This window comes from Lepus europaeus, chromosome 2 (assembly GCF_033115175.1).
Source record: "Lepus europaeus isolate LE1 chromosome 2, mLepTim1.pri, whole genome shotgun sequence".
NCBI classification, from domain to species: Eukaryota; Metazoa; Chordata; class Mammalia; order Lagomorpha; family Leporidae; genus Lepus; species Lepus europaeus.
In genome coordinates this window covers 28437443-28725800 of record NC_084828.1, presented here as the reverse complement: position 1 = coordinate 28725800, position 288358 = coordinate 28437443, and the positions used below count along the sequence as shown (strand labels likewise).

The 288358-nt window shown below is 37.2% G+C and overlaps 2 protein-coding genes across 3 annotated transcripts; one reads left to right on the top strand and one right to left on the bottom strand.

Annotated features, from left to right (window-relative positions):
* The first annotated feature begins 108693 nt into the window (after positions 1 to 108693).
* On the top strand, positions 108694 to 123907 carry CHODL (chondrolectin). Of its 2 annotated transcripts, XM_062175810.1 has the most exons (5): positions 108694 to 109001; positions 109154 to 109311; positions 117639 to 117725; positions 120366 to 120468; positions 123765 to 123849. In XM_062175810.1, exons 1-5 carry the CDS (start codon positions 108736 to 108738, stop codon positions 123847 to 123849), a joined length of 699 nt encoding a protein of 232 aa, XP_062031794.1. In that variant the 5' UTR covers positions 108694 to 108735. The 2 variants fall into 2 exon arrangements, with proteins under 2 accessions (XP_062031794.1, XP_062031785.1); XM_062175801.1 differs by lacking the exon at positions 120366 to 120468 and having other exon boundaries at positions 108736 to 109001; positions 123765 to 123907.
* Positions 123908 to 131976: 8069 nt separating this feature from the next.
* On the bottom strand, positions 131977 to 266608 carry TMPRSS15 (transmembrane serine protease 15). Its single transcript, XM_062180224.1, has 25 exons — positions 266464 to 266608; positions 261637 to 261767; positions 261303 to 261370; positions 244188 to 244339; positions 237934 to 237966; positions 235530 to 235661; positions 227132 to 227240; positions 221621 to 221727; positions 209558 to 209698; positions 208745 to 208894; positions 200614 to 200719; positions 200172 to 200322; positions 198683 to 198818; positions 190282 to 190371; positions 181982 to 182107; positions 179050 to 179190; positions 170775 to 170885; positions 169216 to 169348; positions 155880 to 155975; positions 150123 to 150172; positions 149791 to 149965; positions 139585 to 139766; positions 138543 to 138638; positions 134611 to 134750; positions 131977 to 132132 (listed from the first exon to the last, which is right to left on the bottom strand). Exons 1-25 carry the CDS (start codon positions 266606 to 266608, stop codon positions 131977 to 131979), a joined length of 3057 nt encoding a protein of 1018 aa, XP_062036208.1.
* Between the last annotated feature and the right edge of the window lie 21750 nt (positions 266609 to 288358).

Genomic DNA, 288358 nt, shown 5'->3' with positions numbered 1-288358 from the left:
TCATTTCATGAAAGAGGAAAGCATTCAGAGCCTGGTGTATAGTAGGTTTTGTGTAGATCATTTTGGTTCTTTCAGTCTTGAATACTATTCAATCACTTATAGTTTATCCAGCCTCTAGTTCTAGGAAGATGGCCTCATTTAGCATCTGTCTAAAACTTTTAAACTGACAACACAAGGTGGTACACATGAAAAGTGTTTATTGTTGCTTTCCTGGTATAAGACAAAAGTGCAGATTATTCAAAAGACTTATATTAGATGACACACTCTTATGTTTCTTTGCACCTGCACCTTTTGTTTACATTTTCTTCTCAATGCACCTACATAGTCAGGCAATATGACATTTTGATAAAAAAAGGCATCAGAATATGTATTTACCCTGCTATTTTACTAGTGTATTAAGCATTTAGGCAAATAGAATGTGGCATGAGTCACAAGTAGAATCATTTTTTAAACAAACATTTTGGCAATGTGTTTCAGTTTTGGTTTTCAGTGCTATTCCTCAAATGTGATTCCATTAACAAGACGGTTAATATATTTTAGTTGAGAGCAGTGATTGTCAACTGCAAGCAATTTTGATTCTCAGATGCCATTTGGCAATATCTGGAGTCATTTTCATTTGTCATGTGTTAAAGGTGTGGGGACTCTAACAGATAGAGGCCCCAGAAGCTGCTACCTACACCCTGCCACACAGGCTATAATGCACAACACAGGAAACTGCCCTACAACAAAGAATTATCCTGTGCCAAAAGTGAATAAATTCAAAGTTGAGGAATTCTGATATAGGAAAAACACTTTTTTAAACTTTTATTTAATAAATATAAATTTCCAAAGTACAGCTTTTGGATTACAGTGGCTTTTTCCCCTATAACCTCCCTCCCACCTGGAACTATCCCATCTCCCGCTCCCTCTCCCATTCCATTCACATCAAGATTCATTTTAAATTATCTTTATATACACAGGATCAATTCAGTATATACTAAGTAAATATTTCAACAGTTTGCACCCACACAGAAACACAAAGTGTAAAGTACTGTTTGAGTACTAGTTATACCATTAATTCACATAGTACAACACATTAAGGACAGAGATCCTACATGGGGAGTAAGTGCACAGTGACTCCTGTTGTTGATTTAACAATTGACACTCTTGTTTATGGCATCAGTAATCACCCTAGGCTCTTGTCATGAGTTGCCAAGGCTATGGAAGCCTTTTGAATTCACCGATTTTGAGCTTATTCAGACAGGGTCATAGTCAAAGTGGAAGTTCTCTCCTCCCTTCAAAGAAAGGAACTGTCTTCTTTGATGGCCCATTCTTTCCACTGGGATCTCATTCACAGAGATCTTTCATTTAGGTCGTTTTTTTTTTTTTTTTTGTCTCAGTGTCTTGACTTTCCATGCCTGAAATACTCTCATGGCTTTTTAGCTGGATGCGAATGTCTTAAGGGCTGATTCTGAGGCCAGAGTGTTATTTAGGACATCTGCCATTCTATGAGTCTGCTATGTATCCTGCTTTCCATGTTGGATTGTTCTCTCCTTTTTAATTCTATCAGGTAGTATTAGCAGACACTAGTCTTGTTTATGTGATCCCTTTGACTCTTAATCCTAATTATGATCAATTATGAACTGAAACTGATCATGTTGACCAGTGAGATGGCGTTGGTACATGCCACCTTGATGGGATTGTATTGGAATCCCCTGGCACGTTTCTAACTCTACCATTTGGGGCAAGTCTGATTGAGCATGTCCCGAATTGTACATCTCCTCCCTCTCTTATTCCCACTCTTATATTTAACAGGGGTCACTTTTCAGTTACATTTAAACACCTAAGAATAATTGTGTGTTAATTACAGAGTTCAACCAATAGTATTAAGTAGAACAAAAAAAAATACTAAAAGGGTTATAGTATTAAGTTGTTCCTTGACAGTCAGGACAAGGGCTGACGAAGTCATTGTTTCTCAGGAATGCAAACTGGTAAAACCACTATGGAAGTCAGTCTGGAGATTCCTCAGAAACTTGAATATAACCCTACCATACAACCCTGCCATCCCACTCCTTGGAATTTACCCAAAAGAAATTGAATTGGCAAATAAAAGAGCTGTCTGAACCTCAATGTTTATTGCAGCTCAATTCACAATAGCTAAGACCTGAAATCAACCTAAATTCCCATCAACAGTAGACTGGATAAAGAAATTATGGGATATGTACTCTATAGAATACTTTACAGCAGTCAAAAACAATGAAACCCGGTCATTTGCAACAAGATGGAGCAATCTGGTAAACATCATGCTGAGTGAAATAAGCCAGTCCCAAAGGGACAAATATCATGTGTTCTCCCTGATCGGTGACAACTAACCACGCACCAAAAAGGAAACCTGTTGAAGTGAAATGGACACTATGAGAAAAATACTTTTAAAATATGTATGCACAAATGTTTGGCAAAGAATTAAGTGGTACCTAATGTGGGAAATGTTAAGGGTTTAGTATGGAAACTATTTTGTTTCTCTCCACTGCCATTTATTGAAAAGCATGCTCTTCGAAATCATTGCTTTTAATCAGAATCTTTATCAGATATTTAAACCCTTAGTTTTGTAATTTAACCTCAAATATTACTGGTGTTGTATTTTGCATGACAAACTATGACATGATTGTCAACAAAAACAGAAATTTTTAAAAATAAGACAATTGTTTTGTGGAGTTTTCCACATTTGAGCATTGCATTCACTATTGTAATAGCAGAATAATTTTCGTCTTTCTGTGTCCATGTCCTAATCCTCAGAACCTATGAATGTTACTTTATGTCACCAAGGAGGCTTTTCACAAGTGATTTAGGTTAAGTCCCTTGAGATGGCATTGATCTCTGCAATCAGAAGTATGAAGCAAGACCCTACCTTACACCTTTCACAAAAATCCAGTCAAAACGCATCAACAATCTAAATCTACAACCCAATACCATCAAGTTATTAAAGAACATTTGGGAAACCTTGGAAGACATTGACAGGCAAATGGAAAAGACCCCAGAATCACAGGCAATCAAAGCCAAAATTGACAAATGGGATTACATCAAAATGAGATACTTTTGTACTGCAAAAGAAATACTCAACCAAATGAAGATGCAACCAACAGGATGGGGGAAATTATTTGCAAACTATGCAACTGACAAAGGATTAATATCCAGAAGAAATAAAGAGCTCTAGAAACTTAACAACAACAAAACAACCCAGTTAAGAAATGGGCAAAGGACTTAAATGAGCATTTTTCAAAAAAGGAAATGCAAATGGCCACAGACACATGAAAAACTGCTCAGGATCACTAGCGATCAGGGTATACAAATTGAAACCACAGTGAGGTTTCACCGCACACCCTGTTAGAATGCCTTTCATACAGAAATCACCAAACAACAAATGCTGGTGAGGATGTGGGGAAACAGGTACCCTAATCCACTGTTGGTGGGAATGTAATCTGGTGAAGCCATTGTGGAAGACAGTATGGAGATACTTCAGAAATCTGAATACAGACCTACCATTTGACCCAGCCATCCCACTCCTGGGAATTTACCCAAGGGAAATGAAATCAGCATGTGAAAGAGTTATCTATACCCCCATGTTTACTGCAGCTCAATTCACAATAGCTAAAATATAAAATCTACTCAAATATACATCAGTTGAAATCTGGATAAAGAAATTATGGATATGTTCACAATATGTTCACAATGGAATACTACACAGCAGTAAAAGGAAAATGAAATCCTGTCATTTGCAAGAAAATGGATGCAAGTGGAAAACTTTATACTCAGTAAAATAAGCCAGTCCCAAAAGAAAAGTACCATATATTCTCTTTGATCTGTGGCAACTAATAGAGTACCTGAAGGTAGTCTATAGAAGTGAAATTGAAGGCTGGCGCTATGGCTCAATAGGCTAATCTTTTGCCTTGCGGCGCCGGCACACTGGGTTCTAGTCCCGGTAGGGGCATCAGATTCTGTCCTGGTAGCCCCTCTTCCAGGCCAGCTCTCTGCTGTGGCCCGGGAGTGCAGTGGAGGATGGCCCAAGTGCTTGGGCCCTGCACCCTATGGAAGACCAGGAGAAGCACCTGGCTCCTGGCTTCAGATCAGCGCGGTGCACCGGCCGCAGCACACCGACTGCGGCGGCCATTGGAGGGTGAACCAACAGCACAAGGAAGACCTTTCTCTCTGTCTCTCTCTCTCACTGTCCACTCTGCCTGTCCAATAAATAAATAAATAAATAAATAAATAAAATTAATTTTAAAAAAAGTGAAATTGACACACTTAGATGAGATGTCTTTGAGTAGCGCTTGTCTCAATTGTTGAGGAACATTTTCTTTTCATACTATTTGTTGAACTCTTTACTTAGTATAGGGTTAATCTTAAGTGTGTAAAGTTAGTTGAAAATAGATCTTAGTAAAAAATAAGAATGAGAATAGGAGAAGGAGAAGGAGGAGGAAGAACAGTGGGAGTTCAAGTGGGAAGAATCACTGTGTTCCTGAATTTGTATTTATGACATGCTTAAAGTTTGTACACCTTAAATAAAAGGTTAAAAAGTTAAAAGGAAAAGAAAAAACAGCCAGCAAAGCTAATATAGAGGAAATCTTCTGGAATATATATAACCTGTTTTTCAGATCAGTGTTGAAATCTGCAACTTAAAATCATTTTTAAAGTCTTTCCTTTATTGGTAATAACACAAATAAATTTGAGCGTGAAAGATAGTTAATTAAAGATAAAAGAAAGATAATCAGATTTATTCTTAACCCTGGAGCACCTTTCCTCTGTGTTCAGAGGATCAGAGTGATGTTAGCGTGAGAAGGATGCACCTAAACTCACTAGTGGAGTTGGCTTTAAAGGAGGAGGGAGAGCATCAGTCAAAGATTGTGGTGGCATATAAAACATGAAAAGTTGAGAAAATGCATTCTCCCATATAATCTCCAAAAAAAGGAGCACATCCCTGCCAAGCTCTTGCTTTTATCCAGTAAAACTCTCATCAGACTTAGGACCCAGAGAACTGCAAGCTATAAAATTTGAACTCTATTTAGACCATTAAATGTGTGGTAATCTGCTTTGGCTGCAAGGAAATCTAAGTATTTTATTTGTATATCTCAGTCCTTTCATCATTTGGAGAAAGGTGTTATCATTTCTTTTATTTTTTTTTTAAATTTTATTTTATTTTATTTTTTTTAAACTTTTATTTAATGAATATAAATTTCCAGTGTACAGCTTATGGATTACAATGGCTTCCCCCCCCCCCCATAACTTCCCTCCCACCCGCAACCCTCCCCTCTCCCACTCCCTCTCCCCTTCCATTTGCATCAAGATTCATTTTCAATTCTCTTTATATACAGAAGATCAATTTAGTATAAAGATTTCAACAGTTTGCACCCACATAGAAACACAAAGTGAAACATACTGTTTGAGTACTAGTTACAGCATTAAATCACAATGTACAGCACATTAAGGACAGAGATCCCACATGAGGAGCAAGTGCACAGTGGCTCCTGTTGTTGACCCAACAAATTGACACTCTCGTTTATGGCGCCAGTAACCATCCTAGGCTGTCGTCATGAGTTGCCAAGGCTATGGAAGCCTTCCAAGTTCGCCGACTCTGATCATATTTAGACAAGGTCATAAAAGACAGAGTGAGGATAGTAACCAATGATCCTAAGAGTGGCCTTAACCAGGTCTGAACAATTATACAGCATTAAGTGGGGAAGAGGACCATCAGTACACACATGTTGGGAGTAGAGCCATTGGTGGTAGAGTAGAGGTTATGATTACAAAGGAATGAGGCCCAAGTGCACTAGACAGGGCCTAGAACAAAGGACAGAGTCATTATTAGAGGAGCTAAGAAAGGTGCTGTCTAAGCTACAATTAAGTTTTCTGATTGAGAGGCAAATAGAACCTGATAGAAGGGGCTTGATAATAATCTGGTGGGCTTTAGGCCTTGTAAATTCAGAGGCCCAGACCTATCTATCTCTTCACATGGGGTATATCCTAAGGGAGGTGTGAACCTCCTAGGGGAAGGCACTCTGTTGACTTGCATTACTTAGCTGGCCTGGGAGGAGAGCTGGCCAGGTAAAGGCAGGTGGCATCTCTAACAAGAAATTTACAGTTCTGCCTGCAATGTTGCTGACCCTACTTGACCATCCCCTCAGCTGCAGTGGTCACTTTGGAAGTTGGGCTGAGTGAAGGGCTTTTCAGCTTAGAGCCAATAAGATCTGTGGCTCTGACCTGGGCATCCTTCGACTCCAGGGCAGGTCCATTTCCAGTGATCCAACTCTTGGCAGAGCTGCCAGGGCTCTTCACAAGCTGACTTCTGCTGAAGCCCAGGCTTACCACATTGAAAGCCACTGCAGTGGACTGGCCTGTTGGGTCTCCTTGAGGGCAGATCACTGTACAGATCAGCCATTAATAGGCCTGCCACCCATTGCTTCTGATGCCAAGCTTTCTTTTCCTCCTGGTTTGTGTTAAAGCAGACCAGAGGATGCAAGTCAAGGGAGTGCCCGTTTCCCATCTCTAATCTTCAGTGGCCTGAACTACAAGTCTATAGTCACAGGCATGTTCTGTAGTAGTTTTTCTAAGGTAGACAATGCCCATGAAGAAAATTATATTCTCACTTTAAAACTTTCTTTCCCTTTGGTCTGAAAGGGAGGTTTTTTCTACTTACTGTATACTTCGCTAATGGTGAAGTGAATCTAGCTATGAGATTATTATTTGAGTTCTTATTTTGGCTATGCTATTGCAGAAAAATGTTAGCCATCTCTTTTATAAGGTCTAAAGATTAAATTGTGCATCCTACAGATTCCTTCATAATAGAATTAGTTTCCTACCTTGAAGAGAATAGAGAAATGAAAGAACAAGTTGGGCTTAGAATAGAGAAATGAGGGAGCAAGTCCTAGATCGCTTGCTGACAATAGCAATATCACATGAATACTTAGCAAACCGTTTCAACCATTAGATAACAACTTAAGAAAACATTTACCAGAAGGTCCAATGCCTTCTATTAATTTTAAGAATCATGTATTTGAAAACACCTCTTAAATATCTAACATGGTGTAGTTTGTTTAACCAGTAAACTTAAGCACAACCATATAAAATGTTTTTAGTTTCTCTCTACCAACAAGTTTAAAACATATGATACACAGATTCAGGTCACACAAATTAAAATGTATCTTTGATTGATTTTAGCAGCTTAAATTTATGGACAATCTTATCTATAAGCCATTTAAAATAAAACTCTTAATAAAATTTCCCCATGTGGACATACAATATGTACACACATATAACATAGCATAGTAGACCAATATAGCAATTTTAATAATAGCTTTTAAAATCTTTAACTCTTTTTGTAGATTGCCAATTGATTTGAATTGCTTTTTGTTTTTAGTAACCTCAGTGAACCATACTTTCTCTCAGTTGGTACTGTTAATACATTATTGGCTTCATCTGTTTACAGAGCCATCCCAAAGTACTGAATACAATAAAAGTGGCTGGAAAAAGTCCATAGGAACCTATAGGAGGACAGCTAAACACAGAACCAACAACGCTTTAGTTTTATGAGCAGCAGATCATATATAACTGTGGATGACAAAAGACTTTAAGTCGCCATGTTTAAAATTATAAACTCATCAACCAACAAGAGGCACTTGCTTACTTCACAGTATTTTTGAAAGCACCTGTAGGATTTTACAAGTATTTAACCCTTTAAGCCTCTGGGGCTTTCTCATTAAGATAACTATCATGTCTAGTAACACAAGATCATTAGACTTTTTAATTCTCAAACATTTGTATTAATAGCATTTTCCATTATAGAAACTTAAAGTCTGGTACCACATCACATCTTGATAGTACTTCTAATATACTCCAAATAGACTGATTAGTTGGTGTCTCTATAAGATGAGAGTCATAGGTCCTTCGATTTTTTCAGTTGGGCCCAAACTGGAAAAACCAAAGTCCAGGATTTACTGGAAATTTTAGAGACCAGATTGTTTGAAACTTTGATTTTTTGAATGCCTGTCAAGAATGCCAAGAAGGCTCAAAATCCAAAATATCTGGTTGAAATAAGATTTCTTAAAATCATGACGTAACATAGACCAAATTTGATCATTGTTACAAGGTGATTATTCAAATTTTTGAAAAAAGCACATATTTAAATAACCCATAGCTCTTAATAAAAATTCAGCTGTTTTTGAACAATTAGAATTGAACAGACATCAAGAGAACATAATAGATTACTTTAACACATTGCTTTAACAGAGCATCAGAGTTTAATTCTATGTCAAAGAGAAATTGAGCTTTCTGTGATCTTTTGCTGTGAGGTTTCCTTCCTTTACCTTCTTTCATATTGGTGACCATGTTTCTGTGTTTCTGTGTATAAGACATCTTTAAGCATCTTTTGCAGGGCAGGATGAGTGGCAACAAATTCTTTCAGTTTCTGTTTGCTATGAAAAGTCTTAATTTCACCTTCATTCACAAATGAGAGCTTTGCAGGATATAGTATTCTGGGCTGGCAGTTTTTCTCTCTTAGTACCTGGGCTATGTCTCGCCATTCCCTTCTAGCTTTTAGGGTTTCTGATGAGAAGTCTGCTGTGAGTCTAATTGGAGATCCTCTAAGAGTGATCTGACGTTTCTCTCTTGCACCTTTTAGGATCTTTTCTTTATGTTTCACTGTGGTGAGTTTGATTACAACATGTCGTGGTGAGGATCTCTTTTGGTCATGTTTCTTAGGGGTTCTATAAGCTTCCTGTACTAAGATACCTCTGTCCTTCTCCAAACCTGGGAAATTTTCTGCTAGTATCTCACTGAAAATGCCTTCTAATCCTTTCTCCCTCTCCATGCCTTCAGGAACTCCTAGAACCCGAATGTTGGGTTTTTTAATAGTATCCTGTAGATTCCTGACAATATTTTTTAGATTTCTAATTTCTTCTTCTTTTCTTTGGTTTGCCTGTTTCCTTTCCTGTTCTCTGTCTTCTAAGTCTGATATTCTCTCTTCTGCTTCGCCCATTCTGTTTTTAAGGCTCTCTAATGTGTTTGTCATTTGATCTATTGAACTCTTCATTTCATTATGATTTCTAGTCACTATCAGAGTTTCTTGTTCCACTAGTTGTTTCATTTCATTTTGATTCCTCCTTAATATTTCACTTTCATGAGAGAGATTTTCTATCTTGTCCAGTAAGGATTTCTGTAGTTTAAGAATTTGTTTTTGAGAACTTCTTAATGTTCTTATCAATTTTTTGAGATCCGCTTCTTGCATTTCTTCGATCTCATCATCTTCATAATCTTGAATTGGGGTGTCTTTTTCATTTGGGGGCGTCATAGTTTCTTCCTTGTTCTTGTTAGCTTGGTTTTTGCGTTTGTTGTTTGGCATGTTGGAGATATTTGGTTTCTTCACTGTGTTTCTTCATCATTTCTTTTAAATCACAGATAGGAAATGATTGGAGACATAAATTGATCTATGAAGGATCACATAGCAAGTTTGGAGGATAATGTATCAGAGCCAAGTATTTTAATTTTAAAGTCAGTGCTTTTATAACTGTTCCCTAAATTATTTTAGGTGAAAATTTATTATTCCTTTTCAAAAGCACAAAATGTACACCCTGTCTTTCGTACTGGTTCTCTTTATAAAATGTAAGCCCTGTGATTAGTTTGAACAAAGAATCCTTTTCTAAAATTTTCAGAGTTCAGTTTCCCTTGTGAAGGCAAAATTACGTTTTTCTGAATATACATGCTTCTTTTTTAACATCTGAAGTAATAAAATTGTTTTATTTCCAGTTAAGCTGTAGCCATGCCTACAATACATTGTGCCTTGTTAGGTTCTGTTTTGTTTTTACCTGTTGCTTATTCCTTTTGCTTCTTCTCACTGCAGAACTTCCCTTCTGCTCTTTTATCAGCCAAATGAAGAAGCTGGTAGTTCCTTAAACACTTCATGCTCGCTCTGGCATATTTTTACTTTTTATTCCTTTTTCCTTAGTTTTGAACACACTGTTATTACTATTTTGAACTCATTCTTCAAATCCCAGCTTTATAACATTAAATTCTGGGAAGTTTATCCTCATGGTCCACGCTCCACCCCCAACCCCTAAGATAAGGCCATGTTTGTTTCTGTTGCACATGTATTGAACTCTTTATCAGAATTTATTTCACTATCATAATTTCCCTGTGCCTTGTATGCATCTCCCTCTAGATTGAAAGCTTCTCAAGGACAAGATTCCTGCCTGTTCATTAGCAAACATCTCATCTTTTAAAACTGCGTGTTTTCCCTGATCTGAAGTAACTAATAGGGTACCTGAAATGTAATATATTGGAGTGAAATAGACATTTTGAGATTTGATGATGGTTTACAGCCTGGTTCGCTGAGGAAAGTTTTTCATACTATTTGTTGAACTCTTTTACTAAGTGTAGGGTTAACTATATGATCATTAGGTAAACTGAAAATAGATCTTTGTAAAAATTAAGAGTGGAAATTGAAAGGGAGGAGGGGGAAGGGATGTTGGGAAGGGATGAGAGGAAGTGTCCTTTGGTTCCTAAATCTGTTTTTATGAAATACATGAAATCTGTATAATTTAAATACGATTTTTTTTTAAAAAAATTGCACTTCTAGAAGTACAATTTACAAACTGAAAAATGTGTGAATTCTGAGTACAGTTGGTTTAGCTTTCATAAAATTGCCCAGATATGTAACTGTTAGGATTAAGATGTTGGTCTGAAGAAAGTGCGAAAATGACCGGTGGAGGCAGAAAGACTTGTTTCAGAAGGTCTGCATAGCTGGGCGAGACTTCAGCCCACCTGTTCAGCAGGCTTGGGATCCTTGTAAGCTACTGTTCGGTAGGGAGCCAAGGTATTTGGAAAGCCCCATCAGTGATTGCTGACTGTGATAAGGGGAAATTGGACATGCAGCTGCTCCTTTACAATGTATTGTGCTATTTTAGAAGATCCCAGGTGGGACCCTTGTAAAAGTTATTGCTGGGGCAGTAAGAATTCCACCAGGTTTGGGTTAACTTTGTATTCAATGACCTGACAGATTCTGTCAAGAACTACCATTCATATCATGATTAAGGTCAGCTCCCTAGAAGCACATTTCTACACTCTTCAACTTCTGCTCTCTACACATCACTGCTCATCCCCTCTCCCCTTACCAACCCAAAGGTAGTCACTGTCCTGATTTCTAGTGCCGTGCATTGTTTTTGCCTATTGTATTAGTTTCTAGGGCTGCTGGTAACAGTAGACAGGAAATTGAGGGGGCATAACAGAAATGTACTGTCTCAGGTCTAAGGATTAGGAGCTTAAAATCAAGGTGTCAGCGTGGTTGGTTCCTTTTGAGGACTGAGATAGAGTCCTCATGCCACTTTCCTATCCTCTGATGGTTTACTGACAATCTTTGGCTTCCTTTGGCTTGTTGAGTTGCCAAACTTATCTCTGCCTCCATATTCACACAGTGTTTCTCTTTCTTTCTCCCTCATTTCTCTCTCTCTCTCCTCTTTCTGTGTGCCCAAATTTACCCCCTTTTATATGGACACCAGTCATATGGCCTCATCATACTTAATTATGTCTGCAATGATTCTATTTCCAAATAAAGTCATATTCTAAGGTTCTGGTTAGGTCTTCAGCATGAGATTTTGTCTTTGAAATCCAACTTTGAACATTATATATTGCTCTGTGTTCTCAACTTTGGTGCAGTTTATTTATTTATTTATTTGTGTGTTTGTTTATTTGAAAGTCAGAGTTACACAAAGAGAGGAGAGGCAGAGAGAGAGAGAGAGAGAGAGAGAGAGAGAGAGGTCTTCCATCAACTGGTTCACTCCCCAAATGGCTGCAATAGGAGCCAGGAGCCAGGAGCTTTTTCTGGGTCTCCCATGTGGGTGCAGGGTACCAGGGACTTGGGCCATCTTCTACTGCTTTCCCAGGCCACAGCAGAGAGCTGGATCAGAAGTGGAGCAGGCAGGTCTCGAACCAGTGCCCATATGGGATGCCAGTGCTTCAGGCCAGGGCGTTAACCCACTGCACCACAGTTCCGGCCCCTGGTGCAGTTTTAAGTTCATATGATTTGCCTGTATAGTCATTGTTTATTTTGATTACTATTCCGCTGGAAGCTTATAGTATACATATTCATGCATTCTATAGTTAAAGGATATTGGAGTATTTATAGCTTAGGATCATTGCATATAGTCTTATTTAAAATTTTTTGTACTCAGATTTTTGTGCATATAGTGAGTAAATATGTAGTGAACAAAAGGAATTACTGTAGGACAACTAAAGCACTTTCACATTAGTTGCTTTGCTAAATGAACTAATGCCAAAGTTTTTAAGGAGAGAGAGGATTTGAGTGTTTCTCTAAATATGTTTCTTCTAATATTCTGCAAAAATATCAGTGGGTGTCATTTTCCAAAAGTCCTGTAGCTTAAAAAATCGGAAATATTGCAAATAAACTAAGAAAGATATTTTGTTTCTTCTTCTGAGTTATGCTATAGGATTTTTCCAGTTGCTAATGTGAATTGTGTTTCTTCTAGAGTGAACATGAAAGACATTTCTCAAATTTGACAGGGTAGTTCTTTTTGTTTGTTTTCGGCAAGACAAAACTAGGAACCAGAATTCCATTAAACTTTACACTTTGTTACCAAACAGGTATAATGGCATAATATGAACTGTTTGGTAAATTATTTAAACCTGAAATCTCAAGAGAGAAAGTGAGGTTTGGAGCCTAATTCTGCTGATAAATAATCCTCTTATTTCTTGTTTCAGGGCAGTTTAAACGTCTTGTGATATTGTTAACAATGCAATGATAATCCATATTCTTAGGAGGCATCTCTGCATGCACAGGTTTTCAGCAATTAAAACAAAAGTTATCTCTACAAAATGGAAGCCTTAAAAACATAGCGAGAATAGTGATCAATCAACCAGAGCTAGCACATGTTATCGTTTTACTGATCCCTGTTGTGATTAATGCTTAAAAAGGAGGAAGGATCCCATTTCAATTCCCTTTTCTACTTCTTTCTTAGTAGGACAATGGATTAAATGCTTGCAAGAAGAGTTGTTTCTATTGTATATCTTAAAAGGATTAAATTTTAATTACCAAATGCATTAAACCTGTATATTAATTAAGTGGTTTTGGGTTGCAGTGGCTCAGGCATCAGCACTTTTCATGATGTCTTGTTTTGCTGACTGTAGTCTGAAGGGAAGCTTGCCCCAGACAGCAGCAACAGGGCTGGGCTGCCAACCAGCACCAGGGCCAAACAAAAGGGCTTGTACCCCAATCAAGTTAAAAGTCTCGGAGCTGCTCTTGCATTCCAGATGGCAAGTAAATTCAAATCTATAGGAGGGATTTAATTAAGATGGGTTGATTGCAAATATGAAGCCAGGAATTCAATCTCAAGAGAACAAAAAAAAAAAAAAAAAAGTAATGGCACTTAAAAATGAGTAGACCAGAGTCAGAAGTCGCAGATCTGACTGATATCCAGTTAGGCCCTTCGTTCTGTACTTTCTGCCATCTAGGCTGCTTGGAAGTCTGATGCTCTCTGTGATCACCTCTGGTTTTGTGCTTGATGATTAACAGCTCAGACTATGAAAAAATCCTTCCAATGGGCACATTTGCTGTGTATGGCTCCCACTGTGCCAGGCATCGTGCTATAGGGCTGTCTCTGTCTCTAGTGAGTACACCTTTAGTCATTTTTCTCAAGGAGTGGGTTTGAGTTAATAGTCATAACTCCACGTAAGCTCTGTGGGGACAGGGTCCAGGTTTGTCTCTTTCCCTATTATACTGCGGTACCAGGTGTTCATTTTTTTTAAAGATTTATTTTATTTATTTGAAAGTCAGAATTGCAGAGAATGAGAGACAGAGAAAGAGATCTTCCATCTGCTGGTTCACTCCTCAGATGGCTGCAGCGGCCAGGGCTAGGCCAGGCTGAAGACAGGAGCTTCTTCCGGGTCTCCCATGTGGGTGCTGGTCTCTGCTGCTTTCCCAGGCACACCAGCAGGGAGCTAGATTGGAAGTGGAGCAGCTGGGACTCAAACTAGTTCCTAAAATGGATGCCAGCATTGCAGGCAGCAGTCTTACCCACTATGCTACAACATAGGCCCACAGATATTCATTTAAATTAGCTTAAAAATTGCATGCTTCATGCCTTTAAAAAAACTTTTATTCTGTTAATCACTTTGGCTATTTTTAAAAGATTTGTTTATTTGAATGACAGAGTTACAGAGAGAGGGTGAGACAGAGATCTTAAATCTGCTGGTTCACACCCCAAATGGTTGTTATGGCTGGGATTGGGACATGCCAAAACTAGGAGTCCAGAACTCTGTCGGGGTCTTCCAAGTGGATGTAGGGGTTCAAGGACTGGGCCATCTTTTGCTTTCTCAGGTGCATTAGTAGGGAGCTGTATAAGAAGGGAAGCAGCCAGAACTCAACTGGCGCCCATGTGGGATGCCTGTGACACATGCCGGAGCCCCTTTTCAAGTTTTATTTTTTCTGCTAGAGATTGTGAAAATTACTATTTCCTTAAATGTTGATATCATTCATTCATGAGGCCATCAATTCTGTGCTCTTGGAAAGTGTTAATTTTTCCTTTAATTTGGAAGGATTGTTATTCAGCATAGAGAATGTGCTATATTATAATCACTATTCATTTCAGGTTATGGAAAGTTAAATATCCCAGCAAGGCACAGGAGGGGTGGTTGTTCCTCAGGCTGTCTGAGATCTCAGCTGAAAGAATTGAAGCCTGGAGGTCTGGAATCACTGGAACTGAGGCAGGGGGGTCTTTTGGGAAGTTGGCACGCTCAGCCGCCTGGCAAGTTCTTTCCTCTCCAGGTGGCCCCTCCTCAGGACAGTTTGAGCATCTTCATGACATGGTGTCTGGCTTCAATCAAAACCAGAGATTCAAAAATTGGGGAAGCAAGGTAAAAACTATATTTGTCCTGACATGGTCTCAGAAATCATTTAGTAATGCATGAGTCATATTTCTCTCTTCAGAAAGTCACTAAGTCCTGCTCACTGCGAAGGAGAAACAACTCAGTGATATATTTTGAAAGGAAGCCAATCAGAGGTCTAAGGAGTACCAAAAATGTATTTTAAAATTACCATACTCTCCTTCTCTAGTGGCCTTATGGACTGTGTTTCCTGTGCTGATCTAGTAAGTGTTGGTATTTTCAAGGATTCTTTTCTTTGTCCTATCTCTTTTTATTCCATGGCTTCAATAAAGACTCCCAGATGTATCTTAGGAGCCCAGACTTTTCTCCTTAGCTCCAGATCTCCAAATGAAAATACCTATTCACATTTCCATTTAAAAGTTCCAAATGCACTTCTAGCTCAGTCTGTCCTTGAACTCCGTAGAGAATTAAATAAAATAACTATAAACTTTTATAGACTTTAATGTCAAGTTGGTCATTGGTTAATTTTTGCCAATAATGTCCCAATTAGAAATTTCAGGATTTTAATGACTTTATGAATGGGAGGTGAAAAGTAGAGAGAATATGTTTAAAGGAATAAATTGAAATGTTCAGCCATGAAGGGAAGATAGAGAAACACCTCTTACTGGAGGGAAAACATAAAGTCAAAAAAAGTTTGCCTTTTTTTTTTAATGGAAGATATGTCAGCAAATTTGTGTGCTGAGGAAGAAGATGATAAATGGGGCCAGTGCTGTGGCATAGCAGGTAAAGTTGCTGGCTGCAGTGCCGGCATCCCATATGGGTGGCAGTTCAAGTCCTTCTGGCTGCTCCACTTCCGATCCAGCTCTCTTCCGTGGCCTGGGAAAGCAATGGAAGATGACTTGGGTCCTTGGGCCCCTGCACCTGTATGAGAGACCCAGAAGAAGCTCCTGGCTCCCAGCTTCAGATCAGCGCAGCTCCGGCCATTGCGGTCAATTGGGAAATGAACCAGCAAAGGAAGACCTTTCTTTCTCTCTCTGTCTCTCCTTCTCTCTCTGTAAAACTCTGAATTTCAAATAAATCAATAAATCTTAAAAAAAAAAAGATAATAAACAAGCACCAGGAGAAAACTATTGGCCACACAAGTTTCTTGCAATGGGAGAATTTCTTTTGGAGGTAAGTCCCTTCCCGTGTAATATTAGGAGAGAAGAATATAAGACTAAACAGAATGCAGGTAAGTTTCTAGGGGAGACAGAAAGGCTACCGAGAGACAGGAGCCTTAGCCCCATCTAGGATATATGTACAAGGACTGTATTATCCATACTCTCTTTCTACAGAACTCAGCTAAAGAATCATTCCACTTTATGTCCTGTTCCACAGCACATTTAAAAAAATGTATTTATATAAGGTGAACAAGTTTCATGGATTACATATACAGATTTAATATCATAATCATACTTGCTACCCCACTCTCCCTCCCTCCCAGGTTCCTACTTTTCTTCCTTTCTTATTTTTTATTTTAATTTTGATATACTTTGTTTTATAATCACAAGCTTAACCTCCAAATAAAGAATTCAACAAGTAGTAAGTGGAAAAGCCACTATTTCTCAAGAATATAGACAAGGGCTGTTAACAATAATGAAATCTCAAAATGTCAATTTCACTCATAAACATTACATTTTTTGTGGTACTCTATAAATTACCACAACTTAGTGAAAGCATACGATATTTGTCTTTTTGGAATGGCTTATTTCACTAGGCATAATGGTTTCCAGCTGCATCCATTTTGTTGCAAAAGACAGGATTTCATTCTTTTTTATGGTCGAGTATTTTATTCCTCTATATGATAATCATAGATAAGTTTTAATGAGACATTTCTGAAAAGATTCTCTAGACAAATCATGATTTTCTGTAAAGTAAAATAACAACAATGAGTTTTTTTATAAACTACAAAGTACTCATATACTATATCTTTAAATATGATCAAAACCCTGTGAAGTGAGAATTTCTTCAGAATACATACATTTTTATATAATATTAATATAAAACATATGTGTGTAATTATAATATTTAACCTATGTCATCTTGCTCTTAATTCAATGCCCTTTCCACTTATATTTTAGCCAAATGATTTGTTTATTATTTTTTTTTGCTGTGCAGAAATATTGCACAAGTGCACATCTAGGTAATTATACATTTTAAGAGAATACAGTGCAGTGTACACAGATGTCCCTGCCACATCATAAGATTATGAGAATAGATATTGTCTACAGTCTCACAAGTCCATGAGAACAGACAGTGTTGTTTAGAAATCTTATTTCAGCACTTTGACTATATTATCCAATTGCTTTAGGCCTCCATGTCTTCTGATAAGAAGAATTCGTTAATGTTATTGAGGGTCAGTTGTGAGTGAAGTACCACTTACTCTTACCTCTTTGAGAATTCTCCTTATTTGTTTTTCTTTTGAAAGTTTGATTATGATGTGTTTAGGCATGGATGTTTTTGAGTTTCTCCTACTTGGGGCTTGTTGAACTTTTTGACATGCAGAGTAATATTGGAGGTACTTTTAAAAACCACAGAAAAATGATACTAATTATAAGTTTATTTTGGTATAAAAAGTTTGGAATTCACACAATTTTTTCATAATTTGAATCCCATGAGCTTATTGAATTACCCTTCTATAACTTTTAATCAAATCTGATAAATTGTCAGCTATTATTTCTTATATCATTTTACCTTTCTATTCATCTTGTTTTGAGACTCTTATTATGTGTTTATTGACATGTTTTGGCATGTGTTCCACAGGCTGTGGTGCTCTGCTAATATTTTTCTACGGTTTATGAAACTGTATAATCTCAGTTGGCCTATTTTTAAGTCCAGTGATGCTTCCACTGCTTTTGTAGGTCATTAGCAGGGAACTAGATTGGGAGTGGAGCAGCCCAGCACCCATATGCTGGCATCACAGATGGTGGCTTTACCCACTGCTCCACAATGACTGCCTTACTGTCCATTTTTAAATGAGAATATAGTTACCATTGTTATTTTGCTATCGAATTGCTTGAATTCCTGATATATTTTAGGTATTAAGCCCTTGTCAAATATACAGCTTGCAAATATTTTCTCATACTCTATAGATTGTCTCTTCACTCTGTTGATTATTTCCTTTGCAATGCAGAAGCTTTGTAATTTGATAAATCCTATTTATTTATTTTTACTGTGCTTCTGGGTCTGTTCTATAAACCCTTGACAGTTCCAATGTCCTGAACATTTTCTCTGTGTATTATTTTAGTGTTTCAAAGATTTAGGTGTTACATTTACGTCTTTAATCCATTTTGAGTTGATTTTTGTATGTGATAATAGATGGGGTTTAATTTCACTTTTCTGCATGTAGGTATCTGATTTCTTCAGCACTGTTTATTTGCTTGGTTTTCATCTGATTTGAAAAGCAAAGCAAGAGAGATAGAGAAAAAAGAGTCCTTACATCCCCTGGTTCACTTCTCAAATGCCTACAACAGCCAGGTCTGAGTTTGACTGGAGCTACAAGCTAGAACTTTATCTGGGTCTCCTATGTGAGTGACAGTGACCAAATAACAAGTGCCATCAACTGTTCCCTCCCAGAATGCACTTTAGCAGCAATATGGCCATGAAGTGGAAGCAGCAGAATTAAAAATTTGTCACTCTTATGTGAGAAAGGGTGTCCTAAATGATGACTTACCCTCTGTACCACAATGCCTGTCCCCTGCCCCTTTTGTTGAAAGGTAAAGGAACATCTTACGCCACTTTCATGATGTTTCAAATTCCCCACATTATACTCAGAAGCCTATGCTGGCTATCCTAGCCTTCTTCCATCCAAATATATTTTCTTGATAAGAGAGAATTTGAAAGTATCTGAATAGTTAATACCAAGTTTCCCACGAGTGGGTTATTTTTCAAACTATTTTCTGTGAGAAATAATGCTCAGCTTCACAGCATGATTACATCTCTTCTAAAACCAAGCAAAGGTTTGGAATTGAAGTTTATGCAACTGAATAAACCCACTTGAGCCAGCTTTGACTTACTTACAAGGTCTTTGTAGCATTCATATTTATGCCTGATAACATTAAAATTGAAAATGAAACCCAAAGTAGCTTATATGTAAACTAAATAGGAAATTAAAGCTTGCTTTTAAGATTAAAATGGAAACCACAAACAAACATAGAATACATAAATGCCTTCACATAGAAATATTCAAATAATCATCAGCAATGTTTCTAAACACTTTTCTTTCATGAGCAGGAAACACATATAAGATTTAAACACTAATGCTTATAGAAGTAGATTTTAGCTTAATTTTCATTCCACTATGATAACACATTTATTTATTTTTCAATAAATAGATGATGCAGCACTAGATATGAAGATTGTATTTGAAAATCCCATATGAGTATCACACAAAAGAATTATTTCTCTCAGTTATTTTTTATAATAGGTAAAGCACTATTCCAAGAATTAGATTCAATATACACTAGTTTTCTTTGCTTCTTAAAGTTCTAATTAAATGAAAATTTTATGGCGTCAATAATTCTAAAATTCCTTAAGAACCATGCTAAGTATGAAACACAGTTGCTCTTGGCCATTAACTTTTATATTTAAGGCCAAGTTTATAAGTTTTCTTAATTTGTCATTTTTGATGATACAAATTTTGCTGATAGAGCTTTTGGAGATAGCTAATGGATGTATGTATGTGCAAAAATATGTTGAAAATGATTAAATGGGTTCTTTTAATCAGAAAATACTGGACAAGGAAATTCCACTTAAATCAGTGAGGGAAAAATATGCTCCCATTACAAGTTGGCAGAGATTGTTTGTCAGACCAAGATGAGTTGTATTTTATTTAATGCCACAGATGTAGTCCTGAGAAATTATTAGTGCTTTGCATTTTTGCATATCAAATGATCTTTAAAATACCTAGATATGGAATCAGTTTGACAATTGTTTAGAGTAAATCAGTGTTGTTTGACATGACTCTGAAAGTCAGCTTATTCTCATATTAGATTTTGCACTTTTAACTAGATGTCTTCCAGTAAGATATGAACTTACCTGTCAATTTCTTTATTTGGAAATTGCACATAGTAAAATGCATGTAATATTAATTACTACCCAATAAATTATGAAGAAGACTAAGTGAATTAATATCTACAAAAGCACAGCCAGCTTTGTTGCATAGCAGGTTAAGCCCTTGTCTGCAGTGTCAGCATCTCCTTTGGTAGCAGTTTGAGTCCCAGCTGCTCCATTTCTGATCCAGCTCCCTTCTAGTGCACCTGGGAAAGCAGCAGAGGATGGCCCAAGTGGATGGGCCCATGCATCCACGTGGGAGACTCAGAGGAAGCTCCTGGGTCCTAGCTTCAGCCTGGCCCAACTCTGGCTGTTGTAGCCAGTTGGGGAGTGAACCAGCAGGTGGAATACCTCTCTCTCTCTCTCTCTCTCTCTCTCTCTATATATATATATATATATATATATATATATCTTCCCCTCTCCTTAACTCCACCTTCAAATAAATAAAATCTTTTAAAAAATCTAGAGAGCAATTGGCCCAAATATTTTATCTTTTGTTAAAGGAATTACTTTGTAGTAAGATTCTCTGCTTTTGTATTTTGAGGTTTCCTAAATTTTAGTAGAGAGGCATAAAAGTACTCAAAAAGGAAATCTTCATTTACTATGATATCTTAAATAGTTGCTCAGTACCTTTTCTTGGAATCTATTCATTTATTTAGCAAATATTTTCAAAGATACCGCTATGTGCCAGATACTGATCTGCTCTGAAGAACTGAGTATAGTCAATAGATTGAGGCATAATTACCACACTAATATAAAATGCTATCAATAGACAAAACTGGGTATGATGTATATGAGAACCTTGTACTATTTCATAATTCCTTTTTTGTAAGTTAAAATTATTCTGATATTAAAAGTAAAAAAAAAAGAAATTTAAAATCAGGTAAGGGAAACATATAAAAAATAACCAATAAATATTTAAAACTTGGAACAAATTCTATGGAATGAACAAATGGTGCTGAGATAGGAAATATCAAAGGCAATACTTTTATTGGGTAATCAGGAAAGGCCTCTATGAAGATATGATATTAAAATTAACCTTGGATCTTAAAAATTGGAGTCTGGATGGCAGAGAATTGTAGATATGTAAGAGGATATCAAGGCATGAAAGACTGTATAATAAGAAGAGCTAAAATGATGTAATAGTAATGAGGGAAGCAAGCTTTTATGGTGGTGGGATCAAAAAATTCATTTCATATGCATTAGGTTTTAAAGTATTTTTAGTCATACACACTTGTTTAGTAGGTAGTTGAATAGATAAATCTGGAACTCAGGAGAATCTAAGAATAGAGATAGTAGGGATTAACAGCATATGAGTTATATATAAATCCATAAGAAAACATATAAATATATAAATATATATATAAATATACAAATTGATAAGGAGATACAAATTCACCAAAGGAGACAGTTTATAAAGAAAAGAGGACAAAGAATTGAAATAGCAAAAAGTGGAGATAGTGCAGTCTCAGGAAAGAGTTGGGAAGAAAATGGCAGAGGAAACTCCATGCAAATTAGAGGGACACTGTGGATCTACATGGAGGGTGTGGCCATGCACAACTCAGCACCCTGGCAGCTGAGAGCCTCTGCACCAGCTTTGGAGAGTGAGGTGAGACCAGTATGCAGCAGCCCAAGCCACTGGCAATAAAGCTGCAGGAAGAGCCTGGAGGGAATCTGGCTTGGAGCCCTGTGGAGTAGAATATACTTGCCAACCTAGAGGGGAAAAAAGGGAAGGCATGATTCTCTTTCCTCTTCTCCCTGCAATGGTGTCCTGTAATAAGCCAATAGAAATTAGGCACCATTTTGGACATACATAACAGCTGTGCGGGATTGTGTCTGTGCCCAGCAACCAGTTGAGTGCAGACACCTGAACCTGGTGGGGACAACTGACAGGGGGCTTTGTGATCATGACTGTGGGAGGCTATGTGCTGGGACTGTGAAAATACTGATGTTGTGTGGGAGGGTTCAGGTTGTCACCATGGGAGGCTCCACATGCTCAGGGATTCTTGATTCTCTAGTGAGGGATATTGCTGTGGAATCTGCTTACACTGAGGACTGCGCAGATACTCTGTGTGGTTCTTGTGGCAGTGTGGATGAATATTATACCCATTGGAGCTAGCACCCAGGCACTGGACTCCTTAGAGGAGAGGAGGAATTGAATCTACACCAACAGAGCAGAACAAACCCCCTGTATGATAATGACAACGAGAGAGAGAGAGAGAGAGAGAGAAATTACCATGCCCAACCAAGGAGTCACCTTGGACATTCCCTTCACGTTGGAGCAATGAACAGAGCTCCCTAGCCACAACCACCGCAGACCTCTAGGTATTCACTGAAAAAGTAGACACTCCACTAATCCACAGAAGAGAGTCCAAAGATAAAATCCACCACAGCAAAAAAAAAAAAAAAAAAAAAAAAAAAACCAACGAATATCTCCAAAAATGCTGAATAATAAGTGTACCAATTCAGGAAACAATAAGGAAGATACCCCCAAAAGAACACAACTCTACAATTCCAGATTGTGAAGAAGAAGAGGTTGATGAAATGCCAGAAATAGAATTTGTAAAATTGGTTATAGGATAACTTAGAATTAATCAGAAGCAAATTCATGAACTAATGAAATCAGTACATGCTTTGAAAGAAAATTTCTCCCATGCAATTGCGATCTTAAAGATAAATCAAAGTGAAATCTTGGAAATGAAGAATTTAATAGAAAAATTAAAAAATGCAATGACAATCCTTAACAGCAGAATTGTTACAGCAGAAAAATAAATACACAACTTAGAAGACAAATTGCAGGAAATTATACAGTTAAACCAAAAACAAGAAGGAATTAGTAAACTAAAAAATATTGTTAGGAATCTACAGGATACTATGAAATAACCCAATATACAAGTTCTAGGAATTCCTGAAGGTGTGGAGAGAGAGAGGATTAGAAAAACTTTTTAGTGAAATAATAACAGAAAACTTCCCTAATTTAGAGAAAGAAAGTGACATCAAAGTACAGGAAGACAGGAAGCACATAGAACTCCTAATAGACTAGATGAGAAAAGACCTTCACCTCTGGGCCAGGGGCACAGTAGGTTAATCCTCTGCCTGCAGCACCAGCATTCCACATGGGCACTGGTTCTAGTCCCGCTGCTCCTCTTCCAGTCCAGCTCTCTGCTATGGCAAGGGAAAGCAGCAGAAAATGGCCCAAGTTCCTGGGCCCCTGCACCTGTGTGGGAGACTGGGAAGAAGCTCCTGGCTCCTGGCTTCAGATTGGCGCAGCTCCGGGCATTGCAGCCATTTGGGGAGTGAACCAACGGAAGGAAGACTTTTCTCTCTGTCTCCTCCTGTCACTGTCTGTAACTCTACCTCTCGAATAAATAAATTAAACTATTTTTTTTTAAAAAAAAGACCTTCACCATGACACACTGTAATCAAACTCTCCACAGTATAACATTAAGAAAAGATTCTAAATGTACATGAGAGAAATGCCAGATTATTTTCAGAGCATCTCCAATTAGACTCACAGCAGACTTCTCATCAGAAAACTTATAGGCTAGTAGAGAATGGTGAGATATATTACAAGTTGTAAGAGAAAAAAACTGTCAACCCAGAATACTATACCCTGCAAAACTCTCATTTATGAATGAAGATGAAATAAAGACCTTCCATAACAAACAGTAATTGAAAGAATTTGTCACCACCTGTCCAGGCTTGCAAGTCTCAGCAAATTCAAAAGAATCGAAACATACTGCATCTTCTCAGACTACAATAGGAAATTAGCAACTCAGGAATCCCTAGAGCATATGCAAACACATGGAGACTAAACAACATGCTCCTGAATGAATGAGTCTTCAATGGGTCATTGAAGAAATCCAAAGAGAAATTAAAAAAATTTCTGGAAGCAAATGAAGATGTCAACACAACATATCAAAATTTAGGGGACACAGCAAAAGCAGTGTTAAGAGGAAAGTTTATACCAATTGGTGCCTACCTCAAGAAATTGGAAAGCCACCAATGCATCTTGAGGATCTAGAAAAACAACAGCAAAGCAAGCCCAAAACTAGTAGGAGAAAAGAAATAATTAAAATTAGAGAAGAAATAAAATTGAGCCGAACAAAAAACAATAAAAAAGATCAGCAAAAAAAAAAAAAGATCTGGTTTTTCAAAAAAAATAAAATAAAATTGACACACCATTGGCCCAACTAATCAAAAAAAAAAGAGAGAGAGAGAGAGAAAGAGAAAACCCAAATTAATAATATTAGAGATGAAAAAGGAAATGTAACAATATACACCACAGGAAAAAAAGAATCATCAGAAATTACTTCAAAGAATTGTATAGCAAAAAAATGGGAAAACTAGAAGAAATGGATAAATTCCTAAACACATGCAATTTACCTAAATTGATCCTTGAAGACATATAAAAGGTAAACAGACCCATAACCAAGACAGGAACTGAATGAGTAATAAAGACCCTTCCCACACACAAAAAAAAGCCCAGGACCAGGTGAAACATATTCAAAACAGTTGAAAGGAAGGGAATCCTACTAAATTCTTTCTATGAAGCCAGCATCATCTTAATTCCTAAACTTGAAAAAGATACAACAGAAAAATAGAACTACAGACTGTCCTGATGAACATATGCAAAAATCCTCAAAAAAAAAAAAAAAACCTTCTCTCCAATTGAATCCAACAGCACATCAGAAAGATCATCCACCCAGACCAAGTGGGATTTATCCTTGGTATGCAGGGATGGTTCTGCATTCACAAAACAATCAATGTGATACATCACATTAACAATCTGAAGAACAAAAACCATATGATTCTCTCAATAGATGCAGAGAAAGTGATAAAATACAACACCCTTTCATGATGAAAATTCCAAGCAAATTGGGTATAGAAAGAACACTTCTCAACACAATCAAGCAATTTATGACAAACTCATGGCCAACATCCTATGAATGGGAAATAGTTGGAAGCATTCCCACTGAGATCTGGATCCAGACAAGGATGCCACTCTCACCGTTGCTATTCAATATAGTCATGGAAGTTTTAGCCAGAGCCATTAGGCAAGAAAAAGAAACCAAAGGGATACAGATGGGGAAGGAGGAAGACAAACTATCCCTATTTGCAGATAACAAGATTCTATGTATAGTGTATCCAAAAGACTTCACTAAGAGACTATTGGAATTCATGGAAGAGTTTGGTAAAGTAGCAGGATATAAAATCAATATGCAAAATTCAACAGCCTTTGTATACACAGACAATGCCATGACTGAGAGAGAATTTCTAAGATCAATCCCATTTATAATAGCTACAAAAAATAAATCAAATACTTCAGAAAAAATCAACCAAGTGTTTCAAAATCTCTATGATGAGAATTACAAAACATTAAAAAAAACAGATGAAGATACATAAAAATGGAAAAATCTTCATGGATTAGAGGAATCAATATCAACAAAATGTCAATACTTCTGAAAGCAATGTATAGATTCACTACAATACCAATCAAAACACCAAAAACATTCTTCTCAGATACAGGAAAAATGATGCAGAAATTCATATGGAAACACAAGACACCCCAAATAGATAATCCAATCTTCTACAACAAAACAAAGTCAGAGGCACCACAGTACCAAATTACAAGACATACTACAGGGCATTTATAATTAAAACAGCATGGTACTGGTACAAAAAAGATGTATACATCACTGGAACAGAGTAGAAACTCCAGAAATAAATAAAAGCATATACAACCAACTTATTTTTCACAAAGGAGCTAAAACCAATCCCTGGATCAAGGACAGTCACTTCAACAAATGGTACTAGGAAAACAGGATTTCTACATGCAGAAGTATAAAGCAAGACCTCTACCTTACTCCTTATAGAAAAATCCACCCAAAATGGATCAAAGACCTAAATCTATGACCCAATACCATCAAATTATTAGAGAACATTGGAGAAATCCTGCAAGACATTGGCACAGGAAACAGTTCTTGGGAAAAGACCCCAGAGGTACAGGCAGTCAAAGCTAAAATTAACCAATGGGATTACATCAAATTGAGAAGCTTCTGTGCTGTAAAAGAAACACTCAGCAAAGTGTAGAGACAATAGACAGAATTGGAGAAATTATTTGCATACTATGCAATTGATAAAGGATCAATAACCAGAATTTATAGAAAGATCAAGAAGCAAGATTATAACAGTATGGTTAGAATTAGAAAGAGATGCATTACCTATTTAACAGAGACAGTAAAAGAGCTGAGATGGTAATAACACCAAATGTTGTTGAAATTAGATTAAGGGATAAGGAATTTAAATTTAGAAAATGCCAAACTTCTGATTTATTAGAAGAACCCAAAGTATAATAATACATATAATACCATTAGCAAGAGCAAAAGTTTCTATAGCTTATATTACTAAATGTCATGTTAAGGAAATTATATTATGTGATATTAAATCCTTCCAACAACTTTGCAAGGCAACCATTGTAAAACTTACTTTTCATTGAGTAAACAGAAGTTGAAAAGATGATAGAATTGTTTAAAATTCTCAAACATTAAAGAATTTGTAGAGCTGAGATTTAAATTTTCTAGATCTTTTTTTATATATTCTATAGTTCAGCTCTTCCTATCATGCAAGTATTTATCACTTCCTTATATTATTCCTGTGAATACAGTTTCTGCATGATTCTTGGCATGCAAAAGTTTCAAATGAAACCAAAAAAGTGCAACATTGCACAATTTGTTTATTTTTTAAATTTGTAGGACATTTTCATATTTCATTCTTAAAAGAGACTTACCTATTTATTTCAAAGGAGGGAGGGAGATAGGGGAGGAGAGAGAGAGAGAGAGAGAGAGATCTTCCATCAGTTATTTTACTCTCAAAACGGCCGCAAAGGCCAGGGCTGGCCCAGGCTGCAGTTAGGACCCTGGAACTCCATATGGTCTCCCATGGGGATGGCAAGTGCCCAAGTACTTGGGTCATCATCCATTGCTTTTCCAGCCACATTAACAGGGAACTGGATTAGAAGTGGAGTAGCTAGGACTCAAACTGCCACTCTGTATGGGATTCTTGTATTGCCTGATGTGGCTAACCCTGCCGTGCCATATTACTCTCCCCCACCCCAAACATACACACTGAACTATTTAGTATTAACTTATTTTACTAAGGAAATAATTATGTTTTAAATCAAGATTGGAATGTTCAGCTACTTCATAGGGGGATAACACCGGAAAATGTGCCATAATTCATGACAAAATAGAGCCGGCATAGTCAGTAAGTTTTCCTGAGATTTAACATTACCAAAATTTTGCTCATTCTGAAATGATTAAAATTATGGTCCCTTGGCTTGGTGGTTAAGTACTGTCTGGGTGCCACACCTCACCTATGTGTGTCTGGGTTCAAGTCCTGGCTCTAATTCTTATTCCAGCTTCCTGCTAATGAAAACTGGAAAGCAGCAGTGATGGCTAAAGTAATTGGATCCTTTCCAACGGGAAACCTTGATTAAGTTCCTAGCTCACAGTTTTTCCCTGACCCAGTGCTAGCTGTGCGGGCATTTGATGAGTAGACCAGTAGAGGGGAAGTTCATTTTCTTCTCTCTCTCTCTTTCTCTCTCTCCTCTCTCTTTTCCCCCCTCAATTAAAAATAAATACAAATAAAAAGTCAATTAACTAATTTGCAACTTTCAGTGAATTACTTAGAATTCACTTTAAAGAAAAGTTAGTAGAGTGTATTTAGCTGGTGTAGAGTGATACATCATCAGTAAATTATTTATAATACACTTTCAGGAAAAGTTAATTGAGTTTATTCAACTGGTTTAGAATAACACCACATCAGCAAATGTCCTCATCTTCAAAAAGGCTATTTACTTGGGTCTACATTTCAATGTGCACTGCAGTGATGTTTTTCCATACTTGCATTTCTTCTGCAGTTTTCAAAATAGATAAAAACCTTGAGAAATTGTCTTGAAATAAATCTCAGCCCTCAGGTTCACATATGGTAAGAATTCATTTGGACAATAACTAGCTAAGAGTTTAACTACAATCTTCCATTTTCATAACTTTCTGATATAATTCAAATTATACTTTGTGACAAAATTTCATAATATATACTCTGCACTAAAGTTCTTTCTTTTTATTTTTTTAATTTAATTTACCTGAAAAGCAGAGAAAGAGAGAGAGATAGTCAGGACTAGACCAGGCTGAAGCTAGGAGCCAGGGAATCTGGCTGAAGCACTTAGGCCATTGTCTGTTGCCTCTCAGGGAGCATTAACAGGAAACTAGATAGGCACTTCAACATGAGATTCAGGCATCACAAGTAACAGCTTAACCAACTGTACTTCAATACCAGCCCCAAGTTAGTTATTTCCTTGAAGCTGTTGGCATTTGTAATATAGTAAGACCATCTTTGTGTTTGGTGACAGTGGTTGCTATAGGTAATATTTCCTGTTTTGCTGCAGTTCTGCAGTTTACTTTAGCTTTTATCTTTATATATCCAGAAATTAATTTCATAATCTTTAATTTCAAAATATCATCAATTAATATCAAATTTATTACTATAATTTTCATAATATATGTTAGGAAGCATTGTGGTTATCAAAACAACACAGACACATTTTCTGTAAACGTCATGTCTTTTCAATTTTCTAAAACCTTACCTTCTGTTGATAAGAATCAAATGCCATGAAAAAGCATGCTAATAACGGCCACATAAACCCGTCTTTAGATATTGTTTTATACCTTTGAAATCTCAACAAACTTAATGCTTCAAGTTGAAAACTGCAATTTATGGAGATCTGAGGTGGTGTTGGACACCCTAATGGCTGTTTGGAGACTATTTCAGCTGTTTTATGCTTTAGTCTCCCTTTGCTTTCCCTGCCATTGGGCTCTTTTCTGAATCATTTCTATCCTTATTTCTAACTCTTGGATTCTGCCTCTGCTCATTGATTTTTGTCTTGGATTACTTAGGTTTTCAGAATACCACCTTAACATCATTTCTGCCAGATTCACTATTTTTACTGGATTTAGTGTTTCCATTTGGTTTCTGGTTTTAGATTTCTAAGATGCAACCCAAGCCAGTTCATGGCTGTTGTGTCAGCATTTCTCAGTGGCTTCCCTGACTGGCAGAAATGCCTTTTCCCTCTTCCTCAGGCTAGTCTAGAGTCACATCAATTTTATTCTTGTTTAGTTAAAGAATAGCTTTTGTGGATTCATGAATCTGGATTCTCCTGTTTTTGATACTGTAGAGGGAGCAATTAGATATGATAATGGAATTTCTTTTCCCTCCATGCTCCTTTTTTTTCTGCTTTCAAAGGACTTAGATCATTAAAAGTACATTTTTTACATTAGCAACAGAAAAATCTTTAGATTTGCATTTCATGAATATGAATCAAAAGATCTGGTGAAAATAGTTTCTTATATTGTGAGAAGTGCTGATCAGTACTGAAATATGTAAAAAATATTTTCGTAGGAAACATTTGGAACATTGCCAAATATGGATTTTATGGTGATATCATTTACAATGAACAGAAACTAACTTGAAGCATTTGGAATCATGTAGAGTAGATGTAAACAATATGGGCTTAGAGCAAAACTTCCTGATATCCTGGATTTGCTCTTCCATCAGCCCCATGTCCCAGATCTATAAAAGATGATAGTAGGACCAGTTAATAGTATTGCTGTGGGCTTACATGAGATGATTCATGTAAAGTGTCATGTAAAGTTCACGTAAAGCCTAGGTTATAGTCACCATTTTGATTAATGTTAACTTGTATTATTATTTTTGGTGGTATCTTAAAACAATACTTTGTGAGACTGCATTTTTCCTGTTAAAAACCTTTTTTGTGAGGCAGAGACAAAAATAGAAATAGATGGAGAAATAGATATAGCACCTGTTGTGGAGCACATCGATTAAAACACAGCAAGACTTTGAGATCGAATTAGGAGTCTTTGTTAGACAGCTGGCGACTGCCTTTCTCACAGAGCAAGTCCAGAGAAGACAGCCGGGAGTTACAGTTGTGGGGGGTTTTAAAGGCAGAAACCACATCCTGTTATCAGCAGTTAATCGTCAGGGCATGTTGAGCAAGACGGAAGCAGTTAGCCAATCAGCAATTAACGCCCATTCCCACCTGACCTCATTAGCTGGCGCCTGGTGTCCAGCATCTGATGGCCTCCAGTATCAGATGTTTCCTTAATGTTAAGCATATGAGTATACCTTGGCTTAACTCACTGGCACACAGGGTTCAACACAATCCATACACCTTTACTTTACTTTTACTGTCTTGAATTGGTTTTTTTTTTTGTTGTTGTTGTTGTTGTTTTTGAAAGTTAGAATTACACAGAGAGAGGAGAGGCAGAGAGAGAGAGGTCTTCCATCCACTGGTTCACTCCCCAGATGGCCACAACAGCCAGAGCTGTGCCGATCTGAAGCCAGGAGCCAGGAGCTTCTTCTGGGTCTCCTATGTGGGTGCAGGGGCCCAAGGACCTGGGCCATCCTCTACTGCTTTCCCAGGCCATAGAAGAGAGCTGGATCAGAAATGTAGCAGCTGGGACTAGAACCCGTGCCCATATGGGATGCCGGTGCTTCAGGCCAGGGTGTTAACCTGCTGCGCCACAGCGCCAGCCCCTGTCTTGAAGTTTTAAATCTTCAGAACACCCCATCATGTCACACACCCTTCTACTGGTTCACTCCCTAAATGCCTGCACTAGCCAGGAGTAGGCTAGGCCAAAGCTGGGAGCTTGGAACTCAATTCAAATCTTTCATGTAGCTGACAGGAACTCAATTACTTGACATATCACTGCCGCTTTTCAGGATTCACATTAGCAAGAAACTGGAATCAGGAGTAAAGATTCACATTAGCAAGAAACTGGAATCAGGAGTAAAGTCCGGTAGCAAACTCAAGCACTGTTATATAGGATTCAAGCATCATAACCAGGACTAACCTACTTTGCTAAATGTACTCCTCTTATTATAGAATTTTTTTTTTTAATTCCAAGGTTTTGTTGTACCTGAGCGAGTATGAACAAAGGAGCTCCACACATTGATAAAATTTGATGGTCCTTTATTTGCTGGCGGTGGAGAGTGGGCTCACGCCCTAAAGAACTCTCAACCCTGAAGCCCAAAGCAACAAGGTTTATAAAGGCAAAACCCACAAAATCGGGAGGGGAATACATGGTTGCTAGGATCGGGGGGTCAAGCTGACCTAAAACCTATGTGAAACTAGTATCAATTACAATCTTGACAATACCAGTTATAATCTTAACAATTTCAATTATAATCTTGACATTAATCCAGGTATTGGTTTTAATCATATGTAGGACATACACAAATTACATTTTTATCATTAACCCAGGTGTAGCCTATCCACTTCCAAGCTTGAGTGATCATGCTGGGGGTTTCTGTGCTCTGCCAAGTATGATGTAGTGGACTTCTATTGTTTAACTGTTTTAGATCATAGTTTCAGACCAGAGTCTCACGGTGTGGGGGGGCACCTTCCCAGAATGGAGTCTCAGGTTCTCCAAAATGGAGTCCCTACTGTCAAGGTGCTACTTCAGTTTGACATAGATGTAATATTATTTCCTTTTCTTCTTAAAAAAAAAAAACAATTTATTTGAAAGGCAGAACATCAGAAACACACACACACACAAAATCTTTTCATCTGCTGGTTCATTCCCCAAATGACCACAACATTTAGCGCTGGATCAGGCTAAAGCAAGTGTTTCAAGAATCTATAGTTCTAGTCATTTGAGTCCATGTCCCATGACCAAGAAACATAAGGAGCACAGAAAATGGAGGGTGAGCAAGAAAAAAAAAAGGTTATTAAACAAAAAGAGAAAGCAAAGTTTAACTGAAGCAAACGAAAACTCCCACATGGGAGGGATCCTAGCAGGAATCCATTATGTTTTAAATCTTTTAGGTATATCTCATCCCTAAAGGAGAGGAGAACTGAGTTTTTCCGTGGCTGAGGGTCATGGTGCAGGGCATGAGTGGTTTTTTAAAAAGTCATTTCAGATTTGCTTAGTAAAGGTAGCACATTACTTTTTAGATCATGAAATTTATAATTAAATTGCTTTATCTACCCTTACCACTAAATCAATTAATTGATCAATCAATCTATCCTTTGGGCTAAGGTAAGTTTGTACAGGGTTTTGCAGATGTTTCGGTTAGTCACCAATGTCATTCTCATTGCTGGGAAGTCTGTATCTGGAGCTGGGTGGGTGTAGCTGTAACACATTATGTTTCGTTTTCAGCTTCTCTATCTTGCTTTTGAGTAGGGATGCATTTCATTACAGGTGTGTCCTGTATGTCAGGTTTGCATCTCCCTCTTCAGAATGTCAGACTTGAGTCATTTGAGCTCTTTGTCCCTGGCTTACCTAACTCAGACTTCAGCTAAATGTCTCTTTTCTCTATCAATCATCTCTTTGAAGAGGTATCTCTAACAGCTGTTAGGGAACAGGAGGTGATGCTGCTGTGGCTGCTTCATGCTTGCAAGGGGTGGTGAGAAGGGTCAGCAGAGAGAGGTATGCCTCAGAGGGGTAGATGTCCACCTCCAGGTGGAATCTCCTGAGATAGAGTAAGAACCAATAGCCAGTGTAAGAGGAGACGAGTGATTCAGCGGAAATGAAGGAGGTTAAAGATGACACCATCGGGGTAGTTCAGGGAGACAAGAGAGTAGGAAAAAAAATAAGATGGCCTTACAGGAATAATCATCATTTTCTTGGGAGGTGTTGGTGTCATCCTCCAGGAATGAGTCTGAAATCCAAACAACTTTACTGCAGTGAGAGTAGTTCCCCTCATGAGTCTCTGATAATGACAGAGAGTTCTGGCAATATTTTGACCAACACCAAATCTCCAGAGCTGAATTTTGTGACCCTCCATACTCTGGGACATTTTGTCCTGCAATTGTTGAAGAACCTTCTGAAATTTGTCCAGAGATTTTAAGTTAGGAGCCTTGGACTCTTGTTAGATCATTAATAAGTCTTTCAACATAGACATCTTGAAACAACTCAAGCCTATTTTTAGAAGATTTATTTATTTGTGGCCAGAGCTGTGGCATGGCAGGCTAAGCCTCTACCTGTGGCATTAGCATTCCATGTGGGTGCTAGTTCCTGTCCCAGCTGCTCCTCTTCTGAACCAACTCTCTGCTTATGGCCTGAGAAAACAGTAGAAGATGGCCAAAGTGCTTGGGTCCCTGCACCCATGAGGGAGACCCAGAGGAAGTTCCTGGCTCCTGACTTCAAATCAGTCCATTTCTGGCCATTTGCAGCCATTTGAACCAGTGGATGAAAGACTTGTTTCTCTGTTTCCCCCTCCTGTGTCTGTAACCCTACCTCTCAAATAAATAAATCTTAAAATCTTAAAAAAAGTTTATTTGTTTAAAAGGCAGAGAGAGAGAGAAAGAGAGAGAGAGAGAGAGATTCTCCATCTGCTTGTTCACTCCCTAGATGGCTACAAAGTCCAAGGCTAGGCCAGACCAAAGCCAGGTGCTTCCTCTGTGTCTCCCACATGGGTTCAGGATCCCAAGCACTTGGGACTGCCTTTCCCAGAACATTGGCAGGGAGTTGGATCAGAAGTGGAGCAGCTGGGACACAACCCACACTCATATGGGATACCAGTATCCAGGTTGCAGCTTTACCCTCTACACTACAGTGCCAGCCCCTTAGTCCCAAACATAAAAGACCAAGTGGTGTACTTCAGAAGGTTTAATAATGTACACTCACGTCCACTTTCCTGTTTCTGAAGGTTTCTCCTAAAGTCTGAGGCTGGCTGAGAAATGAACTTTTCCTTTAGGGTTGACTTTCCCTCCACAGAATCGGGAGACAGGAATGTATGATTGATCAAAACCTCTCTCATTCTTGTAAGGAGGCTGAGGAATTTTCTTCAGGGTTCTGCTCTATCATGGATAGCTTGGAGTAATTTTATGGCTTGTTCTTGATCCTCCTTAGTCCCTCCAAGACACAAGCAATGAAATTCATTTGCTTCCATTCATCAGGCTAGGGTAAGGCTCCTTCTGAGGGACAGCCTGCTTTCCTGTAAGATACAGCCTGCTTTCCTTCCCTGATAATGTGAGGACATAAATCACATATAAAGTTCATTCTCCCAGATTTCTGCAGGTGGTAGAATGTCCTGTTTCTCAGTCCCTAATAGGATCTAATTTAGGAGTAATATCACATCTTTCCAGGATGTGATAAACTTGAGAAAGTCTCTATGTACTTATCAGGATCATCTGAAAAATTTTCCCAGCTCTCCTCTTATTGTCTAAGCTGCTGCAGAGAAAAGGGAACCTGGATGGGGGGGGGGGCAGTGAGCCCTCCATAATATCTTGGGGGGGGGGGTAAAATAGAAGTTGATGGTCTGGTGCCCTGTTTGTAGACAGTTAGTCCTGGTTGGTGGGGCATCAGGGAACAGGAGGGATAGGCAGGGGGTTGGTGTAAGCTGTGCATCAGGATCTGCAGTACAGGGAGTGGGGAAGGCAGTTGAGGTCTTGAGGGTAATTGCTGCTAGATGTTCTGAGTCTACAGAGTTGGCCTAGGCCTGGCTTATCTCAGAGAACTAAGAATGCCTGGACATAAGGGATCTCATCCCATTTTCCTGCTTTGCAATGCGGGGATAATTGCAGGATTATTTTATAGTAGATACTTTCCTCTGGGGCCAATTCTAACCATCTTTCAGCTTGTGTCCTGGCCATGCCACAGTGCCGAAAAAGACCAGGCATTTTTGATTCAAGGTTTGAGGCTTGAAAGAATCCAAGTGCCAAATGATGCACTCCAAAGGAAAAAGTGAAGAAGCCCAGCTGAAATGAGAGGATGAGAAATAAAGTCATCTCTAAGTTTCTTCCTCTGTCTCCTTGAGGCATCCCTCAAGTTCCTGGGTTGTGAGAACATGGTGACCTGGAGCCCACACCGGGGAGGGATCAGAGCCTCCCCACTGTGCTTGATTCCCTGGCATGTGAACACAATTTGTATGTTGCCTTATGGTTTCCTATAACTGGAAGTCTAGGATTTTAAACTGGGCCTGCCTAAAAAGCTCTCAACTAGAACTATAAAGGTGAGGATTTACAAGGAAGGTAAGCTTTCCTGGCACAATGGAATTTTCCTTGTCAAGGAAAAATTGACAAGGAAATTAGTGGGGGAAAGAACTCTAAGAGGAGAAATATCTGCCCCCATGAGCCATCTATAAGGGATGTGCCATATGGAGAACCTGCCAGAAGTGAATGCAAAATAAGAGGTCCCCTGATAAGTGCTACCCAATGGTTGACAACAGAGACCATGGGCAAGTACGATCCACTACAGCTTGGTACAGTCAGCTGACTGGTGTGTAAGGAGATAACTGGAAGGGAGTGGTTGCCTCAGCTTACAGAGAAGACACCCAGGGATCCATCAGGGAATCAGGGATGGGTGAGGCACCCAAGGAGAGCCTCACTAAGAATTAAGAAACTTGGATCGAGAGTATCTGACAGAGGAAGAGCTGGGAAGTTGCGGGGCAAGGGGATCCACAAAAGGTTAGACGAGAAGAAGTAGAAAAAAAGCAAAGTAGCAGAGCTCTGTTAGGCACTCTGATGGACAGTTGGAGTCTAGGTCCAGGTCCAGTCAAGGAGCCTTCAAATAACACCAGAATGTTGCCCTGCCCAGAAACCTTCAGTTGTTCTAAGACGTCATCCCAGTGTCACACATCGTATAAACTCCATGAAAGGAAATCGAGGCAAGGCAATACCAACATTCCCGATGTCAGGAAGGCAAAGGGGAATGATCAAACTCCCTTTCCCCTACCCCTAGCTGCCAGGAAGCCTAACTTTTGAGTTTTTAAGACCAGCAACCACACTAACTGCCGTGAACTTGATGACAGAGGCCTGATTTTTTTCTTTCTTTTTTCTTTTTTAACTTTTATTTAATAAATATAAATTTCCAAAGTACAGCTTTGGGATTGTAGTGGCTTTTCCCCCCAACCCGCAACCATCTCATCTTCTACTCCCTCTCCCATCCCATTCTTCATCATAATTCAGTTTCAATTATCTTTATATACAGATCCATTTATTATACACTAAGTAAAGATTTCAACAGTTTGCACCCACACAGAAACACAAAGTGTAAAGTACTGTTTCAGTACTAGTTATACCATTAATTCACATAGTATAACATTTTAAGGACAGAGATCCTACATGGGGAGTAAGTACACAGTGACTCCTGTTGTTGATTTAACAATTGACACTCTTATTTATGACATCTGTAATCACCCAAGGCTCTTGTCATGAGCTGCCGAGGCTATGGAAGCCTCTTGAGTTCACCAACTCTGACCTTGTTTAGACAAGGCCATAGTCAAAGTGGAAGTTCTCTCCTCCCTTCAGAGAAAGGTACTGTCGTCTTTGATGGCCCGTTCTTTCTGCTGGGATCTCACTCACAGAGATCTTTCATTTAGGTTTTGTTTTTTTTTTTTTTTTTTTTTTTTTTTTTTTTTTTTTTTTTTGCCACAGTGTCTTGGCTTTCTATGCCTGAAATACTCTCATAGGCTTTTTATTTTTATTCTATTTTATTTTATTTTATTTTTTGACAGGCAGAGTGGATAGTGAGAGAGAGAGAGAGACAGAGAGAAAGGTCTTCCTTTTGCCGTTGGTTCACCCTCCAATGGCCGCTGCGGCCGGCACATCGTGCTGATCCAAAGCCAGGAGCCAGGTGCTTATCCTGGTCTCCCATGTGGGTGCAGGGTCCAAGGACTTGGGCCATCCTCCACTGCCTTCCCGGGCCATAGCAGAGAGCTGGCTTGGAAGAGGGGCAACCGGGATAGAATCTGGTGCCCCAACTGGGACTAGAACCCGGTGTGCTGGCACCGCAAGGTGGAGGATTAGCCTGTTAAGCCACGGCGCCGGCCTCTCATAGGCTTTTTAGGCAGATCCGAATGCCTTAAGGGGTGATTCTGAGGCCAGACTGCTGTTTAGGACAACTGCCATTCTTTGAGTCTGCTGTGTATCCCGCATCCCATGTTGGATTGTTCTCTCCTTTTTAATTCTATCAGCTAGTATTAGCAGACACTAGTCTTGTTTATGTGATCCCTTTGACGCTTAATCCTAATTATGATCAATTATGAACTGAAACTGATCACTTTGACTAGTGAGATGGTGTTGGTACATGCCACCTTGATGGGACTGAATTGGAATCCCCTGGCACGTTTCTAACTCTGCCATTAGGGGTAATTCTGATTGAGCACATGAGGTCTGATATTTTTAATTGATAGAGGACTACGACAGAGAACAAGGATCTTCAAACAGAAAGAGAAGTAGAAGCAGTACATCTTTGCTCACTCTTCTTATGTTCCCAGATGAGTCCCCAGGAAATGTTGTAGTAGTCTTTAGATCTAACCCCTTGGGCTTTTGTCCTGTGACCAAGAATAAGGAGCCTGGAATATAGAGGGTGAGCAAGAAGGAACAAGCACAAGGAGAAAGCAAAGTTTTACTGAACCAAAGCCAAGCTCCTGTAGGAGCACTGTAGTGGGAAGGATTCTGAGTAGGAATCTCTGGGGAAGTTGCCTCAGGGTCTATATCCTTTGGGCTGGGAAAGTTTGTACAGGGTTTTGCAAACGTATTAGTCACTAATAGCATTTTTATTGCTGGGGAGTCGGTATCGGTAGCTGAAGTTATTGGTAGCTGAATGGGTCCAGCCATAATGCATTCACTTTGTTTTCAGTTTCTCTGTCTTGTTTTTGAGTAATGGAGTATTTTGTGCGAGGTGTGTCCCTCTACATATCAAACTTGAGTCTACCTCTGCTTGTCAGACTTGAGTCACTTGAGCACTTTGTCCCCTGCTACTTGCTTCAGACCTCAGTTAACTTGTCCTCTATTTCTATCAACAGGAGCCAGGAACTGTGTCCTGGTATCCCACAGGAGTAGCAGGTGCCCAAGAACTTGGACGATGTTCCACTAACTTCCTAGGTGCATAAGCAGGAAGGCAGATTGGAGTAGAGCAGCCAGGACTCAATAGGCAATCCAACCTTAGATGCCAGAGTCACAGGTGGTGATTTAGACCATTGTGCCACCATGCTATCTCCTTGTGCTCTTTTTTTCTTGTAAAGTACATTAATACCTAATTATAACTGCCTAGATGGTATTATGTTAGAAGAAATCCTGTCAATGTGACTGAAACATTGTGCATTTTCAACATTCCTGTGCTTGCTCAGTTGGTACTAGGAGAAATTGTTGATAATGCACAGTAAGAGTTCATTATTGTCATTGGGAAAGGTTTGGTGGAGTCTGTAATATGAACCTGAAAATTACTAATTGAAATCAGAGTTTAAGAGGAAGCACATAATTGCAATTAACCTAATTCAGAAGGTAGCTCAATGTTCTCTCAAGGTCTCTCAGGGATACTGAAATCTACAGAAAATAATAGCATTGCTTTGTTTACATTATGTGATGAATTTACTTATAATACTGTAGAAAATTCCAAACGTGTGATCAAGCAAGGTGCTCTAAAACTACTTTTACATGTTTACCAGGCTACTGTGGAAGAAGCTGTATGTTGCATGAGTTTGCTCTGTGGAATCAGCTAGAATTGAATTTATCTATTCTGCTGTTTATTAGACTTATAAATTGAGGCACTTAATCAAAGCTTTCTGAGCTACTTCCTTTTATGTAGCAGCACTTATCTCTCATAGGATTTTTAGAGGAATTAATTAGAAACTACAAAATGCTTATGATACGTAGGAAATGCTGAATAAGTTATTATTACTAGCAATATGATTTTATTAGTAGTATCATTTTGTGTTGTTATTACTAATATCGCCTAAGACATTTAAATACTAATATGTAAAATTAATATGAATAGAAGTGTTAAAAGAGGGTTTATATTTAACATTTAGCCTGGCACAAATGAATTAATAAGGATTATTTTAACTTTTTTGAATGTTACTAATAAAACTGCTATGAACATTTGGATACATGTTTTTGTGTGAGAATATGTTTTCATGTCTGTTGAGTATATACTTTAGAAGAGTAATTTCTGGGACATACATTAACTGTTTAACCTTATAAGGAAGCTCAAATTGTTTTCCAAGGCAGCTACAACATGTGAAATCAATTTTCATTTACATGAATACTATTATTGAAATTTCTTACAGGACAGGCATTGTGGCACAGGTGGTTAGGCTAGAGCTTGCAATGCTGGTTTGAGTGATGGCTACTCTGAATCCAAACCAGCTTCCTTATAATTTGCCTAGGAAAGCATCAGAAAATGGCCCAAGTATTTGTGTCCCTACCACCCCTGTGAGAGACCAGAACGGGGTTCCTTGATCCTGGCATCAGCCTGGCCCATACCTTGCTGTTGCAGTCATTGAAGAGTGAAACAGAAGATAAAAAGCTCTCTCTCTCTCTGTCTGTCTCTCATGCATGCGTGCACACACACACACATTCAGCTGTCAAATAAATAAAAAATAAATAAAATCTTTAAAGAAAAGGAACTAAACAAAACCCCTGCTATTCAGGTGAGTTAAGGATATCACCCATAGCTATGTCAAAAGAAAAAGGTGAAGGCAGAAGTTGGGATTTGAGCCTGGGATTAGCTGGCTCCAAGGTCTGTGCTGTGTCCCCACTGTTCTGTGAAGTCCTCAAGGTATATGTTCTGAGGTCGCTTAATTCCAGTAAGGAGCTATTTCTCCTGGATTTTCTGTTTCAAATTCATGTTGCTTTCCATAGTTCTTAGTTCTGTGTTTTAATAGAGCTTAATGAAAAATACTCCTGTAAGAAGGTATAAAAATTCTATTTTAATAAATCTAGTAACTAGGTAGAAAAAGAAAACTCATGCCCATGATTTCCCTCAATATTTAGCTCAAATGCATTCTCCTCTTCGACCCTTCCATGTTGCGTATTTGCATGTTTTCTTTTTTTTAGAATTATTTGTAATATATAAAAGGGAACAAATTTCATGCATTTCATTTATACAGTTTTAAGACATAATGATATTTCCTATTCTACTCTCCCTCTCACTCCCTCCTTCACTCCCATCTCTCCGTATTATTTTTCTTTCAACTTTAACAATGGCACACTTTCAATTTTCTTTATAATCACAAGCTTAACCCTCCACTAAATAAAGGATTCAGAAAGTAGTATGTAGAAAACCACCGTTGTTCAAGAGAATAGGCAAGAGCTATAAGCAATAGTCAAATCTCAGTATGTCAATTGCACTCATATACATTACATTTTGTATTAGTATAGCTGTATATTAGTTGCCACAAATCAGGGAAAACAAGTGTTTGTCTTTTGGGGACTGGCTTATTTCCCAAGCATGGTGTTCTACACTTGTATCCCTTCTATTACAAAAGACATGATTTCATTTTTTTTATGGATGACATTTTATGTTATCTCTGTGGCATCTATCATATTATATGATTACTATAATATTCCATTTTTACTGATTTCTATCTTCTTCTCTCATCCACTCAAAACTCCTACATGGATAATTCTGTTAGGTCATAAGCTCATCTCAATTTTCATTGAGAAGATAGAAGATGACAGGGGCTCTCGTATGTACCTGCTATAAAATAGCTGGTCATATACCTTTCCATTGCCTGAGATGAAGTTATTGCTTCTTTGTGCTGAATTTTGTTCCTCCATAACTTACCAAGTGCTCCAATCATGAGGTCATTCCTGCAGCCTTTCCACCACTGGTTTCTTTGTTTTGTTTCATTTCCATCAGCATGTAAATATTCTTTGCTGTCTTCTATCTTTAATAAAGATACCTTCAAAACTTGAAGTCCCATTTCAGCCATCATCTCCTTTCTTTGTTTAACTTTATGAAAAACTCCTAGAATGTGTTTACCATAATATTTTCCTCCATTTCTTTACTACATGGATCCACAGAGCAATGACAGCACTACCCTGAGAATGTGCTAGTTGTTGTCTGTGATTGTAAAATAAACTTACTCTTCTGTATTTGTCTTTCTTGATATTTTAGCAGAATAAATTAAGAGAAACCATTTTTTCCTTTTAAGAACACACTTTTGGATTTTATGAGTTTCTCAATGGCGAACTCACATAAGTCTACTTTGATTATTCCATGCTTTCATCCTTACTACTGGGATTCTGGAGAAATTAGGAGAAGAATTTAGGATTACACAAGAAGTGAAATTTTAAGAAAATAGTTTTCTGAGTTGTGCATGCCATGTGATGTTAGAGCTCGCAATGATGGAAGGATGATGTCATTAGTGATCTTTCAGTCATGTGTCACAGTGTGAAATGGGACCATACTCATTTAGTTTATTCTCTATGTCTCTCTGTCTCTTTCTTTCACACACACACACACACACACACACACACAGAGAGACGGGGGACGGGGAGAGGGAGAGATCTCTTATGTGCTGTTTCACTAATGAAAGCAGGAAATTATTTATTATGTTTACTGTTCACCACAGACCCCAGCCAGTGGCTGGCATATCATCTCTCCTCTGACTAGGTTCTGAGAGAAGATCAGAAGCACACAGCCATGGTTCTGAGCAGAGCAGATATCCTGTGATAGACAAATTTTATGTACATCCTTGTCACCTTAGCATCCTCATACATAATATGAATATGACCAGAATAATACTCAGTACTCTTTCAGTCTCTACAGCTATGCATTCCATAATGAACTACAGTGAACTTCATTGACTAAGTATCTATATAAATCTCTAGTTTATTATAACAGTGAAAATATTATGCATGTAATTAATATAGAAATCCTGTATATGTGTGTGCATTTTCTAGTCAGCTCAAATTATATTTGTATTACCTAGTTATCAGAAGCTATGCCTCAGAAACCTATTTCTATTTCTACAAAATTTTCAAGAAGGGGGCTGGACACCATTGTGATATAAAGTAAAGTAGGATGCTGGCCTCCCATGGGGGCACCAATTTGTTTTCTTAATGCTCTACTTCTGATCCAGCTCCCAGCTAATGACCTGAGAGAGGCAGCAGAATATAGTCCAATGTTTGGGACCTGACAACCATGTCTGAGACACAGATGATGCTCCCGACTCCTGGCTTTGGCTTGTCTCAGCCCAAGCTGTTGCCGCCATCGGGGAAATGAACCAGGAGATGGAAGGTCTCTTTCTCTCTCTCTTTCTCTCTCTCTCTCTCTCTCTCTCTCTCTGTGTGTGTGTGTGTATGTGTGTATGTGTGTGTGCCTTTCTCCCTCTCTTCTGTAACTCTGACTTTCCAAATGAATTGATAAATAAATCTTTTAAAAAATTTCAATAGGAAAAAACTATTAAGATTAAGTGAAAAATATTTCTAAATCTCAGGACATTGTTTTCTTCTTTATTGATGTGGGACACATTTGAAAATGTGTTTTCTGCCTTCTGCTAGAAATGTTTATTTTCCTACAGAATTGCCATGCTACAATTAAGAGTAAGTGGTGACTGGCAGTTGTATTTGACAGAAATATATTATTTTTGTGGGAGATACAGAGAAACATTCACAAAATCAATATGAATCCATTTGGGGACGTGGAATTATTTAGAGAAATATCTTCATTAAGTTTTGTCCATGTACTGAAAACAAAATGAGCAACTAAAATTGACAAGGCAATATTCTTCTAAACATTTTCCCATTAAATATTGCTTCACATAAAAACATGATTTTATGGCTATTATCTCAAATGTTCTTCTCATGTTCAATATTTACCTCATTCCTGTGACTAACTTTATATCAATGCTAGCAAGAATTATTTTTAAAAAATTCTAGAAACTTGAAACTCCTTTAATGTGGTAAGTATATTTTTAACTATGACTTCAGTAGAAAGTATATATTAAATTTTATAATAATCAAAATTATGTATTTTTTGTACTTTAATATTAGCATTGGGACAAGCAGTGTGGTGCAACAGGATGGACTGTCGCTTGGGAAGGCAACATCACATGTCCAAGTTCCAGTTTGAGTCTTAGCTCTTCCACTGCCAATCCAGCTTCATACTAATGCATCTTGGGAGGCAGCAGATAATGACTCAATTGCTCAGACCCCTATCACCCACGTGGGAAACCCAAATGAAGTCCTGAGCTACTGCTCTTGGCCTGGCCATGCTCTGTCTTTTATTGGCTTTAGGGAAGTAAATCCATTGTTGGAAAATATCTCTTTATCTGCCTTTGAAATAAAATGAATAAATAAAAACACAAATTAATAAATAAAAATTAGCCTTTTCCTATTTTGAATAATAAGCAATAATCATCTTAAGAAGCTTATTTATAAAGTTGGTCAGCAAAGCTATCTAACAAAATCTGCTGCTAACCTCTGTAATAGTGGCAACAGAAAGCAAAAGGAAATGTTGACATCTACAGAAGACTATAATATAATCATTGTGTGCTAACAGTTTCATCATTCCTTCCAAAGATTTGTGTCATTGTTTTCCTTTACAGAGAGAACCTAGTTTTCTTCACCATTTCAATTATCTCTAAGATTCACTCATGCCTGCACTCAAAAGCACAATTCTGTGTTGCCAAATCTCTACTGTACTTTCCCCTTGGGAATTTCTATACTGCTTAAATCTCGATTTATTCCTAAGCTGAAATAGGCATTCTTAATATCCAAATCAGTTTGACTATCAATCTTACCATAATTGTTAGTGATATTTCTCTCCTCTCAGTCTTCATGAATATTTTTAGGGACCACTTACAGTGTGTTAAGGCCTGAGCTATACATGAGGATACATCATATTTAAGGTCCTTGCATTAATGCTATTAATAATTAGTGCAGGATTTATTCCAGTATTAGTTACAATTCAATGTAGTAAGAGGCAAAAGGGGTAAGTATAAGCCTCACATCAAATTTATTAAGCAAATCTTTAACCTCCTGGGAAGTTACCTGAAGCTAATTTATGTTTCCAAATCTCAGTTTCTATTGACCAGGGGCATAGCAGAGACTCTGTATCTGAAGACAATTTCTCAGTGTTATTGTTTGCAAAAATGGCAATTTCTTATAGCTGTCTATAATCCATAAATTGAAAATGAACCTAAAACCTACTGAGACAAGTTAATTTTACAACTATGAATCTGTGATAGATGATAACAACCCACTTGAACATACTACTTACATACTCAGAGAAGGACATTTGAAAAAAAAACAAATGCTGTTTTCTTACAAAATTTAACATATCCAGTATTGGTAAACCTCTTTATAGGTTTTATGGGAGTCTCCCTTGTTTCTCATGTAGTAATTTAAAAATCTAATTAACACTGCTGTCTAATCTCTGTTTCTAGTACAACAATACTGACCTGTGTATCAAGTGGTAAATAGTTGGCCACCTCTAAAGACTGTCATGTTCAGTCCTATGACATATTGGCTGCTTTTACTACTTATTTTAATGGAACCACTTAAGTCTGACAAGCTTACATTCTTGGGAAGTTTGCCTTCTCATTTGCACTAAAATAAGTTAGACACAAATGAGATACAAAGTGATCTTTGGGCCTTTGGATAAGAAATAGAAATCGGAAGTTAGCCCCTTCAAAGTCAGTTTCCATGGCTCTGGCCCTAAAGATAGCTCAAGGTAACATAAAGGAGCAATTTAATTGAGGGAATCCGCTGACACTACTTATGTAAGCCCAACAATAATAATTTCCTGGAGCCAGTGTCTCTTTTTCTTATTGCTTTTGCTTAAGGCACATTTGCTGTTGTGTGCTTGGTGAAGGCCCAGGTGCTCGCTGAAGAGTCCTGGCCTTCTTCGCTGCGTTCTAGTCTGCCTCTATTTCCCATGCATACGCTGGGTGTTTCCTCTTTAACCCTTGTGTGGAACAAACTGCTAGCTGCCCACTGAAAGTCATTCTTCCTCTGGCCCCTTGCTTTACAAGTACTGGGCAGTCTGCTGTCCAGCCCTGTTACATTTCCCAGATGACCTTTTAGTTCAGCATGGTCATGGGATTCTGTTCCCAGTACGAGTAATAGGTACAACTTTCAGGATTGTTGACACTGAAGTGGCTGCATCTCCTACATGCTCTTTATCCTTCCAAAGAACCTGAAAATGCACAAACCTGCTAGCTGGCTTTCAGTAGACAGATGAAGAAATGCCTTACTGGATAGCAGAGATCAAGACTGAAAGAACTTGGATCCCTGAATGATCATGTGGACGTGGCTGCCAGCCAACTTGAAACTCAGAGTGTTTTTTTTTTTTTTTGACAGGCACAGTTAGATAGTGACAGAGAGAGAGACAGAGAGAAAGGTCTTCCTTCCGTTGGTTCACCACCCAAATGGCTGCTACGGCCGGTGCGCTGCGCGGATCCAAAGCCAGGAGCGCTGATCCAAAGCCAGGAGCCAGGTGCTTCCTCCTGGTCTTCCATGTGGGTGCAGGGCCCCAAGCACTTGGGCCATCCTCCACTGCCTTCCCGGGCCACAGCAGAGCACAGGACTGGAAGAGGAGCAACTGGGATAGAACAAGCACCTCAACCGGGACTAGAACCCGGAGCACTGGCGCCACAGGCGGAGGATTAGCCTAGTGAGCTGCAGCGCCAGTAAAACTCAGAGTTTTCTAAAGGAAGAAATAAACTGCTGTCTTGTTTGAAGCATTCTACTTTTAATTCTCTTTGTTAAGAATGTAGCATTACCATAAGCAAAATAGTCAGCAAGACATAGCACAGTCTACTTTAAACTGTGATCTGCAATCCCACTTCTATAGGCAGGTGCATTAGACTAGTTAAGTTTGAGCAGGATAACTTAGAGTATGACTTAAGAAGAAAATTTTACCCTCAATCAATAAGATACACCTGCCAAGTCTGGAAACATAGAGGGAAGAGATAGGATAGCAGCCATAAAATAGGAAGTAAAGTGAGACTATAGAAAGTTGAGAACAAAAATGAAGATTTAGAAATGTTGGTGTGAAGATGGAGAAGTGTGATATAAAGATTCATGAAAAAACAGCAAAGAAATGAGAAAAACTAAACCCATGGTAGAAATTTATTGGTAGTAGATGATAAATCTAGAAATAGTGATTTAAGTATATTATTTGAAGTTATAAATGTGAGTGATAGAAGAAATACAATTAAAAGCAGTATCCTTTGGGAGTTAGCACTATGGTAGGGCATGAAAAAAATTTTCCTTTTTTTTTTTAAAGATTTATTTATTTACTTGAAAGTCAGAGATACACAGAGAGAGAAGGAGAGGCAGAGAGAGAAAGTGGTCTTCCATCCGCTGGCTCACTCCCCAATTGGCTGTAACTGCTGGAGCTATGCCGATCTAAAGTCAGCAGCCAGGAGTTTATTCCAGGTCTCCCACATGAGTGCAGGTGCCCAAGGACCTGGGCCATCTTCCACTACTTTCCCAGGCTATAGCAGAGAGCTGGATCAGAAGTGGAGCAGCTGGGGCTTGAACCGGTGCCCATATGGGATTCTGGCACTGGAGGCAGTAACTCTACCCACTACGCCACGGTGTTGACCCCCCCCAAATTTTCTTTTTATTATCATTTTTTATAATATTTGTTATTTTAAAAGGATATGCTTTTTATTCCCATGTTGATTGTAGTGTTATCCACAACAATCAGGCTATAGAATTCACCTAAGTGTCTGTTGAAAGATGAATGGATAAAATGTGGCATAAACATAGAAATGAAACACTATTCAACCTTAAAAATGAAAGAAATCTTGTGTGACAACATGCATAAACCTGAAGGACATTATGTTAAATGAAATAAGCCAGACACAGAAACAGAAACACTGCAGGATCTCACTGATATGTGGAATAAAAAAAAAATCAAACTCAAGGATGCAGAAACTAGAGTGGTGGTTGCTGGGATGGTGAACACAGGGTGCTGCTAGTTAAATGACAAAAAGCTGCATGGAAACATGAGGAGTACATTCTGGAGATCTAATATACAGCAGAGAGAGTCTTGATGATGATGTATATTTGAAATTTTCTTAGGAATAGATCTTTTTGTTCTCACCACACACACAAAATAGTATCTAAGAGGGGTGATTAATTAGTGTGATAGTGGTAATAATTTCACAATAGATATGTACCTCAAAACATTACATTGCATGCCTTAAATATGTACAATTTTTTGCCAATCTACCTCAAAAAAGCTGGAAACAATGCCAGCGCTGCGGCTCACTTGGCTAATCCTCCGCCTGAGGCGCTGGCACCCCAGGTTCTAGTCCCAGTTGGGGCACCAGATTCTGTCCTGGTTGCTCCTCTTCCCGTCCTGCTCTCTGCTGTGGCCCAGGAAGGCAGTGGAGGATGGCCCAAGTGCTTGGGCCCTGCACCTGCATGGGAGACCAGGAGGAAGCACCTGGCTCCTCACTTCAGATTGGCACAGCGTGCTGGCCGCAGCGCGCTGGTCATAGCGGCTGCTTGGGGGTGAACCAATGGAAGGAAGACCTTTCTCTCTGTCTCTCTCTCTCACTGTCTAACTCTACCTGCCAAAAAAACAAAAACAAAACAAAACAAAACAAAACCTGGAAACAAAAGTATGTGCATTTATAAAATAAGTAAAATGTCAAAGTTCATATAAATTGAAGTATATACTTAAATTTGAAAATGATTTCAAATAGCTGTAATATAGAATATTATATAAAACCATTATTCTCAATTCATATTTAGTACAAACCAACTTTAAAAATCAATTGCAACCCTTCAAGAAACTATGAAGAAATTAGACAGGGGACAGATGATATTTGAAGAGTAAACAAGATGTGGGCATTTCCAACTTTATAGTACACTGGACGCCATTTAAGATGCATAATAGAGACCCCAGGGTAGCAAAGAAGATGGCAGGGAGCAAACAGCACCTGTCCAAAGACCATAATGTGGGAGGAAGGGAAAGTCAGTATAAAAGCTGAAAGCGAAGCTTTGTTGACTTCACAATTATTCACATAGGTATATAATTTCAAATGCAACCAAATAAATATTTCATGATATTTTAAACTTACCTAAGCATTTTGAGTAACCATTAAGAAGAGAGACACATGGTTGAGTTGGTGATCACAGGGCATTTACTTAATGAAAAGCCACTGTTATTAGAGGACTTTATTATTTATTTGAAAATGGCAAGCTGAAAGTTATCTACAGGTCAGCAAATCAGCAAATAATGCAGACAATTGAAAGCACATAGGTTCTTTTAGCATCTACAGTTTTAATTAGATTTTTAGTTAGATGCTATGCAGTACATTATATAAAGAACTTCAATATTCCCTAGGTAGGTATAATAGTTTATGGAGGCTTTGCATTTCATTATTGTTGGCATAATGGGAAATCAATAGCAATATTATCTGTTTCATTCTACAGAAGATCTTGTAAATATTTGCAACATTACATCAGACTGTTTCAGTTAACTCTTGAGCCATTTTTACCCTTTGTATCTCCAATGGTAACATAGAATTTATAATAAATTTTTTTTAAAAAATACTCATTTATTTATTTGAAAGATAGAGTTAGTTACAGAGAGAGAAGAAGAGAGAGAGATCTTCCATCTGCTGGTTCACTCCCCAAATGACCACAACTGCTGGAGCTGGGGCTGAGGCTAAGGCAAGCCGAAGCCAAGAGCCAGGAGTTTCATCCAGGTCCCCCATATAGGTACAGGGACCCGGGAATTTGGGCCATCCTCTGCTGCTTTTCCTTTCTATTAGCCGAGAGCTAGATCAGAAGTGGAGTAGCAGGGACTCGAACCTATGCCCATACGGGATGCTGGCACTGCAGGCCACTGTGCCACAGAAACAGCCCTGATTTTATAGTTTTGTTATAAAATAACAACTTTTAAACTAAAAAGATTGGAAGGCAACCTTATAGTTATCTATATTTTAGAGATACCATGATATTTTAATGTAAACAATTTAACATAATTATTTGTTGTAATTTCTAACCATATGGAAACAAATTTTCTATACTCCGAATGAATTTGCGTCTTTTAAATTTTTTATTATATTTGTGGTAGCATGGAAGAGGGTTAAAAATACATTCCTCTGGAGGGAATTTGCTTTTATTTTTCTACGTGGCTCCAAGAGGTATTCATATTAGCCTGTGGTGTATCACTCACAGACATGGAAACATTTAAACAAAGGAAACAACAATATAATTAGAAGGAAAAGGGCACATTCTGTTAGTGTTGAATAGCTCTGCCTTAAGACCACCCAAAGTGAGAGAGTAGAAATAAAACATTAGCACATATTAGCATTTTGATACTGTAATTTAACATATACTTTTGTTCTTGAATATAAAATACTATAAAGTTAATAAAAAATGACATCTTGATTTAAAAGTGAAATTTTCCACCCATGTCTAATGCCATTTTAAAGATACTAAGAGAGATCCCACAGGCCAAAGAATTAAAATAAGTTGATTATGTAATTTCCTGCTGGATAGAAAACCCAAAATGCTAATAAGTTTACTTTCAAAGATTTAGTTCTCAGATAACAGATTTGATTTATTTGTTGGCTTTTTTATATCATTGTAACAGAGTTTCAGAAACTATGGAAAAGAGGAAAATCGAATGATATGCATTATACAGGATTCATTAGGAGAATAGCCCTATGTAATTTACAAGGATTGCCTTGTTTCAATGAAACTTTGTTTCAGATAAAAAGAAATATATGTTTATTATTTTTTGTTTTTAAATAGACAATGTTTAGAACATTTTTACATTTAGAGAAAGCCGAGCAAGACCGTGTTCTCATAGACCCACTTCACGGCATGTTGTTCCCTAAGATTAGCATATTGATTAGTGTGGCATAGTGATTATAATTGAGAAAAAAAAGTATTGATACATTATTATTACAGGTTTCACTCTGTATGATTTGGTTTGTGGTTTTTGACAAATATCAAATGTCATGTATCCATTATTATATCATAAATTTAGCTTTCAGTGTCTTAAATATCCCCTGTATACAATTATCCATCCCTTTGCACCCTTAACCAATAGCAATGATTGCTCTCTTCACTGTATCAATAGTTTTGTCTTTCCTATAATGGCATATGCTTGGGATCACTGATTTCTTTTACTTAACAGTACCCGTTTAAATTTCCTCCATGTATTTGTGTGTCTACATAGCTTATTACTTTTTATTGCTCAATATTATTCAATTGATTGGAAGTATTGTGATTTGTTTATCCATTCGCCTGTGCAAAACATCTTTATTGCTTTCAGTTTTGTGTAATCATGAATAAAGCTGCCATGATCACCCATGTGCAGATTTTTGTGTGGATGTAAGTCATCTTCAGCTCATTTGATCAGTACATAGGAATGGATTGCTATTATCTTATGGTAAGACTATGTGTAGCTTTACAAGAAATGCCAAAGTATCTTGCCAAGTGACTATAACATTTTGCATCCCATTAGCAACAAATGTTGCTATTGCTCTGCATCATTGTGTCCTATTGCTCTGCATCATTGTGTGCATTTTGATGTTATCAGATTTTTGGATTTTAGCCATTAGCGATTTTGGCTTAGATGCTGACTCAGGAAATTCTTAAAATTCTTTTTAATTTTTATAGTTATAATACAATTAATGTGATGAAATCTACTTACTCAATTACAAAAAAGAATAATTAATATATAAAATTACATAATTCTATAATACATGAAAAGATATCTAAAAATTACATTCATCATGTATCAAACCAGCAGTATAAATGAATCCAACAATATATTTAATTGAACTTTCAAGTAAACTGTTAACTTTAAGGTAAAATTCTTTTTTTTTTCAAGTTCTATTTGTTCATTGCCTGATACAAGAGCTCCAGAGCCTCCATTCTCCACAATCCTAGATCAAGCCTTTCTGAATTGTCACTCTAACATGCTTAGAAACATTTCCTGCTTTTTCAGAAAGACCTGCACTTCCCTTTTTTTAAATAATTAGGACCTATATTTCCTGGTATGTTGGACTGAGATATATAAATATTCAGTTTTTTTTTTTTTAAGAGCAAGAAAATGAAGGATACAGAAAATTCCAACATCCAGGTTCCTCTTGACATCCTATGGCTTTACATCAAGTAAATACCAGAACCCACAATATACCTTTCCCATGATTTCTCTGGATTTCACTTGAGTACCTCTCTTGATGGATGTTTATCTTAATTAAAATAAGTTTTTTTTAATTTTTAAATTTTTTTAAGTGAACAAATTTCATATATTCTGATTTAGGGGAATAGTGATACTTTCCACCCTACCTTCCCCTCCCCGCCTCCCGGGCCAGGCTCACATCCTACTTCCTCCTTCCATTCTCACTCTTTCTTTATTTTTACAATGATCTACTTTCATTTTATTTTGTGCTCATAAGATTAACCTTGCACTAAGTAAGAATTCAACAAATATTAAGAAGAAGAAGAAAAAATACTGTTCTTCAACAGTAAAGACAACAGTAAAGACAAGGGCTGTAAACAATCATTGAACCTCATCGAATCTCATTTTCTCTCATATACATTACATTTTTTTTTCCTCTATCAGTTACCAAAGATCAGGGAAAACATATGGTGACTGTCTTTTAGGCACTGGGTTATTCACCAAGTATAATCATTTACAGTAAAATTTTTAAATCCAGATATCTTTACCTGCTCTTTTTTCTTTTTTGAAGAAAAGTGCTTTTATCATTGGGGATCAAGTAATTTTTCCTCCATTTATCCTTTTAGAAGTAAAATTTGTTTCAGAGTAAGTTAAATATGAGAAGTAATTATAAATAAAGATAATTAGTTTTCCTCTTTATACTTGTCATGTGATTTCTCATGTATCTTGTGCATTTCATATATTTAGCTAAATCTTAATAATTCTTAAAACAGCAAAAGGATTGAAACCGTTTAATATGTTGAAAAATATATTTTAGTCCTAACTCATACTATCTCAAATATGAGCATATTTTTAAAAAAATTAATGAATTATTTTATTTGAAAGGGAGAGAGATTATCTATCCACTGGCTCACTCCCCAGATACCCACGACAACTGGGGCTTGAACTTAATCCATTCTCTCATCCTGGTGGAAGAGACTCAACTTCATGAGATATCTCCTATTACCTCCCAGGGCATGCATTAGAAGGAACCTGGAATCAAAAGTGCAGCTGGGACTTGAACCCAGTCACTCCAATATCGTCTACAGGTTTCGCAAGCAAAGTCTTAATCTCTGTGCCGAATGTCCACCTATGGAAATGCAATCTTATTTGGAAATGGTGTCTTTGCAAATTTAATTAGTCAAGAATCTTGAGATAGGTATCAAGCCAATGACTTTTGTTCTGAGAAGAGGCCATACACAGAGATGGAAGGCTACATGAAATCAAAAGAACAGATTGAAGTGATGCAGCCAAGGAAACGCAAATATCACTAGGAATCACCAAATCTAGGACGAGGACAGAAAGAATTTCCCCGTACAGCCATCAAAGAAAACGGAGCTCTATCAGCTTTCAGCCTGCTAGCCTTCAGAACTATGAGCAAGTGCATTTTGGTTATTTTCAGTCACTTAGTTTGTGGTAATTTGTTGTGGCACCCTACTAAGAAAATACTTAGCCTATTTAACATCTGAAAAATATGTGACTAAATGTCTCATTATCCATAAGAGGATGATATTCAGAACCAAGCTATCATTTTAATGAAGCCGAGTTTAGACCTCACTATAAATAAGATTAATGGTATATTTGTTACTGGCAGTCATTTCTTATTTCACTCTTATAAGAATGTTATTGCCCAAAAAGTCAAATACTAAATTTATTTAATTAGGAGTTACAAAAATGGACATGCGCAATTTTATGTCAAGAAACTCCTGTGGTACAGAATCATTTACTTTATTTGGAAAGAGTAATCAAAGTGTGGCCTTGTTTCTTTTAAAATCTGTTCACAAAACGACACTTTGTTTACTGACCTGGTGTTAATTTAATAACAAAAAAGGCTCCTAGCTTGAAGGCTGAAAGATAAGTGAACTTTCTTGGCTTAGGAAAAGTCCATCTATACATTTCATAGAGACATACTTTGAAAAGTCTTTTCTTCCACTAATATAATAAAGTAGGACAGGGACCATTTCTGAATTAACAATGAATAGTTGACATAGCAAATTGTTTGACTTCATCCACATCCTAAAAACTGAATTCTTTAAATTCAGAGAATCTTTTGGCTGTTATAGATTATGCTCTGAAAAAAATTTGAATTATATGCTCTGACTCTTCTCAAATACCAGAGAAACACAGACACATTTTAATACAGTTTATATTTTGTGGATAATTTTTTACTAAAGTATCTAATGATGCCAAGAAAGTTGCTTTGGGGGCTGGCATTGTGATGTTGCAAGTTAAGCCACTGCTTACAATGCTGGAATCACATGTGGATGCTAGTTTGAGTCTTGGCTGCTCCACTTCCAATCCAACTCCCTGCTGACGGCCTGAGAAAGCAAAGGAGGTTGCGCCCCTGCACCCATGTGGGAGACCTGAAAGAAGCTCCTGGCTCTTGGCTTTGGCCTGTCCCAACCCCAGCCATTGCAGCTATTTAGGGAGTGAATCAGCGGATGGAAGACCCCTTTCTCTGTCTCTTCCTGTCTCCCTCTCTGTAACTCTACTTTTCAAATAAATAGAAGAAAAAAGAAAGTTAATTTTTAAAAATATTTATAGATTTATTTGAAAGTCAGAATTACAGAGAGGCAAAGGCAAAGAGAGAGAGAAAGAAAGGTCTTCCATCCTCTGGTTCATTCCCCAGATGGCCACAATGGCCAGAGCTGAGCTGATCCGAAGCCAAGAGCCAGGAGTTTCTTTGGGGTCTCCCATGTGGATGCAGGGGCCCAAGGACTTGGGTCATCTTCTACTGCTTCCCCAGGCCATAGAAGAGTGCTGGATTGGAAGTGGAGCAACCAGGACTCCAAGTGGCACCCATATGAGATGCCGGCACTGCAGGCAGCGGCTTTACTCACTAAGCCACAGCACCAGCCCAGAAAGTTACTTTTTATTGATAAAAATTACTTTTTATTTAACTAATTTTTTGAGAAAATAAATGTGTAGTTAGATTCTGAAATTAAATGAAAATGAGCTATTGATAATATGTACAAAAAAAGGAAAGCATATGTTATGTACTGAGTATATGTGTTACCCTAAAATTCACCGCTTCCCCTTGTGGAATATTTTGAATAAATAAATAATTTAAAGGGGCTGGCATTGTAACATAATGGGTTAAGCCACTGCCTGAAATGCCAGCATCCCATAATGGTGCCAGTTTGAGTCCCAGCTGCTTCCAATCCAGCTTCCCACTAAAGCACCTGAGAAAGCAGAAGAAAATGGCTCAAGTCCTTAGGCTCCTGTACCCTTGGAGACCCTGATGAAGCTCTTGGTTCCTGGTTTTGACCTGGCCCAGACCTGGCCTTTGGGGAATAAAGCAGCAGATAGGAGATTTCTTTCTTTTGCTCACTTTTTCTCTCTGTAACTCTTTCAAATAAATAAAATAAATCTTTTTTTCAGAAAAGAAATAATGTAAAGTTACATAATGTCATAAGGTAGAGCCTAAGAGTCACCAGAGAGCTCTCACTGATATTCCCTGACCTTGCATACACCAAGCAAATGCTTTGTAAGATGCATTGAGAAATCATCTGTCCACAAGTTAGCGAGAGTCCTTGATGGGACTGAATTTGTCTGCCACTTGATAGTCTCCAGAACTGTGTGAAATTAAATTTCTGTTGTTTAAGCCACCTAGTCTATGGTATTTTTTTATAGTAGACTGGACAGGTTAGTACAGCATGTGACTACAAAAATCATTCATTGAATATTCAGTGATTTTATATAAATTTATATAAACCATATAAATTTATAGATTACAAATTATATATGTCTAACAATCTAAATTTTATACAAATTTATTGAATATTTAGTGATGTTACATACATTTGACAGATATAACACAATATAAAATATGTAACAGTATGGACTAAAACTAATAAACAAATCATATTGTTTTAAATAAAATTATATATTTTCAAGTTGGCCCATGTTCATCCATAAAAGTATAATATCCTGTGCAATTTAACATAAGCAATAAATATGCTTCATGTGTATATATCTACCAAAGCTAGCTTATTATTCAATATCAATTTTTAGCTTGAATAATTTAAAAGAAAAGTTACTCCTGAAAAATAATTGTTAGATAATGCTATCAATATAAATCAAAAAATAATATGGTGAAGATTAATCAAATCATTAAATGAAAGCTTATGTCTTAAATTCAGTGTTTTCTAGTTTCGCAATCCAAATTAGTTTTTAAACTAATAAAATTATTTGCTTACATTGCTTACTGGTCTTAGGCTCAAAATAATTTTGTTTTGCTTATGTCTGAAAGAATACTGTCTTGGAAAGTTTTTCTGATCATGAGAGCCATTTTGAGAATTCAGTGATTTTTAATAATTGAGAGAGAAGTCAGGTGAAAGGACTGATGTATCTTTCTCAATAAAATTTGGAAAGACGTTCTGCAATATTCTTTTTTTTTTTTTTTTTTTTTTGACAGGCAGAGTGGATAGTGAGAGAGAGAGAGACAGAGAGAAAGGTCTTCCTTTTTGCCGTTGGTTCACCCTCCAATGGCCGCTGTGGCCGGCGCATCGTGCTGACTCGAAGCCAGGAGCCTAATCCGAAGCCAGGAGCCAGGTGCTTCTCCTGGTCTCCCATGGGGTGCAGGGCCCAAGCACTTGGGCCATCCTCCACTGCACTCCCTGGCCACAGCAGAGAGCTGGCCTGGAAGAGGGGCAACCGGGACAGAATCCGGTGCCCCGACTGGGACTATAACCCAGTGTGCCGGCGCCGCAAGGTGGAGGATTAGCCTATTGAGCTGTGGTGCTGGCCTGCAATATTCTTAAGTAACTGTTTACAAGCTTACATGCAAAAATGTGTGCATGAACAGCTGTACAGTTTGCTTCAAACTTTCAAACACTCTTCTTGTTAACTTGCTTTTACATCTCCATGGATTTATAAGTTTAAGTTTCATCTCAGGCTACACACTTCATTTCAGTTATAATGGTATAAGGTCTTTTTATTCTTCCTTAAAACTCTACCATTCTCAGGGTTTTTTGTTGTTGTTGTTGTTTGTTTGTTTTACTTTGAGTCATTATTTTTACTTTCCCCATTCACAACATGTTTTGTAAAGCTTTGTTCATCTAAGAAATAGCATCTAGAAAATAGCGCTTAACAAATTTCATGTGAGTCAAAGGAATCTATCTGTTGTTCTGCTTAGCATGAGATAGTATAGCCACTAAGTTAATATAATTTGAGTTAAAAGGAAGGCAGTCTGATATTTGAACAACCTGGGCAACTTGATTAAAAATAAAGGGAAAGAAATGTAGAACTGTGATTGATTGTTATGAAATATTAATTTGTGAACCTTGTTCTTCACTGATTCTCTCAAGGAAAAATGCCATCATGAAAACAACTGTTACAAATCCTAAAAGGATATGTCATGGTGGCTTCTATTACCTAATATCGTGTTTAATCAAAATTTTCTGTTTTAATTTGGGAAACAGGCTCAACTAGAAATATTCTTATTAAAAATAACAAATTGTTTAAAATATCCTGTTATACATTTTTGCTAACAGTGAGAGTTAGGAGAACATATTTTGAAATGAAAGAACATAGTTATACCTTGAGGAAGTTTATTATTATTTAATAAATCTGTAACCAAAATCATATAATCATATCAAGAGACACAGAAAATCATTTGACAAAATTTCGACATCCTTCAATATTAAAAAAAAAAAACAACTCTAAACAAATCAAGTAAAGAAGGAATGTACCTCAACACATTAAAAGCCCTAAGTAGCAAATCCACAACTAACAGCATACTCAGTGTTTGAAGCTTTCTCTGTAAGATACAGAACAAATAGGATGTCTTCTTTCACATCTTATATTTAATATTGTATTAGAATTCATAGAAAGATCAATTAGGCAAAACAAAGAACTAAATAATAGGCATCCGAATTGGAAATGAATAGTTTAAGCTTTCCCTGTTTGCAGATGAGATGATCTTACATCCAGAAATCTCTACTCCACCAAATAACTATCAGAACAAATGAACATGTTCAGCAAAGTAGTAGAATATACAAAGGCAACATTCAAAACCAGCAGTATGTCTGGTTATTAATAATGAACTATCCAAAAAAGAACTCATTAACATAATCACAATTACAATACCATCAAAAAAAGCAAAAAGGCATGCTTTAAAAGGAGGGAAAGATTTTTGTCACTGAAAACTATAAAACATTAATGCAAGAGGTTGAGGAAGACAGAAATAAACAGAAAAGAAACTATTTTTATGGAGTAGAATTGATGTTGTTAAAATATCCTTCATACCCAAAGTAATCTACAGATTCTATGCAATTGCTATCAAAATCTTAATGACATTTTCCACAGAATTAGAAAAAATCCAAAAGTTCATATGGGACCAGAAGAAAACAACAAAGATGAGGGCATCATAGTATCTGAACTCTAAGTTTGTTACAATACTATAGGAATCTTAATGGTCTAATAGCAACACCAAACATAGTCATGAAGACCATAGGCACAGAATAGAGAACACAGAAATTTGTCCATGTATTTCCAGACAATTGATTTGGACAAAAATGCCCAAGGACACACAATCAGGAAAAAAAAAAAAAAAACTCGCAGAAACTGGCATCTTCCCAGAAACTGTTTAGGATGTCATTATGAATGGATGCTTCCAGGTCATCTCATCATTCTATCAGATTGTTTTTAAATGAGTGCTACAGTTATCTAGGGAATAGGTAAATAAATAATGCAATGATACTAATACTTCCACTAATGTATTGCAACTGTATTAGACATCACACTCTGATATTCTATGATATTAAATGTATTTTTAATATAAAGCATAGGGCATTTTTTCCCATTGCAGTTTCTTATTTCCATTTGAAAATGTACTTGAAAAATCACTCAACAACATTGAGTGAATTTCCAAACATAAAACCCTAGCATTTGGTCTACTTTATGTAATGACACAAACAGCATTTCTTTTCCTCAAAATATATAAAATAATTAACATTTTCTTTTCTCTCATTGTTGGAGGATGCAAACAAAGAAGTTCCTGTAAACTATTTTTTTCTGGAGTCATAAAGCTCTAACTTCTAGGAAAATAGTCCAGTCACTCTTGCTATACCTCTTCACAAATGAATCTCTATTGAAAAAAAATAACATTGCACACTTCTAATGAATTGTAAACTTTGTAGAATTTACTTAACTTAATGGGTGCCAACTAGATTTTTTTTTCGTATACTTCTATAACAATAACTTCTTCAGTTTACAGATGAGATTCCCAAATATTAGATGTTGAATCTATTGGTAGTATGCAATTTTGAACTTTCTAGAACCTCAATCAATATATGGGGAATGAATAGAATAAAGAACAAGGAACAGGGGGCTGGCGCTGTGGCTTAGCAGGTAAAGCTGCCTCCTGCAGTGCCAGCATCTCATATGGGTGCTGGTTTGAGACCCGGCTGCTCCACTTCTGATCCAGCTCTCTGCTATGGCCTGGAAAAGCAGTAGAAGATGACCCAAGTCCTTGGGCCCCTGCACCCACGTGGGAGACCCGAAAGAAGATCCTGGCTCCTGGCTTCGGATCTGCGCAGCTGTTGCCGTTGCAGCCAATTGGGGAATGAACCAGCGGATGGAAGACCTCTCTCTCTCTCTCTCTCTCTCTCTCTGCCTCTCCTCTCTCTGTGTCTCTCCTTGTCTCTCTGTATAACTCTTTCAAAGTAAATAAATAAATCTACATGGGATGCCAGTGTTGCAGGCAATGACTAAATCTGCTATACCACTGTGCTAGCCCTAGTCCCCTCTCTGCCTGGTAACCTCTAAAATCTGTTGATTTCATATGGAGTTTATGTATTGATGACTCCCATATTTATATATTGAGTTGGAATCTTTTCCTTGAACCCTAAGATGTTTTAAAATCAGTAACCACATAGAGTTATCCAATAAGTAAACTCAAAATCAAAACCTAACTCATGATTTTCCCTCCGGAAATCACTATTTTGTACTTGCTTCTATCTCATTAAATAACATTTCATGCTTTTAGCTACACAGGTTAAAAATCTTGATTCCTTGTTTTCACATCCACAATAGATCCATCCATGTCATTCAATACCTTAACTGTACCTTAAAAACATGATCTAGAAATTGCTCACTTCTCACAACCTTCATAGTTACAGATTTGGTTCAACCTATCATCACCTCTTTTTTTTTTTTTTTTTTTTGACAGGCAGAGTTAGACAGTAAGAGAGAGAAACAGAGACAGAGAGAAAGGTCTTCCTTTTCCATTGGTTCACCCCCAAATGGCCACTACGGTTGGCGCACTGCAGCCAGTGTGCAGCGCCGTGCCGATCCAAAGCCAGGAGCCAGTTGTTTCCTCCTTGGGCCATCCTCCACTGCACTCCTGGGCCACAACAGAGAACTGGACTGGAAGAGGAGCAACTGGGACAGAACTCGGTGCCCCAATCAGGACTTGAACCCAGGGTGCCAGCGCCGCAGGGGGAGGATTAGCCAAGTGAGCCGCGATGCCGGCCTATCATCACCTCTTACCTAAGACTTTGAATCTTGAACTCCTAAAGTATTTCTTTTGAATTGCCCTTGATCATTTTCTGGATATCAGTCAGATATCAGAGTAACTATCAAAGACCACGTCAGTTCTTCAAAGTTTTCCCATGTCATTCAGAGTAAACATAAAGTCCTTAAAATGGCCTTCAAAGCCAATATTCCTTGGCCTACTTTGTTCCTCTGATTCTCCTCCTACTGCTATTCCCTTAATGAATTCTGATACAGCCACACAGTTTTATTGTGTTGGCTCAAAACAACCAGGCATACCTTGACCTCAAAGACTCACTTCCTCATCCTTGTTTTTATCCTCTGAAATTCTCTTCCTTTAAATATTCACATGGCTTGCTCTTTTTATTATGCAATTCTCTCTCTCGGTCTTCCTGCCACCACCCTGCCTCATTCTACTTAATTTTGTTCTACAGCACTTGTCATTGACTAATATGATGTATTTTAATTATGTACATGTACCTTTTCTGTATGTCCCCACTCTAACCTCTAGGAGGCAGAGTTTCTGATCTGCTTTGTTTAGATCTGTGCTCCAGTGTCTAGAACACTGAACAGGATGTAGATAATACTCAATAACAATGGAATAAATGAGTGTTCATTCTGGAGAAAGGTAAATTGAATTAAAAGCAATCAATGGCCAAAGGATGAATCCAAAGGGAAAGAGTCCCAGAGTCTGAACAATCCTAGTATTTAGCTGGTATGGTGTGTATTTATGATTCATTAAGAGTTAGCCTAAGTGGAGGATGGCCCAAGGGCTTGGGCCCCTGCACCCACATGGGGGACCAGGAGGAAGCACCTGGCTCCTGGCTTTGGATCGGTGCAGCACACCGGCCGTGACAGCCATTTGAGGGGTGAACCAATGGAAGGAAGACCTTTCTCTCTGTTCTTCTCTCTTACTGTCTAACTCTGCCTGTCAAATAAAAAAAAAAAAATAGTTGACCTAGGGCCTAGTATGTTCTGGAAAATTTGTACCAGTTACCTTCAGAATACAAGATAGATAAATACTGAGAATAGTTGCATTTTGTTGTGGCCAGCTCTGTTATTCATCACTCAATTTTACAATTAATTTAATTTTAATTCCATATCTCTATTTCAGATGATTTATATTCCTTTTCTGTAGGCTTAGCAATTGATCATGAAGACAAAAGTTATCAGTATTAGAGTCTTTACACATAGTTGTTGCTATGGTCTGAATGTGCCCCCACAAATTCAAATGTTGAAACTTAACTGACAATAGGATGTTGTTAAGACATAGGGTCTTTAAGAAGTGGATAAGTTATGAGAGTGGAACCCTTTAGTGAACTGTACTAGGGATGTTACAAAGAACTTGAGGGAGCGGTTAACTCCCTTCTATCAATCTACCATGTGAAGACACATTACCTGTCCTTCCCAGAGAAAGCAGTATCAACGTACAAACTTGGAAGCAGTAACTGGGCCTTATCCCATCATCAAATCTATCAGAATCTTGATCTTGGAATTTATAGGCTCCAGAATTGTAAGAAACACATTTCTATTCTTTATAAGTCACCCAATCTGAGAGCTGTGGCTATAGCAGCACAAGTGAAATTGAGCCAATTTTTGAACATCTCACTCGTAATTCTTTTATTTAGCTATTTGATACTTTTGATTGTTATCAGTGAAAAGTTAACCATGACATATGTGTCATAGCTGTAGGCATATTTTTGGTTGAATTGCCATTCCAGACTTCTGATTTATTGACAACCTTAAAGAAAGAAAATTATCTACATTTTTGAAAAACCGCGTTTGTTTCTTAAAAAGCAAAAACCAAAAACTCTCTAAAAATTTGTTTTCAGTATAGTAGCCACTAATTATATGACTTCATTTTTATATATTTATATATATTTAATCTAAAATTAATTAAAATTAAAAATTCAATTGCCATACTCACATATCAAGTATACAAAAATAATCATGTATTAGATTTTTCTGTATGGGTCAACACTGAATCTGCCACCATTACACAATGTTTTAGTGAACATGTTTGCCTTTCTGGGCTTGTTTTTGATAGTTCAAATTTTATTTCACTCTTTTATTTATTTGTCTATCATAACTTCATTTTATCCCATGATGAATATATGGAATCCTCTCTGTCAAGTGTGATAATGGATTTTTACAAGCTTAGAATCTGTGCACAAAATTAACCATTTTATTATGCAATATATGTCCTATTAGAGTTATACACAAAGTACTATATGAACAAAAACAAAACTTTTTTTTTTTAACCTCTGGGATGGTATTGGTTAATACATGTTTTGAATCTTTTTGCTAGGATCATAACTGTCAGAAAGAAATAGCTGGACACTAGCATCTAGTATATTTATATTTATTATTGAAAAATGCCAATCAATATCAGTCAGAACGTTGACTAATAGCATAGTTTTGCCTCTATTCAAACAATTTCATAGTTAATAGTAATCTTAATGTCTGAAACCACAATAATTGCGCTTGGAAATCAATAGATCAATAAAAGACTCTTTTTGGTTTTAGATATAAGTATTGAACAGTGTATCACATTTTGGAAAGCTTACTTTTGATCATGACAACACAAATTTAGAAAACCTTTGAAAACTAAATAGAAATGAATGAATGAATTCTTTTTTAAAGCCTATAAATTTAGATATATATCAGTGGAAAACTGCACTTATAATCTGTTACATACTATTTAAATCTAATGAGTATGAATATTTTCATTGGAAATAAATTTATTAATCTGAAATAATCATTCATAAAGCAGCAGCTGAACAGCAGTGTTTTCAATAAACTTAATATTTGGATGTACTCTTGTTAAGAGTAATTTATCAAATTTACTGATATATATATATATGTTTAGATATATATATATATGACTTTAAGACAAAAATTGACCAAAAAAATTTATAAAGATTTTCTATAAGTATTCCTTGAGCTTAAAATTTGTTTTTATCCCTTTATTTTTTCTTTCTTCAATTACACATAATTATGACTTGAGATTCTTGTGTGATATCATATTAAAATTCTCTTGAAATGGAAATATCCCTGTAACAAAATGTGCACATACTGTGCTTATCAGCTGTGTGTACAAAGTAAGATAGAAACAAAAAGCTATCATGTTCCAAAAATCATGCTATTTGGAAGAAGTGATGTTGTTGTCATTTAAAGAATAATTACTTGTATCGATTACATTCAGCAATCAGGAAGCACTAAGAGGTGCAATGGTTGGTTTGTTTTCAGAGTAGTTAGCCAATGTCAAGCAAATTACCTGTTCCAATCTCTGATACACAAACAATTCTTTTGGCCTGTGTTACTGGAATTGTGAGTAATGCTCTGATTGAAGATACATCTTTTGAAACACTCATAATTTAGTCAGCTTCACTGGTTTAGATTGCTTTTGGAAATTTCCAAACTTTAACATTTATAAGGATTGTACTAGTGCAGACTACTTATGAGATGTTTACTAGCATGACCAATATGCCCATAATTTCTAAGGAGTTAGAAAACAATCGTTTCTGATGTAGATGCCAGTGTGTCCCAAAGGGAGTGATCATTTTGTCTTGTATAGTACATTCCAAACAAACAAATGTTATTGTTGACAATTCTCATATTTGCCTATGTTGGGTTCACAAAGAATACTTTTCAGTTTTGCAACAAGCAGGGTTCTAGTTTCACAGCAGTCATTTAATTTGCTGAACTTAGGGAAGGAAATTAGCAGGAAGAAATGAAAATGCTCTGAAGTATGCTTCTGTGGGAAGGTACCCTGAGAGTGGAGTAAATTTGAATAGGAATAAATGAGACTAGAAGCTAGGAACTTGGGGGCTTCTGAATGAATGATCTTAAAAGTCACCCAGTCTAGGGCATAGAGATTTTAGTTAGAATTGTGCCAGCATAAGGGTTTTTGAAAGCAAGGCAACATGGCATGCTAATGGGAAATGGGTCAGGTGAAAATAGGTTTAGTCATTAATTGTTATGATCCAAGTAGGGCATTAATCTCCACCTCTGGTTATCCCAGTGAACTGGATTAACAAAGATGGAATGGGAGACAGATCCTTGTTAACTGAGATGGCAAGTTATTCCTTCTATACTGGGATTGGGCACAGACTGGAAATGCAAAAATATATAAGAAATGGTCAGCCTCTCCTCAAAATTTCAGAATCTACAGTCACTGAAATTCAGTCCTTTTTCCTATGAAATTTAATAAACTTGCAATGCCTACTTCATCATCTACTTACTTTCTTTCCATGTCCAATTTCCTTAAACTTACACTAGTTTGAATTTTGACTTACATTATTAGATAAGCCTGCCATTCTCCTTTCTTTACTTCTGAAGATCTTGTCTGTGGAAGGAATATTAAAAGTTACCTCATTTTAAAACTTTACTAGATATTCTCATCATCATGCACTACAGTTTCTGAACTTATTGTTACTTTACTCTTAGTTATAATTATTTCATGTTATGTCTCAGTTCATTTTAAATTTTTCCTATTAGATTACTTGTTTGACTTGAATAGGACCAGTGTCTTAATTATTTTTTCCTCTTCTTAGCACCTAACAAAGTGGTTTGCCTATAGTAAGCTCCAATAAATGTTTATTTGATCAAATTATATGATACTTCCACAAATTCTAAGCCTGGCTCAGTCATTTCTTATCCTCAGACAGGTTACTTTGCCTTATCTTGCCACATAGATAGGGCTTCATTTCTTTAATATTTTATTTCAGAATAAATTCAAATTTACAAAACAAAAACTGTGAAGCAGTATACATAGAGTTTCCATATACTGCTATTAACATCTCATATTAGCATCTTTGTCATAATTAATGAGCCAAACCAGCTTCCCCTTTTTTAAAATCTAAACTTCTTTTATCCTTTCAACTGGCCTTTTATTTTATAATAAAAATCTTTTATAATGAAAAGTAGGCAGAAAACCTACTCTCACTGTCTTCATAGATTAATTTTAGATCTAAGGAATTTATATAATGAAGATCTAGGAAGGACTCCCCACATAATTATTGACATACGAAATTTGCTAAGTATTCTTCTGGGCATTATTGGTTGTTAGATGAGTATGTATAGGAATAACTCAGGGTAGAGTGTTTAAAATTTGGCCAGTATCACACATGAGACAGGTATGTAGCATCTGTGATTTACAGCTTAAACCAACTTCATGGAAACTGTATTTTGTGAATACATTTAAAAATATCATGGGAGTGGGCATTTTGGTGCAATGGTTAAGTTACTGCTTGGAAAGCCATACTAGAGTTCTACTCTGTGTTAAATCCAGCTTCTTGCTAATGTGCACCATGGGAGGAGCTGATGATGGCTCAAGTCCTTGGGTCTCTGTAACCCATGTGAGAGAGACTTGAATTGAGTTCCAAATTTCTGGCTATGGCCTGGCATAACCCATCCTTGGTTATTGCAGGCATTTAGTGGAGTAAAATAAGGTTAACTGGTCTCAAAAACTCATTGTAGCAGTTAGCTTTAACTAATTAGTGGAGACAACTGTTCCAAGGCAAGCAGCATATCTGAACTTCGGTAGTCTTGAAAAATTTCTTGTGATAAACATTGTTATCAAAGAATGTGCTGACATGCAGAACACTTGAGCCATGTATAGTGAATAGGCATGAGTTTTGTGTAAGACATGAAGGGATTTCCTGTCGGCTGTAGAAGGTATGTGTGGTCCTTCTTATCTTCAATACAGCTGCTCCTTCATGACATCCTTCTCTACTTTGTCTGGGTCTGCAAGAGTGACTCCATCTTGCTTATCAGCGACTTTCACCTTCCACATTGGTTTGTCAGAAATCCTCTGGACCAGGACAAAAACACAGCTCAGTAGGGCTCCTTGGGGACTCGTTGTAAAGAAAAATCCTAAAGAAGTACAGAGCTGAAGATCTCCCTGTTTCTAATCTATTTATTTATGCTCAGCTCTCTGTTGAAATCCCAGCTAAATTCGTCTCTCTTTATGGGGAGGATGCTATGATATTTTCATCAGGGTGAAATTACTATCAAACTACACTTAAACAATTAACAGATTCTTAAATAGTATGTTGCTTTGGAGGTGGCATGAAATAATGAATTTTTAACACAGGCAAAATAAAATTTCTAAGAATACCATAAATATATGGTTACAAAGAGACTCATTGCCAGGGAAATTCTATATTAGAGATATGAAACTATCAATATTTCAATTGAAGAGGAATTACACAGAAAAAAATATCAGCAAGTTAAAAAGAAAAATAACTGGGAGGTATGTAACTATGTAAGTGGTTAAATCGATTAGAAATTAAAGAGTAGTAATCAGTAAAATCATGGAAATGTAGAACCAAAACTGTTGGTCAAAGAATTAAATTGGTGCATTGTACAGATGGCTGTAACTCCAACAGCTATATCATTCTAATGGTGGCACCAGGAGAATATGATAGGAAAGGCTTTTACCCCTGCATTACAAAATTAAATTAGCTCAAATTAAATTAATTTGTAGTTTTTTGTTTATGCCCATAGCACTTCTCAGCTGAAACATGATTTGTATACGGGCTTTGAAATTTAGAGGTTTGCTTGTTAATCCAACCAATGCTGAGTAATACCAGAAGGCAGGGAACTCTATCAGATAGGAAAGGTTCTCCATGAGTCTTGTTGAAATAATTCTTCAGTGGCAGGAATCATGGAACTGAATGTAGGCTCCCTTTACCAAGAGGCCAGTGTTACAGACTGACAGAGAGAACACACATTGCTGGAGGGCAATAGCCCAAATCTTACAGACTGTACATTATCAATAGTGCGACTTTAGAGGGAAATCACAATGGAGGAGGAGACCACACTGGCCATACTGGAACCCTTTGTAACACTTAACATTGTTGATTAGGATTCCAGTTCTCTGAACTCTCCGGCCTGGAGCTCTTGTGTAAGCTGCTGCCTAATTGATTGTGGTCCCCTGCAATACCTCCACCAATGTGATCCACTACTTCCTGCCTGGCTGATTCTTAGATTCCACAGCCTTCCTCAGAGACTCTGTCTTTCAGTGATCTCTGGAAATCAGATGACTGACCTTCAAATCCTGGATCCAAAACTATCAAGCTAGACAGTCTATTTTCAATCATTTACCACAGTGTCCCTCACTACCTTATTTTGCTGATTTTTAAAATGAGAATAATAGGGATATTAAAATAGATCTGCCATATGACCCAGCCATCCCAATCCTAGGCATTTACAGAAATACAAAAGAGGTATTTTTACTCCCATGTTTATTGCAGCTTAATTCATAACAGCTAAGATATGGAGTCAACCCGGATGACCACCAACTGATGGCTGGATAAAGAAATGCATTATAGATTTCTGAATGTGAGCCATTCTCACCGGGGTGAGATGGAACCTCATTGTGGTTTTGATTTGCATTTCTCTGATTGCTAGTGATCTTGAACATTTTTTCATGTGTCTGTTGGCCATTTGGATTTCCTCTTTCGAAAAATGTCTATTGAGGTCCTTGGCCCATCTCTTAAGTGGGTTGTTTGTTTTGTTGTTGTGGATTTTCTTGATTTCTTTGTAGATTCTGGGCAGATGCTGGAGAGGATGTGGGGAAAAAGGGACACTAACATACTGTTGGTGGGAATGCAAACTGGTTAAGCCACTATGGAAGTCTGTCTGGAGATTCCTCAGAAACCTGAACATAACCCTACCATACAACCCAGCCATCCCACTCCTTGGAATTTACCCAAAGGAACTTAATTTGGCTAATAAAAAAGCCATCTGCACATTAATGTTTATTGCAGCTCAATTCACAATAGCTAAGACCTGGAACCAACCCAAATGCCCATCAACAGTAGACTGGATAAAGAAATTATGGGACATGTACTCCATAGAATACTATACAGCAGTAAGAAACAACGAAACCCGGTCATTTGCAACAAGACGGAGAATCTGGAAAACATCATGCTGAGTGAATTAAGCCAGTCCCAAAGAGACAAATATCATTTGTTTTCCCTGATCGGTGACAACTGAGCACCAAAGGGGAAACCTGTTAAGTGAAATGGACACTATAAGAAACAATGACCTGATCAGCTCTTGTCCTGACTCTAGATGTACAATGTAATACTTTATCCTTTTTAGTATTTGTTGTTGTTGTTGTGGTTGTTGTTCTAGTACTAGTGGTTGAACTCTGTAATTAACACACAATTATTCTTAGGTGTTTAAATTTTAACTGAAAAGTGATCCCTGTTAAATTTAAGAGTGGAAAAAGAGAGGGAGGAGATGTACAATTTGGGACATGCTCAATCGGACTTGCCGCAAATGGTGGAGTTAGAAATGTGCCAGGGGATTCCAACACAATCCCATCAAGGTGGCATGTACCAATGCCATCTCACTAGTCCAAGTGATCAATTTCAGCTCACAATTGATGGCTCTGATAGGTCTAAGAGTCAAAGGGATCACACAAACAAGACAAGTGTCTGCTAATACTAACTGATAGAATCAAAAAGGGAGAGAAGGATCCAACATGGGAAGCAGGATACACAGCAGACTCATAGAATGGCAGATGTCCTAAACAACACTCTGGCCTCAGAATCAGCCCTCAAGGCATTCGGATCTGGCTGAAGGGCCCATGAGAGTATAGTAGGCATGGAAAGCCAAGATATCATGGAAAAAAAAAAAAAAGACCTAAATGAAAGATCTCTGTGAGTGAGATCCCAGTGGAAAGAACGGGGCCATCAAAGAAGGAAGTACCTTTCTCTGAAGGCAGGAGAGAACTTCCACTTTGACTATGACCCTATCGGAATAAGATCAAAGTCAGTGAACTCTAAAGGCTTCCATAGCCCTGGCAACTCATGACTAGAGCCTAGGGAGATTACTGACGCAATGAACAGGAGTGTCAAATTGTTAAGTCAGCAACAGGAGTCACTGTGTACTTACACCCCATGTGGGATCTGTCCTTAATGTGTTGTCTAATGTGCAGTGATGCTATAACTAGTACTGAAACAGTATTTTTATACTTTGTGTTTCTGTGTGGGTACAAACTGATGAGGTCTTTACTAATTATATACTGAATTGATCTTCTGTATATAAAGAGAATTGGAAATGAAAAAAAACAACCTGGTGTTAAATTGGAAATGGCATAGAAAATTAATTAATTTAAAAAATATATTATGTTTGGTCTCTGTCTTTAATGTGCTGTACACTGTGATTTAATGCTATAACTAGTACTCCAATGGTAGTTTTTTCACTTTATGTTGCTATATGGGGCATACTGTTGAAATCTTTACCTAATATATACTAAACTGATCTTCTGTATATAAAGAGAACTGAAAATGAATCTTTATGTGAATGGAAGGGGAGAGGGAGAGGGAAAGGGGAGGGTTGCGGGCGGGAGGGAAGTTATGGGAGGGGGGAAGCCATTGTAACCCATAAGCTGTACTTTGGAAATTTATATTCATTAAATAAAAGTTTAATAAATTTAAAAAAAAAGAAATGCATTATATATACACTATGGAATACTATTCCACCAAAAAAAGAATGAAATCTCAAAAAGACAGTTGTTGTATGTTTTCTCTGATAGTGGCAGCTAATGGAGAATGCCGAAAAAAATGTATAGGAGTGAAATTATCACTTTGGGATATGATTGTCATTTTTAGCTCCTCTTTATACTCTTGTGGAACTGTGGTCTTCCAACTTCGTACTTGTTGAATATTATGATTAGTGGCAAATTAAGCCTGTGAATATAGAGTGGATTAAAATTATGTCTTTGCAAAAACTAATGAAGAGAGGGGAGGGAGTGAAGGGGATGGGGGGAACAGGGGAGTGAAGGCAGTGTGGTTTTCTTTTTGTAACTGTATTTATGGAAAGTTTGAAATCTGTTCTTATGTTAATAAAATTATTTTAAGTGGGGACAATAATTATTCTTACCTTGGAGAGTTGCTATGCAGATTACATCAGATAATCATGAAAACTGTTTAAGAGTCATTATCATAGCAAAACTCTCGGTATGGGTTACCTCCCATCATTTGGTTATTATTGCACAAGTATTCAAAAGATTCTGAGAACTGATGCCCACTGGAAGCCCTGACACTATTCCTGGCTCTCAATTCAGGATCTAACATCAGAGATTTAACTTCTAGACATAAATTATAGAGTCTTCAGCAAGTTCAAAAAGAGAGGGCATCTGGCATAGCAGCTAAGACACAAGTTGGAGAACTGGGTTTGCGTCCTGGTTCTGCTCCCAGTTCCAGCTTTCTGTAATGCACACACTGAGAGATAACAGGTGATAGATCAAGTGTCTAGGTCCCTGCACACTCAGATTGAGTTCTAGGCTTCTGGCTTTAGCTTGGCTCAGCCACATTGTTTTGAGCATTTGTAGAGTGAACCAGTGAATGGGTGATCTCCTTCTGTCTGTCTTTCTGTATGTCTCTGCCTCACTAACTCACTGACTAATTAAATACATACGTAACAGTTCAGAGAAGACGCATATTATAAAAACCATGCACGGAGGTGGACATTTGGCCTAGCAAAGACACTAGGGAAAGCAGTGGAAGATGGCCCAAGTCCTGGGACCCTTGCACCCACGTGGGAACCTGGAAGAAGCTCCAGGCTCCTGGCTTCCGATTGGCCCAGCTCCAGCCATTGCAGCCATTTGGGGCATGAACTAGCAGATCAAAGACCTCTCTCCTTCTGCCTCTGCCTCTCTGTAATTCTGCCTTTCAAATATATAAATAAATCTTTTAAAAAAAGACACTGGGGTCCTCTGAGTCCCAGTTTTCTAATCCCAGCTCCATTTCTGACTCCAGCTTCCTACTAATGAAGACTCTGAAAGCCAGGGTGCTGGCTCACATGACTGATCTGCCACCCAGATGGGAGATGTGGGCAATGACTTGCTTCTGGCTTCTGCTCTGGCTGAGACCAGTCATTGTGGACATTTGGAGAGCTCTCTATAAGTCTGCCTTTCTCATTCCTCATCTCTCTGCCTCTCAAATAAATAAATAAGCATGGATTTCTTTTTTTTTTTAACCAAAATGTATTCTTTAATTTTGTTTGTCCATCTAAGCGCTCTCATATATCGTCTTGAGACTGGCAATTTGGATTTCTGTGTTTTTCCTGTCTATGTTTCATTCTTCAAACCTGCAATCGACTTCGACTTCAAATGTGAACTGTTCTTATGACATTAGTGTATGAATGCTGAGAGTAGGAGGATTAATCAGAAAATGAGGTATGGGAGGTAGTATTCTCAGGAGTTTAGTAGTTTTTCTTTTCTTTTTCTTTAATCCCTATTAAGAGGGATTAGTTCTCTTGTTTTCAGTCAATATGATGCCTCTGCCTGTACTTTCCTTGATGGTGACTTCAGGGATGCTGTAATATTCATTTCCTTATTGGGACACTGGTTATATAGGCTTGCTTACTTTGTGAAAATAGATTACAGACAGGACATTTATGATTTGTGTACTTTTGTGTATGTATGTATACTTGGTAAGAAGGAATGAATGACAGTATGGTCTGGTGTTCTTTATGTTACAGTGCCAACTTCTCTGCCAGATTGGGAATTTTATAAACACAGCCACACACATGCTCTTTCATGATTTTTGTTATGACATAAAATAGCCAACTACTTAATGCAGCAATCTTAAATATGCATTTTTAGGAGATGACAGGTTTCCTTTGAATTAAACATGCACAATGTTAATTAAAATTGAAATCATTCTTGAAAAAATAACCAGCGTTTTTTTCTTTGAGAGTGTATACATAAAATATTTGGTCATGCATTGAGGGCCAATTGCTTATCACTTATAGATTTTACCTTAAAGACTTAAATTTGCCCTTACTGGGGAAGAAATTGGCATGTTTATTTTTTCTTTTACATACTTAGAATACATCTGGAAGAAAACATGAGTGAATAATAAAAATAACTTTTTCTGGTAGAATAGGTGGGGGCACACCAAAGATTAGGAAGAAGGTTGAAATGAGACATTTAATAATAAAATATCCTTGTGATTTCTAGTTATTAAAATACAGAACTAGACTTCCAGCACAAAATTAAATAAATTAATTGCAACTTAGCAAGAGCTCTCCTGAAATATTAATTATTTAGGTTTTAGGCATGCTTATGCTCAAGGTCTATTTAAAAGAAACAGAAAATATATATTACCTGGAGGGATGACACTGTAAGCAAGGTTCCAGCACCCTGGGGAGAAAAAGCAGGAAGAGAAGGGAGGGGCCGAAATGAGATGTGGGACAGGAGCCAAAAGTAAACTTTGCTGCCTTGCAGGATAGGTTTTGTTAATGGCTGTGAGGGCTGCCAACTCCGAGGAAAAACTGAAGTATATCATTTTCATAAGGGTTCTTCCTCTTCACACTTGAGAAGATGGATTGCTTATTTATCCCAGAGTTCCGAGGGATGGATTCATTATTTTAAGTTATATATGAAATAAGTGGTGATTGAAAAGGAAATGTTTTGCATTTTATATACTAAACAGAAGATATTCTTCCTGTTCTTAGCAATACTCACTGAAGTGTTGTTACACTTTTTTAAAAATATAAATTGATTTTTATTATAGCTCTCTGGAACATCACATATTTTCATCATTTTAATACAGTATATAGATATGTATATGTAAGTAAGTATTCAATGTTTAGTTAAAACAGCCTTTTTATTATTGGAGACAGAGAGAGGGAGAGAGAAATGATTATCAATGATGTAGAGAAAATTTAAAGCTTCTAAGTTGATTTATATCTATGTTGTTCTGCTAAATAACTGCTTCAATAAAATACCATAACATTTATTTCTTGCAGTTTTGGAGACAAGGGTGTCCAAGACCAATGTTCCCATGTATTTGCCTTTTCATAGATTGTGGCTTCTCATCATGTCCTTGTATGGCAGAAGTAATACAGCTATTTCTTTTAAAAGGGTGCTAAGCCCATTCAACACAGTTCTATCCTCAAGGAATGATTACCTTTCAAAGCCCCACTGGTGGTTAGGACTCTAATATATAAATGGTGGAACATATACATTCAGACCATAGCAATAATCAATCTAAATATATTTTTATTTGTGTTAGGTGCTAAATTAAACAATGTTGCTACCAAGTCAAGACTCTTTTTTTTTTTTTTTTTTTTGACAGGCAGAGTGGACAGTGTGAGAGAGAGACAGAGAAAAAGGTCTTCTTTGCCGTTGTTCACCCTCCAATGACCGCCGTGGCCGGCGTGCTGCGGCCGGCGCACCGCGCTGATCTGAAGGCAGGAGCCAGGAGCTTCTCCTGGTCTCCCATGGGGTGCAGGGTCCAAGCACTTGGGCCATCCTCCACTGCACTCCCTGGCCACAGCAGAGAGCCGGCCTGGAAGAGGGGCAACTGGGACAGAATCCGATGCCCCAACCAGGACTAGAATCTGGTGAGCCGGCGCTGCAGGTGGAGGATTAGCCTATTGAGCCGCGGCGCCGGCCTAAGTCAAGACTCGAAAATTTTTAAGACGTGATTTTCTGTGTCTGATGTTTATATTAAAAAATATTGCTTACAGGAGTGGGCATTGTGATCCAGTGTGTGAAGCCCAAGTTTACAACACCTACATCTCATATTGGAGTGTTGGTTCAAGACCTTGTTACTCTGGTTCCAATCCAGTCCCTGGTAATACACCTGGGAGGCAGCAGATGATGGCCAAATTCTTGGGTTCCCGTCAGTCATGAGGAAGATCTGGATGAGTTCTTTGCTTCTGGCTTCAGCCTGGCCAAGCCTGTTGTGGGCATTTGAGAAGTGAATCAGTGGGTTGAAAATCTGTCTTTCAAATGCATAAATAAATATTTCTTTAAAAATATTGCCCATAGGCATTTGGAGTTAACAATCAAAATGCTTCGTGGGATGCCCACATCATAGTGATTGGTTTCTAGCCCCAGTTCTACTCCTAACTTCAGCTTTCTGCTAATGCATATAATGGGAGGTGACAGGTAATGGTTCATGTAGTTGGGTACCTGCCACCCATGTGAGAAACACAGATTAAGTTCCTGGATCTTGGCTTTGGCCATTTGGGGAGTGAACCAGCAGATGGGAGAACTCCCTACCTGTTTATCTGTCTTTGTCTCATTGTCTATCCATCTATCTCTGCGTTTCACTCTCTCTCTACCTATCACATAGAATAAACAAATAAAAATTAAAAAAAATATTTCCTGCAATTGTTTAAAATTTTATCACATATCTCTTGTATGTACAGGGTATTGAGTTTTTGACCTGTCAATCTAATATTTGCATAAGAAAGGCAAATGTAATCAACTAATAAATAAAATCCCTCTTCACATAGTGGGAAGTCAATTTGATATATATTTAAATAATCCAGTTTGCCCTCTTCCAATTACCAGGTATGTGATGATGTGGAAGGACAGGCAAATAGATATGTCCATGTCTTAGCTGTCTCATGCTTAAATGAAGATGATAGTACTTAATTAATATTTAATTAGGTGATAGTATTTGTATCAGTCACTTCATGATTAATATGATCAAATATGAAATTATATATATAAACATTTCCCCAATTATAATTACCTCTAAAATATTATAAATGCGTTGTGGTACATATTTAAAAAACTGCAAAATTTATTTCTCCACAATGCTTTACTGGGGAGATCGATCTGCCAAGAAAATGATAGTGACAATATTTGAATGAAAATATTACTTTTCAATGGAAGTAGACAAAGTTCTAACTTTCCAAAAGTCTAAGACTTTTGTGTTGAAGTCCCTGTTTTTGAGTGTTGCTATTATATAAGCACTGACAGTAATAAATTACTTATGGTTAGACCACACTGACTTTTCAGTTTTTCATCTTTTAAGTTGCTGAGAACCAACTTACCTATTACATATGGTAGTGCTATTTGTTCACCATTTTCTTAAACGATTGATACTATTCCACATTTGGCCTACTTCAAGTCCTCTTACATCCTGCATCAATATTTCACACTAATAAATGAATGAATTCAATAGCATGCTCACTGTTGCCAAAAGTTTAATTTTCTGAGTTGCTACATTATGCACGTGAGTACTGCTGGAGTTACATACAACACAGTGAGAATTTCACATTCCTGGACAAATAAATAGTCATCAGGCCAAATCTACATACCAATACCTCCACAAGCAAATTTGTTTTTTATACCATGTTTTTCTTTTCTTTCTTAATGCACATCTATAAGTGACAAAATGGTGGATGAAAAAAAAATCCCAACAGATGGTTTCATCCTAATAGTTGCATCATGGGATGCATCATTAATTTCATGTCTGTGCTACACAAAGATGCTGGCTTCACTGTGGGCATCTGGCTGGCAGTTCCTCAGGGATTTGTCATACACATAATCCAAGCATCCCAGCTGTGTTTTCAGTTCCCTGGTGTCTACTCTGGCATAAAAAGGTGCTCACAGGCCAATCTAATCCTCTTGTCAGTTCTGTGAGCAGCTAGAAGAGGACTCTTAAATCCTAAAACCCTATTATTATCTGCCCTGACTTTCTACTTCCAATTACATTAGTTGGTTTATTAAAGATTTTTTTTTCTTCAGCTTTGATTAACAAAGTTTGGATGATATAAACTAAAAGAAACTTTAACTATAATAAGATAAAACATATATACCACAATAAATAATGAGGACATCACTAATTGCAATCATATATTTTGTCATTTTCTAGTTTATCTCACTAAGTAAAAATATCAGCTGATGAACAGTTTTTAGCAATAACTTCCTAATTTGTTGAAGATAAATACTCTCAAATGTCTATAAAGTATATCTGAGGAAATATCTATGTTGAACTCCTGAACTCAGCAATTAGTCTTTGAATCTCCTATAGCCTGTTGGACATTAAAGGGACGAATGATAAAAACCACTGACACCAATAAAAAGTATGTCTGCAACACGATGAAGCAATAACCAAGAGAGGAAGTAGAAAGGAGGCACAATGTGTTACAGTCAGGTGAAATATCAATTTTAAGTTTTAGGTTGCTGATTGCATATACAAGGACTGATGTATTTGTGAGAATTTCTGTGATAATTTTGAATGGCAAACAATCCCAAGACTTTTTTAAAGATTGCCTAGAGTTAAAAGGTAGGTTAATATGCCTCTTAATAGCAGCATTATGCATTCAGATGGCAATCAAAAAGCTAAAGGCTATGACTATGAAACACTAAACACTCAGTTATAATACTTTTGGCAAAATTTTTATCATTATTGACCAAAATTATTTTTATGTTAATACTATCTTAGGGGATAGTTTTACAAGAAGCTATGTATAAACTGTTAGAAATACAAATGATTTTTTACTTTATAATTTCTCTTTAACTCATATTTAGATAATCATTCATTCCTACATAGATGTTTCAACTTTTATAATGAGTTTGATTAAATCCAGCAAACATTTGTGCCTACTCAACCATGGAGAAAACACCATAAAGACAAAAGTGGCTCTTTAATTTGGTGCTATTATAATTCATTGGGGAGACTATATCTCTTGTAGTTTGTGTTTGAGAAAATAATTTCACTCAATGTTTAAGTTTAAAAATGTACTAGTTGATATTATAATAAAATAGCAATACTTCTAATAAAGATTTTGACAAGATAAATTTCAGTTCCATTCTCTGCCAGTGCATTAAAATGCTCAGTGTTTTGGATCCAATATCGTGAAATGACACTGTTTGGAGAGTACCCTGCAGTATCCCATTTTACTTTATAACCTATTCAGCAGAAATTGTTTCCATGGCTGCTGGCCATTGCGCCTATGCTAACTCTGTGACTTGGCATAGTGATGCTTCCATTTGACTCAATTTAAGCAGGCTCCTTCTACAGCTGTATCTTCCAGTGAATACTCAAGCCTTTTTAAAATGGAGCTAGAAAGAGCATCAGACTGGCCTTTGAATATCCAGAATATAGTCATGGGTTCTGGACTATGTGGCTTGTCATGCATTTTTCTTAAAATTTGTTAAAAAGAGTATTTAAGGGGCAAGTACTATGTTGTAGTAGGCTAAGCCTCCACCTGAAGCACCAGCATCCCATATCCCATCTACTCCTCTTCTGAACCAGTTCTCTGCTTATGGCCTGGGAAAGCAGTAGAAGGTGGCTCAAGTGCTTGGGCCCCTATACCCATGTGGGAGACCCAAAGGAAGCTCCTGGCTCCTGGCTACAGATCGGCCCATTTCTGGATATTGCAGCCTTCTGGGGAGTGAAACAGCAGATGGGGAACCTTTCTCTCTCTCTGTAACTCTACTTCTCAAATAAATAAATATTTTTTTTAAAAAAGACAGTATTCGACATGCACCTGTCCAAGATCTCTTACAGCCTTATTTATCTTCTCTGAATTATTTCTGATCCTCAGTGTCTACTGCAGAATACAAGAGTCCTCCAGCATCAGAATCAAAGAAGCCCAGCTCTTGGTGAGCTTTGGTTTTCTCATCTGTAAAAGGACAACAATGCCTCTGTCTCAAAGTTATTTATGAGAGTAAACTAACTTAAGTGTGTATGTTATGTTTAAGGTGTTGCTCTGAATGGAACAAGTGTTTTCCTTTTTGATCACCAAGTGTCACACTTCCCTGTTTCTTTCCATACATTCTCACATTTCCCCCCATTTGCTCTTTAGATTTCTTAAGGCCTAGTTAGGTGTTCTGACAACAGCAAAGATTTGAGCCCTACTGTGCTTTCCATGAGTTCCAGGTGGAATAGACATAACTGAAAAACTGGCCCAATTGCTTTAATGGGCCTAGGTGGTTATGACAGGAGACAACTTGTAGTTTTATATAATAAAATGGCGAGGAGGGCTAACCACACTATGGTACAGATCATAATTCTGCCACAGTGGAGAGACACTCCAGCATTGGTCTTTGTGGAAATTTAGCTCAGAGATAACAACACAATTGAGGTCAATGCTTAGCAAACTTTCATCAGCCACATGCAATCCTCAAAATTTGTTTACCCATTTAACACATGTCTTACGTCCTTAATATATTTTTCTCTGAAATGACTTAAATTATTCACTATTTTTATTATTTTATTCAATCCATAATATCTGTAAAATCATATGATGATTATGTTGATTTCTTAATGCACATAAATATACAATTACTTCTGAGTTTCTAAGAATTGTTGTAACAAAATATAAACTGGATAATTTATAAACAACCGAAATTTATTTCTCATGGTTCTGGAGACCTAGAAATCCAAGATCAAAGTGTGAAGATTTTGATGGATGATGGCCTCTTCCTTATAGATGGCACATTCTTGGCTGTGTCTTCGCTCATATGGAAGAGAGAGAACAAGTGCCTCTCTTACATAGACACTGACAGCAATCATTGGGGTGGGACCCTCTTGACCCAATCCTTTCCCCAAGGCCTCACCTTTTATTAGAACCACATTTGGGGATTAGGTTTCAATATACACATTTTGTGGGAGCACAAACTTCTAGAGATCTGGATTTCACCAAAAACTACTTCAATCACCTTTGAAAAACATCAGCTTAGTTTCATTAGGTGTTGCATAGTGGTTATCTGGTAGCTGAATGATTGGGTGTCCAAAGTGGAGAAAGACAAATCTACAGTCTTGAGAAACAGCTTATTCTTTTTTTAAATCTTTAAATTCTTAAAAATGTTTAATGAATTATAATTATTTATAATTATGAGGTCCACAGTGATAATATGATGTATATGTACATTGTGGAATAATTGTGTCAAGATAATTAACGTGTCTGTCATCTTAAATAGATATTTTTATTCTCCCTGTCTAACTGCAAAAAGGGGGAGAAAGATCCAACATGGGAAGTGGGATACACAGCAGACTCATAGAATGGCAGACGTCCTAAACAACACTCTGGCCTCAGAATCAGCCCTTAAGGCATTCGGATCTGGCTGAAGAGCCGATGAGAGTATTGTAGGCATGGAAAGCCGAGATACCATGGAAAAGAATAAAAGAAGAAGACCTAAATGAAAGATCTCTGTGAGTGAGATCCCAGTGGAAAGAACGGGGCCATCAAAGAAGGAGGTACCTTTCTCTGAAGGGAGGAGAGAACTTCCACTTTGACTATGACCCTATTGGAATAAGATCAAAGTCAGCGAACTCTAAAGGCTTCCATAGCCCTGGCAACTCATGACTAGAGCCTAGGGAGATTACTGACGCCATGAACAGGAGTGTCAAATTGTTAAATCAGCAACAGAAGTCACTGTGTACTTACATCCCATGTGGGATCTGTCCTTAATGTGTTGTCTAATGTGCAGTGATGCTATAACTAGTACTGAAACAGTATATTTACACTTTGTGTTTCTGCGTGGGTGCAAACTGATGAGATCTTTACTAATTATATACTGAATCGATCTTCTGTATATAAAGATAATTGGAAATGAAAAAAAAAAAACCTGGTGTTAAATTGGAAATGGCATAGAAAATTAATTAATTTTTTAACTGCACATCTTTAACCAAGATCTTCCTGTTCCCCTCTGTCTTGAGTTCCTGGTAGCCAACATCTATTCTCTGCTTCTATGATTTGAATTAATGTACATTCCACATGTCTAAGAGTAAACACACAGCCTAGAGATAATGAGTCCTTCAGGTGTGTACTTCTTTGGGATTTGTCTCTATCGGGATTTCCCCAAGGTACTTCACTGAGATCTTATTTAGTCTGGATTCAAAGGAATTTTTATAAACCAGTATTCCATGATATTAAGGGCCCCAGCATCCTAAAACCAAGCAAATTCTTGAGTGTAACTTCCAAGAAGAAATGACAATTTCAAAGTAAATTGGCCCCTGAATCAAGGTTGAGTTGCACCTAGTGAGCCCTCCACATCTGCAGGTTCTGTATCAGCAGGTCCCATATCTGAGCACTCAAACAACCTCAGATTAAAAAATTTGAAAATAAAAAATAAAAAATACTGCGTCTCTGCTGAGCACATGCAGACTATTTTTCCTGGCATTATTTCGTGAACAACAGTATAACAACTATTTATAGTATTTACCTTGTAGACACCATTGTACCCAGTCTCGAGTTGGTTTACTATATTTAGAATGATATGCCTTTCTTATATGCAAACGTTATGCCATTTTATATAAGGGATTTGAGCATCTGCAGGTTTTGGTATCTGCAGGAGTCCTGGAATTAGAACATGTGGTTTTGTCTTTCTGTATCTGGTTTATTTCACAAGATAAAAGAAGGCATGTTATTGAGAAATGGTTTGAGGTTGTATTTAAGAGGATCCATTCTAGAAAGTGGCTGTGTTCAATCCGAGCTGTCACCCTTCAGCCACATGTGACTTGGGGCTAGTTACTTAGCCTCCTTGTGGATTAACATTCTTATCTTTAAAAATGGAGTCAACAATAGTGTCATAAGACAATTATAATGATGAAATGAGCTAACACATGTGAATCTCTCATAACTATGCCTTCACATAGAAATGACTACTTGCTGTTACTATTATTATAATTCTCCTGAGAGAAAGATAACCACACCAATCTCTGGAGTCTATGGTAGCATTTTCTAATGTAAATACCTGAATTTAGCTTTAACAATACAGTAACTACTAAAACACCAATGCAAATATTTTGGAACACTTTTTAAAAAATATGATAATTTGGCCTTATTTCATAATAGGCTGCTTCTGGTAATACTTTACATATTCTCTTTTCTTTTCTACTAAAATTCCAATAAGAAGATTTCATATTTGAAAGTCTATCATCTATTGCCTTAAACTGTGATTTAAAACAATAACTCTATCAAGATTTAAAAGTTTAAGTCAATAAAAATATTGTCTGTATTCAAACCACAACTTTTCAAAACATATAATGTAGAATGTGCTTTATTTTAATTATTTAGTGATATATTGAAAAATGATGTTCCAAATTATTCACATAATGAATCAATAGGACATTAATTTTTTTTTATTTTTTAAAGAAAACTTTTATTTAATAAATATAAATTTCAAAAGTACAACTTTTGGATTATAGTGGTTTTTCCCCCCCATGACCTTCCTCCTACCCACAAACCATCCCATCTCCTACTCCCTCTCCCATCCCATTCTTCATTAAGATTCATTTTAATTATCTTTATATACAGAAGACCAACTTAGTATATACTAAGTAAAGATTTCAACAGATTTCACCCACACAGACACACAAAGTATAAAGTACTGTTTGAATACTAGTTTTACCGTTAATTCACATAGTACAACATATTAAGAACAGAGATCCTACATGGGGAGTAAGTGCACAGTGACTCCTGTTGTGGATTTAACAATTGACACTCTTATTTATGACGTCAGTAATCACTCGAGGCTCTTGTCATGAGCTGCCAAGGCTATGGATGCCTCTTGAGTTCACAAACTCCAATCTTATTTAGACAAGAGAGTTTCTCAGGCACGGAAAGCCAAGACACTGTAGCAAAAAAATGACCTAAATGAAAGATCTCTGTGAGTGAAATCCCAATGGAAAGAATGGGCCATCAAAGAAGGAGGTAGCTTTCTCTGAAGGGAGAAGAGAACATTAACTTTTTTAAAAAATGATTTTTTTTTATTTGAAAGGCAGAGCTATAGATAGAGACAGAGAGGAATCTTCTATCTCAGGTTCATTCCCCAAATGGCCCAATGGCCAGAGCTAGACCAAGCCAAAGCCAATATCCAGGAGGTTCTTCTGTGTCTCCCATGTGGGTGCAGAGGCCCAAGCACTTGGGTCATCCTCTGCTGCTTTTCTAAGCTGATTAGCAGTGAGTTGGAACAGAAGTGAAGTATCAGGGATTTGGACCAGCACATCTATGGGATACTGGCATTGCAGGAGGTAGCTTAACCTGCTATGCCACAATGTTGTCCTTGTATATTAACTTTTTCAAAAACAAATTTATTTCTTTATTTACTTAAAAGGCAGAGTTACAGATAGTCAGAGGCAGAGAGAGAGAGGTCTTCCATCTGCTGGTTCACTCCCCAGATGGCCGCAACGGCCAGGGCTGTGCCGATCCGAAACCAGGAGCCAGGAGCTTCTTCTGGGTCTCCCACATGCATGCAGGGGGCCCAAGAACTTGGGCCATCTTCTACTGCTTTCTCAGGCCATAGCAGAAAGCTGGATTGGGAGTAGAACAGCCAGGACTTGAACTGGCGCCCATATGGGATGCTAGTACTGCAGGTGGCGGCTTTACCAGCAACAGCACAGCACTGGCCCCTAACATTAACTTTTTTATATGCTGAAATAAAGAAGGAAACTTACCATACCTAAGACCCCAAGTTAAGTAATAGAACATGAATATAATAAATACCAGAAAACAAGTTGTACTTTATTTAATTTTTTTTTATATTTTGAAAACAGTAAATAGGCTACTGTGTGAAAAAAAATGTTGCCCTTTTTCAAATGCCCTGCTTTTACACCCTGTGACTACTGTCAAAATTCCTCTTTGAATGGAAAGTAAGTGTTTGCCAGGGAATGTAGACACTTTTCTGTAAGGGGTTACTTGAGATAAGCACCATTCTGGAAAAGTATCAAGAGACTTGCTCAGGTGTGCAGGAAAAGCATATGGAGTATAGAATGTTTTATTGTTCTTACCTGGTGAGGAAGACTCAGGGCAGCATGGCTGGTGTTTCCATGGGGAAGAAGCACCTGTTTCTGTCTGATAAAATGTTCCTGTTTTTTCAAAGCTTTCCTTATGTGAGTTTTGAGGCTATGCTGAGGTCTCTGAGAAGTACTTCATGAAGTAAGTGCTGTCTGTAACATTTATGCAATTTCTAGGTTAAGAGAGAATAAAGCAGTTTAAAAGGTAGAGAACACCACATCCCTTCACCTTTAATCTCCAGTAGTGGTCCAATATGGTTAACTATGTATGGATTCAAAGTGAGTTATCAGTAGAGCTTCCGGAAGACAAGACTTCTGCTTTGAAGGCTCTGAGAAGAAAGTTTATTAAATTAAAGTAGACATTGAAGTTGGGTTGAAAAAGGCGTATCTGACATGGTTCTATTTCTGGATGAACTTACCTCCCTGCTAAAGAGGTAAAATATATAAATGTAATGAACTAAGTTGTGGAAAAACGACAGCATGATAATTTCCACAAGGTAGATTTCATTCAGTGATTGAATATGTTTTATACATTTAGGGAAAGAAGAAAGTGGCTGAAAATGGCTTTTTTAAGGGAAGAAGAACCAAGGTTTAGGACAAGGATGACAAAGGAGGCAGACTGCAAAAGTAGGGAGAGATGTTGAGGAGCACAGTGAGGGAGGAAGTAGTCACCTGTTTGGCTGTGAGAGCTGATACATGAAAGTAGGAAGTGGAAATTGAAGTAGAAAAAGAGGGACAAGTTTCTGAGCAGAATGTACAAAACCTGTGCTTTTTTAAAATGAGCTTTTGATGGAAGCATTATGCAGAAGTATTTTGTAGTATATTTCCCACAAGATATTATCACTGGAAGAGAAATAAGAAATTAAAGTACCAGGTACTAGCACTGTGGCACAAAGGGTTAAACCCATGACCTGTAGTGCCAGTATCCCATATGGGCGACAGTTCAGTTCAAGTCCTGGATGCTCTACTTCTGGTCCAGCTCCCTGCTAATGTGCTTGGGAAAGCAGCAGAGGATTGCCCAAGTGCTTGGGCCCCTACACCCACATGGGAGACCCAGAAGAAACTCCTGGCTTTGGTCTGGCCCAGCCCTGGTCATTGCTGCCATTCGGAGATTGAACCAGCAGATGGAAGATTTCTCTCTCTCTCTCTCTCTCTCTCTCTCTCTCTCTCTCCTCTCTTTCTGTAACTCTGCATTTAAAATGAAATAAATAAATTTTAAAAAAAGAGCACCAAATACATGAGGAATCTATGTTTTAGATCAATCACTGTGTTGAGTATATAGGATGGTGGACTATACCAGGATTGGAAAAGGATAAAAAACTCTATCCAAGTTAATGCTTTGGATTTGACTACAGTCATTTCTCTCTTGAAGTTATTCCTACTATTGTGTAAAATTTAAGAGATATTTTATAAAATAAATGGATTAAAAAAGTAGTAGTCACTGGGAATAATACAAGCAAACAGTCTTTTGTTTAAATTCAAAATCTGTTATACATACAACCAAGTGAATACCTTCCACTTATAATAATTTTGGTGTTCCAAACAGGTTTTCTATGAAAACTCTTTGCAATATCATTTTGTTGCTATGACAACCCAGAACAGCAGTTGGAAATTGGAACACTGAAGGTGAGATGGGAAAGACATACAAATAGTTCCTATTTAGCTAAATACTATTACTTTTCAATTTTATAAATCCAGGGAAAATTCTCATCAAGTATTCAAAAATAAGTTTTCACCCTTAAAATCATATAGAGTGCCCAGTTATATTTGAATCACGTATTACTTATTAAATAAGATAAATCAACTTCTTAATTTTTCTGAATCTCAAAAGAAGTTTTTAAAAGTCTATTTGAGCTCTGATAACCTATTGTATATTCTGAGCATTTAGAATGCTAGATCAGGATATTATAACTTTTAATTGATTAAAACTTTGGTTTTCAAAATGTGTTTTGCAAACCTTCCACAAAATAGCTCTGAGATTTCTTTAGAATGAATATGGTCATTTGGCAACTTGATGAGATGTTTTTTATTTCTTTTAGGTTTTGCCTCAAAATCACACTAGAAATTACAATTGTGGGGCTCAGCAAATGAGAAATTTCATAATTCAGAAAGTTTGAAGCAATTTGACAAACGTTATAAAATATTTTGAATCCTGGTTATTTTAAAATAAATTACAGAAAGCTATTTGAAGAAAATATATTACATTTTATATTTATATTTGTAAGTATGAATTGACTCAATTAATATGTGGTTCTACTACCATGCAGATACACCAAATTTTATTCTCTGTTGCTGTTTGTAGGCATTTCAAAAAAAAGTAATTGAAATCATCATCTATGATTTCTTAATGTGCATAACACTACTAGGCATCTAGGATATAGATGCCTGGCATCTGCCCTAAAGGAAAATAATGCATTCCCATAAACAGATATAATGCACCTAGATGATGCTAGAGAAGAAATACAGTGTAATATTTTTTTAAAAAATCAGAGCATGAAAATCTATATGATGTGAGGGTGATCTGTATGGTCAATATCAAGACATAGTCCATTATTATCCTGAACAAAATAGGATTTGCCAGACAAAGTAGAATGGGTGGTCACCGTATTCTTGGAAGATATTCCTAGTGGGAGTGTGTAGCAGTGAGGAGATAGAAAAACAAAATTTAGGATCTTTCACATTGTCATCTAGGTATATGTACATCTGAATTTTGGATTTGTGGCCACTCCTTAGTAAAATATACCTACAACTAAAGTGACAGAAACCCAGCAGTTTCTGCAGAATAGAAAGGAAAGGTCTATCTTAGGTTCTGGTATGCAAGTGACTTGGATTGTCCTTGAAAATATCCTCCCTTGCAAACCTGGCAACCTTGAATACCAACAAAGCCAACTAAGTTCAGGAAGGCTCTTCTGAATTGCCCGTTTTCTTAAGTCTTACAGAAGTAAGAAAGTGTGAAAAGGCAAGAATTTCCTGCCTGTGCTGCTGTGGTTCTTTTTGATTGTTTGTTTGTTAATGTTTATTTATTTTCATCTATTTGAAAGGCAGAATGAGAGAAAGAGAGAAAGAGATCTTCCATCTGCTGGCTTATTCCCCAAACACCTACAAAAGTCAGGGCCAGGGCAGGCCAAAACTGGAGCACAGACCTCAAGCTGGTTCTACCATAGGAGTGGCAAGGATCCGAGTATTTACTTCATCATCTATTATCTTCCAGGATGCATTAGAAGGGAGCTCAATGCAAAGTAGACTACCCAGGACTTTAATGAGTCTCCAATATGAGAAGGTGTCCCAAGCATGAACTTAACCTACTGTACCACAATGCACAGCCCTGTTGCGGTTCTCACTACAGACTGATCCACATTCTGAGCTCATCCACCATCACTCTTGAGAGCAGAAAAGAGAAAGGGAAAACTCCAAACTCTGACTGCAATTCCGAGATTCATGTGTGAAATAAGTAGTAGGTGAGGAATAAAACCACCTACAAATGGGGAATAAAACCAGCTCACAATTTGCAATCTAATGGAGAAAAGCAAACATAAAACAAGTACATTTACAATTTAACAGAATAAGTGCAAAAGATGCTTAGTAAATATTTATTGAATCACTAGAAGATGCCATCATAGAAATAATCTGGGGGTAGGATTAGCAGAGATAGGTTTAGATTACATGGCCAGTGAAGGCCCTTCTGCAAAGGTAGAAGCAGATAGTGACTTTGCTTGCTTTATTGCCATCATAGAGCTCCTCAGCACTCTGAGCTCCTTGGTTTGAGAAAATGGTGCAGAGGTTGGGAGAAGATGCCAGAGTTCTGAGGGCCCTCCTTCGGACACAAGAGTGATGTGGTTTTGAAAGTTTAGGAAGAGGTTGCTGTGAATGGGTGGTGGCATTGACTTGCAATCTTAAGATATCAAGGTCTACCTCTGTCCTCTCATTTCCATTTTATTTTTTTGAAGATTTTATTTATTTGTGAGGTACAGTTACATAGAGAGAGGGGGAGACTGAGAGAGGTCTTCAATCCACTGGTTTGCTCCCCAAATGGCTGCAACAGCTGCAGCTGGGCTGATCCAAACTCAGCAGTCAGGAGTTTCCTCCGGGTCTCCCACATGAGTGTAGGGTTCCAAGGACTTGAGCCATCTTTTACTGCTTTCCCAGACTGTAGCAGAGAGCTGAATGGGAAGAGGAATAGCCAGGACACGAACCACAGCCCATATGGGATGCTGGTGCCGCCGGTAGAGGCTTAGCCTACCAAGGCACAGCGCCAGTCCCCCACATTTTATTTCCATTAAGTGTGCTTTCAGTGTTCTTTGGAATCACATGTTAATGAGCCTCAGTGAAGAAGGGCCTGAGTTCAAAATGATTATTTTGTCATATATGTGCATATGTGTGTGTAACTGTTATACTACTTAACTGTATAAAGATTTAAATATCAAAATCATTGAAGATTAAAGGATTCTATGCATTACATAAGATTGCAGTTATTCGATTAAAATATTCATGATGATTTCTTATCTCTCATGCTTTTTAAAACTGTTGGAAATTACAGAGTTCAACCACATTGTGTCTACTCTTTGGAGAGAAATATAACATCAATTCCTTTTGTGGTCTGGCCTATTTATGTCTTTTGGTATAAAGAGTTTGATGACAGAAATACACTGATTTTGTTACTGTGTTTTTCCTTTTTTTGGTTCAGACTCCTTTTAAAGGTGTTTCAGCGGCTACAGGGTTATTTAGACTATTTCAGATAAATAAGAACTTTATTTTCAGAAAATAGTCCAGAGGATAAAGAGACTTTAATGGATGCTGACGTATATGAGATACCTGGCAGTGTGTTCTTTATTATTTCCAAAATTTCTATTTTGCTCTGCTGCAATAGAGTCATACAACTGGTATCTGAGCAAGCTATGCCTAGAAACCATGCATGAAAAAGTTGCAAAGTGACAGATGCAGCTCCAGAAGGCTATGTAAATTGATTTTTTTGTAAAATATCTTTGTTTCTTCCCCTAATTCCTTCTAACTTTATATGTCATCCTCATGATCCAGTTTATTGATACTCTGGCTGGTTTTGACACCACCATTTTCTAGTCAATTGATATATTTAGGCAAGCACTGAATTTTTATTATACATAAAAACATACTTATTTTTAGGTCTTTTGCTATTCCTCTTCCTTACATATATTCTTCTTTGTAAAACGGAACAATTTATTAAAATATTATTCATCAAGTATTCATTTTTAACTTTATGGTATCTTAGTTGGATTATCTTTCACTCTACTTGGTGTTCAATTCTATCTTACTTTGTTTGAATTTTCCATTTATGTGACATCTGTGATATTTGATTTGTTACTCAAAAGACTACAGCAAAATTTGTAGGAGTCATTTTTTTAAGGAATTATATATTTATTTGAAAAGCAGAGTTACAGAGAGAGAGAGAGAGAGAGAGAGAGAGAGAGTTCTTCCATCCATTGGTTTACTCCTCAAATGGCTGCAATGGCCAGAACTGGGCCAATCCAAAGCCAGGAGTCAGGAGCTTCCTCCAGGTCTCTCATTTGGATACAGGGGCCCAAGGACTTGGGCCATCTTCTACTGCTTTCCCAGGCCATAGCAGAGAGCTGGATCAGAAGAGGAGCAGTCGGGTCTTGAACTGGCACCCATATTGGATGCCAGCAATGCACATGGCAGCTTTACCTGCTATGCCACAGTGCTGGCACCTATATTTTCTTAATAATTTGGAAATCAAGTAACAGAGTGTATCCATTCATTATAAATTGATTTTTTGGTATTAATTTTTTAAAATTTTATTTAAGGTGTGCAAATTTCATGTATTTCACATATACAGATTTAGAAACATAGTGATACTTCCCAACCTACCATCCTTCCCATCCATGCACCCACCCTGCTTCCTCCTCCCTCTCTTTTTCCTACACTTCATTTTTACAAAGACCTATTTTCAGTAAACTTTATATTCATAAGATTAACCATACACTATGTAAAGAGTTCAACAAATAGTATGAAAAAAGAATACTGTTCCTCAACAGCAGAGACAAGGGCTGTAAACAATCATCAAATCTCAAAGTGTCAGTTTTACTCCAATACATCACATTTTATGTACCACAGATCAAGGAATACATGGTATCTGTCTTTTTGGGACTAGCTTCTACTTAGTGAATTTTTAAAAATAAGAATGGCAACGATGGGAAGAAGGGCAACAGGCTTTCCTAGATTTAGAGAAACAGAGTTGTAAAGCTGAAAAGACTCTCTCTTTCTCTCTCTCCCTCTCTCAAGTCATCCTCTATTGCCTCAGAAAGTGAATAATAGCAAGAATTTGGATAGAAAGTGGGGCTGGAACTTGAACTAAGGTCCTCCAATATGGAGTGTGAGTGTTTAAATGACATCTTACTGCTATGCAAAACACCCACCAATAATTTAGCAACATTTTGAAATTAAATGTACATTTTAATAGAGCCATAGGATATAAATGCGTTTGGAAAATTGGTGCATATGTGCAGATAATATATGACATTGTGACTGAGCAGGCAACAGTCATTATGATTTGAAAACTTTGTGAAATAATGGAGTATTTCTGGGTCATATTGACATTTAATTGGGAAGGACAGAACTTCTCCAACTCACTCTTTGTGTATTTTAAAAGTGAAAACCAAAGAGCTAAATAAACTTGCCCTAAATCACACTAAGTGAAATTTTAGATTTAGGTCTCTGCTAGACAAATATTTTTTCCCGTATTACTATACCACTCTCAGTGAGAACTTTGTCAATTATGTACTTAATAATTCAGACCAGACACTCAAAGCATACATAAATGACTTTAGCTTACATCTTTTTAGGTTTGATTATCCCAATTTTGGTCATATCAACATCTATTAAGATCATAGTTAGTAATTAAATCAAGATTGCAATAAAATATAGGTTCATGCTAGGTCGATAACCATAGTACTCAATTGAATTGCTTCAAATGAGTAAAGAAGCATTAAAAGGAAATCTGAATGTACTATAGTTAGCTAAACATTGACATATATTCATGTGATTCTGCATATCTGATGATTTATATTCTTACTAATAGACTTCCATAAATATTTTAATTTATTACTTGAATGGTCAGAACATGTAAGAGGCTTAATAGTTGTTGAATTCAAAGTTCAAGTTATAGGAAAAACATGTTTTAGCAGTGTGTGTAATTTTTTGTACATTTCTAATTCCAGTCTGAGCAGTCAATAGAGCACCCCCACTTAGCCTTGCAAGGACTACAGCGTCTCCTGGGCTTCTGGTAGAGAGTGGAAATAGCTCCTACATGGTAGGTCATGTATTCTACAGCACAGATGTGTTTTGATATGAAAATGCAAATACCAGGAGAATTTGGCCAATTGTTCATCCTTGCTTTGGGCCAGTTACATGCTCACACAGATGCCAAAGTGTCATCTTTAAAAAGTTGGGAGTAAAAACATTGGGTTCAGTAATCTATGCCTGGAAGTGACAACTAAAAATTACCTAGAAAAAAAAAGAAAAGAATCTGTTTTTGTCTATTTCTGATGTGGTTAGATAGCAATGGTTTTATTTTTAACTTTTAAATATTTATTTTATTGTGTCATAGCAATCTTATTGATCTCCCTCAAGGTAATCAACAACCATTATTAAGTAAAGTATTATAGAATCAATGAATTAGTTCACATGAGATTCTGATAATATTTGAAATATATTGATAAGAAGTTGTGATAACTTTAAATATTGTCACAAGCCTTTGTAGACCATATTGTGTTTTGGTTTGGAGCACATACGAATAAAACCTGTATAACTAAGTCTTAGGCCACTGTATAGAGCTGCCTGAGAAGTCACTGTGTACCTCCCATTCAAGCTGTCTCCCCTTGACCTGTGTTACTGGATTTGTGACACAGATGCTCACTGGTATCAAAGCCATTGGAAAGTGAAAGGGAATAGTGAAGGAGAACGCCATACCACCAAATATTTGGGATATTCAGATTCCATGGTGTATTATTAAGGGCTGTGATACAACTTTTCAAAACTTTGGATCCCAAATACCATTGCAATTTGATGTTTCATAGTCTGAAAACTCAGCAATCAATTTATTCCTGAGATTATTTTGGGGTCACTTTTCTTGAGATCACATTTCTGTTTTACAGCTTAAAGAGAGAGAGATGGATTTTAGATGTTGAATTGACATTGAGCTCCTCAATCAGTTAATTTTGAAATTCTCATTTTAATCTTTTCTTTTCTCCTCTCTCTCTCTCTTTCTCTCTCTTACTCTTCTTCTGTTCTCTTTCTTTCTCTCTTTCTCTCCTTCCTTCTTTCCTGGGAAAAGAACCTTAACTTTTGAAGCATACCATAGATCTGTATTCATTCGCAGTCACATGGTCTTGTCACACATTGGTGTCACTTACCCCAAGACCCAGCTCCACTCATGGAGAAAAAGTCCTCACTGGGTCCCTTGGGACACCACTATTCCTTGTCAGAGTGGCTGGTTAGAGTCTAGGCTACTCAGCTTCCAGTCCAGTATCCTACTAATGCATCAGGTAAGCAATAGATGATAACTTAATTACTTGTGTCCCTGAAACTCACCTAGGGGACTGAGATGGAATTTCTGGCTCCTGGATTCAGCCTGGCCCAACCCTGCTGTGGCTGGCATTTGAGGAGTGAACCAGTGGATGGAAGAACTGTTCCTCTACACATCTCTTCCTCTTGCTCTCTGACTCTTTCAAATCAATAAATAACACTTTTTAAAAAACTTCTTGCATACCATAGAGTCTGTTGCTAATCCTTTAGGGAACTCTTCATCTCTACAATGATCCACAAATAGTCCTTAAACTTCTAATTTCATTTGGTTAATTTAACTACAATGTATTTGCCAACAGAAACTCACTTGACTCATAATATCTCTTTTTATGTGAAAGGCAGACAGAGAAATATCTTCCATCCATTGATTCACTCACAGATGCCTGTAATGTAGTAGCTGGGGGTCGGATCACGCCAAAGCCAGAAGCCAAAGCCACAAGCCCACAACTCAGTTTGGGTCTTCTACATGAGTGGCAAGGACCCGAGTGTTTGAGCCATAACAGTTGCCTCCCAGGAGGCATACCAGCAAGAAGGTGAAATTGAAAGCAGAGCTGGGATTTGAACCAGGCATTCTGGTGTGGTATATGGACATCCCAAGCTGGATCTCAAATGATAGGCCAACCACTCACTCCTTGTAATTTTTTTTGAAGATATTTTATTCATTTATTTGAGAGGTAGAGTTACAGACAGAGAGAAAGGCCTGATTCACTCCCCAAATGGCCGCAACAGCCAGAGCTGGAGCCAGGAACCAGGAGTTTCTTTCAAGTCTCCCAAACAAATACAGGGGTTCAGAGACTCGAACCATCTTCTGCTGCTTTTACAGGCCATATCAGAGACCTGGATTGGAAGGGGAGCAGCTGGGAAAATGGCCTGCACCTGTATGGTATGAAGAGGCTGCAGGCAGAGGCTTAGACTACTGCCCCCTGTTGTAATGTTTTATGTGTAGCCACAAGGGGAAAAAAATGACAATCAGTTGCAAAAAAAAAGAAAAGAAAAGAAAAAGAAAGAAAGAAAGAGAGAATTTTGATTAACTCCCTGCAACTCCAATATTTATTACATTTTTAAAAATGCAATTTGTTGAAAATTTTAAATTGAAAGCTCTTACTATAAGAAAAAAATAAATGAGATTGACTCACCCTAGTGCTCTTCAAAAAGAGTATGTGGTACCACTTCATTTTTACTTAAAAATGATTTATTTAAAAAGCAGTTACAGAGAGAGAGAGAGAGAGAGAGAGAGAGAGAGAGAAATGTTTTCCATCCCTGGCCCACTCCCCAAATGCCTGCAATGGTGAGCAAGGGCCAGGCCAAAGCCAGCAGCCTGGAACTCCATCTGGCTCTGCCACATGGATGGCAGGGCTGCAAGGACTGAGACCATCTTCTACTCCTTCCAAGGTGCATTAACAGGGAGTTGTAGCAGAACTGGAGCAGTTGGGACTTGAACTGGCTCTTCAATATGGAATGTCATAGTTGGGAGTGGCTTAACCCACTGTGTGACTATTGGCTCCCATCTGGAAACTCTTTTGATCTATGTTTGAGACTACCCAAACTGTGTTCTCTGAATTTAGTACTTATGTATCCAGACATTTTCTAATGATGGAGAAACAAGAGAAAAATCTGCTCTTTTTATCCTAGTTCATTAAAATGTCATGTCTGAAAAGAGCCTAAAACAAAGTATTTCCCTGATAAGTTGCATTGGGCATAACAGTTGAGCTGTCCTGGCTCATGGGTAAAGCTACCTTAAAATGACTGTAGCCTAAAGTCATGAATCTAGATTTTAGGAGTTCTGTACAACTATTTTGAGGCTAGAATTACTAATATTGCTCAGATTTTTTTTTTTAAAAAAGTATTTAAGACAGCAAAAGAGGTGAAGGGAGAGAGAGAGAGAGAGATCCTGTATCTGTATCTGCTGGCTCATTCTCCACATGACTGTGACAGTCGGGTCTAAGTAGGAAAACCATAGAGCTCCTCCCTGCCAAAAACAGCTTACAAGCCTTCTTGAGTTTTTAGGCATCAGAGACACTTGTGACATCCAAGAGTCTACTGATTTGTAGAAAACTATGTCCAGTGTTGATGCCATAATCCACTACTATCCCATCCCAAAGAGGGGCCCTTTCACAAGAGTTGTGGGCTGTATGAGTATCTGGGAGTAGGGTGGCAGAAAAGGAGAAAAGGAAATCTTTTTCAGAATCCTCATTGGAGATAACTGGTCAGTGGCAATGATCACGCTCTATGTTGACGGCTGCTAGCGTTCCTGGAAACACAGCTCAGAATGAATTCCTCATTCAGTTATGATAACCAGGATGCTTCATTCATCCTTCCACTCAGCACTGTGCACACAGTCATTACATTTCTTTCTTCATATTGGGTGACTGTGACCCCTGGAGGACAGCTCTCTGCCCATCGCCATGGTCAGTGACACTCTACTTTCATCATCTTAAGGCTTTATCAGTTTTCCACTTTCCACTCAAAACCCTGGCAGTGTCTGTTTCTTGAGACATTTAACTAGTGAAGAAACAGAATCCAAGGACTTTCTATATAGAACACACTCACGGATTGCTTATGGTCTTGCAATAAAGTGCCATTTTTAAAGGTACTGTGAGGAAAAATAAAGTGATGAGGGAGATATCATTGTAATTATTTTGAAATTCTACTTTTATGAGTAGGGTGGATTTAACAATCTTAAAATTCCTTCAAAGTGCTAGAATTGCTGATTCTGCAAGTCTTGTTCTTATTATAGCCCTATTGGCTTCCCTTTTCCAAGCTAAAGATCCAACAGGTGTTTAGAGTGTGCTTGTGGCTTATAAAATCCAAAGATAGTGAACAGTTGGAGGAAAGTGTACTAGTTATTAAGTCAAAAAGATTTCATTAAACATATTCTAGTGCATTTAGAATAGCAAAAGGGGAACAAACAAATTATTATGAAGCTCACAATGTATTTTTTTTTAATTTACTTGATAGGTAGAGTTACAGATAGAGAGAGAGAGAGAGAGAAAGGTCTTCCTTCCGTTGGTTCATCCCCCAAATGGCCGCTACGGCTGGCGCTACGCTGATCCAAAGCCAGGAGCCAGGTGCTTCTCCTGGTCTCCCATGGGGTGCAGGGCCCAAGCACTTGGGCCATCCTCCACTGCCCTCCTGGGCCACAGCAGAGAGCCGGCCTGGAAGAGGAGCAACCGAGACTAAAACCCAGGCGCAGGCGGAGGATTAACCAAGTGAGCCACGGAACCCGCCCCCAACAACGTGAATATTTCCGGGGTCAAGCCACGGACTAGATAGAGATAAAACTTTTGGGAATTTCTTTCCAATACTCCATGACACTGGATATAACAGTCCTTGGGTGGACTTTATAATAAAGAACAGATTAGGTTGTGGATAAGTGTGATTGTAGGTTTCAAAATGAACTTCAATTCTAGTGTGTACCATAGGCTATTGGTAGATGATTGCAAAGAAATGTAGAAGTTTCATATCCAGGAAATTCCCAAAAATTCAGAATATTCATTTTGTGTTGATGGTTTTCTCTGGAGTTGCAACAACTGAGCTTGAAATCAGTTGGGAAAAATCATGCTTCCAATATTCTCTTCAATTTGCTCCAGTGGCAATTTAGTCAAACAACCTGCTTGGAAATAATCTATTTGCAAAACCTCGGTAGGGAAAAAAAGGCTGCCACATTATATAATTCACTGAACAGGTTTTGGCTCCCAATCTGCCAATCCATCTTAAATAGTGGCCAGTACCCTGAATCTAGCAATACATACGATCAAGCAATTTAGCGCACAAAAAAGAAAGCCTCCGCAACTTGGCATCCCCGTGGACATTCATCTTTGAGAAAACCAAATGGATCCAAGTTTTGCCAGAGTTCAATAGCAAAGCTGTCACGTTGTACACCAGCATCAAGCCTGGGAGCGAAGGGAAAGAGCAGACCGGAGGAGAAGGGAGGAGGTGGGACTGTTGACTGGACTGCTTTCAAAGTGGCTCCAGTTTCCAGGGGGAGGGGCCGGGATGCTGCACTTGGCCGGAGAGACGAAGTAGTTAAAAATTATTACTAGCAAGGGGCTGGACCCTCGGATGTAAGTATATAAGACCGCGCCTCCAGCGCAGAGCCGCCGCTGCTGCTGCTCCAGGAGTCGGGACGAGGCGCACCGGCTCAGCCCCTCATTCGCTAGAGGCCAGGGAGGGAAGCGGAGGGGAACGGTGGGGTCCAAGCCGGGGCTCCTGCTTCACCCCTGGCACGGGCACAGGAGTCCCCAACTCCCATCCTCTGGTCCTAGAGCGCCTCAGCCAAGTTGCGCGCTGTCACAGGGCACACTCGCGCGCGGCACCAGCGCGCCCAGAGGCGGGTCCGCACCGACAGCGATGCGAGCAGGGGGCCGGGCAGCGGGGCCGCGCCTGCAGGAGTAGGGCCCTGCGGAAAGCAGGGAGGGAGGCTGCAGGGTTAGAGTCGCAGGCTGAGCCGCAGACCGAGGCCGCCTTCCCGCCCCACGACACCTGCTGCTGCTGCCGCCCCGCGATGATCCGCGTGGTCTCGCTGCTGCTGGGCGCCGCGCTGCTCTGCGGCAACCGAGCCCTCGGCCGCCGGGTGGTGAGCGGTGAGTCAGGGGCCGCTCGCCGGGCGGAGAGGCGCGATCCGGGACCGTGGGTGGGCCTCGGGGCAGCCTGTCTTCGGGGCAGGCCCTCTAGGGATGGGAAACCTGTTCCGGTTAGGGAAACAGGGATAAAGGGAACTTACTCTTCCCAAACACGCACAGATAAAAGTTTGTTTTTGTTTGCTTTGTTTTTGTTTTTTGTTTGTTTGGTTTTGTGGTTCGCTTCCAGAATGCCTCCTTTGCGGCTGCGGTAAGAATGAACTCCACTTCTTCTTCTTCTTTTTTATTTTTTATTTATTTATTTATTTATTTGAGAGTTGATCACAAGGCAGAGCTGGGCACCTGCAAAAGGGATGGTGGGGTGGAGCGGAGGCAGATGGAGCCCAGAGACAGAGAGGGGGCTGCAGAAATGCCACCCCCTGTCGGTCTGGCCGGACTTCAGTCTCCGCTTTGTCGTCAGGAGGGTGATTCCTGAGAGCAGACCCTTTCTCTGTGGGTCGCTCACGCTTGCCTGGGAATACAGCCTTTGTTCTCTGCAGGTCTGGCAAAGAATAGGGAACCGCTCATTGGGCGAAGACGCCTTTCCTTTTCACACCTCACTCCAGGTTGGGGACTTCTCAGAACACAAAGTCAGCTGGAGTTGGGCTGTGGTGTGATTGGTGCACACAGTAGGTGCACGGTTGGATCTTATCAGTCAGTGTAGTGGAAGCGGATCAAAATTGGCACGCTTCCCAGTGTTTCCTGTAATTTTTCCTTTTCAACATCCACTGTTCTATTGTTAAGCAAGTATGCCTTCTAAGGATGTAGATTCTTTCACTTTTTAAAAATTTATATAAAGGGAACAAATTTCATGTCTTTCATTTATACAGTTTTAAGAGCATAACAATACTTCTCACCATACTGTAGATTCTTAAATGGTGCTGAATCCGACATGGCCTTACATGGAGGTTGAACCTAGCTACCATGCTTGACATCCCTTGCTGTACTCATTCAAGCAATCTCTGTTGTATCTGTGTAGGTATATTTTTAAGAGCGAAAAACTTTTTTTTTTTTTTACTTTTTAACATAAAAGGCATCAATAGCCCTTTTCACATCTGTACAACAGGTGTCACTGGATGTAGAGATAGAGGACAGATGACAGCAACTTAATTGTGAAGCCTGACCTTTAGAAACTGGCATGTTAAGCTTAATTGTTACTGATCTTCCCCCGAGGAATTTGTGATGTTCTACATCTTCAGAATAGAATTCTTAAATGTGGGGTTGCTGGTCACGCTTCCCCAGCTTTTTTTCAGGGTGTTACAAAAACTGTGACACTCAGTCCCTTTTCTCTCTATTTTTACCATGAAGAAAATTTCATTTTATAGATTTATCTGATTGTGTGAATTGTATATCTGACTGCCTTTGTGTCTATCAGCTTTTGATGAAAATGAATGAACAGCAGAGACCATACTTTGAATATAAGGTACTTTTTAAAACAAACAAATATCTCATTGACTAAAAACCCTTTTAGTATATTCTTGTCTATATGCTTAAAATTTGCATGGAGAACCAGAGTATCTAAAGTAAGACAGAACATAACAAATTAGTGAAGGAAAGTTCATTTTGTGTTCTATTCATAATTTATTCCAAAGCTTTTGCTGTGTTTTCCTATAATGTATCGGTGTTTTGAAGATGGCATCTGGAAAATTTCTAACTAACTGAGCCTGATCTATTTGACTTATCATAAATTATGTTTACTTGATATTAAGACACTTACTTAGTTTTGTTTTTCTTATGAATAATTTAATTGCTTTTGGCCATTAGATTTGTGATGAAATTTAGCATCTAGAAATTGATTTGTGACTTTTTTCCTTTGAAAAATAAGATTTTTAAAAGATTTGTTTCAAGCTTGATGCCTGGGCACAGAGTAACTTAAAGCCTGGTATTTCTGTTTCTAACAAGAATAAAGTCTGCTTGTTGGATGTTAAGTTTTGAATGGTACATCAACTTTTTCATACCACTAGGGAGCATCTGTCAAATTTCTACTCAAGTGTTTGAGGACTGAACCAGTCTCTTTGGGAACCATTACTAGAAATATAACATGTGTAATACATTTTCTATTTGTTAACTTTTAATGAGACAGTTTGTGATTTCTGTGTTTATATTCAACTAATCACTTCTACCCCTCCAGTAGACACTTACAAAATAATTCTCCACAGAAATCCTATTTTCAAATATTCAGTAAGATGTTTTCCAGTGCTTTTAATTTCATAACCTGTGTAAAAGTTCAGAGCATTATATGGCAGAAATAGTTTTCAAGAAATAATATTTCAAACAACTTCATCATTGTAAACCAAGAGGTGATAATAAAGTATTAGTGTAGGTTAGTGGCCGTACTTATTTTGATGCATGAATATGCAAAAATATTTAACCGTGATGATACCAATCAGAGTATTTACTGATTTACTATACTAAATCAGGAACTACTTTTAGGATGTTAGACTTACACTGATTTCTTAGTACTCATAGATGTCTAGAGAATATTTGTGGCATTGTAGTCATCTAAGCTTATGAAGTGACTTATGAAGCTTATGATAGTGACATTTGCAGGAAAAAGATGATATTTTACTCTTAAAAATATGGACAAATATCAAAAAAATGTGCAAAATTAAGGTCTCTAAGTTGGGAGCATATATTTGAAGAGCAAGTGATATTTTGAAATATTTGAAATGTGAAGTAATGTGTTTCCTTTTTTTTCCCACTTTCTCTTTTTCTTATTAGTGCTCATGGCAGTAATTCCCCAGACTATTTATGCTGAAAAATGTCATTAAGCATATTTCATAGCACCTACAACTTTCTCCAGAATATTTTAATATGTATTAGTTTAACATTATACATTTTATTTAGGAGACCATGATTAAAATATCTAATTTTATTCTGCAAATATCATAAAATATTGCAGATTCATGGGTGGTGGCCAGATTAATATAATAGCAAGGGAGATGCAAGAGAAACTGCTGAACATATCCTAGTCTATGGAACTATTCCATGACATCATCAAAAACATAAAGTGATGACAGTGCAATTTCAAGGATGCAATTACTGTAAGTATCTCTTGGGCAAGAAAGGAACAAATTAATCTTATTACTAGTCATTAAGTGAACTACCCATTTATCATAACCATTATTCCTTAATGGATGTCATCATTTTATAGTTTTTTTTATAACTTTTCCTGAAGATGGAAATATCTATAACATTAAAGTTGGAAAAGTAGTAGCATTTATATAAAGTGATCTAAAGTGGAAGTTCAGCAGATGCTCTTACTAGTATGTTTTACTGTTTACACTGCTTTCTATGGGAGCATTCCTATAGTTGGATACATGTGTATAATTCTGAGGTGAGATTCTTTCTTCTACTGCTTTAGCATATTAGTGATGATTTAACACAGTACAACAACTTGACTTTATAATTGGAAAAATATTCAAACTGGGACTAGTTTATTTTATTTGAAATATGAAAGGGCTAGGTAAAAATTTCATGAGGACATACATAGTCTGAAGATAAGAGATAGGAGGCATTCAGATATTAACTCTTATCTGATTATTCCACAACAGGAAGTCCAAAACCTGCTTGAAAATAAGCGCTCAGTGCACAGCTCCTTGTATATATTAAACACTCAGTAATTACTAACTAATCAATACTAATGGTTATCATATGGGCGACAGGAATACCATATATATATTAATCAATCCTTTTGTTTCTGAAGTATTTTGCTATTTTATTTTATTTGAGAATATGTGGAAACAACATTGAAATTTCAGTAAAGGCATAGATTGTAGAGCCAGACAACCCAAACCCTGGCTTTAGAAATGAGCTCTGTGAACTTGGTGAAATTATTTAACCTTTCTCTGCTGTCATCGTCTCATTTTAAAAATAGGATGAGAACATCTATATAATAGGGTTGCTCTGATAACTCAATGGGTTCGAACACCATTGTGTAGGTTGTCTCCTGCCTAGAGGTATCTGCTAAGAGGATAGGGGTGAGAGCTCAGCTTGGAAAGCCTCCTGTCCACAGCTAAGGCTTCCTAGAGGCAGAGGTAGATTTCTAGTTAAATGGAAATATTTTGGCATCAATCACTAGAAGAGGCTATCTTTTTCTTATTAACCCAAAGGCATGTATTGTGCTAGTGCTTCTATAATATTGATAATATAGGATTATAATATGAGTCATAAGGAAAATTTTGTTACTTCCATGACTGATCATTCAAACAGAAAATAAATAAAGAAAAATAAAGCAAAAACATAGATTCTTTTTATTAAGGAAAAAAAAAAACTTACCAAGACCTCAGGAATTTGGCCTTGCTTTTAGATAATTGCCAAAAGCTTTAAAAAACTCTACCAATATTTACCTCCACAGGAATTTCCATAACTAAGAAAAAAGACAAAATCATCAAATTGTGGAAAATGGTAGCAGAATCTTAGCTTTGATGATGATAGGGATGTTTATTTTAGTAGACAATACTATGAATTATATCTAAATAAAAATGTGCGCATTTATATTTAGCTGGGTGTATATGGAGTATACGAAACTAATAGGAGTGAATATTTCTTTTTATGGTTCCATAAAAATCTATTCCAAAAATCTTAAATATTTAAATACCTTTTATTTTGTTAATTGTATTTTTTAGAAGTAAGCATTTTAGTAAATTTTAGTAATGCCTAGACTGGCATCTCAGGAATGAACTGAGAGCCCAGTCTGCGTTTGGACTAGAGAACTTAGTGATTTTGGTATGTATCCTCTGTTTCTCCTCCCCTTTCCTTCTGGAATATGGTGCAGTGGAGGGTTTCTTGGGCATGAGATTCCAGTAATTCCCCCTAGAACTTCATAATGGACCTAATAATCCCTGTAGTGTAGGGCAGATGAGATTCCCCTGAGCTGTTCCCAGGGAGAGGGATGGAACTTAACCAGTCTATTGAACAATGACAGGACAAAAGTGGTCATATGTAAGTACTGGTTTGTTACTATATTTGTTTCCTCATTTAATTACACAAAAGACTCACCCAACAGGGTTATGGAACAAGGAAGAGACTTTTGGCATGTAAATGTTGATCTGTTCCCAAGGCTTCCTTTCTCATGCAAAAATTCTATTTTTCTTAAAAATAAACCCCATTTTTTTTGGCTCTTTGTACACACATAGGCTAATGTCTATGTAGCTACTTAACACTCCTCTTCAAGAGAAGTAACCATAGTGTTATGGGGGTAACATGGGTAAAGATCCATCTTCCGTGTTTTCTTTGAGCTGACACATGGGCATAGAGGTGCTTATGGGTCTTCTCTTGCTGTCCATCCTGTGGTGTTTGGGAGTGGCCTAGGAAAAGATTGTCTTGTGTGGTCCAGCAGGTTGGTCACGTCATTCAACAGGATAAGCTGCAAGCCCTGTGTCATGACCATCTGGAGCTGGGCAGCATGTATTCTGTTAGAGACAGAACAAATGAATGCATTAAAGACATATGTTCCAAAGAAACACAGTAGGAGTACAGGAGCTGTAGGGCCAAGGAGAGAGAACAACTAGGATTTCCATGAACCAATGCTGGGCCAGAAATTCCAATCCTGTTTGACCTGGTCCTGGAGTTGTCTAGCCTCATTCAAGAAATGGTGAATATGGTTTTGTACTTGTCTGGTTTGACCAAAAATCATTTCTTGGAGCACGGAAGATAGATGACCTTGGGCAGCAATTTGCATGCGCCTATGGTCTGCCTACTTGGAAGGATTGGGTTTATCATCTCTAGAGCAAGGGCCTAGGCAGTGTTTCACTGGGTGAAGGCTATGTTTTATTTTCTTTCCCAATGGAGGGGTCCCTGTTCTGGCTTGCTCTTGAAATCCTAATGGGGGCCGGAGGTATGGCGTAGTGGGTAAAGACGCCGCCTGTGATGCTGACATCTCATATGGGCGCTGGTTCAAGACCCGGCTGCTCGACTTCTGTTCCAGCTCTTTGCTATGGCCTGGGAAAGCAGAAGAAGATGGCTCAAGTCCTTGGGCCCCTGCACCTGCGTGGGAGACCTGGAAGAAGCTCCTGGCTCCTGGCTCCTGGCTCCTGGTTCCTGGCTTCGGATCGGCGCAGCTCCGGCCATTGCAGCCAACTGGAGAGTGAACCATTGGATGGAAGACCTCTCTCTCTCTGACTCTCCTCTCTCTGTGTAACTCTGATTTTCAAATAAATAAATCAATCCCCCCCCCAAAAAAAAAAAATGAAAGAAAGCCTAATATAGGGGCTTTGCTCTTACCCTGTGTCTATGGATCCATGACCTGTCAGTTAAGAGAAATGTCAGACTGTTTTAAGGTCACAGAAAGCAGTAATTTACTGCACGCCCTGTATCCTCTATGGCACCAGTTAACATTTAAAATTTATTTAGCTCCTGGTACACATCCAGAATATGTTAACAAAAATGGTACAAAGGTACTATCTCAAACTTCATTTTTCTCAATATGTTTGTAAAATCTTGGATGAAAGGTCTTTTGTCTATCAAGTGGATAAGTCAACAATCAAAGGGAGTTTTTAAGTGCACGTGCTTGATGGCAGTAGTTTATAGTTAGTATAAATTAACTTTAGCACAGTAAAAATTATTCTGTGGTTTTGAGAATACTTATCTGTCATATAAAATGTTGATAAAATATTCTGTCTGAGTATAACATTTCAAAGAAAGAGACAGGGAAATTCTCCCTGTGATCCCACAGAATGAGAAGAGGGGTAATCCTAATTGTTCTCAAGGAAGATTAGCCTTACAGAGGTGGGAAAGTTGCTTCCAGAAGACATGCATTAATAGAACTTTTTCTGGGAATTAGGACAGCATTTGTTTCCCAGCTGTTAGAGTTCCACTGCTCTAGCAGCCAAATGGGATCAGCTGAAATGGTAGTGAAAGGTTCAATAGCTGATACTTCTGCTAATTTTCTGCAACATGGACAAAATTTTCACAATGAGATGGAATAAGTAGTAAAATATAATTAGATATAAAAAAACTTCACAGTGTCAGCTTTAACTGATTCTACATAAACCATAAGAAATTGTGGAATGTAACTATAATTTCCTGAAAACTGCTTTGCTAGATCTGAACTGCTAGTGACTTTTAAGTTCAAAATCCACAGACACAGCTACTATTCAATCAATATGCTTCGGAGCTAATGTATCTCTTACAGTTTGTAATTGGCTGCTGTCCTGAACTGCTGAGACTCCCCCTGCTGTGCAGCATCACGGTCTCCATTCCCTTATCCAAGATCCATGGACAACTCTATTATCCACAGACAAAGAGAGATTGCCTGGCACAGAGAGTACAAAGCCTGTCTGGTAGACAGGGCCATTGCAGTGTTATTTGTTACTTATGTTAAATATATTTCTGCACATATATTTTTCTTTAATTATTATTATTTTTAATGCTTTATTTTACTTATTTGAAAGGAAGAGTCACAGAGAGAAAGAGTGAGAGACATAAAGAGATCTATCTGCTAGTTCACTCTCCAAATAACCACAATGGCCAGAGCTGGGCCAGTTCAAAGCCAGGAGCCAAGAGCTTCTCCATTGCTTTCCCAGGTATATTAGCAGGGAGCTAGATGGGAAGCGGAGCAGCCAAGACTTGAACTGATGCCCATATGGTATGTCAGCACTGCAGGAAGCAGCTTACTCACTATGCCACAGTACTAGCCCCAAATTATTATTTCTATCTGTACAGACTATGTGTAACATAGTGGTATTAGGATTGCATACCTGATACTTGAATCTTCCCTATGAGTTTAAAGTTACATTTTGATTTTATATATGAGTTAATGCTCATCACTATTTTTGTATCCTCCCCATGTATAAATCTGTGTTGTGTTTACTTTTTTAATGTATCAAAGATAATGAATTCTGGCATTTAATGAGTAAAATGTATTTGCATGTAACAAAGCCAGCCCACATTCAGGGAACCCTGGGTATTACTGCTATACTAAAAGTTTGACTATTAGGTTTTATTCATTTTAAAATTTGACATATTGCAAACAATCTTGTTAGACAAATCTAACATTTCAAAAGTTCTGGAATCAAATCTTGGGTAAATTATCTTAGAGTGAACAATTGAGCAAATTGAAAACTCAAGGGAATGAAGGTAAGATATATTTGGAGACTTACAAAGCTATGGAGAATGAAGTAAATGAAGATGAAAGAGAACTTGCTGCTAAATGGCAGGAATAAAAATATAGGCTGAATGACACTGTCAGAATATTAACAGGAATCACCATATCAAACATAATCATAAAACCTAATAATGTATTGGGATGAATTTTTTTTAAAGATTTATTTATTTACTTGGAAGTTAGAGTTATACTGAGAGAAAAGGAGAGGCAGAGAGAGAGAGAGGTCTTCCATCTGCTGGTTCACTCCTCAGTTGGCTGCAGTGGCTGGAGCTGCGCCAATCCAAAGCCAGGAGCCAGGAGCTTCCTCTGGGTCTCCTACATGAGTGCAGGGGCCCAAAGACTTGGGTCATTTTCTACTGCTTTCCCAAGCCAAAGAAGAGAGCTGGATCAGAAGTGGAGTAGCCGGGTCTTGAACCGGTGCCCATATGGGATGCCAGCACTTCAGGCCAGGGTGTTAACCCACTGCACTGCAGCACTGGCCCTTAGGATGAATTTATAAAATATATTAATTGTATTACAGTCAGCCATTGGGACTTCCATGATCATTTCTTAAAGATTATTCATTTTCAGACTAATCTGTCCTTCTGAAGTCTCTTTAACTCCTTTCTGTAGTCATTCATACTAATATGTTGTTATCCATTAACAATGATGTTGGGCACTCTTGATCTGTTCATAATTTTCAGTGTGTTGCTTCTGGGTCCAAATCACAGAGACAGAAGGGACTGGCATTTTCCCATTGCTGAAGCTGCTACTTTATCAGTTGGCTCTTCTGAACTTGTGTCAGGATTTTTAATGTCTACCACTCAAACACTGCTGTGAGGTTAATGGCCTTTCACAGACATCTGCTCCTCTCTGCCTGTAGCTTCCTAGGTCATTCATTGCTGATTGTAAGAGGAAAAGTATGTGATGCACTAGCTCAGTGTTATGCACAGTAATTAAAGGGACAAAGATTGAATATTTATTTATTTATATTTATTTATTTATTTACTTCAATGTTTAAGTATAATAACACCTCCAATTCTCCACTAGTGATAACTTTTCTTGACAGGCTGCAAAGTAGTTTTGTAGTAGAAAAGGCCTTTGAAACCTAATAAGAATAATGGAGATGAACTCTAAGAAAGCATAACTTTGTCTAAATTTCTTAGCATAAAGTAATTTGACTTTATGTAAAATGTTTGATATTTTGCTTTCCAAGGCCAAATTTAAGGTAAAGTCAGTGTGACCAACAGAGTAGTGGAGACTGTGGACAGCAGTTTGGAGAAAAGGACTCCATGACAGAGTTGTTTTGCTTTGGTTTTTATGGGATTTTGGTGTGTGTGTGTGTGTGTGTGTGAGTGTGTTTAATTTGAGAGACATAAAGAGTCAGACAGACACAGAGAGAGCTCCTGTCTACTGGTTCACCTTCCAAATGCTGGAAATGACTCAGGATGGGTCAGGCTGAAGTCGGAAGTTGGAAAGTCAATCTAGAGCTCCCACTTAGGTATAGGGATCCAACCACTTGAGATATTACCTGATGCCCCTCAGGGTCTATATCGGCAGGAAGCTGAAATTGTGATCAGAGATGGCACTGAAACTCAGGTATTCTGTTTGGGGATGTGGGCATCTTAACCAGCATCTTTTTTTTTTTTTTTTCTGACAAAAGCTTTTCATTGCTTCATGTTGGCAGAGATCATCTCAGTTCTCAACCCAGCCCACAAAGTGAACAGCATCCTCAAGATGTCCAGTCTAAAAATTAAGGCATTTTTTTTTAAAACCAGAATATGAGGCAGGAAATTTCAAGGTAGATGTCCTGAATGCTTTAACCAGTATCTTAATAGCTAGGGCAAATGCATGCCCCATTGCAGTTTTTTTAATGTTGAGACCGGAAATCAAAGTTGAACAAAAGAAAAAAAAAAACTGATGAAAACCAACACAAAACAGTAGGACCATTCCAGAGATTGTTTCTATATTGTCAACCTAGTTGGGGCTGAAATAGGGTAAGCAATAAAATAACATGAATTTCATCAATGATAGAGTTAACTTAATCCTGTACAGTGTAATATAACTTTAAGTAGATAGATTTGCTGTAACCTAATATTATCATGCAACTTTGCAGTCATGTTACTATAAATAGAAAAAATAATTTACTTCATTGTAGGGGTATGTGGAATTCAGTTGTCAAATAATTTTTAACCAAACTCTTTGCCTGTGTATTTAAGATTTCACAGATGCTGGAGTAGATGGAAATTAGTGATATAACAACAGTGAAGTTTGACAAAAAGGTGATATGTGATTAAGAGATCTTAAGAATCATAATAAGCTTTGTTTGTTCTGTATATCTTTAACCATTCACTTACAATATATGTAGTGACTTTTAAACTCAATATTTACCAGGCTAGATGGTTAAGTTGAGCACTGTAATTTAAAAGGGCTTTAAGATACCAGTGTAAAACAAAAAAAAAATATATTTTAAATATCCCTTAAAATTCTGAATATTCTTTTTACTTATTCATTAATATTGGATATTTGTTCTCAATCTTTATTCCTAAAAAAATACAATATGACCATGGTTTGTTAAGATTAACTATTGGAAAATACTTTAATTAGTTTGAATTTAAATTTAATGGAATTGTGAATGCGAATAGGCTTACAAAATGCAACATTATTGCTTTCAAACACATAAAGGAAATAACTTTAGTCTAATAAAGCATTTTAGGCTAAATTTGAAGAAAGAATTATTGTTAGTATGAGTTCTACATATAAATAGAAACATAATTTGTTGTTAACGATTTGTCAGCTTATCTGTTTTGAGCTAAACATTTAATTGTCTTTCTTTTCTTTTTTTAAAAAATATTTATTTATTTATTTATTTGAGAGGTAGGGTTACAGACAGTGAGAGGCAGAGACAGAGAGAAAGACCTTCCATCTGCTGGTTCACTTCCCAGATGGCTGCAATGGCTGGAGCTGAGCCTATCCGAAGCCAGGAGCCAGAAGCTTCTTCTGGGTCTCCCACACTGGTGCAGGGGCCAAAGCACTTGGGACATCTTCCACTGCTTTCCCAGGCCAGAGCGGAGAGCTGGATCAAAGGAGGAGCAGCCGGGACTTGGATATGCTCATGTGGGATTCCGGTGCCACATGCAGAGGCTTAGCCCACTGAGTCACAGCGCCGGCCCCTTAACTGTATTTGAAAGACAAGTTTTGCCAAATTTCAGCCTACCCTGATTTCCATTCAAATTATCAGAAATACACAAAATTAGTTATTGATGAGGTTTCATGAATTCCTTTATTTCATGATATATTCATTCCTTCTGGTTTCTAAACTATCAGATTTCTATTCATATTTAAAATGAATTTCTTTTTTCAATATTTTACCCGTTCAGTTACAGTTTGAGAAAATTTATTTGGAATTTATGAATTATTCAAGATATTTCTGTAAAATAAAAGATGACATAAGTCTAAGAATTGGAGTTCACACACAATATATCCAACAAAATAGGAAATACCCAAAGGGGCCGGCGCTGTGGCTCAGCGGGTTAACACACTGGCCTGAGGCACCAGCATCCCATATGGGCGCCGGTTCGAGACCCAGCTGCTCCACTTCTGATCCGGCTCTCTGCAATGGCCTGGGAAAGCAGTAGAAGATGGCCCATGTCCTTGGGCCCCTGCACCCTCTTGTGAGACCCAGAGGAAGCTCCTGGCTCCTGGCTTCGAATTGGTGCAGCTCCAGCTGTTGCAGCCAATTGAGGAGTGAACCAGCGGATGGAAGATCTCTCTCTCTCTGCCTCTCCTCTCTCTGCTGTGTGACTCTGACTTCCAAATAAATAAATAAATTTTTAAATAAAAAAAAAATACCCAAAGAACTGGCAAGGGGATTTTTCAAAGAAAATGAGTGCTACAAAAATCTACCCAGTCACCTCTAACATAAAATTATGCTAATCAATTATTTTTTTATAGTAAACTTCTTTCTTTTTTTTTAAAAAAAAGTATTTATTTATTTGAAAGTCAGAGTTATGGTGAGAGGAGAGGAGAGGAGAGGAGAGGAGAGGAGAGAGGTCTTCCACCCACTGGTTCCCCAATTGACTGCAATGCCCGGAGCTGAGCCAGTCCAAAGCCAGGAGTCAGGAGCTTCTTCCAGGTCTCCCACATGGGTGCAGGGTTCCAAGGATTTGGGCCATCTTCTACTGCTTTCCCAGGACACAGCAGAGAGCTGGATCAGAAGTGGAGCAGCTGGGACTCAACTGGTGTCCATATGGGATGCCAAAACCGCAGGTGGCGGCCTTACCCGCTATGCCACAGCACTGACCCCTATAGTTACCTTCTTTCTACCTTATCTCAATTTTTAGTTTGAATTAATTTGCCGTCCAACATACACAATCAAATCAAATATTTACACCAAACTTGGCATCTTATTCAGATGCAAATTTTTAAAAAACAGTGTTTATTTATTTGAAAGAGTGACAGAGAGAGGGAGAGAAACAGATCTTTCATCTACTGCTTCACTCCTTACGTGGCCGCAACAGCTGAGGCTTGGCTAGGGTAAAGGAGCCAGGACCTCCAAATCCGGCTGTCACTCAGGTGCTGGGGTTCCAAATGCTTGGGTCACTTCTGTTCCTTTCCCAGGGGCATTAGCAGGGTGCTGGTTTGGATGTGGAGCACCTGGAACTTGAACTGACACTTTAATATGGGATGCTGACGTCAGATGCAGCAGCTTAACTCACTTTGACATAATGCAAGCCCAAACGTTGTTTTTGTTTTACTTTACTTGTTTTTAATACTTACATTACTTTATGAGTTATAATTCTTATTTCATCACTTTGACCTTTTAGTCACTTTCCGATATATACCTGAAATTCCTTTAATATGACTTGCTCTGATAATTGGTTTACAAAAGCAAAGCCATGAAAATGCTTACTTGTATTAATAAATATTTCCTTGAAATACTGTGTTTGAAGGTTTTATGTTCTAAGCTTACCAGGGAATCAATTTGCTTTTGCAAATATGCTAGAAAATAAGCTTTATAAAATGATTTAGTGAAAGAAATATTTTTGATAGTATGTTTCCTATTTCTATTGGTCTTTTTTTTAAAAATATTTTACTTATTTATTTGAGAGGTACAGTTACAGATAGAGGGAGAAACAGAGAGAAAAGTCTTCCATCTGCTGGTTCACTCCCCCAAATGGCCACCACAGCTTGATCTGGGCTGATCTGAAGCCAGGAGCTTCTTCCGGATCGCCCACGTGAGTGCAGGGGCCCAAGGACTTGGGCCATCTTCTGCTGCTTTCCCAGGGTATAAGCAGAGAGCTGTTTCAGAAGAGGAGCAGCTGGGATACGAACTGGAACCAACGTTGAATGCCGGCACCAGAGGCAGAGGCTTAACCTACAACGCCATAGCACCAGCGCCTCTATTGGTCCTTTAATTTTGATTATCAGCAGCATTATGAAAACAGCTCAGTAATCCATATATGGGCTTTTTTTTTTTTTTTTCAGGCCAAAAAGTGTGTTTTGCTGACTTGAAGCATCCCTGTTACAAAATGGCCTACTTCCACGAGCTGTCCAGCCGTGTGAGCTTTCAGGAAGCCCGCCTGGCTTGTGAGAGTGAGGGAGGCGTCCTTCTCAGCCTTGAGAATGAAGCAGAACAGAAGTTGATAGAGAGCATGCTGCAAAACTTGACAAAACCCGGAACAGGAATCTCTGATGGTGATTTCTGGATAGGTCTTTGGAGAAATGGAGATGGACAGACATCTGGTGCCTGCCCTGATCTCTACAGGTGGTCTGATGGAAGCAGTTCCCAGTACCGGTGAGTCTCGCTCCCATGGAGTTCAGTGGTGCTCTGGAGGTCTCGAAAGTGTAGGAGGAGGGTTCTGGTACCTGTGGAGGATATCGAAGTAGAACAAGCAGAACCACTCAGGAGGCATGACTTGAAGTGTGCCTGTTGCTCTCTGGTTGTAGAAATTGGTATACCGATGAACCTTCCTGTGGAAGTGAAAAGTGTGTTGTGATGTATCATCAACCAACTGCCAATCCTGGTCTTGGGGGCCCCTACCTTTACCAGTGGAATGACGACAGGTGCAACATGAAACACAATTACATCTGCAAATATGAACCAGGTAAGTTACAGTGTACAATAGATTCAGTAACTTGTATATGTTAGATTTTCTCTTTAAGCTTTGCTATATTTGGCTCTTTCTGTTTTTCTGCTTTGAAATATGGAATTATCTTGAATTGTGTCATGTCAGGGTACTGAAGCACATCATGTGTTATACAGAAAACTGCCAATGAACCAAATAGAAGAGTGTCAAGAGAAACATCTAGAGGTGCTCCTAGAGAAAATACTCATTTCTAAGATTAAGATTAAATTCTCTTTTTTTGTAAACATACTTTATGAACAATAAATACATGTTTTCAAAATGTTTAAACATTTCCTCTAATGTGTGGGATGTAGGTAGAAGTCATCAAAGCACCCATAGGTAAACGCAGATGCGCAACAGTTCTTTGAATGAGTTCTCATGAAAATAAGCAGCTTTCTCTTGGAACATTAGCTACCACTTCATGGCATAATAGTTGGTATGTGGTCTTCAGTGAAAATCAGACAGATTATAGCTCATTCCACCATAATGAACACAAATACGTGACACTTTCTCCCCATGACTCCCATTATTTGAAATAATGCCCCTCACTGAGCTTTCTTTTGAAATCTCCAACTTCTTGTCCTATGGAAAAATGGGAGGATTACATTGATCTGAACCATGCAAGGCTGTTTTTCTATTGTAAACAGTAAATCTGAATTACTTTGAAAAGGGCAGCTCAAGAGAATTGACATTTGACTAAGAGACTAATCTAAGCCCGGTAAACTCATATTTTTAAAAATCACTTGAAAAGTCATATACTTAGGCTTTGAATTTTTTCCTGTTTCCCCCCTCCTCAGTGTTTGGAAGTATTGGTTTAACTCATCTGCAGGGCAGTCTGCTTGACCTCATTATATGTGTTCCTGGAAGACAATTAAAATCAAGTACTTCTGTTTCCATTATTCTCTTGAAATTACATGATTCCTTTTCCCCTAAGACTGTAAAGCACAAGGATTATTTGGATTAGATTTAGCCTTCTGTTATGTTTGTACTGCTCTTGAGTATATTAGCCAAGTTTTTATATCCCTTTTGAGTTTATTCTTTACCCCCCCTTGGTTGCTAAACCCATCATTTTATTCTCCTGGAAGCCTTTGAAAACCATCTGTTACACAATTATGTTCTTTCTCCATTTTTCTCTTGGAAAAATATCAAGATGAGATTATCTGATATTTTAAGCTATCAATAAAGCAAATAATGTGTAATATTTTCACTAGATTTTGGTAGAGTGGGTGTTTAGTGCAGTAGTAAGATGTCTATGTTTCATGATCACGTGTTTGCGTTTGATTTTTGGCTCTGCATCCTGACTCCAGCTTCCTGCTAATGCAGATCCTGACACCTCCAGTAGCTGGATTCCTGCCACACCCAGAGGAGACCTAGATTGTGTTCTCAGTTCTAGACTAGCCATGGCCTAGTCTCACACACACATACACACACTCCCTTCCTTTCTCTCTTTCTGTCTCTCTGCTTCTCAAATAATTACAAAAAGCAATAATACAACATTTCCCTCTTCTTTCTTTTGAGCTTTTAGATAAATTGTTTCATTATTTAGGATAGTATTAACCTTACAATCATCTGTACTTGTTTTGTGTTAGTAATCTAGATTTTTATTGCTCATGTAAGAGCATTTGAAATGTAAAATACTTTTTCCTTGTCTTAAGTATTTTACCCAAATCTACAAATAATGTATATTCATTAAAAGATTCTTTTATGTATTGTATAAGCACATATGAAGGATTTTTGTTTATATATTTTTCTTTTTTTTCATGTTTCTATTTGTTTAGATTTTATTTAGGGTATACAAATTCCATTTATTTCATATATGCAGATTGAGAAACATAGTATTTCCTACCTTCTCCCCCTCTTCCTCCTCCCTCTCCTATTCCCACTCTTAATTTTTACAAAGATCTATTTTCAGTTTGCTTTATACTCATAAGATGAACTCTACACTAATTAAGAGTTCAACAAATAGTATGAAGAAAAGAAAACAAAAACACCATCAACAGTCTAGATAAGGGCTATAAACAGTCATTGCATCTCAAAATGTGATTTCACTCTTACACATTACTTTTTAGGTACTCTCTGAATTGCCACAGATCAAGGAAAATGTGGTATTTGTCTTTTGTGACTGGTATATTTCACTAAGTATAATGCTTTCCAGTTGCATCCATTTTGATGCAAAAGACAGGATTTCTTTCTTTTCTTTTTTTTTTTTTTTTACTGCTAAATAGTATTCCATAATGTATGTATACATAGTTTCATGTGCAGATTTATAGCTTTTTTTAAAAGTGTGATCAGGATTTTATTCTTCATTTTACTCATTAACATTTTTATCTTTATTTATTTTGTAGTTGGTCAATGTTCTTTGAACATAGTGTCTGGTTTGTGAAGGATGTTCATTTGATTAAATCCCTTGGCTACACATTCAGTATTTGATTTTTAATTTAAAAAATTGATTTAATTTGTTTGAAAGACAAAATGACAGAAAGCAGCAAAGACAGAAAGAGATCTTCCACCTGTTGGTTCACTCCCAAATGTCCACAACAACTAGGTCTGGGCCAGGACAAAGCCAGAAGTCAGGAATTCCATCTGAGTCTTCCACGTGGGTGCAGGGGTCCAAGTACTTGAGCCATCCTCTGTTGCTTTCCTGGCACATTAGCAGGGAACTGGATCAGAAGTGGAGCAGCTGGGGCTCAAACCAGAGATCTGATACAGGATCTGACATTGTAACTAGTGGCTTAATCCACTGATTCACAATGCAGGCTCTGATTTTTAAATTTTGTTGTTTAAATTTTCTATTATTTGTAAGGCAGAGAGAGAATACTCCCATGTGGAGGTTGACTCCCTAAGTGCCTGCAATGGGTCAGGGCTGGGCCTAGGACCAGAGCAAGGAGCCACAAACTCAAAATAGGTCTCCACATGAGAAGCAGGTATCCAACTACTTGAGCCTTCACCAGTTGCCCCCCAGAGTCTGTGCTGGCAGGAAATTGGAATCAGGAGCAGAAATAATAATCGACCCCAGGTGTTATAATGTAGGAAGCAAGAATCTTAACTACCATCTTAACCACTGTGTCAAAATTATGCCCCAGTGCCTGATCTCTTAGTAGTGAGAGGATTGGAGGACTAAGGAATGTATCTACTTAAAATATATAAATAATCAATAAATGATTGATTAATTTGAACTTTATCTCATTTTACTATTATAATGTAATTTTTAAAAAAGGTTTATTTATTTATTTGAAAGTCAGAGTTACACAGAGAGAGAAGGAGAGGCAGAGAGAGAGAGAGAGAGAGAGAGAGAGAGAGAAAGGTCTTCCATCTGCTGGTTCACCCCCCCCCCCCCAAATGACCACAATGGCCAGAGATGTGCTGGTCTGAAGCCAGGAGCTAAAAGCTTCCTCTAGGTCTTCCCATGCAGGTGCGGGGCCCAAGGACTTGGGCCATCTTCCATTGCTTTCCCAGGCTATAGCAGAGAGGTGGATCAGAAGTGGAGCAGCTTGGACTAGAACTGGTGCCCATATAGGATGCCAGTACTACAGGTGGTGTCTTCACTGGCTATGCCACAGCAGCGGCCCCATATAATGTAATTTTAACTTTGTATTCTCTTTCTGCTTTTACATACCATCTAAAAACATGGCAAATGACATGCAGTATGTAAAAAAGTTAACATAACTAAGCAGAAACTGAATATCTATTTTTAAGCTTACTTACTCTCCTATTTTTTTATTGGTCTGTGAATTGTATATCTATTCTTTGGGTCTACCAGTGTCTGAATCTAGTTTTCATATGAAAATTGCCTTATGTACTTCTTTTAGACACTAAAAATAGTATTTATAAAATTATGTTTCTGAAAGTTTGCTGGTTAAACAGCAAGTTAAAGTTTAATATTATCTTAAATAACTTAATATCTTAAAATAACCTTTTTGGGGCTGATGCTGTGTCACAGTGGGTTAAAGCCCCAACCTGCAGCACTGGCATCCCATATAGGTGTCGGTTCGAGGCCTGGACGTTTCATTTCCAATCCAGCTCACTGCTAACGTGCCTGGGAAAACAGCAGAGGATGGCGCAAGTTCTTGGGCACCTGCACCCATGTCGGAGACCTGGAAGAAGCTCCTGGCTTTGGATTGGCTCAGCTCCAGCCGCTATGGCCATTTGGGGAATGAACAAGCAGATGGAAGACCTCTTTCTCTTGCTGTCTCTACTTCACCCTGTAACTCTGTATTTCAAATAAATAAGATAAATCTTAAAAAAAAAGATTCTATGTGGTAAGTTGTGTAATATTTATGTTATTTTTTTCAGACAGCAATTACATTGATTTAAAGTTTGTTAAGATTATCTTCCAGTAACTCATTCTATGTTGATAAATAGTATAATATCTATGCCATTTGTTCAGTGAATACTAGTTGACCACCTACAGTCATAGTTATTAGGTTCTGTACAAGAGTGTACAAGAGTGAGTGTAGGTGAATATTGAGTATGAAACTCACAGGAGGCTATCAATTCCTGTGTACAATGTAATAAATATTATACAGGATGGCATATGATTAAATTCCCAGTGCATGGAGACTCCATGACAATATGAATAGTAAAGTTCACATTAAAATGCTTTTGTATTCTAAAGACTATATAAGAGGATACATGTTCTTTTTTTCCCATCAATTGACAAAAGTAAATAGAGGTACTGGTGGTGTGCCAAAGCAGTTTAAGCCTCTGTCTACATTGGCAACATCCTATATGGGTGCTGCTTTGAGACCTAGCTGCTCCACTTCTGATCCAGTTTTCTGCTAATGTGCCTGGGAAAGCAGCAGAGGATGATCCAAGTGCTTGGGCCCCCGCACCCATGCAGGAGATTTGGAAGAAGCAATGGGTGCCCCAGCTGTGGTGACTATTTGGGGAGTGAACCAGTGGAAGGAAGATTTTCTTTCTCTCTCCCTCTCCCTCTCCCTCTGCCCCTCCCCCTCACTTTCCCTCTCCCTTTCCCTTGCTCCCCTCCCCCTCTCCCTCTCCCTCTGTGTGTGTGTGTGTGTGTCCATATCTCTCTCTGTAACTGCCTTTCAAATAAATAAGAAACAATCTGAGAAAAGGAAATAGACATACACGTATGGATCAAGTTAAAAAAAAAACTTACTGTCACTGAATTATTAGCTTAAAAAGCAGTGTTCCTTAGAGAACACTAAGGAGATAGAGTATACTGGATCATGGTAAGGAATTTTAATATTTTTAAAAAGATTTAAGGTTTATTTATTTATTTGAAAATAAGGGTTACAGAGAGTGAGGGAAAGAGATAGAGATAGAGTTGGGGATAGAGAAATAGATGTGGAGACAGAGACAGAGAGAGATAGAAAGAGAGAGAGAGAGAGAGAGTCTTTCATTCTCTGGTTCATTTCCCAAATAGCTGCAATGGTTGGATCTGGGCCAGTATGAAGCCAGGAACCAGGAGCTTCTTCTGGGTCTCCCACCTGGGTTCCAGGGCCCAAGGACTTGGGCCATCTTTCACTGCTTTCCCAGGCCATTAGCAGGGAGCTGATCAGAAATGGAGTAGCCAGGACTTGAACTAGCATCCATATAGGATACCGGTACTGCAAACAGTGGTTTAATCTACTCTGCCACAATGCTGGCCCAGAGTTTTTTTTTTAACTTTTATTTAGTAAATATAAATTTCCAAAGTACAGTTTATGGATTACAATGGCTCCCCCCCCCCCATAATTTCCCTCCCACTCACACCCTTCCCATCTCCTGCTCCCTCTCCCATTCCATTCACATCAAGATTCATTTTCAAATTTCTTTATATACAGAAGGACGATTTAGTATATATTAAGTAAAGATTTCATCAGTTTGCACCCACACAGAAACACAAAGTGTAAAATACTGTTTCAGTACTAGTTATAGCATTACATCACATTGGACAACACATTAAGAACAGATCCCACGTGAGAAGTAAGTACACAGTGACTCCTGTTGTTGACTTAACAATTTGACACTCTTGTTTATGGTGTCAGTAATCTGCCTAGGTTCTAGTCATGAGTTGCTATGGCTATGGAAGCCTTTTGAGTTCGCCGATTTTGATCTTATTCTGACAGGGTCATAGTCAAAGTGGAAGTTCTCTCCTCCCTTCAGAGAAAGGTACCTCCTTCTTTGATGGCCCTGTTCTTTCCACTGGGATCTCACTCGCAAAGATCTTTCATTTAGGGTTTTTTTTTTTTTTTTTTTTTTTTTTTTTTTTTTTTTTTTTGCCAGAGTGTCTTGGCTTTCCATGCCTAAAATACTCTTATGGGCTCTTCAGCCAGATCCAAATGCCTTAAGGGCTGATTCTGAGGCCAGAGTGCTATTTAGGACATCTGCCAAAAACTTCACTGATAGGTCTAAGAGTCAAAGTGATCACACAAACAAGACTAGTGTTTGCTAATACTAACTGATAGAATCAAAAAGGGAGAGAAGGATCCAACATGGGAAGCAGGATACATGGCCCAGAATTTTAACATTTTTAAAGTTTGTAGTGATTTAAGAGTTCTCATCTAATGAAACAATAAAAAATTTGCAAGCCTTAAATTATTATTATTTAACTAAGTAGATGCAATTATTGGGAAACAAACCTAGGAATGTCATTCTGTAGGGAAGAAAAGTTTTTTAGAATGCTGTTGCTTAAATTATCAGTTCCATGAGAGTATTTTAGGCATGGAAAGCCAAGACACTCCGGAAAAAAACAAAAAACAAAAAACAAAAACAAAAACAAAAACAAAATACCTAAATGAAAGATCTCTGCGAGTGAGATCCCAGTGGAAAGAATGGGGCCATCAAAGAAGGAGGTACCTTTCTCTGAAGGGAGGAGAGAACTTCCACTTTGACTATGACTCTGTCAGAATAAGATCAAAATCAGCGAACCCTAAAGGCTTCCATAGCCTTGGCAACTCATGACTAGAGCCTAGGGAGATTACTGACGCCATGAACAGGAGTGTCAAATTGTTAAGTCAACAACAGGAGTCACTGTGTACTTACGTCTCATGTGGGATCTGTCCTTAATGTGTTGTCCAATGTGAAGTGATGCTATAACTAGTACTGAAACAGTATTTTACACTTTGTGTTTCTGTGTGGGTGCAAACTGATGAAATCTTTACTTAGTGTATACTGAATCGATCTTCTGTATATAAAGATAATTGAAAATGAAAAAAAAAAAAAACCCTGGTGTTAAATTGGAAATTGCATAGAAAATTAATCAAGTTTTTAAAAATATCATGTAGGATCTCTGTCTTTAATGTGCTGTACACTGTGATTTAATGCTATAACTAGTACTCCAACAGTATTTTTTCACTTTGGGTTGCTATGTGGGGGCAAACTGTTGAAATCTTTACTTAATATATACTAAACTGATCTTCTGTATATAAAGAGAATTGAAAATGAATCTTGATGTGAATGGAAGGGGAGAGGGAGCAGGAAAAGGGAGGGTTGTGGGTGGGAGGGAAGTTATGGCTGGGGGAAGCCATTGTAATCCATAAGCTGTACTTTGGAAATTTATATTCATTAAATAAAAGTTAAAAAATTATCATTTCCAAATATAATCATCATTACTACAATGAGAAACCTAAATATTACTCTGATTTTAATATAAAATCTCTTCCTGTGTTCAAATTATATTTAGTGCCTGGCATTCTACATTCATTGATTTTTTTTAAAGATTTATTTAATTTATTTGAGAGATAGTGTTACAGACAGTGAAAGGGAGAAACAGAGAAAGGTCTTCCATCCACTGGTTCACTCCCTATGGCCCCAACCGCCAGAGCTGAGCTGATGAGAAGCCAGGAGCTAGGAGCTTCTTCTGAGTCTCCCACGCAGGTGCAGGGGTCCAAGGAATTGGGCCATCTTTTACTGCTTTCCCAGGCCACAGCAGAGAGCCGGATCAGAAGAGGAGTAGATGGAATTAGAACTGGCACCCATATGGGATACCAGTGCCACAGGCGGAGGGTTAATCTACTGCACCACAGTGCCGGCTACTATTCATCGATTTTTGGCCAACTTTGTGCCTGCTTTGTTTTTATTGGCTGTAGCCGGCTTTTATCAGCTCAGACTACCTATTGATTGTTAAATGTAATTTGGAGTTTCAAAGGGAATTCATCAAATGGATCTTTTATTCAAAGACACATAAATACTGACTTTATAGTTAGATCATTTTATGTAAATTTGACTTCAGAACATACTTTAGCTGTAAACTATTGTTATATCGAAATCATGATGTTTTGCTTTACCATAAAATTTTAATCTGTGTTTACATCTCTTATTTAATCATTATTTATAATACTAGTGCTATTTAATTACAGAGGTTCATCCAACAGATCCTGTGGAAAAACCTTATCTTACAAATCAACCAGGAGATACCCAGGAAAATGTGGTTGTTACTGAAGCAGGTAATTTGTTTATGTTTCTTTAACTCCTTTTTGAAGAAAAGAACTGTACATTCAAGCACAGTTTCAGCTAGATATAGGTGAATTTGTTTTTGTTTTTGCTAGGGAGAATGGTGCACTAATATGGGCCTATAGAAATTTACTTTTGAACTTGGTTACCAAAAAAAAAAAAATTGTATTAAGATGGTTTTTGAATACAAGAACCTGAATTGTTTTCTTTACATTTTGACTTCAAGTTGGGATTAAACCAAGTGATCTCCACCATAACCTATAAGGAACTTCTCCAACACTATTTACAAGTCATAATGTAAATTGACACATTCGGTGTCTTATAAAATGTGGTGTGCTGGTAAATATTTAGGAATTGTCTGTGTTGGAGGTGGGGTATAAAATAATAAACCTGATTTGTAACCTTTTCCAATTCCCATGGTTGAAATGGTCCTACCTGGTCAATTTCAGGCTACCAATGTGACATTCCTGAACAGGGATGGGTTGGGAAGAGATGTGTACAATAAACTCTCAGCGCAGCTGCCTCCAGCAAACCACCACTACTACAAAGAACGCATAAATTTCCCAATGCAAATTGCATGTTATTCCAACACTTCTTTATGTCAGTCGGGGGCTCTTTATTATTATTATTATTTTTATTTATTTTTTTTTTATTTTTGACAGGCAGAGTGGAGAGTGAGAGAGAGAGAGAGACAGAGAGAAAGGTCTTCCTTTGCCATTGGTTCACCCTCCAATGGCCGCTGCGGCCGGCGCGCTGCGGCCAGCGCACCGCGCTGATCTGATGGCAGGAGCCAGGTGCTTCTCCTGGTCTCCCATGGGGTGCAGGGCCCAAGCACTTGGGCCATCCTCCACTGCACTCCCTGGCCACAGCAGAGAGCTGGCCTGGAAGAGGGGCAACCGGGACAGAATCTGGTGCCCCGACCAGGACTAGAACCCGGTGTTCCGGCGCCGCAAGGCGGAGGATTAGCCTATTGAGCCACGGCGCCGCCTCTTTATTATTTTTTAAGATTTATTAATTTATTTGAAATTCAGAGTTATGCAGAGAGAGAAGGAGAGGCAGAGATAGAAAGAGGTCTTCCATCTGCTGATTCACTCCTCCATCAGCTGCATCAGCTGAAGCTGTGTCAATCTGAAACCAGGAACCAGGAGCTTCTTCCTGGTCTCCCACATGGATGCAAGGGACCAAGGACTTGGCCAATTTTCTTCAGCTTTCCCAGATCATAGCAGAGAGCTAGATAGGAAGTGGAGCAGCCTGGACTTGAACTGACGCCCATATAGGATGCTGGCACTGCAGGTGGTGGCTTTACCCACTATGCCACAGTGCCAGCTGGAAGGGGTGGTCTCTTTTTAACATAACCCTATACCAGTTGTCCCAAAAATGTTTATCTTAGTTGCCTTGTGAAGATAGATCCCAAAACCCAGTCTCAAAAATCTTTCTACAGGTGATCTGAAGTCTATTAAAAATATAGGAAATACTTTCTCTCTTTCTTTCTTTCTTTCTTTCTTTCTTTCTTTCTTTCTTTCTTTCTTTCTTTCTTTCTTTTTCCTTTTTATCATTAAATGTTAGCAGTGATAATGGCTTTTGAAGAGGAAAAGGAATATTTCCTGAATCTTTAAAATGCGTGATTTCCTTAGGCGTGGCCTAAGGAGAAAATCGCAAATTATTGCCCAGATGCTCTGTCACTAGACCATGTGAATATCTTCTCTGTTAACAAAAGAAGTGATGTGCAGTTACTTGACCCATGCCTGGGCCACTTTGACCAGAAGTATTTACATTAGTTATGATGATGAGTTTGAATTTGCAAGCTAAATTTGTAGTTCTTCAATTTGCTAGTCTGGTTTAGACATGATATTAAGATTTAATGCTTTTCACCTTTCAGGTGCTGGATTTTAAAATCATCCAGATCTTCTGAAAAACATAATTAAATCTTTTTGTAAATAATTACATTAGGAATATTTTCTCTCTGAAGATATTGAAAATATGCTTAATAAAGTCATTTTAAGCTATATAGGATTTCTGTGTTGTGGTTTTTCATTTTACTAAGCATCCCTGGCATTGTCAAGTATTATAGAATAGGATTAAAAAATAATTAATTTTAGGACTTAATTAAGATAAGGTCTTTGTGCCTCTGCAGCCTTGTGTCTTTGGGTTATGACTTCATCATCAGTTAATATTTACATATTTCAGTTTAATTTCAGACTTGTATATTGTCATGGCAATGAGCTTACTGGCTGAGAGAATTATTTAGCTAATAAGTCAACAATGATTTAATAAAAGATTATTTAATATTCAGTGCTTGTTTCTCTAAGCAGTAATTGAGAAGTAATAATGAAATGAGATATCTAAGACTATTAATAAATTATGAAAACTAGCCCATGACTGAATTACAAACAACAGTTATGAACATATGAATAGTAAGCCTGAGCATCGTAATTCAGTAGAATTTTGTTTTTAATTTTTACCAAAACCTGAATATATTATTAGAATTATCAGTATTTTGAGAAGAACTTTGAAATCTTTTTTTTTATGTTAATTCCACTTTACCTTGATTTTAGGGAAACTCCTTTTGTAATTCTGGTGCTAGAATCCTAACTCAGCTCTCCTTGTACATTAAGACTGTTTTACTTTTGTAGGCATTATTCCCAATCTTATTTATGTTGTTATACCAACAATACCGCTGCTCTTATTGATACTGGTTGCTTTTGGAACTTGCTGTTTCCAGATGCTACATAAAAGGTAAATATTTTTTGTGTGTAGAGACACTATGAAACATGTTGCTTTCAGATATGTTCTTAAAATATTAGTGTAAAATTAATTATATTTTAATTTGCCTTAAGAAAGTTCTGAGTTTCTTATATGTCAGTACAAATCCAGTGCATTCATTCCAATATGGTATATCTTCATTATAGGATTCATGCCATATCTCATTTAATCCTCATGAGCCTTGTGCAGTGGGTACATTTCTGTTTCTATCTTTCAGTTGAAGAGATGGTGGTCTCGATGGATTACTTAGTCTGCCTTGGAGCCCACAGTTAGTGCATGTGATGGATTGAATCAATGTTTGTGAGTTTATAACACATGCACTACATTATACTGTGTCTTCATTAATTAGAATTAATGCCAACCCCTTCAATCTTGATATCAACTTATGCAACTTGATTTTTGCAGGTGTACTTGGAAGTAACTTTTCAAACTTCAAGTCATAGGCTTCCATTTTATTTCAAAAGGACCTTGAAGAATAGGATATAAACTGCAGGGGTAAAAATAAGTCACTTTTTTGCCAGGTGTCTTGAAGTAAAGTGAGATATTTTAACAAGTATTTTGAAAATATTCTGACTTTTACATTTGCTTACCTATACCTCTGAATTGAAGAAATGAAGTTTTTCCATGTGTGTCAATTTGCAAGTAAATAAAAAATATGAAATATAAATATGTATCAACAGAAAAAAATAAAAGATGGTGGGTTTAAATAAGAGCATTTTTGCTGGATTAAATTAGGCATTGTTTTTCAGTTTTAAACAAGCACTGATCAAGAGAACGCCTCTATCAGGAAGACTTGCAAAAAAAAATTCTTTTTTTTTGCTTTTGACTTTACTTCATCTTCTTCTTTTCTGAAATAAACCATACAGATCTCACTAAGTGACAAAATGCCCAGAAAAAAAATTATAAATGCTAAGTGGATCATATAAATTTTGTTAAAATATCCAACTGGATATTAAAATAAAGCATTTTTAATAATGATGAATAAAACCTGGAAAAATTGATACTTTACTTTGCATCTTCTTGGATTTCAAATATACATGAGGAACCCAGTTAAAATTTTTTTCAATAATTTTTACAAAATAAAGAAGATATGGGTTGATGGAACCTAATCTGAAAATCTAAAATCTGAAATGCTCAAAAATTTGAAACCTTTTGAGTGTCAACATGATGCTACAAGTGGAAAATTCCACATCTGATTTTGTGTTATGGATTGAAGTAAAAATGCAGATGCACTAAGAATATTGTATAAAATCACCTTCAGGCTGTGTGTATAAAATACGTATGAAACGAATTATATGCTTAGACATGGATCCTATGCCCAAGATATCTCATTATGTATGAGCATATATTCATATATGCAAAACAATCTGGAGCCCCAAATATTTCTAGTCCCAACCACTTCAAGTAAGAGGTACTCAGCATATAGTAATTACATAGTTTCTTGCTCTAATTCCTAAGGCTACCAATGGAAAGATGGTTTTCATTGTGGAAAGCAATGAGGTGGAAGGATTTGAGATAAATTCCCCTTGATCCATGCAAACTTAATATATAACATAAACAGCAAATTCAGTCCCCAGGTTTTTATAGCTTGAAAACCTGTGCAGTTTTCACTTGCTTAAATTCTCAGAGTGAGAAAATGAACCAAAATAGACCACCCTACATGCCAGAATCTACTTAGAACCTAATTCTTCATTCTTAGATCCTCCGCTTTTCCTCTCTTCCAGGAGAGCAAGGAGAAACTTCATGAAAGACTCATCACCATTATCATCTGAGTGTCTTGCAGAAAGTTTAAATGCCAATCTGGTACACATGATGGTTTCTATCCTTCCATTTCATGTCCAAAATAACTCTTGTTCCCTTAATTGATAATAATCCTGAAACAAAATACTAATTCTACACAATGCCACTGTTAACAACTTAACCACTTTTTTAACCATGTAAAACATTTCTGTACTTTGATAAACTTAGTTTGATGTAGTTTTCATTTATGTTGAATGACTTCGTAGAATAAAACTGTGTTGATATTATTTGTGTAAAAATCTACAAAACATAAGTTTGGACATAACATATTATTAACCACAAAATAGTTAAGTTGAAGTCAATTAAATAATATTGAAAAAACTGGTAAAAGAAAGGTATGTTAGAACTGATTTATTTCTCTTGTTGAAGGAATTTTGCAAGGCCTTATATGTCAGTACAAATCCAGTGCATTCATTCCAATACGGTATATCTTCATTATAGGATTCATGCCATATCTCATTTAATCCTCATGAGCCTTGTGCAGTGGGTACATTTCTGTTTCTATCTTTCAGTTGAAGAGATGGTGGTCTAGATGGATTACTTAGTCTATGGGATAGGGTGGGGAGGAGGGGTGTCTCTGGGGATTAGAGCAGATGTGAGAGGCTAGGCGCTGGATGGATGGAATGGGTCAGAGGATGAATAAGTGTAGAACAGAGTAAAATAAGGACAGATTATGAATAATGATCCAGGAGAGACATAATCCTTAGGAAATTAGACCTTGTAGATATAGATATTGACAAGTGGAGGATGACTTGAGTAAACTCACAAATAGATATATGTACAGAAGCCACAAATGCAATCAATTTATGGAAAGACAGAAGACAGCAGAACCCTAGGTATGGGCTGTAAATATGAGCCAGAATTCTAGAACTGACCGAAGTGAAGTTTCATCTTAGACTTGGAAAAATGCAGATACCACGAAGTTACCAAAGCCTGAATCTGTTACTGAATTGCACTGTTTTTAGAGCCTAAGGGATGATTGCGCTTTCAGGAACCAACTTATGTACAAGACCAGAAAACTTAACAGGGAGGAGGAAGAGAATAAGCCAGTCCATACACTTAGTACAACAGCACTATTTTGATGATTTGACAGGAAATTCAGCACACAGTGGCAAGATTGCTTTACTCAAAAAAAAAAAAAAAAATCATTGAGCAAAGAAAATAAAGTTTTATTGCTGAATTAAATGAAAGTGTTTAGTATTGTGTCAGCCACATTTTTGTATGTGCATATCTGAGCTCTAAATTGTGATAGATCAGAGAAAGATATATACATTTACTATTCATAAGGGCTATCTGTCATCATCACACATGAGAATAACCCAGAACTTTTGTAGGAATGGGAAAAATTGCTGGTGAAAGAAGAAGGATCTTTTTCTAAATAAGTGCCTGAAAAATTTCCATTGGACCAGATATACCTCGTCTGATAAGGAATTTCATACACTGAACTTACTTTTTCTTGTGTTTTTCAGTAAAGGAAGAACAAAAACTAGCCCAAACCAGTCCACACTGTGGATTTCGAAAAGTACCAGAAAGGAAAGCGGCATGGAAGTATAAGGATTTATTGACTTGGCTCCAGAAAAGAAAAGGGTTTTGTAATTCTGAATCTGTATAACGAATGGCATCAGAACATTAGCTTGCAATGGCTTGAACTCTCAAAGGATCTGCAAGATGAACTGTAAGCTCCCCCTTGAGGCAAATATTAAAATAATTTTATATGTTTGTTATTTCATTTACAAAATGCGCTGTGCTAATAATGGAGTGAGACATGCTTATTTTGCTAAAGGATGCACCAAACTTCAAGTAAATGGAATGGACCACACAGATAAAATTGCTGTCAACACTCAGGAGTGTGTTGGAAGCAGTTATTTTTATTTCTTTCATTTGTCATAAGCTGTAATCTAGTTGATGTAAATTGTATTGAAATTTACAGTGTGCAAATACATTTTACCTTTGCATAAATGTTTGATAAAAATGGACTGTTCTAATATTTATTTTTATGGCATTTCATTTTTCAATACATGTTGTTTTGATTAAAGAAGTTTACTATTGTCAATTAAATTCACACCACACACAATGTATTACCATCACACAAATATATTACTATAGAGAATTTTTTTTTTTTATGCTAGAAGTGGTTCATCTTCTTCTTTTGGTTTTGGTGGGACAATGTTTAGGAAATCTCTTCAGAAATAAGAAGTTGTTTCATTAACTGTGGTATAAATCTCAGACATTTAACTTACAGGCAAGAATTGTCTAATTTCACTTGTGCAAGACATGTGCCTTAAAATTATTTTTAGTGTAAAATTCAACAGATTTTGTAATATAATTACTTTATTAATAGCCGTATAAACAGTAATTCAGTCAATCTAGAACAATTGAAGTGGCATACACAATATAAATCATATGTCTTCACATGTTGCCTATATAATTCTGAGAGGTCCAGAATCAGTATGGTCCCTCCCTTGCCCACAAAACAAACACCATTGTTTGGGTTTTAGAATTGACACTGGAAGCAGGTAGTTGTAGAGTTCCTCTAAGGTTTATCTAGTTCTATTTATCCTCTATTAGTATAGAAAGAGGTCTTATAGTGGGGACCAGTGGAAGCACAGAACACTGATATTTCAGGAAAGAAGAAACTAAGATAAGCAATGGGTGGAGATTTGTTGATAACTCTTTGGTTGAGATAATAAACAGTGGCTCCTTTCTGTCTTAATCTTCTCCTAGTTCAAGTGTCTGACTCCTTTTTCACCAGAGAGAGTTGTAATTATCTCGTCTTAAAATGTCCTGGTACTCCTTTGAACCAAATAAAGAGTTCTTGTTTCTGAAGATCGATCATGGGTGTTTTACTGTCTCTCTCATATGAGCAAAATACAGATACGTCTCTCATCAATGCTTGGAAATGAAAACAAATTACTGTTTAAATGTGGTAAGAATGAAAGTTGTGGTTTTAGAGTGAACAGAGGAAGCCAATCTTTTCCCCATCCCTTTTTTTTTTTCCCCAGTTGAATAATAAAGTGCTCTCACGAACACAATTGACAACCAGAGTTGGTTGGCAAAACTAAGAGGCAAAATGGAAATTAGTGGACATTGGCCCTTTCCAGCTGCTTGGAGACTGAGAGAAGGCACAGCTACCTAAGCCTAGACCTGCCCACAGTTAGCCTATTTCTTTTCTTGGCTGCCCATCTTTTAAATACACTGGGAGACCAGCTGCTGGGATCTACCTCTTCTCTCCAATCAACCATCATGCAGTTTTCCCTTTAGCTGGGCCATATCAGGAGAAAAACTAGGCTTTTTCTTTCGTCTGTGCCACCCAGGATTATGACAGCTGCAGATGCAAGGCAGAAGCAGAAAAGCAAAAGGGAAAGACGATGGCTCTGCCTTTTATCTTTATCCAAGTCTGGATAATTGTTCCTGCACCAGTGACTAAACCCCTACATGACTAAAGGTGATTCAATAAACGTCCTTCCTTTTAGAAAATGGTAATAATGTTGTGCTGGGAGTATTTAAAAATCTTATCTCAACCTTGAAAAATGAATATGAATCCATGGTGTATCTGCTGTGTTTGCAGCTTCAGAAAATACTTGGAATGTGTGTTTCGAAATGCAAATAAAATACAAAACAAATCTTTTCAAGTACTGAAGATAAACAACATACCCTACCCCTAGTGCTCCATCTTTCCTGTTAGGATCAGGTCATTAAAAAGTTCTATGACATTTAATCTCCTTTCTCCAACAATCAGCAGTCTTGATAAAAGAATTTATTCTCTAGTGATACCTCTTCCTTAAACTTTAGAGATTACTCCCACCTGCGTGGTGGTCACCAGTGTACCCTTCAATGCATCTACAATAATCATTCCTTCTGGGTGTGGTTTAAATCTCCTATGTTCACCACCTCAAAATAAAAGATTTAAAAAAAAAAGAAAGAAAGGAGAGCGGCAAGATGGCGGAATAGGAAGGAAGCACATTGATAGTTCGTCAAGACACACGTTAATATAAGTGGAGATACTGCAGGGTCAAGGAAGAGTAGGGGAAGAAACAGCAGAGGAAACTCTTCCGGAACTAGTGATTCACAGTGGACCTGCGTGGAGAGCGTGGGAGCCCAAGTTCGGGACACCAGCGGCAGACTCAACGCACCAGCGCTGGAACGCGAGGTGAGCCGAACCTCCATAGCCCGAGACACCAGCGGGCAAGCGGAAAGAGGAGGCTAAAGGGAACGAGGCTTGAAACTCCGTGGGGAAAAGTTCACCAGGCTAACTAGAAGAGAGAGAGGAAAAAAAAAAAGTGACCGATACGGACACGAGTCTCTCTCTCTCCGCTCACCTCTCAAAGGCGAGCAAGACAAAGAGCAGGCGCCATTTTGGACATACGTCATAAGCAGGGCGACCTCAGGTCTGCACCGGCCCTGAGCCTAGCAGAAAAACCTGACTCTGGGGGGAGGGGTGAAATAACAGGAGATTAGCATCTAACTTGGCAACCCAGTGGGAGACTGCAGGAGAATTGGAGCCCACACTGAGGGCAGCAGAGATTCCCTGTGTGGTCCTTGGGAAAGAGCTTCCGATCTCTGGCTCCTGTGGGTATATCATTTGCCTGCTAATTACTACCTCCAATTACGTTCAGCTGTGCGGAATTACTTCCCTTTTGAATCAAAAAAAGAAAGAGAGATTTACCACGCCTAACCTGGGAGTGTCATCTTTGACACACCCTCAGCCCTGAGGAACCAAACACAGCTCTCAGTCCACACTCATCTCAAGCCTCTAAGGCTCCACCAAAAGCAGACAGTCCACTTAATATAGAGCCATAGTGTAACAAGAAAAAACACCACAGTGAAGAAACCAAATATCTCCAACATGCCAAACAACAAACGCAAAAACCAAGCTAACAAGAACAAGGAAGACACTATGACGCCCCCAAATGAAAAAGACACCCCAATTCAAGATTATGAAGATGATGAGATCGAAGAAATGCAAGAAGCGGATCTCAAAAAATTGCTAAGAACATTAAGAAGTTCTCAAAAACAAATTCTTGAACTACAGAAATCCTTCATGGACAAGATAGAAAATCTCTCTCGTGAAAATGAAATATTAAGGAGGAATCAAAATGAAATGAAACAACTAGTGGAACAAGAAACTCTGATAGTGATGAGAAATCATAATGAAATGAAGAATTCAATAGATCAAATGACAAACACATTAGAGAGCCTTAAAAACAGAATGGGCGAAGCAGAAGAGAGAATATCGGACTTAGAAGACAGAGAACAGGAAAGGAAACAGGCAAACCAAAGAAAAGAAGAAGAAATCAGAAATCTAAAAAATATTGTCGGGAATCTACAGGATACTATTAAAAAACCCAACATTCGAGTTCTAGGAGTTCCTGAAGGCATGGAGAGGGAGAAAGGATTAGAAGGCATTTTCAGTGAGATACTAGCAGAAAATTTCCCAGGTTTGGAGAAGGACAGAGGCATCTTAGTACAGGAAGCTTATAGAACCCCTAATAAACATGACCAAAAGAGATCCTCACCACGACATGTTGTAATCAAACTCACCACAGTGAAACACAAAGAAAAGATCCTAAAAGATGCAAGAGAGAAACGTCAGATTACTCTTAGAGGATCTCCAATTAGACTCACAGCAGACTTCTCATCAGAAACCCTACAAGCTAGAAGGGAATGGCGAGATATAGCCCAGGTACTAAGAGAGAACAACTGCCAGCCCAGAATACTATATCCTGCAAAGCTCTCATTTGTGAATGAAGGTGAAATTAAGACTTTTCATAGCAAACAGAAACTGAAAGAATTTGTTGCCACTCATCCTGCCCTGCAAAAGATGCTTAAAGATGTGTTACACACAGAAACACAGAAACATGGTCACCAATATGAAAGAAGGTAAAGGAAGGAAACCTCACAGCAAAAGATCACAGGAAACTCAATTTATCTTTGACATAGAATTAAACTCTAATGCTCTGTTAAAGCAATGTGTTAAAGTAATCTATTGTGTTCTCTTGATGTCTGTTAAATTCTAATTGTTCAAAAACAGCTGAATTTTTATTAAGATCTATGGGTTATGTAAATATGTGCTTATTTTCAAAGATTTGAATAATCACCTTGTAACAAGATCAAATTTGGTCTATGAGTTTATAATTTTAAACATGGCGACTTAAAGTCTTTTGTCATCCACAGTTATATATGATTTGCTGCTCATAAAACTAAAGCGTTGTTGGTTCTGTGTGTAGCTGTCCTCCTATGGGTTCCTATGGACTTTTTCCAGCCACTTCCATTGTATTCAGTACTTTGGGATGGCTCTGTAAACAGATGAAGCCAATAATGTATTAACAGTACCAACTGAGAGAAAGTATGGATAACTGAGGTTACTAAAAAAGCAATTCAAATCAATTGGCAATCTACAAAAAGAGTTAAAGATTTTAAAAGCTATTATTAAAAACGCTATATTGGTCTATTATGCTATGTTAAATGTGTGTACATATTGTATGTCCACATGGGGAAATTTTATTAAGAGTCTTATTTTAAATGGCTTATAGATAAGATTGTCCATAAATTTAAGCTGCTAAAATCAATCAAAGATACATTTTAATTTGAGTGACCTGAATCTATGTATCATATGTTTTAAACTTGTAGGTAGAAAGAAACTAAAAACATTTTATATGGTTGTGCTTAAGTTTGCTGGTTAAACAAACTACACCATGTTAGATATTTAAGAGGTATTTTCAAATACATGATTCTTAAAATTTATAGAAGGCATTGGACCTTCTGGTAAATGTTTTCTTAAGTTGTTATCTAATGGTTGAAACTGTTTGCTAAGTATTCATGTGATATTGCTATTGTCAGCAAGCGATCTAGGACTTGCTCCCTCATTTCTCTATTCTAAGCCCAACTTGTTCTTTCATTTCTCTATTCTCTTCAAGATAGGAAACTAAATCTATTATGAAGGAATCTGTAGGATGCACAATTTAATCTTTAGACCTTATAAAAGAGATGGCTAACATTTTTCTGTAATAGCATAGCCAAAATAAGAACTTAAATAATAATCTCATAGCTAGATTCACTTCACCATCAGCAAAGTATACAGTAAGTAGAAAAAACCTCCCTTTCAGACCAAAGGGAAAGAAAGTTTTAAAGTGAGAATATAATTTTCCTCATGGGCATTGTCTACCTTAGAAAAACTACTACAGAACATGCCTGTGACTATAGACTTGTAGTTCAGGCCACCGAAGATTAGAGATGGGACACGGGCACTCCCTTGACTTGCATCCTCTGGTCTGCTTTAACACAAACCAGGAGGAAAAGAAAGCTAGGCATCAGAAGCAATGGGTGGCAGGCCTATTAATGGCTGATCTATACAGTGATCTGCCCTCAAGGAGACCCAACAGGCCAGTCCACTGCAGTGGCTTTCAATGAGGTAAGCCTGGGCTTCAGCAGAAGTCAGCTTGTGAAGAGCCCTGGCAGCTCTGCCAAGAGTTGGATCACTGGAAATGGACCTGCCCTGGAGTCGAAGGATGCCCAGGTCAGAGCCACAGATCTTATTGGCTCTAAGCTGAAAAGCCCTTCACTCAGCCCAACTTCCAAAGTGACCACTGCAGCTGAGGGTGAGGTCAAGTAGGGTCAGCAACATTGCAGGCAGAACTGTAAATTTCTTGTTAGAGTTGCCACCTGCCTTTACCTGGCCAGCTCTCCTCCCAGGCCAGCCAAGTAATGAAAGTCAACAGAGTGCCTTCCCCTAGGAGGTTCACACCTCCCTTAGGATATACCCCATGTGAAGAGATAGATAGGTCTGGGCCTCTTAACTTACAAGGCCTAAAGCCCACCAGATTATTATCAAGCCCCTTCTATCAGGTTCTATTTGCCTCTCAATCAGAAAACTTAATTGTAGCTTAGACAGCACCTTTCTTAGCTCCTCTAAGAATGACTCTGTCCTTTGTTCTAGACCCTGTCTAGCGTACTTGGGCCTCATTCCTTTGTAATCATAACCTCTACTCTACCACCAATGGCTCTACTCCCAACATGTGTGTACTGATGGTCCTCTTCCCCACTTAATGCTGTATAATTGTTCAAACCTGGTTAATGCCACTCTTAGGATCATTGGTTACTATTCTCACTCTGTCTTTTATGACCTTGTCTAAATATGATCAGAGTCGGCAAACTTGGAAGGCTTCCATAGCCTTGGCAACTCATGACGACAGCCTAGGGTGGTTACTGGTGCCATAAACTAGAGTGTCAATTTGTTGGGTCAACAACAGGAGCCACTGTGCACTTGCTCCTCATGTGGGATCTCTGTCCTTAATGTGCTGTACATTTTGATTTGATGCTATAACTAGTACTCAAACAGTATGTTTCACTTTGTGTGTCTATGTGGGTGCAAACTGTTGAAACCTTTATACTAAATTGATCTTCTGTATATAAAGAGAATTGAAAATGAATCTTGATGCAAATGGAAGGGGAGAGGGAGCGGGAGAGGGGAGGGTTGCGGGTGGGAGGGAAGTTATGGGAGGGGAAAGCCACTGTAATCCATAAGCTGTACACTGGAAATTTATATTCATTAAATAAAAGTTTAAAAAAAAAATAAAAATAAAAAAAAAAAAGAAAGAAAAAAAAAAATCTCCTATGTTCAGCCAGCCCAGACTGATTGGTTCCTTCTTTCTACTCCTTTAATCTTTACTGTCTCTTCTAGTATATGGACCATGCAAGAATGTGTTTGTGTATGTATTTGTGTGTATGTGTGTGTGTTGTATTAAGTAGTTATGAATTTTGTTCCCGCAAACAATTCAACACATTCTGTGTAGTAAGCTAAGTTCCAGTTTGTTCTTACTTTGGAAATAATCCAAGAGATTAAAAAAGTGAAGCAAATTCATTTATTACACATTTTTGGCAACCTAATGAACAATTCAGCTGTGTCTAAGCAAGTTTTTCACATAAACCAAGGAAAACATTTGTAATAGTTACATTTCTTTAATATGTATGAATATTTTTGGAGCTTTAAAAATTCTAGCTGGAAATAAATGGACAGATGGGTAATACAGGTAAGAAATGATCTATATAGAGTAACTATTTTAATTTATTTTACAGTGCTAGGTGATAAATAAGCTTATGCCTATTTGTTTTTTAATTAGCTTATTTTACAGGAATATGCAATCTCCACAAGCTTACAATAATATTTTTAAGGAACAGATAAAATATTAAGATTATACTCAAGTTGAAATGGAAATACATTTGAATAAAAAGTTGGGAACACTGTTGAGATTCTGTTAATAGCAAGCTAAACAGGAGCTACATAGATTATATTAGTTTATTTTAAACCATGAGATAATCTTGGAAAACAACTTATTTCATATCTTTTCTTAATTTTGCTTAGGCTTCCTTAAGTGTATAGTATGTGCTTGTAAATAATATTATTTTAAATAAGAGAAAGTGATGAAAAGATGATTAAGGGCAAAGTCAATTATGATATCTGTGGGGAAAAAAAAACTGTTCACAATGCAATCAAATGTATTTAAAGTTACTTTTTATGGCAAACAGGCATTTGTTTTGTTTCCTTCATCTTTCCCCAGCATTTTTGTGACTTATGTAAGAATGAAAGTTGTTATTTATTTTTTCATAAAACTCTCAATTTCCATGCTCCTTAAAGTGGAATGGGAAAACTGCCAAACTTTCACGTTTGTTTTAGGAAATGCTCTAATCTAGAAAATTTTGTATCCATTCTGTGAACCTTGGAACTCGCACATACACCCCTGGACGATTAGGCCGGGCACACTGGTATCCAAATGACGTCACACCAGCAAGAAACCACCTGTTGTTTTCTTGGCACATCAGTGGTCCTCCCGAATCCCCCTAAAGAGTGAATTGAAGAAGAAAATAGTGGATATGTGGTCAATTGATATAAATACATGAATGGAAAGCAAATCAATTAAAAAATACAATTGTAGGTCATCTATACACTACCATTTTAGGTCATGAATGACTCTAGTGTAGGGGTTGGTGATCATTTTCGTTTAGAACAAAGATTGGCCGGCGCCGTGGCTTAACAGGCTAATCCTCCGCCTTGTGGCGCCGGCACACTGGGTTCTATCCCTGTTGCCCCTCTTCCAGGCCAGCTCTCTGCTGTGGCCCAGAAAGGCAGTGGAGAATGGCCCAGGTCCCTGGGCCCTGCACCCATATGGGAGACCGGGAGAAGCGCCTGGCTCCTGGCTTCAGATCAGCAAGATGCGCTGGCCACAGCGGCCATTGGAGGGTGAACCAACGGCAAAAAAGGAAGACCTTTCTCTCTCTCTCTCTCTCTCACTATCCACTCTGCCTGTCAAAAAACAAACAAACAAACAAAAAGAACAAAGATTCTTGAACCTCAGAATGTACCAGTGTTACTTAAAGGACATGATAAATCCTGCACTACTGAGCCCACTTTCAAGGTTTCTGGGACATAGAATTTGTGTTTTTACTAAGTTCTTGAATGTTGCTGATCAGATGTACTGGAAGCCTTGCTTTAGAAACCACTGGTGAAGAATACAACTCTGAGGTATGAGTAGAGGGCCATTCACTTGCATTTTTATAAGGAAAAGGCGTTCTCTAGCCATTCTTGTTTTCTTTACATCAGACAAATGCTTCAAAAATGCAAGCTTTTGGTAAACTAGGAGATATGAAAGAACTTTTGAATGACTAAGGCAAGTTCTTCGACACTTTAAGACTGAAAAATCATCTTTTAAAGAGCTTATTCAAGTAATAGATGAATAATATATGTTCAGTTTTAAATAATGCATTCACATTTAATCAGTTAATCTTCATATAAAAGATAGTATTAAAGCTGAAAAAGGAAAATCGTGACAATCTAGGTACTGATTACTTAATGATGATAACATTGTATTACACAGGTTTTGCCTTCTGTGAGAGCTTTCTTACTTGCTAATGAATCAAATATTCAGACTGCATAGAAATCAGAGCCAACTGTAAGATTTCAGAGATCTGGCATGAGTTATTGCCTCAATGTAACTCTAACATTATCAGTGGCATTTGCTGTCATATTTTTGCCTACTGTGTGAGGTGTCCACTACACGATCCCCATTAACTGTAATTGAAGTTGTACCGCTGATTTCTCTCCTGTACAATAATCCTATAAATCTCCCCTTAAGTGGCAATATATCTTACCTTTAGCTCACTTTTCATTTTAAAAGAGAAGTATGAGATGAAGAGGTAAATCTTAACCAAGAAAGTTATTCAATATGTCTTAAATTTGTGAGTGTATATCAAAGGGGAATACACATAAAACTAAGCTGAAAATTTAATATAACCAGAGACATTGATATAAATAGAGGACACATATACAGACATATAAGCATAATTATTAATTTATAAAACAAGATGTTATGCTTTAACACACTGAAACCGTCTTCTCATAATATAAATTGCTGCTTCCACATTTATAAATAATTTATTTGGTCATTTCTATCAGGTTTGATTTAATCCAGTAGATACTAATGCATTAATGTTTTATTAATTTTTCAAATACAGATAACATACTAGATGATTTATTTACTGAGTCTTAGAGAAAAATGCCAATATTTTTAAATTCCTATGTGGTGGAATTTTTTTTTTCAGATGATCATGCAGTTAAAAACTATCAGCATTTCAAGTGTATTGCAATATTGGCATTACCAATGCAGTAATTTGTGGTATTAGATCTCTAAAATACAATGTAAAAGATAATATGAAAATTCTAGTATAGGAGTTCCAGAGCAAGAATAATGGCAAAAAATAAGTTCTTTATTTGCTTCCTACTTGGTTAGCTGTAAATTTGCTCTAACGAGGCTAGCCAGGATTTTTATCCCAGATGGTTTTCATCTGAGATAAATTTCTAGAAATTATTTCATGTCACTGAACACTTGGATAATATTCTAAATTTAGGGAGGAAAATTAGAGGCCTATAGAACAATTTTGCCCTCAGACATATTATGTTTATATTGCCTACATAGGGTTTAAAAGAATTGAAAAATTTAAAATAAATCCTTTTACGTAAAGTACATAGTCTCTTGCTCAACCCAAGCCCACTACTTCTTATTTTACTTGGTTGCCTCACATACAAATATAACGCCTAGACATTCGATTTGTAACTCTTGCTCTTGAAATCTAATTTTGTTTCTAATACACAGATCCACTGAACAGGACTGCACAAATAGGGAAAAGTAGCAGCTTTGTAAAAGAAGAGGTGACATTAAGGTATCTTGATAATTTCTTTATTTTCAAATTGTTGTCAAGAAATGAAATAATTATATAGCAAAGCTTTCTGAACATGTATATTGAACAGTTTTACACATTTACCTGACAAGTGTCTATTCCTCCTTCTTCATAGCCTGCACATACCATATTTTCAGTAATGCTATATTCTGGCATCTGTTGTTGACATTTCTCATTTGACAGAAGAGGAACATCAGCTTCTTGCAATATATCTGCAGTGAGACCTGCTCAAAATGGAAAATGCAGTCAGTCAGAAGGTATCAGCACGAATCCTTGAATGAACCATCAGTCTTACTTATTTCAACATTTCACCATCGTTATTGAGTGCGTGTGTGTATACAATGGAACTAAACACTAAGCTTGCATTTTATAGCACATAATAGAGCCCATCTGTTGATTTCACCAAATGGATAGCAGTAAAGCACTTCTTCCTCCCACTCCCAGAGACATGTAGGAATGGGAGCTTGAACTAAATGGTTCTTAGACACCTTCAGTAATTTTTAAGCAGTTATAATTTTGCTCATGAAAGAAAAGCTTGTTGACAAGAAGACTGCCATTCATGGAAATTATCCATGACTCAGAAATCCAGGAGTTCTTTTCATTTGACACCTGAGGAGGTGTTCTGTCCTGTATAAAGGTATTCAGCTACTTTGTGGTGCTATGTGAGTGAACAGGTGCACATGGAGCACAGGACAAAGCTCTGGTGAACAGTGTCCTGGTCTAGAGGCAATCAATTTGTCATCCACTTGTAGTTGAAGACAAAGGAGGCATTTCCTAGCAAGGTGTACTCCCATTCTTTTTATAAAATGACTCATTCACTTGAAGTATGAATCTCTGTTTACTGAGATACCATTTCCTAGAAGAGATGTGAAACAAGCAGGTGTTGATGCTCAAGAAAGGGATATGATAAGCAATTTCTAATAATTAGCAATTTTATTAGATCCCTCAAGAAAAGAAGAAAGTTGATGATAAATTAGTTCATCTGACAGTGTTATGAAAGTCTATGTGACATTACGTCCTTCTAAACTTAATCCATGCACTCAATAAGACTGAGGAAATGTGTATGCATGTGTGGGTTTATGTGTGTCTGTTTATGCAACTTAGGTACAATGCAGCACATATGAGACTCATTAATTGGCTTGTAAATGTGCAATAATTGGCTCACCAGAAAAAGAAAATCCCAGTGTGTCTCCTCTTTTGCCAAATACCCCCACTATTTCTGATTCAAAGGACCAGCATGGCAATGAACATGGGTTTTGGAAGGAGACAAGCATAAATGGCTATTGCCAGCTGTGTCAGAAAATCCAGCAGCACACTACTAGATGGCTTTTAATGTTTGACTTTAAGAAAATGAACTGCAGAGGTTGCAGTGGGGGAGAAAATTCAAATTTAGGATAATCACCATTATCCTGTAAGGATCAAGGATCTGCTTGGTAGCCTTTAGTTTTGTAATAAAAACCGCAGTCAGGGGGGTGAACCAATAGAAAAAGGAAGACCTTTCTCTCTGTCTCTCTCTCTTGCTGTCTAACTTTGCCTGTCAAAAAAAAATAAAAAATAAAAACCTCAATCATCTTTGGTGCGTCTCAATTGAGAAGAAATGCTTTTGGAAGCATGCTTAAACTCTTTGTGAAAGGAAACTTGAACAGTGTTCTTATATTTAACATCTATTGTCAACATGACTTTCATGAGTATAATTAGGAATAAACACACATATATACACACATATGCATCAAAATTTCAGTAAAACTCTTTTAGGATTACTTACTGCCTTAATTTAACAAACTAATTCTTCACCTAATTTCTTCCTGATAAACAGTTGGTTCATGGTTTTCTTATCTAATTAATTAGTGAAATATACTCATAAGATAGGAAACTGGTATTTTATAAAATTAATTAAATAGAAATAAAAATGCAAACTTAATAAAATTCATTAAAATTATCATTACCCAAAAAGTATTTAAGCATGACCTGGCCATTATTTCTAAATGAAATTTATTTCAGATGTAATTTTTTTCCTGTCTCCATGGCACTCTTAGATACTTTGTTAAGTCAATTAATTATATATCTTTAGTAACAATAAGTAAATGTGAGCCAAGTTCACTCAGCTATAAAAAATAACCATTTCCTGAAGTTTTAAGTTAAATTTTGTTAAAGGATAATTTTTGAAGCTTCAACATTGTAGTCATAGAGTATCTTTTATTTAAAAGAGAACATATCAATGTAAGGAACATTTTTGCTCTGTAAATTTCAAATTTAATAAATCATAAGATTTTTCAAGTGGAAGAAATATAAAAATATACAGGACCAGCACTGTGGTATAGCAGGTAAAGCAGCCGCCTATGGTGCTGGCTTCCCATGTGGGTGCCGGTTTAAGACTTGGCTGCTCCACTTCCAATCCAGCTCTCTGCTATGGCCTGGAAAGCAGTAGGAAAATGGCCAAAGTCCTTGAGCCTCTGCACCCGCGTGGGAGACCTGGAAGAAGCTCCTGGCTCCTGGCTTCAGATCAGTCCAGCTCCAGCCAAGGGAACAGGTTGGTGGAATACCTCTCCTCCCCTTCCCCCCTCCCTCTCTCTCTTTGCCCCTGCCTCTCTGTAACTCTTGCCTTTCAAATAATAAATAAATAAATCTTTGAAAAAAAATTTAAGAGTGATGATCAACTGTGCAGTTTTAAAAAAATAAGAATATTCAGTCTTTGACATTAATACACTTTATGGAGAGCAAACATGAGGCATTTTCAGCAAAAGAATGTAATTTCTGTGGAGAATCTGTCAGAATCATCAAGCAATTATTTGACTAAGAACTTGATGGAGTCTCTGAGAATTAAGGATATTTTAGCTGTGACTATTTTGATTCTGGGAACCTGTAGCTCTCCCAAGACTGGGTATATTTTTCATCCTGAGTACAATTGGAGGTTTTAAATACAATGGCTGTAATTTTTTTGGATTACAGAGATCACCTTCTTTTTTCAAACTATGGCATCATTCCCTTTGCTTAATTACTAATGAATGGGAGAAACTCTGTCCTAGATAGGACAGATAGGAATTCTGTAACCAATAAGGCTTTTTAAATGTATTTATTTGTTTGTTTGTTTATTTATTTATTTATTTTTGACAGGCAGAGTGGACAGTGAGAGAGAGAGACAGAGAGAAAGGTCTTCCTTTGCTGTAGGTTCACCCTCCAATGGCCGCCGCGGCCCGTGCGCTGCGGCCGGCGCACTGCGCTGATCCCATGGCAGGAGCCAGGTGCTTATCCTGGAAGAGTTACAGAGAGAGAGAGGGAGAGAAAGGAGGGAGGAGGGGAGAGACACACAGAGAGAGAGAGAGACAGAGAGAGAATGTGCCTTCCAATTATAATTAGTATTTATGAAGTGTTGTAGTACTTTAAAAAGTCATGTTTGGTTCTATTTACTATGCATCATTTTTAAAAATTTTTTTTTTTTTTTTTTTTTTTGACAAGCAGAGTGGATAGTGAGAGAGAGAGACAGAGAGGAGAGACAGAGAGGAAGGTCTTCCTTTTTGCTGTTGGTTCACCCTCCAATGGCCGCCGCGGCTGGCGCATCTCGCTGATCCGAAGCCAGGAGCCAGGTGCTTCTCCTGGTCTCCCATGCGGGTGCAGGGCCCAAGCACCTGGGCCATCCTCCACTGCCTTCCCGGGCCATAGCAGAGACCTGGCCTGGAAGAGGGGCAACCGGGATAGAATCCAGCGCCCCGACCGGGACTAGAACCCGGTGTGCCAGCGCCGCAAGGCGGAGGATTAGCCTGCTAAGCCACGGCGCCGGCCGTATGCATCATTTTTGATTTTGGAAAACAGGCCATTAAATAATTTTAGGGTGTCAATGGTATATCGATTTATAGTCTTGAATCTAAGTCTTCTTGTCAGCGGGTAGAATCAGAATGCTAAAGCATGGAGGAATTCTTTTGTATTTGGAGGGAAAATGTTGAAAATCTTCACAGGATAGTTCCAAGGCATACTTTTTACTAGTAAGACTTTTATTTTTTTCATATCTGATTATTTACCTTGATATATAAGCCTTCCCCAGCCAGCAATAGAACAATTCTTTCCTGGAGATAAAACTTGATTTTCTTCTGGTAAACAGATAGGTTGTATATAGTCTGTAAAAGCAAACAAGGCAAACATAAAACAACAACAACAAAAAAATAAGGACACGGATTTATTTTCAATAAGCTTTAAAAACTTAAACATTTTCAATATTTAAAATCTGAATTTTTTATTTTATTCTGGCTGAACAGCTTTTAGACATCAGCCTTTAGGAGAAAAAAAGTAAACAAAAACATTGTACAATAATGATTCTTTCATAACCAAATACCAAGGTTGTCTTTTAAGGTCTTCTATGTAGTCTCTTAATTACCTTTTTATAGTGTAAGCAATGCTTTAAGTCTGTACTTAATCATTCATGTTTGATTTGTGAATAAGATGGCACTCAATATAAAATAGTGCCAGTGCTATGACATCTTAGGTTATTGCTCAAGATCAATTATGAGAAATTTGGGCAAATATTCTAAGGTTTCTTATTTTCTCCCATTATCTCCACTTTAAAAAAGCTTTCAAGCAACTGTATTACAGTGCACTTAGGGAAGCATTGGCATTGGTCACTGACTTTTAAAGCTCTTCTGCATCAATTTGCAAGCCACTTGACTTTCAGTAAGCACTCCTACCTGTAAGACTCAGGACAGACACACAAATGAGTAAGAGACAATGCCTCCCCTCAAGGACCGTAAAATACAACTAACCATTTGATAAGCGCTGCAGTTCATGTGGGGACCGTGTTTCATGAGAGCACAGAGACAGCAGCGTTTTTTTCTAATTGGGCATTGAGAAAGACATTAGAAAAAAGGTGGAATTGAGTAGAGCCGTTCAGCATAAAATTCACTTTCTCAGGCATTTTCTTGCACATTTTCTATGCATCTGGAGGTCTGAGGGAGACCTTCATTTACTAATCTGATGATATTACTGAATTTCCTCTACAAACTTCATAGTACAACTATTTATCTGTGTTGCTCCTGAGGGCTTTCTATGATAGAAAGTGATTTCCTTTACCTGTGTAATTCACTTTAAATTCGAGATGCATCATGGCAATGTCACTGTTCTTTCTTCGTTCATTATAATGTGGGTTTATGACAATTTCATCTATCCGCCTGGTTACTATGTGAGGAGAAGTCAGATTTGATGTCATATGAAGTCCTAGGATTGCTGTCCATCTAGTTGGCTCCATATTTCTCCTGAAAATTGTAATTGAAAAATGTGAGAAACTCTCCAAACACAGCTATTACTTATTATATGTTCTTCCTCATAGAAATTTGTCAGAACTGTATATGTCCAGATAGCTCCAAGAAAATATTCTTGAATTTTTCTGACAATTTTGCACATATTGCTTAACTCCCTAAATGCCTGCAACAGTCAGAGCTGGGCCAGGCAGAAGCCAGGAGCTAAAAACTCAATCTGTGTCTCCTACATGGATTTCAGGAATCTGATTACTTAATCCATGATCTGCTGTGCCCCAGGGTGCATTAGCAGGATGCTGGAGTAAGGATCAGAGCTGAGACTTAAACCCAGGCACTCCCTGAGAGATGCAGAGAGCCAAGTAATGTTCTAACCACTGTGCCACAAGCCAGCCCCTGAAAGATTCTTCTTTAAATTAAATGCATTTCCTAATACACACACACACACACACACACACACACACACACACACACATATATATATATATATATATATATATATATATATAACTTTTCTGATCAGGAAGCCTTAATTAGTGCTAATGTCTTTATGGCTTTTCTTAAATCATCTTTAAATCTCTAATTCTAGAATATGGGTCTCAGTTCTGGCTGCACATTGGACTCATCCAGAATTCTTTTAAATAATACTGATGTCTGCTTCTCCTTCCTCCTCCACTCTTATTTAATGAATCTAGAATGGGCCATCAAACAAATTTAGAATAATTTTTGACTTAAAAATATGCATTTTTGCTACCATATGGCTAGGTTTGAGAACCTTGGTATTAGATTACATTTCACCATGGAGATTGCATCCTGGTTCAGGATTCTTCAGATAACACAGCAGTTGTGCAGTTGTGGTAGTGATGGAAGGAATTTCAGAAACATTCTCCCACTTAGGGACATCACTGAATTCACACAGTTAAGGTAAGCAATAAAACCAACCATGATGTTTATAATTTAACTTATGAACATGAATAAATTCCATCATTGATGGAAATAATGATATGATGTTGGCTACTGGCTAACACCTGCCAGACTAAACTGGGTAAGTATATTACAATCTGAAAGTGTGTAAGGACTCCTATGGGCTTGCAGTATCTGCATGTCAAGAAATTACCAGTGAACAGCAGGAATTAAGCCAAATAAAACGAATTCACAATGAAGTTAAAAAATCAATGATGGAAATCAGAGGCAGAGCTATTTCATTTTTAAGAGGTACAAATGCCTAGTCTAATCTGGCATTTAAGGTGTTAAATGCAAGTTATCATAAAGGACCAGAGGTTATTTTACATCTATCCAACTATTTTGTCACCAGTAAGTCATTAGTAAAGCTAGTGAATACTCAAGCATCCAACAAGCATCTAGAGATAATCACATTGCATTAAAATACTAGCAAATGTATGCAAGTAGTTCTCAGCAACAGAGAAATGACATCTGTGGAAAATTTTATTGGCGTGAACTCTAGTACCCAGTGCTTTTATTGTTTCATTTTATCTAATCCTTATTACAGTGCTATGGAGTTTACAATCAAAACCAACGGCGTGCTGATGGTTTATACAGTAGGGGGGATTTGATACAGATTTGTATCTGACTTTAGAGCCTGTATTTGTACCATACAAGCATCCTGGGGTACCTCTTACAGCACAGACAGAATTCTGTGGGCAGAGTTGAGAACATGAAGGGAAGATGGGGACCGGGCCCAGGAAGGAGAGCTGTGACCTGTCATTGGGTTGTAATCTCAGGGAGGTGAGGGTGTCTCTACTCTCATTGGTTCATGGCAGCTCCTGAAATGGCTCAGATGCTGAACAAGGATTGCATTATGGTGCTGCAGAAGAGGCCTTGTTTACTTATCAAGAGGACTTCTTGCTCTCGTTTCTCTGGGTTAGAGCAATCAGTACTTGGCCATGCTTGGGACAATGACACATTTCTTGCATTCTAACTGTATCCTACTTCCACTGTACATGAGAGCCCCTTGTCTCTCTTGGCCCACTTCGGGAGAACAGAGTGAAATCATCTTCTTTTATGTAATATCTGAACTAACTCTCTCTCTCTCGCATTTGAAAGGCAGAATTGCAGAGAGGGGGACAGAGAGAGAGAGAAGAGAGAAGAGAGGAGAGAGAAGAGAGAGAGAGAGAGAGAGAGAGAGAGAAAGTAAGAGAGAGAGAGAAGATGGCCCAATTGTTTAGGCCTCTGTACCTGTGTGGGAGACCTTGGGGAAGCCCCTGGCTCCTGGCTCCAGATCAGTGCAGCTCTGGTCATTGAGGCCTTGGAGGAGTGAACTAGTGGAAGGAAGACCCCCCCCCACCACACACACACACCATCTCTCTGCCTCTGCCCTTTCTGTAATTCTGCCTTTCAAATAAATAAATCTTAAAAAAAAAGATGACTGGATAATACAAAAGTTACAATAAAAATTATTCTCAAGTTTTATGAATCAGCTGTGGAATTTGCTAGAAATTTAGATTCTGATTTTCTTCTCCAGAAATTCTATCTTAGAAGCTTGGAATGGGATTTTAAGAACTGGTACTTTGTGACCACTATGGAGGCGTTGGACATTACTAAACCTTAGCTTCTTCATCTACCTAAAGTTGAAAGGTGGGAACATAAAGTTTTTAGAAATGGCATTAACATGAAGAGAGGAATTTACCATATTTCTAAAATGTTCTTTTCACAAAGCTTTTGCATTCTAGTAAAGAAAAAAAAAAGAGCCTAGACAGAAAGCAGGTGAGCATGGGGAAAGATCACCCCACTGGATAGGCAAGCATCAGTGTACTGCAGAAGCTAAAGATAAAGGCACCTTTGGGAAGGGAACATTGGCAGAATTTTTGTTACCTTTCACCTTCATCTTCCTGTGCAAACAAAACATTTGTCCTAAGAGTAAGGGGAAAAGATGTGTTTTGGTAGGTGAGGAGAAAGACATACACTCCTGATCTCAGTAACCTCCACTACCCTACTTTCCAGCACATAGATACAACTCTGGATACAATAAACCGATGCTGTCCCTAATCTATATGGTTGTATGCTAGTTTGCATCTAACCTCAATCAGAATGTGCATATGTATGTGGAAATTTCAATGTATGAGAAAGTGATTATGATAACAAGAGAACAATGTAATATGCTAAAAGGAAATGAAGATCAATGGGAATCCATTACTGTAAATTGAAACACTTTTTCTATTTTATGATTACTAAATGCAACATAGCGGCAACCTCGGTGAGTGTGATCAATGCCAGCACTAACATTTATTCCCAGCAGCATTTTTGCTCTCGTATTATTCTCCCCAGAATAGAATAAGGATTCCTAGGAGGACAGCCAATTCTAATTTCCAAGGCAAGTACAAATGAAGATGCTTCTGAAATATAGTGTTGGTGCCAGAAAGAATGTCAGGAGCAATTTCAAAAGAACAAAGAAGCCAGAGTAAGTGGGATCCACTGACCAAATTTCAGTAATTTGACTATCACATAATAATCATCACAATTTTCCTAGGTAACAAAACAAGGTGTTTAAGAAAGGCTATGAATTCACAATGAAACTTAAAACAGAAAATTTAAAGTATGACAAAGCCAAGTTGTATCACATAAGGAGAGTGAACGACTATGACATGCTCATAAGATAATGTCCATCTTCACTCCAAATGTTTCTTATTCCATTCGCCATGGCTTACTGGGGCCTCACCAGAATCATGTCTACATCTACAATCTTGTTCCTGCTACTTAGCCGACAGACAACTTTGCGGCAATAGTGTAGCATGGCCTTGTGAAGTTTCTGGAATAAGTTTACCCAATCCTATCCCAAAGCATTAGTTTGATGTCACCTCTAAAGAAACTTGCATAACTTTCCCCTTCAGTGCTCTAAGTCTTCCTTCAGCTGTCAATCACTTATTGATGCTTTCTCCTAGAATTGTATCTAAAACAACCCTCTTTCCCCATCAACTCTCGGTTTATACTAATTTTATGTTTCTTTATTGCATATATCACTTCTTAAAATATTTATTTGAATTTTTCTATCTCTACAGATTTATTTATTCAGGAAGTATTCAACAGGCAGAGTTACAGACACAGAGAGGGAGAGACACAGCTGGTTCACTCCCCAGATGGCTGCAATGGCCTAGGGCTGGGCCAGACTGAAGCCAGGAACTTATTCTGGGTTTCTCACATTGGTGCAAGGACCCAGCCACTTGGGCCATCTTCCACTGCCTTCCCAGGCCATCAGCAGGGAGCTGGATGGGAAGTGGAACAGCTGGGACACGAACTGATGCCCATAGGGGATGCCAGCGCCACAAGTAGAGGCTTCACCTACTATGCCACAGCGCTGGCCACTGAATGTTTTCTGTCTTTACCTGTAATATAAGGTAGTCCTTTTCAAAAGTTCATGGGAAGTGAATGTTATGCAAAAGTTTTACAAGGATTTCAAAGTGTTTTTATTTTTTTTTGCATCAAAGCAAACTTATTGTTTAATTCCATGCTTCCACAAACTTGTTGAAAGCCTTTCAGACAAGCATTTATCAGTTCTATCAGGTAAAGTGCTATCATGCTTAAAATATGAAAATAAATGTTCACTTAGCTCATGCTACAGCTCAGAAAATATCATTTGACTGAATGAATCTATGGCAAATACAAAGTAATCCAAAAGCAGCAAGAATTGACCATCAGCAATAGTCACAGAATAGCCAGGGAAAGAGGGAATAATTAGATGTCCCAAGTAGTTATATGAAATAACTCAGGAAAAAAGAGGATAAAACAACATTTCTATTACACATTTTCTATATCAACAGGAACAAAGAATAAAAAATAAATACTGAATTCTGATTTTTAGATTTGCTTTACATGAAAAAGTTCTATTTTTTTTATTATTTACTTGACAGAAAGAGTTAGACAGTGAGAGGGACAGAGAGAAAGGTCTTCCTTCCATTGGTTCACCCCCAAAATGGCCACTACGCCAGAGCTATGCTGATCCAAAACCAAGAGCCAGGTGCTTCCTCCTGGTCTCTCATGTGGGTGAAGGGGCCCAAGCACTTGGGCCATCCACCACTGCCTTCCTGGGCCACAGCAGAGAGCTGGATTGGAAGAAGAGCAACCGGGACTAGAACTGGCGCCCATATGGGATGCCAACGCCGCAGGCGGAGGATTAACCAAGTGAGCCATGGTGCCGGCCCCCACAATAAAGTTCTTAAACTATGTTTTGTGTCCTAAGCTTGACCAAAAAGGTAAATAATTGGTGATAGTTAGAACAGTGCTGTCTTGGCCAGCACAGTGGCTGGGCCCCCCGGCACTCGGGGTTCTAGTCCCAGTTGGGGCGCCGGATACTAGTCCCATTTGCTCCTCTTCCAGGCCAGCTCTCTGCTGTGGCCCAGGAGGGCAGTGGAGGATGGCCCAAGTGCTTGGGCCCTGCACCCCATGGGAGACCAGGAGGAAGCACCTGGCTCCTGGCTTTGGATCAGCGCAGCGCCAGCCATAGCTGATCCCCATTTAGGGAGTGAACCGACGGAAGGAAGACCTTTCTCTGTCTCTCTCTCTCTCACTGTCTATAGCTCTCTCTCACACTGTCTAACTCTGCCTTGCAAAAAAATAAATAAAAAATAAATAAAAATAGAATAGTGCTGTTTCTTGTTAGAGGGGAGTTACAAATGTGGAAAACAAGACTAGAATGTACCCTGTATTATTTTTTGAACCGTGTTTACTATTTTGAGTTCTTCTAAGTATATAGCTGTGACCCTTGAGAGGCTTTAGGAATAGGCCATATCAGCAGTAGCACAGGAGATCTTACTTACTAAAACATAGAAAGAACTGAAATTAATTGAAATGCACATGGGGCTTTAGGGCCACATCAGAGAACATAGAAGATGAAGCTAAAACATACATTTTTTCTTTACCAGAAAGTAAAGTTGCTTTCCAAGAATTGTGATATTTCCAATGTGATAAAGGATGCAGTTTGAAGGATCTTCCCAAATAGAAATATTTTCTACCAGATAAGTGGTCTACATTAAGAATATATTAAATAGAAAAAGACAGAAAGGTAGAGGTGATGTTCCAGACTAAAGAACAAGAAGGCATAGTATCTAAGTGTAGTGGTTACCCTGGATTGGTTCTCACATGGCAAACACATAACCAATAAATAAAATAGAATATTCTTGGAATGCCTACATCTGGTATTGAAGTGCCTGGGTTTTAGTCCTGACTCTGGTTTCTGATTCCAGCTAATAGGAACATTATAAGACAGTAAGTATTTCGATCCCTGCCCCAGCCATTGGGACCACATAGGGAGTGAAACAGTGGATGGAAGATTTCTCTCTGTCTCTCTGCCTTTCAAATTAAATAAGCAAGTAAGTAAATAAATAATTTATAAATATATATATATATATATATATTTGGGACAATTGAGTGAATAATTATTTTTCATTAATATTAAGATTCCATTATTTGCTAAGATTATGTGTAAAAATATCTGAAGCTTAGGAGTTTGGCACAGCTATTAATCATTGATTGAGACTGCCTACACTCTAAATCAGAGTGCCTAGTCTGAGTCCCAGCTACTCAGATTCCAATCTAACTTCCTGTAAATGTGAACCCTACAAGGCAGCAAATGAGGACCCAAATATTTGGATCTTTGTCACCCATGTGGAAGACACAAATTGAGTTCTGTGCTTCTGGCTTCAGCCTGGCTTACCCTTAGATGTTACAGGCTGTTGGAGAGTGAACCAGTGGGTGGTAGGTCTTTATCCATCTCTGTCTCTGTATCTTTCAGCATTTCAAATAAAATGAAAATAAGTATTTTAAAGTCCAGTTCCTAATGACAATACCCTGAAGTATTTAAGAGTGAGAAGAATAATACTAAATGCATTACCAAATGGTTCAGAAGAAAAATATGCTTCCAGATTTGGAGAAGTTGAAAAAAAAAAAAACAATGTAAATGGAGTAAAATGTAAGAAAACTCGAGTTCTCTATACACTTCTTGCCATTTTTATGCAGTGTGAAATTGTATCAATATAAAAAATTCAGAAAACAAATATGATGAATATCTAAGTGTAGGAGGCTTATATTCTCCTTTCACAGAGCTTTCTTATGCAGGAACTGCAACAAAATAAAAATTGTATTGCCCATTTGCATGATTCACAGTATGCGAAAGTGTTACAACATCTTGATTTTGTTCTGACAACCAACTTAGGGAGTTGAAATCCTTGCGGCCACCCTACAGATGCAAAAACTAAATTTCAGGGGTCAGCGCTGTGGCATAGTAGATTAAGCATCTGCCCGCAGCACTGTATCCCACATGAGTACTGGTTCGAGCCCTGGCTGCTCCACCTGCCATCCAGTTCCCTGATGATGGCCTGAGAAAGCAGTAGAAGATGGCCCAAGTGCTTGGACCCCTGTACCTGCATGGGAGACCCGGAAGAAACTCCTGGCTCCTGGCTTTGGATCGGCCCAACTCCAGGCCATTGCAGCCATTTGGGGAGTGAACCAGTGAACAGAAGATCTCTCTGTGTCTCTCCCTATTTCTGTCTGTAACTCTGACTCTCAAATATATACATAAATCTTAACCAAAAAAAAAAAAAAAGAGAAACTAAAGTTCAGAGATCTTAAATTGCTCCTCTGCAGTCACACAGGGTCAGTCTCATACATAAAATGACATTTCTGTTCTCTGGTTTAAAGTTAATCTAGCCTTTAACTGATAGCAAAGTTGGTCCATACTTTTACCAATTCACCTTTTAAGGTTGTAAAGGGCAGGTCATTGGTAGAGAAGCAGAACAGGCACAGGGATATTTAGGAACATCCGGGAGCACTGAGCCTGAGGGACGTGGATGACAGTGGTGACAATAAGATTAAAGACAGGACAAGAGTTGCCCAGCCCAGCTCCATGTGGGTTATTCTTTCTGTGAGGACATTAATAAGTTTCTACCTGCACACAAACAGCTTTAAAAATACAACAGACAATATTAGCATACTGCTAAAAATGCTTTCTCTTGAAGTATCTACATTAGTGTCAAAAACATTCTTATTTTCTCAAAGACATGAAGTATAAAACAAGAAAACCATGTCAAAACAAAGAAATAATTCCACTGAGTGGCTAAGGAGAGTAAAATTCAGGGTTGGGAAGGATAATTTTTAACTCATCATAGTTCTAATACAGCTTTCTTTTCTTAGCTTCTGCTCAAATCAAATCTATTTGAAAAGATATTTTATGTCGTATGTGACTGCACATGTGTTTATATTAAGTGAAACTCTCTATTCCCTTCATATATTTGTACTTTGAAGTGATATATTATTGGTGTCATTGACCTATAATAAGTACGTTTATAATAGATAATTACAAAGATGGCACTAATATTATGCGAGTCATTAATAGATAATTGAAAGACATCACTAATATTATGGAAGTCTGGTTAACATTTAGCAAGTGTATGTGAGAACATCAAACATAAATTTATTAAATCAGAGGTTAATAGAGCAAGGTTGCTGAGTTACTAAGTCCTGCCTATGTGCAATAGAAAATGCTGAATCTTGAGCAAAAAATACTTTTTATTTGCAACACACTTAGGATATAGATGTTACTCACCTGTAGTACACAAAAAAAGCAAAAATACGGGGGAACTTCAAGAAGCTTTGTGAAAAACGTAATTGAAAGATTTGTTTTGATGCAAAATATTTTTGAAGTCTGTGTATAGCATTCTCATAACACACATTTTCATGAATATTGTGGAGACCCCTTGTATGTACAGATGTTGTAAAAAGCCAAGGTTATCTGGGAGTGGGAAAATTGCCTGCTGCAGATGTTTGTTGTATTATGATTGAAAACAGATTAAAATATAATGATGAGGCAGCAACATTGTTTAGCTATTGGAGAGGTTGCAACCTAGTCACCTACATGGAGCATTGAATGCACAGAATCAGACAGCACTTTAGATGTAGATGGGGCAGTACCCTGACAGTTCCTCCGGAGGCCAGCTAGTGGGCCATGTAGGAATCAGGCCCAGAGTCCTGATTCTACAGATTCTTGGGATTGGACATCCTATCTATTCACACTATGGTGATGTGTTTTTAGACATAGGCTCAATCCTCTCATGCTGATTCCCCCTGGCTCTCCCTTTGACCCCTAAAACTTTCCCAGACCTCAGAGTCTGATAATTCATCTGTTTTCAACAGAGAGCCCTCATTGTCTTTGTGGGTAGCATAGTTAAGTCTTTTTAACCTGAGTAACCACAGCTGTTTAGTTCACACGTGTGTGCACGTGGCTCTTTGCTCTGAGATTCTGGATGCAGGCTACAGGTTGGTGCTCCTAATCCTCATAGATGACATCATTCTCTGGAGTCAGCCTCTATATGGTGAGGCTCAGGGAATCAGTCCTAGGTTAGGTGCAAAAATATGAGGATGCTGATTTTTTTCTGAAAAAAAAAGATAACTAACATGTTTTTGGGCCCAAGATCATTCATATCTTTTTCCTTTCCCCCATCTCTCTCTACTCACCCCTTTATTTCCTGTGGCACTGCCTTAGGAATGTCTGTGTGTAAGAAAAGCAAGTAAATTCTAGGCTTTAAAGGGAATTTTGCCCTGTTATTTTATAAAAATGAAGTAAGAAATGCATGACATTAGTTCTAAATTTTATTTACTTATTTATTTATTAATATTAATTTATTTAAGGGGGAGAGAAAGAGAGAGAGGGAGGGAGAGAGAGAGAGAGAGAGAGAGAGAGAGAGAAAGAATGAATCTCCCACTTAGTATTTCACTGCCCCAAATACTCACAACAGCTGGGGTTAAGGCCAGCTTAAGCTGAGAAACCAACTCAGGTTTCCTACACACTTGATATATCACCTACTGTTTCCCAAGGTGCACATTAACAAGAAACTGGAATCGGGAGCAAAGCCACGGCTTGAACACGGGCACTCTGATATGGGATGCGGACATTCAAATTTGCTGCACCAAATGCACCCCTGATGGAACAGTTTAGTGAGTTTGCATGAAATGGGATGCTTGGCAATGCTTGCTCTGATGACCTTATCTGGGAAGGGACATGTGACATGCTACTTACCCATACACACAGTGGGCAGCAGACACCAGCCAGTCTCTGCTAACTAGAGATGCACCGCAGAGCAGTTGTCCGTTGTAGTACAGAGCAACAATCCAGGGCCAGGCCCCCTCGTTGGCATTAGTCCCTCCAACAATCCTGGGACTGACGTCTTGGGCCACTAGCTTTGTTCCACATACTGTTCAAATAAATGAAGAGAGAATATCTACTTTACTTTGTTAGGTTTCTTCTGACCATGAAAATTGAATAGTGAGAAAATGCCCAAGGGACTTACACGCTCTGCTCAGAATTTTAAACTGAAAACTTGAAGGAGACATAACCAAATATTTACTTACACTTATGGTTACACTGTAACAGGATGAGGGAATCTTGTAAACATTGTGAACTGTAATGGAAAAATAATTATATTTCAAAAATTGTACATGAGACATTTTATAGTAAAACAGTGTAGGCTATCCCTACTTTCTTGTTTTAGTAAAATAAGTGTTTCAACGGAAATATCATCTAGGAGATGTGGGCAGGTTGAAATGCAGAGCAGAAATAGGCCCAGTTAAGACAAAGAGAGCTGCATTTGCATCCTTGCCACTTGCTCTTCATGTGATTTTGGGTAAGTTGTAGAATATCCCCCAAAACCCAAGTTCTTCATCCATAAAATGGGGCCAACAATCTTTACAATATTAGAATTTTATGAGGATTGAAGCAAATACTTTCCATAGAATTATTTCCATGCCTATACATAATGAACATTAATCATTGATAGACATGATTGTTTTTCTCTAACCAACCTTAGAATTCATCATTCAGCAATTTAGTAGTCTTCCCTTATCCTCAGCAGATACCTTTTAGCACTCCCAGTGGATGCCAAAACCACAGATAGTACTGAACCCTACAATTAAATGCCCTTTTGATCTTAATCAAGCACTTATCACACCATAACTGTAACTCTTGCATCTTGAGTATATGAGAGCAAATGACACTGGTTTCTTCTGACAATAAAAGATTTATTCTTGGCATAGATTTTAGCAACACCAGCATGAGTTTCTTTTCTTTCCTTATTTACTCAGCAATTTCACTTTTTCACTTAAAGGAAACATTTTACAGCTTCTCTTTGGCACGTCCAATTCACAGGATTACTCTTTTGTGCTTTGAAGTCACAAGCATCGTGAGACCCCAACAATGTATTTGATAATCTTGAGAGCTACTAAATGATTTATGTATGAGTACCGTATATGAAGACACTTCAAAATGTAGAACAATAATCATAGAAGTACATATGTCTCTTGGACAGACTAATTTCATTTTCTTTTTTTCTTTTTTCTTTTTTTTTGACAGGCAGAGTGGATAGTGAGAGAGAGAGACAGAGAGAGAGGTCTTCCTTTTTGCCATTGGTTCACCCTCCAATGGCTGCTGCGGCCGGCGCACCGCGCTGATCCAATGGCAGGAGCCAGGTGCTTCTCCTGGTCTCCCATGGGGTGCAGGGCCCAAGCACCTGGGCCATCCTCCACTGCACTCCCTGGCCACAGCAGAGAGCTGGCCTGGAAGAGGGGCAACCGGGATAGAATCCGGTGCCCTAACCGGGACTAGAACCCGGTGTGCCGGCGCCGCAAGGCAGAGGATTAGCCTGTTGAGCCACGGCGCTGGCCTAATTTCATTTTCTTTGGAGATGCAATTGCAGAATCATATGGTAGTTCTGTTTTTTTTTTTTTTTCTTTGAGGGGCTTCCAAACTGTTTTCCACAATGGCTGTACCAATTTATATCCCAATCTGCAATGTGTAAGTGCTCCTTCACATGTTTGTCAGCACTTGTTTTCATTTTCTTTTGGTAATAGCATATCTAACTAGAAGAAAAACCTCATAGTGGTTTTGATATGTATGTTCTTGATGACTAGTAATGTAAAGCATTTTTTGTTACCCTCATGTTACACAATGTATACCTGCATTGGAATATCATGTGATATCAATAAATATACATAATTTTTATGCCAGTCAAATATTTTTAAATACAGAAACTGAATTAAAAGTAAGCTCACTTGGTGGCCAAATTTTTTGAAATTCATCATAATATTTTCATTATAAGCATTTCCCATAAACTATTTGAAAAACTCTAGTATGTGTGGATTTCAAAACTGCACTAAAACTTACGTTTTTATTTCATTTTCATAAATTTTTGAAGTCCCCTTATATAGTGTGGATACACGGTACAGAGTAATAATTCATGCCTTGCACGGTATGACACAAGACTATCATGCTACTGACAATGGCATGTAATTAGAAATTTATGTATTGTTTGTTTCTGGAATTTTCCATAAAATATTGCATACTGTAGCTGACCACAAGTAACTGAAACTGCAGAGAGGAGGATCACATGTAAGGAAGAAATAAAATACAGAGTGTGCCCCAGTCTTGCCAGTCCCACAGCTATTCAGTTCAATACTGTGGAAGGTTGATAAATAAATCAAAATTTTGCTTTCAAAAGAGCAGAGATGGAAATGGCAAAAAGTAGGCGAAACTATTGAAAACATCTATTACCTAAAAATTTGGATCCTAATTTTTCCCATGCTATGAATTCTCTTTTAAGCAAAAATTAAACCAAAAATTACTTTGTTTTACAGTGTGTTATACTAGCTAACCACTAGAGATCAGCATAACATAAGGAATTAAAACATGTGCCTAAACTGTTTCCTATTGTAGCTACTGCAGATGATAGTCACCATAAAACAAAAAAGTACATGTGAACTCACATATATAATTTTAATGACATATTTACATCTTCAACTGCATTTTATTTGATGTGTCATTTAATTTTTTGAACTTTTAGATAAAAGAAAAATGAACGATAAACAAGCCCATTTGTCCAAAGCAATGCTTCTGGAACATGTACTTCTGGAACAAGTCCAATAAGGTTTATTTGAACTCACATGCATTCATATTGTCTGATTCATAAACTCTTTACAATAGAAGATAATTTAGTTAAATACTAGAAAATATATTCTATTAGTAACCAATGTGTATGTATCCATATCTATCTACACAGATATATTGATATATTCTATAAGCTCCAAAGAAAAATCATCAATTATGTTGTGAAATTACATCCAGACTCTTTCTACATCTGCAGTATTTGGCAAGAAAAATCCATATTCAAAATGATCCGTCTTGCTAAGGTACTTTTTAATGATCTTAGAAAGATTAAGCAATGCTTAATGCTCTGTGCCATGCATAAAACTGATGAATTTGGGTGCTGTCATTGTGGGATACCAAACTAAGCATGCTCAAGTCCTGATTATTCCACTTCTTATCTAGCTCTTTGTTAATGAGCCTGAGAGGCAGCAAGTGGTGACCCAAGTACTTGGGTTCTTGCCACCCATGTGGAAGACCCAGATGGAGTTTTGGCTACCAGCTTCAGCCCGGACCAGCCCGAGCTATTGTAGCCATTTGGGGAGTGAATTGGTTGGTGGAAGATTCTCTCTCTCTCTTACTCCGCCTTTCAAATAAATCTTTTTTTAATTGTTTTTTTGTAAGCAGCACATAAAAGTTTCTGGTTAACTTAAAGGTAACAAGAAAACACCACTGAGTTCGCACACCCTTCTCCAACAAACTCGCACATGCAGTGTCTCATGCTTGCTGTATCTCTAGTCAGAATGAATAGTGAATACATCCTTTGTCCAGATATATTTATAAAAAATGGAGAGAAACATAATTTCCAGCCTGGCCTTGTCCCTAGAGTAGGAACCAGGTTAGTCCTCTGTACAAGAAGAATGACTGTGCTATGATTCTGTGTCTTTCTCTCCGATGAGTTGTGCAATAGTATGCTACACACGGATGAAATTTTAAACTGCTATATTGACAAAAAAAAAAACCCTAATTTCTCTCTCACTTATGTCTAGTTATACACTCCCTGCTTTCCTTTTCTTTCTTCATTCTAGAATTGCTCTTTAGAATGGGCTGCTGCCTTCAGGAATTTAGAAGATGGCATGTTAAAGTGGAAAAGTATTGGATTCAAATAGTGTTTGATTATACTCTTCATACTGCCTCTTAAGTTTGAGAACTGTGCAAATCACTGATCAACAATAGGCTTCCCTTTCCTCATCCTTATAATCATGGAATTCTGACAAAGTCATAGAGCTTCTAGAGAGAGTGGAAATAATCTCAACAATATTTCTACTTTGGAAGCAGTCAGAAGATATGCATTTAATAAAGTGCTTGATAAGCACTTTGTATCTTATAGCTAGTACTCCTCTTAGAGCAAAATGTTGAACAATATATTTTGTCAAATTTCCATTGATTTCTAGGACTAAAACTGAAGTGGTCCAAAGCTTTGGAAGAAAAGAGAACTCAGTATTGGCAGCTCATAAACTGTACATTTCTTATTACATCAGGTCATATTGCAGATATAACACTGAATAGTCTCCGCAGTGGTGGGAAATGGTAGCCTGAGTGTGTCAAATACTTGACAATAGAATTTAAAAATGAGGATATAGGTAATTTTTCATAGTTGGAAAATCATTTTTACTAGCCATCCTCTTCTTTCTTAATTTTTAAAAGTTTACTTATTTATATATACAGTAAGAGAGCAAACAATGAGATAGATAGAGAGGGATATATTCCATTTACTAGTTCATTAACCAAATGCCCTCAGAGCAACAGTTGGGTCAGGCTAAAGACAGGAGCCAGGAGCTCCATCCGTGTATTTCACACATGTGGCAAGGACTCCAAGTACTTCACTCATGATCTGCTGCCTCTCATGGTGTGCGTTAGCAGTAAGCTGGATGGAAACTAGAATCCAAAGGTGGCACTCCATCCCGGGCACTCTAATAGGGGATGCAAGCACCCCAAGTGGTGGCTCACCCTGCTGCACAATAATGTCTGCCCTGATACTGGCATTTTTTTATTAAGTATTTACTAGCTTAGCTCTGCTCTGAAATACCTATAAAATTAAGATGAATTTTTTATAAAAGTCCTTTGCTTTTCCTTGAAGATTCTTAAATACCTATAAGATATGAAAAGAAGAAATTCCCAGTGAACAAGCTACTTCAAGATCTATAATGACTGCATAAATTTAGACAAATCATACAGAAAGAAAACTTAGAATCCTGCTCTGTCACTTCCAGATGCTTTGCTTTATCCCCAGTGAGACTCATAATACCAGTCAGGGCCCAGCAAACACTGATATAAAACATTCAACTGCAAAGTACCTTTATTGGTACTAAAAATACTCCTTCACCAATTTATTTTACTAGTTTAGCACACAGAAATGGAAAATTTTCATGAATAATTGACTAATTATGTAATTTCATTTTTAACCATTAAACATGTAAAACAAAATATCTTGCAATAGCATCATAAATCTTTGTAGCTACAGCTTCTTCTTAGAGTTATATTCTTCCTGCCCACAGCTGGCATTTAATGCAGCTGTAAACTTTAGAATCCAACTGCACAATTTCAAGCAAAAAAATGTTGCTAACATTCATGTAGGAGAAATGACTAAATCTAAGCTAAAACAGAGCTTTGAAAACAAGGAGTATGCTGCTTATTAGTACCTAAGGTTATAAGGTGCAAATAAATCTAATTTTAAAAAGCAAATGGGAATGCATGGGTACAACTACAAGTCTATACTCTTCTAGTTAACATTCATGTTCTATTGGCTAATGAAGAGAAATCAATACACTCATTTCCTCCAATCCCCGTTATTGTCTTTAATGGATTTTTGTCACTTTTTTAGTGTTATCAACATTGGAATTATTTATCCTAGGTCTCACAATTTCTACCGCATTCATTTTTTAATGAATCTGAGGGCAAAAATAAAGCAATGTATGAAATTAGAACTTATCAAATCCCTAGTGTAGTAAAAATTTACATAGAAAACTCTAATTTGACCATCTTATCCTATATAAAAGAGCTAGACAGTGTCATCAGATAGGATTGATTAGATAGTATTTGATGATAGTATTTGATGAAAGAATAGAGTAAGTCAAATAACTTTCAAGATTTTATGGTCATTATGTGGCAGCATTCAAATATGTCTGGCTTCAAAAATCTATCCCCTTCCCAGTTCATGTACAATTATATCAAGAACAAATCTTAAGACCTACCTTGGTGTTAGAATTAAGCTACCATTAGGTGCTGTGTTTAATTTCACAAATGGTCCAGTTTCAGTAGAGAAGATTGCCGTTGATGAGTTTTCATTTCTAGGGAAAATAGACATATAGACACAAGCAAATAAAGAAACCATAAGCTACACTTTTAGTTATTTAATGCTGTGGACATTGAATGAAATTATGACATTCCACATGAAGGAATTTATATTTTAATATAAAACTTCATATGTTTTGCTGCCTAAAAGATAGTGCATATCCATAAAAGAATTACCCATGACATAGAATGTCATTTTAATTTATGCATAATATCTGTAGTCCTTGTTTTCACTTGCACATATCATTTTATCAACTGATTTTTTTTCTCATTTGACTTTTTCTTGTTGCCCAATAACTCTAAAATGATAGATTTGGAGTGTCAATTTCACAAAATTGCTCCATCATAATTTATGAAGTCTTTCTCTTGTTAAGTGCATTTCTCTTCTGGAAAAAATGTATGCTGCTTAAGAACAACATAGGAAATGAAGATATTCTATACTTATCATTCAATATAGTGCTTTGTTCCTGATATTACATTGAATTCAAAGCCTAATAAGCTCTAATTTAAAGTCAGAGTCATGTGATTGCTCTAAAGGAAGTAGTGTGTGTCTTCCACTGGGAAGTGTCAGTTGATGTTCTACCACAGGGTGGAGAAAGAGACACTTACATGTGACAAGACATTTAAACCCCTAGCCTTTCTATTCCTTGAAATCTGTTATATCCATACTCTCAAATGTGAGTCTTAACTAAAGATTTCTCATTATCCTTTCTTTCTCTAGACAGAGACCTTAAGCTTTCAATTCCTAAATGTTTTTCTGCCTTTTGCTTATTCCAGATTTTAATATTGACATAAAAATATGCTTTAGGCTATAAATGTCCCGGTTTCTGCTATCTTCTGCTGGTCAGCAGGAAGATGATGCTATTCCCACCTACTGAAGTAGCTTGCTGGGTTTACTCATTGCCTCTTAAAAAAATAGTCCAATGTCTTCCCACACTACAGTGAGCACTGAGCCTTCCTGTCTGGATGTAGGGTATTTCCAAGAAACACTCGGAGTTATGATTAAAAAGAGAAGAATTGAGCAGAGGGTAGTTCCTCTCTCTTTGAATGCTTTGTATGAACTGAGAGTGTCTGGTAGTTTTAATCCACTGAGCAGAGATCTGGGGCAGTGGAGGCTTTATTTGAGAGTTTCAGAATTTAGCATCCTATAAATTTCATTTTACCAGTAGATAAAAGTAACTCAAGCATTCAAAGCTATTACCATTACTTTAATAAAATCTGAAATAGATTTATCAACAGAAAGATGGACCTTGTTGGTTTTGTTAGAGAAGAATAATTTTATTTAAGTGTTTATGTAAATGCAGTTTCTAGAGGTAGGAAACAAAGTGGGCATGAGAAACTCAAAAGCAGCCAAGGATGTAGAAGGTCAGTAACACCCAGGTAGTGAGGGCATCACTAATGCAGAATGGCTATGTTTAAGGACTCACACTTTCACAGAAGACAGATTGAGGATCAAAATAGATTTCAGAGGACTTTGAAACTGACCATTGAGGATGATTCTGGTAGAATTCATCACATTCATCTTGGATTTTAAAAATATGATTGAGGGGCCGGCGCCGTGGCTTAACAGGCTAATCCTCCGCCTTGCGGTGCCGGCACACCGGGTTCTAGTCCCGGTCGGGGCACCGATCCTGTCCCGGTTGCCCCTCTTCCAGGCCAGCTCTCTGCTGTGGCCAGGGAGTGCAGTGGAGGATGGCCCAAGTTCTTGGGCCCTGCACCCCATGGGAGACCAGGAGAAGCACCTGGCTCCTGCCTTCGGATCAGTGCGGTGCGCCGGCCGCAGCGCGCCTACCGCGGCGGCCATTGGAGGGTGAACCAACGGCAAAAAGGAAGACCTTTCTCTCTGTCTCCCTCTACTGTCCACTCTGCCTGTCAAAAATTAAAAAGAAAAAAAAATATGAGTGAGGGATGTGTTTTTGGCTTAGTGGTAAAACCTCCCAAGTCCTTTGTTGGGGTGCCTGGATTATTTCCGGCTCTTGCTCCTGATTCCAACTTCCTGCTAATGCAGACCCTGGGAGGCAGTGGTCATCACCACTAGTTAGGTTTCTGCCACTTGTGTAGGAGACATACATCAAGTTCCCAGTTCTTAGCTTTAACCAGACCCAGCCCTGTCTGTCCAAATGTTCCAGGCAAGAAGCCTGAGTCTTATCAGCAATTGCTTTAGAAGTGAAAGCCCTCAGTTATGGGCATTTGGTGTGGTTGTTGAGACACACTTAAGATACCTACATCCAATATGGGAGTGCGTGGGTTGGAGGCTGCCCTCTGTTTCTGATCTCAGCTGCTTGCTAATGCACACCCCAACAGGCACATTGATGGCTCAAGTGTTTGGGTCCCCTCCATCCACCCAGGGACCTGAACTGACTCTCAGACTCCTGGCCTCAGCCTGAACCAGCCACAGTTGTGGGCATTTGGGAAATGAACCAGCAAATGAGATTTCTCTTCTTTCTCTCTCTTTCTTTCCCCCTGTTACCTTTCAAAACTCAAACAAATAATTTTTAGAAAGAAATGCAAATTCTCTAGCCTCACTCCATGCCAAGAACCAGAACCTCTTGGATTGAGGGTCCCATGCTCTGTGTTACAACAAGTTCTCTAGCTGTCAGAAAACCCAAATAGATGCCCAAAGAGAATGTTGTTTTCTTCTACTTGCAGGGGTCTCTGCTCTTTTACTTCTAAGGTGATTTCTAGCCACCTGATAATCTGTTTTTAGGAACTCATCAGTAGTGGGCAAATATTTTGGAGGATGTTTCCTTAATATATTTCAGAGATGTAGAGTCTAGACTTTTCAATTTCCTCTCTATTTTTCCTTTCCTATCCCTTGGATAGGAACTTGAAGAGATCTATTAATTTCTCTGGAAATTAGAAACAAAATATAGACAAACATTAAATGAATGATACTAACAACCTAACAGTACTATATAGTGACCATCAGTTTATATGAAAATTTCCAGTTGTCAGTGGCAGATATTAAAATTTTGAGTTTAATTCAAAATGGACTACTTGCATTTCAAATTTTGCCAAGTCAGACTCATCTTTTTCTAACTGAGCACAAGTTATTCCAGTTTGTATGCACAAGAAGCAGAATACAAGGTAGCAGAAGTTACAACAAACTATTCATTGTCTCAAGAAAGATGAGGCAATGAAAACACATTGAAATATTATTAATGGGGCCTGCACTATGGCACAGTAGGTTAACCTTCCACCTGTGGTGCCAACATCCCATATGGGTGCCAGTTCGAGTCCCAACTGCTGCACTTCGGATCCAGCTCCCTACTAATGCACCAGGGAAAGCAGCAGAGGACGGCCCAGGGCCTTGAGCCCCTACACCCATGTGGGAGACCTGGAAGAAGCTCCTGGCTCCTGGATTCGGATTGGCCCAGTTCCAGCCATTGCGGCCATTTGGAGAGTGAACCAGCAGATGGAAGACCTTTCTCTTTCTCTCTCTCTCTCTCTCTCTTTCTCTCTCTCTGCCTCTCACTGTCTGTAACTCTACCCCTCAAATGAATAAATAAAATCTTAAAAAAAATTATTGACACAATAAAGGGTTATCAATCCCGTTAAATCACCAATTTCAAAGACAAAATTTTGGAACTACTGAAAAATCGAATTGGTTAGAGAGTACGTGATATATTAAGTTCCAAATCTAATGCACACAACTGAGGGGCTTCCTGCCTCCGTTCCTGTATGTGCAAAGAAATTGGATGATAATTTTTCAAGAGGCACTCTGGGACAATTAGTTTTTCTAAGTCTTGAAACCTTCTAGATCTGCAGATTGAGATAAGTTCATCACATATTTACATAGCGGTTTGAAATCAGGGATGTTTGGTATCACACAGAAACACTGTTTAGCATTACCTTGTTGACATACTTGTGCTTCTAGCCACCTATTTCTAAACCTTTATTATCATTTTTATGAGATATGCACACTCAAAGGGCTCCCCTGACTTCAGGAACTTTATTGTATGTGAAAAAAAGCAGCATACAGATGTAGCCATTATTATTGTTGAGGTCATAGATGGAGCATAAGAATATGTTTTCAAGTGAATTCAAGAGAAAGAAAAAAGGATATCCCAGAGCCACTTGCATGGTATTAAATCTTCTTCCTCTCTTTTCAGGCCCTTCTCTTTTGTCTCACTCCTCAGACTGTATTTGCTCTGATAAGAATTCTCCCCTGAAGCAGAAGCTTAGGTAGCAATGTTTAAAGCCTTTGGACACACTAAAGCTAAAAAGAATAATGTATGCTGCAAATACTGCAGCCAGGCACTGTAGCTCATTTCACACCCCAAAAGGCTTAAGTAATGAATAGAGCCAGGTAGGATTATCCTAAAAAGTGCTTTATGGAGAAGGATGCACCTTCTTTTCAGATTGGAGTGGAAGAAGAGGATTGATTTGGTGGGGTAGTAGTGGAGGGAGAGCATTTTATAGGCAAGGGTACGGTGGATGGAAGGGATGTGATGGCAAAGATCATCCAGCTAGGAGTCATCACATGAAAGTGATTAGGCAAAACAAACGTCTTGGATGAATTTGATAGATTTAAATTGCTTACTGGCTTGCTACTTAACAGATATGGCAATGTATCTGACACTCACTTAGCCCTAAGATAATTCTTCACAAACTGGTAAGTTTACTTATTTTAGATTTGCTGGTCCTGACATTTAAAATTATCTTAGCTCCAATTAATTTCCTTCTTTGTGCAGCTACTGTGTTAACAGCAAGAGGGAAGTGAGAGTCACTCTGGTAGCTATTCTCTGTTGTTTTACAGATGTGCTGATGTTAGGAAGGAAACAAATTGCTGGCATTTCTACCAAAAATATGACTGAGAGAAGTGATACTTAAAGGAGATTGTCAAAGAGACGCTCAATGGACATTATCTGGACACCTTGGACAACATGATCTACTGTAACATTACTTTCTCAGATGCTATTGGAGTTTATTTATTTTAGAGTAAGAGGCAGATGGCACACTCATCTATATTTGGTACAAAGTTTTCTCAAGGCATATGTTTTCCACTGTATTATTACTTTATAAGAATTTGTGTGAAATTTCCTGTAGTAATCAGTGCAAACACTATCTGCCTTTCCTTATAAAACTGGTAGCATTTATATAATCTCATAATGAAAGTTACAGAATTATTAGTATTTTCCATTTTCCATGGATTTCCAGAAATCTCAGACATATACATTAGTAATTAGAGTAACCTTCTGTAGATTTTCCTTCCTGTGTCTTTGGATTGCTTTTTCATGTAGTGTTCCTATTATATCCCTTCATATACCCTTTTTCACATATAAGTCAACTTCTTTTTGAAAGGAAATAGGTATGAAGAGAAGAAGGGTGAATGAAAGAAAATATTGGGAAAGAAAAGAGAAAGAAAGAAAGAGAGAAAGAAAGAAAGAGAGAGAGAGAGAGAGAGAGAAAGAGAGAAAGAAAGAAAGAAAGAAATAAAGGGAAGGAAGAAAGAAAGAAAAAAGAAAGAAAGATAGTTAAATATGAAGAAAAAAGACAAAATAAGGAAGAAAGAAAAAGATGGAAGAAGGAAGAGGTTGAAAAAAATTAAAGGAGAGAGAAGAAAGAATATTATTCCATAAAACTGTGTCAATTTTATTTAAAATAATCTTTGATTTCCTAGAATATAAAGGGCCAATTGCAGATTAAGCTGTTGGAGAAACAGAATGAACAGGAAGGTTTTATTATGAATTCACAGTATTTCAGTTTTCTCCTATTCTTAACCTGTCTGTGTCTCAGAGTACAGAAGGCATTCCCATCTCAATAACAGTAGCTAAGAAAATGATAAAGGTCATTGCCTGTGGTATAAACACAAACTCTTGTTTTTTTTTTTTTTTAATGTAACAATCTATACATTGCCAAAAAAAGAAAATACCAAACATCAGAAGGATTTTCTTACTCTAATGTCTGTATAATTATATTCCTAGTAATTTCTGGAAACCCAAGTCTTTCCATAGTTCCAAAATACTGATTAAAATGTTAAGCCAAATTTGAATTAAAGATAAAAAGAATTCTACCAAAATTGTTAATAAAAATCAGTGAAACTCCATATCAAAGGGTATATTAATTCTCAGGAATATGTCTTCACATGCTTAGTGGATAAAATCATAATGAGCTTTTTCCTAGTAAAAAATATTAGTTTGTGGTTGGTGAAAACAGCCACAGATATCCTTTGGAAAAAGATCTTTCTAAACTCTACAATTAGGCTCTGGTCTGTTGGGGGTAGAGAAAGTTATGTCAGAATAACAAAATAAGATAACCCCTGGATTAAGTCAGAGATAATTTTCAACAGAGCATTTACATCAAATTGCGGTAGAAAAAATTTTTTTGATGTTTTGTTTAAAAAAAAATCAGGCGCTATCAAACTGCTAAAGCTCGGGTACGTTTTATACAAATTCTGTGCCGAGAATGGTATGTTCCTTCAGTATGAGACGGCCTCTGTATCAGAATCACAGGAGCCTCGTTAGAGACCAAAGACTTCTGCATTTCTGTCTAGCCAGGTCCAAAACGTCTGAGCTCAGGTCATAGAGCCCTTGGTAGTCTATGAGAACAAATAGGAGTGCTGGGGTTCATACGAAATAATTACACCTTTATTTTTATTAATCTCTGTTCCAATACAAATATGAACAACTAATTATCAGCAGTACCCATTTGTAGTTGCTACACAGATACAAAATCACCATTTATGTTCACCTTTGATATTACAGTAATTATTACAACCACCAGTATACCTTACCTAACCTTAATAGAGAAACATATTACTATATCATATATTTAGTATTCCATCATTAGTTCACTCCCCAAATGGCTTCAATAGCCAGGGCTGTGAAGCCCAAAGCCAGGAACCAGGAATTCCATCCGGGTCTCCCACATAGGTGGCAGGGGCACAAGCTTTGGCCCTTCTGCTACCTTCCCAGGCACATTCGCAGGGAGCTATATGAGATGCTAGAGTTGCAGGTGGAAGCTTAACTGGATAAGACGTATGCTACCTTCTTAACTGTCACCCTCCATTGGCTGCATTCTTAGGATCCAAATATTTAACTGTTTTTAAGACATAAATATTTCCTACGTTCTACAAAGTTTCACAAAGCTCATGATATCTAGCTTGTGAAGGCTTAGCAAGTCAAATCAACTGCATCATTCATATACTAGGTCAGTTATATGGTGGAGTGCTTTCCTAGGAAAATCATTTAAAATCAATATTTTAAATTTCTTTAACGTCTATTCTTGCATCAGTCTAAAATGTTTTCTTTCACACGTTTATCAAATACATAAAAATGCTATTTAAAGTACTTTTTGCTTATGCATCCTATAAATGGCAGGGAATGAAAATCTTTAATATAAAAGAAGGAAAGGCTGATGAAATCTGCCTCACATGATTTACTAGAATCTGTGGGGAATTGCATTTTGTACCCTATCTGCATAAATAATCTTGAGAGACTACAGTGCCTTTTTAATAAATTGACTCCTAAATTACTTTCCACTGTACCAAACACACATCATTTTAAACTCACTAAGTTTTCTTTCAGTTACCATACGCCAGTCTAGACAAATTCTCATTAAGGCTCTAACTTTCTTTCAATTACTAGAGCACTGTGGAGACTATTTAATAAACACAGGCCCAAAGATTAAAGTCTTTAAAGAGATTACCTGACTTATTTCTGAAGAAAGCAAGTGTCTGACCTTCATCAAGAACACTGTGTCTAAGGCAGTGGTATGCATTACTTGCTTTATACAAACTAAAAGTCTAGTTCTTTGTCCCTATCTCCAACTGGAAAGACACTGGCCCATAGGAAATGAGGTCACTGAACTTGAGGATAAAATCTGTTTTGGGAAAAACACCATGTAAGCAAGTAGTACAAAGTTGTATAGGGCTATCTTTCATCCACTTAGCCTGGACCATTTTCTAGAACCCTTCTCTGAACTGGCCAAAATATTAGTTTCTACTGATAACATTGCATTAATCTCATTTTTTAATTATCTATGCTTTATTTATTTTTATTTTTATTTTTATTTTTATTTTTATTTTTGACAGGCAGAGTTAGACCGTGAGAGAGAGAGACAGAGAGAGAGAGTTATAGACAGTGAGAGAGAGAGAGAAAGGTCTTCCTTCCGTTGGTTCACTCCTCTAATGGCGGCTACGGCTGGCGCTGCGCCGATCTGAAGCCAGGAGCCGGGTGCTTCCTCCCAGTCTCCCATGCGGGTGCAGGGACCCAAGTACTTGGGCCATCCTCCGCTGCCCTTCCAGGCCACAGCAGAGAGCTGGACTGGAAGAAGAGCAACTGGAACTAGTACCCAGCGCCCCAACCAGGACTAGAACCCAGGGTGCCAGCACCGCAGGCGGAGGATTAGCCAAGTGAACCACGGCGCCGGTCCTCTATGCTTTATTAATCCCTGTCACATAAACTCTTAAAACAAAGATTGTGTCTTACTAATGGAACAAATGATATCATCACTAATGCTTACCTTTCTGATCCAGGAATAACCAACATATTTTATATATTTATTTATATATACTTACAATGTGTTATTATTTGTATATAACATTTATGTAATATACTAATATTACATAAATATGTAAAATGAAGTAAAGTTATATGTTTCCTTTTCAATACATTATGTCATACAAATACAGTACTATGCTATATCCTTGAGATATTATTCAAAACATTGAAAGCAACATTTCTATCAAAGCAAAATATTGATTATTTTGACCTTGTAAAGAATGACTGCCCTTAGCCCCATATAATCTACAAGAAAACATAGTTATATTTCACAAACAACAATGTAAAGAATGTCTATGTTTATAATCATTTGAGGATGCTCCAAAATACGGTGAATTAGGACACAAAGCTCCTCGGCAGTGAAAACCAATCACCAAGGACATTCAAATGCATCAGTTGTGGAAACAAGGTCAAGTCACAAATCTCTTTAGCTTAATCTTTACAAAATCCCCAAGTCTATAAAGCTGCTCCTCAGCATTGCTTCTTTGACAAATGATTTCCTAGGGCTTCATCTCTATGGAGTGGATCTTGAACTAAAATCAACATTAATGTAGAAACCTGAAATCAATGCCACTTACTGATGCATTAATTGAAATCAGAATGAACAATTATCCATTTCAGAGTTTCGTTAACTCTTTAGCAAAAATTACTGTTCCTCCTGTTACCCAACCTCTTGAAGACTCTTTATATCTGAAAATCTCCTACATTGAGAAGGGGTTCTTCAGCCTGTTTAAGAAAAACTAACATTGATGGAGAAGTAATGAAAGCTGAAAACTTGGGAATTGAGTGATACTAATACAATTAAGGTGCATCCTTAGATAGACTTCAATGATGCACATGTTTTATTAGGATATAGTTTCTGCAGGCAGGATTTTTGGTATTGGTTTAAGCATAATACATGCCATTTAGTAAGCAATGTCCAAAGAGAGCAACTGATTCTTTCTTCTGGACAAATGGAGTAATTTCCTTAGCTCTGCAAAGGAACCATTCATTGAGTTCTCTTCCCTTAGGGTTCCCATCAGGGGTTCCGTCCCAGTTCCCAGCTACTCATTCCAATTCTGATCTCCATTTACTCTTAACAGAATCTTATTTTACTCTGGCAATATGCACAGTTACCAAACTGGATACTTTAGGTTTTTATTTTCAAAGCATTGCTTAAGGGGTGGGTTTCAGCTTCTTGGCTTCTTTAACAATGTGTGTGTCTTTGTGTGCATGCTACTGTGTGTACATGGTAGTCTGTTCCTTGATAAACTGCCCTCCTCCCAGTCCTCTCTTGGAGTTCAAATAAACCTGTTGGTGTATAACTACAACATTTAAAAAAATAAAGAAAGCACACACAGTCTGCCCTTTATTCCTGTGGGTTCCATATTCCTAAATTTAAACACCCATAGATAAAAAAAAATTGTAAAATAAATTATGTGTACTGAATATGTCATCATTCCCTCAACAAGTATTAATATTTTCTTAGCTTTTACACAATCTTAAGTATTACAAGTAATCTATAAGAAATTTAATGTTTACAGGATTATGTGAACAGGTTACATGCAAATACTATACCACTTCATGAAATGGACTTTTGCATCACAGAGATTGGTATTTGCAGGGGATTCAGGAAGCAATCCTGTGTAGATTCCAAGGGATAACTACACACACACACACATATGTACACACACACACACTCTCTCACACAATACATGCACTCTCTCATACATATGTAAAACAGACAGGAAGTTTCCTAATACACATAAACCTAATTGAAGATCATTTATGTGATGGATAAGAAAACTCACTTCCTTGGCTTTTGATAGGGATTGCCTTTCTGATGAGACTGATACCGCTTGGATGAGGCTTGGAATTGTTCCCACTTAGAATGTATTGAGAAGAAAAAAGAAACTGCAAGTTTCAATCTAATTGCAAGAAGTTATGGGGGCAGCCCTGGCACCCTGAGTGTGACTTCCAGGCATATTCCTGTGGGAAAATAATTGTACACAGTGCTCAGGTCTATCTTGAGTTTTAATATACAACATAATTCTTTCATTCCAATAGAATTAAACATCTTTGATGGACTACAGTACAAATTCAGCTGATGTGTATAATGCTATTTCTAGTGAAAATATATTTTGTGATCTAAAAATTAAAAAATACTTTGAAGCACATCTTAAAATTTTATGTATCATGATGTTTAATTATATGAATCACTAGTCATAGAAGATATTCTTTTTTTTTTTTTTTTTTGACAGGCAGAGTGGACAGTGATAGAGAGAGAGACAGAGAGAAAGGTCTTCCTTTGCCGTTGGTTCACCCTCTAATGGCCGCCGCGGTAGCGCGCTGCGGCCGGTGCACCGCGCTGTTCCGATGGCAGGAGCCAGGTGCTTCTCCTGGTCTCCCATGGGGTGCAGAGCCCAAACACTTGGGCCATCCTCCACTGCACTCCCTGGCCACAGCAGAGAGCTGACCTGGAAGAGGCGCAACCGGGACAGGATCGGTGCCCCGACCGGGACTAGAACCCGGTGTGCCGGCGCCGCAAGGCGGAGGATTAGCCTGTTGAGCCACGGCGCCGGCCAGAAGATATTCTTGTAGAGAAAAAATGTTAGATTGATTTTGATGAGGTACAAATAGTTGTAATAACTACCAAATGTGGAAGATAAATGCAAATATTCAGCAATGCATGGATTATTTTACTCTGTTACTTTAAAGAACTTAGAAGAAATTAAAAATTGATTGCCATTTCAGGGGAAAAAGAAAAGATAATGTTGGAATATATCTAAATATCTAGATACATTTATATGTACATATGTATGAACTAGGATGTTGAAAAATATTATGGAAAGTAGAATTAAGAGATAAACTTGCTTCAATGCAAAACATTTTTGAAACTCATGCATAACATTTTCATAATATGCATTTTCCATGAACTTTTTAAAAGGAATTTATTAGCATGTTCAATTCACAGCAAATGCATGATTAACACAATTGTTATCTATTCTCATGTTATGTATTCTATTCTTCATAAACTTTTTGAAGACCCTTCATAACATAATAATTTATTATTTAATGAATATTTAGCACCTATTTATGATATAATAATTAAATTAAGTGTTAGCAAGGTGATAATCAATACAATAATCATAGTTGATATCTTTATAGACCTCATAATTTAATATGACAGAAACCTAGTAAATGATATATTGCTATAAGTCATGGAAAAATCTACATGTGACCTAATATGTTTGGGAATCCCAGTCTTCAAAATCATGAATTCCAAATGATTAGAATGGTGAGTTAGAGTTAACAGATTATAAAATGTGAGAGAAATAAATTATTTTTACGTATTACCTTCCATTTTTCCCTCACTATTTTTGAGATAGAAAGGTAAAACTTTAATATGATGAACCTACATATTTGATGTACTAGACGCTGAATTTAGATGTGGAGGTGCAACGCATTGTTGGTGAGTGATGAACTGGAATCTTTATTTGCATTACCCTTCTTGGGAAAGCCTTAAATTTTCATGTCCTTTTACACAACAGTTGTATGTCTTCAAATTTTTCAGAACTGTTGTAAACATGGTGCAAAGATAGATGTATATGCACACATCTATCTATCTGCAATACCATTATGACTAGTAATGTGTATTAGGATATAGTAAAAATGGAATACAGTTATTCTGCCATATTTGTGGGTTATTTATTCCTGGATTAAAACAACTACAAATTGAAAATATTTGTAGTAGTGTCCCTACTGAGCAAATAAAGATATTACGTCTTGTCATGATTCCCCAAACAATTCTGTATAACCAGTATTTACAAAGCGTTTACATTGTACTAGGTAATATTATTAATCTAGGGATGAGTTAAAGTACACAGAGGATATGCATAGGTTGTATTAAAATACTGAGAATTTTTTTTCATAATATGCGTTTTCTTTTTCTAAATTTTATTTAAGGTATACGAGTTTCACGTATTTCAAATGCAAATATATAAGGGACTAGGACACCTTTGTATTTTGTTATCCATGAATGTCCTGGAATCAACGCCCCACTATGGGTACAGAATTGACTTTATTTCCTTTTCCTAAAAAGTGATAATCTGGAAAATATATTAAAAATATGAAAAATGCTGATGTAAGGTTAACAACAGATTATAATATTTAATATTTTAATAATATGATAATTATAAAAATTTATTTTTATTTATATAGAAGGCAAGAGAGAGAGAGAGAGAAATAAAAATAAAAGTCTTCCATCTACTGTTCACTCCTCATATGCCTGAAACAACCAGGTCTGATCCAGGTCAAAACTGGGAGCCAGAAAATTCATGTGGGCAGGGCCCAAACTACTTCAGCTATCACCTGAGGCCTCACAGGGTTGGCCTTAGCAGGAATCTGGATTGGAATTGGAGAAGCTGGAACTTGAACCAGGCACTTCCATATGGGATGTGGAAGTCCCAATCAATATCTTAAATGTTGTGCTGCAATGTCTGCCCTTGGATATACTAATATTTATGCATTATTTATAAACGTGATCTATTTATATTTGTATATCATTTATAAAAGATTATAACAGTGCTTATTATTTGAAATTGGGGCTATTCATGGCTTTTATGTTCTTTTGCTCATGGACATTTTACAAATTCATACATTTGATAAATGTTGAATTTCCTAATAAACACAAGTTGATATCAACAGAAGAGTTTGAGAATCTTTTAAAAGAGAGTTTAGCAGAATTACTCACCCCAGCCCAAGCAACTGACAAACATCATTTGAAATCTGGGTGGTCCAGTTGTCAGCGCAAGCTACGTGCCATACACTCTGAATTCTGAACTGCACCAAACCATCATGGTCTGTTGTGCCATTGAAAAGACGTACTGCAGATGCAAAGAAGAGTGGTAGTTACCAGACTGGAGAGTTGCAGCAGAGGGATGTTATGTCTAAGGGTACAAGGTTTAGGTAGACAGGAGGAATAGTTTTTCTGAGATCTACTGTGCACCATGTGACTGTACTTGCCAGTAATATATTAATATATTGCATATTTAAAAAATACCAAGAAAGTAACTTTCACATCTCCTCAAAATTGAAAAAAGGTACAACTTAAAAATAACAAATAAGCTAATTGTTAGGCTAATTGTAATCTGTCAATGAGAAGAATTTGTAGAATACAAATGTATGGTCAAAGTGATACAACTGTTTCGCAAGTAATAAAACGTAACACAACGAGCTTCATCTGAGCCTTCATTACAGCGTGGGTGACCATCACAGAGATTTACTAAGGGAATACACTCTCCATTTGCACACTGAAATTTCTCTTCCTGGCAGGGCTCTGTGGAGAATCATTCCACATTGCATAAATACATAATAACATCCAATTGCTTTATTCCTTATAACTATATACAGTTGTGATCTCTTAATCTATAATCTATAACAAACTTTCAAAAAACACTAACACTAGAAGAATTACGAAGTCACAGCAATGAGATTATATCACACAGAAGACCATTTAGAACTAAGTTGATAAGAGTAAGTAATGGTCTCTAAATATGCAGTGTTCTCTTAGAGTTTAGAGATTGTAGATTTTCTTACAGTATATTAGAAGGCCTAGGTTGAAATATATGCTTGGTAGATTTAACTTTGACCTTTCAAATAACTATAAAAATTGGAAAGATAGAAATATGCAAGTTCATCCTGCATCCATGCAGCAAACAAGCAGAAAGTGAAGTTAATCATGGTGAGCTTATCTTATACACTTAGTTTCTTCCTATTTCAGAAATTATTTACTTTGTGCTCACCCTTTTGCTGTTTAGTTTTATCAAATTCTCTATCCTATTACACACATTTTGAAGCAAATAGAGGTGAAAAATGTCTACTTAAGTTGTTTCTGAACTTGAATTTTCATTCATTTAGAGACTAAGTTTATAAAAGATGCTCTTCATGAATAACTTCATGTATTGATGCATGATGATCTTGTATATTTCTGTTTTCAACTTTTATAATTGTATGAAAGAGCAAAATTAAATCTACCAAAATTATATTTCAAACTACACCTACATACTCTAAGGAAAAAATAAAATCTCACTTTTTCAATATACCCAAAGTGAGACAAATAAAACACAGAGACCTACATGTTGACTCTTCTAACCAGACAGGGCACAGAGGAGCTGGAGCCATTAGAAGATGTCCATGCCCCCAGTCATCAGCACATGTATTGATACACACTCATAATCTTCCTTTCCTATTTGTAGAATCCAAATGTAGAGTCAAAGGTGATAAGACTGCTTTGCAGATAACAAAACATACCACAGTTTGCTTCATCTGAGCCATCATTACAGTGTGGGTGACCATCACAGAGATTCAATAAGGGAATACACTCTCCATTTTCACACTGAAAGCTCTCTTCCTGGCAGGGCTCTATGGAGGAAAAAATATGTATTTATTGTATAAGATAAAGATACTACAAACTGATGATTTTGGAGGGCCCATTCTTTTTTTTCACTTCTTGAGAAATAATCCTTTGCCACAGCCCACTGTGAAGATAGCTTTGATATTGAACAGCATCATGCACTTAATTAGTCAGAATACCTCAGAATTAGTGCCAAAGACAGTCACGTTGCTTTAAAGGAACATGGATAAAACTGAAGGCATCTCCTTCACACACCATTGTGGGAAGTTCCAACATGGAGCTAAGGTTCTTTGGAGACATCTCACACTGTTAATCTTTGCATCTCTTAAATAAATTCCCCCATTGCAAAGGAACATATAAGCAACAGCCATTGTAATTTCACTCAAGCATAGAGCAACCTAGTGGCCTGATCATTTTTCAAACTTTTGTTATATAGAAATGTGGAACTTGTCTTTTAACAGGACCAGGGTTGGATTAGGTTGTAACAGTGGATTCAATTAAAACTTGGTAAGCTAGGAAAGAGTGGTCACAAAGAAACAGGAGGCCTGCAATAGCAGGCTGAAATTGGAGCTCCAAACAAGGAGAGCAGCGTTGGAAGCCTGGAAATAAGTTTGGCACACAAGAAACAGAAGGAAAATGAAAAAAAAGTGGGATAAAACGGAACTAGATATATTTGGAGGCAGTTGGTGGTTGTTTCCAGAATATGAGTTGCACAAAAAGAGGCCTACTGGAAATACTCACTGTTTAGATGGAGTAGAGAATAATATTTCCTGGTCTTGTTTGATCTTAAGTACTTTGTCCTGGGAGAACTCTCATATCAGTGGGAGAGAGAGGATTGCTTCCCTCAAGGTATTTTATGATCAATGGCTTAGGAAGGATAGCTAATGCTGAAAGGATACTAGGAATTGCTTGAGGAACGCATAGGATTGGGGTCCCCTGAGAAAGAGACAGGGGCTGGGTGTGGATGGATTTAATATTTTATCTCCTACACAGGACATGGACAATCATTATGTGAAAGCAAAAGCCCTTGATAAGGAAACTATTAGCAAAACTAATCATACCATAATGTAACTTCACATTATTTTGAAGGAAATACAATTCAAATTGAAATCATTTCAAAAATGAGTCACAATAATCCCCTTTGAAAATTTTCTCAATTCATGATGATCTAACGTTATGCTACTTGTAAAAAGAATCATTCTTGTTTTAGAATCAAGGTTATAGTTCCAGATCGGACAGCATTGATAAATACTGTCACAATCTAAAGAGAAGTGCTAAACGTGGTCATACAACATGTACTTAAAAAAAAAAAAAGACTTGTCTAGCAACTACTAATACCATCATCATGTCCAGCAATTAAAAACGGAAATTTAGAATATTTTTCTAAAAAATGACAGAATACAGTCCTAGAGGGAGACACCTACATGTGGGTGAGGGGAGAATGGTGTCATCCTGCAAGCTACTTGTGGGAGGCTGTAAGAAGAAACAATTCATGCCAGGTTGCTTAAAAGTGAGGTCAGCATCCCACTCTCCTGCTGAGAGTTTAGTATAGGAGAGCTGCAGAATTAGTTACAAGGGATGGTGCTTCTGTGGAACTAGTGTTGGAGATTTCAGATTTTTAAAAAATACGACTTTGTATGAAATTTTAAGTCAAGCCTTTAGAACAAGGAACACACAGGGATTGGGTAGATCTGGAGGCAGTTGGTGTGTGTGTGTGTGTCTGTGTGCATGTCGCTGAATAAAATTTACTTCTATTCCATCCTATCCAGTTCTGTTCTATTCTATTCTATTCTATTCTATTCTATTCTATTCTATTCTATTCTATTCTATTCGTCATTCTACCCATCCCAGTTCATAACACGTTATGGTGGTCAAAACCCAATAAATTGATTTCATTACTTAGTTTTGGAAAAATATTTGATTAATTGAAGTACAGTAAAAAAATGACATATGGTAACTTTAATTTCTGTAAGTTTGTGAGCACATACTGATTGGTGATCAAGTCCTACGTGATGAATTCAGAAGTCAGAAAGCTGGCCTTGTAGGCATTGGGAAAAAATGGAATAGCAACTGCCTATCAGAGCAAGTGGGCTCTAGCACAGAGAAATGAAAGTGTGGAGGGGATTAGGAGCTCAGCAGGATTATGAGATTATCTGTGCAGTGCACAAGAACTATCTGTGCCTATAGGGCAGTAGTCGGGGAAAGGGAGGAGCAGGAGTGCTCCGAAGAATCTACAGCCTTATTATATAGAACGATAGCTCGTGGAGAGCCACAATCCATTGCTATCCCAAAGAAATCTACAGTGTAATAGATTTTTCCTTTATGTCTGTCTTCCAACATCAGAGCTGTGAGGAAAAGGAAAGGAAAAAAGTGGAAATTGGAACACAGCCAGTATTTCCATCATTCTTAAGCCATTGGGCCAAGGTGTGTGACTGAATTAGTGGAAGCTTTGAACAGATGATGACTGTTTTGATGCTATACTTGCCTGTACATTTTAGTACTTCAAAGTGAGTGTTAAAATGGGTTGTTGGCACAGTGTTTAAAATGTATCACATACTGGAGTGGCTGTGTTCAAGTCTTGGCTACACTTTGGTTCCATCTTTCTGCTAATGCATACCCTAAGAAGCAGCAGGTGATGGCTCAAACACTCAGGTCTCTGCCACCCAAGCGAGAAACCTAGATTTAGTTCTAGGCTCTTATCTTCAGCTTGACCCAGGCCCTTACGTAGTGTCTGTCTCACTCTGCCTTTTTAAATAAAGTAAATAATAAATAATTTTAAAAACATGAGCTTTGAAGCAGAAGTTTAGTCTAGTGATTAGGATACGTAAGTCCCATGCCAGAGTACCTGAGTTCGATATCCAGCTCTGGCTTCTGACTCCAGCTTCCTGCTAATCACACCTTTTGAGGCAGTGATAATGGCTCGGGTAATTGAGTTCCTGCCACCAACAGGGGAGACCTGGGCTGAATTCCCTAGTAATGGCCAGGCCCAGTGATGGACATTGTGGCATTTTGGGAGTAAACTACAGGATTGGAACTCTCTCCTTCTCTGTCTATTACTCTCTGTCTCTCTGCCCCTCAAATAAATATATAATTTAAAAAATTCTTGGTTGTCCCATTAAGATAATTAAGTACTGATAATATTCTTAAAAGCAAAGATGGTAAGATTTACGATAAACTTTTTAACAAATATCTTTTTTTTAAAAGATTTATTTATTTTATTTGAAAAGCAGAGTTACAGAGAGGCAGGGACAGGGAAAGAGAGAAACAGATGGCCAAATGGCTGGAGCTACGCTGATCTGAAGCCAGGAGTTTTTCTATGTCTCCCACATGGGTACAGGGGCCCAAGGACTTGGCCATTTTGTACTGTTTTTCCCAGACCACAGCAGAGAGCAGATCAGAAGTGAAGCAGCGGACTCAAATGGGTGCCCATATAGGATGTGGGTGCCGCAGGACCCATCACGCCACAGCACTGTCCCTTAGATAAACCTTTTTTTTTTTTTTAGATAAACCTTTTAAGTTAACATTCTTTTTCTAAGTGCCAGTTGTGCTACTTTCCAACACATAAAATCAGATAAACAGAAAACCACACTTAGTCCTTTCTTCTTGGTTTCTTACAATTGTAATTGGAGCTCTTTGTACACTAATTTAAACATTAAAAGTTTCTTAGGGCCAGCACTGTGGCTTAGAGGGTAAAGACACCACCTGCAGTGCCAGCATCCCAAACTGGTGCAGGTTCAAGTTCGGGCTGCTCCACTTCCGATCCAGCTCTCTACTATGGCCTGGGAAAGCAGTAGAAGATGGCCCAAGTCCTTGGGCCCCTGCACTCATGTTGGAGACCCAGAAGAAGCTCCTGTGTTCGGATTGGCACAACACCAGCCATTGTGGCCATCTGGGGAGTGAATCAGCAGATGGAAGACCTCTTTCTCTCTCTCTCTGCCTCTACCTCTGCCTCTCTGTAACTCTGACTTTCAAATAAATAAATAAATCTTTAAAAAATCCTGTATTTTTAAATTCAAATCTAAGTTACTTTAATAAAAATATTTCTAGGAAAACATGGCTGGTTGCTTTTACAAACATACAATAAGAAAATTAGGTTATGTATCTCAAAATAAAATAGATTAGGAAAGTTTCTGTAAATGTAATTATTAATTTGTTTCTCAAAAACTTATTTTTCCACTTAGTGAGATGACTAATTAAAGAGAATTATGTACTCTACAGGTAAGCTTTACTATATAGTACATATACTTTTCATCTTTCTAGTACTAATTTTCCCTTAAAAAACAGGAAGGCTTAAAATTAGGTATATGTGTTGCTATTGATATATTCTGCTTTAAATCTGTATGTTAATATATGTTTATTTGTAAAATTGACAACTATAATTTCATGTGTATGATCAGGTATCTTAATGTACTTATAAGACTTTAGTCACCACTAATTATTTTAAAATTATTTCCTTATTTTTTATCTTATTAAAATTAAAATAATAATCTAAATCAAAGATAAATTCCAATTAACTTTTTCTTTTGCTAGTGTGGTCAGCAGACTACATGGAGATAGAGAAGTGCACATTAATTGAGAGAAATGAAAGGTAGACAGCTGAATAAAAGCACTTTAGTCAAAGCATGCAAAAGTATCTGAATATCATAGTTCACTTTTGTGTTCTAGCCAAAACTATTAGAATTTTAGCCTATGAATCTACAAAAATAGTTAACATTTCTGAAAGCTGAATGAATTGTAAGAAAAATGCTGAATGGGACAAAATGATCTATTGTTGCTAAAGTGAATAGAAATTATAAACTCTGAGGGGAAGCATAAATAGACTCCTTCTAAACTTTCTTTATGCATAAACTTGATTCCAATTCTTTGCAACATATAGTAATTTGGCTTCATTAAGAAGTCTTTAATCCAACAGTTTCAATCTCTGTGGACTCTGAAACCTCATTCTGATAGTGTTATGCTAGTGGTGAGAAAGTGAAAAAGAAATATTGCTAAGAATTGAAATTCCCTATCTCCTTTTTATGAAGTCTCCAGTAGCCCTGCCTCATTTAGTCAACATATGCTTGCTTTTAAATGGAACTACATTGGCCTCTAAGGCACATGGCAAACAATTTGGGGAGGGCTCTAAACTCCTAAATGTAATCAGCTGCCACTTCCACAGTTGCCTGAAAAGCACTGTTGAATTTCATATTAAGAATCTGAGTATTGGGAAAAAGCAATGAAGAGTTGTTTATAGAAAACTGATCTTAATAAATTATATTACTTATACTTACTTCAATACAAATGGAAGTGTTAAGAAAGGAAAGAGATAGAATAATGTTAGATGATGTGTTACACTTCATTTGCATGTCTTGGAACGTATCACTAAAACATCTCAGAAGATAAGTGAAGCACATAAATTTTGAAAATAATTTATGATAACTTATATATAGTTTTCCCTAAAATGACCACCTAAAGAGAATGCCAGGATTAACATATATCTGAGCTCAATGTTTTTCCATTTCCTACTTGATTATCTTCTACTGCCAAGTCCCTATGTCTATAATCTCTTTTAAATCTTTGGTGTAAAAGTTCCAGTAGGAAAAGACTGTATCACTGCAATCCCACTACCATCTACTCTTCTTTAGCATATGTACCATTAACAGGAGGAAATGGGAAACTATACTCCCAACATATTCACCACACAGTGATGGTCACAGAAGACTCAGTTGTGGATTCTCTATAGGAAATAATTCATTGCACAAGTAACATAATAGTAGTAACTGAGATTTAGTTACAGGACAAAAACATATGAAGAGACTCTATATTATATTATATCCCTGGTATCTTTACTATGTTGAGAGCAATGGATCATACTCTTTTGTAGTGTTTTCTTGAAAGTTATTTATGTGTTTGTTTACTTATTTATTTGTTTTTATTTTTTAGACACAGAAAGATACAGAGACAGAGACAGAGAGTCCAACCATTATTTTACTACCCAAATGCCTGCAACAGTGAGGGCTGGGCCAGGACAAAGCTGGGAGCCTGGAACTCACTCTGGGTCTCCCACATGGATGGAAGGTTGCAACTACTTGAGCCATCACCTTCTGCCTCAGAGATATCCATTAGCAGAAAGCTGAGATTACGAGTGGAAGCAGCATTTAAATCCAGGATGTGGGCATCTTAAGCTGAATCTTAACCACTGCACCAAACATTTTGCATGTGTGAGTTATGTGTTTGTATGTGTGTGTGTGTATGTGTGCATATGATTTCACATAAGAGAGAAAATGTGGTATTTATCTTTCTCTGTCTGGATTATTCTGCATAGCATAATTATTTCCAGATCTATCAATTTTGTTGCAAATGTCAGGATTCCATCCCTTTCATGATTATTATTCCATGTGTATATATGCCACATTTTATTTATTTATCCATTGATGGATGTCCAGGTTGATTCTAAATCTTTTCTATTGTGTTAATGCTACAATAAACATGGGTATACATGTATCTCTTTCACATGTGGACTTCATTTTCTTTGTATATATTCCCAGAAGGATGATGTAGTCATATGGTGAATCTATTTTTAGTTTTTTTGAGCAATCTACATACTTTCTTCCATAATGGTATTACTAATTTGCATTACCACCAATAGTTACTTTGAAAGCAATACTAAATAGAATGGAGATTACTTTTACTTAAGTAGTTTTAATAACAACTGTTGTGGCTTATTTCCAGAGCCAGAGGGTAGACCAATCCAGGCCAATCTTTTATTAGCAGTGAAACTGAAAGTCATAACTTTCTGGGGAGGGTCCAAAAATCTAGGATAATTGTGAATGGAGTAGCAGATATAAATATAATTTAATTACCCAATCATATTGGGAATAATAAGCCAGCTGAGTATCAGTCATCCAACTCTACATAGTTTTATTACGTTTGGTGAAATACAAAAGCAGAGTCTTCTACAGAAAATAGAAACAGAGGAATTAACATATATTTTGTCTTTCTGTCATGTTTGTACCTAGGAAGAACTACTGTACTGTGGAACAGTAGTATTGGAAAAATAGGTCTAAGGGAAACAGCCAGTTTAAAAAAAAATTCTCACAGATTTTTGAATGCAAAAATTAAATATAAAAATGTAAAGATATATATACACACATTTATATGAAGGTACTTCAAAACATTTGCAGTTAAATGGTATTGAAAGATAAATTGTATCAGGTGTTTGTCTTAGTGATTAAGGTGCTAATTGGGGTATCTGCATCTCACCTAGGAGCCACTGGGTTTGAGTCTGACTCCTCTCCCAAATCTAGCTTCCTGCTCATACAGAATCTGGAAGGTGATAACCTACATAGTTGGATCTGTGCCCCTGACGTGGGAGACTGGATTGAGTTCCTAGTTCATTGCCTTAGCTCCTGGCCAGGCCCAGGGTCACTCTGGATATTTGGGACTGACCTAGTGGATGGGAGGAAGTCTCTCTCTCTCTTTTCCTCTCCCATTCTCTCTCCCTCTCTCTCTCTCTAGTATGTTTCTCTAACTCTCATAAATAAATATTGTTTTAAGAATTTTACTTTGGTGCAAAAAAATTTTAAATCATGCAGTTGTTTTTATTGTATTCATAGTCCATGAACTCTTTGAAGACCCCTCAAATGCATGGATTTCAAAATATTTTGCACCAAAAGAAATGTCATTTAATTCTATTTTCCATGAACTTTATGAAGCATATATCTATATCTATCTATCTATCTATCTATCTATATATATCCATGGATATAATTTTATTACCGGGGTGAGACAGTTGTTCATGCCAACAAATTATTGCAGTAACTTTACACTTTTTAATTGGATGTTTTGGCATCCCAAAAGCTCACTTGCCTGTCTCCCTGTTCTTTTCTGAATGGCTCTTGGTAAAGGGAACATGACATCAAATCCTCCTTCCTTACAGGACTAAAAATTCCACTTTTAATATTAAACACTGTCAGCTTTAGCAAGAAAAATTCAAGACTCTTTACACACTAGAAAAATGCAAGTCAACAGGCTGCATAATGTTGTGGAGTCCAACTTTGAACAAACTCAGGCAATGGTCATACAGACATAAGGAAAGGAAGATAAACCTTGTTAAGATGAAGCAGAATGGGTATCTTAGCAGCAAGCCTTGCTCCAAATGTTGATGTCATTCATGATCTCGAGGACACTTACCTGGAATTCCCAAGTGGTAGCCAGTAGTGAAGTTTGCTTTAAAGCCACTTCTTGCCACTGATGTGTCAGTTATGAAAAGAACTGTCATTCTACTGGTGGTAGAGAACACATCCTCCACAGGACCAGACCCTGTGTACACAGCTGCCTCAAAGACAAAGTGAGGTGATCAGTGAAATTATTCTCTGAAACCAAAAGGAGATACACCTCTTATCTCAGTTCCATCTTCCAGATGTAAAGCTGTATGCAGTCTGTTTCACTTGTCAAGCAGCGGTGTGTAAATAAACATGCATATCCTTTTACTCGTGCATGTCATACACTGCTCTTAAAAAGTCAACATCTCAATCTTTTCCAATCATACTGGAGTTTCTGCATTTCTATAATTTAATGATGAATTACTTGTATTATTTAGTTTACCAACATTATATTGTTCAAAGATCATGCTATCCTAGACAAATGACTATTTGTCTCCTTTTAAAGATCTTCATAAAAACAACAGATATTATAGTTTCTCTTAGTAAATTTTTATCTTTAATTATTTGTATTTTTGTGAGTTAAATCATAAACTTAATCTGATGGCTGGATTAAATAGAGACAAATAATAAAAATTAAAACAGTGACTTTCCAACTTCCCTCTCCCATCCTTTAATGCCTAGGCTCTGGGGATTTCATAAACAATTCTTCACCTAATTTAAAAATACATTCATCTTTTTAGCTGTCTTATAAACTAGAAGCTCTGAAAATGATTTATTTTAAAAAGAATATTCAGCTGCATATTTAAAAACTATAATATTGAGATCCTTGTAATTATTAATCTTTCAATGATTTGTGTAAATTTTTAGAAGTGAAATGATTAATTTTTATCATTATTAGATCATGGGAACATTAATTTCTATTAGAAGAAAAATAAATCTGAAAATAGAAACCTTTCTCAAAATTCATTATAAATATGGATACAAAAGCCAACAATGAAATTCCTCAATTTTTTAAAATTTTTATTTATTTTTCATCAACATGAAAGGTGGAGTGAGAGTGAGAGAGAGAGACAAAGAGACAGAAAGAACTCTTTCTTTTTAAAATTTTTAAGCTTCATTTTTTTAATTTGGAAGGCAGAGTGACAAAGAGAGACAGAACTTCCATCTGCTGGATGTCTCCCCAAATGCCCACAATAGCCAGGCTGGGCCAGACCAAAGTCAGGAATCTGGAACTAACTATATCTCCTACATAGATGACGGGGGCGCAAGTATTTGGGCCATCTTTTGCTGCTTTCCAAGACCTACCAGCCTGGACTTGCACGGTATTCTGATATGGATGCTGGTGTCAGAGCAGTTAGTGGGGAGAGGATGTGGGAGGAAGTGGGGTTGAGCCACTGGGCTACAATCCTAGCCCTGAGACATATCTTTTAGCTGCTGGTTCACTCAACAAATTCCCACAACAACCAGGTCTTCGTCACACTGATGTCAGAACTCAGGAAATCCATCCAGATCTCTTATGTGAGTGGCAGGGGTCCAAGAACTTGACCCATCATCTGCGGCCTCCCAGAATACATTAACAGGAAACTACATCAGAAGCAGTGGTGTCAGCACTCAAACCAACACTCCAACATGGGGAGCAGAAGTCCCAAGTAATGTCATAATCGCTACACTACAATAACCCCCAGATTTCTCAGTTCTTGATCAATTTCTTGCTCCACCAAAACTTTCATCATGTACTTGTTCTCTGTGTGACTCTCAAAATCTTCTTTCAGAAAGCTTACCTTCTAGAGCTTTATAGGACTCTGCTGACAGATTAGATACCAGAGGAACCCTGTCCTCCACCCTAAGTGTCTGCATGTGCTAGACAAAATTCCCTCTGGAGTTTTCATCCATTGTTGGCAAAATTCAAGTGAATGCAGCTGGATTGCATAGACAAATCAGGTGAGATTTTAAAATGAATGATTATTGAGTACAAAGTACAGTTAGTTAAAATGCTTTTAGTAATAAAGTGACTGGTCTCATGCATTCCAGTAAATCTTTTAACTTCTTCATAACTTAATGTGTGGTTCCTAAAAGATATTTTTCTTAGAAATTAATAGTAGTTAAATAAGATAGTAGCTGAATGATAGCTTTTTTAATGTCAACATATATTTTGTGATCTAGGCTTAAAATATTTAGAAGAGCACACTCCCCTCATATATTGTAAACAAGCCATAATCAGTAGAAAGTAGAAATAAATCAACTTTGGTGGTTTTGTAAATCATTCTTGGAAAGCTATATAGAAGCAGTTAGTATGATAGACATAGCCAATGACAGTAATAATGAAACATGAATTAAAAATCATTTTAGCTCTTAGTTTGCAAGATGTAAGACTTGTAGTCAATTAATGCCAGATGGTAGAATAGATGACTTAGAAATATTAAGCCTGGGGGCTGGTGTTGTGGTGTATTGAGTAATGCTGCCACCTACAGTTGGCATCCCAGAAGGGTGCCAGTTGGAGTTCCAGCTGCTCCACTTCAGACCAGTTCCCTGCTAAAGGCTTGGGAAAAGCAGCAGATGATGGCCCTGCCACTCACATGGGAGACCCCGTAGAAGCTCCTGGCTCCTGGCTTCAGCCTGGTCCAGAGCTGCCTGTTGTAACCAACTGGGGAGTGAACCAGAGAATAGAAGATGTCTCTGTCTCGCCCTCTTTCTGTAATTCTGACTTTCAAATAAGTAAATAATTCTTTAAAAAATATTTTCACATTGGTTTGTCAAGAACGGTCAGGAAGAATATTATTTTTTCACCATTGCAAACATACTTCATATTGAAAATTTTACATAAAACTTAACATATTACCCTATTAATTTTGCTTTTGGTAAAAAAAAGCAAATGTAATGTAAAAAAAAATTTACTGAGAAATATTCTCCCCATAAGTTCAATATCTTGAACCTTCATAACATGCAAATTGCAGACTTACCTAGGAGCAAAGAATCATCTTCACCACCATCTCGAATTTCAACCACATCTTCAATATTTTCTAAGTCAAATTCTTGAAAATGAAGGTGTATATTCTTTCCAGTTTCTGCATTTAAATACCAAACACCTTAAAAGCAAAAAAAAATACAATTTAGAAACATTCCTTTTAATTTTTCTTTGTTTCACCTTCTTGAGCATTTCAAATACTGTTAAAGATTTTTTTTTCAGGACCAGTGCTGTGGAGTAGTGGGTTAAGCAGCAGTCTGCAGTGCTGGCATTCCATATGGGCATCTGTTCGATTTCCAGCTGCTCTGCTTCAGATCTGGCTTCCTGTTAATGCACCTGGGGAAGCAGAGGATGGCTCAAGTGCTTGGGCCTCTGCACCCATGTGGGAGACTCGAAGAAGCTCCTGGATCCTGGATTTGGTTTGGCCCAGTTCCAGCCACTGGGGCCATTTGGCAAGTGTGCCAGTGGATGGAAGATCTCTTTCTCTCTCTGTCTCTCCTCTTACTCTGTAACTCTGCTTTAAAATAAATAAGAAATATATATTTTTAAGAAAGATTTTTTACATATTTCATGATGACCAACATTTTATTTTTATTTATTTTCTGTTTTGGTGAGGAAATACATTGGTTTAGTAAAGAATGTTCATAGTAAACTTTCAATAGAATTTGAAATCATTTACTGTAACTGCATTTGTGTTATGTAAAATAGAATACTCATACATAAAGGTTGCAAGTAGCCTTTACTCTCTCAATCTAGAATTTATTACTTAAAAATATTAATATTCAAATATTCATTTAACTTTCCATATTTAAATTTTAAGAAAATTTGGTGATTTAAATGCAATTTCTAAGATAAATTTTAGTAAATATTTATTTCTATTCATATACTTGTACAGTCATAGTTCAACTTGAAAAAACAAAACAAAGCAAAATTATTAGACTAATAATCTCCTTATTTTTATTGAGTTCATAAATTAGCCTTGAGATCTTTTTCTAGGTCACTTTCTCGGTATAAATGTTTCTCATTTACTCTTAAGGAATGTAATTTTTCCTTTTTTTAATTGATTGATTACTTTTAAATTTTTATTAATAGATAATAGATTTCATTATTTCATAGGTACAGTTCTAAGAAGATCTATAGAGGAATGACCTCTAAGTCTTTATTTTCTGCACTTTTTTGAGAAGTAAACAAATTCATCCTGTTATCTACTGTATGTTCATATACATATCTCAAGTCCTCCATATTCTAAAGGAAACAGAATTATCTCTTTCACAAACTCAATTCTCTTCCTCTTTTTTCTGTCTTTGTGAATGACGCCACTAATCATCCACTCACAGTTGCTTATACCACACATCCAATCAATCACCAAGGTTTGCCAGACTTCTAGCTACAGTCATTGACTCCAATTTACTTTTCAATGTCCGTTGCTGCTATCAGAGTTCAAGTCACCACTATTTCTCATCTGCTAATTGGTTATGCTGAGAGCTTTCTTCTTTTACCATCTGTTTCTTACGAGACAGCCAGATGGATTCATGTAAAGTGCAGGTTTGATTTTATCGTTATTTTCTTGTAAACTGCTAGACGTTTCTCTTTAGTACTATCAGAATAAAATCTGAAATCCATAACATGTTAAAACATTGCTTCACACTTAAAATTACACCTTTTACTCATACTTAATTTTCTTTGAAGACTCAAAAAGGCATGCTCCTACTTATTATAATAGTATTTTGGATATTTTGTAATGTCTGACAATTTATCTCAATCTCCATCCACATTGTGAAATATTTATTCTTTTTTACTTGCTTCAGTGCTAATTAATAAAATAATCAATAAATATTTGTTGAATAAAAAGTTTGACATTTGTCAAAATTGTTTTTCAATACTTAGGGGTTTTTGAAATAGTTATGTTGTTCAAATGATATGTCTAGAAAATTTGTTCCATGTCAAAATAATGGTTGCTTAATTTAGGGGATCAGAAATCTCCCTATAATAGAGAGATATTTTCCTATGAAAGTGATGGTTACTGTCTCTGGATCATTTCAAAGAAGTAATCTGCTATTTTCTAACCACACATTTCTCACTGCCATTGGAACTTTGTTTCACTTGCTGAGTTCTTCACAGATTGATTTTAACCAAGGATGGTCATAAGGAGAATCTGTCTGTTCCAATCCAGACATAATTCAGTAAAATATTTGTAGAATGGGCTAATATGTGCATCTTTAGCATAATCTAATTTCTCTAGTAAGTAAAATTGACATAGAGACAGTTTTTGTTCAGTTCTAGGAAACTAATTTCTTTCCGTACATTTTTAGTAATTCTCCTTACAATTTAATTTTTTTGAAGATTTATTGATATATTTCTTATTTGAGTGAGTTACAAAGGAAGAGAAAGAGACAGAGAGAGAGAGAACGAAAGAGACTCTTCCATATTCTGGTTCACTCCCTAAATGGCTGCAATGGCCGCACTCGGCCAGGCCAAAGCCAGGAGCTTCTTCTGCATCTCCCAAGTGGCTGGTAGGGGTCAAGCACTTGGGCTACCTTCTGCTTCTTTTCCCAGGCCATTAACATGGAACTGAATCTGAAGTAGGGCAGCTGGGACTTGAACTGGTGCCCATATGGGATGCTTGCTTTGGAGGCTGCAGCTTTACCTGTTACCCCACAATGCCAGCCCCCGATATAATTTAATTTTGTATAGTGGAAATCTAATCTTATTACATTGGGTGTCTTCTTTTTTTGTCTCTTGTCTACATTTGCCAGAGGTGTGGATGTCACACTTGACTCTACTTTTATGTTTCCATTGATTTTATTGTATGGACATGTAAACTTGTTAAACGCACTAGACATATGCACAAACAAGGAGAGTGATGTAGAGAGCAGTAGCTGGATATGTTTAGATCTTTCACTTGCTGTTACTAAACTTTTTTTTTAACTTTTATTTAATGAATATAAATTTCCAGTGTACAGCTTATGGATTACAATGGCTTCCCCCTCCCATAACTTCCCTCCCACCTGCAACCCTCCCCTCTCCCGCTCCCTCTCCCCTTCCATTTGCATCAAGATTCATTTTCAATTCTCTTTATATACAGAAGATCAATTTAGTATAAAGATTTCAACAGTTTGCACCCACATAGAAACACAAAGTGAAACATACTGTTTGAGTACTAGTTATAGCATTAAATCACAATGTACAGCACATTAAGGACAGAGATCCCACATGAGGAACAAGTGCACAGTGGCTCCTGTTGTTGACCCAACAAATTGACACTCTAGTTTATGGCACCAGTAACCATCCTAGGCTGTCGTCATGAGTTGCCAAGGCTATGGAAGCCTTCCAAGTTCCCCGACTCTGATCATATTTAGACAAGGTCATAAAAGACAGAGTGAGGATAGTAACCAATGATCCTAAGAGTGGCATTTACCAGGTTTGAACAGTTATACAGCATTAAGTGGGGAAGAGGACCATCAGTACACACAGGTTGAGAGTAGAGCCATTGGTGGTAGAGTAGAGGTTATGATTACAAAGGAATGAGGCCCAAGTGCACTAGACAGGGTCTAGAACAAAGGAAAGAGTCATTATTAGAGGAGCTAAGAAAGGTGCTGTCTAAGCTACAATTAAGTTTTCTGATTGAGAGGCAAATAGAACCTGACAGAAGGGGCTTGATAATAATCTGGTGGGCTTTAGGCCTTGTAAATTCAGAGGCCCAGACCTCTCTATCTCTTCACATGGGGTATATCCTAAGGGAGGTGTGAACCTCCTAGGGGAAGGCACTCTGTTGACTTTCATTACTTGGCTGGCCTGGGAGGAGAGCTGGCCAGGTAAAGGCAGGGGGCATCTCTAACAAGAAATTTACAGTTCTGCCTGCAATGTTGCTGACCCTACTTGACCATACCCTGAGCTGCAGTGGTCCCTTTGGAAGTTGGGCTGAGTGAAGGGCTTTTCAGCTTAGAGCCAATAAGATCTGTGCCTCTGACCTGGGCATCCTTCGACTCCAGGGCAGGTCCATTTCCAGTGATCCAACTCTTGGCAGAGCTGCCAGGGCTCTTCACAAGCTGACTTCTGCTGAAGCCCAGGCTTACCACATTGAAAGCCACTGCAGTGGACTGGCCTGTTGGGTCTCCTTGAGGGCAGATCACTGTACAGATCAGCCATTAATAGGCCTGCCACCCATTGCTTCTGATGCCGAGCTTTCTTTTCCTCCTGGTTTGTGTTAAAGCAGACCAGAGGATGCAAGTCAAGGGAGTGCCCAAGTCCCATCTCGAATCTTCAGTGGCCTGAACTACAAGTCTATAGTCACAGGCATGTTCTGTAGTAGTTTTTCTAAGGTAGACAATGCCCATGAGGAAAATTATATTCTCACTTTAACACTTTCTTTCCCTTTGGTCTGAAAGGGAGGTTTTTCTACTTACTGTATACCTGGCTGATGGCGAAGTGAATCTAGCTATGAGATTATTATTTAAGTTCTTATTTTGGCTATGCTATTCCAGAAAAATGTTAACCATCTCTTTTATAAGGTCTAAAGATTAAATTGTGCATCCTACAGATTCCTTCATAATAAAATTAGTTTCCTACCTTGAAGAGAATAGAGAAATGAAAGAACAAGTTGGGCTTAGAATAGAGAAATGAGGGAGCAAGTCCTAGATCGCTTGCTGACAATAGCAATATCACATGAATACTTAGCAAACCGTTTCAACCATTAGATAACAACTTAAGAAAACATTTACCAGAAGGTCCAATGCCTTCTATAAATTTTAAGAATCATGTATTTGAAAACACCTCTTAAATATCTAACATGGTGTAGTTTGTTTAACCAGTAAACTTAAGCACAATCATCTAAAATGCTTTTAGTTTCTTTCTACCAACACGTTTAAAACATATGATACACATATTCAGGTCACACAAATTAAAATGTATCTTTGATTGATTTTAGCAGCTTAAATTTATGGACAATCTTATCTATAAGCCATTTAAAATAAAACTCTTAATAAAATTTCCCCATGTGGACATACAATATGTACACACATATAACATAGCATAATAGACCAATATAGCAATTTTAATAATAGCTTTTAAAACCTTTAACTCTTTTTGTAGATTGCCAATTGATTTGAATTGCTTTTTCTTTTTAGTAACCTCAGTTAACCATACTTTCTCTCAGTTGGTACTGTTAATACATTATTGGCTTCATCTCTTTACAGAGCCATCCCAAAGTACTGAATACAATAAAAGTGGCTGGAAAAAGTCCATAGGAACCTATAGGAGGACAGCTAAACACAGAACCAACAACGCTTTAGTTTTATGAGCAGCAAATCATATATAACTGTGGATAACAAAAGACTTTAAGTTGCCATGTTTAAAATTATAAACTTATCAACCAACAAGAGGCACTTGCTTACTTCACAGTATTTTTGAAAGCACCTGTAGGATTTTACAAATATTTAACCCTTTAGGCCTCTGGGGCTTTCTCATTAAGATAACTATCATGTCTAGTAACACAAGATCATTAGACTTTTTAATTCTCAAACATTTGTATTAATAGCATTTTCCATTATAGAAACTTAAAGTCTGGTACCACATCACATCTTGACAGTCCTTCTAAAATAATCCAAATAGCCTGATTAGTTGGTGTCTCTATAAGATGAGAGACATAGGTCCTTCGATTTTTTCAGTTGGGCCCAAACTGGAAAAACCAAAGTCCAGGATTTACTGGAAATTTTAGAGACCAGATTGTTTGAAACTTTGATTTTTTGAATGCCTGTCAAGAATGCCAAGAAGGCTCAAAATCCAAACTATCTGGTTGAAATAAGATTTCTTAATATCATGACATAACATAGACCAAATTTGATCATTGTTACAAGGTGATTATTCAAATTTTTGAAAATAAGCACATATTTAAATAACCCATAGCTCTTAATAAAAATTCAGCTGTTTTTGAACAATTAGAATTTAACAGACATCAAGAGAACATAATAGATTACTTTAACACATTGCTTTAACAGAGCACCAGAGTTTAATTCTATGTCAAAGAGAAATTGAGCTTCCTGTGATCTTTTGCTGTGAGGTTTCCTTCCTTTACCTTCTTTCATATTGGTGACCATGTTTCTGTGTTTCTGTGTGTAACACATCTTTAAGCATCTTTTGCAGGGCAGGATGAGTGGCAACAAATTCTTTCAGTTTCTGTTTGCTATGAAAAGTCTTAATTTCACCTTCATTCACAAATGAGAGCTTTGCAGGATATAGTATTCTGGGCTGGCAGTTTTTCTCTCTTAGTACCTGGGCTATGTCTCGCCATTCCCTTCTAGCTTGTAGGGTTTCTGATGAGAATTCTGCTGTGAGTCTAATTGGAGATCCTCTAAGAGTAATCTGACGTTTCTCTCTTGCACATTTTAGGATCTTTTCTTTATGTTTCACTGTGGTGAGTTTGATTACAACATGTCGTGGTGAGGATCTCTTTTGGTCATGTTTATTAGGGGTTCTATAAGCTTCCTGTACTAAGATGCCTCTGTCCTTCTCCAAACCTGGGAAATTTTCTGCTAGTATCTCACTGAAAATGCCTTCTAATCCTTTCTCCCTCTCCATGCCTTCAGGAACTCCTAGAACCCGAATGTTGGGTTTTTTAATAGTATCCTGTAGATTCCTGACAATATTTTTTAGATTTCTAATTTCTTCTTCTTTTCTTTGGTTTGCCTGTTTCCTTTCCTGTTCTCTGTCTTCTAAGTCTGATATTCTCTCTTCTGCTTCGCCCATTCTGTTTTTAAGGCTCTCTAATGTGTTTGTCATTTGATCTATTGAATTCTTCATTTCATTATGATTTCTCGCCACTATCACAGTTTCTTGTTCCACTAGTTGTTTCATTTCATTTTGATTCCTCCTTAATATTTCACTTTCACGAGAGAGATTTTCTGTCTTGTCCATTAAGGATTTCTGTAGTTCAAGAATTTGTTTTTGAGAACTTCTTAATGTTCTTAGCAATTTTTTGAGATCCGCTTCTTGCATTTCTTCGATCTCATCATCTTCATAATCTTGAATTGGGGTGTCTTTTTCATTTGGGGGCGTCATAGTGTCTTCCTTGTTCTTGTTAGCTTGGTTTTTGCGTTTGTTGTTTGGCATGTTGGAGATATTTGGTTTCTTCACTGTGGTGTTTTTTCTTGTTACACTATGGCTCTATATTAAGTGGACTGTCTGCTTTCAGTGGAGCCTTAGAGGCTTGAGATGAGTGTGGACTGAGAGCTGGGTTTGGTTCCTCAGGGTTGAGGGTGTGTCAAAGATGACACTCCCAGGTTAGGTGTGGTAAATCTCTCTTTCTTTTTTTGATTCAAAAGGGAAGCATTTCCGCACAGCTGAACGTAATTGGAGGTAGTTAGCAGGCAAATGATATACCCACAGGAGCCAGAGTTCGGAAGCTCTTTCCCAAGGACCACACAGGGAATCTCTGCTGCCCTCAGTGTGGGCTCCAATTCTCCTGCAGTCTCCCACTGGGTTGCCAAGTTAGATGCTAATCTCCTGTTATTTCACCCCTACCCCCGGAGTCAGGTTTTTCTGCTAGGCTCAGGGCTGGTGCAGACCTGTGGTCGCCCTGCTTATGACGTATGTCCAAAATGGCGCCTGCTCTTTGTCTTGCTCGCCTTTGAGAGGTGAGCGGAGAGCGAGAAACTTGTGTCTGTATCGGTCACTTTTTTTATTTTTTTCCTCTCTCTCTTCTAGTTAGCCTGGTGAACTTTTCCCCATGGAGTTTCAAGCCTCGTTCCCTCTAGCCTCCTCTTTTCGCTTGCCCGCTGGTATCTCGGGTTATTGAGGTTCGACTCACCTCGCGTTCCAGCGCTGGTGTGTTGAGTGTGCCGCTAGTGTCCCAAACTTGGGCTCCCACGCTCTCCACGCAGGTCCACTGTGAATCACTAGTTCCGGAAGAGTTTCCTCTGCTGTTTCATCCCCTACTCTTCCTTGACCCTGCAGTATCTCCACTTATATTAAACTTTCTCTCCCCCCGGACTAATAGTGTGCTCCCTGCCTATTCCGCCATCTTGCCGCTCTCCTTGTTACTAAACTTTTAATTTGGAATCATGGTAATAGCACCTGATTTAAGAAATTATTAATCAAAATATTTGAAATAATATGGACATTAAACATTAACAGTTCCTGGCATAAAATGATTATTCTTATGCTTGTTATTTTAAGAAATGTCATAGGTAGACATGGTAGTTGTAACCATGTCTGATGCATATAATCTACTTTTCATGTTGAGGATCTGACTTTTACATATACATTCATTTCTAACGGCCTGGAAAAGAAATGACTCACAGAAAGCCTGATTGGGGTAGTCGTCTGGGAAGTTTGTGGAGCTGAATGTCGTATTTGGCTCCCAGAGTTCAAAAGGCCCCCCGCAGTCAGCTGAAAAGAAAAGGCAATATAAAATGATTAATGACAAAATGTGCATTTTAGAGAAACAATACTACATGTCATCAAATTTCCAAATACATTTACCAAAAAAACTAGTTTTTTAAGATTTATGTATTTATAAAGCAGAGTGACAGAGAGAGAAAGATCTTTTATCTGCTGGTTCAATAGTCAAATGGTTTCAATAGCCAAGGCTGGCCCAGGCTAAAGACAGGAGCCAGGAACTCCATCCAGGTCTCCCACATGGGTGGCATGGACTCAAGTACTTGAGTCATCATTTATTTCTTCCCGGGTACTTTTACAGGGGACTGGATTGCAAATGGAATAGCCAGGACTCCGGCTCTCTGATATCTGTTGTGGGCATTGCAAGTGGCAGCTAAAGCTGTAATGCCACCAGTCTTGCTAGAAATTTTGGAATTTGTTAATGGAAAAAAATTTCACTGCAAGGAGAGAAAAATCCATGTAAAAGGGTTATATGATTGAGGAACTTCTAAAGATCAAGTTGAGTCTGAGCTTAAGGCAAATTAATTAGAATAACAGAGCACAAATCTTCCAGTTCAGAGAGTATGCTTTTTCAAAATTTTTTTTGTATTTATAGTTTTATTATAAATAAATTCAACAGTAGTGTAAAATTCATCAATTACTTAAAATTTTTCAATTTTTCTCCAATTCTTACTACCAACATTATATTTAAAATTCAGAGCATAATAATAAACTAATCTAATTTGAATAATATAGAAAACTGGAGTAAATATATAATACCAACTTAATATATATATTATATATATATTTACTGGAGTAAATATATAATACCAACTTACCTCTAATAAATTAAAGTTCAGATATCGGAGAGATCATTAGGTGTGTATACCTATGGCAATGCCTTTAGCCATAAACCCTCTTCTTTGATCTCTCTTTTATGTATCATCTGCCTTACTTTTGTAGATTTTTTGAAATGAATGTGTATGTCCCAAATTTATAACAAACTTCATAAATGTGAGTTGCGTGATGCATATGATGGGTCAGAGGGAGACATTTACTTGCTCTGACCCAATAGTGGTATAAAGTCCATCCTGTCCTATTCATTAGGGAGGTGGGTTGTGATTATCTAATATGCCTTCCTCAACCAGGCTTGTTCAGACCTGGATGAGCTTAAAAAATAATGAAGCTTATAAAATACAAAATAAAAAGTCTTCTTAGAAGATTTTATTGTTTACAAGATGTTTCCATACAGGTTGTCTCAACTTGCTAGGGATCATGGTATTCAGAAGGAAGATGTGTTGGGGGCCAGCGCTGTGGCATTGCAACACTGGCATCCCATATAGGTGCCCACTTGTAGCCTGACTTCCAAATAAATAATCTCCTTTTTAAGGGAATATGTGTTGGAGTTGCTGGACTAAATTACATGATCTAGTTTTCTTTTGGAGATGGTTGTTTCATTTAGAAAAAAGATACATGTTAAGGTTTTTTTTTTTTTTGATTGGTATATAAATCAGAGATAATTTATGAAATATGTTTACTCATTCCCTGCTGTATTAACTTACCTACTATTTGTGGAGTAGATAATTTCTATCGCAATAGTGGTGTTGTATGTATAATCTAAGAATTGTCCATAACTTCTGGCACAGTGACTTACTGATACCAGACATATGCTTCTAGTATCAAGTCAATACTTGAGCCATGTTAATTTCTAGCTCATCCCATGGTACATGACAGTCTCCCATGGAGTTTAGTAAACATTGAATCATTTCCATCTGGTCCAAGTCATAGACAGAGTTTAGATTAAGCGTCAGAAGGTACCACTTGATAGCCGTGTACAAAAAGAAGGAGGGCAGAGGGGAATATGGATGAATACAATGACAAGTAAAGTCAGTGATGGGTAGATCTAGAATAAAGAAAGTAATGTACACAGAGTGCTGAAAAGGCATTTGAGCAAAAAGAAAACTAGTAATAAGGAATGAGATCAGATTTTCCACTAGAAATTAACACTCTACTTGATTATGTGATTGTCTTGCAAGGATTTGTGAAAAAGGATTTGCCAGAGTGCTACAATCATTTCATGTATCTAACCCTATAAAATCTTGCATTTACATAGCTCATTTAATTTTCATAATTTTCAATGGTCATGAAATGCTTCCATTAATTTTGATAAAACCAATTTGGAAGGGAAAATGTAACAGCAGGAACAATGGTCACACTTCAGATTGAAGACAGGAAGTCAACTCTTCCTATTTTACAAATTTAATCATGGCAAGTGTGATCAGTGTGTTTTTTTTTTGTTGTTGCTATTGTCATTGTTTTTACTTTTATTCTCATTTTCTATTCAAGGAAGAGGAAATTTTCAAGATCCTATGCAGCTAACATAGTAAATAGTTGTAATTTTGAACTTTTACATAATGGATCACCTGAGAGTGCATTATGTTATGTGTAAATGAGCAGGTATAACTTTAATAAAAATCACAACCAGAACTAAATTGACAAGTGTAATTGTTAAACCTGTCAAGGCATTTCTCCTTCTTTTAAAATACTTAAATGCATTTAAACTATCATTTCTTATTAAATAGTTAGTCAGTAAGATATCTCTACTCCATGACCACATAAATATATCATTTATTTTCTGTTTATATAAAGTACTGTAAGGAATTGGCACAAATACTTTAAATTGTTCTAAATATGGTGTCATACTTTATTTTATTGCTAGCATTGTTATACTGGAGATGTAGTATGTACTTAACATAGGAGCCAAAGATTCATGAAATACAATTCTGCATATCACAGTCATGCTGTGTCAGTAGATAAACCATCCTTACCCAGGGAATTAGAATAGAACAGTCTGTCTGGTTCAGAGAATCCTATTTATTTATAGCATTAAATTCTTTCATTTTTCTTTTTGTGGGAGCTGTTCTCTTAAACATTTGTATTCTGATTAATTTCTTACTGTGCCCAGAGGGATTTTCACTGCATACTCTATGTAAATAACATGCAGTATTTTGCAAAGTGGTTGTCAGGAAAAGAAATTTTCCTTGAGGCTTGTCATTTTTTATCCATGCTTAAACTTCTGACATCCATTAGATATGTGTCAATGTGGAGGCATTTACTGTGGGGTGAAAAGGAGGTGAGCTCAGATTCCACTTATGATAATATGGCGCAACTCAAAGAAATCTATGGCAAAATAAGAAATAAAGATATGAGAAAAACATGCTCTTGATTTGCATTAATTGAGGGAAGTAATAGATGTAGCTTAAGAAATAATACCTTGGCCGGCGCCGTGGCTCAATAGGCTAATCCTCCGCCTGCGGCGCCAGCACGCCGGTTCTAGTCCCGGTCGGGGCACCGGATTCTGTCCCAGTTGCCCCTCTTCCAGGCCAGCTCTCTGCTATGGCCCAGGAGTGCAGTGGAGGATGGCCCAAGTGCTTGACCCTGCACCCGCATGGGAGACCAGGAGAAGCACCTGGCTCCTGGCTTCGGATCAGCGCAGTGCGCCGGCCGCAGTGGCCATTGGAGGGTGAACCAACGGCAAAGGAAGACCTTTCTCTCTGTCTCTCTCTCTCACTGTCCACTCTGCCTGTCAGAAAATTAAAAAAAAAAAAAAGAAAAAAGAAGAAGAAGAAGAAATAATACCTCAGACTCATGTCTGAATGTTTAAGGTGGCCAGTTTTTAAAATCAGCATTGTGTTTCATAACAGCCTAACAAGTAACAATGTTCATTACAGACAGCATTTAAATGTATCGGTTGTAATTTAAAACAAAGTTCTCCACGAAAAATTTGTATTCAGCTTATCAAAATTCATACTTTTCTTATCAAGTTATAGACAACCCACAATATACTTTTATTAACTATATGACAGTAAAATTCTAATTTTCATTTCTTATAATTGTTATAATCTCAATTCTTATAATCTCAATTTTTATTAACAGAAATATAGCCAATGATATCCCCTAAAATTAGGATATGAGTTTTAAATACAAAATTATTCTAGCAAAATAGAACTATCAAAAACATAATGGTACTGGACTCTATAAATGCATCGAGTATGAAACTTGGTAGGAGTTTGAGTATTAAGTCAGACTAATGATACAGAAAGCAAGCAGTTTTGCTAAATATGGCTATTAATTATGAGAGAAACACAGGTACCACTTCATTTCTATGTAAAGAACTAAAGTTAGGCTGATTAACTCTATTTATATTCTGTCTATAATAATTGCTGAATTAATTTTGATTTTGCACTTGGAAATATAAAATGGCTTAAATAATGGGAAAATGGAGCAAAACTGTGGAAATAAAGAGTGAATACTGAAAATAGCTACAGCTATAGCCTGTTTTTTTTTTCTTTCATTTTGACAGCTCCAGAAATAACTCAGGGGCCTGAAATATGGGTTTTTCTTTGCATACGCTTATTCTGCCTAGTAGGTATATTTTTATGAATCATGACAATTTTTTAAATTGTCATATGTGGTTGTGAAATGCTAACTTTCTTACAGTGTTTTCAATAGAATCCCTACATTTCAATTAATTTGTGCCAATGTCATAGGGCAAAAAAATCATAGAGCTGATGCAAGGGCAAGTGATTGACGTTAAAAAAATGGAAGAATCCTTGCAATTATGAAAACTTAACCTACATTTCCCCAAATGAGGCACAGTGTGAATCCCTAAGAATGAAGGAAGAAACTGAATTTCATTATTCAGTTATTGGTCTAGAATTACTTTCTTATTTGAATTCTGTATAAAGAGTCAAAGAAAAGCCATTAGCCAGTCACCCATAGTTTCCTTTTATTTCTGCTTAAAGAAATCAGTGATCTGGAACCAGAAAAATTCTGCTCAAATAAATATTTCACTGAACCAATTGCAAATGGCATTAGAATGAAATTGTTCAGAATGCATTTGATGGTAATTAACATTTTCTACTGTGCTAAATATTGCCTTGAAGTAAAACATTTAGAAACTGGTACAAATATATTCTGGGCAGGTTATGAAGATTATATTTTAAAATCAGATGATTTTTTCAGGCATTGCAATTTCCCTATTGACATCAATATTTTATCTTTTTTTCTGACTAGAATAGATGCAGGACTGTATGAGTAACACAGATTAATATTTAATATGGGGAAACATTTAAAGTTTTATGTATATGAATGATATTGTATACAAAGCTATTTTAATTTTTGAATTTTACGTAATGGGGTTTTGCTACATATAAATATTAAACCTATGAAATGATATTTTTCACTAAGAAAATAAGTGAAATATGTCACTTATAGGTGCATAGAGAATTATTCTGATAGAGTTATAAAAAAGTATTTATTTTAATGATTTCAATATAAAATAGCAAAATGTTGACAATATTTAGACTATAAGAATTATTTATCAAATAGACCATGATTTTAATGCTTCTAAATATGTTGTGTTTACACAAAAATATTCTATATAGTTAGGTACAGTGTGAGATACATAAAATAAAGTAAGATAATTATGGTTAAATAATGCCAGGAATTCCAAATTACTTCATTAATCTTTTTTTTTCTTTAGTTCCTACTCCATCATCATATCTAGGCTTGAGCACTGTTGATGAAATTTTTTTTGATAAACATGAATCACCCAAAGAGGAATACAACCCAAACAGAAAGACAAAGAGAGAGAAGTTTTGTCCATATTTAATAACATTTACTGATCATCTATTTATGTGATGTCAAGAATCAACCAGACACTGGTAAAGCAAAGGTGAATTAGGTCTTGAATTTGTCAAGAAATTAATTTCTTCTCATAATTTTATAGCTAATATTATTACATGAGAACAGATGATTTTCTTCCTTTTTTCAATTTTATGGGTGTCATCCTTTTAAACTAATATATATATATATATGTATATATATATATATATATACATATATATATATATAATAGTCAAGAAACTAGAGAAAGAGAGAGAAAACCCAAAGCATTTGGGGTTATGTCAGGCCAGTGCTTGGAGCTGGGAACTCAATCCAAGTTTCCATTGTGGGTGGCAGGAACCCATCCCTTGAGTCATCACTGCCACCTACCAGAGTGTGAGTTAACAGTAAGATGGAGCCATAAGGCAGGTATATTTCCAAGCCAGGAGCTCTGATAGTGGATGGAAACATTCTAGTTGGCATCTTAACCACTAAACCAAATGCTGCCCCTCATTTTATCTTCTATCTGTATGCATTCTTAAGGACTTCTGCAGTGTTTGGCATTGTGGCATAACAGGTAAAGCCACTGCCTGTGATGCTGGCACCCGGCGTGTGTCCCTATTGTTTCACTTCCAACCTAGCTCTCTGCTAATGCCCTGTGAATAACAGTAGAAGATGGCCCAAGTGTTTGGGCCCCTGCATCCATGTGAAAGATTGGGATGAAGCTCCTGATTCCCAGCTTTGGGTAGGCCCAGCTCTGGCCCTTGCAGCCATCTGGGGTGTGAACCTATGGATGGAAGATCTGTCTGTTTCTCTGTTTTTCCTTCTACCTCTATAACTCTTTCTAATAAAAAATACATCTTTTTTTTTTTTTTAAAGACTTCTGCAGCTCATACTCTTCTCAAAAGTCTATCATTTCTCTCATAAATAAAGGGACCACAAAGAGTTGTGGAAAAATGAAATTAACAGATAAGTATATTTTGGTGTGAAAATACTTTGAAATCCATGCATAGTTCCTCCATAATATGCATTTACATGAGTTTTCTGAAGACTGATGCATGGATCTCAAAATTCTTTACACCAAAATAAACTTAAAATTTTAGTCCATTTTTCAGTTTTGAGGTACTCATGCTGTTTTTAGAGCACACATTTACATGTTGTTCTATATATTTATTTAATTTTTTTCATGTATCAATGATTAGTGATATATCTTCCATTTGTTATGTGGCACTTAGCACATTGAGCTATTTATAAAATTTGAGCGAATATTTGAAATATGAAAGAGTTTGTGTTTAACCCAGACAAGCATATGTATATACATGTTATTGCACAAGATGGCAAGTTGCACCATGTCTTTTGGTAAGATGTAATTGGTCATTTAATGTGGTGGCCTGGAGGAGGCATTTTGTGCAATGTTTAGGATGTCACATGGTATAGCAACACCTCATTTTGTGGTGCCTGGATTTCAAGCACAGATCTCCTGATTTCAGCTTTGTGCCAATGTCTTGAGTGGCAGCTGGTGACGGCTGCCTCAATTCAATGACATTTGTTATATAAGCCCAGAATTTATCTTTAGAGTTAATGAGTTACTGAAGTCATTCATCTGGAAAGTCTTCTCTCTCCACCTCCACTCTTTTTAACTTAAAAAATAGAAGCAGGTAGTTTTGGAAGAAAAATTAAATTTGAGTAAGTTCACCATGTTGATTTCTTGACATGAATTTGGTAGTTTCAAGTGCAGTTAAAGGAAATGGCAAATAGAGTTAAGTACTGTGTTTGTGGGCTTAGATTCATGACAGGATAAAACATCCATGAAGTTTAACCCAAGCAAGGGTGTGGAGCTAGATCAGCTTCCAATCTCAACAATCCAAAGACAGAGAGATGTTTTGCATAACACACAAATGTAGTGAGAACATTCCAATGGGGGGATGATGGATGCTTGAATGCATTTATCATTATTTAGGTTTTTCCTTTTTTTTTTTTCTGTAAAATTTTCTAGTCTAAAAGTAGTTTGGTGTCCTGTTTCCAAATTTGATTGAAGAACACAGATAGACATTGGCTCCATTTGTTCTTTAGATTCTAAAGATCCCATAGTACACTAAGGATTCTTGTCACTATTCAACTGCAGAAACTTAATGGCTCCAGGAGTGAGAATATTGCAAAATCTTGCAAAAATATCATTTTAGGACAAAAATCTTTCATATGATTCTGGTCAGTAAATTCGGAGTTCATTATCAATCATTGTTATTGAAATATTCTAAAAACAATATTTGTGATTTCACACTTATCTAAACTCTTGTGGAAATTTTAAGGTCATGCCTCAGGAAGCTCAAGAGAATCTCAATACTTCTTCCCCCCAAATTATATATGCCACATTATAAGTATGGGGTTAGTTTATAATGAAAAAAATGGAAATCAGAAACTTCATCACTTTCAAAAATGAAAAGATACTAACTAAATATGATCTATACAAAGTATTGAGTTTCATTGTGGGTTTTTGTGTAACAGGTAATATTTAGCTAGATTCTGTTTTACTCATACGTCAAAATCTTTTACTTTCGATGAAAAATCAATATTTGACTAAAATAACAAATACAATTCAGAATAACAGCCATCTTGTAATATTAATGACTTCATAAGGAAAAATAAAATTACTTACTAGGAAGTTCTGGTGGTGGAGTTGGGACCAAAGTTGGTTCTGGATAAAGACTTTCATTGCAAACCCCTTGTGTTAGACTAATGTCATCCAGTGCTATATCACTTAGTAACTGTCTTTTAAAAGCATTAAAGGCAACCTGTGGTTCAGAGAGGTAAATGAAATTATTATACATTAATCTTCACTGTTTTGACTCTTCTTGTGGCAGAATATTCCTGGAGAATCAATACTTTAATTTCTAGCTATGCAATGAGCAGATTACTCTTTGATGAAGTATTTGTATATCATGTTTTTTAAAGTCCTTTGCTAAAACCAACTGTCTTATTTTATGTTCACATGTGCTAAGAATTTACTCATGTTCTCCTTCTGAATTAGTCCCAGAGACAACATTGACTCTCAACAAAGCGGCAAAGCCAAAGAGCAAATATTGGCAGGGCTAGACACGCTCACTCTGCCAGATGAGGTAAGTCTGAAAAAAATGGACTCAAGATGTGTTAATTTAGAAAGTGTACTCAGTGAGTTGAGCTAGCTTTTTTTTGGATACTACTGTACTGAGTGCCCCATCTCTACCTTCTCTTGTTCCCTTGATATTCCATTTTCATTTACCCTTCCTTGAATTATCAGACAAAAGTGTTGGAAAAGAAAACTTCAAAGAAAAGGATAGAATCAGAAAAAAGAAGAAAAAAGAAACATGAGTGAAGGAGAGAAAGTCTTAGGAAGAATACTGATTTGCATCATTGATTACTGCCTGCCTTATACCAAGACACAAGGGATATGCAGCCCTCAATGACAGTGTCTCTCCAAATACACGTCTTCTGAAGGAGATGCTATCTTGTTTGAAATTAGCCAATTACAACATTGCTAATTTGGTCAAACTAATAGCCTATATTACCCTATATTTTAATTGAAAGACCCTCTGGAAGAAAACACATTCAACTGTTATCTGCTAAATTAATTTACCTTAATGTGAAATAAATGATCAGAGACTTCCTAATGATACAGCTCATAGAAAGTGCTTCTGAAGGAAATATATGGAGATTAAGTCTGCACGTGGCAGAGTAGGTGAATAACCATGAGTGTCATCACAGGAAAAGATGATTATCCAGAAAGTGCAGGGGTGACCTAGGTGGTGTTTGTGAAAAGGTGAAACAACTAGGCAGGCACGGAAGAGATAAGAAGACACAATGAGCCTGTGCTAGGCAGTTGCTGAAGAAAACTGAAACGGCCTACAAGCTTTCCATGTATTTTATGGACTACTATAAATTGTATTTTAATATAGTTAGTCTTAAGATGTTTTCTCATAAATCAATAAGTAAATAAAAATAAACATAGTCAAAAAATGAGGTAGAACAGGAAGATAGAGAAAGTGATTGGGCTACTTTCAAAAATAAATCTTTGCTGTATTATCCATTAGAAATATCATAATAATAAAGAATACAAATATCATAATAATAAAGAATACAAAAGAATTATCATTAAGCCTTTTGCAAACCTTGAATTCCACTGTTTCATTTAATGTTACTTGTCCATAATTCCAATTTTCTCCATAATTTCCTTCCTTTTGGAAAACTGTCTTCTCTATATTTTGATCATTGCTGATATTAATGCTTAATTTATAAACATTTTCACCATACATATAGTACCTAGTTTGGAAAAAGCAAAAACTATTTGAATTTCTATATTATAATAAATAAATTTAATGGTTCTTCAAGTGAATTCCTTCCCTTGCAATTCTCTGTTTTTTCTTCAGTGTAGGGATTATTCAGGAAGAGAAGGGGAGTCTAAAAGACTTTCGCAACTATCTTAGTTGGAAAAGTAATAGTGCATTCTTTAAAACTGTGGCCTACTCCTTAGTGAAATCTGACCCTGATAACCTAACAAGGGCAATTGCATGCATTTCATGAGCTAGCATTGCATTTGTGTTTACAACATACCAGAAACTAAGGCAGACTGGGTCCAAAGTACGGTCTAAAGGAAGACTTAAAAGTATCACTGTTTCTTGTCTCCCTCCTGGTCCAGTTGGGGTAGAAATGTAAAATCCTGTAAAAAAAATTATTTTGGTTAAATACTAGTATTTTCTAAAAAAATATCTATGTATTGTTTATCTGTATGGTAGAAAGATGAAGGGAGGGGGAGGAGGGGGGAGATAGAGACCAACAGAATGAGCTTGTCTATCTGCTGGTTGACTCCCCAAATGCCTGCAACAGCTGGTGCCAGTTCAGGCCAAAACTAGGGGTTGCTAACTCAATCTAATTCTTCCATATTAGTAGCAGGAATCAAAATACTTGAGCCATTGCATGCCAGCTCCAAGGACAAGCATATGCAGGAAGCTGGGAATGGAAGTGGAGTTGGGATTCAAACCCAGGCACTTTGATATGGAATGTGCACATCCTAACCTGAGTTTTAGCATGCTTTAATATGTGGGGTATATCATTCATGAGCAGAAAAGAAAAAAGAAAACTTTAAATGAAATGTAAAGAAACACTTCAATAGGACACTAGACTCAAACCCAAAAGGCAGCATCTTTTAACCACAATACACTATTATTTAGGAAAACTAATTTCAGAATTATGGATCTCTCACTTTATTAAATGTGAGCCTCAAACTACAACACCATCCAGGATACAGAAACTGACTTGTTATGGGTTATGTTAACATGTCCATGTGCCACTTTAATTTCAAATTACTAGATTCTTTGATTAATTACATATTTAGAGACAGTGCATATATGAGGGTGTTTATATAAGCCTGTGGAATAATTCATCATATATTCAACTATTTAAATACAAATTTGAAGACAGAGTTAAGAGTTTCAAAGAGGCTCTGTTTTATATTCCATTGACTACACTGCGTATCTCTACATAAGCCACTGATTGTATAGTGGTTTCATCTTCCCCTTTCCTTTGAGTGATAACTGATCAGATCACAGCAGAGCAGGAAGCATACTAACCCATATAAAAGCTCTCAAAATAGCACAAACCACTGATTAATTTTTTTGGTGTGGAATTCATTATTCCAACCAATGATTTGAGTCATTTGAAGTGTTCGAATGGTTGTTGGGGTACGAATATCTTGAACATTCTCTTGGGAAAATTTATTTTATTTTTAGTTTGAAACTCATGTATTATGACAAGAAGCAGGAATCAGGTAACAAAATGTGATATGATGCAAATAAAATGAAATATTGAACTAATCTAATATGATTGAAATGCAATTTTTAATGAAATGCTGAAATTTAGTGTTAGCAGGAAATCAAGCATCCTCCCTTTCACGCTTTCCAACAGAAAATAGAGGCAATGTTGCATCTAAAATTCAAATTCAAACTCATTCATTGATAATATGCAGAGTAAAAACAAAATATGAAGAAATGACGCCCATAGAAATATTTATAAATATATCAATGCAAATTTAGACCAGTGAAGTAAAATTTATTCAGATTAAATGTGTATTTTATCAAGTTGAAAACATGGTCAAATGTTTCAATTAATATCATACATATACACTAATTGAATCTGGACTCCAAAATCTAAAGTAAAAATGAATATGTAATTTTTATTTTATATTATTAAAACATTACTTATATTTTATTTAATGCTGTGATATTTTTGACCACTTATTTTGGTCCAAATATTCAATTTCCTAACAGAAACAACTAGCATAAATACAGAAATGAGGAACAAGAATCCACTTTCTAAATGCCCAATTCCAAATCCCGTTTGAGTTGATCTTACTTTGTAGTTTCTTAGAGCATAGATAGGGTGAAAAGACTTAAAATATCAGTGAAAGACATGGACAAGCACTGAAATAGTTTATTCAGAAATGTTTCTATTTCACTGAAATTATATAAACATATCATGCTCTGATTTATGCTTTAGCATGCTTATAGTCACTTACAATCAGAAATATTTTGAATCTATTGTTTACTTATTAAGTAGTAATGTATTTGAAATTTTCAGTGTAAGAAGTACTTGATGCTATGAGTTTTGTGTTAGTATCTTCATAAAACATAATTAATTATGTAGACTATATGCCCTATAATGTTGCATAAATGAATAGGCATTATATAATAGAAATCATATAATTGTACAATGTGGGATCTAATAAAATATAATATTAAAGTATTACTTTGATGATATGGCTGTAATATATAATCGAAAATTAGAAGATGAAAGAAAACTTTCATTAAATTATGAGTTTTTAAAGTACAAAATCAAATTTTACATAAAAATTTTATTAGTCTAACCACAAAGTTGTCCTTAAATTTCATCTAAGAGGTTTTGCTTATAAAAGTCATTTGGCCTTTGTTTAGTACATGTCAGACATGCAAGAAACTCTGTATGCTGTAATAGTCCATTCCATTTTAACATGATTTGAACATTATTTTTAAGGTTAAGCTTTTATGCATACATAGTTTTTAATTTTTACATTAATGATAAGATATATACATTAGCCCTCATTAGCCCTACGAATGTTTAGAAGCCTCTATTATGTTTTTCTCAAGTCCCTCCATACCTATCCTACTTGCCTTCAATAATTTTAATATGGCACAATTTCAGTTTGCTTCTTAGTTTGATAAGCTCTTATTTGATCATATCTTAGTTGGTTCTACTCAGCATATGGAAAGCAGACATTCGTATACCTTTAGAGAGCTGAGATTTGTTTGATTTTTTTATTAATATAAAGAAAACAGATTTTATGTGTTTCATAGCTACAATTCTAAGAACATAACCATACTTTCCTCTCTAACTCCCTCCGTCAATCTCCAAACCTTAATTCCTTTCTTTTTCTCTTTTCTCTTTAATTTTCATAGTAATAAACTTTATCTAAGACTTTCGGATCTTTATTTCTTTTTTTAAAACTGTTATTTAGTAGATATAAATTTCCAAAGTACAGCTTATGGATTACAATGGCTTTTTCCCTCCTATAACTTCCCTTCCACCCGCAACCCTCCCATCTCCCACTCCCTCTCCCATTCCATTCACATCAAGATTCATTTTCAATTATCTTTATATACAGAAGATTGATTTAGTATATATTAAGTAAAGATCTCATGAGTTTGCACCCACACACAACATAAAGTGTAAAATACTGTTTCAGTACTAGTTATAGCATTAATTCACATTGAACAACACATTAAGGACAGAGATCCTACATGAGGAGTAAGTGCACAGTGACTCCTGTTGCTGACTTAACAATTTCACACTCTTGTTTATGGCATCAGTAATCTCCCTAGGCTCTAGTCATGAGTTGCCAAGGCTATGGAAGCCTTTTGAGTTCACCGACTTCGATCTTATTTAGACAAGGTCATAGTCAAAGTGGAAGTTCTCTCCTCCCTTCAGAGCAAGGTACCTCCTTCTTTGATGGCCTGTTCTTTCTACTGGAATCTCACCCACAGAGCGGATCCTTATTTCAATCATCTTTACTCCTAACTATACTGCCTCCATCATCTTTAAAAACAACTGTAATTTTTTTTTAAGAAAGGCAGGTATAGAAAAGCTCTCTGTGTGCTCTCTTGATCTTTTGTGGCCTCTACATTTCTGTAGCTTTCATGTGTTATTAAACTCATTTTCCCTAAGCATCTGAATAAATGGGTCACGTCTGTGCAACTCAAGATGCTCCCTGCATCAGCACCATCGTGTTTATCAATCCCCATTGCTTTCAAGAGATACAGCCATACCTTGGTTATTGACAGAGTCAGGATTAGGAGCTGTTACTCCATCGAGAGAGTTAGTTCTTCAGGAGGAGTAGAAGAGAGAATGTGGCTTAGATGTTCTTGAAAATGATGTTAATTCAGTTTCTCTGTTTCATTTATGTTTTCCCGACATTTAAAGGGAAGGCAAAGTACAGCAACAGAAAATCCCTGCATAGGTAAGTGCGACAGCAGGAGGGGTTTAATTCTCCTCTATTGCAGTGGTAGGATGTTCTAACACAAAAAAGTAAGTTGAAACAAAAATGCCCCTTGTGGCAGAATGACAAGTAGGTTATGAAATCACAGGACGAGAATTGGAGAGACCCTATGAAGCCCTACCATCCATTCTCATTACTTTGCTGCCTCTGGTGGGATCTGACCTGCTCTAACCTGTCTAATTTTCAATAACTCCTGTTAAAGGACTTTCTTCTGAGACTCCATTTCCTGCTCAACTACTTAAAACCAACACGTGACACTCAACTTGTTTTACTTCGGTCAGTTTCAACTTATTTCTTTAGTTATTTAATCCGTAGGCAGGCTGAAACCATTTTTATCTTGTCATGTCCTTATATTCTTCACGTATCAGTGGAATTATTTTATCTCTTATTATGATGACATAAAAGTAGAAAGAAGATAATTTGAACATCAAAGATTTCAACTGTATAAAAAGGTACCTGTCAGAGTCAATAGATATAAATGCTTTCTCTACTTTCCTCTAACTACTCTTCCAAGTGTGAGAGACTTATTACTCTAAAGGCGGCATGAATTCTGATTATTTGATTGTTGTAGGCCAGTCCTTTTTAGAGAGCTGGGGCGATTTTCACATAGGAATTAGTCTTCAGCTCTGCAAGGCTGATTTACCAATAAAGAATCAGGCTCTGTGAAATACCTTACTCCAAGAAGATTAATTATGTAGGAGAATATTCACATTATTATTTTTGATGCTAGAAATAATTGGTCTTATAGAGTTTGCCATCTACATTGAGCTCACATTGTATGTGTAGGTACGCACTGGTAATTAATTTAGCCCAGGGTTTACTTTCAGAATACTTTCAGAATAAGGCTTTGCAAATTGCTTCCACTGAACTGGGTCCCACAACCTTAACTCTGGGCTACGTGATGGATTTCCAGTGTTCTTTCTTTAACACTCTTGCCCATCCACAAAATATTCTCTGTCTACCAATCAGAAGGAATCTTACTACTCCCATGCTCAAAAACCTCAACTAGCTAATTGTTTCTCTTTGTAAACCACCAAAACTCTAGAAGATCCATCATTGTCTGGACCCTATGGTCCCACTCAGTCCCTTTCAGCCCCAGCTGTCCACTGACTTCTCTTCACACAAGTCAGTCTCACTCCCATTTGAGGTCTTAGAACTGTTTGTTTCCCCCATCTGGATTAAGAAATAGAGCTAATTCTTTCAATTATGATTCATATGCCCCTTTTCAGTAAGACCTAAATTGATCATCCTATTTTAATGTTCCATAGCATTTCCATGTCTGCCCTGCTTTTCCCCCTTACCAAACTTTGCTTCTCCAGATTATGCATCCAAATGTAATATATCATAATAAATTAATTAGTTTTCATGTGTATTGCTATTTTTGAGGTCTATGAGAGCAGATTATTTGGCTTATTGTGTGTGCAGTTATAGTCTGAATGCCTCGGATAACACCTGGGTATAAAAAATGTTTCCTATTTATTTGTTTTTTCAAGATTTATTTATTATTTGAAAGGTTGATTGATAGAGCGAGAGAGAGTGAGAGAGAGAGAGAGAGAGAGAGCGAGCTTCTGTTTACAGGTTCACTCTCCAAATGGTTACAAAGGTTAGGAGCCAGGCTAAAGCCAGAAGCCAGGAACCCCAACCAGTTCTCCCATGTGGGTGGCAAGGGCCTAGGCAATTGGACCATCTTCTGATGTTTTTTCCCAAGAGCATCAAAAGAGAGGTGGAACAGAAGTGAGCAGCTGGGACAACAATTGGTGTTCATATGGAAAGCAGGTATCACAGGCAGTGGCTTAACCAACAATTTTGGCCCCCACATATGTTTCTTGAATGAAGGAGTAAAAGAACAAATTAAAAAGGGATTTTAGTTTTGATTGTAAATAGGCTAAAAGGAGTCACTTGTCACTAAAATTTATTTTGATCAAGTTGTTGTGTGATGAACCATTTGTTGGTATTCTAAGGATGTTACTGTCTAAAGAACCAGAATTAGTCAGATACATTTATAGCCTTAAAAATTTAACTCTTTACTGTCTTGTAACTGGATATAAAAATTGACATTAATTAGCCATTTACTTTTAAGTTCATAAAAATGAGGATATTTGGGCCAATTGTGGAATAGTGGGTACAGCCATTGCCTGTGATGCTGGGAACCCAGTGGGGCACTGGTTTAGTCCTGGATGTTCTACTTCCCATCTAGCCCTCTGCTAATGTGCATAGGAAAGCAATGGAAGGTGGCCCAAGTTCCTGAGTTCTTGCACCCATGTGGGAGACCAGGATGAAGCTCCTGGCTTCGGCCTGGCTCAGTCCTGGCTATTGTGGCCATTTGGAGAGTGAACCAATGGATAGAACATATCTCTCTCTTTCTCTCTGTCTCTGCCTCATCTCTCTGCCTTTCTCTCTGCAACAATGCCTTTTAAATAAATAAATAAATACTTTAAAATGAGAATATTGATCTTTTTAATAGAAGTGCCCACTGATCATGAATTATAACACACATATGCTTGTATTTCTTATGTTGCTTCACTCAGTTAATGATTCAGAAATTACTTATTGAGTCAATGTGGTAGACATTCATTCATATGTCCAAAAATAATTTTACATGTTAATTAGCTTCAGGTACTGAGAATGTTCTAGAAATTCAAAGATGAAAAAGATCAGATTTTGTTATGAGGAAGTACAACTGTGATGAAAAGAAGCAAGCAAATATACAAAAATAATGCTATGTGATAAGAAAACCAATAAAAGTGCTTAGACGTTTTAGTGAAAAGGAAAATTTTAATGTGGAAGTTCAGATGGGTTTTGTAGAAGTGGTGATAAGTGATACACGTCCTCAAAGCCTACAGCCACACCTGATTAGAGGAAACTTTTACGTAGTTTAAAACTGAATTACACTCTCATATAATCTATCAACAAGCCATACTATAGGAGAGATTTTGCTTAGGAAAATTATACAAATGCACAAATTTTCACTCTGCTCTTTTTTCAATTTTCCTTACTTTTTTTCTTTTCTCTTTTTTCTTTTTTCTTTTTTGACAAGCAGAATGGACAGTGAGAGAGAGAGACACAGAGAGAAAGGTCTTCTTTAACCGTTGGTTCACCCTCCAATGGCCGCTGCTGTGCTGTCAGCATGCTGCAGCCGGCGCACCGCGCTGATCTGAAGCCAGGAGCCAGGTGCTTCTCCTGGTCTCCCTGTGGGTGCAGGGCCCAAGGACCTGGGCCATCCTCCACTGTACTCCTGGGCCACAGCAGAGAGCTAGACTGAAACAGGGGCAACTGGGACAGAACCGGCGCCCTGACCGGGACTAGAACTTGGTGTGCTGGCACCACAGGCAGAGGATTAGCCTATTGAGCCATGGTGCCGGCCTCAATTTTTCTTACTTTTTAAGACCCACATCTAGATTTGAAATTCTATGGTGAAGAGTATTTTTGGGATGATGAATACATGCTTCCAAGATTTTCATGGGTGATCAGCCCCATATGATTTCCTTATCTCCTCATATTTATCCATGACTTCTGGGTTTCTTGATCAAATATTAATATTTCCTCTTGGTGTCAAATTCTAATATCCTATTTGCATTAAAAATGTACCTACAATCACAGTTCTCCCCTGGGAACCCTATCTAGAACCAATGTTCCACAGAATTCCCAGAAGAAGTAAATATATCTTCATTTCAAGTTGATATGATCTTGAATATTGAAAATGCTAATTAATTCTGTAAGAAAATATCAGAGTTAACAAACTATTCAGCAAGGCTGTACGGTAAAAGATCAATATAGAAAAATCCATTTTATTTATGTGCATTAACAATAAGCAATCAGAAAATGAGATTAAGGTAAAAAAAAAGCAAAGTTCAGAAAAGTTAATTACCTTACACAAGTCTACTTAGTTAATAATAAGTGGCAAATACAAAGTGACAGTCTTATCTGCCTATTTCTAATGGCCCTTGATTCAACTGCTCATGAATATATAAACAAAAGAATATCATTCTTGGAATACATTTGCTTTACATGCTAATTTGATTATCACTTTTCATTTAAGAACATTTATTAGACTATCATTTTGAAAAACAATAATGTGAAAAGACTGTTTAGCTCTCTCTTTAAACTGCAAACACAAAACCCTCTTCTTTTTATTTGTTAATTAAAAATGATTCTTACCTGAAGCATTGCCAAAAGTATGGTCAAAATTTGGTCCAGTAAAGGGAGGAAAAGTGCTCCCCTGAATTCTTTCCCATTCGTTATCATCATTTAAATCCTGGACCCAGAAACAAAAGCCATCCTCAAAATTACAGTTAATTTTTTCATAATCTGTGAATTAAAAAAATCAAAACTCGAATCAACTACACAATATGAGAAACATAATTAGACTGCTTAGAAAATGGTCTAACATTTTAAACTTATGATTGAGTGGGATGCACAAAATCAATTCTTAAATTAATCTCTGTTTCATTCATTTAGGTTAAAATACAGCTTTTGATTGTGAACTGTGTTAAATGTGTATTGTGTATCTCATCAGAACTTTCACAAATATGTACACAAGCTTCTTGTGTTTTATTACATAATACCTCTATTGGTTTATCAACACTAACTTTGTCCAGTGTTTTTTAGTCTCCCTTTTGTCTCCCTTTTATTACCAAATTTAATACTTTAATCATAGTTAAATTTATGGAAGCATCTCTGAATTTGTTATGTGCTAATTATTACATTTATACTTGGAACACTTGTAATCTACAAACTTTTAATTTAATTTTATATTTATTTTTTCTCAAATTGATTATTTCATCTTTTTGAAGAAAATGAACTATTTTCCAATTCCTTATTTTTTCTTTAGTATCAAATAAAAAGAGATGAGCACAAAAGATATTCATTAAAAATTTATGTAATAAAATTTTAAGTTCTCTTACTTTTAAAATTCCATTAAAATATTAAAGCATCTAAAAATTCAAAACCTGGAGAGTAAATGATACTCACTGTTAAGCTCACTGGTGTTAAATGCACTGTATGTTGCATGAAAACCAATATAATCATTTTCATCAGATTCTATAGTAAATGTGACAGTAACTTGGTTGGAAAAAATCCTAATTGTGCCAGGATTAGTTTCTGAAAAGGAAGCTGCAAAAGAAAAAAATGAATGACTGTTATTTGTACATGTCTACCTATTTGTTTATCCATCCGTCAGTTTATTGACTGATCTCCCAATGATATATTAATGATATATCATTAATCAGTAACAGCATTTATCCTATTATTAATTTATTTTAAATAAAATATGTCCTTTTAAGTATTAGAAATCCTCAAATTATTGCATTTTCATGATTTGAAAAAACTTTCATTTATAATCATTAGCTTCACACACAATATACACATAAACAAAGAAATTGCATTCTTGAAAAAGATTCCCTAACAAATAGACAACTTAAGCACTAACAAACCCAAAACTTAGTTTGATTCGATGAGATATGACCAGTGCCACACTCATAGAGGTGAAACCTAGGTCAAAATATTATAAATATAAGAATATTTTTTGGTTCTCTACCCATATAACTCTAAGACCCCTAAAAAGTACTTGATGACTTAAGGATTGTTTCCACAACATTTTATATTGCTTTTTTTTTTATCGTTTTATGCCTTGAATCTAAGTTGCTTAAATATCTATTCCTAATCCTGACTCTCAGTGTGACTGGAGTATATGGATATAAAGTGTTCTCATGTTGATTTATAAAAATCATTACTCACAAGCAATCTAGGACTTGCTCCCTCATTTCTCTATTCTAAGCCCAACTTGTTCTTTCATTTCTCTATTCTCTTCAAGGTAGGAAACTAATTCTATTATGAATGAATCTGTAAGACGCACAATTTAATCTTTAGACCTTATAAAAGAGATGACTAACATTTTTCTGTAATAGCATAGCCAAAATAAGAGCTTAAATTATAATCTCATAGCTAGATTTACTTCGCCATCAGCGAAGTATACAGTAAGTAGAAAAAACCTCCCTTTCAGACCAAAGGGAAAGAAAGTTTTTAAGTGAGGATATAATTTTCCTCATGGGCATTGTCTACCTTAGAAAAACTACTACAGAACATGCCTGTGACTATAGACTTGTAGTTCAGGCCACTGAAGATTCGAGATGGGACTTGGGCACTCCCTTGACTTGCATCCTCTGGTCTGCTTTAACACAAACCAGGAGGAAAAGAAAGCTAGGCACCAGAAGCAATGGGTGGCAGGCCTATTAATGGCTGATCTGTACAGTGATCTGCCCTCAAGGAGACCCAACAGGCCAGTCCACTGCAGTGGCTTTCAATGTGGTAAGCCTGGGCTTCAGCAGAAGTCAGCTTGTGAAGAGCCCTGGCAGCTCTGCCAAGAGTTGGATCACTGGAAATGGACCTGCCCTGGAGTCGAAGGATGCCCAGGTCAGAGCCACAGATCTTATTGGCTCTAAGCTGAAAAGCCCTTCACTCAACCCAGCTTCCAAAGTGACCACTGCAGCTGAGGGGACGGCCACGTAGGGTCAGCAACATTTCAGGCAGAACTGTAAATTTCTTGTTAGAGATGCCACCTGCCTTTACCTAGCCAGCTCTCCTCCCAGGCCAGCTAAGTAATGAAAGTCAACTGAGTGCCTTCCCCTAGGAGGTTCACACCTCCCTTAGGATATACCCCATGTGAAGAGATAGATAGGTCTGGGCCTCTTAACTTACAAGGCCTAAAGCCCAACAGATTATTATCAAACCCCTTCTTTCAGGTTCTATTTGCCTCTCAATCAGAAAACTTACTTGTAGCTTAGACAGCACCTTTCTTAGCTCCTCTAATAATGACTCTGTCCTTTGTTCTAGACCCTGTCTAGCGCACTTGGGCCTCATTCCTTTGTAATCATAACCTCTATTCTACCACCAATGGCTCTACTCCCAACCTGTGTGTACTGATGGTCCTCTTCCCCACTTAATGCTGTATAATTGTTCAAACCTGGTAAATGCCACTCTTAGGATCATTGGTTACTATCCTCACTCTGTCTTTTATGACCTTGTCTAAATATGAGCAGAGTCGGCAAACTTGGAAGGCTTCCATAGCCTTGGCAACTCTTGACGAGAGCCTAGGGTGGTTACTGGCACCATAAACTAGAGTGTCAATTTGTTGGGTCAACAACAGGAGCCACTGTGCACTTGTTCCTCATGTGGGATCTCTGTCCTTAATGTGCTGTACATTTTGATGTAATGCTATAACTAGTACTCAAATAGTATGTTTCACTTTGTGTTTCTATGTGGGTGCAAAGTGTTGAAATCTTTACTAAATATATAATAAATTGATCTTCTGTATATAAAGAGAATTGAAAATGAATCCTGATGTGAATAGAAAGGGAGAGGGAGCGGGAGAGGGGAGGGTTGCGGGTGGGAGGGAAGTTATCGGAGGGGGAAGCCATTGCAATCCATAAGCTGTACATTGGAAATTTATATTCATTAAATAAAATTAAAAAAATCATTACTCAATGAAATTTGCTTTTATAAAAATTTATAGTTTAGCACATACATTTTTAAAAGCAGATGACATTGCATCCAAGAGTGTGAAAATTGATTCTCAATGGCAAGAGAGTCTTACTTTATGAATGTGTAAAGCCCAGATATACGTTCAGCACATAAATAGATATACACATATATGATATTAAAACTCTATATGGGGGAATTAGAAAAAATGTTCTAAAAAGGCTTCCTTGTCTTGGTATAATAAAAGAGGGGTTAAGAAAGAAAGGTTTATCATTTTAGTTGCACAATTTGAAGTGAGATTCAAGATTCAAGTCTACAAGAAGTACTACATTTGCAGTAGGAGACAGACCCACCAGTTTACTGTGTTCAAAAGAAAGACATTTTACTTCCAAGCTGGTCAAGTATGGTGCAGCCACACTATTCAGCTACTTTGGGATATGAAAAGAACAAAGAAAGGGCTACGTTTCCAGTGGTCTGACTGATGGAAATTGTCAATGAAGAAGTGAAAAAGCAACGAAGGCTCCATGAGACAAGTGGGGAGAAGACAGAGATGGCCGCAGCCAGCCGGTGGTGCAGCCAGCTGCCACATCAGCGCCCTGCAGCTCAGGGCTTTAGCGGAGAGGGAATTCTACAGTGACCCACTGAGTTTACTGCAGCCTGGGGAGCTGACTGGGGTTTGACCAACTTCCAGTCTTGGGGCAGGAAGGCTGCCTTGCTTGCTTCCCCTCCCCCACTACTGCAGAATGCCAGGCGGTCAGGAGGGGGTGCCATTTTCTTAGAAGTAAAAGTACTCTGCAGCAATCCGTATCACTGCTTATATTTCCCTAGGGAGAACTTTGTGCACCATCCTGACTTTGAGTCTAGCATGGAGCACTAGTTGGGGGGCAGGGTGCCTACCTAAGCCCATGATGGGAGAGCATATTGCCTGCTTCCCACCCCAACCCCCGAAAAAGGGCTCTCAGCTACAAGCAGGGAGGAGGTGCCGTCTTGATAAGGTGAGTGCAGGCAATTGCAGCTTGTGCAAGTAGAGGAATTTATTTGAGGGATAAATTAGTGGTCTTTACTGACTTTGAGCCTGGCCTGGAGGATTGGCAGGGGGTGGGGTGCCCACTTATGCCTGTAAGGCATGCCTCCCCGCTTTCAAGGACGGATGTACTCAAACTTCCAGGGTGGAACAGTAACACAGAGCAGGCTCTTGGGATGCCGCGGCTATCTCCATGGATAGAGCAGGATCACAGAGCTGAGAGTGGATTCCCTGCTCCTCTGACTGTGGGAGCCTGTGTGCTGTGACTGTAGGAATTCTGTGACTCTACGACAGGGCATGGGATGAAACTGGATCTCTGAGCAATTACTGTGTCTGGCTTCAGAGGCTTGGGGTGGGTTTATTGCAGAGGGTTCTGTGCACTGAGGACAGCACAGACCCTTTGTGAGATGTATCTGCCTGCATGGATGTGGTGTATAGCCACTGATGGCTTGCCCCAGGCATTGATCACTTTGCCAATGAGGAGGTGAGACAGTGATCACATTAGCTGATGTGATTATATGCTCCCTCCTGCTGACAATAGAGATCTACCACACCCAATGTGGATGTCTCCCTGGACTCTTGCACCACTCCCGAGCACTGACTGCAGGTCCCTGGCCCCATCCAGCACTGGCCTCTGAATATCCACTGAGGGGGCAGAAAGGGCACTAAGCCACAGACCCATATTTCAAAAATAAAACCCATCAGAGGAGAAAAACAGCAAGCAGTTCCACAAGTGCCTAATGGTAGATGCAGACACACAAGAAGCATGAACAAAGAAGACAGTATGACACCCCAAAGGAACACAACACCTCACTATGAGAAAATGAAGATGAAGAGACTGATGAAATGTCTGAAAAGGAATTCAAATGAATGAGGAGGAGATTACTCAAAGACAATGAGAAGCAAATTCATGAGTTAAGGAAATCCATACATGATTGGATAAAAAATGTCGCCAAGAGATGAATATATTGTAGAGAAATCAATCTGAAATATTAGAAATGAAAAATTTAATATGGCAAATAAAAATATAGTAGAAATCCTTAACACCACACTTGGTGAGGCAGAAGAAAGAATATCCAAGCTAGTAGAAAAATCTTTGAATTATCTCAGTCAGACAAAACAAACAAAAATAGAAAATAAAAAAATTAGAAAAACTGAAAACAGTGTTCAAGACTTATGGAATATTATCAAACGACCTAACATAAGGGTCTGAGGAGTTCTTGAAGGTTTGGAAAGAGAGAGTGGATTATAAGCGCTACTCCTTGAAATAATATCAGAAAATTTCCCTATTTTGGAGGAAGAAAGAGACATCCAAGTACAAGAAGCACAGAGAACTCCTAATCTGTATGCATAGAAAAAATCTTTAGCATGACACATATAGTCAAGCTTTGAACAGTAAAACATAAAGACTCTAACATGTGCATAAAAGCAACACCAGGTTATCTTCAAAGGATCTCCAATTATACTGACACCTAATTTCTTACCAGATATCCTATAGGTTAGGAGAGAATGGAAGACATAGTCCAAGTCCAAAACAAACCAAAAAATAGTCAAAGTCACCCCAGAATACTGTACCGTGCAAAGCTCTCATTTATAAATGAAAGTGAAATAAAGACCTTCCAGAATATTTCACCACTTTCCCAGCCTTACAAAAGGTACCTAATAATTTGCTACTCACAGAAACAAAGATAGTCATCAATTATGACAGAATGTGAAGGCAGAAAATCTAATAAAAGTACAAAGAAAACCCAAAGCAAACAATAGGAATATTAATGGAAAAATGGCAGGACCAGTTTACTACTTATCAATAATAACCTTGAAGATAAATGGCTTAAATTCTCCTATTAAAAGATACAGACTGGCTGAACTGATTTAACAATAAGATCCATCTATCTACTGCCTATAAGAAACACATCTCACCAAGAAAGACACATAGACTGAAAGTGATAGGATGGAAAAGTTTACTCTATGACAATGAAAAGCAAAAAGAGCAGGAGTAGCCATCTAATAACAAATAGACTTTAACACAAAAACTGCTAAAAGAGACAAGGGCATTATATAATAATTAAAGAATCAATTCAACAGGAAAATATGACTGTAGTAAATGAACAAGTACCCTATGGCAAGGCACCTGGCTATTTAAAGCAAATGTTAATGAATCTAAAGGGAGACATAGACTCTAAAACAATAATAATGGGGAACTTGAACAGTTCACGTTCATCAGTGGATAGGTCAACTAGACAAAAAAAAAAATCGATAAAGAAACAACAGGGATAATATACACTATGGACCAAATGGACTTAATTAATATCTACAGAACATTTCACCTCACAGCTGCAAATGCAGAATGCATAAAACACACTCTTTTCATCAGTGCATGGAACTTTATCTAGGATAAACAATATTCCAGGCCAAAAATCAAGTTTCAACAAATTAAGACAGTATGGAGATTCCTCAGAGATTTGCAAGTGGATCTAATATATGATACAGCCATCCAATTACTGGGAATTTACCAAAAAAGAAATGAAAGCAGCATATAAAACAGCTATTTGTAATTGCAGCTCAATTCCCAATATCTAAGTTAGGGACATTTAATCAAGATGCCCATCAATTGATGACTGATAAAAAAAAATAAAGTGGTATATGTGCATTATGGAATACTATTCAGTTATAAAAAGAAGAAATTCTGTCCTTTGCTACTAAATGGGTACCACTGGAGACCATTATGCTTAGTGAAATAAGCCAGTCCCAAAAAGACAAATATCATATATTTTCCCTTATTTGTGCTAATTAATATACACAACACCAAAAAAATCTAGTTTATATAAGCAAAATTGACATTTTGAGATTTAAGATTTGATTATTGATACAGCCCTAGTCTGTACTCTTTAGAAACAGTGGTTTTTCTACTACTTGCTGAATTCTTTATTCAGTGGAGGATTAAGCTTGTGATTATAAAATAAACTGAAAAGGATTTCATTTAAAAATCAAAAGAATAAAAGAAAAGGAGGACTGATGGTAGGACTGTGGGTGGAGGGAAGATGGGGAAGGAAGTTTCATTATGTTCTTAAATCTGTGTAATAATACATGAAATGTCCTGGGAGTGCAGTGGAGGATGGCCCAAGTGCTTGGGCCCTGCACCCCATGGGAAACCAGGAGAAGCACCTGGCTCCTGCCATCGGATCAGCGCGGTGCACTGGCCGCAGCGTGCCGGCTGTGGCGGCCATTGGAGGGTGAACCAATGGCAAAGGAAGACCTTTCTCTCTGGCTCTCTCTCTCTCACTGTCCACTCTGCCTGTCAAAAAATAAAAAAAAAAATAAAAAATAATACATGAAATGTGTTCATTTTATATAAAAATTTAAAAGGAAAACACCTTTATGGATTGTTTAAATTTGTACTTATTTTACAGAAATTAGCAAATATGAATCCATGATAATGTCAAAAGAATGTAACAGAAGATTATGAACAACCACTGACTTTATAACTCAAAGTTTTCTCCAAAACATGACACGCATTTTATGTTTTCTCAGGAAGAACTCTTTTGCTTACTTGGACTGTTCCTACCAGCTTTCCTTATTGTGTAACCCAAATGATTCTTATATTGAAAGACTTTGAATTCTAAATATCTAAGCAACTGAGGGATGCAAACTTTCTAGAAATTTTGCTTTACAACTATCTACCTGACTTTTTTTCTGCTTTTTTTTCTATATAATTGGAATTGTTTTAGACAATGGCTTTTGATTAAATCTAAATGTTAGTGGCTGAATAGCACCCTGGGTGATTGGAATGTGTTGGATCTCAGCGTTATCTAAAAAAAGCAAATAAGTGATTTTTGGTGACACAGTGACTGATGTGTTGTCAATGCTTAGTGGATGTCAGATATTGTTTCTCTGTCTTATAAACCTGGTTCTACACTCTGAAAAGGAAGCAATTATGACTTACTTTCTGTACTTCTGCCACTGGGTAAGAGTATGGGAGATTTTAATCATTATTTCAGTGCATATATTAAGATGTGAATAAACCAAGTTATCACCTCTTTCTACATAAAAATATAGGACTTCATTGAAAGAAAAAATAAACAATTACCTAATAATTTTTAAACTGTAGATTTTTCCTGTAATTATATTTTAGCTGACAGAACAAATTTTTAGCCACAGTTATCTCAGGAAATACTAGTTCCTTCTGCTGAAATGCCAATAGTTCTAGCTATACTAATTTACATAGCCTTGCCAAGAAGTCACACTGAAATGTGAAATAATTCATCATTTGTCTTCTTACAGCAAATGCTTTGGGGTTTATGCCCTGTGAAAGAGGTAAGCCAGAAAGCATGATAATGATGGAGTGTAGTTTGGAAAGTGAGCAATGGACAGGAATGGTAGACTTTCTACATTGTGATTCAGCAGGCCTAGTATCCCATTTCCAAAACATCAAAAATAGCTTAAATGAACACTGGTAGAGGTGTCAAAATGCCAAGCTCAGAAACGTGCTTGCAAGCTCACAGTTGTTCTGCATTATTTCTATCCCAAATACTTCTTAGGTAATTAATAGCATAAATGATTTCCATTATTGGCAGCATACTTACTGCGTGCCTCCTATGAATTCTGTATGGGGACCATGTGCTGATGACACAGAGAGGAAATAATGAGGGTCTGTATTAGAAAATTCAGATTGTTGAGTAATAAAAAATATTAACTGGACTTTCTCAATATTGGAGAAATGCTATGGGGGTACAGAAGAGACAATCTTTAATTTTTCAGGTGCTATGGTTGGGGAATGTTTGTAAGCTTCTGGAAGGGATGACTTTGTAAGTCAGTGCTTGTTGAACTTTCCCATGAATTATACCCTTATCAGCAGAAATATGGCTGCATATTTCTCATTATTCACAGAAATGTCTTAACAAAAGAATAAAGCCTGTTCCAAAATTTTACCTTAAAATATTTACATCTATTATTTAATTTTCTATTCAAATTATGATTGTTTTATTGTAAGATAAATTGGCAATTAAGGGGAAAATCCATCATTCTTAGCATATAGCTTTGGTTATACACTGCCTATGAACACTTCTGAGTGCTTCAGTTTTATAAGTATTGTCCTACGCAAGGTTAAGCTGTTGTATTTGAGATATATTGTCATTAATTAGCATGAGCACTAGGGGTATCAAGAATGCAGAACAACTGTGTGCTTGTAGACACATATTCTGGGGTAGGCATTTTGAAACAGTTTCACTGTGTTCAGTTGAGTTATTTCTTATGTCTTTGAGGATGCATAAGAACATTTATGGATTTTTCTGAACAAAAAAATGAACTAATTAATCATTTCTGTCCCATCCATGCACATCCATTCATGATAGAAAATTATAACAGCCATTGACTGCAACTAAAAGGAAACCTTGAACTATCCTGATAATTGATTTTGACTTACTTCAATTTCCATATTTACCTGAAGACCCTAATGTACTTTATGTCATCTTTTTTATATAATGTCCAACTTTCTCTCATTCTCTTTACCATTACAGAGCATATTTTTATAGTTATGCATACCTTATTTTGTCTTAAATGTCCATTTATTTTACAAGTCTCCTTGTTAGATGTTTTCTGTACATGTACCAGTTACAGAACATTTATCTCATGACTACACAAAAATCACTGAAAAAGGGCCTTTAGAATTTGTTTATACTGACTTATCCCTAACAAAATATGTAGCTACTATTTTAGAGTTATTTGATACTTTTATGTCCTTGTAATTTCTGTAGATAATTTCGTTTCCCTAATTTAAGTGAAACATATCAATTTTTCAAGGAAATAAAATAACAGCATTGGAGATATACAAGGTATCTGCAAAATGTAATGGGAAATGCATATTTTTCTGAAATCTCATTTTCCATAAATGATTTCAATGATGTGCATAAATCCTAAGTTGGAATTTAATGAAAACAAATCTTATCAGCATCACTTGTATAGAGAAGGTTGTTAAAACACTTGGATAAAAATAGGATTGTGAGTTGCTAATAAGAAAATTGACACTACTTTAAAGACATAATTCTAAATTGATAAGAAATACAAATTATCTCTGTTGATTTATACTGTGAGTTCCACATAATAGAAATATAAATCTGTTATTTTAATTTTAAATCAACAAATACCTAGCTTTAAAAGTACACCAGAAAATATACTAACCGCAGGAGGTAAGACATTATTGCCTTTCTTTTAAAAATTTTAAATTTTAACACCCAGCATTCTTTCTTATATTTTTTTCAGGTTAAAACCAAGATACTTAATTTTCAAAACTTTAAAATGTGTTTTTATTTAAAAAATATTAAAATTAAATAACTGCCTCTCTTGAAATTTAATGATATTTTTACTGATTTTTGTCTATTTTAGTATTTGGTTTCTTATTACAGTTTATGGTAATTATTGGTGCACTATTTATACCACTTTACCTAATAATTCTAATATTTATTCATGGATTACTGATAGTCCAAGCATGTGGAAATAGTATTTAGACAAATGGTTAGCAACAAGAATGAAAGAACATGAGGGTAACCTATCTAGCACTCACTGTGCAGTTAATTTCTATGAACTTAAATTTTATCAGTTATAGAGATTATAATAGCATCTTCATAATTGATTTGGAAAACATCTATGGGTTAAATTAAGTTGCTAACACACAATGACTTTACACAATGTAAATGATCAATGTACGCTGAAATTATGTATCTGACATTATCTTTGGCAAATATTTATGTGAAATAGCTTACTTATCCACCCAAGTAAATAATTATTTCGACCATAATTTTAGGAAACTACATTTGTTAGATACGGAAAAAAATACATTATCAAAAGGTTGATCCAAATATTTGAGCCAAATGTGACTACCATGAGTGCATTTGTTTTGTGTGTACTCATCACACAAATTTGTGTCCAGGCACTTAAAGAATAATGAATAACTGCAACGTGTTTAAGGTCAGAGAGTTGGGGGATTAATTTCTTCCCCCCAAACCAAATAGTTCTGTGAATTTTTTGATTTAACTTTCTCTTTCTTTCTTTCTTTCTTTCTTTCTTTCTTTCTTTCTTTCTTTCTTTCTTTCTTTCTTTCTTTCTTTCTTTCCTCCCTCCCTCCCTCCCTCCCTCCCTCCCTCCCTCCCTCCCTCCCTCCCTCCCTCCCTCCCTCCCTTCCTTCCTTCCTTCCTTCCTTCCTTCCTTCCTTCCTTCCTTCTTTTTGACAGTCAGAATTAAACAATGAAAAAGAGAGACAGAGACAGAGAGAAAGGTCTTCCTTTACCATTGGTTCACCCCCCAAGTGGCCACTACAGCCGGTGCACTGCACTGATCCGAAGCCAGGAGCCAGGTGCTTCTCCTGGTTTCCCATGCGAGTGTAGGGCCCAAGCACTTGGCCATCCTCCACTGCCCTCCTGGGCCACAGCAGAGAGCTGGCCTGGAAGAGGGGTCACCAGGGTAGAATCCGGCGCCCCGACCAGAACTAGAACCCTGTGTGCCAGTGCCGCAGGTGGAGGATTAACCTAGTGAGCCACAGCGCTGGCTTGATTTAACATTTTCACTACAATTTTGCTTTTCTGTAATGTGTACTTTGTAGGTATGTTGAAAATATTAAATTAGAAATCCATAGAAATCATTTAGTACAGCATCGCATCTATAAGCACCCAATAAGACTAAGCTTATTAGCATATCCCCAAATATTTGTGAAATTTTTAAATCAGTCAAAATATTTGATAGGATTATCTTTTCAATATCTGCAAGTAAAATGTGAAAGAAAAAGTTATTAAACCATAATAAAAGAAGTCCCTTGCAATGATATCTCAACTCTATGGGTGAGCAAAGTTTGTTATTCCTTGGTTTATTTGCACAGTCTTGTCTTCATCCTCATTTTATTTCCTCCTAGAACTTCCCCCTATTTTCTTTGGTTACCATAAATAGGGGCCAGCTGGAATAAAGTGGGGTAGCAGATATTTCATTAGTGTGTTCCTTGTTATTTCTATAGATTCCATTATTGTTCATGTATTAATAGTAAATGGTCATGGAACAACAATACCATCTACATTTGGCTGTACTGAGCCTTCTTCCTGTGCTGGATACTGTTCAACCCTTTTAATTAGTGTTAAACAGAGGAGCTCTACACATGGAAAGTAAGAACAGAGACCCTATCAGACTTTAAGTAATGAGTGTGGGAGAAAAATAGAATAATAATTTTTAGGGATTGTCTGTGTTTTGCCTAGTAGAGAATAGTTTTAAATATATATTGTAACAAAATATATAAGTATATTTATTTGGCAAAATTTATATGATTTTCAAAACATCAGTTAGAGGAGAACCATGTGAAATCATGTTATTATAAAGAAGATTATATTGAATATCAGTTTCTCAGTTTTTATAATGAGGACCAATTTGGCTTTTTTCCCTTGGTTACTTAAACTGCACGATTATATTCTGTTCTGAACCGAAGTAGACACATACCACTCCAAAAAGCTCACCAAATATTTTCATTTTGATATCAATTTATATTTGCTTTAACTTACCTCTTAAAATCTTGCTTGGACCTACACCTTCATAAATGTTTAACAGGTCTGTATAATACGTATTAAAAGAATCGAAGCTCAGTTTAATAGACAGTCCTTGGTTTACCCTGAATTAAAAACAAGATATAGATTACAACAGTCTTAACAGTGATGTAATTCTTTTTTTTTCTTTCTTTCTTTTTTTTTTTTTTTTGACAGGCAGAGTGGATAGTGAGAGAGAGCGAGAGACAGAGAGAAAGGTCTTCCTTTTGCCGTTGGTTCACCCTCCCATGGCCGCTGCGGACAGCACATCTCGCTGATCCTAAGCCAGGAGCCAGGTGCTTCTCCTGGTCTCCCTTGTGGGTGCAGGGCCCAAGGACTTGGGCCATCCTCCACTGCCTTCCCGGGCCATAGCAGAGAGCTGGCCTGGAAAAGGAGCAACCGGGATAGAATCCGGTGCCCCAACCGGGACTAGAACCCGGTGTGCCGGCACCGCAAGGCAGAGGATTAGCCTGTTAAGCCACGGCGCTGGCATAGTGATGTAATTCTTAACACATTATAGGGCTTGGATATTTTTCTTCTTATAGTAGAAAACACATAACATATGACACTTCCTCTTAACATAGTATTGTTAGCTATGAACACAACATTGCACAGCAGATCTTTAGAACTTTTGCATGCTTGAAATCTATATCCATTTATCAGCCGCTCTTCATTTGTTCTCTCCGCCCACAACGCCTGGCGAACACCAATCTACTTTCATTTCTATAGTTTAACTACTTTGAATGCTTCATGTAAGTGCAATCATGTGGTATTTATCTTGCTTTGTTTGCCTTATTTCACCTAGCATGATATTCTTAAATTTCAGTCATATTGTGCTTACAGAATTTCCTTCTTTCTTATGATGAAATGATGTTTCATTTTGCATGTATACTGTATTTCCTTTATCTCTTCATCTGTTCACAAGCATTTAAGTTCTTTCTGTACCTTGGCTACTGTGAATAATGCTGAAATGAAATGCTGAAATCTCCTGGAGATTCTTATTTCAATTCTCTTGAATCAATAAGCAGAATTAAAATTGTTGTATCACTTAGTGGCTCTAGTATTGACTTTAGGAGGAACCCAAATACTGTTTCCATAACTGACTCACCATTCAACATTCCTATTGTCCTTGCACAAGGGTTCAAATCTTCCTACGTCCTTGTCAACATTTTTTTTTGGGGGGGGGGTACTGATCATTCTAACAAATATGGGTTGATATCTCATTGTAGTTTTGATCTGCATTTCCAATTAGTAATGCTAAACATCTCTACATGTGCTTGTTTGACATTTGTATGTCTGCTAATGAATGTTTATTCTCATTTTTTAAAGATTTATTTTATTTATTTGAAAAGCAGAGTTACAGAGAGAGAAAGAGAAAGAGATCTTCCATCTGCTAGTTCACTCCCCAAATAGCCACATGGGCTGGGACTGGGCCAGGTGGAAGCCAGGAGCCAGGAGCTTCATCTGCATCTCCCTTATGGGTGCAGAGGCCCAAGGACTCAGGCCATCTTCCACTGCTTTTCCCAGGCCATTAGCATGGAGGTGGATTAGAAGCAGAGCAGTCAGGATTTAAACTGTTGCCCATGTGGAATTAATGCATCACAAACAGAGGCTTAACCTACTACCCCACCATGCTGGCCTCTTCCATTTTCAATCGGGTAACTTACTTTTTGTTTTAAATGGGTTTGTTTGATTTTTTTGGTATTGAGTTGCAGTAGTTCCTTAAATATTTTTGGTGTTACCTCCATATATATAGTTTGAAATATTTTCTACAATTCTATGGGTTGTCTTTTTTTTATTCTGATGATGGTTTACTTTGCTATCCAGAAGTTTTTTACTTTGATGTAACCCAATTCATCTAATTTTGCTTCTATTGCCTGGGTTCAGGGTGTCATATTCTAGATATCATTGCTAAGATAAATGTTATGAATATTTGCCCTATGTTTTCTTCTAGGAATTTTGTAGTTTCAGTTATTATATATAAGCCTTTAATCCATTTTAATCTTGAATTTTGTATTTGGTGTAGTATTAAGGTCTATCGTCATTCTTTGTGAATTTCATATTTTTCTATATCATTTGTTGAATATACTATCCTTTCCCTGCTGTGAGGTTTTTACACCCTTGTTGAAGATGAGTTGACTGCAAATGCAAGGACTTATTTCTGCAATCTCAATTCTGTTGGTCTATATATGTGTTCCTATACCAATACATTACTGTTTTGGTTACAATAACTTTGTAATATATTTTGAAATCAAGCAGTACAAGGCTTACAGTTTTTTTTTCTTTATCAATATATTTTTCCTATTTAGGTCCTTTTTGGTCCCAAATGAATTTCTGGAATTTTTCTCTATATCTGTGAAAAATACCCTCTTCAACAGTGATACACATTGAAGCTGAAGAAGCTCATATGAACTCATGTGGGCTATCTCCACCACTGGCCCTATGCTAAATGTGATTGTAATGTCAAAGCTGGTCTCACCTAGCACCAAATACAATTTAATTACATCTTAAACATTACTATGTAATTAATTTTGCAGACTTGTAGAAAAATCATTGTCTTTAGTCCCAGGTTGATCACCACAGGTCAAAAGGCAATCTGGTAAAATGTATCATTATTAGAGTAATCAGTTTTGAGAAGAAAAAGTAGATTATTTATGTCATTAATGAATTCATATATTCTTAACAAACTATAGCATATATATTTTAGGGTTTTCTTTTACATTTTTCAAGAATCTAAACCATACTTTTGCCATAGTGGAGATTTCTTAAAATAACTTAAGTAATAAAAATGAAGTAAAAAGAACAGAAACATAAAGATTGTTAAACAATATAGAAGCATTATTATGCAAATTATGATAGCAACTTTTTGTGTATCTTACTCATAAACTATATAAATTTGATCTACTTTTATTCAGAAATGTATTAAAATATTATTTTAACCAATAAAATTCCAAGGACAGTTTAAAGACATAACTGTATGCTTAAAATTTCAGATTAAGGTTCATATATGCTTTCCATTTAGGCAGAAGTTATCTAAGAGTTTTCAAAGACTTTGTAATGACATCTAGTATAAAAACTAAGACAATTTTTGACTTCCCATATGAGTAGTGCTAACAGTATTTTATAGATGAGTCTTTATATATATTTGAGACAATGTTCTCCAAATTGGTTAATTTTTCAATTGGAAAGAATTACCTAAAGCTACCATTTGTAATGCACAATCATTTTTGATGGGCAAAGAGTATGTTGTCTATAGCATGAAACAAAGGAAATTATGCTTATTTATGTTATGTATTTTATATGAGGCTGAGCTGTGAAATAGAAATGATTTAAAGAGAGTAGAGGAGTAGGTTTTGCGGCATAGTGGATAAGACCACTGCTTGTGGCAAAGGCATCCCAATGGGCACTGGTTTGAGTCCCGGCTGCTATACTTCATATAGAATGTTGTGCTTTCTGTGAGTAATGCCAAGTAGATATATGTCAATCAACCTTTTCTTTTTCTGGGACATATCTACATGGGGAAGTAACCCATTTCCTAGCATTTGGCAGGAACCTGATGCTCTGGATTAACTTTCTTTAATCAGCTGTTACAATGACTCCTTTACTTTTCTTGTGAACGATAGCAATGATTAAAATTTTTTAAACCATAGGTAAGGTTGGGGAACCATAGTCCCATGCAGCTGTTAAGAGAAATAACTAACTATAATTTCTCAAAATGAATTCCATGGAACACTTCAGCATACACTGTGAGGGAAATATTTGATGGCTCACTGTAAAATTTTTATTAGAGATTTGCATCACAATGTAATATATTTAAGGTTTTGAGAAGTCCTGCCCTCTTTTTAAACATTATAAAGAATTTATTTTAGTATCCCTTATATGCATTTTTTTTAACAGGCAGAGTGGACAGCAAGAGAGAGAGACAGACAGAAAGGTCTTCCTTTACCATTGGTTCACCCTCCAATGGCCGCCACAGCCGGCACGCTGCGTCTGGCGCACCGCGCTGATCCGAAGCCAGGAGCCAGGTGCTTCTCCTGGTCTCCCATGCAGGTGCAGGGCCCAGCACTTGGGCCATCCTCCACTGCACTCCCGGGCCATAGCAGAGGGCTGGCCTGGAAGAGGGGCAACCGGGACAGAATCCGGCATCCTGACCAGGACTAGAACCCGGAGTGCTGGCGCCGCTATGCGGAGGATTAGCCTAGTGAGCCGCAGCGCAGGCCCCTTATATGTATTTGAATACAAAATCTTTTTCCCCTTAGAATAGCTAGGAAGAAATCAGGCATTCCTCTTCTGTGAAAACCTCTGATGTAAACTTTTAGGGAGCTCATCTAACAACAGCCTGATTATTTGATCACTATCATAATTGGATTGTTCAATTGAGCATGAGTATGGGGGTCAAATATATAGTAACTGTTCAAATGTCTTTTAAGGTATAGCAAAAAAAAATGATGTGTGTAAAGAGTGTTCCCTGATCTTAATCTGTAACATTTCCTATTTCCAGGTTCTGCATCTGAGCATTTAACTAACTGTGGTTCAAAAGTATTTTTAAAAACATTACAGAAGTATTGAATATGTGCAGACTTTTAAATCTTACTATTCCCCAAGTAATATAACAACTATTTACATAGCATTTGTGTTGTATTAAGTAATCTAAGTAATCTAGAGATCTTTTAGAGTATACAGGGAGATATGTGTTATATGCAAGCATTATACCAGTTTATACAAGGAATGTGAGCATTCAATATTCATAGCAGATCCTGGAACCAATCTGCCTTGTTTACCAAAGCATAACTGTATTCAGTTTGCGGATGCAGGTGACAGGAATTGTTTTCTTGCAATAAACAGTCATACATGAGTGTCCTTAGTCTTGGCAGCACATGATTCGTGCCCAGGCCAAGGGGCATCTTACTATACGATGCAAAGTGATGACCCCATTCGTTAGAAAGTAGTCTTTGGGTCCAGCCCTGTGGCACAGCAGGTTAATCTACCACCTACAACACCAACATCCCACATGGGCACCAGTTATAGTCCTTGCTGTTCAACCTCAAATCTAGCTCCCTGCTAACGCTCCTGGGAAAGTACCAGATGATGGCTCAAGTCCCTGGGCCCCTGCTACCCATATAGGAAATCTGGAAGAAACTCCTGGCTTCTGGCCTAGCCCTGGTCATTGCCACAATTTGGGAAGTGAACCAGTGGATGGAAGATTCTCTTTCTTTTTTTTTTTTTCCTCTCTCTCTCTTCCTCTCCCTCTGTAACTACCTCTGCCTTTCAAATAAGTCAATAAATCTTTTTTTTTTAAAGTAGTCTTCATAGGACAGAATATCCTTTTAAAAGGTAAAGGATGAAAGAGAAACTTTTTGAAGTTTTGGTGTACTTTCTTTTGTAGCTAATAAAAATTGTAGTTGTTGAAGATACCACTTAAAGTGATATGACATCACATCAGAAAAAGACTTCATGATTAAAGACAGGCAAGAGAAGGAGGCATCTTACTGTATAATCCACTGACAAACAATACTTGATCCAGAAGGCTTTGGATAATGGTCAGCCTGGAAAGATCCAGAAGATCCAGTCAACAAAAATTGTCCATCACAAGCTGTGGCTGAAAAAAAAAAAGGCAATGAAAGTTAGACAAAGACAATCTTGACATTAAAACTAATAAGCATTTCATAGGTGTGTATGACAGAATATATACAAGAGTATTTTACAAAACTGAAGCTACTAAACCAGATCTCTTGTTTAAAATCTATTAGGGGAGTTGGTGTTGTGGTATAGTAGGTAAAGCTGCCCCTGTGGCATTAACATCCCATATAGGCACAGGTTCATGTACCAGCTCTTTAACTTCTAATCCAGATCCCTGCTAATGGCCTGGAAAAAGCAGCGGAAGGTGGCCCTAATGTTTGGGCTCCTGCCACCTATGTGGGAGACCTGGAAGAAGCTCCTGGCTCCTGGTTTTCTTCCAGCCATCTGGAGGGTGAACTAGGGAATGAAAGATATCTCTCTCTCTCTCTCTCTCTTCTCTGTAACTCTGACTTTCAAAAATAAACAAATGTATCTTTAAAAAATAAAATAAAATTTATCAGAATTTTTCAAGTACTCTTACTGTATCACAGTCTTTCAGATCTCTGTATTTCTAAACGACCAAAACTATGTTGTATTTTAACTGTATTTTAGCATATATTTAAGAAAACATGTATATCTGAATTGTAAGCTGTCACATTAGACAAATAACAGCTAATTTTTACTTTGATTTTTCCCATTAAATTGAAGCAAGGCAAGTTTAAAACATATACACAAATTATTATGTCCTTCTGAAAATGGTTAGAGTAAGAAAAGGCAAAGGTTACATATATTGCTAGTGGCCTGTAGAGAATTAATCCATTCTATTTTTATGCGTTTTTTAAATTTTATCACTTTTGCTCCCTTAGGATAGAATCACTATAGAGCTCAGTATTTTCAGCCACTATGCTTGATTATGCCTTTTACTTTCCGTGATTACTCATGTTCCTCTTTTAGTTCTTATAACACGTGTTTCCATGAACTTCTCTTTAATGGCATGCACTACCACTTGTCTTTATTTCTGAATTCTTTTAGATTTTCATATTTTTCACCTTTTTAATGTTATTTGCTACATATTTGGTTCCTTAATTCTATCAATACTATATTCTAAAATTATGCTTTCTATAATGTGACTTTTCCTCTGTACAGGTTATAAATTCCTCATATGTCAGAAGCACTGATGGAGAATAGGAAAATTAAAAAAAAAATGAAAGCTAAATTTTCTGCCTTTAGAGTCTGAGAACTGGAATAAGCTAACCCAAGATCGAGGGATGGGAAAGTCCATTGTAATATCAGTCAGCAATTCTATCAAATTATACACTACAAGCTATTCTATGACATAAAATATGCAATATAGAGACAAATAAATAACTTGAAAAATAGCTCAGCACATGAAAATCTTGGTTATAATTTCATATTTGGGCTGACTCTTTGTTTTATAAAGTGCAAAAATTACATTAAGATCCAAAGTCTGTTTACGAACAAAACCTGTGGGATGAATTATGCGGCTTTAGAACTGTATAGACTGATTCCTGGCATGTACCAATAGAAGGAAAACAAGGAAAGAGAAAACAAATTATGAGCAGAAAAGATAATAAACCAACAAACAAGAATTAAGTTCCAAATAATCCAGCACAGATCTTTGGAAAAGAAAAAGAAAATTTTAGCTTGTTGAGCTAAATAAGTCTCCTCATGTTTAAAACTTACTGCCGCAGAAAAGGACAGTTAAAGTCGATTTGTCATGATTTGAAGATAAACAATAAAATATTTGGCTTTTAAAAATCCAGTGCTAAATTTTTTCATTGTGAAAGCAAAACTCTTTTCTCATAGTCCAATCTCTGCTCACTGCAAACCAGGACAAATAAGAGAGTCAATTAATGCCTTAGCTTCAATGACCATAAAAACAAAAATAGATCACTAAATGATTAGAATTGTATCTATGGACTACACTGAAACTGTTCTTTTTGTATTAATGTCACATTAACATAAGAATTGATGGTAACTGTGTTGTACCGATTATCATCTGTTTCCTGTGACTTTGAGAATCTAATGTAATCATAAATTATTTAAATTATAAAAGGATTGGGGCCAACGCTGTGGCACAGTGGGTTGTGGTCCCAGTCTGTGGCACCAGCATCCCATGTGGGAATTGGTTCGAGTCTCTATTGCTCCACTTCAGATTCAGATTTCTGATGTGTCCTGGGAAGGCAGTAGAGGATGGCCCAGGTCCTTCGGCCCTTGCAACTGCATGGAAGGCCCAAGGGAGGCTCCTGGCTCCTGGCTTTGGGTGGATGTCTGGGGAGTGAACCAGCGAATGGAAGACCTCTCTGTTTCTCTCTGCCTCTGCTTCTCTGTGTCTCTGCCTTTCAAATAAATAAATAAATCTTTAAAAAATAAATAAAAAAGGATCAAGAGACTTAAAAAAACTAACAAAAATGGTATGTGCTATTTTATGTGATATATACTGTGCTATACTGCAAGGTTCTACAATACACAAAATGATTATAGATGACATCATCTATTCTTTGAGCTAAAATGCAAGGAGGGAAAAGCATAAGTGAAAGTAAGAACAAGAAATCTTGAAGAAAATAATTTCATATTTCCAATGTTCTTAAAGGTAGAATGCAGATCATTTTTACAATAGCATTTCACAACAAAGGAGATGCAAAAAAAAAAAAAAAGAGGGAGAGAATTAAAACATGAATAAAACAAAATGAATCTAAGAATTTCTAGAACTTATTTGTGAAGTTGATAAAATTCTAATAGTTTTCATATTTTACAGAGTTGAGTGATATCCCCAGTGGCGAAGACTGTTCTATGTCTGTCCCTGTTGTAGTTCCATCCTAGGCATGTGTCTAAACTTCACTTCCCCAAACAGCAGGCACTCAGATGGAGTAATGTGGCTGAGCTGATTAGTGGTGTGGAAGTGCTTGTGTTCATTTGTAACTGTCTTCCTTATCTGTCAGTGGATTGTAAAGGATACAGTAGAGGCCTCTACAGACACACAGGCTAACTTTCAAGAAGTTCGCATTTCTGGCATGGATTATGATAAAGGCAATAAATCAGTTCTTAATGTCTGAAATCGCTGAGTGTTTACCCAAAATTTAGCCTGTCCTAAAAAATATGATCAATTCACCCTGTTTCTATGAACTTAAGTTTTATTGGGAATAGATCATCTGCAGGTGAAATCTTTCACTAAATGGCCACTGGTATACTTCTTCATGCAAGCAATGATGAATGATATTCCTGATGACATCTAAAATAAAATTGCAGGGGCTGGCATTGTGGTATAGGGGTAAAGCCACTGCCTGCAATCCAGCACCCCAAATGTGTGCACGTTCATTTCCCAGCTGTTCCACTTCTGATCCAATACTCTGCTGATGACAGGGGAAAAGCAGCAGAAGATGTTCCAAGTAGTGGGGCATCTGTTACCCACATGGGAGACCCAAATAAAGTTCCTGACACCTGGCTTAGGCCTGGCCCAGTCCTGGCCACTGAGGTCATCTGAGGAGTGAACCAGCAGATGCTCTCTCTGGCTCTTGCTCTCACTCTTGCTTTCTCTCCCTGTCTCTCTGTAACTCTATCACATAAATAAATCTTTAAAAATAATAATAGGGTCTAGCACTGTGGCACAGTGGGTTAAAGCCCTGCCTGCAGCACCAGCATCCTTTATGGATGCCAGTTTGAGTCCCAGCTGATTTACTTCCCTGATCCAGCTCCCTGTTAATGCGCCTGGGAAAGCAATGAAGGATGGCCCAGGTCCTTAGGCCTTTGAACCCACATCGGAGACCTGGAAGAAGCTCTTGGCTCCTGGCTTGGGATCAGCTCAGCTCTGGGTGTTGTAGCCATTTGGGGAGTCTCTATCTCTCTAACCCTGTCTTTCAAATAAATAAAATAAATCTTTAAAATAATAATAAAATGAACTAATTATAAAGAAACATTCAAAATGCCAAAATATTATTTTACGATTAGTCTTGTGCTAAGGGTATTCTCAGACATTTTTTGGATTTAATTTCAGGATACTTCTGCTGAATCTAATTTGACAGACAATGAAGCAGGACAGATTTTGGGAGGAGAAAAATATATAACTAGCTACTGATAAGTAGAATTAATGGGTTTTCATGATTTTGAAATTTTAGACTTTCCAGTGCACCATCAAAAAAAAAAAATTCTGAGTGAAGAGAACTTGTCCTGTCATTCATTGTATTATACTATTAGAAATGTGTTCTGTAAGCCAATCCCAAAAAGAAAATACCATATGTTTTCCCTGATATGTGGTAACAAATAGAGAGTACCCAAAAGGGAATCTATAGGAGTGAAATTGACACTTTGATATGCACTAATTTTTTTATAAATGAATTGTTTATTATAAATATTTCAGTCATGGAAATGAGAACAAAAGCATAGACAACCTGAAACAAATGGAATATTAGAAAACAGCTAAGAAAAGGAACACAATCATTTAATTTTGCCCAAAGTCAGACACAGATGATCTGACCTTTCTGTTCCCCAAATTATGCCATCTGAACACACAAGACTCTCGCATACTATACTACATTCTAGAATGACAATTTGGTAGACTTAAAACAAAAACAAACAAACAAAAAAACTGCCCTTAAAGTCAGGGATCCGAATTCAAGACAGATTTCAAAATTTCCTCCTTACAACATTTACTATGCCTGCTATCCCTAGGCTGAATGCTGGGAGTTGTCTACTGGGGTAAACTGTTGCCATGTGGTTCTTATCTTTGGGAAGCTTGCAGTGTATCAACTGGATATGCACTTATTTTTAACAGCCCTCGTCTCGACTGTTGAGGAACAGTGTCTGTTTCTTCATACTATTTGTTGAACTCTTTACTTAGTGTAGGGTTAACCTTATGAGTATACAGTAAACTCAAAATTATTTTTGTAAAAATTAAGAGTGGGACTAGGAGAGGGAGGAGGAAGAAATGTTGGAGCATGGGTGGGAAGGAAGGGTGGAAAGTATTATTATGTTCCTGAATCTGTATATATGAAATAAATGAAATTTGTGTATCTTAAATAAAATAAAAAAAAAAGAAAGAAAGAAATGTCTGCCTTAAAGGGATGGGATTCATAAGGATATATGCTTTGGATCCACTGAGAATGCCCTCTGCTGGCTAACTATTTACAAATTGTGTTTGTCCAGGGCATTGAATTCTCCAGGATATAGGAATCAAACGTGATCCATGTCCACCCATCTAGTTCTGTTATGAGCATACATACAATTCATGTGAACTGTGAAGTCACTTTGCCAACTTCCAAATAGGCCTGCACCTTGGCCTAAATGTGTGAGTCAGCATTCTTTCCTTCTCACAGGTCAGCTAAAAAGTGAACTTTCTTGCTGATGCAATCTACTCAGAAGAGAACAACAGTTGGAAGAAATCTTAGTTCAGCTGTAGTCAGCTCTAAGTTGTATACACTTAAATAACCAAAGTCTTAAAAAAGAAACCGTAAGAGGAAGTCAACATTAATGTGACTCTATTAGTCACACAATTAGAGCACACAGCTGGGGGGGAGGGTAAGGAAGAAAGGTCAATTAAAGAAAACTAAATAAATTTTTAAGTTTCTTGTGAATGCATATGGATGAGCTAGTGCTTCCAGGTGGATATTATGCTAATATATGTTGAGTTTGTGCTGAAGGGAACTCCATGAGGCTTTTGACCTCAGTATCATTGATGAGTAAAATGAATAAAACAGTTTATTTTCTTGAATCCTTGCTTGATAAAGATTGATTAATTGGATTTTTTCCACTATTTTCTTTTGCAAATGATTTGCATTTATTTATCAAAATAGAGACAATGCTAACTTTAAAATACAAAATTTGAGATTTGAAGCCAGTGCCCTGGTGCAGTGGGTTAAGCTGTCATCTTCTGAGTACCAGCTGCTCCAGCCCCTGCTCCCAGCTGACGTGCCTGGGAATGCAGCACAAGATGGCCCAAGTCCCTGGGCCACTGCACCCACCTTGAAGACATGGAAGAAACTCCTGGCTGGCTTTGCCCTGGCCCATCCCCCATCATTGCAGCCATTTGGTGAGTGAACTACCAGATTGAAAATTTCTCTGTCTCTCCTCTCTCTCTGTAACTCTGACTTTCAAATAACTAAGTAAATAAATAAATAAATCTTAAAAAAAAACACCTGAGAATTAACAGCATGCAAAACTGAGTAACTAGAGACTTGAGACTTGGTGACATGGAAGGTTAATCATTACTGAGGTATGATAAACACAAACCATCATGATGTCTGAAAGTAACAAGGCAGTTTGATGATTTCTTGAAAGCAAATTTAGGTAAATAATCTGGTTCTACTATGAAGCTCATCTCATGAGCTTATATTGGCCTAGAAAACTAATTTATACCTTAAGTCTTTAGGATAAATTCTTATACTTATATGGTACCCCTATACTTATTTTTTTTATATGTTTTGGTATTAATTCATCATGAAAACTATTAACTCCTTAGATGGAGAACAAATAATAGGCGCGGTATGTTTTCTGATTATTTGATTAATCTAATATACCATTTATGCATTTCACCTCATTTATAGTTATTGACTATAATTAAATAGACCAAAAACTATGTATATATCTGTGACATACATTGTTTTAGAAATGGAAACCAGCATCACTTTTGCTACCTCATGATGGCACACTTGTACTACATTCTCCCTGAAAAGGTTCTGGAAAACGCCTGAAACCACAGCAAAAGGTTACTTTCTTCTTTGAGTAACTTATTTATATAAAATACATTAAAAATATTCCATAGCCTGCACTTTCTTCCAATATGCTCTGAGTGCGCTTCAAAGTATGAGGTTAAACTTGGAAGGTTTGAATTGTATCCAAGAATGTTTGAATTGGGATTGCTTAGTGGAAGTCTCTTTGTGGAGTTTGCCTTTTGTTGAGTTGGTACTGGGAAACAAACCAACTGCCTGTCTTTTGAAGTATGTACCAAATGGATAGTTAATTTTTAAGACTTTGGTCATTATTGGAACATTCATTTTCAGTTAACATCAAGTAAGAGAATAGTGTAGCAAAAAATAGAAGAGCGAAGTGTAGCAAGCAACTAACTACAGATAAGTCAGGAACTAATTGTGTTCAAGGCTGATTTTCAAACAGACTGTAATACACACACACGAAATGTTCAATTCAAGCTTTTTGTATAATTTTTCAAAAACATTACAGATTAGCTTTATTCAAATAGTTCTTCACATTGCATACTAATCTGTATTTATAATTGTGTGGTAATCATACACATCCCACATGAAAATAAATTTCCTTTTTAGACGCTACTTTCTAGTAAACGCCTAGCTGGAATCCATGTACTTAAGTCATTAATATTCATGCTTGGTGTATAATAAATGGTAATCAAGTGTTTAATAGTAACAAAACAGATATCAAGATATACAAAAAAAAGATGGAATTTTTTATTCCTGAGACATTAAGTTATTCTTTATAACTGGTTGCCATTTTCCATAGAACTTCAAAAGGTGAATAAAAGCACCAACCAAATTAAGGGGCAATGCTGACTGAGGTAGGAACTACTAAAATGACCAATAAAGGGGCCGGAACTGTGGCGTAGTGGGTAAAGCCACCTCCTGAAGTGGCGGCATCCCAAATGGGCGCCGGTTCCAGTCCCAGCTGCTCCACTTCCGATCCAGCTCTCTGCGATAGCCTGGAAAAGCAGCGGAAGATGGCCCATGTGGGAGACCCGGAAGAAGCTCCTGGCTCCTGATTTTGGATCAGCCTGGCTCTGGCCATTGCAGCCACATGGAGAGTGAACCAGAGGATGGAAGACCTCTCTCTTTCTCTTTCTGCCTCTGCCTCTCAGTAACTCTGTCTTTCAAATAAAGTAAATAAATCTTTTTTTAACAAAATAACCAATACAAGACTGATACGATGATTTTATGATGAAAAGAAAACACAAAAAGCCATTACAAGTACTCAGAAGTAAGAACATAGAAGCCGAATTCATAATGGCTTGGAATAATTTAATATAGAAAATAAATGAAAAATAATGGTACACGTTCCTCATATTCATGGCAGACATCGTTAATCATAGCATTCTTTCCATAGTCACCAAATGAAATTCTTGTTAACTAATATCTTGATATTATGTAATAGAGTTTAGAGATTAGCAATATAATTATAATTTAGAGTTTGTATTAAATTATAAATGTAATTACAGAAACAGTGATTTCAAATATTTGAGATCTGTGTATGTGCACACATGTGTATTTTTGAGTATGTGTGTGTGAATGTGTGTGTGCCTATAGAGAAAGAGGGCAAAAAGGAATGGGGGAGAATGCAGGGACCTTACCACAAATGTTATTGTCTTCATCATAACCATCTTGGCAGTCTACTTTTCCATCACAAAATAAATCATCGGCTATGCAAGTTACACCATCAGCACAAGGTCTTGAACCAGGCAGACACTCTATTGAAAGATTTCCTTAAAAAAAGAAGAAAAAAATATAAACTTTCTCGTGGTAGGTTTAATTGCCAGTTTGTAAAAGACAAAATATTTGAATATTTCTTGTGTATCTTTTCTCAGGTCCTTACCTCTATGCATATCCTACAATTTCTAAGAGAAATATTTCTTTAATTTGATAAATCATCACTTATCAAAATTAATAGAATTTCACACTTTTGGAAAAAATTCATAAATATCACATATAGATTTTAAAATTAACTTTTACTTTTTTTTATTTTAACACTAACAAATTAATACTATAGTTTGGGCATAAACTAAAAAGTGTTTATGCCTCCTAACATTTTTATAAGTGCTGTGGGCTTCAATTTACTGGGAAGCTTATCATATCATTTGTAACATCTAGTAGCCACTTTATTTACTTGCAAACTTATTATCTGATAACAGAGTGGCTTAAGTAAATTTTGTATTCTGCAGGGTAAAATTTATCAACAAAAGTCATTTTATAGTAAGATGAATTATCTAAAATTCCTAGTACATTGCTACATTGAGCAGTGAAGAAATCCATTAGATATTTTTGTTCAGTATCTCTTTTCGTATATTGTCTCAGATTCATAGGTGGTAAAATACAAATACAACACTACAAGGTTCCAGGCCATACTCTCAGCCTGTCTTGTCCTTTACTTGCTCCATTTCTACATATGAAGGACAGAAATGCACCAAGAAACACATTTCACTTTGATAAGATATCCTGGAAAATAGAAGTGCAAAACTAAATAAATTAGATATTTTGTAACCCAAATGATAAAGACATGCAGTTCTACTTTTCAGAGTATTGTGAGAATTTGAATATTTTTGTCTCTGACTAGAATAACAGTGATGGCTTAAAATTTTTGAAATCTTTGACTCAACAGTAATTTTTTGTTATTTTTCTTAATTTCAAAGTCAACACTTTACTGCCATCTGCTGGGATTTAAAAATAGGAAATTCTGAAATTCATTCTTATGTTCGATAAAATTAATTAAGAAAATTGAAGTGCTCGTAGCAATGAGTCTATTAAGATAATTCCAAACTAGGTGATATTTATAAACAGGGTTGCTGATCATGCCAGTGTCACAACTAAATGAGACTTTTATAATTTGTTCTAATTAAAAAGTAACTATAAACCATTGGGAAATACATGAAATATCTAACATCAAATTAGGAGAGAAGAAAGGTCAGAATCATTCCTAAATTACCGAATAACCCAATTTAACAGAATAAAAATGATAATAATTGTATTTAACAAATTCAAATGCATATTGTAATTATTGTAAGAGAGTCCTTGATGGAATCTGTAATCCAGAAAATGCATAATATGTGATAGTATTTCATAAATGATAAATAAAGGAAGAAAAGGCAAAATGCTTGAAACTGTATGTCATATTTTAACAACAGCTAATAAAATTGTAAACATTCATCTCACGAAAGATTGGCTTTGGAGATATAACTAGGAAGATACACAATTTTGTCTGACCTGATGCCTCTCATGAGAGCTTCACTTCCTGATGCTTTATCTCTGCTGATGGAAATTTAGATTGAGCTTTATTCTGGAAAGTGACACTACTTGGACTCCTTTGATCTCATTATCCTTCACTTACTCCACAAGACTTTGCCATCTATGTGTTGTAGAACTCCAGGGGTTGGAGAGGAAAGGATGAGTAAGGCAGAGCTTCTCTTTGTTGGTCCTTGAGTGTAGTGAGAGAGACTGGCTCACTGACTATTTTCTAAGAAGAGGTATATAAACAAGCTTTTGGAACACAAGGCTCAGATAATGAGCCTCTTTCTCAGGCAAGGATGAAAAACGTTTCTCAGAAAAGTCATATTTAAACTAGATTTTGAAGGGTATCTAGAAATGTGCAAGGAAGACCACGTACAGTTTGTGATGTGACAGGAGTGCATCAGTGCATGGAAATAGATGAGTCAACCTGGACGTCAGTATGTGAGGGGAAGCCGTATCAGAAACAATGTTTGGGACCAAATTCTGAGGGATCATTTTCTCTTTATTTACAGTTGGAAATATTTTTTTTCTACAGACAGTCCTGGAGGATTTTACATTTGTATGTGATATGACCAGTCCATGTTCCATACCGGTAATTGTAGGATCATGTGGGAAATTGTATGGAGTCCAACTGAGAAGCTGTTTCCACAGTGTGGGCGAATGTTGATAAGGGCTAGAACTCTCTCTCTGGCAGAGGAGATGGGGCATGGACTTAATTGCTATTTTACAAGATAACTGATGAGCTTCAGAGACCAGATGTGCTCCAGATCAAGATCAGGGAAGGTGCTGAGGGGTGGACAATTGAGTTACTAACGATCAAGTCATGAGAGTGATTATGAAAATAGTGAGATTAGAAAATTAGTCTAGTTTAAATAATTTTGGTTAGAAGGTTGGAATATTAACTGCTCTTGTTGAGATTGTACTCTCTGATGACTCTGTTTCACAAACATGCTTCAGCTGCATCAGTCTATGAAGACAGGTTCTTACATTGAAACGACTAATGGGAAATGAATAGAATTGTTAGACAATGGCAGCCCATGTCAGGATGCATCAATTTGATTTTTATTTAGTCTTCCCTCTCCCTCTCATTTCATTATGCATGCATAATTTCTGATAAGAGCATTTTTTAAAACATTAACTATTGTAAGAATTTTCCAGATGCCAATTTTTAGAATGATCTTTTATTCTTAACACTAGAGATTATTTTTTTTAATTTTTGTATTCTTCTGTTACCATTTCATTCATTATTTTTCCCTAATTTTTCTAAAAAGTATATACAATACTATACTGTTCTGAGCAGGGAATTTTTAGGATTTCACAAATTCCTGTTAAAGAACTTTGCACAAAGAAGATAATTATTTGTTTAGATTTTTAGAAGCTAATCAAGTTGCCTGAATATTAGGAATAGCTATTTGAATGGGAAAAAACTTTGCACATACTTTTATATCTGTATTGTTACATTCTTATGTACTAATTTTTGGCAAATGATAGAAACAGTAGCAAATTGATTTTTTTTGAATTCTGAAAATAGAAAGTTTTTAACTACCCAATTATGTTTCTATCATGTAGGATTCAGTAGAAAGTCATATGTGATTACTTCAGAGTGATCCAGAATCAGAACAATTTCCAGCAACTTGAGGCAAGAATCACATGTGACTAATTTGTGCAGTTAGTGAACAAGGTATTGTGAAGGATAAAAAAGCTAAAATCTGTTATTTTTTCTTCCAAATCAATCCCAAGAGATGCATTGAAAATCATGGTTTGAAAATCTTAGATGTTTATTTTCTTTGTTATTTAAATGGGGGTAATAGTACTTGGTGACCAAAGCTATCTGTGAAAAATGAAGCCCATAATCTTTATATCTTACTTAGTAGTGGGAGTAGAATCTGCATCCTTGAATGTCTGCCTTTAAAGACCAATGTAATCTTACAGAAATTCTCATTTACTTTGATAGAACACATCTAGCTTGTTTTTTAAAGCAGAATTATGGCTGTCAGACCAAATGAAAGTACGGTGTGAAGGTATTTTAATAGCCCTGCTCATGTGGAAAGAGGTTTTGTAAACTATAGGAGAGTTCCTAGCAATGTGTAAATGTTGTTTTATCAATTGCAGAGAAAGAAAAATATTTAAAATCAAAATATATTCGATATTGGATAATGTCTGTGAATCTCAGCACTGGGGTAATTAAATTGAAGTGCATAATCCTACCGCGGATCCTTTTGGTCCAGTTTCCTGTTCATTGCATGGGCCAATTACTTCTTTTCCTCAATCCCCAAACTCTTCCACAGAATGGAATTACAGTGAAATTGCATTCTGTATGAGTTTGAGAAAGCCCATGGTACTGAAACTTTTGTTTTTCTTCAGTCTTGCCTACACAGTCAGCAACAAAGGATTAGAACTAGCTGCAGTCTAGGAACTCTTCAAGCATATGAGCAATTGCCTCAAACAGACCCTGTAGGCACTCTGTAGCAGCCAAGAAATCAATCTGTGTAATGCGACCTTAGTTCCCAGCTCTCGTCCCTAGTGTTCCAAATGGGTTAGTAAAACTTTACGGTAATTGGCAACAAAGGCAGTTGAACAATAGGAAAAAAAAAAGTCCTCATGGACTTTGTACCCGTTATCACACAAAAGTACTCTTTGGCAGAATTTATAATAGTACTAATGCCAGGTATATGATGCATGCATTTGTTGATTTTTCTCAAACTCTGGTTTCCAGGCATATAAAATTGCGAATAAACTTAACATCCCTGAAAGGCATATTCATAATAAATTATTGCCTGGAAACTGCAGTTTTCAAGTTTAATTGCCTTGTTCCCCTCTATAAATCTATATCTTGCTGTATGAGAGGACTAAATGAGAACTATTGGGGACCCATGTACTACATGGATTTAATAAAAACAAGAATATGATGTTTTTCCACCTACTTACCTTGGAGGATTAATTAAGGTAATTCAGCATAGTCGCCAATAAAAGGAAATGTTTGGAAAAAATGGCTAGTTAAAATAAGCATTTCCAAGTGTAGTCATTTTGTGTTAACCGTAGGTTTTGAAAAAGCTTTTTAAAATATATGTAACTGTGTTGTTCTTTCATCGTCTAAAACATTAATGGCAGGAAGAAGGGATCTAAGACTGATTGCGTCCTTTCCTTGTGCCAGCCACAGAGCTGACCACAGAACACTGTGTCTGTACCACCTCTCCCTCCATTCTCGCAATCACACTCTAGCAGGGATGGAGATCCTTTTTATGCCAAGGGCCATTTGGCTATTTACAACATCACTAGATGCCATACATAGACATCAACTTAAAAATTAGCCGCTATGGATTTAGTCAGTCTCTTGTCCAGTTTGCAGTTGCCTTGGCAAGGCCAAACCAAATGATTTTGCAGGCCTTCTATGGCCTGTGGGCCGGACTTTTCTCACTCCTGCTAGAAAATGTAATTTAATTTTTCCAGATAATAAATAAAAAGCTCTAGGAGCTTAGGCAGCCTGGCAAACACACGATCCCCAAATGTACAAATGTACATAACTAGATAATGGAGAGATTCACTCATTCTTTGCAATGATTGAAATGTTTATGTTACTTTTTGGATTTTATTTTAAATATCAATAATTTGATCCTTTAGAGCTCTTATTTTATACTCTTTTACCGAATAATCCTATTTATTATTTGTTTGAGATACACTTGATAAATTTCCAGTCCCTGCATGTGCTGTCTTTAAAATTTACTTTTGCCAAACATTTACTTGATTCTGTATACATTTAAAAGTTATCTATTTTTTTAGCCTGTACTTCTATAGAATAATTTATATTTTAGTAAACTAATGGAACATTACACACTCTATCTTGGAATAGCTAGAACTAGTGGTTCTACACTGAAATATATGAATGACCCCAGTTGAAAAATAATCTTGCACATAATAATAATTACTGAAGTTAACTACTATTTTAAGTATGAAGTGCTTTTTTACAAAAAGTTAAAAACTGGCTATTTTCTTCAAACTTTAATATGTTTAGTAATTTTAAAAATATAGTGAATTAATTATGCAATACACAAAGGAAACTAAATATATCATAAAAAAGTACTTGTCTGTTGAACTTTTTATTTAAGTTGTATTGATGGTAAGTGGGCTGTGTAGAATGCTCTCTTCTGCTAACATGTTGCATTTTCTGTGTTTTTTAATTTTTGCCTTGTCTTATTCCTACAATACTCATGATAGTTTTAAATTTGATATGATGTTTTAAAGAAGGCAAACCAAAAAAGATTTATAAGAGCTTTTAATAAAGGTATTTTATTATATTTAATTTGATTGTTCTATGAATAAATTAAAACTGTATTAAATTCTTAACCAATTTTAAAATATGATTAAATTCGAAAATTCGCATAGTAGAAACAAACATTAAACACAAGTATCTAAATTTAAGCTTGGTGCTATGTTTATAAGTGTATTTGAACACAGTTCAATAAATTCTTACTTCAAATTGCTTGGAATATTCTTGAGTTGATGTTTTGATAAGTTGTATTTGTGATAGTGATTCCAAGTTAACTCAAATAATATGGCTATACTGAATAAATATCTAATTTTAAAATCCATTACCTCTCCTCCCCATGGTAGTCCAACTATTGGAAGTAATAATAATAAGTTTTATCATATCTGTCAGAATAGAACTCCAGAAACTAAGGCACCTTTAATGAGCAAGAAACCACATTTTTAGAAGAAAACATTAAAAAAATCAACATTGTTAAAGATAAAACCATTACAATCAAACTCTAGTGTAGTGCTAAAGAGCATGGACATTACAGTAGGGCACCTAGGCCAGAATCCTCAATCCAATTCTCAGTGTGTGAATTTAAGCAATTTACCAAAATATTTGTGCTTTTTCTTCATGTTATATAACATATCTAATATGGTGAGTACATGTGTTGATAGTTCAACCAGCAGTTCTGGTTAATAATGGCTAGAACTAATTTCCAGCTCATCTGAACCCGATCAAGACCCCAAATGGACTCTGCTATACTAGCTGTGCTAGAGGGAATCAAATCATCAGCAGAGAACCCACTGCAAATATCAGTTCTCTTCTCCCTGCCAAGAACTGCAGGATGTATCTGGAGGCTTCATGGAAGGCAGGTTTCACAATGAGCCAACATTGCTGAGAAGCAACCGGAGATTTACAATTTCATGTCTAACATTTCAAAATTAAATCAAAACAAAATAGTAAGGATCAGCAATGTGGTGTGATGCCTACAGCTCATCCTGGAGAGTTGGTTGAAGCGCACAGTGCTCTGCTTCCAATCCTACACCCTGCTAAGGTATGGGAGAATGCAGTGGAACACGGTACAAGTACTTTTGACCCCTATCTCCTTTTCTGAGGCTCTGCCTTCTGAATAAATGAGTAAATAGCTTCAATAATAGTAATTTCTCCACATTTTTATGTAATTGATTTTAGGCGACCCTAACTGACTGACTTCATTCTGTACCAAGGCTATTTGAGCTGATGCTATGTTATTCAGTTATTCCACTGGGTATGAATATCGATGTATTGATGTTTTCAGATATTAGCTTCCTAAAATCCCAAGAATTCAGAATCCTAAAACAACACTTGGTCCTGAATTTTACAGATAAGAAACTGGGGACCTGTATGAACTTGGCAAATTGCTATTCTCCTTGACCAAAATAAGCATATGGCATAAATGTTTGTAGAATTGAATTGGATGGAGATAAGCTAGATAGGAAACTTTAGAATAATCTATTAACACTTTGATTGCAATGTTCTTATTTTTAATGCCCTATGTGTCTTCTCCTTTTATTTATTCTTGTGGTAAAAAATGTTTTTTGGAGGAGCCACTGCTGTGGTGCAGCACGTTACAAGCCCTGGCCTTCAGCACTGGCATCCAATATCAGCACCAGTTCCAGTTCCAGCTGCTCCACTTCTGAGCTCATGCACCTGGGAAAGCAGCAGAGGATGGCCCAAGTGTTTGGGCCCCTGCACCCATGTGAGAGACTTGGAAGAAGCTACTGGCTCCTGGCTCCTGGTTTTGGCAGGGCCCAGCCTCAGTCGCCTTGGCCTTTTGAGGGGTGAATCAGCATGTAGAAGACCTCTCTCTCTCTCTCTCTCTCTCTCTCTCTCTCTCTCTCTCTCTCTTTCTCTCTCTCTACCCTTTCTGTAACTCTACCTTTCAAATAAATAAAATAAACCTTTAAAAACTTTTTCATTTTGGCCGGTGCCGCGGCTCAATAGGCTAATCCTCCTCCTGCAATGCCGGCACACCAGATTCTGTCCCGGTCGCTCCTCTTCTAGGCCAGCTCTCTGCTGTGGTCCGGGAGTGCAGTGGAGGATGGCCCAAGTGCTTGGGCCCTGCACCTGCATGGGAGACCAAGAGAAGCACCTGGCTCCTGGCTTCGGATCAGCGCGGTGCGTGGGCCACAGCGTGCCAGCCGCAGCAGCCATTGGGGGGTGAACCAACGGAAAAGGAAGTCCTTTCTCTCTGTCTCTCTCTCTCTTACTGTCCATTCTGCCTATCAAAACAAACAAACAAACAAACAAACAAAAAAAACAACTTTTTCATTTTAAAGATACAATTTTATTTTTACAAATAGGTAACTAGGGTTAGTAAAACTGACTCCTCTCTTTTTTTCATTTTTTCTTCTTTAACAGTGGACTTTGCCACTTGACACCATAACCTCACAATATCTATAATTTAATCATAAAGTGATGACTCTTTCTGATAGAGAGATTTTGAAGTCAGGGTGTGCTTGACCGGTGCAATGAATGTGACAAAACTCATAAATGTTTATGGATGCTAATACATTCAGAAACTTTTGATATTTCACAAACTGTTTCTTCAAATATGGTTTCTCCATATTTCACTTTTCTCATGTAAATTTGTTACATCAAGCAATAAGACATGCTGCTAAAGTCAAGGATGATCCCACTGCTTCTCTGGTATATTGCTAGAATTTTAATTTCATAGCTTAATGATTCAAAGAAATCAAATAATGCTCACAGATACCTGTGATGTTGATGCTGCTCAAATCAATCCGGAAAGTGACCAGTTGGCTGGATTGATTCGCTTCAATGCCTTGAATCAGTTCATTTTTTACATTTTCATCTGACACCCACTGGGCGAAGAAAAGGTCAAATAAGACTATAATGCTGCCATTTCTGCAAAGCAAAAGATGACATGAGAGAAGAAGTTGGCCATTTTCAAGTGATTTGTGTTCCATTCATGTAAAATATCTTTAAAATTCTCTACAGTTATCACCTTGTTGATTCTCACTATATTTGTGTGAGGTAGGCTATGTCAAATATTATCTTTACCTTACAGGTGAAAGAAACAGAAATTGAAAGTCTAAATGCTGTTCCGAGGACACAAATCCCAAAACAGATCCAAGACCGCCGTCTAAGTCTTCTGCGCTCCATGTAGGAACACCAGTCCTGAGGCCTTGCTGTTTCCCAAAGTCACTGCATCTGACTACACTAAATCACGTTGTTTGTTCTGATTTTTATGATTGTGATTTGAAAGAATGAAGGGTGTAGACTCATCATCTTTCATGAAGACTTTTTAAGTTTCTATACAATTTAAGGAGACCTGATAGCAAATGATAGTGATTTATTTATGTCCATTTTCTTCCCTATTTAGTATAGAATATAAGACTCTTCCCTGATTTAAGTGACACAAACAAACATATCCAAGGTCATTGGAAGCTCATGGGAAATTGAGCCTCATGGACAAAGGTGGGATAGTCCTCCAGAAAAGACCTGCTATGACAGCATTAGAGTTCAACAAGGCAGCTCTCATCTTTCCTTTATCTTATCATGTGCTCTGCGACATTTTAAAAGATATTACTTTTTTTGCAATTTGAAGATATAAATTAATAAATGGTTGGTCAGTAGGGATACTTGAGAGCTTTTTGCCTTCCTATCTACAAATTTATTTCTTCAAACAATTCTTTGAATTTACAACTACTTAGAGATAAACTAACTCAAATCCTCATTCCATATCCCTCAGTAATTTAAGAATCCTTAGGGCAACTTGACAGACTCAGGAGAATAAAATTTTACATGCCATGTTTACTGGTTCCAAAATGAGAGGAGTGAGTCACTCTAATATTTTGTGACATTCCTAAGTTTGTGTGACGTTCTCAAAGGACTTTGTCAACTCAAAAATAGTTTTTTTAAAAAATTGTTTTGCCTTCTATCTTTTCAGATAAAAACTACAGCAAATGTTATTTTTTCTTCCATTACTGTGTACACGACCAGAATGCTCCTGAAAGTCTACGGCAGATCAGCATCTTCACTAAGCGGGGTGTTTCTTAATGGTAAGATAGTCTACTCTTTATGTTCATGGTTTACCAGAAGTGATTTTTTTCCATGTATATGGTTATCTGTATTTGAAATGAATAGGATACTATGATATAATAATTTCATACTTCACATGTATTAAATAAATTATTTTAAAATGTTAGGATTTATTTTCCAGTCATTTTCTTAAATCATAGTAACCAATTCATGTAAACAAAAAGGTTCTTTAGTCACCGTTTAGGTTAGAATTCACCAATCATATGCATACATACAATCACTTGCTGTCATTTTTAAGAATACATTTTTCATAGACATTTTTTAAAAAAATGCTTATTTATTTCTTTGGAAGGTAGAGTTTACAGAGAGAGAGAGAGAGAGTAAGAGAGAAGCCGGCGCCGTGGCTCAACAGGCTAATCTTGTTAAGTCCTGGTCGGGTGCCGGATTCTGTCCCGGTTGCCCCTTTTCCAGGCCAGCTCTCTGCTGTGGTCCGGGAGTGCAGTGGAGGATGGCCCAAGTGCTTGGGCCCTGCACCCCATGGGAGACCAGGAGAAGCACCTGGCTCCTTGCTTCGGATCAGCACCATGCACCGGCCGCAGCGCACTGGCCGCGATGGCCGTTGGAGGGTGAACCAATGGCAAAGGAAGACCTTTCTCTCTGTTTCTCTCTCTCTCTCACTGTCCACTCTGCCTGTCAAAAATAAAAAATAAAAATAAAATTAAAAATAAATAAATAAATAAATAAAAAGAGTAAGAGAGAGAGAGGAAGAGACACCGAGAGAAATCTCCCATCTGCTGGTTCATTCCCCAGATGGTGACAACAACTGGCCCGAAGCCAGGAGCTCAAAGCTTCCTCCTTGTCTCTCATGTAGGTGACAGGGGCCTAAGGACTTGGACCATCTTCCGCTGTCTTCTGAGGCACACAGCAGGGATCTGGACTGGAAGTGGAGCAGCCAGAACTCAAACTGGTGCCCAAATGAGATGCTTCATTGCAGTTGGCAGCTTTACTCATTATACCACGATGGTGGCCTTTTCACATTTTTTATCTACTCATTCACACTTGTCCATTTTCCCATGATGGCTAATCCCTAATTTTGTTGAAGAATACCTCTCTATTTTCCCTGGAAAGTGACATTTTCTTTAACTATTTTTCAGATCAATTCTAGATTTCTCAAAGAGTATGTGACCAAACCCTGGTCAATGGAGTCTATGAGGAAAACTGAAAAGAAATTTCCAGAAAACTTCTCCATACATAATAAAAGACTCACCATGAAATATTACTTTCCTTATTGAACATAATTGTGTTTGTGAATATGATTGCTGAAACAGCCACATCTCTTCTGGGGAACAGGGTGTACATGGTAGCTGCCAAGCTAAGGACAACATGGTGAAAGAATGGAAACGCTGACTCCTAGAAAACATATTGCTGTTGCATCCCTGAATTAACCTCTGTTGAAATATCTATAGATTTCTTCTGCTTTCAATAGACATTAAATGTTTAAGACACATTTAGTCTATGCTTTATGTTAATTGAAATTTTAAGACTTAGAATTGGCACTCCTCTCTCCGGCTTCATCTCTGATTTATTTAAATAGCAGCTTCAGAAAACGAGATTACTCTATCTTTGGTTCTGATATAAGCCAACATTTTCATTTTAGCAATAAGGCCATTGAGGCTCGGCATCATGGAACTTTGGCCCAGCATTATACAGCTGATTAGTGTGAGATAGGAAAAAACCTAGGTTTTCCATCTCCCACATGCCTTTTCATATACTTCCTATCTTCTCAACTCAACACTGCTTCTAACAACACTTAGGATGAACTATTTGTCATCAGGAAAGGGATCATAGCATATTTATCTGAGAGGCGGATCCAGGATTTTATTGTGCTACATTTTATTAGAACTTTATCTTTAAATGCAAAAGGGAATAGCATTTCTTTTGTGGGGGAAGCAAATATTGTTTTATTTCCTCCATAATTCAGAAATAGTCTCGCTCCTCCTTCTCCTTCTGTTTCCCTCTTTCTTCTTCACCCTTTATTTCCTCTACCAGCCTCACTCCCTAAATTCTTAAATGGACAGGAGTCAAATAGTTATGTAAACTAAGAGTGAACAATCCCCATTATGATGTGTATTCAATCCCTTATCAGCATTCATCCGTGGATTCAAACTAAATAATTTAAATTCTGATTGAATTTGTGTTTTCTCTTTATATAAATGCCACATATTTAATTTGATGGAAAACTTACTTTTATTTTATTTTAATTGTAAGTAGAAGAGTTAAAATGCTTTGGACAGCAAAACTTTAAAACTGGAATTTTCCTTCACTGAGTTGAAAATGGCTGGATTAGTTCCTCCTCAGGCATGATACATCTTTGCATGAGAGATATGTCCTCTTAGTTGTGAATTATATATTGTGCTTAATAATTTATAGCTTGCCAGGATAAAAGTTACATATCCTCTATCCACTGTATCTAAAGAATACTCTTTAGAATGTATTTTGTTACTCAATGTAAATGTTAAAATAAAAGAGATATTTAGTAGAAATAAAAAAAATAAACATTTATGTTTCACCTCATAAAACAGTTGGGACCATTATTTTAGTACTTTTGTAATAATTCCTATCATTGCTGTGAGATTGATTTTATTTATTAAAATAAAAAGAATATTCTTCCTTTATGGGAAAAAAAAAGAAAAAGTGGCTATATTCATTTCAAAATACTAGTTCCCATAGAATATCTGAGTTTATTTTAGCAGATAAATCTGATCATTGTGTACAGAGAGCCTGTGTGTAATACATCAAAATGTTTCCTATACCATATTCTCTTCATGATATTGATGACCTTTAGAGTTGCTGAGTAAACAAGTCTTTTATAAGATTGTGACACATCTGTGCTCAAAGGGCAAAATAAACTGCATACTGCCCCAAAGGGTAAATTACATTTTATTAAAAGAATCTACTACCAAATGTTCTCAGAGAAAAAGTACTTTTCACAATCCAGAATTCAGAAAGAATTTCTAAAGGAAAGCAGTTCACTGTTTTCCCGAGCATCTAAAGGAACACACACACACTCACACACACCTACACACTCACAAGCTAGCAGGCAAGAAGGCTAAAATATTTGCCCCAGTTAAGAGGAAAAGGTTATTGACTAAGTTTAGTATTCTGAATGCTATAATCTGACTTTAGGGGCTGGCACTGCGGCTCAGTAGGTTAATCTTCTGCCTGCTGCGTAGGCATCCCATATGGGCACTGGTTCTAGTCCCGTTTGCTTCTCTCCTGATCCAGCTCTCTGCTGTGGCCTGGGAAGGCAGTGGAAGATGGCCTGAGTGCTTCGGCCCCTGCACCAATGTCAGAGACCCAGAAAATCTCCTGGCTCCTGGCTTTTATTCGGCTCAGCTCTAGCCGTTGTAACCATTTGGGGAGTGAACCAGCGGATGGACAACCTCTCTCTCTCTCTGTCTATAACTCTACCTCTCAAATAAATAAATAAAATCTTTTGAAAATTTTTTACTTAATACCCCCAAGTGTGATATGACTCCAATTAAATTAAAAAATAAAGAAAATTTTAAGAATTTTTGATTTTTTCTTTGTTTATAGTTGATGTGGATATTGTTAGGTGATGATTCAACTTCACTGATTTTATTCATTGGATTTTAAAAGTAAAATAATTTATAAAGCTAATTGTAAGTCTGCCACTGTTTACTATGAATGGAATGAGTCTATTTACATATGATTACTTCAAGTAATCCTAAAGATTTTTGTGTTACTCCCTCCTGCCTCCATATTCCTTTTTTTCTCTTCCCCTTTTCAGTCTCCAGAATACTAATCTGTAATTTATCTTATAGATATTTTCATAAAATTCTTTTACATTTAATTTTCAGAAATTCACTTTTGAGGCCGGTGCCGCCGCTCAATAGGCTAATCCTCCGCCTTGTGGCACCGACACACTGGGTTCTAGTCCCGGTCGGGGCGCCGGATTCCGTCCCGGTTGCCCCTCTTCCAGTCCAGCTCTCTGCTATGGCCTGGGAGTGCAGTGGAGGATGGCCCAGGTCCTTGGCCCCTGCACCCACATGGGAGACCAGGAGAAGCACCTGGCTCCTGGCTTCAGATCTGTGCGGTGCGCCGGCCGTGGTGCACCTGCCACAGCAGACATTGGAGGGTGAACCAATTGAAAAGGAAGACATTTCTCTCTGTCTCTCTCTCTCACTGTCCACTCTGCCTGTCAAAAAAAATTCATTTTTGATTTAGAAGTACTTTAGTTATCACCAGGAAAAATATCTCCTCACTGATGTATGATATTTGAGAATCATTAAAAATATTTATCAATATTCGGGCACTATTCTGGCCTCTTAGTTAGCTATAAAGGAAGGGAGAGCAATAATTCCTCACATCAAATAATTCATAGCTTCATGGATAGTGAGTTTACCATCTAAAAAAATAAGGATTCCATACTAAATATTAAATAAAATGCTGGGGTTTTGATAGCCCACCAAGCCTGTATATGAAAGTTTGTATTCAGCCAAATTTCCCAATATGGAAAAAATGAAGATTAGAAAGAAGTTCCGATTTAGCATAATTATCCTAAAAGGCTCTACAATGGCAGAAGCTGATTAAGAAGCAAGTACCCAGACGGTCTCCTAAGGAAGATTAAACCTTTCAGAAATAAATCTGAATTGATGCTTTCATGCAGACCTCCAGATTAAATCTTCTACAGAATAGGGAAAAAGAAACTGATTTCACTCACTCTGACTTAGATGAATAGCTTAAAGTGGACAATCAAGCAAACCAATCTTGAGTGCGTGGTTTTATATTAATAAATATTAAACAAATATTTTTAAAATTACACTTTTGAAAGACCAAAAAGCATTAACCTATTTTGGGAGTCCATGTGCATCCTCTAGTGCTGATATTGAGATAACAATAGAGGATGTGACAGATAATAAACCGACAATGGATATTTTTTGTAGGAAAGAATACAGTCAATGGATGCAGGATCAGCTATTGGGATGAAGATGATAAGGATATACCGTGGAATAAAGGGTAATAAGTATAGACAGATAAATAGATGAGAAAGAAAGAAACAGAGAGGATACAGATAGATAAAGAAAAACATTAAGCCCCCTTCTTACAAAAAGAAGCTTCGCACATCTTTTCATTTTGCCTTCCATTGGTTAGAATTAGTTTTGTTCCAACAGGAAGTAGCAGGGCCCTGACATGCCTTTTGCTCATTAAATAATGTTCAGTCGATTTCTGTCAGTTTTCTAAGTGTGATCTCTTTGCCTTTGATTTGACTCTCCTACCTCTACTTAGTTATTGAGAAGAATTCTTTTACTGATGTCAAGACTCATGAGAAGATCATACATCAGGTATTTCTGTCTCCAGGATTTTCAATTCAATTGCTCTTGATCTAAGATATGAAACTAGCTTTTCTGCAAAGTCAGGCCTGTTGTGTTTCTTCGATGATCTGCCAATCTCTAATGATTCTCATTTAAACAAGTTAAATCCTTAGGCTCATGGTCACCACTTTCATGGTGTCTCAGCATCTTCTTAATGGACCTCAGTGCCAGCCAGGCAGCTCATTATGTGACATGGATTCTTTCTTTGCCAGAAATGGTTTCCCTTTTCTTCTCTACTCAAGTAGTCCCTACCTATGCTTCTAAGACTAGGCTCCCATTTTTTCACAAAACCTTCCATGACCTACTTCCAGTTCAAGGGACTCTCACATATTAACACACCTACACTTTGAGAGACCTACTTAACCTTTATTTCTAAATTATATTCCAACATAAACTTAAAATCATGTTGAGAGTATAGTTACTTTTATATTGGTAGAATAAAAATTCAAGGACAATGTGATAACAGTTAACAATGTATTCAGATATTATTAACAGGTGTTAAACTTTTCATTTATTTGCTAGGACTTTTTAAAGCACATATTGAGAGGCAGGCATTAGTTAGGTTCTGAAAATACAGATATCAAAGATACGTTCTTTCCAGAGGGAGTTCATAACATAGTAAATAAAAAGACAATAGGTAATTACTTTGCAATGTGAGGATTGTATTTCACATGTAGATACAAGGTACTAAATGAGCAGGTAGGTGAAGTACCTAATTCAGAAAGGGTGGCAGTTAAATGTCTCTGAACATGTAGCATGGACCAGATCTTAATCTACTGTAAGAATGCATTCAATACATAGTAGGAAGAGGAATGACGCTCTAGGTTACTAAAAATAATACAAAATGGAGAAACAGGATGCTTTTGAAGGTGTGGAGATAATGTGGTTAGGCTAGTGCAGAAGCCTAAAAGGAATGAGGAAGCATTTTTTGAAATTGAATCCTGGATTACTAATCTTAAGGTATTTGAAACAGTGATATGCAAAGATGTAGATGCATTGATTCATTGGAAGAGAAGTAAAGAAGTAAACTTTTGATTGGGAAGAATAGATAATATAAAATACAATAAACATAAATGTGTATGAACTCATAAGGCAATAAGTAAAACATGGTACTAACAATGATTATTGAATATGCAGTCTGTTGGATGTCCATAACAACATTGAAAATGGATTCCCAGGGGTATTTGCACAGCAGGTTAAACTGCTGCTTGAGACACCTGCATTTCATATCTCAGGGCTTGGGTTCAAGTCCTGGCTCTTCTTTCCATTCCAGTTTCCTGCTAATGCAGATCCTGGGAGGCAGCAGGTAATGACTTAAGTTCTTGGGTCTCTGCCACCCATGTGGGAGATCCAGATTGATTTCCTGATTGGCTTCTGTCAGACCTAGTGGTTATTGGGAGAGTGAACTAGCAGATGGAAGACATCTCTCCCTGTCTCTGTCTTTGCCTTTCTAATATATAAAATAGATAATCGTGTGTGTGTGTGCGTGTGTAGAATTCCCAACTTTTGTGTGTTATACCATTGTCCATTTTAAGATGTATCAATCTCTTTATTCTCACTGGGACAAAACGATCTTCTTCTAAGGCTGTGAGTACTGTAGACCCAAGCAGTGACTCAAGCTATGCTATATCATCTGAAATCTTTTTCTTGCACTATCACACGAACTATATGTATTACAGCTTGCAAAGTATCACCTAGCAACATCAATTAATGTTTCTCTACTCTGTTGTACCTCCACGATATTTTATATCCCTGCAGGCAGCAATTCTGGACTGTCACCTCCATAGGTACTTCTGAGCTTAATTTATTATTAATTATTTATATTATTAATGAATGTTTATATTCATCACTTAACTCTAAGGTACTCTTTGTAGCGAGGCAGTTAAAAACTTATAGTTTTATAAGTTAATAGCTTATCCAAAATAAACACATAAAAAGAGAAAACAGTTCTAAATACAATACAAGAGACAAATGTCTTAACAATAGTAGTTAAGTGAGCTCCTTGATAACTCTCTTAACATCTGTGATCTCACAATCTAGTTAAATGGCTGGTTCCACATAATATATAATAAATAAGTGAAAAATAAATAGATTTCTGAGTGATCATTTCTTTGAACCAGTGTTGATAATATAAAACTATTTGTCTCAATTTTCCAGAGGCATTTTAATATGTTTTATATTTTTAAATTTTCATTATTTTTTCATAGGCAGAGGAAGAGGAACAAAGACAGAGTGCGTCCATCTACTTTTCTACTTTACACACACACACACACACACGGGCTGCAAGTCAGGCCAGGACTAAAATTGGAGGCCAAGAACTCAATATAGATCTGCTATGTGGGTTTCACGGACCCACTTATCCCAATTAATTGGGCCATCACTGCTTCCTCTCAGAATTCACTTTAGCAGGAAGTTGGCATAAGTGTATCAAACCCAAGTGCACTATTATTGGACAGCAGGGATCTTAACCACTGGGCCAAATGCCCACAATGTGTTCTCTACTTTTTTTAATACCCATGTTTACTCTCATCTTGTACTTTCACTTCCTATTAGCATGAAGTGAAGAACACTACATTTTTTTCTTAAGTTTTATTCCACTATAAGATGATGTTAACTTTGCACTCTGTATTATCTTTCTAGCATGCTGTATCTGATAGAATTTGAGGGGTATTTATTTAGACTAAACCAAAGAGAATTTTCAGAAGATAAGAGAAATGCTGCTTTTTGGAGATTATAAAAACTGCAAGGTAACATATTTCTTATCACATCACATTTGAAGAACTGATTTTCAAAATCTGAGCTAAAAACAAACATGTTCACAAAGTATTGTTTTCAGGAGAAAGTAAAAGAAAAAGTAAATTATAATTTTTAATCTACACAGTTGCATACATCTTCATCTCTGACATTCTTATTAATAAAGGCTCTCATTTTTTAGTATCTTCAAATTATATTAACTGTAAGGATTACAGTAGACTCTACTATATTTTACCATATTTTTAACTTGCCTCTATCTTTTATGAAAACACAATTATGAAAAAATAATAAATTCATATCAAATTTCAAATGTCCTATAATTTTAATGAGAAAAAAAACCCTTACTGATCATTCATGGATTGCCACATATCAAATCCACTAAAATAATCCTACAAAAGATATTTCACAACTTAATGAAATCATTGTACATTTATTTGTGAGTTTTCTTTTTTAAATTTTATTTATTTTATACAGGTTTCATATTTCATGCTTACAGATTTAGGAATATGGTGACAGACCTCCACCACCCTCCCTTCTGCCATACTCCAAACCTTCCTCCCCTCCCTCTCATATTCCCATTCTTAATTTTTACAAAGATCTATTTTCAGTATACTTAATGATCATATAGTTAACCCTACTCTAAGTAAAAGAGCTCAATAAACAGCATGAAGAGAAAAACAAAACAAAACAAATCAAAAATTAGAAAAAAAAAAAAACTGTTCCTCAGTGGAAGGGATATAAACAATCATTGACTCTCAAAATGTCTATTTCACTTCAATACATTACATTTCAGGAAATGACTCTATTAGTTATTTTGGATCACAGTAAACATATAATATCTGTCTTTTGGGACTGGATAATTTGACTAAGTATAATGGTTTCCAGTTGCATGCATCTTGTTACAAAAGACAGGATTTCAGTTTTTTTAAAGCTAAGTAGTACTCCATAGTGTACATATACCATAATTTCTTTATCCAGTCAATAGTTGAAGGACATCTGGGTTGATTCCATATCTTAGCTATTGTGAATTGTGTTGCAATAAACATGGTGGTACAAATAACTCTTTCATATAATGATATCTTTTGGTTTGGGTAAATTCCCAGGAGTAGGATGGCTGGATCCTATTGAGGGTCTATATTCAGACTTCTGTTAGCATGGAATATCTTTTCCCATCCATTCACTTTCAGTCCTCATGTGTCTTTATTGGTTAGATGTATTTCTGTAGGCAGCAAATAGATAGGTCTTGTTTTTTTAATCCATTCAGCTGGTCTATATGTTTTAACTGGACAGTTGAGGCCATTTACATTCAAGGTGACTATTGATAAGTAACAACTTGGCCCTGCCATTTTTCCACAAATATTCCCATTATTTACTTTAGATTTCTTTTGTACTTTTTTTTTCTTTTTGACAGGCAGAGTGGACAGTGAGAGAGAGAGAGAGACAGACAGAGAGAAAGGTCTTCCTTTTGCCATTAGTGCACCCTCCAATGGCTGCCGCGGCCGGTGCACTGTGGCCACCACATGGCGCTGATCCGAAGCCAGGAGCCAGGTGCTTCTCCTGGTCTCCCATGCAGGTGCAGGGCCCAAGCACTTGGGCCATCCTCCACTGCACTCCCAGGCCATAGCAGAGAGCTGGCCTGGAAGAGGGGCAACCAGGACAGAATCCAGCACCCCAACCGGGACTAGAACCCAGTGTGCCAGTGCCGCAGGTGGAGGATTAGTCTATTGAGCCATGGCGCTGGCCTTCTTTTGTACTTTTACTGGGGGATTTTATGCCTTTGCATTCTTTTATAATGATGCTATCTTTCTGTGTTTCTGTGTGTAGCACATCCTTAAGCATCTTTTGTAAGGCTGGATGAGTGGCGACAAATTCTTTCAGTTTCTATTAGTTATGAAAGTCTTTACTTCACCTTAATTCATAAATGAATGCTTTTCAGGGTGCAGTATTCTGGATTCACAGTTTTCTTCTTTTAAGACTTGGACTATGTCTCACCATTCCCTTCTAGTCTGTAGGATTTCTGATGAGAAGTCAGCTGTGAGTCTAATTGGAGATCCTCTGATAGTAATCTGGTGTTTCTCTTGTGCACATTTTAGAATCTTTTCTTTATGTTTTACTGTGGAAAATTTGACTACAATGTATCATGGTGAAGATATTTTCTGTTCATGTCTGTTAGGAGTTCTATGTGCTTCCTGTACCTGGACGTCGTTTCTTTCTCCAAATTAGGGAAGTTTTCTGTAATTATTTCACTAAAAGTCCTCCTACTCCATTCTATTTTTCCACACCTTCAAGAACTCCTAAGACTTGCATGTTGGGTCGATTGATAGTATCCCACAAATCTCCAACACTCTTTGGATATTCTTTCTTCTGCCTTGCCAAGTCTGCTGTTAAGGCTTTCCATCACATTCTTTATTTGAGCTATTGAATTCTTTATTTCTAATATTTCATTTTGATTTCTCTTTAAAATCTGAATTTCATAGGAAAACTTTTCATTCATGTCACATATGGTTTTCTTTAGTTCACTGACTTGCTTCTGATCACTTTTGAGTAATCCTATCATTAAATTTTTAATTGTTTCTGGCATTTCCTCAATCTCTTCATCTTTGCATTCTAATATTGAAATGTTGTGTTCCTCTTTTTGGGGGGACAAGTCATGATGTCATCCTTATCCTTGTTTCTTGTATTTCTGCATTGTTTTTAGGTATTTGTGGAGTTGATTTTTTTTCCTCTGTTGGCTTTTATCTTTGAGCTATGCCTCTGTGGCTTAGTGGAATGTCTACACTGTCAGTAAATACCAAAAATTGTGTGTTGGGTGTGGCCAGAGAGCTCTGTTCAGTGCTGCGGGTGGGGGGAGACTATCTAGGGTAACACCCAATTTGGGCATAGTAGAACTCAATACCCAGCTATACCCTGTACCTTCTCATTTAATCACCAAGTACCCATGGTCTCAGCACCCAAGACTCCCACAGTGGCTGGGTCCAGAAGTTTCTCTGCCCTGCCATCCTGTCTTGTCAACAGAGAGGCAGTTATTTCCTGAGATAGCGCCACCTATGCTATGCATCTTGATCTTAGGAGGTTGTGGGTGCCTCACCATCCCACGTGGTTGCCCAGCCACCTCTTGGTCAAGCTCAAAGTCAGTGGGCACTGCAGATTGTTCCTTCTCCTAGAATCTCTGGATCACATGCATATACAAGAGCCACTGGATGAATATTACTCCCTACCTGCCATTGCTTCCAGTACTGCCAAGAATGCTTCCCGTCCCAGCCAGTTGCTGTGTGCATGCACAAAGGGTTCCGCAGATGCTGCCAAAACCAAAAATGGCACCTGCCCTTTCTCAATCAGGGTGCTGATGTGGGAAAGTTGGGGTGAGATAAATGTGCCCCCTTCTACTTCCACTGGGTCCACTGGAAAGCACTAGCAACTGCTAGTCCCCAGGGCTCCAATCTGGACTCATGCCATACTCTCCCTTCAGCTATATCACAATGGGTTGCTGCAGTCTGGTCTCATCTCTGTCTCCAAACTGCCACTCCCTCTGGCTCTCAGCTGCTGAAGTTGCCTTTGTGTTGGTGCTGTGCATATGCACCCTCTACACAACTCCACAGCATTCCTCTTCCTCTTTTAGTATTTCCAGTGAAGTTTTCAGTGTTCTGTCAAGTTTTCCCCTGAGAGTGCAATTCCTACACCTGTGTTTTTTTCTGTCTTTTCTTTTCTTCTTTTCTTTTCTTTCTTTCTTTTTTTTTTTTTACATGCAGAGTGGACAGTGAGAGAGACAGAGAGAAAGGTCTTCCTTTACCGTTGGTTCACCCTCCAATGGCCGCTGAGGCCAGCGCACCGCGCTGATCCGAAACCAGGAGCCAGGTGCTTCCTCCTGGTCTCCCATGTGGGTGCAGGGCCCAAGGACTTGGGCCATCCTCCACTGCACTCCTGGGCCACAGCAGAGAGCTGGCCTGGAAGAGAAGCAACCGGGACAGAATCCGGTACCCCGACCTGGAGTGTGCCGGTGCCACAGGAGGAGGATTAGCCTATTGAGCCACGGTGCCGGCCTTTTCTTCTTTCCTTTCCTTTCCTTTCCTTTCCTTTCCTTTCCTTTCCTTTCCTTTCCTCTCCTCTCCTCTCCTCTCCTCTCCTCTCCTCTCCTCTCCTCTCCTCTCCTCTCCTCCCCTCCCCTCCCTTCCTCTCTTCTTTTCCTTTTCTGTTTTTTCCTAGCTTAGCACAGTATATGTTATTCCCTAATAAACCATCTTGGATTCTCATATTCATGATTTTTCTGCAGCTTACTTCCATCACCTATCTTTGGTGATTCAGAAGAGAGTAAAACACACATAGTCATTAGAAAAGAGAAAATGTCAGGGGAAAAAAAGATTGTAAGATAAAGTATCTTTCACCTTGTTTGAGTATAGATTCTCCAACAAGTTTTCCTGTAAATTGTTTAATTTTATAAAGGTTAAAAATGAAGGTGAATACCTGGGAAAAATAAAGATTAAAAAAATAAAATTTACATGCAAAAAGGCCTGTGTGGGTTTAATTACTGAACGTAGTAACACATCCACAGGGAAAGAGCCCTCGGTTGAAAAAACATGTACCAGATACTAATCTGGGAATTTCTGAATATCTGACTCTTTACATTTGACTGCTCCTTTCCCTTTCTTCAATAAGTATTTAAAAAAAGAATTTGCCCTAGTAAGATAACATGACTATATCAGACAGTCAGATTGAGTATTAGCAGTCTGACATTGGAAAAGTAACCTAGACTATTGGAACCCTAGACTGATAAGCCACGGTGGGTTGCTCATCTAAACACTCAAAAATCTCTAGTAAGAATAGATTAGATGATATACAAAACTGTGTACTTGATGCTGGCTTCTTGGCAAAGTAGGTTAAACTGCTGCATGTGATGTTGGCATCCCATATATGTACCAGTTTGAGTCCTGGATGCTCCACTTCTGAAACAGCTCCCTGCTAATGGCCTGGGAAAATCTGCTGAAGATGGCCAAATTCTTGGTTTCTTGCTACTCATGTGCAAGACCTAGAAGAAGCTCTGGTTGCTGGCTTCAGCCTGGCTCAGCCCTGGCTGTTGTAGTCATCTGTGGAGTAAAACAGCAGATGGAAGATCCCTCTTTTTCTCTCCTTCTCTCCCTGTATCTCTGACTTTCAAAAAAATACATCTTAAAAGAGAAGAAGAAAAAAGTGTGTAGTTCTAGAAGTACATGGATAAACAAATTGACAAGTATGTGATGATATTACGGTTTGTATTGAGACCAGTTCCCTAAACTAATTGGCACCAGAAGCATCATCAGCTCATATAAACATGTCATTTTCTTTTCAAAATGAGGCTGAGTTTAACATTTTAAAAATAGCATTTTTTTAGAGAATAGACTCCACCAGCTAAACAGCTTTTTAATCTCCTAAACTATCGGATTATTCACCTAAGTGAATAAGTAAATATAAATATCAATGCACAATGTAAATAAGAAAATTGTAACAATTTCTACTAGAATACAAGCTGGTAAGAGTAAGAAAAATATATAATTTTTAAGTCCTGGCCTATAGTAAATGATCTATGAATAAAATTAAAATTAAATGAATATTCAAATTTTATAGGTAGTAATTTCATCAAAATGAAAAAGGGTAAAATTGCTCTTTGTTCTGGAGCTTGCCCACTGTGTTTTCACTGAATATGTGGCTTTGGAATTTTCTCTTTGTCCATGCTCCTCAGACTGTGATAACTGCCTAAAAACTAACACTTAGTTACCTTCCTGGTAAAGAAATGGGAAGATTGGTAGTTGTAATGTAAGACTATTGCCGTCAGCCTAACTTACTTAGGTGTTCTACTGGCATGAGTCAGGCTTTCCCTTACTTACCTTGATTTTTGATGTTTGAGCTCTCTCCTAACCCAGGGATGTTTTCTTCCTTTTTATTTCTTTAAAAAATAAAGTTGTTTTTCTCATTGCATCATCTATTTTAGGACAAAAAGCTATTCTACCTTTCCTATAACAATTTGGTGTATTCTGGGGACTCTTACTATAACATACTGATAGGAAAAGAGGACATATGCTGAGTCAAAAGAAAAACAAAACAAAAATGGATTCAAATATAGATGCTACTCAATTTATAACAAGTTATGTACTGATAAACCCATTGTGAGTTGAAATACATCAAAAAACACATTTAATACATTTAAGCTACCAAGAATCATAGCTTAGCTCTAGCCTATTTTAAATGTGTTCAAAACACCTTAGCCTCCTGGGGATAAAATTATCTAACACAAGGCATATTTCATAATAAAGTGTTGACTATAATATTTAACTTATTGAGCACTATAATAAGCTGAAAATAGAATACATACTCATCATTAATACATAATTTATACATTTTAATGTAAGGTGTCTAATGAATGGGTTGAGCTTTTGCAACTCTGTAATGTAAAATAAAAGTCATGTTGACCAATTATAAATTGAGATGATCTTGAAATTCCTCAAAATTGTCCAACTGTTTAATTGGCAGTGAGTTAGCTAATATCTCAAACCTCAGTGTCATATCTATAAATCTGAATAATGACATCTCTCTCATAGTCATTTTATGAGAATAGATTAGCTAATATCACTTAAATTACATCACAGTATGGTTGACCTGAAATACATGATCAACCAGTGAGTTTTCACCTTTTTTCTTTTTTGCCAAGGTGTGTCTTTCCATCTATGTTATTTTATTTTAAGTGATCTTGAAGACTTTGCCCCTGTATACTGTTTTACAGATATACCAGATCTCAATCAGTCTCTTATGTTAGCTTTCTATTTTTATGGGACATCTTTTCTTTGTTGTTTTTCTCTTTTTAACTTAATTTTATATATTGTAAGGCCCCTATAACTTTCCTAAATTTCATGCTGATTCTTATATCTATTTATTTATTCCATCTATTCGTTTGATAGTTTGAGATTTAGAAAACTGTAGATTCAGATTGATGCCAGCAAGTGGCAGAATAAGAAGCCCTGGACTTTCTCCAACACATACATTGATACAAAAACAGCACATGGATGAATTCCCTTCATGAAGAATAAAAAAAAATTAGTTGCTAAGAGGGTTGATCTCATGTGAAGTGTTCTTAGCATAACATTTATAAGTTATGTACATATATATATATACACACACACATGCGCACACACACATATCATCTCTCGATTCAAATAGTCTTCAGTGGAAGACCATCATTATCTATCTAATGTAAGATTCATTCATTTACTGAACACTTACTTTACTCTAAAATACAGTCTTGTGCCCTCTGGGTACAACCGTGAACAAATCCCGTCTCCTCTGATTTACTGTGTAAATGCAGCTGGATGACATCATATCATTTTACTAATAAAGAGCAAGCTTATCTCACATGTTCACTGCACACTGGAAAATAAGTCTGCATCTGTGTACATTCAACCTCAACCCCTTCCTGGTATTACTAGATTTCACCCAGGAGACACAAACATCATCATATGTTCAAATATCAGAATTATTATTTGCTACTAAAATACAAAAGAAAGTTTGTGTTGTGATACTTTTCTTCTAAAATATTGAAAATTTTAAATAATACTTTTCTCCTACCCAATGACACTATTTTCCAACTAATAACAAAATGATCACTTTGCAATTCTATATTCTATCAGCAGAAATTCTTTGAATACACTCACTCAAATTGTAAAACTCTTGAGTTCTTATATTCATTCTTCAAGTTACTTGATTGAAAGATCTCATCTATCTGAAAATAGAAAAAGTCCAAAGGTATATTAAATTTAATATATCAACTTGTAGTCACAATGTTATATAAAGTAATTCCTATGTTTTGCTTCAAATTGATGGAGGGTATTTTCTCTGTGGTGGTTTGGTTCATATACTTCTGAAAAATGGGCATATTACATCTTATTACTAACTTCTTCATGGTCAGAAATTGGGATCTATACCTTTTGGCAAGTGGTCAGCAAAACTATGTTGTGTCAAATCAGTAGAAGAAAGACAATCCCCTACCATTTGCTGAAGGTCAAAAGCAAGGACTTTGAAATCCATTGACAGTTTATCTTGCAAATTAGGATTATATGTAGCTCCAGATGTTATCTTAAAAGTTCCTCTGGCTTCATGACTGTCTCCAAATACTGGATCTAGACAAATTAATAAGAAGCGAAATGTTGAATTAGGAGCAGGAGAGAATGTGGGCATTGTGCTTAAGGCGCAGAAGTAAAGTTCTTGCTAGACATATTTCCCGGCAATTCTTCCTTGACTTGTGAGTCCTGCACTTCTTACTTTTTTTGTCTGCTTTTTTATACTTATTCTTCTTGTTTCAGAATCAGATATTTACAGTTTTTATTTATTTACTTTCAGCTACCTGAAAGGCAGAGAGAGAGAGAGAGAGAGAGAGAGAGAGAGAGAGAATCTTCCCATCTGCTGATGTACTCCCCAGATATCCAACAAAACCAGGGCTAGGCCAGGTGCAAGCCAAGAACCTGGAACTCCTCCCAGGTCTCCCTAGCAGGAGGCCAAAGCACTGGAGTCATCATCTGCAGCCTCCCAAAGGTGTGTTAGCAGGAATCTAGTTGGGAAGCAGAAGAGCCACACATGGAATTGGTGCACCAACATGGGATTTGGACATTGTAAGCAGCAGCTTAACCTGCTGTACTGTAATGCCTGCTCAGAATTGTTATAAATAAACAAATAAGCTGTTTTATCATTTCAACAATTAATAAATAGGCCTCTATTCTAGTTTTCTGTTCTAATTTTCTTTTCTTTGAAATATACTAATACTCTTGAGCTTCCGTGTTTTTTTGTTTTGTTTTTGTTTTTTTTTTTTCCCCCTTTGGTATTGAAATTCCTGCTGGAAGAAACAGAGTCTGATACATTGCCACCAATTATAAGAACTGACTCCGGAAAGCATGGTGAGAAATGGACCATTAAAAGTTCTGTAGTTGCTTTCAGATACTTTTTGACCCCCTGGCATCCAAGGCTATGCTGGCTTTCATCATGTGGATTGCTGTGAAGATTTCAGTACGTGCTACTTTGAAAGCAGCTTTGAAGAAACTTCTTTCATTCTAATAATTATAATATGTGGAGTACAAAAATGTATGAATGAAATACATGTTTTGAGATTTGATTATTGTTGATAACCTGTGCCTACATTCTTGAGAAACAGTGGTTTTCCTACTTCCCATTGAATTATTTATTCAGTGGAGGGTTAAGCTTTTGATTGTAAAGTAAATTGAAAATATTTCATTGTAAAAATTAAAAACAAAATAAGAAAGGGAGGAGGAGGGAAGGTGGGAGGGAGGGAGGGAGGGAAGGTAGGGTGGGAAGTTTAATTTTGCTTTTAAAACTGTGTATATGAAATACATGAAAATTTTCCCCCTTTATAAATAAAAAAATGTGTTGTCTAATGTGAAGTGATGCTATAACTAGTACTGAAACAGTATTTTTATACTTTGTGTTTCTGTGTGGGTACAAACTGATGAGGTCTGTACTAATTATATACTGAATTGATCTTCTGTATATAAAGAGAATTGGAAATGAAAAAAAAAAAACTGGTGTTAAATTGGAAATGGCATAGAAAATTAATTAATTTAAAAAAAATGTTATGTAGGATCTCTGTCTTTAATGTGCTGTACACTCTTATTTAATGCTATAACTAGTACTCCAACGGTAGCTTTTTCACTTTGTGTTGCTATATGGGGCAAACTGTTGAAATCTTTACCTAATATATACTAAACTGATCTTCTGTATATAAAGAGAATTGAAAATGAATCTTGATGTGAATGGAAGGGGAGAGGGAGCGGGAAAGGGGAGGGTTGCGGGCGGGAGGGAAGTTATGGGAGGGGGGAAGCCATTGTAACCCATAAGCTGTACTTTGGAAATTTATATTCATTAAATAAAAGTTTAATAAAAAAAATTTAAAAATTGACTTGTATATGACCTTATAGCTTTTGATGATGACTGTTGAAAAAGTTACAAATTCTAGGTAAAATATACTGATTCAATAGGAAAAAGTGCAAATAAATGACTAACAAATTAAATATATATAATGGCTAATAACATTTTCCTTAAGTCCTGCATAATCTCTTCATTAGAATAAACTCATTAAGATATATTTACAGGGACTAGCGCTGTGGAATAGCAGGTAAAGCCGCTGCCTACAATACCAGCACTCCATATGGGCACCAGTACCAGTCCTGGCCACTCCACTTCTGATCCTGCTCTCTGCTATGTCCTGGGAAAACAGTGAAAGTTGGCCCAAGGGCCGCTGCACCCACTTGGGAGACCAGGAGGAAGCTCCTGGCTCCTGGCTTTGGATCGGCTCAGCTTCGGCCTTTGCGGCTAACTGGGGAGTGAACCAGTGTATGGAAGATCTCTTTCTCCCTCTCTGCCTCTCCTTCTCTCTCTTTGTAACTCTGACTTCCAAATAAATAAATGAATCTTTTTTAAAAGAAGAGATATATTTATATTTAAAATGAATAGAATCAATGGAAGCAAAACGATGGCATTATTAGCAAATGTAATAATAATGATACACAATTCTCACAATGAATGCTATGAGAAGATGTTATTTCTTTTTTTCCAGGATGGTGCCATTGTGGCTTAGAATGACTCAGAAACAGGGCAGGCATTGTTGCACAGCAGGTTAAGCTGCTGCTTGTGATGCTGGTATCTCATATCAGAGTACCAGTTTGTTTCAATCCAGCTTCCTGCTAATGCACCTGAGAAAGCAACAGATGATGGCCCAAGTATTTGATCCCTGTTGTCCTATAGTTCCTGGATCCAGGTTCCTGACTTTGGCCTGCCCCTGTCCAGGCTATTGTAGGAATTTGGGGAGGGACCAGCAGATAAAAGATCCCTCTCTCTCTCTCTCTCTCTCTCTGACATTCCCTCTCTTTCTTTTACTGGGCCTTTCAAATGAATGATTGAAAAAATATAAAACTTTTTATAAAAGCAAAGAATGGCTCAGAAAAGATTTTCAAGGTAATAAAGGTCCTAAGTAACAAATTTGTAAATTGACATTGAAGTAGCTGGCTTCACAGCCCAGAATCTGTCATATACTGATGTCATACTGTTATAGGCAGGCGTACAGGACAAAATTGATAAGGTTTGTGAGCTGGAAGACCATACCCTCACCACACCCCTGTGTGACCTCACGCCCCTACATGACCACACCGGTGTGCCCATCTGCTAGTCAGGTTAATGAACCACTCCCCTTTGGAAGTGGATTAAAGGCCTGGGACATGGTGGGCCAACCCTTTCTTCCCTTTTGCACTGGACCGCCTTGCTGCCCCCGCGCCGTGCAGGAGCCTCCATGCTCTTCCACATGGCTGGCTCCTGACGCTCGGTATGAATCCAGATTTCTCTCTCCTTTAGATAGAGTCCTCACTCTCCTATGCATTTCTCTCACTAAATAAAAGGGTTAAAACTTATCATGCTGCCTCGTTCTGAAATCGTAGATGACCAGTATTCAGAATTCTTCTCTGAGTATTAGGCAAGAATCCTCAGGTTCATTCTGGCTGCGAGTTTATATCCTGTCTCCTCTGTGTCCTGTGCCTCTTTTCCTTACAGTTTATAACATAACTCTCTTTAGCATGTTAACCAAGCATCAAAGATTTTAATAGTCTCAAATGGTTTTACATTCTTGAAGATTTTCATATCATTTAAATAAGGCCAAACAGACACTTTTCTAAAGTGTAAGTGGGCTTCTATAAATCTTTAAGTGCTTATATAATCATATAAAATATTCACAAATATATATTTTATTTAAAATGTATCCCTTGTATGTGACTATAATATATAAGACAGGAGTTATACTGAAATATTTTAAAAATTTTAATCATTTTATTATACTATAATTCAAACTTATTAATCCAGTAGAAGAAATTGGCTAACTCAAAATCTGAGAATATTCTTGGAAAATCTAAAATCACTCATATGTAAGAAATCTTATCCTGTGAGTTTTCAGAAAGAATTACAATGCCCACATATAACCCATCATTTAAAAATATAAGCATTATATGGGAAAAATAAATACTTAATGCTCAGGTTGTTGCTCTGCTTCCAGTTTTTTTTTTAATTTGTTATAAATTAATAAGTGATAAATAAGGGCACAAGTTTTAGACTTGGGACTTCTAATTTGGGATCTTACTTCTGATCCCTACTTAGGATGCAGACTTAAGCAATTTCCTTGAATTCTTTGTCTCAGATTCCTCATCTGTAAAATCAGGAGACTAATAACAACTACCACGTAGATTTGTTATATCCAGATAATATTTGAAGCTGTTTGAAAAGATATTGGCATAGACTCAGCTATAAATAATACTTTCTTTTCTTATTTTGTAATTTATCACAGGCTGATATTCAGACAGCTTGAGATCTTTAAAAGTCTACCTTTATATCCAAGTTGCCTTCATTGCTACAATTAGAATTTTTGGTCTAATAAGAGAATGAGGAAATTCTTCTAATGAAATGAATATTTTTCACTAACTGCATATTTATTGACTTGTGCAGTCAACAATTTAATGTGTTGATAAATTGGATTCTATCAGAATGAATGCTCATGCCAACAAACCTACTTTTCAATGTTGAAAATGAAAAAGATAGTATTTTTATTCTTTAAATTAAAAAAAGTCTCATGCTTGAATTCTGGATTAAGTCATATACCAATTACGTTTTCTAATATACTGTGACATAAACTACAGAGAAGCAACTGAGTGTAACATAGCTATTTTGACTTAAAGCCACAGCAATGAATAAGATATACTGACAAGATAGCTGAGATTAAAGTGTGCCACATCTGACAGTGCCCTTAGTGGTCAACTCCATACGACTTACCTGTCTCTGAGGCATTGATTGCCAGCCAAGACACTGCAATTAATCCAGCAGAGAGCACCACCAACATGGCAAAGAGAGCTGCAAATAGAACTTCATAGGAGCTGAGACCATGGTGCCTTGAAGATACACTTCTTTTGGATTCCATTTTTTAGTTTTAAAGGTTTGCTAATTTAAGAACTGTATGAGACTATATATATCTATATTCTCCACACTAGAGAAACACACTTCAGCACAAACTGGGGATAAAAATCTTCAAATGTTTAGAGATCTGTAAAGTAATTACAATCAACATCGACAGCCATACCAGTCAGTATAAAGGAGTACTTGCTCTGGCAACATTAGGTCTTTATACATCAAATCTTTCAAAGGGCAGTTAATCTTTAAGAATATAGTAATGAGTTTAGAAGCTTAGAGTTGTAAATACTAATCACCTGATCAGTCTATTTGTTAAGGTGAATGAAATTAACTTCATGTTGTAAACAAAAAAATGATACTTTATCATTTGTGGAACTATTAGAAAAACCCAAATTCATGACAGACAAATGAGTCACTAGGCAGATGAACTTGATATTTGTAGAGAGGTTCTAACAGATCAACCTTCTGCCCTCTGACTCAGATCGTTATGAAGGTATTTCTCCTGCTGTGTGTGGGGATAGACATTCCAAAAATAACTTGCATGCACAGATGTATATAAAACATAACACACACACACACACATTCTTCCCCAATACACACACACAAACACACGTGTGTGTATACGCTTCTTACTGAAACCAACAAAAGTTTTATTAACTTGATTATGTCACCATTGTGAAGTTATGCAATTCAGCAGAGTATTGATTTAACATGAAGGAAAGTCCACTTCAACAAGGCATCATATTTTTTATGGCCTTATGTGTAGCTGTCAATGAATGGTTAACAGCTTTACTAGCAGGGATAAAGTGTTCGTTTCTATTTCAAGAAGATATTCTGCGTGGAGAGCACGTTGCCCATATGCCCTGGACTTTGTTTAAACATGCCAATTACAGTAAGAGAATAAGTTAAGATAACTACACTCATAACTGTGGACCTAGGACTTATGGGAAAATTAAAGCTGTTTTCTGATAATTATAGTATGGTGTACCTCTGGTACTTGAACAACTGAAGCCAGTATTTAAAAAAATAAATTAAAACAAAATAGAAAAACCAAAACTATTCTGAAAGAAAACTGATTTGCCTTTTGTTCTGGTCAGTAAAACTGGCTAGAGGTAAGAAAGTCCCAGATCAGAAATCCTTAATACACTGAAATTGTGACCAATTAAATTAGCCTGAGATGAGCAATAGTACTTTGCTTCTACTCTTGAAAGAAGAGAATAGCATGTTGTACTCAATTATTTGTTGAATAAAAAGGACAACAGAAATAAATTTTATAGAAATACTTGTATTTTTGATTGAATTGCAAACTTTGATTTACATATATATGGAATGAAGGATGCCAGTGATGGCATTAGAAGTTCATTTGACTCAGATACTATGGGACAATGCTAATATTAGACCAGACCCTCTGATAAAATTGGAGCCTAGAAAAGATCACCCTTGAATTTCAAAAGTCAAGAAGGTGAAAGTTTAATTACTGTTTTCTCTTTGTATTTGATGCAGAAACAAAGACTTTTCAGAAAATCATGGAGAATGTTCACTTAAATTTATTTTGACCTTCCAGAAGCAAATGAGAAGGTAGTTAGCAAAGAGAGTTCACATGCTCTGCTCTAAGAACAGAATAACAATAGATTAAATGCATGGTTGAAAATCCAAAATGACTTACTCCAGTTTAGAAACAAAATCAGCCTTCAGGTTACAAACTTTCCTCAAAGGAAACACTTTAAATAATTCTAGTTATTATGATCAAATAAATGAGTGGAAGAATATCTGTTGTGAAAAAAGACAATCATATATAAAGGACAAACTGAAAGAAAACAATCAGGTAATTGTGAAAAAGAACAAATCATATGTCCTATAAGTAAATAGAAAAACTATAAAAATCAAACAGTATTTGCCCTTTCACATAAGACAACTCATCATAAAGCTGTAGCAATAAAGAGAATATGATATCAGTTCTATCAATTCAAGAACAGAAAAAATATAGCCAGCTAGTTAAGCTACACCTTTGATACAAGCCTCCCAAAACAAAGCATCAGCTCTGCCTGTAATTGTAGCAAAAGAACTTGTGCCCCTGTCACCCAGATGGGAGACCTGGATGGAGTTCGTTCCAGGTACATGACTTGGGCCTGGTACAGCCTCGGCCTTATGGCCATTTGGGGAGTAAACCAGCAAATGGAAGATCTCTTTCTCTGTCTCTCCCTTTCACTCTGTCACTCTGCCTGCCAAATAAATAAAACAAGTAAGAAAAAGAAATTACCTAAGTGGAAAGGATTAACACGCACATCAACAACTTAATGCACACATGGAAACCTCATTTATGAACAGTAGACTGTTATGGGGGAGGAAAGAATGGCTATTAAATAAACGGTCCTGGGTGAGTTTGTTATCCATTTTTTGGATAAATCTCATGCCATAAGGAAAAAGAAAATCCAGGTAGATTATGTATACACAAAAGTACCGAAACATTACAGCAGAAAACACAGAATATTTTTGATGAAAACATTGGGAGAGTTTTTAATGAAAGACTAAAAAGAAGAACATTGGCAAATTTAGCCAAAAATAGCACAGCCTCATTGTTTTTATTTGGAAGGCAGAAAAAGATAGAGATAGAGAAAGAGAGGACAGACAGAGTCTTCCAAAAGTCAGCCCACTTTGCAAATACCCACACTAGCCGGGTGAGGCCCCGTTGAAACTAGGAGCTACGTCCTCAGTCCAGATTACCCATGTGCTAGAGACTCTAGTTCTGGGGACTTTACCTGCCATGTCCCAGAGAGCTAAACAGGGAGAAGCTATAATGGTAATGGAGATGGAACTTTTTTTTTTTTTTAAGATTTATGTATTTATTTGAGTGGTGGAGTTACAGAGAGAGAGAGAGAGAGAAAGAAAGAGAGAAAGAGAAAGAGAAAGAGAGAGACAGAGAGAGAGAGAGAGGAAGGTCTTTCATCCACTAGTTCATTCCCTAAATCATCCCAGTGGTCAGGGCTGAGCCCATCAAAGCCAGGAGCCTCCTCTAGGTCTCCCACTTGGGCCATCTTCCACTGCTTTTCCTAGGCCATTAACAGAGAGCTGGATTAAAAGTGAAGCAGCCGAGATTCGAACTGGCACCCATATGGGATACCAGCATCCTAGGCAGGGGCTTTATACGCTATGCCAAAATGCTGGCCTGTGCAGATTCATTTTTAAAGAAAAATATGTAGAAAGGAATGTAAAATTAAGACTGGAGGATTTTGGCTTGTTTTTCACGGCCTATGTTTTAGTTTGACAGAACAGAACTGAGGCAGATGCTTCTGTATGAGGTCCTCAGATTTGTTTGGAAGGCAACATGGAAGATTCCATGAGAGGAGCTAGCAAGCGAAAAGGTGAGAATGGGAATTAAAGCCAATGAGGACTGTGATCAAGTCAGTGGCCACTGGGTGTGCTGAACCCTAATCCTGCCGAGGATATTTGTGGGACAGGGAGAACAGGCATCAGATTTATCCTAACCAAGGAGCAAGGAAGCAAGGATAATTATTCACCAAGTAGTGATGCTCACTGATTGAGAATGACTTCTGGGATACCATCTCCACGTCACTTTCAGCATGCCCTGTGTGGGCAGAACATTCACAGGAAGGGAAGCAACTGTAGAGTACAGGGATGAATGAGAGTGCTTTGGATGGAACGTTCTTATGTGGTTTACTACAGCAAACAAGTGGAAATAACCCTCCAGAATTATCAAGACTTTCTACAAATTAACAAAGAAAAAGCAAACAGAAAGCATTTAACATAATATGCAAAAGCAAACGCCAAGGAAACAGAACATGAGTACACAACCATCCATAGGTGTTTGACCTGAGTAGACTCGTAACTTCATGAGTACTCATGAAATTCCAAATACAATAAAAAGTTAAATGTATGAGAAAAACATTTAAAGACTTACAGGAATTTTTATTAATATAAAGAGAACAGATTTTATGTATTTTATAGATGCAATTCTGAGACTTAGAGTTACTAAGAAATAACATTAATTGCTTGTGAGATGAAAATATATAGCTCCAGACAGGTAAATATCATGAAAATTGTGGATAGATACATAGATAGATACACACACACACACTGATTACTCCCCAGATGTCCTTAACAGCCAGGGCTGGACCAGGTTGAAGCCAGGAACCCAGAACACATTCTGGGTGTTCCACACAGGTGGAAGGGACCCAGTTCCTGGGGCCATCACCTGATGCCTCCCACAGTGTGCATTAGCAGGCATCGAGAATAGAAATTAGGGCTGGGGTTTGATCATAGGCACTCCAATATGGGATGTGGGTGTACCAGTTGCCATCATTTTCCATAACACACAATTTCAAGATCCTTTTGATAAGTCTGTTTACATATTTTAAAATATTTTATTTATAAAAGGGAGAAACTTTCATGTATTTCATATATACAGTTTCAAGAGCATAATGACACTTCCCAACCAACCCTCCCTCCTTCCTTCGACCCCACCCTCTTTTGTTCTTTGTTTTTTTTTTTTTAATTTTACAATGACATTTTCTTTATAGTCACATGCCTAATTCACCACTAAATAAATAATTCAATAAGTAGTAAAAAATATATTTTAAGATTTGCAGGAGGACAGTAATGAACTCCTTGTTAAAAACCTGAGGGTGGTTGATAAAAATCTTACTGAATCAAAAGAAAAATTTGACTTTGTTTATAGTGTTATTAAGTATCTTTTTCAGTAAATATCTTTGGAAACTATCGTTAGAGACATTTGCTTATTGCATCTTGTTTATTATTGTATTGACACAGGAAAATTTGGCTGGATATCAAATATTTGATGCCATATCATCTTTCCCTCAGAACCTCTACAATTACTGAATTAGCCCTCCTCCATAACTATCTACTTCATTTTTTGATTGTGTGTGTATCATCAATTGGTTTCTTATAAACCACTTTTTAAAAGGACTAATTTTTTCCATATTCCCTGAGTTCATTTGTACGTGCGATAGCTTCCTCTTTCTTCTATGTTTGAAGGGTACGATGTAGGGGATGAATTGCATAAATAAATTAAAGTTTGCATTTTTTTCTTGGAGTACGGAAGATATGATGCTCAACTGTCTTTCAGACACTGAACGTAAATATGGAAATGTTTGATGCTAACACTATGTTTTATTTTTCTGTGTGATATGTTTCTTTTCTGGGTGTATGCCCACAGAATTCTTTTCTCATAGTTGAGGTTCAATAGAGAATAAGTTTCAATTAATCATTCTGATTTGAGTTATTTTGGAATGTTTTCCTCTTTCAGTGTCTTCTTCATCTCAGAAATAAATAATTCTTTATTAAAGTTTTGAATTTCTTTTTGTTGTTTTTGTTTCATTTCCTAGGTACCTGGGTCAGGAGTCCAATTTTCCTTACTTTGGATATTCTTATTCATTTCTCTGTATCTATAAAATTCTACTAATTATTTTTATACTTGAACTCCCTTTAAATGATTTATTTATTTCTATGAAAGAGTAACACTCACATGCACACACAGAGAGAGAGAGACAGAGAGAGAGAGAGGGAGAGGGAGAGAGAAAGAGAAAGAGAGAGAGAGATCTTTTATCAGCTGGTTCAATCTCCAAATGGCCACATCAGTCAGGTCCAGGCCAGGGCTAAGTCTGATCCAGGAACCCCATCCTGGCCTTCCACATGGACGGCAGGAGCTCAAGTACTTGGGCAATCTACCACTGCAAGTTAGTAGAAAGCTGAATAAGAAACAGTGCAGTTAGGACTCAAACTGACACTCTAGATATGGTGTCACAAACAGCAGCTTAATGCACCAAACCACATGACTGATGCCTTTTTATACATTTGCATTATATACAATGCATATTTCTATATTTCTGCTCTCTGCTGTTTTTAATTTAATATTTTTGTAATGCTTTTGACTCAAATTCAAGAAGTTATTTTCTTTAATTATAGCCTTTTAAAAATCTATTTCTGTTTTATTTTTTAATAAAGAGCTGATATGATCATGAACTCATTAAGGTATAATAAATATCATGGAAAATTTTCCTCTGTTCAAATTTGCTTGTGCAATCCTGTTGGGGTAATATTTTTTTTTCCATACAAAAGAACTTTATTTCCCATCCTTCTTTTGTAAAATACATTGTATATAATTGAGTTATACATCATGATGTTAGGGAATACATAAAGGTAGGAAACTGTTTCCATATTAAAGCAAATTAACATCTACTATTAAGTAAAGATTTCAACAGTTTGCACCCACACAGAAACACAAAGTGTAAAATACTGTTTGAGTACTAGTTATAGCATTAATTCACAATGTACAACACATTAAGGACAGAGATCCTACATGAGGAGTAAGTGCACAATAACTCCTGTTGTTGACTTAACAAATTGGCACTCTTGTTTATGGCATCAGTAATCACCCTAGGCTCTTGTCATGAGTTGCCAAGGCTATGGAAGCCTTTTGAGTTCTCCGACTTCAGTCTTATTCCGACAGGGTCATAGTCAAAGTGGAAGTTCTTTCCTCCCTTCAGAGAAAGGTACCTCCTTCTTTGATGGCCCGTTCGTTCCACTGGGATCTCACTTGCAGAGATCTTTCATTTAGGGTTTTTTTTTTTTTTTTTTTTTTTTTTTTTTTTTTTCAGAGTGTCTTGGCTTTCCATGCCTAAAATACTCTCATGGGCTCTTCAGCCAGATCAAAATGCCTTAAGGGCTGATTCTGAGGCCACAGTGCTTTTTAGGATATCTGCCATTCTATGAGTCTGCTGTGTATCCTGCTTCCCATGTTGGATCGTTCTCTCCCTTTTTGATTCTATAAGTTAGTATTTGCAGACACTAGTCTTGTTTATGTAATCTCTTTGACTCTTATTCCTATCATTATGATCAATTGTGAACTGAAATTGACCACCTAGACTAGTGAGATGGCCAGCGCTATGGCTCACTAGGCTAATCCTCAGCCTGTGGCACTGGCATCCTGGGTTCTAGTCCTCGTTGGGGCATCGGATTCTGTTTCAGTTGCTCCTCTTCCAGTCCAGCTCTCTGCTGTGGCCCAGCAAGGCAGTGGAGGATGGCCCAAGTGCTTGGCCCCTGCACCCGTATGGGAGAACAGGAGGAAGCTCCTGGCTCCTGGCTTCGGATTGGCACAGCGCGCCGGCCGTAGTGGCCATGTTTCCCTACCCCTCCTTACTACCATCCAACCTTAGCATATTTACATATTTCCTATGCTATTTCTTTTCATCTGACTTAGTACTTGACATAGAACTGGCCAAGGTCTTTCCCATTGTTTATATATGGTGTATGTGAAGTCTCCTTATATTTATATGAGCTACAGTGTAATTTGAGGACAGTAAGTGGTACATTTTTTATCATTTCTGTAACTTGAGGGGTTGATGGAAAGTGTGAAAGGAGAGTAACTCATGTCAGGTTATTTATAGCTGCTGGGTGGTGGTTCATACTACTTTCTTTTTTTTTTTAACATTTTTTTTGACAGTCAGAGTGGACAGTAGAGGGAGACAGAGAGAAAGGTCTTCCTTTTTGCCGTTGGTTCACCCTCCAATGGCCGCCGCGGTAGGAGTGCTGCAGCCGGCGCACCGCGCTGTTCCGATGGCAGGAGCCAGGTGCTTCTCCTGGTCTCCCATGGGGTGCAGGGCCCAAGCACCTGGGCCATCCTCCACTGCACTCCCTGGCCACAGCAGAGAGCTGGCCTGGAAGAGGGGCAACCGGGACAGGATAGGTACCCCAACCGGGACTAGAACCCAGTGTGCCGGCGCCGCAAGGCGGAGGATTAGCCTAGTGAGCCGAAGCGCCGGCCATACTACTTTCTTTCTTTTACAAGATTCCATGATACCAAGATGGTGCTTACTTTATCTGTGGATAGTGTGGATTCTGCTGTGCTGCATATAATTTCCTACATTAATGAGTAATACAGAAGAACTACAAACCCCTATGATACTATACTCTTCTATCTTCACTGAGATACTGTAGCAGTCACTAATCACTAAGAGTTGCTAGTCCTTTTCCCTTTGTTTTTCTCCTTTGACTAACTACTGACAAGTTTGAGTTGTTTTTCTACAAATGTCAATGTGTTAATAAAAATTAGAATCTCTTTCTCATTAAGATAACTATCATGTCTAGTAACACAAAATCATTAGACTTTTTAATTCTCAAACATTTGTATTAATAGCATTTTCCATTATAGAAACTTAAAGTTTGGTACCACATCACATCTTGACAGTCCTTCTAATATAATCTAAATAGCCTGATTAGTTGGTGTCTCTATAAGATGAGAGACATAGGTCCTTCGATTTTTTCGGTTGGGCCCAAACTGGAAAAACCAAAGTCCAGGATTTACTGGAAATTTTAGAGTCCAGATTGTTTGAAAGCCCCAGAGGCCTAAAGGGTTAAATACTTGTAAAAGCCTACAGGTGCTTTCAAAAATACTGTGAAGTAAGCAAGTGCCTCTAGTTGGTTGATGAGTTTATAATTTTAAACATGGCGACTTAAAGTCTTTTGTCATCCATAGTTATATATGATTTGCTGCTCATAAAACTAAAGCGTTGTTGGTTCTGTGTTTAGCTGTCCTCCTATAGCTTCCTATGGACTTTTTCCAGCCACTTCTATTGTATTCAGTACTTTGGGATGGCTCTGTAAACAGATGAAGCCAATAATGTATTAACAGTACCAACTGAGAGAAAGTATGGTTAACTGAGGTTACTAAAAACAAAAAGCAATTCAAATCAATTGGCAATCTACAAAAAGAGTTAAAGATTTTAAAAGCTATTATTAAAATTGTCCAAATACATGATTCTTAAAATTTAAAGAAGGCATTGGACCTTCTGGTAAATGTTTTCTTAAGTTGTTATCTAATGGTTGAAACTGTTTGCTAAGTATTCGTGTAATATTGTTATTGTCAGCAAGCGATCTAGGACTTGCTCCCTCATTTCTCTATTCTAAGCCCAACTTATTCTTTCATTTCTCTATTCTCTTCAAGGTAGGAAACTAATTCTATTATGAAGGAATCTGTAGGACGCACAATTTAATCCTTAGACCTTATAAAAGAGATGGCTAACATTTTTCTGTAATAGCATAGGCAAAATAAGAACTTAAATAATAATCTCATAGCTAGATTCGCTTCGCCATCAGTGAAGTATACAGTAAGTAGAAAAAACCTCCCTTTCAGACCAAAGGGAAAGAAAGTTTTAAAGTGAGGATATAATTTTCCTCATGGGCATTGTCTACCTTAGAAAAACTACTACAGAACATGCCTGTGACTATAGACTTGTAGTTCAGGCCACCGAAGATTAGAGATGGGACACGGGCACTCCCTTGACTTGCATCCTCTGGTCTGCTTTAACACAAACCAGGAGGAAAAGAAAGCTAGGCATCAGAAGCAATGGGTGGCAGGCCTATTAATGGCTGATCTGTACAGTGATCTGCCCTCAAGGAGACCCAACAGGCCAGTCTACTGCAGTGGCTTTCAATGTGGTAAGCCTGGGCTTCAGCAGAAGTCAGCTTGTGAAGAGCCCTGGCAGCTCTGCCAAGAGTTGCATCACTGGAAATGGACCTGCCCTGGAGTCGAAGGATGCCCAGGTCAGAGCCACAGATCTTACTGGCTCTAAGCTGAAAAGCCCTTCACTCAGCCCAACTTCCAAAGTGACCACTGCAGCTGAGGGGATGGTCAAGTAGGGTCAGCAACATTGCAGGCAGAACTGTAAATTTCTTGTTAGAGATGCCCCCTGCCTTTACCTGGCCAGCTCTCCTCCCAGGCCAGCCAAGTAATGAAAGTCAACAGAGTGCCTTCCCCTAGGAGGTTCACACCTCCCTTAGGATATACCCCATGTGAAGAGATAGATAGGTCTGGGCCTCTGAATTTAGAAGGCCTAAAGCCCACCAGATTATTATCAAGCCCCTTCTATCAGGTTCTGTTTGCCTCTCAATCAGAAAACTTAATTGTAGCTTAGACAGCACCTTTCTTAGCTCCTCTAATAATGACTCTGTCCTTTGTTCTAGACGCTGTCTAGCGCACTTGGGCCTCATTCCTTTGTAATCATAACCTCTACTCTACCACCAATGGCTCTACTCCCAACCTGTGTGTACTGATGGTCCTCTTCCCCACTTAATGCTGTATAATTGTTCTAACCTGGTAAATGCCACTCTTAGGATCACTGGTTACTATCCTCACTCTGTCTTTTATGACCTCGTCTAAATATGATCAGAGTCGGCGAACTTGGAAGGCCTCCATAGCCTTGGCAACTCATGACGACAGCCTAGAGTGGTTACTGGCGCCATAAACTAGAGTGTCAATTTGTTGGGTCAACAACAGGAGCCACTGTGCGCTTGCTCCTCATGTGGGATCTCTGTCCTTAATGTGCTGTACATTTTGATGTAATGCTATAACTAGTACTCAAACAGTATGTTTCACTTTGTGTTTCTATGTGGGTGCAAACTGTTGAAATTTTTCTATTAAATTGATCTTCTGTATATAAAGAGAATTGAAAATGAATCTTGATGCAAATGGAAGGGGAGAGGGAGCGGGAAAGGGGAGGGTTGCGGGTGGGAGGGAAGTTATGGGAGGGGGAAGCCATTGTAATCCATAAAATGTACACTGGAAATTTATATTCATTAAATAAAAGTTAAAAAAAAAATTAGAATCTCTTTGAATCCTTTTTCAGTAGTATTGATGTGGAGGAGTAGGCTTGTAGATGAAGTATAACAAAAGAACTATGTTAAGCTTCTTAATATTCTAATTAATGGTAGCTTTGGGATCTGCAAAGAGAGAAAGCCTACATTTCCAGGAATGGAGAGTCCCTACCTGCACTTCTGAGAGTGAAAAGTCCTTGTCAAGGTCCTCGCAGGTGCCTAAACGTTAACCAATGAGGATCAGACCTGCCTCAACCTTTAACCCCCACGCCCTGTATCTATAAAAGGAGCCCTCCCAACCTCTGATGCAGGACTTCCCTGACCCCTGCTCTGTTGGGACCAGTGAACCTAGCCCAGGAGTGGAATTCCAATAAAAGCTTGTGAATTAATTGATTCATCTGACTGGGAAGATTTGTTATGTGCTGAACACCTTGCAGTTAATGGACAAGTTAATGACATAAACTTTGGTTATTTTGCCATTGTATTTTATTTGCTGTTACTTTTCATGAATTTTCATTGGCATATCGCTACTTTATTACTCATTTTATTAGATTCTAGAGAGGAGTTTTCTAAGTGCCAGCTTAATATTGGACTTTATCCAAAAGTGCATCCAATGTGTTTTCTACACTAAAGAATTACAGACTGTAGCAATTTTATTTATCTTTGAGAATATGTCAATTTAATCCAGGAAACTATACCTAAAACCTTTACCAATCTGGTTCAGTTTAAAATTTATTTAAAAATAAACTTAGATGTGATTATCAAAGCTCCCTGACTCTGAAAATATATGTGTTGGGGTCAGTGCTGTGGCTCAACGGGTTAACGCCCTGGCCTGAAGTGCCAGCATCCCATATGGGCACCGGTTCTAGTCCTGGCTGCCCATCCAGCTCTCTGCTATGGGCTTGGAAAGCAGTGGAAGATGGCCTTAGCCCTTGGGCCCCTGCACCCATGTGGGAGACCTGGAAGAAGCTCCTGGCTCCTGGCTTTGGATTGGTGCAGCTCTGGCCCTTGCGGCCAATTGGGGAGTGAACCAGCAGATGGAAGACTTTCTCTCTGCCTCTCCTCTCTCTGTGTAACTCTGACTTTCAAATAAATAAATAAATCTTTAAAAAAAAAAGAAAATATGTGTGTTAACAACATTAATTAGTTATTCTGTCTACAGTATTAAGGATACTATAATGTTCAGAATTGAGATAAATACTATTTTACAAAAGGATACATAAAGATTAGAAATGAACATATTAAATATTCTTTTAATTAATAGAGATCAATTAGGTTGTTTATAATCTCAGCAATCAGAAGTTGGACTCCTCTATTCTAGGCTAATGGATAAAGAAAACCTTTAAATACTTGATATATTGGAGTAATCTATTTAAAATGACACTCTGTTAACTGGTAAAAAAATTATTTTCCATTCAAAAAAATGTGATACAATCTCACATAGAAGCACTACATGTCTTGATAGAAGACTCAACTTTACATATAGGCACTAAACTTAACTGTGTCACCTTGGTCATTTTGGTAAAACCTTTTAAGCTTCAGTTTCTTGATTTGGAAAATAAGATTATTGATTTTCAATCACTTTATTTCTAAAATTTCATGACTTTATAAATTTTGTGATTCTTCCAAAGCCTATGATTCATGTACCTTTATACTAAGTCATTTTTTCAGATATTCACCTAAAAATCATTTATGCAAAGTAATGCCTTTTAAGGTGCTTTCCTAAGATCTTTTCCTTCATGTCTTCCACTGACCTTTCATTCTCCTTGTGGCTTCTTTTTATTCTTATCTTGTCTGACTACAGTAAAACCATATTTACTTTCCTTTTGCTAATGCAAATTCCCTTTCTTAGCTCTTCATCCTTTGTTCCAGCTCCACATGTGGCTTCTTACCTTGCCTTATGAAAGTCACTCTCACCAAGCATATCTCCCTAATCTACTTTTGTCTGTAAAGTGGATTATGGAACTTTTGAATAAAAGGTATTATACCAGAACATGCTGAACTGCATAGCACTTAACTGTTCTGAAGGAAAGAACTCTATTCATGGCAGTATTCAAAAATAGACTTGTATTTCAGGACAGAAAAATGAACTAGGCTGGGAGAGATTGGTTTTTCCTAGTAGGGGTTACCATACTTTTTATAGCATCTTAGTCTGTTAGTAGGGAGCTTTGAAAAAATATCAGCATGTTCTTCCCTATCAGCTGCTAGTTTAGGTCATTTTCAAAGAAACCTCCTATGGATCCACAATCCTAACCAATTCTCAACCCCATGATTTTATATTGTTGTGCCAACCACATCAGTAGCTCAGGCTGGATTTATCTTCTCACCATGTTACTTTTTAACTTTAATGATCTTAGTGCCTGGAGGTCAAAAGATTTTTTTGATATTGAAAGAGAGTGAGCCTACTTGTCAAATTTTCTCAATGTTCCCTTATCTAATTGCCCTTCTGTCCCCACCAAAGCTTCATTCTAAGTTTTACTTTTTCCATGAAGTTAGTTTTCCACCTCAATTTGTTAAGTTTTCACTATCTTGTCATTAAAATAGTAGTAGAGATTTCATTATCTTTCCTTTGCTAACTGTAAGAATAAAGACACATCTAATTAAGAGATCATCCAGTTGAGGAAACTAAACTTTCCTGGCCTCAAAACTCTCAGGTGAATTTTTGTACATCTTTTTTCTGTTTCTTTCTAGAGACCATCCAAATAAACTCATTGGATAGTATTTCCTGTCAAATAAGTACGTAGTTTCTTTGTATGAATATTATTTGCATCTCTTTTATTACTAATAGAACCTCAGTTACTCAAAGTGTCTGGCTACTTTGTGTTTGTGCTTGAATAATGTTGCAATGTGCCCAGAATTACATATTTATTAATGTTTCTAATAGTGCTGCTGCTAATTATAGAGGTTGGGACCAGTACCATCAAAAAAAATAAAATAACTTGCAGTAACAAGAAAGGTAGGAGTATTGTTGGGTCATTCTCTAAGAACTGTAGGGGTCAACGATAGGGGCATAGGCTTGGTATTATGAATACCGATGCAATGAGCACTGGAGTAAACACATCTCTTTGTGATCTTACTTTCATTTATTTTGAATACATACCCACAGGTGGGATTCTGGATCATAAGTTCTGTTTTTAATTTTTTGAGGAATTCTATACTGTTTTCAATAGCTGCTGTACCATTTTACTTCCCCAACAAAAGTGTACAAAGGTTGCACTTTTTCTATATCCTTATCAACAATTATTTTTTCTTAATAATATCCATATTCATATATGAGGTGATATATCACTATGGATTTATTTGCATTTCCTGATAATAATATTAAATGTCTATGTCTATTGGCCATTTGAATGTTTACCTTGGAGAAACAGCCCCAATCTATTTGCCCATAGTGTTATTTGTTTATTTCTATTGAGTTGTAGGAGTTACTCACATACTCTGGAAATGAACCTCATATCAGATATATGCTTTGCAAATGTTTTGTCTTATCACATTGATTGTCTTCCTTTTCAACATGTAAGGCTTTTCCCTTGATTGAGTCCTGCATTGGGCTTATTTCCAAGAAATTGTTGCCAAGAACAATGTCAATAAGATTTTCCTGTATTTTTTCCTCTAAGAGTTATACAGTAGTGCCTTTGTAATATCTTTTACTTGAGTTGATTACCTGTATGGAATAAAATGATTGAATTTAATTTGTGTATATCGAAATGCTTTTTTTCCCATTATCATGTGAGGAGACTATCCTTTCCTTATTGTATATTCTTGGCACCCTCATCAAAGAAATTTATCATTGGTACGTGGGTTTATTTCTGGGCTCCATTCTGTTCCAGTGATCTTTATATGTCTGTTTTCATGCCTGCTCTTATTATTAGTATATATCACTATTTCTATTTACCAAATATGGTAAGACTTGACTAGAACCGTTAGGGAAGGAAAAAAAAAAAACAATCTAACTGGAAAGGAATGAAATTTTCTTTGCAGATGACATCCATATGTAGGTAGAAAACCTTAAATGCTCAAAAAAAAAAAAAAACAGCTGTTAGAACTAATAAAGTCAGTAAAGTTGCGGGGTATATAATCAACATACAAACGTCATTTATGCTTCCGTGCTATAATAATGAATTGTCCAAAAAGAATATTAAGAAAATAATCCTATTTATAATAGCATAAAGAGGAATAAAATATTTAGAAATAAGCTTAACCATTGGTGGTAGAGTAGAGGTTATGATTACAAAGGAATGAGGCCCAAGTGTGCTAGACAGGGTCTAGAACAAAGGACAGAGTCATTATTAGAGGAGCTAAGAAAGGTGCTGTCTAAGCTACAATTAAGTTTTCTGATTGAGAGGCAAATAGAACCTGACAGAAGGGGCTTGATAATAATCTGGTGGGCTTTAGGCCTTGTAAGTTAAGAGGCCCAGACCTATCTATCTCTTCACATGGGGTATATCCTAACCTGTGTGTACTGAATGTCCTCTTCCCCACTTAATGCTGTATAATTGTTCAAACCTGGTAAAGGCCACTCTTAGGATCATTGGTTACTATGCTCACCCTGTCTTTTATGACCTTGTCTAAATATGATCAGAGTCGGCGAACTTGGAAGGCTTCCATAGCCTTGGCAACTCATGACAAGAGCCTAGGGTGGTTACTGGCGCCATAAACTAGAGTGTCAATTTGTTGGGTCAACAACAAGAGCCACTGTGCACTTGCTCCTCATGTGGGATCTCTGCCCTTAATGTGTGTACATTTTGACTTAATGCTATAACTAGTACTCAAACAGCATGTTTCACTTTGTGTTTCTATGTGGGTGCAAACTGTTGAAATCTTTATACTAAATTGATCTTCTGTATATAAAGAGAATTGAAAATGAATCTTGATGTGAATGGAAAGGGAGAGGGAGCGGGAGAGGGGAGGGTTGTGGGTGGGAGGGAAGTTATGGGAGGGGGAAGCCATTGTAATCCATAAGCTGTACACTGGAAATTCATATTCATTAAATAAAAGTTAAAAAAAAAAAAAGAAATAAGCTTAACCATGGAAATGAAATACTTTTCCAAAGAAAACTCTAAAACATCAGTGAGCTAAAATAGAGGTAGGGCAGATATTTGATCTATCATTTGGGGCACAGATTAAGATGCCTTTGTCCCTGGTTTTGAATTCTGATTCTGGCTCCTGATAATCAGCCTTTTGTTAATGAACATCCTGGGAGTCAGTGGTGATGGCTCAAATAGTTTGAGCCCTGCCATGCAACTGGCAGACTCAGATCACACTTCTGATTCCAGGCTTCAGCTTACCCAGCTGCAGCCATTGTGGGCATTTCTGGCCCAGCTCCAGATGTTGCAGGCATTTGGGGCTCACTTCTCTCTGCTTCTCAGTTTAAACAAAAGAAATTAAAGGTGACAGAAATAAATGGAAAAATACTGTATTTTATGGATGGACATACTTAAGTGGTATTAAAATGTCTATATTACCCAAAATGATCTACAGATACAAAACTATCTCCATCAAAATCTCAACAGCATTTTTTTGGTAGAAATTAAAAAAAAAAACTTCTAAAATTCCCTCAGAACCATAGAAAACCAGAATACCCAAAATGATCTTCAGGAAAATAGGCAAAACTACATGCATGAAACTTTCTGACTGTATATACCATTTAAATCTTTGATTTTCCAAGATATCCTAGATTAAAATTAGTTATTCTAATATCTTTTGGACAGTGTAAATGTGTGAACTTAGTATTAACACTGAGTGTCAGATGTTCCATTCTCTAATTTGAGATAGTCTGTTAAGGATATTTGCTCCCTATAATTTATCTATAACAAATTTGAGATAAAAGTTTAATTTTTGACTTTATAATATTTAGTCAATGTGTGAAACCCTTCCATATGGTCACAATCTGGAGCATAATCTAAATTCTTATAAAAATTAACATTGTTCTTAATTTTGAGATAACCAAAAATATTTTGGGATAATCGACTGGCTTTTGAATTTCAAATTAGCCTTGTTTTCTATTTTGAGGTATTTGAGGTAACTAAAAAAAGTTTTGAGATAACCAATTGTCTTTTGAGTATCTCTTGCTATTGGTCATGATAAAACTCACTTATTCAGGCCAGCGCCATGGCTTAACAGGCTAATCCTCCGCCTTGCGGCGCCGGCACACCAGGTTCCAGTCCCAGTCGGGGCACCGATCCTGTCCCGGTTGCCCCTCTTCCAGGCCAGCTCTCTGCTGTGGCCAGGGAGTGCAGTGGAGGATGGCCCAAGTCCTTGGGCCCTGCACCCCATGGGAGACAGGAGAAGCACCTGGCTCCTGCCATTGGCACAGCGCGGTGCGCCGGCCGCAGTGCGCCTACCGCGGCGGCCATTGGAGGGTGAACCAACAGCAAAAAGGAAGACCTTTCTCTCTGTCTCCCTCTACTGTCCACTCTGCCTGTCCAAAAAAAAAAAAAAAACAGGAGAGCGGCAAGATGGCGGAATAGGCAGAGAGCAAACTATTAGTCCGGAGACAGAGACAGGTGAATATAAGTGGAGATACTGCAGAATCAAGGAAGAGTAGGGGATGAAACAGCATAGGAAACTCTTCCGGAACTAGTAATTCACAGTGTACCTGCGTGGAGAGTGTGGGAGCCCAAGTTCGGGACACCAGCAGCAGACTCAACGCACCAGCGCTGGAACGCGAGGTGAGCCGAACCACAATAGCCCGAGACACCAGCGGGCAAGCGGAAAGAGGAGGCTAGAGGGAACGAGGCTTGAAACTCCGTGGGGAAAAGTTCACCAGGCTAACTAGAAGAGAGAGAGGAAAAAAATAAAAAAAGTGACTGATACGGACACAAGTTTCTCTCTCTCCGCTCACCTCTCAAAGGCGAGCAAGACAGAGCAGGCGCCATTTTGGACATACGTCATAAGCAGGGCGACCTCAGGTCTGCACCAGCCCTGAGCCTAGCAGAAAAACCTGACTCTGGGGGGAGGGGTGAAATAACAGGAGATTAGCATCTAACTTGGCAACCCAGTGGGAGATTTCAGGAGAATTGGAGCCCACACTGAGGGCAGCAGAGATTCCCTGTGTGGTCCTTGGGAAAGAGCTTCCGATCTCTGGCTCCTGTGGGTATATCATTTGCCTGCTAACTACCTCCAATTACGTTCAGCTGTGCGGAATTACTTCCCTTTTGAATCAAAAAAGAGAGAGATTTACCACACCTAACCTGGGAGTGTCATCTTTGACACACCCTCAGTCCTGAGAAACCAAACACAGCTCTCAGTCCACACTCATCTCAAGCCTCTAAGGCACCACTGAAAGCAGACAGTACACTTAATATAGAGCCATAGTGTAACAAGAAAAAACACCACAGTGAAGAAACCAAATATCTCCAACATGCCAAACAACAAACGCAAAAACCAAGCTAACAAGAACAAGGAAGACACTATGACACCCCCAAATGAAAAAGACACCCCAATTCAAGATTATGAAGATGAGGAGATTGAAGAAATACAAGAAACAGATCTCAAAAAATTGATAAGAACATTAAGAAGTTCTCAAAAACAAATTCTTGAACTACAGAAATCCCTAATGGACAAGGTAGAAAATCTCTCTCGTGAAAATGAAATATTAAGGAGGAATCAAAATGAAATGAAACAACTAGTGGAACAAGAAATGGTAATAGTGACGAGAAATCTTAATGAAATGAAGAATTCAATAGATCAAATGACAAACACATTAGAGAGTCTTAAAAACAGAATGGGCGAAGCAGAAGAGAGAATATCAGACTTAGAAGACAGAGAACAGGAAAGGAAACAATCAAATCAAAGAAAAGAAGAAGAAATCAGAAATCTAAAAAATACTGTCAGGAATCTACAGGATACTCTTAAAAAACCCAACATTCGAGTTCTAGGAGTACCTGAAGGCATGGAGAGAGAGAAAGGATTAGAAGGCCTTTTCAGTGAGATACTAGCAGAAAATTTCCCAGGTTTGGAGAAAGACAGAGACATCCTAATACAGGAAGCTCATAGAACCCCTAATAAACATGACCAAAAGAGATCCTCACCACGACACGTCGTAATCAAACTCACCACAGTGAAACACAAAGAAAAGATCCTAAAATGTGCAAGAGAGAAACGCCAGATTACTCTCAGAGGATCTCCAATTAGACTCACAGCTGACTTCTCTTCAGAAACCCTACAAGCTAGAAGGGAATGGCGAGACATAGCCCAGGTGCTAAGAGAGAAAAACTGCCAGCCCAGAATATTATATCCTGCAAAGCTCTCATTTGTGAATGAAGGTGAAATTAAGACCTTTCACAGCAAACAGAAATTGAAAGAATTTGTCGCCACTCGTCCAGCCCTGCAAAAGATGCTTAAAGATGTGTTACATACAGAAACACAGAAACACGGTCACCAATATGAAAGAAGGTAAAGGTAGGAAACCTCACACCAAAAGATCACAGGAATCTCAAACCATATATTAGAAAGTATCTTTGGCTAATGGCAGGGCAAAGTTACTCCTTCTCAATAGTCACATTGAATGTTAATGGCTTGAACTGTCCAGTTAAAAGACACCGATTGGCTGATTGGGTTAAGGAACAAAACCCATCCTTTTGCTGCTTACAAGAAACCCATCTATCCAACAATGATCCATACAGGCTGAGAGTGAAAGGCTGGAAAAAGATATACCACGCCAACAGAAATGAAAAGAGAGCGGGCGTAGCCATCTTAATATCGGACAACATAAACTTTACCACAAAAACTGTTAGGAGAGACAAAGAGGGGCACTATTTAATGATTAAGGGATCCATTCAACAGGAAGATATAACGATTATCAACGTATATGCACCTAATTACAGGGCACCAGCTTATTTAAAAGACTTGTTAAGGGACTTAAAGGGAGACATAGACCCCAATACAATAGTACTGGGGGACTTCAATACTCCACTCTCAGAGATAGACAGATCAACAGGACAGAAGATCAACAAGGAGACAGTAGATTTAAACGACACTATAGCCCAAATGGATCTAACAGATATCTACAGAACATTTCATCCTACATCTAAGGACTTTACATTCTTCTCAGCAGTACATGGAACCCTCTCTAGGATTGACCACATACTAGGCCATAAAGCAAGTCTCAGCAAATTCAAAAGAATTAGAATCATACCATGCAGCTTCTCAGACCACAAAGGAATGAAATTGGAAATTGGCAACTCAGGAATCCCCAGAGCACGTGCAAACACATGGAGATTGGACAACATGCTCCTGAATGAACAATGGGTCATAGAAGAAATTAAAAGAGAAATCAAAAATTTTCTGGAAGTAAATGAGGATAACAGCACAACATACCAAAACCTATGGGATACAACAAAAGCAGTGTTAAGAGGAAAGTTTATATCAATAGGTGCCTACATCAAGAAATTGGAGAGGCACCAAATAGATGAGCTTTCAAGTCATCTCAAGGATCTAGAAAATCTGCAGCAAGCCAAACCCAAACCCAGTAGGAGAAGAGAAATAATTAAAATCAGAGAAGAAATCAACAGGATAGAATCCAAAAAAACATTACAAAAAATCAGCCAAACGAGGAGCTGGTTTTTTGAAAAAATAAACAAAATTGACACCCCATTGGCCCAACTAACTAAAAAAAGAAGAGAAAAGACCCAAATCAATAGGATCAGAGATGAAATGGGAAACGTAACAACAGACGCCACAGAAATAAAAACAATCATCAGAAATTACTACAAGGACTTGTATGCCAACAAACAGGGAAATCTATCAGAAATGGACAGATTCTTAGACACATACAACCTCCCTAAATTGAGCCAGGAAGACATAGAAAACCTAAACAGACCAATAACTGACACAGAAATTGAAACAGTAATAAAGGCCCTCCCAACAAAGAAAAGCCCAGGGCCAGATGGATTCACTGCTGAGTTCTACCAGACATTTAGAGAAGAACTAACTCCAGTTCTTCTCAAACTATTCAGAGCAATCGAAAAAGAGGGAATCCTCCCAAATTCTTTCTATGAAGCCACCATCACCTTAATTCCTAAGCCAGAAAGAGACGCAACATTGAAAGAGAATTACAGACCAATATCCCTGATGAACATAGATGCAAAAATACTCAATAAAATTCTGGCCAATAGAATGCAACAACACATCAGAAAGATCATCCACCCAGACCAAGTGGGATTCATCCCCGGTATGCAGGGATGGTTCAACATTCGCAAAACAATCAACGTAATACACTACATTAACAGACTGCAGAAGAAAAACCATATGATTCTCTCAATAGACGCAGAGAAAGCATTTGATAAAATACAACACCCTTTCATGATGAAAACTCTAAGCAAACTGGGTATGGAAGGAACATTCCTTAATACAATCAAAGCAATATATGAAAAACCCACGGCCAACATCCTATTGAATGGGGAAAAGTTGGAAGCATTTCCACTGAAATCAGGTACCAGACAGGGATGCCCTCTCTCACCACTGCTATTCAACATAGTTCTGGAAGTTTTGGCCAGAGCTATTAGGCAAGAAAAAGAAATTAAAGGGATACAAATTGGGAAGGACGAACTCAAACTATCCCTCTTTGCAGATGATATGATTCTTTATTTAGGGGACCCAAAGAACTCTACTAAGAGACTGCTGGAACTCATCGAAGAGTTTGGCAAAGTAGCAGGATATAAAATCAATGCACAAAAATCAACAGCCTTTGTATACACAGGCAATGCCACGGCTGAGGAAGAACTTCTAAAATCAATCCCATTCACAATAGCTACAAAAACAATCAAATACCTTGGAATAAACTTAACCAAAGACGTTAAAGATCTCTACGATGAAAACTACAAAACCTTACAGAAAGAAATAGAAGAGGATACCAAAAAATGGAGAAATCTTCCATGCTCATGGATTGGAAGAATCAATATCATCAAAATGTCTATTCTCCCAAAAGCAATTTATACATTCAATGCAATACCCATCAAGATCCCGAAGACCTTCTTCTCAGATCTGGAAAAAATGATACTGAAATTCATATGGAGACACAGAAGACCTCGAATAGCCAAAGCAATCCTGTACAACAAAAACAAAGCCGGAGGCATCACAATACCTGATTTCAGGACATACTACAGGGCAGTTGTTATCAAAACAGCAT

What these genes read in the sequence shown, in the direction of transcription:
- CHODL (XM_062175810.1), top strand. Translation starts at nt 108,736, where the DNA reads ATGGCCTACTTCCACGAGCTGTCCAGCCGTGTGAGCTTTCAGGAAGCC. An exon ending in TGTGGTTGTTACTGAAGCAG is followed by an intron (nt 117,726 to 120,365) that starts GTAATTTGTTTA and finishes TTACTTTTGTAG; the next exon opens with GCATTATTCCCAATCTTATT. An exon ending in TTCCAGATGCTACATAAAAG is followed by an intron (nt 120,469 to 123,764) that starts GTAAATATTTTT and finishes TGTGTTTTTCAG; the next exon opens with TAAAGGAAGAACAAAAACTA.
- TMPRSS15 (XM_062180224.1), bottom strand. Translation starts at nt 266,608, where the DNA reads ATGGAATCCAAAAGAAGTGTATCTTCAAGGCACCATGGTCTCAGCTCC. An exon ending in AGATGATTCTTTGCTCCTAG is followed by an intron (nt 179,191 to 181,981) that starts GTAAGTCTGCAA and finishes TCTTTGAGGCAG; the next exon opens with CTGTGTACACAGGGTCTGGT. An exon ending in GAGGAATAGACACTTGTCAG is followed by an intron (nt 132,133 to 134,610) that starts GTAAATGTGTAA and finishes TTCACTCTTTAG; the next exon opens with GGGGATTCGGGAGGACCACT.